At 53.2% G+C, this 211301-nt stretch overlaps 54 protein-coding genes across 54 annotated transcripts; 27 read left to right on the top strand and 27 right to left on the bottom strand.

Annotated features, from left to right (window-relative positions):
- Positions 1-5686: 5686 nt before the first annotated feature.
- TRIREDRAFT_109416 (uncharacterized protein) lies at positions 5687-10027 on the top strand (the record flags this gene model as incomplete). Its single annotated transcript, XM_006967081.1, has 1 exon — positions 5687-10027. The coding sequence occupies one exon, from the start codon at positions 5687-5689 to the stop codon at positions 10025-10027; it is 4341 nt and encodes a 1446-aa protein (XP_006967143.1).
- A 1725-nt stretch (positions 10028-11752) lies between these two features.
- TRIREDRAFT_109415 (uncharacterized protein) lies at positions 11753-13813 on the bottom strand (the record flags this gene model as incomplete). The annotated part of the gene is made up of 6 exons (XM_006966986.1): positions 11753-12615; positions 12678-12712; positions 12779-13022; positions 13155-13353; positions 13416-13659; positions 13722-13813. 6 exons carry the CDS (start codon positions 13811-13813, stop codon positions 11753-11755), a joined length of 1677 nt encoding a protein of 558 aa, XP_006967048.1.
- Positions 13814-15052: 1239 nt separating this feature from the next.
- On the top strand, positions 15053-17584 carry TRIREDRAFT_65102 (uncharacterized protein; the record flags this gene model as incomplete). The annotated part of the gene is made up of 5 exons (XM_006967080.1): positions 15053-15196; positions 15242-16901; positions 16980-17174; positions 17217-17405; positions 17454-17584. Coding segments are annotated over 5 exons (2319 nt in total), but the record flags the coding sequence as incomplete, so codon positions are not given.
- A 2253-nt stretch (positions 17585-19837) lies between these two features.
- Positions 19838-21661, top strand: TRIREDRAFT_50077 (amino acid transporter). Its single transcript, XM_006967079.1, has 3 exons — positions 19838-21222; positions 21284-21395; positions 21456-21661. The coding sequence occupies exons 1-3, from the start codon at positions 19866-19868 to the stop codon at positions 21589-21591; spliced, it is 1605 nt and encodes a 534-aa protein (XP_006967141.1). The 5' UTR covers positions 19838-19865; the 3' UTR covers positions 21592-21661.
- A 138-nt stretch (positions 21662-21799) lies between these two features.
- TRIREDRAFT_109412 (uncharacterized protein) lies at positions 21800-23323 on the bottom strand (the record flags this gene model as incomplete). Its single annotated transcript, XM_006966985.1, has 2 exons — positions 21800-22339; positions 22412-23323. The coding sequence occupies 2 exons, from the start codon at positions 23321-23323 to the stop codon at positions 21800-21802; spliced, it is 1452 nt and encodes a 483-aa protein (XP_006967047.1).
- Positions 23324-26359: 3036 nt separating this feature from the next.
- Positions 26360-28018, top strand: TRIREDRAFT_65114 (uncharacterized protein; the record flags this gene model as incomplete). The annotated part of the gene is made up of 1 exon (XM_006967078.1): positions 26360-28018. One exon carries the CDS (start codon positions 26360-26362, stop codon positions 28016-28018), a length of 1659 nt encoding a protein of 552 aa, XP_006967140.1.
- A 189-nt stretch (positions 28019-28207) lies between these two features.
- On the bottom strand, positions 28208-29660 carry TRIREDRAFT_109410 (uncharacterized protein; the record flags this gene model as incomplete). The annotated part of the gene is made up of 4 exons (XM_006966984.1): positions 28208-28786; positions 28889-29143; positions 29251-29518; positions 29581-29660. 4 exons carry the CDS (start codon positions 29658-29660, stop codon positions 28208-28210), a joined length of 1182 nt encoding a protein of 393 aa, XP_006967046.1.
- Positions 29661-30674: 1014 nt separating this feature from the next.
- On the bottom strand, positions 30675-33035 carry TRIREDRAFT_79843 (uncharacterized protein; the record flags this gene model as incomplete). Its single annotated transcript, XM_006966983.1, has 5 exons — positions 30675-31118; positions 31264-31792; positions 31845-32096; positions 32150-32749; positions 32842-33035. The coding sequence occupies 5 exons, from the start codon at positions 33033-33035 to the stop codon at positions 30786-30788; spliced, it is 1908 nt and encodes a 635-aa protein (XP_006967045.1). The 3' UTR covers positions 30675-30785.
- A 5190-nt stretch (positions 33036-38225) lies between these two features.
- On the bottom strand, positions 38226-41328 carry TRIREDRAFT_50071 (uncharacterized protein). Its single transcript, XM_006966982.1, has 2 exons — positions 40781-41328; positions 38226-40720 (listed from the first exon to the last, which is right to left on the bottom strand). The coding sequence occupies exons 1-2, from the start codon at positions 40943-40945 to the stop codon at positions 38594-38596; spliced, it is 2292 nt and encodes a 763-aa protein (XP_006967044.1). The 5' UTR covers positions 40946-41328; the 3' UTR covers positions 38226-38593.
- A 7786-nt stretch (positions 41329-49114) lies between these two features.
- On the top strand, positions 49115-50238 carry TRIREDRAFT_64972 (uncharacterized protein; the record flags this gene model as incomplete). The annotated part of the gene is made up of 3 exons (XM_006967077.1): positions 49115-49354; positions 49423-49584; positions 49636-50238. Coding segments are annotated over 3 exons (1005 nt in total), but the record flags the coding sequence as incomplete, so codon positions are not given.
- Positions 50239-51304: 1066 nt separating this feature from the next.
- Positions 51305-53268, bottom strand: TRIREDRAFT_50068 (histidine kinase; the record flags this gene model as incomplete). The annotated part of the gene is made up of 4 exons (XM_006966981.1): positions 51305-51587; positions 51770-52731; positions 52883-53031; positions 53154-53268. 4 exons carry the CDS (start codon positions 53266-53268, stop codon positions 51524-51526), a joined length of 1290 nt encoding a protein of 429 aa, XP_006967043.1. The 3' UTR covers positions 51305-51523.
- Positions 53269-58167: 4899 nt separating this feature from the next.
- On the top strand, positions 58168-59419 carry TRIREDRAFT_122833 (uncharacterized protein; the record flags this gene model as incomplete). The annotated part of the gene is made up of 3 exons (XM_006967076.1): positions 58168-58944; positions 59008-59087; positions 59194-59419. The coding sequence occupies 3 exons, from the start codon at positions 58168-58170 to the stop codon at positions 59417-59419; spliced, it is 1083 nt and encodes a 360-aa protein (XP_006967138.1).
- A 1768-nt stretch (positions 59420-61187) lies between these two features.
- TRIREDRAFT_109404 (uncharacterized protein) lies at positions 61188-63766 on the bottom strand (the record flags this gene model as incomplete). The annotated part of the gene is made up of 4 exons (XM_006966980.1): positions 61188-62167; positions 62260-62362; positions 62483-63207; positions 63274-63766. 4 exons carry the CDS (start codon positions 63764-63766, stop codon positions 61188-61190), a joined length of 2301 nt encoding a protein of 766 aa, XP_006967042.1.
- Positions 63767-69102: 5336 nt separating this feature from the next.
- TRIREDRAFT_79835 (glutamate decarboxylase/PLP-dependent protein) lies at positions 69103-71107 on the bottom strand (the record flags this gene model as incomplete). Its single annotated transcript, XM_006966979.1, has 3 exons — positions 70860-71107; positions 70157-70762; positions 69103-70096 (listed from the first exon to the last, which is right to left on the bottom strand). The coding sequence occupies exons 1-3, from the start codon at positions 70958-70960 to the stop codon at positions 69103-69105; spliced, it is 1701 nt and encodes a 566-aa protein (XP_006967041.1). The 5' UTR covers positions 70961-71107.
- Positions 71108-72777: 1670 nt separating this feature from the next.
- TRIREDRAFT_79832 (glycosyltransferase family 34) lies at positions 72778-74279 on the bottom strand (the record flags this gene model as incomplete). The annotated part of the gene is made up of 3 exons (XM_006966978.1): positions 73564-74279; positions 73054-73481; positions 72778-72987 (listed from the first exon to the last, which is right to left on the bottom strand). Exons 1-3 carry the CDS (start codon positions 73856-73858, stop codon positions 72778-72780), a joined length of 933 nt encoding a protein of 310 aa, XP_006967040.1. The 5' UTR covers positions 73859-74279.
- Positions 74280-75124: 845 nt separating this feature from the next.
- TRIREDRAFT_79828 (uncharacterized protein) lies at positions 75125-76090 on the bottom strand (the record flags this gene model as incomplete). The annotated part of the gene is made up of 1 exon (XM_006966977.1): positions 75125-76090. The coding sequence occupies one exon, from the start codon at positions 76088-76090 to the stop codon at positions 75125-75127; it is 966 nt and encodes a 321-aa protein (XP_006967039.1).
- A 642-nt stretch (positions 76091-76732) lies between these two features.
- Positions 76733-77937, top strand: TRIREDRAFT_79825 (20S proteasome, subunit Y7). The gene is made up of 6 exons (XM_006967075.1): positions 76733-76787; positions 76853-76872; positions 76970-77020; positions 77082-77416; positions 77471-77678; positions 77739-77937. Exons 1-6 carry the CDS (start codon positions 76744-76746, stop codon positions 77855-77857), a joined length of 777 nt encoding a protein of 258 aa, XP_006967137.1. The 5' UTR covers positions 76733-76743; the 3' UTR covers positions 77858-77937.
- A 72-nt stretch (positions 77938-78009) lies between these two features.
- On the bottom strand, positions 78010-79313 carry TRIREDRAFT_65164 (uncharacterized protein; the record flags this gene model as incomplete). Its single annotated transcript, XM_006966976.1, has 3 exons — positions 78010-78517; positions 78678-79008; positions 79148-79313. The coding sequence occupies 3 exons, from the start codon at positions 79311-79313 to the stop codon at positions 78010-78012; spliced, it is 1005 nt and encodes a 334-aa protein (XP_006967038.1).
- Positions 79314-82118: 2805 nt separating this feature from the next.
- Positions 82119-86693, top strand: TRIREDRAFT_79823 (uncharacterized protein; the record flags this gene model as incomplete). Its single annotated transcript, XM_006967074.1, has 6 exons — positions 82119-82181; positions 82286-82314; positions 82409-82457; positions 82525-82774; positions 82856-85333; positions 85429-86693. The coding sequence occupies 6 exons, from the start codon at positions 82122-82124 to the stop codon at positions 86691-86693; spliced, it is 4131 nt and encodes a 1376-aa protein (XP_006967136.1).
- Positions 86694-86965: 272 nt separating this feature from the next.
- On the bottom strand, positions 86966-87959 carry TRIREDRAFT_122828 (uncharacterized protein; the record flags this gene model as incomplete). Its single annotated transcript, XM_006966975.1, has 3 exons — positions 87796-87959; positions 87607-87712; positions 86966-87505 (listed from the first exon to the last, which is right to left on the bottom strand). Exons 1-3 carry the CDS (start codon positions 87933-87935, stop codon positions 86966-86968), a joined length of 786 nt encoding a protein of 261 aa, XP_006967037.1. The 5' UTR covers positions 87936-87959.
- Positions 87960-88443: 484 nt separating this feature from the next.
- On the top strand, positions 88444-89227 carry TRIREDRAFT_109397 (uncharacterized protein; the record flags this gene model as incomplete). The annotated part of the gene is made up of 2 exons (XM_006967073.1): positions 88444-88804; positions 88911-89227. 2 exons carry the CDS (start codon positions 88444-88446, stop codon positions 89225-89227), a joined length of 678 nt encoding a protein of 225 aa, XP_006967135.1.
- A 369-nt stretch (positions 89228-89596) lies between these two features.
- TRIREDRAFT_65225 (uncharacterized protein) lies at positions 89597-91322 on the bottom strand (the record flags this gene model as incomplete). Its single annotated transcript, XM_006966974.1, has 2 exons — positions 89597-90571; positions 90636-91322. The coding sequence occupies 2 exons, from the start codon at positions 91320-91322 to the stop codon at positions 89597-89599; spliced, it is 1662 nt and encodes a 553-aa protein (XP_006967036.1).
- A 340-nt stretch (positions 91323-91662) lies between these two features.
- TRIREDRAFT_79817 (uncharacterized protein) lies at positions 91663-94289 on the top strand (the record flags this gene model as incomplete). Its single annotated transcript, XM_006967072.1, has 2 exons — positions 91663-91882; positions 91957-94289. Exons 1-2 carry the CDS (start codon positions 91780-91782, stop codon positions 94287-94289), a joined length of 2436 nt encoding a protein of 811 aa, XP_006967134.1. The 5' UTR covers positions 91663-91779.
- Positions 94290-94490: 201 nt separating this feature from the next.
- TRIREDRAFT_109394 (uncharacterized protein) lies at positions 94491-96313 on the bottom strand (the record flags this gene model as incomplete). Its single annotated transcript, XM_006966973.1, has 2 exons — positions 94491-95309; positions 95477-96313. 2 exons carry the CDS (start codon positions 96311-96313, stop codon positions 94491-94493), a joined length of 1656 nt encoding a protein of 551 aa, XP_006967035.1.
- Positions 96314-97045: 732 nt separating this feature from the next.
- On the top strand, positions 97046-98368 carry TRIREDRAFT_79816 (uncharacterized protein). Its single transcript, XM_006967071.1, has 2 exons — positions 97046-97688; positions 97751-98368. The coding sequence occupies exons 1-2, from the start codon at positions 97091-97093 to the stop codon at positions 98299-98301; spliced, it is 1149 nt and encodes a 382-aa protein (XP_006967133.1). The 5' UTR covers positions 97046-97090; the 3' UTR covers positions 98302-98368.
- A 1507-nt stretch (positions 98369-99875) lies between these two features.
- Positions 99876-101105, top strand: TRIREDRAFT_109392 (uncharacterized protein; the record flags this gene model as incomplete). The annotated part of the gene is made up of 1 exon (XM_006967070.1): positions 99876-101105. One exon carries the CDS (start codon positions 99876-99878, stop codon positions 101103-101105), a length of 1230 nt encoding a protein of 409 aa, XP_006967132.1.
- Positions 101106-103874: 2769 nt separating this feature from the next.
- TRIREDRAFT_122825 (uncharacterized protein) lies at positions 103875-105534 on the top strand (the record flags this gene model as incomplete). Its single annotated transcript, XM_006967069.1, has 6 exons — positions 103875-104038; positions 104103-104168; positions 104233-104730; positions 104781-104870; positions 104923-104956; positions 105025-105534. The coding sequence occupies 6 exons, from the start codon at positions 103875-103877 to the stop codon at positions 105361-105363; spliced, it is 1191 nt and encodes a 396-aa protein (XP_006967131.1). The 3' UTR covers positions 105364-105534.
- A 2731-nt stretch (positions 105535-108265) lies between these two features.
- TRIREDRAFT_122824 (uncharacterized protein) lies at positions 108266-109942 on the bottom strand (the record flags this gene model as incomplete). The annotated part of the gene is made up of 5 exons (XM_006966972.1): positions 108266-108918; positions 108985-109365; positions 109432-109522; positions 109592-109696; positions 109757-109942. The coding sequence occupies 5 exons, from the start codon at positions 109940-109942 to the stop codon at positions 108518-108520; spliced, it is 1164 nt and encodes a 387-aa protein (XP_006967034.1). The 3' UTR covers positions 108266-108517.
- A 1122-nt stretch (positions 109943-111064) lies between these two features.
- TRIREDRAFT_79813 (uncharacterized protein) lies at positions 111065-112607 on the top strand (the record flags this gene model as incomplete). Its single annotated transcript, XM_006967068.1, has 2 exons — positions 111065-111376; positions 111560-112607. The coding sequence occupies exons 1-2, from the start codon at positions 111078-111080 to the stop codon at positions 112605-112607; spliced, it is 1347 nt and encodes a 448-aa protein (XP_006967130.1). The 5' UTR covers positions 111065-111077.
- A 3689-nt stretch (positions 112608-116296) lies between these two features.
- On the bottom strand, positions 116297-117559 carry TRIREDRAFT_64882 (uncharacterized protein; the record flags this gene model as incomplete). The annotated part of the gene is made up of 1 exon (XM_006966971.1): positions 116297-117559. The coding sequence occupies one exon, from the start codon at positions 117557-117559 to the stop codon at positions 116297-116299; it is 1263 nt and encodes a 420-aa protein (XP_006967033.1).
- A 1882-nt stretch (positions 117560-119441) lies between these two features.
- Positions 119442-120281, top strand: TRIREDRAFT_109388 (uncharacterized protein; the record flags this gene model as incomplete). Its single annotated transcript, XM_006967067.1, has 3 exons — positions 119442-119462; positions 120006-120153; positions 120217-120281. 3 exons carry the CDS (start codon positions 119442-119444, stop codon positions 120279-120281), a joined length of 234 nt encoding a protein of 77 aa, XP_006967129.1.
- Positions 120282-121320: 1039 nt separating this feature from the next.
- TRIREDRAFT_109387 (uncharacterized protein) lies at positions 121321-122185 on the top strand (the record flags this gene model as incomplete). The annotated part of the gene is made up of 2 exons (XM_006967066.1): positions 121321-121756; positions 121851-122185. 2 exons carry the CDS (start codon positions 121321-121323, stop codon positions 122183-122185), a joined length of 771 nt encoding a protein of 256 aa, XP_006967128.1.
- Positions 122186-123586: 1401 nt separating this feature from the next.
- TRIREDRAFT_122823 (uncharacterized protein) lies at positions 123587-124714 on the top strand (the record flags this gene model as incomplete). The annotated part of the gene is made up of 1 exon (XM_006967065.1): positions 123587-124714. One exon carries the CDS (start codon positions 123587-123589, stop codon positions 124712-124714), a length of 1128 nt encoding a protein of 375 aa, XP_006967127.1.
- Positions 124715-125298: 584 nt separating this feature from the next.
- Positions 125299-126137, bottom strand: TRIREDRAFT_109385 (uncharacterized protein; the record flags this gene model as incomplete). Its single annotated transcript, XM_006966970.1, has 3 exons — positions 125299-125669; positions 125796-125982; positions 126051-126137. 3 exons carry the CDS (start codon positions 126135-126137, stop codon positions 125299-125301), a joined length of 645 nt encoding a protein of 214 aa, XP_006967032.1.
- Positions 126138-126509: 372 nt separating this feature from the next.
- Positions 126510-127517, top strand: TRIREDRAFT_4791 (uncharacterized protein; the record flags this gene model as incomplete). The annotated part of the gene is made up of 1 exon (XM_006966867.1): positions 126510-127517. The coding sequence occupies one exon, from the start codon at positions 126510-126512 to the stop codon at positions 127515-127517; it is 1008 nt and encodes a 335-aa protein (XP_006966929.1).
- A 7373-nt stretch (positions 127518-134890) lies between these two features.
- On the top strand, positions 134891-136027 carry TRIREDRAFT_50039 (mitochondrial Mn superoxide dismutase). The gene is made up of 3 exons (XM_006967064.1): positions 134891-135106; positions 135196-135461; positions 135599-136027. The coding sequence occupies exons 1-3, from the start codon at positions 134974-134976 to the stop codon at positions 135896-135898; spliced, it is 699 nt and encodes a 232-aa protein (XP_006967126.1). The 5' UTR covers positions 134891-134973; the 3' UTR covers positions 135899-136027.
- Positions 136028-136428: 401 nt separating this feature from the next.
- On the bottom strand, positions 136429-137716 carry TRIREDRAFT_109381 (uncharacterized protein; the record flags this gene model as incomplete). Its single annotated transcript, XM_006966969.1, has 2 exons — positions 136429-137243; positions 137305-137716. 2 exons carry the CDS (start codon positions 137714-137716, stop codon positions 136429-136431), a joined length of 1227 nt encoding a protein of 408 aa, XP_006967031.1.
- Positions 137717-139101: 1385 nt separating this feature from the next.
- TRIREDRAFT_37783 (uncharacterized protein) lies at positions 139102-140607 on the top strand (the record flags this gene model as incomplete). Its single annotated transcript, XM_006966875.1, has 1 exon — positions 139102-140607. A coding segment is annotated over one exon (1506 nt), but the record flags the coding sequence as incomplete, so codon positions are not given.
- A 181-nt stretch (positions 140608-140788) lies between these two features.
- Positions 140789-141802, bottom strand: TRIREDRAFT_109379 (uncharacterized protein; the record flags this gene model as incomplete). Its single annotated transcript, XM_006966968.1, has 1 exon — positions 140789-141802. The coding sequence occupies one exon, from the start codon at positions 141800-141802 to the stop codon at positions 140789-140791; it is 1014 nt and encodes a 337-aa protein (XP_006967030.1).
- A 1319-nt stretch (positions 141803-143121) lies between these two features.
- On the top strand, positions 143122-145012 carry TRIREDRAFT_109378 (amidase; the record flags this gene model as incomplete). The annotated part of the gene is made up of 7 exons (XM_006967063.1): positions 143122-143376; positions 143431-143577; positions 143811-144182; positions 144243-144369; positions 144428-144550; positions 144611-144799; positions 144855-145012. The coding sequence occupies 7 exons, from the start codon at positions 143122-143124 to the stop codon at positions 145010-145012; spliced, it is 1371 nt and encodes a 456-aa protein (XP_006967125.1).
- Positions 145013-145622: 610 nt separating this feature from the next.
- On the top strand, positions 145623-146918 carry TRIREDRAFT_65137 (glycoside hydrolase family 64; the record flags this gene model as incomplete). Its single annotated transcript, XM_006967062.1, has 1 exon — positions 145623-146918. The coding sequence occupies one exon, from the start codon at positions 145623-145625 to the stop codon at positions 146916-146918; it is 1296 nt and encodes a 431-aa protein (XP_006967124.1).
- Positions 146919-147329: 411 nt separating this feature from the next.
- On the bottom strand, positions 147330-148595 carry TRIREDRAFT_109376 (pyridoxal-dependent decarboxylase; the record flags this gene model as incomplete). The annotated part of the gene is made up of 1 exon (XM_006966967.1): positions 147330-148595. One exon carries the CDS (start codon positions 148593-148595, stop codon positions 147330-147332), a length of 1266 nt encoding a protein of 421 aa, XP_006967029.1.
- Positions 148596-149714: 1119 nt separating this feature from the next.
- Positions 149715-151332, bottom strand: TRIREDRAFT_122820 (Aspartate/tyrosine/aromatic aminotransferase; the record flags this gene model as incomplete). Its single annotated transcript, XM_006966966.1, has 6 exons — positions 149715-150103; positions 150165-150266; positions 150329-150544; positions 150610-150779; positions 150861-151193; positions 151256-151332. The coding sequence occupies 6 exons, from the start codon at positions 151330-151332 to the stop codon at positions 149715-149717; spliced, it is 1287 nt and encodes a 428-aa protein (XP_006967028.1).
- A 2115-nt stretch (positions 151333-153447) lies between these two features.
- On the bottom strand, positions 153448-155350 carry TRIREDRAFT_64900 (uncharacterized protein; the record flags this gene model as incomplete). The annotated part of the gene is made up of 5 exons (XM_006966965.1): positions 153448-153737; positions 153819-154254; positions 154313-154644; positions 154701-154892; positions 154960-155350. 5 exons carry the CDS (start codon positions 155348-155350, stop codon positions 153448-153450), a joined length of 1641 nt encoding a protein of 546 aa, XP_006967027.1.
- A 752-nt stretch (positions 155351-156102) lies between these two features.
- On the bottom strand, positions 156103-163050 carry TRIREDRAFT_109373 (uncharacterized protein; the record flags this gene model as incomplete). Its single annotated transcript, XM_006966964.1, has 3 exons — positions 156103-156515; positions 156576-161942; positions 162093-163050. The coding sequence occupies 3 exons, from the start codon at positions 163048-163050 to the stop codon at positions 156103-156105; spliced, it is 6738 nt and encodes a 2245-aa protein (XP_006967026.1).
- Positions 163051-163962: 912 nt separating this feature from the next.
- TRIREDRAFT_109372 (uncharacterized protein) lies at positions 163963-168161 on the bottom strand (the record flags this gene model as incomplete). The annotated part of the gene is made up of 2 exons (XM_006966963.1): positions 163963-167610; positions 167673-168161. 2 exons carry the CDS (start codon positions 168159-168161, stop codon positions 163963-163965), a joined length of 4137 nt encoding a protein of 1378 aa, XP_006967025.1.
- Positions 168162-168775: 614 nt separating this feature from the next.
- TRIREDRAFT_109371 (uncharacterized protein) lies at positions 168776-174661 on the top strand (the record flags this gene model as incomplete). The annotated part of the gene is made up of 1 exon (XM_006967061.1): positions 168776-174661. One exon carries the CDS (start codon positions 168776-168778, stop codon positions 174659-174661), a length of 5886 nt encoding a protein of 1961 aa, XP_006967123.1.
- Positions 174662-174903: 242 nt separating this feature from the next.
- On the bottom strand, positions 174904-175388 carry TRIREDRAFT_109370 (uncharacterized protein; the record flags this gene model as incomplete). Its single annotated transcript, XM_006966962.1, has 2 exons — positions 174904-175258; positions 175321-175388. The coding sequence occupies 2 exons, from the start codon at positions 175386-175388 to the stop codon at positions 174904-174906; spliced, it is 423 nt and encodes a 140-aa protein (XP_006967024.1).
- A 2943-nt stretch (positions 175389-178331) lies between these two features.
- On the top strand, positions 178332-179930 carry TRIREDRAFT_65141 (uncharacterized protein; the record flags this gene model as incomplete). The annotated part of the gene is made up of 4 exons (XM_006967060.1): positions 178332-179111; positions 179172-179489; positions 179536-179702; positions 179762-179930. Coding segments are annotated over 4 exons (1434 nt in total), but the record flags the coding sequence as incomplete, so codon positions are not given.
- Positions 179931-181873: 1943 nt separating this feature from the next.
- On the top strand, positions 181874-184409 carry TRIREDRAFT_65179 (uncharacterized protein; the record flags this gene model as incomplete). The annotated part of the gene is made up of 15 exons (XM_006967059.1): positions 181874-182206; positions 182285-182296; positions 182354-182534; positions 182599-182638; positions 182717-182739; positions 182794-182877; positions 182961-182994; positions 183066-183141; positions 183257-183276; positions 183342-183507; positions 183595-183712; positions 183796-183935; positions 183986-184026; positions 184077-184134; positions 184194-184409. The coding sequence occupies 15 exons, from the start codon at positions 181874-181876 to the stop codon at positions 184407-184409; spliced, it is 1542 nt and encodes a 513-aa protein (XP_006967121.1).
- A 4380-nt stretch (positions 184410-188789) lies between these two features.
- Positions 188790-189684, top strand: TRIREDRAFT_109367 (uncharacterized protein; the record flags this gene model as incomplete). The annotated part of the gene is made up of 3 exons (XM_006967058.1): positions 188790-189056; positions 189208-189488; positions 189543-189684. 3 exons carry the CDS (start codon positions 188790-188792, stop codon positions 189682-189684), a joined length of 690 nt encoding a protein of 229 aa, XP_006967120.1.
- A 4066-nt stretch (positions 189685-193750) lies between these two features.
- On the top strand, positions 193751-194502 carry TRIREDRAFT_122819 (uncharacterized protein; the record flags this gene model as incomplete). The annotated part of the gene is made up of 2 exons (XM_006967057.1): positions 193751-193792; positions 193854-194502. The coding sequence occupies 2 exons, from the start codon at positions 193751-193753 to the stop codon at positions 194349-194351; spliced, it is 540 nt and encodes a 179-aa protein (XP_006967119.1). The 3' UTR covers positions 194352-194502.
- A 3796-nt stretch (positions 194503-198298) lies between these two features.
- On the bottom strand, positions 198299-199219 carry TRIREDRAFT_109365 (uncharacterized protein; the record flags this gene model as incomplete). Its single annotated transcript, XM_006966961.1, has 2 exons — positions 198299-198648; positions 198820-199219. 2 exons carry the CDS (start codon positions 199217-199219, stop codon positions 198299-198301), a joined length of 750 nt encoding a protein of 249 aa, XP_006967023.1.
- A 4220-nt stretch (positions 199220-203439) lies between these two features.
- TRIREDRAFT_109364 (uncharacterized protein) lies at positions 203440-204806 on the bottom strand (the record flags this gene model as incomplete). Its single annotated transcript, XM_006966960.1, has 3 exons — positions 203440-204249; positions 204311-204712; positions 204768-204806. 3 exons carry the CDS (start codon positions 204804-204806, stop codon positions 203440-203442), a joined length of 1251 nt encoding a protein of 416 aa, XP_006967022.1.
- Between the last annotated feature and the right edge of the window lie 6495 nt (positions 204807-211301).

Genomic DNA, 211301 nt, shown 5'->3' with positions numbered 1-211301 from the left:
TTTTACGCTATAGTTATAAAGATTTTAAAAAANAAAAAAAGCCTTTTAGTAAAGGATAAAAGGCTTACTTACTTTTTAATATACTAAATCTTAAAAGTAATACTTATATAGCACTAGTTTATTATAATATTAATATAACTTTATAATAAATATAAGGATATAATAAGCATACTATAATAAAGTTTTAAAAAGGTTTAAGGCTATATTATTTTTTAATATAATTACTTTTTCCTTTACTTTCTTATTATTTAATATATTATTAAAAGAGTTTTTTAAAAGGGTTAGTATAAGCTAAGGTATTTTTTAAAGGCATTTTTTTAAGTAATAAATAAGAGAATTCTTAAGTAAAATAATAGCTGCTAAATAATAAATTTATAAAAGCATTATAATAAAAGAATATAAAAATAGTAAGGAAGTATTATAATTAAAGACTAACTAGGTAAAAAATAAGTATATATATATTTAAGGATAGGCTATATAATAATAAGTCCTTATAGTATATAAGGACTATTAAATAAGCCTAGACTTTAACTAAATATAAAAAAATAAAAATAAATATTAAAAAAATAAATAAAAGGTAGAATAATTATATTAAGATAATACAGTAAAAAAAGGGTAATTTATTAAGATTATAGTATGCAGTCCTTATAAAAAGGCATAGTTTTTAAAAGAAGTTTAATATAAAGTTAAATTAAATATATATAAGGTTATAATAACCTTAATATAAAGTGCTTATAACTTTATAATATTATTATAGCTATAAAAAAAGTAAACTATTTTTTTATTTTAAAAAGGTTTAAAAATAAATATAATTACTTATAAATACCTACTTTTAAAAGTAATTATATAATTAACTTTTAAACCACTTAGTAGTAATTAATAATTATATACTAACTTTTTATAATTTTAGTTATTCTCTCTCTTTTTTTACTTCCTTATATTATATACCGGCTTTAATAAAATTCTTTATTAAAATTAGCTTAGTAAATATTTTACTAAGCTTTATAAATATTATTTATAAAGTCCTTTTACCTCTTTTTATTTTAGTAAATCTCTTTAAAGGATAAGGCTAGCCCCTGTCTTATATTATTATAATACTATAAGGCTATTTATATTATATTATTAATAGCTTAGCTAGTAAGTTATTATAAATTTATATCCTTAATCTTATTATCTTATATAGGTATTTTCTTAAAGGTAAAGCCTATTATTAACCTAGCTTTATTTTTTTTTATATTTTTAATTAGCTATATACTAGTAAGACTTTTAATTTAATTCTTTTTAATATAAAGGTAAATATTTTTTATAATATACTATATATAAAGTTACTGCTAAGTATAAGGGAAGATATTATTAATAGCTTTTTTTAAAGCTATATTAAAATTAGTAAAAATAATATAAGGATTAGGAATCTTAGCTATCTTTATAGCTGCCTTTAAATAACTAAGGGTTTAAAAAAAGGTCTTTATATCCTCTTTTATTACTAATTTAAAGCTAGCGCTAAAGTTTATATATAATACTATTATACTTATAATTTAAAATAGCAGTATATTAAAGTAATTTACCTTATAAGTGTTATTAAAGGATAGTAATTTTAAGTTATATTTTTAATTAGTAATATTATTTTTATAAGTTTAGAAAATCTTATTTAATCTCCTTTTATTATTATAATTTATAATATAATAAAATATATAATTATTTTATTATAGCATTTATAAAAAGGCTTATATTAATATAAACAGGCTATACTTACTTTTTTATAGCTTATACTAAATAACTTAAATATCTTTTTTTATAATTTTAATTAAGGGATAATTATAGTAAATTTTATAAGTAATACTTTTTATTATAAATCCTACTGCCTTAAAAGCTGTTTTTATAATATTTTAAAGTTAATTAAGACTAAATTTATATTATAATTCTAGCTATAAGATTAAAAAAGTAAAGTTATTTTAAATTAAATTATAATTATATTAGACTTTTTATAAGTTAATAATAAAAGCAGGGATCTTAATATAAAAGTTAATAATAATAGTAAATAGGCAGTTATTTTTATATATTAATATTTAATATTACCTTTTTTATTAGCTTTATTACCCCTATTTATAATAGCTTTTATTATATTAATAGTATAGCTTACTATATATAATAATAAAGCTGCGCTTAAAGGTCTTAGCCTTAATAATAATAAACCTTTAATTACTTTAAGCATATTTAACTGCTTTAAATATAGCTTTAAATATAGAAAATTACTAACTAATAATAGTATTTATAATAATAATTAAATTTATAATAAAAATTATAATAAAATAATATATAAAAAATATAATAATAATAATCTTAATAGTATTATATTAAAGTTAAAAAAAAGCTATATATTATAATATATTAAAGCTAGCCTTATATAGCTATATATAACTATAAGTTATAATGCCTTTTTTTTTTATATACTTATAAGATAATTAAAGCTACTTTTATAAAATAGCTAAGTTATAATTACAGGTACTAGTACTGCTAGATTATATAGGAAAGTGACCTAGGATAGATGCGGTTTAGTTATCTATGCGTGTTTAGGATTTATCTATATGTGTTCAGGCGCTCCCTTTAAGGTGGTGATGGGATGGAGCAGGAATCTAGTATAGAGAGTTATTAGTATCGTGAGTGTTCAAATCCAATAAGGGGAGAAAGCGAAGAGAGAGAGAGACAGCAAGAGAGACGAAAAAGGCAAAGACGTCAGCTGGCTTAAAGGAAGCACAAGAGAGCACAAGCACAACAAGGTAAGATGAGAGTCTCGGCTCCTGGGAAATTGGTGCCATGTAGGCCCGTCGTCGCACAAAGCAAGATGCGTGCCTTTTGATTTTGAGAGGTGGCACATGAGGAACCCGGTTCATGCATCCGGTGAAGCTGCGCGTCCAAGACACACGAAAGAGCCTCGGTCTAATAGGGCCAAAGCGGCAGCCACAGAAGCAGGTACGGGATAGGATGCTACGGTAGAGTGAGGGCTTAGAGGACACGCAGCAGCAGTGGTGGGTTTCAGAGTTATTGTGCTGCTGCCGCGTGATGAGTGTTACGGCTTGTAATATGGCGGTTTGATTGGGTATAGGTGGACTATCGTCGTAGTAGCAGCACGCATGAAGGTATGTTGACTCTGCCGAGAATGCGTTGTTGGATGAGTGTGTGTGTGAGTACAACTACATACGTGTGCCATGGTGCTTGATGGCGGGACAAGGAGCTACGGGTCCTTGCATGGGACGTGCCGAGAAGAAAATAAAAAAAAGGCCTGGGTGCAAAGCGGCAAACAGACCGAGAGAAGGCCTGGAGATCGGCACGCCCAGGTGCCGTGAATAGCTTCGAGGCCCGTCCATATGCCATCAGTATGACATGGTGCCAAGCAACCAGGGCTTCTCAGCTGAGCATGGAGGACAAAGGACTACTAGTATTGCTACTAGTGGCTGACTCGATTGAGATCTGGGATGAATCTCGAGACATGAGTGGAAGACGTCTAGCAGAGGAGGCAAAAGCAAGCAGGATTGGGATGAAGCTATTGCAGGTACATGTATTAACTTGCTGCAGTGGTGACACGAGGGAAATAAGAGGGAGCAGCAGCTTCGAGACGAGGCCAATGAATGCTCGGCCAGGCAGACGGCTCTGGCAAAGTTAAAACCGCTCACTAGTAATAAGACGGGAAGCAAATACTAGGATTCAGATGCAGCTGCTTTTGTCCAACGCAGCTCCGCCCAGCTTGCTTGTACTTGGTAGGTACAGTACGTAGGTAGCCAGCATCGAGATCGTCTTGAGGCAGGCAAACGGCTTGCTGGGCCGCTGAGGCGGTCGCCGGGCCCGTCAGCTGTGCTGTGGGTTTGATGTGGTGCGACTGGCACTTTTGATCAGATGCTAGTCGAGGCTGCTGGATATGCTCTCAGTACGAAGGAGGTACTACGTACATACATGAAGTGATACAGAGAGGAAGAGGAAGAGAGGAGGATGATGAGATGAGATAAGGCTGAGCGAGGAAGAGGAGGAGGTGAGGAGCAGACAGATGCTGGGCTGCTTTCGGACCAAGGCATCCCAACTCGGGTCGCTTGCTTGTCTGTATCTCTACCTGTAGTCTTTGTTTCTATGACGATAATATGTGCCTCCCCTGCTTATCACAGCTGGCATCTCTCGAATCGAAGCGTCTTTTTTCTTTGTTTGTGTGGCTCGGCTGCGATATCCATCCATTGACTTGGCATCTGGGCTGCCACCCGCCCTTGTAACTGCGGCTTCTCGCATCCGGGCTTGATAGCACAGGGTTGCATGCATTTTAGGTACGCATAAATTCAGAGACGCAAGTGACAGCTCCCAGTGCCGCCAGGCCCTGTGCGCATCAAGACGGTCAGAAAGTCACCTACTGACTAGGTAACAAGCAAGCAAGTCAGCTCGGCTTCAGGATTCAGCATCAAATCGTTTGGTCATGAGCAGCATCATCCGGCATCAATCAGCTCCAGCCGTGGTCAGCAGAAGCAATCAACCTGAAATCCTGCCATCGCTAGCGCACGCCGTTATCCGCCACTAAAAGAGACCAAAGAACGTCCAGTTTGGCGCCATCAAAAAAGGAAAAAAAGAAAAAATAGGTAGGAAAAGAAAGGAAGAGGAAGAAGAGACTCGAGTCGAGAACTTGCAACTTTCAGCTTCGTACCTACACATCAGGTACACGAGGTACCGCTATCTCATGCACATGCACATGCAATGCACAGGCACAGGCACAGGCAAGGCAAGGCCCAACTTGATTGAACCTTAGCATCATCCATCCATATCTGGTTCTGGCTTTTTGGAACGGGCCACGCCGCTTCGGCCACTATTTGCATCTTGTCGCCGAATCCAGGACCCGAAGCCTTCTTTACTTTTTCTCCTTCTCCTCGGGGTTCCTTCTGTTTACCTTTTTTCTTTCTTTCTTTCTTTCTTCCTTCCTTTCTTTTTGAATTCCCGGTTCAGCCACTCGCCCACAAGAGCAGCTGATTCATCGTGGGCTCTGGCTGGTTGACGGGTTCTGCAGCTGTCCAGACGATCGTCTTCGCTCCATCGCTGACCTCCCACCCATCGTCCGCCTTTTCTGCTTCTGCACTCGCATGGGCGCTCCTCCACTTACAGAGCCTCGCATCCCCGGTAATCGGCTCAATAGGAGGCTTCTCCAGAGCACCCCTGCACGAGATACCGGCAAAAGTCTAGACTCGAGCGAACCGGAAAGAATAGACGAAGAAGAGGGCAGAAGGGGCAAGAGAGGCGTCAATTGACGATCACTGCCAGTAGCCTCACCAGCTACTCAACTAATTCAATCAGCTAACAATACCTTGCCTACCTTACCTATTGGATACCTAAGTCCCTTCAGCAATCGGGCAACATACACCGTGTCACAGCACCATCGCGAGCCTAGAACCAGACCCTTGGCGGGCTGCTCATGTCTCGGCCATCACGCGCGCAACCCCATCGAGAGATAGAGGCTTCGTCCGATACGCACCACCTCGCCCACCTGACCATCCCGGATAGAGGCGCAACGGGGGGGGAGGCAGTCTGGTCTGGTCCTTTCAGGTTTGGCTGGGAGTACTAGTAGCGGACAGAGTACACGCGAGGCGGCATAATCGCAGGAGGGCATTCCAATCTTGGACGAGATACTAATACGAGGTCGCATTCCCCTCGGCTGCTCGCCATGCCAGTCGCGGAAGCAGACGCCGAAGCTGCTGCTTCGCCGGTAGTGGGAGCCTCGCCCAGCGCCAGGAATGACGATTCAACAACAGAGGCCGCTGACAGACCCGTTGCCTCGACACCCTCGACTCCCACCACGGCCACGAGCCCCGTGTCGCCGACGTTTCTATCTGTCGCCGGCCGGGTCAGCACGCCCCTGAGCTTGTTTGTCGACTCTGCGCCCAGCAGCGGCAACAAGAAGAAGAACAACAGCAACAGGCTGCTGCCGCTGTCGCCGTCGTCGCCCACCAGCCCGGGAAGCGAGACCGCTGCGGAACTGCGCCAGCGCTATCTGGCCATGTCGCCCACGGCTTCGGGCGGCGGTGCGCTTGGCACGAGAGACGGAGCGTCGATGCTCGCAGAGGACGGCACTGCAGAGGCGGAGAGGATGCGGCAGCGGGCATTGCAGGAAGAGCAGGAGAAGCAGCAGCAGCAGGATAAGGCACAGAATCTGGATGAGACAGGATGGAGGGAAAAGAGCACAGGGACAACCACTGGCGCAGACTCACGCACAGGACCGCCGCTGCCGTGGTCGCCCAGCAGCAGCACCAGCATCAGTAACAGCACCAGCGCCGGCAACCTGGATTCCAACATTAATATCGCGGCGTCTTCCTCTGGCGACATTGACAAGCATGGCTCCGGCCGCTCCAGAGGCGTCATTTCCGCTCCCCTGCCGCAGAGCCCCAACGCACGCGCCAGGCGAGGCCAACACGAGCGCCCCTCGACCGCCGCCCGGGATTCGGACATCGCGACGAGTATTACGGGTCGTCCTGACCTGAGGGCTAGTAATAATAATAGCAGCCGCAGCGGTGCCGGTAATCATATTACAGGTGCTGCTACTAGTCCTGGCAGTGCCACCGCTCGTATCCCTGCACCCGAGGATGCGCCATTGCACACGGGCAGCGTGCAGCCGGGCACCAGGCTGGCCCATCCCAAGCCCATCCTGCACATTGCAACCGACGTCTCGTCGCCGTCGCGGCTCAGTCACCACGCCGACCTGCTCACGCGCTCCGCGTCCGCCGTCAGCAACGTCGCCCACCTCGAAGCCACGGCCGAGCGCCTGTCCATGACCAGCAGCATCGACGATGCCATCCGCGAGCTGCACTGCGAACTGAAGCGAAGCGACAGCAGACGATCCTCCATCCTCGCCGCCAGGGCCGCCTCCGCCGCCGACGACTCTAACAACCCCAACCCCAACTCGACGCGCCTGCGCCGCCATCCCTCAAACTCCAACTCGACCTCGTCCGCCGCCGCCGCCGCCAGGCAAAGGGGCTACTCGCCCGCCTACGTCATGTCGCCCACCTCCTCCCTCAGCGGCCGCATGCGCTCCGGCTCCAACGCCTCCGCCGGCCGCCCGGAGCACGACGCCATCAACTCCATCCTGTCCCGCCACGGGCCCGGCAAGAGCTCCGTCAGGAGCGTGCGCTCCGCCAAGCCGTCGCTCGCCGAGATCTCCGAGTCCGAACCAATCTCCCTGACCCAGCACGTCCTCGACCAGGTTGACGCCGTGCCCCCGGCCGAGCAGCACGCCGCCGCCAGCTCCCGCAGCATCATCGAGCAGGACGCCGTCGGCCTGCCGCACACGGACGAGTTCCACGACATGCTCGAGGGCGGCTTCCGGAGCCACCGGGCCTCGAACCTGGTCCTCGTCAACCCGGACCTGCCGTCGGGCTCCGAATACGACGAGACCGAGCACGACCGCGATGCCTACGACGACCGGCCCATGACGGCCAACTCTACAAATACATTCCAGGTGGCCCAGGACGCCTTTGTCGACTTTGACGGCGCCCACTGCGAGACGGATACCGAGGATGATCGTTTCGCTTCTACCGCCGACATGGGGGAGCCCTCGCACAAGCGAGAGGGCCATCCCGACATGCACCAGCATCAGCAGCCTCATCTTCTTCCCCAGCTGCCCCAATCTTATTCCCAAGACCAGGCCCACGCCCACGCCCACGCCCAATCCTCAACCCTACCTCCTATCCTTGATGACGATCATCTACCTACTCCCCAACCCCCCGCGACCGAGTTCGTCAGGCCGCAGTCTTACTTCGACGAGCACACCGGCCAGCACATGCTGTACTACCCAGCCCGTGTCCCTGCCATGCTCAACCTGCCGCCCAAGCTGTCCAACAAGCCCAAGGCCGCCGACCGCAACCAACGACGCTCCCAGCTCCTGGACGCCATGATGCAGCCCAAGAGAAAGTCTGTCGTCCCCGACCTCGACAAAATCACCCTGCCCGACCCTCTGTCCGGCCACCGCAACTCGTTTGCCGCCTTGTCGGTGGCAGACGGGCTGGGGGTTGGCGACGATGCCACCACTCCCACTGGTTGGTTTGAGGAGGCCTCAGCGCAGGTAGGAGGCGGCCATCCGCCCTCCCTGGAGGATCTTCGCCATCCTCAGCGGCTGTCCAAGATGGACAAGGACAAGCACAAGTCGACTGGCGGCGGCCTCAACCTGCCACCGCATCTCCGAGCCAGCGTCTTCTTTGAGCAGCCCTCCGAGCTCCCCGAGATTGAGGTCAAGGATGGGTCCGCCATGGCGACGCTCGACAGCATTCTCGACGCCTCGGCGACTGCCCCCGTGAGTGCCTTTACCGACCACCTATACGCCGGCAAGCTGGGCTCAGAAGTGTACGGCAAGGCAAAGACGAAGAAGACCAAGAAGAAGGATACCAAGCGCAAGTCACAGCAGCTTGATGTTCCGTCTGCCGAGTCAGGGTCTAAAGAAAAGTCCACCATCAAGCTGCTCACCAAGAGGAGCCAGAGCAGCTTGTTTGGCAAAGCCAGCAGCAACGCAGACCCCGCCGCGGCGCAGGGCGATGGTCACGGTGATGCGCACGATGAGGAATCGGAGGAGGAGGAATCAGAGGAAGAGGAAGAGCAGCTCGAGAACGGCGTCGTTGATGGCGTACCCACCACGCTCCTCGGCGAATTACACCTCCGCAAGCAGCAGCAGAAGCAGCGAGTCCTCAACAATGGCAACGTCGCGACCCAAGGCCTGCGCGCCACCCTCCTCGAAATGGATGCCGTCGCCGAGATGCAGCGCAAGCAGCGCCTCAAGAGCCGCGTCAACCTCGCCTGGGAAGACCAGGCCGCGGCCGCAGAGCACAACCTATCCGACGACGAAGACGTGCCGCTGGCCGTCATCGCCGCCCTGCACCAAGGAGCCAAGAACATGGCCGACGTCGAACGCCCCCTGGGACTGATGGAAGTCCGCCAGCTGGAGGAAAACGAACCGCTGAGCCAGCGCGCCGCCCGTCTCAAGGGACGGACCTCAATCGCCATGACCGCGAAGCGCCAGAGCAACCTGAGCCTGCCGCCCACGCGCATCGCCGAAGTGCAGCCCCCGGCTCCCTCGCCGCGCATCGTCGAGCCGGACGTGCGCGCGGACGAAGATGCACGCACCACCATTGCAACACCGGAACCGCTCGCGCCCGAGATTGAGGAGGAGACGCTGGGCGCCAGGAAGCGCCGCCTGGCGGAGTCGCAGCTGCCCAAGGCCCGTCCCGTCAGCAGCACCTTTTCCATGGAGCTCCTCAGCCAGTTTGGCGGCCCCGACGAGCCCGAGAACAAGAGCAGCGGCAAGAAGTCGCCCAACAACCTGGGTGTCGAGGACGAGACGCTGGGCCAGCGCCGTCGCCGCCTGCAGGCCGAGCGGGAGGCTCGCGAGCGAGAGATGAGCTACGGCAACCTGACGGGCGAGAGGCCGGTCAGCTATGGCAACACGACGAACTTGCAGGCAGGAAAGGGGCTGGCCCGTCGGGTGAGCATGGCCGACATGCTCTCGGTGCACCAGAACATTCAGGATCCTCGCGTCGAGGAGCAGAGACGCCGGCAGCAGGAGCAGATGCGAATCGCCGAGCAGGACGCCCGGATGGCGGCCGTGCGAGCGCAGATGCCCACCACGCTCATCCAGCCGGGCAACGCCCGCACCGGCGGCTTCAAGGGCGGCCTGTACAATGACGGAACGGGCGGCCTCGGTCTCGAAGGCGCGCGGTCGAGCGTGGCCCTCAACACCCTGCAGACGCGAAGCTTCACCAACACTGGTCCCGCCAGGAACCGAGCGACGATGATGGTGCCGCCCACGACAGGATACGGCATGTCGCAAGGGGTAGGACTGCAGCCGTCGTATAGCACGATGACGGGGTTCCATGGCGGCATGGGCGGGATGAATACGATGAGCATGTATGGCGCGGGCAACTTGTATGGTGCGAATGGGCTGATTAATCAGGGGATCCCAATGTCGAACCCGAACGGGAGCATGGATCGCGTGGAGAGATGGCGGCAGGGCGTTTTCCCTTGAGCGTGTGCGTGGACGATGTGCCTGAAACTGAAGATGGACACTGCGAAACACGGCGCATGTGGAAGCGGCATCTAGAAAGCTTTTTTTTTTTTTTCCAAGTCTCTTTGTTTTTGAGCGAGGCACTGCGCGGAGAGGGGGGGGGGGAGGAAGCGAATAGGGGGGGAACTTGGGAATAAGTCACCATTTAGCTAGCTACCTTATATGACTGGTGGCGGAGAAAGTTGCGGGGGATCTATCATATACGCCTTGCTTTGATCTTTTGTGTAGTTTTTGGACTCTATATCTTGTTAATGGAGGGGGAAGGGAGGGGGAAAGAGATGGGGGGGGGAGGGCTCGTGTACTACGGCCTAGCATTGCATGGCGCATGGGAACATTTGATATTGATATTTGTTCGAGAGGGTTTGACAGAGATCAGTTGAGGGGGTTGTTTGGTGAAGGAGACTTGTTGAGCTTTAGAGGAAGTAGGGTGTTGGTTATTATATACTTACCTACCTACCTTTTATATACATGCGTAAGGGGTATTTATTGATGCTCTTGTCTTTTTGCTTTGTTGGTGTTGACTTGGTTGAATTGTTGCAGGGGGGAATAAGATGGGAGCTGTATTGTGGGTTTGCAAAGAAGGTGTTTTGGTTTTTTTCTGATATTGCAAGTTTGCGGTATATATATATCTATCTGTCTATACGGAGGAAGCTACCAAAAGTAATGTCCTCGCGTTGCTAACATCAGGCCCAGAATAGTTAGCGACGCGAGGATATTACTTTTGAAAGCCCTCCGTATATCTATATATATTCTTTTATGGCTTTTGTTTGTTAGGGTAGTACTGTTATCCAATTTAATCCTCCTAGGTGGTGAGACGAAGAAAATTGCCAACATCAAGGCGTGTGAAGTGCGTTTTCGAGCGGTCGACTGGACGGGTTCAGGAGGTTTTTATGGCTTCGTCATACGAGGTAACACTGCGATTGCTGCTAAGGGAGGATATCAGGACGGCATGCGGTGGAAAGAAAACGCTAGAATAATCTCGTTGGATTTCTGTACCTCATCCTACCTTATATAAAGATATCGACGGGGATCTATAAACCATACTTTAGTAAGACTAGAGATCCATAGCAATAGTAGCAGAATTTGAAGACTCTTCTCTTCCATAGATATTAGTAGTAATAGTAGGTAGGAGTAATAGGCACTATATATCCGTATATACCTAGGTGGAGTGTGTGTGGTAAGCTAGTCTGGTGTTTTTCTTCCACAGCCTGGACGGCTTCTTTATTGCATAACACCTTGATACGGCCCAGAACGCACTTCTGTATGGAGATATCTGTTGGAATTGTGAAGGACTTAGATCAAACAGATACAAGCGTCGGGGGCAGGGGCCCTTCTTATACATTGACTGAGATTCGCAGAGATGGACTGGACTGGGGGCAGCCTGTAGTTGAACAGATTTTGTCTACATAGTATGCAGCGTGCCTTCAATTTGGTCGTTGATGGTAATATTTGGGTACCGATGTAAGGCATCGACATAGGCGTGAAGAAATGGTCTCGTCGATTTCACTGGGAGTCTTGTTCCTCTGGGGAGGGCGGTGCCTATTGAGATACTACGTCTTCATTTGCAACTATATCTTATGCTGAAATCCTGACAGTCAATCCTCACAACCAAGCACTGGACTCAATCCTTAAACTCAATCTTCACAATCAATCCTCACACTCAAGCCTTAGATTCAATCCTCACGCTCAATCAGCAAAGCTCATCTCCTCCATCAGCTCAATGCAGCTCCACGGGCTGTCTCTTCTCCACATCCTCTTATACAACCTCTGACTCCGATCTGGAATCATGATCAGAACATTCAACATCCCCTTATCTTCTTCTTCCAGTCTCGCGGTCAAGACTTCGAACATGTCGGCAATATAATCGACCTGTATGTCCCACAGATACTCCCGCGTCTCATACAAGTCGAGCCCTTCGAGGACGCAGCACACCTTTGTACTGGGAGGTACTTGGCACACGAGCTCGACAAACAGCTCGCAGAGCGCAGAGAGAGTCTGCTGTGTGCAGGCCTCGAATAAGTCCAATGATATGAAGCCGAGATTGAGGAAAGGTTGAGCCGTGCTCATCATCAGCTGAAACACGAGGCTCCTCATCATGTACGCAGGGCCACCGGCATCAGACATGCCGCCGTCAAGTCGAGCGAAGAAGAAAAGAGGAATGACATTCCTCTGCGCCGATAGCGTGCATATCAACGATGAGCTGAAGACTGAAGCCGCAGTCACAGTCGGGCCGCAGTCCTGCAGATGACACTCGACAAATAGCAGTGAGGACGACTCTGCCTTGAACCAGTGGTCAAATTCTTTGTGTTGCGTCAAGCCTCTCACTTGTCTGAGAGATGGTACGTCAAAGTCGGATGTCTGTTGAAGAACGTCTTCCAAGACTTTCACGTGTGCGTATACGTGGACACCAAGGGCTCCGATCAGCTCTATTTGCGCGATCTCGGGTGTGACGTCGTGTGTGTCTGGGTTCGTGTCTTCTACGTAGTGCCATCCCGGCTGGGGACTTCTTGATAACTCGCGAAGACGTTGGTTTTCTTTAAGCGCGCCACCTGTCAGCTCTCTTCTAGCCAAATCGTCTCGAGTTTCAATTCGGACGACACTATCGACTCACCTCTTTCTAGCTGCTGCTGCTTATCTTCTACCTCTCTCTAAGAATCATGCATTTGCTGGAGCAATAAAGTCTGCGCCTGAGCTGCCTCATCTTTGGCACACAGAGTCTCGATTATCTTGTCAAAGAACGCCTGCAAGGCTCGCTGCAGGAATTGAGGCAGCTCCGCCATCTGGTCGGTCAGCTGCCCAATCGACTGGTTCGTAGCCGCGATGCAGGATAGTATGCCGGGAAGGAGATTCGTGTTGGACTTGATGTCGCTCATTGATGCGATATTTGACCTCTCCATGTGTTCGTTGAGCTCACACATGTCTGCTTTCCACCTGTCGAGGATTGTATCCGCCGTGTCTGTTTCAGAGAGCTGAAGTTGCAGACTATGTTTGATCTTCAAGTACCCTGTACAACTAGATTACTCGGGATCCTTGATAACGGGAAGCAGGTTTCACAGAGCTTGTCAACGGTCTTCGTGCTTGGACTCACACTTTTCCTTGCCCAAGAGCCTCCTTATGAGAACAGGCATATCCCGCACAACGGTGCAGAAGAAATCTCGCTGTCGCCGAAGTTGCTCTTGTTCAGTTCCTAGTTTGTCAGAGGCCATAGTGATCGTCGCCATTCTTAGTGATATATCCCGGAAAACGTCAAGAATCCTCTTTGTGATTTCCAGATTACGCTTGGCCACCTGCAGATATGAGCATCTCCACGCGTATTCAGACATGACAATGGATTGTTCATGATACGTACCTTGAGCAGCAAGGCCATTCCGCCTCTGAGAACTCCCAGTCCCCAGTCTTCAGGAATCAGTTCCACAATCTTAGACGTCAAGTCAAGGCCAAACCGTGCAGCATCTCGTCTGGCTACATGCCCATCGCCTTCATACTTGGCCCGCGCATGGAGCATAACGTCAAATAGAGTTGCCCACTTGCACTCGCGATAAATTTCCCCGGTGGACGCCCCATCATGAGCGTTGAGAAGCTTCTCTAGATCTCTGCACACATAAACCATCTCCCGTTAACTTTTGATATAATTTGGGATTTGAGGGGAACTGACTCAAGTGCAAGGCGTTCCTCGGCCTTGAATTGCCAGTCGACGAACTGTGTGGGCTCACCGAGTCCTGGATGAATCGTTTTGCCTCGCTTCATGAGGAATTCTTGGACGTTTTGTATGCTGTCTGGGTGCTTTCCTATTTCATGTCGGGCTTTTCATGAGAGTTTCTTGGGAATTGATGCTCCCGGTAGATCTTGGACGGCTCCTTTGCTTTGCTTCATCCCGATTTACCAGGAACCAAAGACGAGTGACGGATGATCTAAGACACCATGCAGAGTAGGCATATAGAGACCCGTTTGAAGAGAGCAGTCATGCCCTACCTTGGCCACTCCAGAGTATCATCAGGCTTTGGGATTGAGCCCGATGGGCGTCGATGCGACCCCACTGAGGCTGAGATGCAGGATGTTGGACGCGGTTTGCCCACACGCTCGTCATCTACTGGACGGCGTGACCATTTTCAGCTGGCAGCTGAACTCCCAAGGACTTCGTGCTTCAATTCTATTTAACGGAAGCCCAATGGAGCAGCCAATCGTGAGCCCGGCGTGACGCTTGAGTACATGCGCCGTGTCTCATGTATATAGAAATGTGCCCAACCTACCAGCTTCCCCTGTCAAGACGGACTCGTCCAGAACCAAATTATTTATGTTCGTTGAGACATATGCGGGAGTTTGAACCACCCGTTGATACAAACAACTTTACTTAGGCACAAGCAAGCCTTTGCACCAGTTCTATCAGTAGGGCGTTCAACGACTGAGCTCAGTATACAACTTTCGACCAAATCTTATACACATACCTGCTTCTTTAGTCAATCTGAATCTCACATGGATACATTCATTCCAACGCAGGCCGGTTGCCTGAGGCCATCAGCCACGAAGAATGCATCCATAAGCGAACGCAAAGAGGAAATTGATCTTGATACCGCCAATGACACTCGTGGAGCAGAAGCCAAAGATCAAGTACAAGAATCTCAAGATGAGCCCGCCACAGAGCCAGAAAAGGAACCCATGGAAGAGTCCTCTAGTGAAAGCGTGACGGATCAATTCCATTATAGTTCCCATGGAAGGCCACAAAGGAAATGGGTGCAACAACGTTATGGAAGATCCTCACCTACACCTGCCGAAGCCTATGCCGACGAAGCCTATTCCGACGAAGAATCTTCCGACGAAGAATCTTCCGAAGAGCTTCACGAAAACCCTTACGAACCCTACGAAGAACCTTACGAAGTACCCTGCAAAGCCACAGACGACAGGAGATCATCAGCCAGTCTAACGCCTGAATCACAAAAACGAGATGTAGTCATCGGCGTCCGCTTTTATGATACCAGGGGCTTCTACAACAGAGTGGTCAACGACGCAGGCGACTTCACAATTGAAGCCCTCGTCGGCTCCCCCGACGCCACCGAGGATAACAGGCTGGAGATGGCTCGCCGAAATCGCATCATCTCCCGACGCCACGAACACCGCAATTTGAATGATGGAGTGCTGAGATCAGACGAGCTTGATCACAGGACCTCCGATCCCCAGAAACTGTTGCCAGTGAGTAAATTGGGGACTCCAGGACGCATATCGATGGTGAGGATACGGTCTGCGGCGGTCGTGAGGGCGATCATTGAATTTGGGGGCAATCCGACGATGTCGCTGGATTATTCCTTGGATGGGAAACTGTTTCTTTTCCCACGGCCGTTCACATCCTTCTTTTATTGTCAGAATGATATGAAGAAGAGGCTCGCTGAGCTTCGGAGGCGACTTGAAATGGAACCTGAACCTGAAGGACCTGAGACTGCGGCACCGCAGCCTGGCGAGGAGTCCGATGAGCGAGCTCTCAACAAGCGCGCCGTGGAAGAACTGCGGCTCTACATCGAGTTTGTCGATTCCTACATCATGCCTCTATGGAAGCAATTTGATGAAGTGAACGATAAAACCCCACGATCCATTTCTTATGGCGACATCCCTCTCCTTTTCAGAGCGGGAGAACTTGCATACATTCGGCCGCCAGTCGAGATCCGCAACAACCCCAACTCGGGCATCCAAACTGTTTTCAAAATGGTCCGCAGCCTACGCAACAACTGCCGGCGCAAGGGAAACATGTTTTGGTCGGTCTACTGCTTAGACTACCAGGATGGAGGTTACACGGCCGTGTGGAGGACGATCCAGTTCCCTCATTTCGACGGCCTAGGGATTATTACCACCCTGCCGTGCTACCCCTTGAAGCTACATCCCGATTGCAAGCGCTTGTTGGAGCATCAGATTAAAGGGGGAGAGAACTTTAGGAAGTGCGTCGAGGTTGGCATTCGCGACATTTACTACTCTGGATGGACCCTTGTGACGGGCATGTTGCCGAAGTCATATAATGCTAGCAACATCCCGGAGCCAGAACATGTTGAAAGTGAAGTCATTATCGACTTTAAAGAAGGGCTACGACAGCTCCCTTCTGCGCTCTATGAGCCTGGGGACGGACGGCTTGATGAGCCATCGTTTGAGACTCGGAGACATGACTCCTTTTTGCCAGAGTACAGAATCTGGCGGGAACCAATATGCGAGGAATACCAAAGTATACGTGAAAGCCTCTTCTCCAGGGAAGATGAGATACATCGTCAGATCTGGCAAGACATAGAGAAGCAAGACAAGTTTCTCACACGCAACCGAGACATTGCAGGCATATACTTCACAGACAAACACCTCGCCATCCTTCCCAAGCGCCTCCCCGGCTACGTCCTCCGGGAGCGCAAGTTTGCCATCCTAAACGCGAGGAATGTCGAAATCGACCTCGAGACCGGAAAAGCCGGTCTTGACATCGTTCAAATGCCCCTAGGGCACAAACGCATCATCAAGTCCGCCGTGGCAGCGCACTTCCAAAAGCGCCAGCGGGAACGAAGCCACCGCACCACAGTCCGCGGCGTCGACCTCGTCCGTGGCAAAGGCAATGGACTCATAATCCTCCTCCATGGCCCGCCAGGGACGGGCAAGACGCTCACTGCGGAGGCAGTTGCTCTCGAGCAGAAGAAGCCCCTGTTTCCCATCACGTGTGGAGATTTGGGATTTACGCCAGACAAGGTGGAGCAGTCGCTCAAGGATATCTTTCGATATGCGCATCTGTGGGATTGTATCTTGTTGCTGGATGAGGCGGATGTGTTTTTGACGAGGAGAAATGTTACGGACATCCAGCGGAACGCGCTCGTCTCGGGTATGGCCTCGTGTTGCCCCCCTCCCACCCGACTTTGTGTATGCTGACTGGTGGCTGATGGGATGTTATGATCTATAGTTTTTCTCAGAGTGTTGGAGTACTACAGCGGCATCCTCTTCCTCACGACGAACCGTGTTGGCGCAATCGACGAAGCATTCCGCTCTCGAATTCACATCAGTCTGAACTACAAGTATCTCAACTGCGACGAGACAATCGCCATTCTTGACACTCACCTCAAGCGTCTCCCACGCCACAATCCCAAGTCCGCCAGCAGTGGTAATGGCAATGATGCTAGTGGCGATACTTTGTCAGAAGGAAGAGTGGAGGAAACCGGAATGATCGTAAGGCACAACGAGATCCGCTCCTACATTCGCCAAGAATACCTCAAGTACTCTGAAAAGTACAAGCGAGAACGAGGGCCCTGGAACGGACGACAGATACGGAATGCGGTACATATCGCCGCTTGTCTTGCCATATACGAGAACCAACTCGACAATAGCCGCGGTGATGATGACGGTGATGGAGAGGGAGGAGCGGGAGATTATGGTTCAGATCCCGTGGTACTAACAGCAGAACACTTCCGAACAGTAGCCAAAACAACCGACGAATTCGACGATTACATGAAAAGAGTGCGCCGCGCGGATGCCGATACAATGGCGAGAATGGCCGGTGAGCGGGATGACTTTCATAACGATGAGACGTATGAGATGGCGCGCTTCGAGGGTTTCAACTTGTCTGGGCCCGCGGTCTATCATCATCAGCAACACCTTGATCGGAAGTATCCTTCCGCCGGTGGCGTTGGTGCCGGTACTCAGCAGCAAGGCGCGCGGTCTCGACGAGGGGATACTAGACAATCAGCGCAGAGGACATATCTTGAGGGCGCTGGTCGTGATGGTCCGCAGCAACAGAGGCCGCCATGGGGTCCGACGGAGGAGTATGTTGGGTATGAACCAACGGAACGAGCTCGTATGCAAACCCCTCGCTTTCAAGGCGATAACAGGGCTCCGAGGGGCTTGAAGAACAGCAAAGGAGCAGCAACAACCAGCGTTGGTACCCAATGTTCCAGAGAATCCATGCCTATCACTGACGATGAACAGCACGGCGATGAAGACACGGATGAAGTCGAGCTAGGGCCAGGGTATGGAGACGGAGAGGACTATGAAGACGAGCAGTGCCAGGAAGAGGATGATTTGTACAGGACGAGAGCGCTTCATCGTAGGGCGGTCAATCAGAACCGGGGATATGCTTGGGGTCGTGGCGAGGGTTCGGGATGAATTCTCGTTTAGATGGATATCTGGCTTTGCTTCTCCTTCCCGATTTCTTACTGTACCTTATATTACGTGCAGCCTAAATTGTTGAATGGGCACTTATGATTGACGACTTATCAGACATTACAAGTGGTTAACCGGCACTTTGAAATCTGCTGAATTGTGTTGAAGTTGGAGAGGCCATATATGAAGGAGACAGTCAATGCGTTGGGTAGTGTAGCTACCTGGATATTGATTTCATCGAAACTGAGATTATATCAAGGCATACTCTCTTGATATAGGACTCATGCCGAGCTTTGATAGCTAGAGTGTGAACTCAACAAATAAAGTCACTAAGAAACAACAGCTTTGCTAATGAGTCTTCCTATTTAAACCGTAGTGGTCCATGCCACCAGCGAGACCTAGGGGGTTGAGAATATCCCACACGCGAGCACCAGAATACAGTGTTGCACACTGGAAATCATTAGCGTCAGGGTAATATCGTGAGGTAGAGGGCATACAGGATCAACACCAGGGTATCTGCTAGTGCTTCCTCTACTGCTGCCTATTGTGTGAAGATAACAAGCCTGCCATCAGCTTATACTGTAAGCGGGTGTGCAGTGATGGCCTCAATGGTGTGTGCGCAAGAATTTTACCCTATGCACAGACCACTACGGTTCAAATACGACATTAGAGATATGCTACGGTTCAAATAGTAGGAGGACTCTTGCTAATATCAAGCGATGCATTTTCATCAAATGTCAATTCGAGGTCGAACGGCTTCTGTTGCCGGATTAGGTAGCTCCTCTGGCGGCTGAAGAATGCTCGAGTCAGTGGACGCGGGGGGACCTTGACAGGCTAGACTTGTTAACAACTGACAGCTGTCAAGGAGTACAAATTGCAATGTATTACCTGAAGCCTGAGGCAGACACAGCAATCAGAGTTTATGGGGGGGGCTTCGTTCAGCTCAGTCTCGTCTTGACTTGAACAAAACAACACGAGACACCAGCCTTTCGCCTGCTGAACCTCCCATGTCGCGTTGAGATTTCGAAGCCAGACGCACAATGACAGAAGGACAGAGTGACTGTGGATCGGTCAGACTCGCTCGGTGGCACTCTGTAAGACACCAGACCAGACAAGATTGGGTGAGCCAGGGGCCCGATTGCGATATCAGTGCTAATGGGCAAAAGGGCTACACTAAGCCGCGTCTGGAGGGCGGCTGCGATTAACTTTTTTTGCTTGTTATATGAGGCTGGCCGTTGGCCGAGGCTGCAGGGAAATGCGATGACGGGCTGCTCTTCTGCTGCCTCTTCTTCTGCTTCTCCTTCTGCTACTTCTTTAGCTGAGTGAGACGGAAGACTGAGGGAAACGACAAGCTGCGTCAAGCCGATAGGAAGAGCGACAGAAGAAGAACAAACTGACAGCCGGAGAGGAGCCTCGTTGCCGCTCTGCATCACCACATTAGAGCAGCGGGGAAGAGGACGCCACCAGAAGAAGGAGGGAGGAGAGGAGACTCAAGACATTCACAGAGGCCAGAGATTGACGGAGACGAAGATCCAGCGAACATCAGGGCATGTCGAGCGGGAAACGACCGCCAATACCGCCAACCACCATGTCGCCGCTCATTGATCGCTCTGCCGGCGGCAACGCTGCAGCTCCGGGATACAACACCTCCAGCTCCGACTACGGCCATGGCAAAGATGCCTCCGTCACCAAGATGGCCGCCGATGTCCATGTCGACATTGAGCGGGCGCCCTCGCACCTGCTGGCCGACGGCGACCCCATCAAGGGCCTCGGCGACCTGGACGGCGATCTCGTCACCGCCACCGAGGAGCGCAACCTCAAGCGCGGGCTCAAGGAGCGGCACCTGTCCATGCTGGGCATCGCCGGCGCCATCGGCACGGGGCTCTTCCTCGGCCTCGGCGGCGCCGTGCAGACCGGAGGGCCCCTGGGGGCGCTGCTGGGCTACGGCACCGTCGGGCTGGTCGTCAGCGCGGTGCAGTTTGCGCTGGGAGAGGTGTCAGCGCTGCTGCCGGTGACGGGATCCTTTGTGCGGCACGCCGAGGTGCTGGTCGACCCGGCGCTGGGCTTCGCCGTCGGCTGGAACCTCGTCTACGGCAACCTGCTGTCCATCCCGAGCGAGATCACGGCCATCTGCGTGCTGTTCGCCTACTGGCTGCCGGACCTCAACCCGAGCGTGTGGATCATCGTCTTCATCCTGCTGACGGCCGCCGTGGGCTATTCGGGCGTGCGCTACTTCGGCGAGATCGAGGCCTTCTTCGCGACGCTCAAGATCCTCATGGTCGTCTTCCTCATCATCTTCGGCCTCGTCATCGACCTGGGCGGCATCCCGGGCGTCGCGCCGACCTACTTTCGCTTCTGGAAGCACCCGGGCCCCTTTGTCGAGTACATTGGCACCGGCAACTGGGGCCGCTTCCTGGGCTACTGGAGCGTCATGACCGGCGCCGTCTTTTCCTTTGCGGGCGTCGAGTCGCTGGCCATGGCCGGGGCCGAGACGGCGAACCCGCGCAGGGCGATTCCCCGGGCGTGCCGCAACGTCTTCATCCGCATCCTGCTCTTCTACATGCTGGCGATTCTCATCGTCGGCATGATTGTCAGCTCCGACGACGAGCGGCTCAACGACGAGTCGGGCACCGCCGCGCAGAGCCCCTTTGTCATTGCCGTGTCCGCAGCGGGCTACCCGGCCGTGCCCTCCGTCATCAACGCCATCGTCATCACGTCCGCCTGGTCGTCGTCGAACCAGGCGCTGCTGTCGGGAACCCGCGTGCTCTACGGCCTGGCCCTCAAGAAGCAGGCGCCCCAGGTCTTCCTGCGCACGACGTCGTGGGGCGTGCCGTACGTGGCCGTCAGCCTCTTCATCGTCTTCTCGTTCCTGGCCTTCATGAGCCTGAGCAGCGGCGCGCTGACGGCCTTTTTCTGGCTCATGGACCTGGTGGGCGCCGGCGTCTTGGTGAGCTGGATCTGCATCGTGCTCAACCACGTGCGGCTGCGGATGGCGCTCAGGGTGCAGGGCATTCCGTACCAGCGGCTGCCCTGGCACAACAGCTGGACCTGTGGGTTGCAATCTCTCAGTCTTTCTTACGAGAAGACGTGTGTGCTGATAATCTTTGATAGTGTATAGTTCGGCTGCGGCACTCGTCATGTGCAGCATCATTCTCCTCACCAACGGCTTCTACGTGTTTACTACGGGCAACTGGAGTCCCAGCGGCTTTGTGTCGTCCTATCTGTGAGTATGCCTGTTTTCCAGAAACTGTTTTGATTCCATTCAGCTGACTTGAAGGGACAGGGACATTCCGCTGGTGCTGGCGGCATATCTGATATGGAAGTATGTCAAAAAGACCAAGATTGTCGCGCTCAAGGAGATTCCGCTCGAGGAGGCGCTGATGCAGGCCGAGCTCAAGGATGCGCTTGACCAGTCGTAATTGTTGATTTTGCACGCCATGTTCCTTTGATGAGTGTTTAGAATAAGGGGTGATTCAACACGTGCTTGATGCTTGACGGAATATTCATTACACGGCATAGATTAGACAGAATAGATCTATCGTCTACATCTCCATCTGTATCCATCACACATCCAACGTCATGATTCATTACTCGTGCGTATATATATATCCTCACCAACCAAAAGATTCACGCCGTATCGCTCCCATCATCATCATCATCATCATCCTGCATAACCTCATCCTCCCCTATCGCCGCAAGCGTATTCTCCAACACCATCCTACACCTCTCCCTATACTCGAGCGCAAGCCGCTGATTCGGCGACAGCAGCTCCGCGTCCTCGCCCACGACCTCCATGTCCGTCTCATTCAGCCTCTCGAGCTCCTGCAAGACTTTATGCTGAATAATGGCAATGGTCTGCTCCAAGAAGTCGCGGCACTCGTCATTGACCTGTCCGGCGAAGAACTTTTCCTGGCGCTGCCGCACGGCTTCTTCTTCCGACGGAAAGGTGTTTTTGTCCAGCGGGATGAGCTTGATGAGCGGCACGGAAGAGTGCTGCAGGAGAGTGAGGAAAATGTCCCAGACCATGTCGTGCTGGACGTGCGTAAAGGCGCCGAGGAGGCCCTGGGGGAAGACGGCGAGGGTCTGCTTGGAGGCTGCGAGGAGGGAGGACGGGTGGGAGATTGGGCGGAGGGAGATGAGGTATTCGTCTGGCGAGGTGCTGCCCGGCTGAGACGGCGAGGGCGATGATGGCGAAGATGAAGCCGACGATGAGGATGGCGCTGCCGTGCGCTTGCGGACGTGGATGTAGTCGTTGTGCAGGGAGTCGGTGATGGGGAGCATGAAGCCGTAGCCCAGGAGCAGCTCTGCGTTGGTCTTGGGGCTGTAGTTGTTGAAGATTTGCTCGCCTGGCTTGTGCTCCCTGCCGACCTTGAGCTGGACGGCGGCGGCGGCCGAGCCACCTGTACTAGATGCGTCTGCTTGGCCTCCTGAGGTGACGTCCCAGCGCACATGAACCGTCATGTCGTGGTTCCCGATATCAAAGACGGGCAGCAGCACGGAAAAGTCATTGGCGGAGACGCCCGGCGGAAGAAGAGCCTCCTGCTGCTCCCGCGAGAGCACGAGCGACGGCCGGAACGAGCGGCTGGAGAAGATGCAGTACGCCCACTGGTACAGCTCGCGGGTGAGCAGGCTGCTAAAGTCGTCCTCGGCGTCGCCGTTGGACGCGAGCAGCAGCTTCTGCGCGTCGCGGAACTCGCGCCCGAGGTCCTCGCGGATCTTGTCCAGGCCGATCTCGACGTTTGTGCCCTCGAGCAGCTCGGCCTCCTCCTCGGGCCACAGCGGGGGCAGGGCCCAGTCGTCGACGTCCTCGGGTTGCGGGAGGGCTTGGATGTACGGGTGCCAGAAGGACTCGGCGCCGCGGAGGTACTCTTTGATGAGGAGGAGGCGGCCGACGACGTGAGGCGGGGACTTGGCGAGGAAGGACCGGGGGAAGGATGGCGTGGGGTGGAGGGCGTTGAGGTAGGAGAGGGAGAGGCTTGTCGGGAGGTTGACGATGGGGGCGTAGGGGGGGATGGGGGAGGGGGAGGAGGGGGAGACGCGGAATGACAGGCCGGTGGTTGGGTCGTCGTAGATTTGGACTGAGGGATGGAGGCTGGCGCCGTTGGAGGAGGCCCAGGAGAGGAGGAGGGAGATGCGGTCGTCTGAGTCCATGGTGATGGTGGTGATGGTGTTGATGGTGTTGATGGTGTTGACGGTGATGGGTTTGATGATGATGTTGATGATGTTGTTGTTGTTGTCTATCTCATGGAGGCTGAGTCAGACGAGGTGAATCGAGGTGAGGCCGGTGAGAAAAAATGAGATCCGATGAGACAAGATGAGGTCGAGTTGAGGTCGAGTTGAGGTCGAGTTGCCAAGGCTGAAGCCAAAGTCGACGAGGCTATCACGAGCAGCCAGATGTGATTTCAGATGCCTTCAAGCACCCGCTCCCTCACTCGAAGCCAACAGCAAGAATCAAGAAGAAAGACAAAGGCTGGACACAATCACCAACAGGCCGCAAAGACACGATGAGATGCTCCGCCAATGACAGGGCAGATGTCGTGCAAAATCAGTTGCATATGCGTCTGGGTTTTGTCTTTTTTTCCTTTTCCACCGTGTCGCGCATTGGAAAATTTCCCCCGCACTAACAGGTCTGGGAGCTGAGTGTTTTGGGCCCGTTAGTGCGGTACACTTGCTCAGCCGTGATTGACAATGCATATTGAAGTATCTGCCTAGCAGGTGCGGGATTGAGTGCCCGATTTGTGAGGCTTCATGTTTGTCTCGCTTTTTACGCAGTTGAGCAACCTCTTGAGCTCAACCTGGACTGTAACATGGCATATCGTGAGTCCGACGCCAATCAGACTGATGGTCGATAGTATCGTAGAGAACCATTGCAAGATCCAGCCAAGAGAAGAAGAGGAATAGGAGGCGAAAAAGGGACAAGAAGCGAGCAATGTGAATCACGTCTTTTAACCACTAGATATCTACCTTCAATACCACTGGCATCTCGGACCGCCAGATTCCATTTGCAATCTCCATCACATGTCACATGTCACAGCCTTACTCAGTGTATTACAGTACAAGCCCCATTCTCCATAAAGAATCATCAAGAAACCCAGTCACTGTGTCAATCCGTATCCATGGTCAGCGTATGTACTCGCACAGCAGCAGCACATGTGGATATGAGGCCCCAACCAACATCAACCACCCCCAAACAGGCAAATGGTGTCTGTTTGACACGGCAAAGGCGACCCCAGCAAAACACCTCCACTGGGACCAAGTTTCCATTTTCCTTCACAGGGCTTTTTTTGATTGAATTCTACTTGATTCGCTGCTCTTCGCTCCTCTTATCTGCGAATACGACTTTGTTTGACAGACACGACACATCCTTCATACAGCTATATCGCAAAGTCTTGTCTGTGCTCCGCTCTCGGAATAAAGTCCATTAAGTCCATTAATCATCAATGTTGAGGTAATCATCACCGGAGTACAGAGTGGTATTAGAGACCGCATTCGTAAGAAGCACGGAGCAAAAGGGGGGTGATCTACGCTAAACGACGCCTTTGCCCTGGATCCGATGCCGTACGGATATCCATGAGAGTACTCCTGTAGACCTCACCAAGACGAGCAAAAAACCAGTCAGACATCATTACTAGTTAGCCTACAAGCAGCCTCCCCACAGCGAGCCAAATAATCAATAATCTATTAAATCCTTAGAAGAAGAAAAGAAAAAGCCTGTAGGAGGAACAGAGACGAATTGAGAGAAAACAAAGAGAGAGGGAGGGAGAATACATGAGTAACGAGGAGGACTATCCTCCATCTCCCGCATATACGTACAACCCCCATAGACTAACTTACTATGACTTCGGCCTTTCGGCACTTTGAAGCTAGTATCACCATCAAGGCTGTCAACCAAAAAGAAGGGAATACGCATCTTCTAACGCCGTCCGACAGGAAGCCGAGTCGGGCTTCAGGCCGAAGCGGGTGGAGCCAAAGCGCCGAAGCTTGGCTCTCGACAAAATCCGAAAAAGAAAAACGGCGATAAGGGGAAAAAAAAAAATGAATGAAATGTGACAAGACATGATGGCACAAGGCAAAAAATGTCGTCAAGCACGTGGTGGAACAACATGGTATTCAGAGCATTTCTGGATAGAACAACGACTTGGGCGTAAAGAGCAAATGTCTCGATGCCTTTACCATTCGCTTTAAGCATAGTATCTGGATGATAGAGCCTCATGAGGCCATTGGCGAAAATTCTCCCCATATTCAATTCACGCTTCATACACTGCAAGACAACTCCCAAGCTCGCAGAGATTCCCCCCTTTTTCACACTCCATTCTCAGCCTTCAAAAGCTTCTCCAAGACGTACCGCTCACGGCAACTATCTGCTGCACACACCCACCTACTTCCCCATCAGTCCTAGCCCTCTGATCCTCGCAAAAAGATTCTCATCCAAGCCCCTGCGGACTCCTCCAGCCCGGCATCTCTCACCCTTGCATTGTAATTGGTCGAAAGAGCTCCAGAACGCTTCCTGGCTTCTGGTGGAGCTCGGTATCGTGAAAGCCGGGACTCGTGGTTTAAGCATATCTAGATCCGTAGGGACTCGCTCCGTATTATTCATGCCGCCCTACACACCACCGTACTACCTGCTACTGATACTACTAGTACTACTGCTCAGTTCTCATGAATTTTTGTAGACCAGCCGTTATGGACCCTTATGGAGTCATATCTGCCTAGCCGAACGTCAATCGGGAAAGCTAGTAGATGCTTGTCGTAGGGCCGCCGCCCATGGTTGGCATCTCGTCTCGGGGCTGACAAATTCCACGACCTTTGAGATCCGAAGATTGTCTCTCTGACTAGATTTATCATGCGTAATTCCTATGGAGTGGGTTGTTCAAAAGGAGGTCTGTATCCTCTAGTTTAAGTTTGCTTATAATCCTGTACTTGTTCCTGGTGATCGACTTACACCTGCTTACAAGGAGCATCGCCCGGACTACTAGACGGCTTCGACTTATATCTGCTTGTATATCGCCATCATCTATATATACAAGTAGACTCATAGACAGCATTGAAAGAGCTTTAATTCCAGACATCCAATTTCGAGTCAATCCAACAACCAAACGCCGAATCAATATCAATATCAACATCATCGAGACCGCCAGCCCCTATCCAACAATGACCATCTCAACACCAGACTCCCCCTACCCACCAATGGACCCCGAGAAAGAAGCCCTCCCCTCCTCCTCCTCCTCCGACGAAGAAAGCCCCCAGTCCTCAACACCGCCCGACCAACTCGAAGACCCAGCAGCCTCCCGCAACGTCCGCGGCCTCCGCTGGCTGCTCGTCTGCACCGCCCTCTACATCGGCACCTTCATCTACGGCCTCGACACGACCATTGCCGCCGACGTGCAGGGCGCCGTGGTGGAGGCGTTTGGCCACGTCGAGCAGCTGGCCTGGATCGGCGCGGGCTTCCCGCTCGGCTCCGTCTCCGTCATCCTGCTCTACGGCGTGCTCTACGCCAGCTTCAACATGAAATGGGTCTTTGCCGCCTCCATGGTGCTCTTCGAGGTCGGCTCCGCCCTGTGCGGTGCAGCGCCCACCATGACGGCCCTCATCGTCGGCCGCGTCATCGCCGGCTCCGGCGGCAGCGGCGTCTTCATGGGCTGCCTCAACTACTTCGCCGCCCTGACGACCCCCCGCGAGCGCGGCATCTACATCACCGGCACGGGCTTCTGCTGGGGCATCGGCGCCGTCCTGGGCCCCGTCGTCGGCGGCTCCTTTGTCCAGTCGAGCGCGACCTGGCGCTGGGCCTTTTACATCAACCTCATTGTCGGCGGCGCCTTTGCCCCCGTCTACCTCTTCGGCCTGCCCTCGGTCCACCCGGTGACGGGCGGCGTCTCCGTCCTCGAGCGCGTGAAAAAGATTGACTTCCTCGGCCTGCTGCTCGGCGTCGGCACCTGGGTCTCCTTCTGCATGGCCTTTACCATGGCCGGCGGCCAGTGGTCGTGGCACGACGGCCGCACCATCGGCACCATCGTCGCCTTTGTCGTCATCGTCGCCTGCTTCGCCCTCCAGCAGACGTTCTGCCTCTTCACATCCCCCGAGAACCGCTCGTTCCCCGTGCACCTGCTGCGCTCCCGCTCGCAGATCCTGCTCTACGTCGCCACCTCGTCCAACATCACGGCCCTCTTCGTCGTCGTCTACTTCATCCCCATCTACTTCCAGTTCGTCCACGGCGACTCCGCCATCGAGGCCGCCGTCCGCCTGCTGCCCTTTGTCGTCCTCACCGTCAGCTTCAACCTCGCCGCCGGCCACCTGCTGTCCCGCGTGCGCTACTACATGCCCATCTTCGCCGTCGCCGGCTTCTTCATCACCCTCGGCAGCGCCCTGCTCACCGCCTATCTCGACCCGGACACCCCCACCGCCTACATCTACGGCTTCACCGTCCTCACTGCCGTCGGCACGGGGCTCACCCTGCAGATTGGATACGCAGTCGCCACGCTCAAGGTCCCCGCTGCGCAGATGGGCGACGCCCTGGCCTTGCAAAACGTCTCCCAAATTGGCGGCACCGTCATCGCCCTCGTAATCGCCGGCCAGGTCTTTCAGTCCGAGGCCACAAAGAACTTGACTGCTGCGCTGGCACAGACGGACTTTACCGCTGCTGATATCCAGAGCGCCATTGCTGGTGCGCAGAGCCGCATCTTTGAGGAGATTACGGGGGATTTGAGAGCCTCGGCCGTCCTGGCCATCACAAAGGCCATGCAAAAGGCGTTTATCCTTGTTTGTGTCGGGGGTGGTGTGCACACTGTTTCGGCACTGCTGATGAAGCGTGAGAAGCTGTTTGGCGAGGTTGTCATTGTCGCTGCATAAGGGGAGCAGTACCTAGAGAGAAGGAAGATCTTGTGCTTTAGTTCGGATAGATGTGTCGTGAATAGACTGGAAAATAGCATTGCATACTCTTTATAAAAGTTCCCCCCTGAACACACAAAAAATAACAGACACCCTCGATTGCACGCGCAAAAGAAAAAAAGTCTCCAAAACTTCTTCGGAGAATCTCTCCTACGTAAAACATGGCGGCACTCGGTGGCGACTGATAATCATCCCATACAGCGTAAACGGATCAACCGCCGCCTCCCTCAGATCCTGCTGCGTCCACGCATCCGGAATCATCCGATTCACCAACGCCATCGGCCCCAGCGGCCTCTTCTCCAACGACTTACCAAGAACCCTCAGCATATCCCTGCGATGCTCCTCGGAGCGCGCCTCAAGCGCAACGACAAACAGGGGCCACGGCCGCTCGCAGTACTCGAGCCGGTTGAGCGTCTCGTAGGCCTGGTCGACGACTTGTAGCACGCTCTTTGCGTTGTCGGGCTCGCCCTTTGCCATGCGGAGGAGGTAGATGATGGCGGCGAGGCGGTAGAGTTCGGCGACGGTGGTTTCCTGGTTTGAGTCGGGGGTGTTGAGGGGGGATATTGAGGATTGGCGCTGCTGGAGGGATTTAAGACGGATTTCTAGGGACCGGATTTGCTTGAGGTGCGATTCGGATTGGAGATTGGGGTCGTCGGGCTCGTAGACGGCGTCAATGGTTTGGCAGAGGAGGTCGAGAAGCTCTAGAGAGCAGCCCAGGATGGGGACAATCTGGGGGCCTATATGTTAGTAGAGCAACTCATATCCTACCGCATTGAGACAGAAAGAAGGAAAGGAAAGGAGAGATGGAAGAGCTAAGGGGACAAAACGCACAACTTGTCTCTCAGGCGAAAACACCGCCTTGGAAAGCACCTTTCTCTGCGACGCCAACAAGATCTGATCCGTATTCTTCTCCCGCCAGTGCCGAATACTAAACTTGTACATGACATCGTGGTAAAAGATCCAGTCAATAATGAGCGCCTCGTCCCCGAAGAACGTGTCGTCAGTCTTGGTCACGAGATTGACAATGCGTTTTGTGCCGCAGAAGAAGATGGACCAGCTGAGTTCCGACGTGTCAAAGTTGAGCGTCTTTTCACACACACTCACACACACCAAAGAGTCAGTTTCGCAAAATCAACTATGAGGATTATACAAGATGAGTGGTAAAAATCTGAGGTTTGTTATGTTAGACACACCTCGTATATGTTGAGCAGCATGCTCGCCGCCATCAACTGCATGCACTCCGACGGCGCCACCGTCTCAATCGCCGTCTGCAGCGCCCGAATCGCCCTCGTCTGATGCATCACGGCCGTCTGATCCATGGCCAGGTGCTGGTACGACAGCGCGCTGATGGCGTATCGCGATGCCAGCGACGGCAGGGTCTCGTCCTGGAAGGACATTCTGACCAGCAGCCCGTAGAGATCGTCGCCGCTCTGGCTCGACGACACCAGCCGGGCCACCGGACTCCATGCTGGCAGCCCAATTTACCATGTGTCAGCACCCCAATTGCTTCTATAGGTACTCACCTCCCGTTCATCTGGGGGGAGAGAAAGCAGAAGCAAGCAGCCTTACCATGTGAAGCGAGAAACGGATCCAGCCGCGCCATGTTGAACTGCGGCTGTCGCGTCAACCACACCTCGCCAAACGTCGTGGCATCATATCGACTCAGCGCTGCTCAAGTCGTCAGCCTCAAGCATATCCTAACCCCTCCAATTCACACCAAACACACACACACAACATCTCGTACCCTGCTCCTGCGACGATGCCCTCACATCATCGCTCGTCGCATTGATGAAACCGCCCTCGCTGGTCCGGATGGGAATGATATAGTGCTCCTGGCGCGACGACGCAGACCGTCTCTGGTCGTCCTTGCGCGGCCACGACAGCTTCAGCCCGTAGCCCAGGCACCGGCGGCCCTTTTTCACGCAGTTCCCGCAATGCGGCAACGTCTTGTCGCAGGCAGTCTTTTGCTCTGCGAAAATCCCGAGCCAGAAGTGGTCAGTCAAAGTTTGATTGTGACGCACAGTCTATACAATGGCCAAGCCGAAAAGTTGGGAGAGGCGACGACGGGTCTGCTTACGGCGACAGTTCCAACAGCGTTTCTGTGTCTGGCCCTGGTCTTGGCTCATGGCAGATGGCAAGAAATGACCGGGTTGGTGAGAGTGTTTCGGCCGGTGATGGTTTTTTGTGAAAGCGGTATCAATGGCGATGAGATTTGAGTGAGACAGAGTTGTAAAGACGACAGTCGAAGTTGGAACGCTACGTGAAGGCGATGCCTGGCTTTAGACGGATGGGAAGTGCAGCACAGCTGATGATAGTGAGAGATGCTGGATGAGCCCGGGATATGTCAGCATATCCAAATCCCAATGGACTCGGCCTCGAAACTGGGATAAGCTGAGCAGGCGTTAATAAGCAGCGTTGTCGTCGACGGTCTGGCAGACGCTGGACGCCCATTTGACGCCTCGAAGCTCGTACTTCCTGGCTGCGGCTTTGGGGCTTTTGGCCGTTGATCCGGCCTGTCCCCCTTTAGCTGCCGGTTCAGAGCGTGAGCCGCGCCAACGAACAACCGGGAATAATCCCGAGTCAAGACCAGTAGTCACATACAGAAAAGGCAGAACATAAAGTGGCTGCTTCTTAGGTAGTTTCTACAACCGCTATGGAGTCAGATGAATCTCGGTGTATGCAATGCTCCAATATACATACGTATGAATAGTACACGTCCAAGTCGCCCTCAGTGAAACTCGGCCTCCACCCGTCCGTACCGCACCCCGTCCACCTTGAGCTCAAAGCCCAGCCCTGCGCTGTCCACAATCATCTCGAGCGTAAAGTCGAGGTTGTCGAATTCCACCCCTCGCGTCGTCGTCAGCCTGGTAAACAGGCTCCTCGGCACGGCGTTGAGGTCCGTCGTCAGCGTGCACACGTTAATCAGGTCCCTCGTGTATGCCGCGGGGGGCTCGTCGGCGTCGCAGGCAATCAGGTCGTCGGTCACGATGAGCGACTGACCGGGCCGGAAGTTGCGTGTGTAGTGGAAGGCGATGGGCGATAGGGGAGAAAGCGACTCGCCCTGTGAATGTCAGTATCAATCTGGTGATGAATAGAGGCAACCGAAGAACACAATGAACCGCGGTGCAGTGAGGGGAAGAATCAAAAGACAGAGGCATCAAAGAGACCATCAAAGGTACCATCAAAAAACAAAGCAAAGCACCCACCTTGGCAATGTGCCATTGCATCCGATCAGACACCATCCATCGCTCCCACAGCGGCGACCAGTACCGCTCGCTCACCGAGTGCTTCTCCTCGTCGTACACCGTCGCAAACGACGTGCCGTAGTGCATCCTCGACTTGCGCGAGATGACCATGTTGCCCTCCAGGCCCCGGAGCACCGCGCCGCGCACCACCGCCGTCCACGCGTACACTGGCTGCATCACCTCGATCGACCCGACGTCCTGCGACGCGGTCGCGGTGGCGTGCGTCGGCCGCTCGCTGTACGGGGGCGGCGCCGCGCTCGAAAAGTGCGCCTTGAGCCTCCGGTACAGGTAGTCGCTCTGCCCGAAGCCGCCCACCAGCACGATACCCGACACGATGCCGCCCTTGGCTCGGAGGCCCTGCACCTGGCCCTGCACCAGATCGCACACTTCCTTGACCACCGGCTCAAAAATTTCCTTGATCTGCTCCGCACTCATCACCATGAAGCCAGAATCGAGGCCAGCCTCTTCGTCATCCGGGAGACCGGGGAAGCTGCAGTTGTCAGTGTGAGAGATTCACCTGCGTTGAGAAAGCAAGCACTTACGGGACGTTGATTTCCTGGTGCTCATCCTCGTTAAAGTTGCGCTTAACAAACTCTTCAAAGTACCGCAGGCCCATCTGCCACGTCTTGCCCTTCTTCGACTTCATCTCGTCGAACCGTGCCTGGCCCAGCCTGGTGCGGACATGCTCCTCGAACCTGTAGTTGAGAAAGGCGCTTCCGCAGAGCCCGCCGGTTCCTACGGCAGACTCTTCGACCCGCAGCGGTTTGAGGGATATGATTTTATAGGCAATCAGACTGTAGATGACTCGTTAGCTATGCCTGATACACATCGTTGGACATCAACTCACTCGACAGTTCCACCACCCGCGTCGCACACGATGAAATTATCACCAATGTTCAGGTGGTTCGGCTGGATCGCCTTGAGCGTATACACGGCCGCTGCCTCGGGCTCACTGATCATCTGAATCTCGGAGCGGCTGCCCATGCCCGCCCGCTCAGCTGCCTGCAGCGTCGTGTTCTTGGCCGCATCGCTCCAAACGGCGGGACAGGTCAGGACGAACTCGACCTTTGTCGACGCCATGAATGACTCTCCGTAGCGCCGCGTCAGGGTGTCCATGGTGTGCCGGTAGATCTGGGTAAGGTAGTCGCTGACGGCATCCATGACGTTCTTGTTGAACTTTTTCAGCTGTGCCGCCGTGTCGAGCGGACTGACGTAAAAGGGCAGCTTCTGGGAGCGGTCGAGGAACAGCTTGATGCATCGCAGTCTTGACTCGTCTGGCTTGAACTGGAACCCCCATTTCACCGTCGGCTCAGTCCCGGGTGCGGCGTCGGGCGGGAAGCTGTATGCAATCTCTGTCGGGACCTTGTCCGAGGTGATGCCGTTGCCGCCCGGCCACGTCTTGATGATTTCAACATCGTCTGGTGTTGATGTGTATACAGCAGCGACGCTGTGTGGTGTGGTGTCAGCATGAGCTCTGGTGCTTGACAAGAGCCAGCTTGTTCATCCAGACAGATCATCTCAAAGGTCATCATCACTCACCCTGAGAATGTTGTGCCAAAATCCACGCCCACAATCAACCGATCGCTCATCGGCGGCTGCTCCCTGACCGGCTCTCTGACCGGTCCATTGATGGCCTCTGTCGAGCTCGGCGGCGTGTAGCTCGTGAAGTAACTCCTGCTTTCCTGATTGCGACGGCTGGTGCTCGTACGCACCGGCAGACTGAGGTTCTGCATCTCTCGAATTCCGACTGAGAGTGCCGCCTATCACGTACAATCTCAGTGTACGGCCAGGGTGTATCGTTGTAGTCGTATGCGCCCTGTTCAGATATGGTAGTTTGGTGAAAGTTTAGCTCCTGATGAGCACACCACCGCTCATCTGAGATGCCCGACCTGCTGAGCCCCTCTTCGCCCGACTCTCCTCCCACCGCTGCAAAAGATGGTAGACGCGAGCGATGATTATCTCAAATGACGGATGAAGCCTTGGTTCAGTGCGGTCGCTGGCTGGCTGAAAGGCTGGGTGATGAAGATGCCGAAGAAGATGGCTTCAGATGCCGATGAACTTGTCACTGCTCCAACACAGGCGTAGGGATCGTGATCGTCGCAGCGCTCGCCGTCCAAGGATAGTCGATGCCCCGATATATAGCAAGAGATCCAGAAATGACGCCGTCAAGCCCGCGCTCCTCAGCAGATATAGTAGATGTCCATGCCCATGTATGAAAAACTCCAGTCCCCGTTGAAGCCAAGGCAAGCAGATATTCCCGCCGGAAAAGAAGCCCCCCGGTCCCCCCAAGGCAGAGACCAATAAGGCTTGACCAAGTAAGTAGAAAGAAAGAAGCAAAATCCGGCCCCTTTGTCTGTATAATTCTGTTGCCTGATGGTCCCTTTTTCCCGTCGCTTATCGTGATCCAAGTATCATGTCAAGGCTGCCTTCAGCTGAAGTTGCCGGTTTCACACGCAAGTCCGGTATCGAATCGAATCGCCCCTTGTTCCTTCTTTCTTTCCCTCTTGCCTCTCCGTTCCTCCGCCTGGACGAATTTAGCGCCACCACGTGACCTCAAATCTGCTTACTTCAGCACCCGTTCCCCGTCTTGTCCGTCTTCCCCAGAGCCTCAATTGCCCCTGTTTTTTTTCCTCCTTATCATCTGGTGCAACACTGAGGTACACTGTGTCTGTACCGATACGCAGCATTTGCGGAGTGCATGCCGTCCCTGCAGGTACCTGTACCTTACTGACAGAAATCATCACCATCTTCATCAACAGAGGCATTAACAGAAACCCTCCTCCAACCCCTTGCACTTCCGATCAAGAAATCGAGAGGCAACGTGGCACAGCAGCATCAGACAAGGGCTGCAAGGCTGCCAGATTTCGACGTGGACCCTTCGGAAGTTGCATGCACTGCCCAAACTCCGTCAAATCTCAGCCCCCCCCCCTTCATCGTGTAAGTACTACTAAATATATACTCGTAAGCCAGGCAACAATAAACACACACACGGACTCTGCAGCGTCCAGACGCAAAATTGCTGCCTTCTCTGACCGAGGAACCGAAAGAAGCTGGAATTGATTCCATTTCGCATACATAGAATTAGACTGCTTTAACAGGTGGAATTATACGTCACACGGTAAAAGATGCGTCCAACTCCGGCACTGACACCGTGACCCCAGCCGCACCCCCTTGTCCTCAATACGCCTAAATACGCATCACCGCCCCCCTCCCTTCTCACACCGTAACGAAAGCTTTGTGGCATATACAAGTAGGGGCCTCAGTGCACGTTGTAAAAGCACCTGAACATAGCTAACCTGCCACTGGGTAGGTACTGATTCAACCATTGACCAGCAAGTACCTCCCTCTACAAAGCACTGCACCCAACCACGTGTGAAGGCCGCGTTTGACTTGTGATCGCATTGCTGCTCCTTGTGGCATCCAACTGTTCAACTCGACTGATATTGCGGCATATGGGGATAACATACCATAAACAGCCGTGCGGGTTTGGTCAGAATGATGGGTTATAGATCCCACTGGACGAACAGCATCAGCAATCGAGTCCTTACACTCCAACCGTCCAAACAAAACAGCCGACCAAATGCTACGGACAACTCTCTAGGAATAAGTCCCTAATTAGATAAGATGAAATTGAGCCATCGTCACATATGTATGCTGCGTGGACGCCGTATGGGTCAGCGTAGCGATACCGTCCTCACTGTGAGAATGCTAGAGAGCAACCAGAATCGTGCCAAAGCCCCGAGTCACTGTTGGTGTATCCTCATGAGTTGCCTATGAAATATGCCCTCTGATGACTTGACAGGTGCGGCTCGAAAATAACCTATTGACTCAACGTTGCACAGGGCGACTTCATCCTTTGACTGCTCGTACCAGCCGTCTATTATAGAGATCTCACCCGCCTTCATCATCGTCTCAATGGTTTGAAAAAGTCAATACTTCTCCGTTTACTATCCCATCTTCTCGACCATTGTCCATCTCGTAACCTCGCAATTATTAACAGCGCCTTCCTTCAGCTGCTGGGAAGCACCCGCCTGCCTCAGACCTATTCAGGTTCATCATCATTTGCAGTAAAGATAGACCCCCATGCCGATTTCGAGGATCCTCAACGACAAGGCTCCTGGGCTACGACTTTCTCCGAATCTCATGACGAGGATGTGCATCCTCATATCTTTGGAGCGAAGGTTTTACCCCCTCAGCCAATTGTCTGACCCCTCACTCAAGTTTCTGTTGAGAAGTGCCTTAAAAGCCATTCAGGTACTCCCATCATTGGCAGCAGCACTTCCCTCATCTTGAGGTGAGGACCCTCGGCGATGATGCTGGCATATTCGACAACGAAGATTCTCATCTGTCTGCAGAGAGACTTATAGCCCACTCAGCCTTTGGCTGACTCGTCAGAATCATCTCTGAAAAAGAGAAACATCCCTAGCCTCCGACCTTCCGGGCAATTTATCATCATTGGCAACGGGATATCCCGATTTCCTGAGGGGAACCCCCCCGGCCCTAAAGGAGGTGCATAAGACTTTTGATTTGGCTTTGGAGAAGCAGTCTTTTGGTATTCATAGGAGAAGAAAAAAAGAGACTCAGCCTAGAGTTGTAGACGATATGCCTTGTATACCCCATTTTAGGCTTTTGGGAGGGGATTGCAACGTTGATGCTCTTCTTTGTGTATCTAGGCGAGCCCGGTGGCTTGAGATTGGTGAGTCAACTTCCCAATAAAGCAGCGCGACTTCATCATTGTTATCAGAATGCGGCAAAGCATATAGCCCATATGTAGAATATCTTCTAAGGGAGATTTCACATGTCCTTCTGCCAGTTCTTCTTTAAAACAAAAGGCCTGGTGGCCAAGCTGTACCACTACACTGATGAGCAGTCAGTGGATTGGACCAAAGGGCACGTAAGGTGACCAACGAAGCCGAGACACTAAATAAAGCGCAAGTGAGACCTCTACCTCCGTCTTCAATCCCACCATGGCCACCTACAACCACATAGAATGTAATGAGACCTTGATACCGCATGTACACATAGCACATCACGATGTCGTCAGTGATATATTCGTTCATCCTCATCGCATCCAGCTCCGAGAAAGCTCCATATACTGAAACCCACATAGTGAAGCCTGGGATTCAGATTAGTGACGCTCTTCTGTGGTGTTTCAAGGTTTAGAGACGATGCATATAAAAAAGGGTTGACGGCTGCCCGAGTTCCGGAGCATAACGTTCTAAGAGACCATCCTTTGCTTTGCTTCAGAAAGGTAACGTACGCAGTGGCAACCGTCATCATCAAGCTACATCCACTTACACATCTAGAAACCTTTGCGACCCTCTTACCATAGCCTCAAAAGCAACATCTGTCAAGTCGCCGACTAAGCGATGCTCACCAGGCACTCGACAACTGAAGCTCATATTCCAAGCACAGGGACCCAGACTACCTACCTATGTGAAGCTCCTCGTAGAGTAAACGGCTCAACGTCTTCATCTTCGTTTTTTCCCTGCCTGGAAAAGGCTCCAAGTCAACATGTATCAAGGTGAAACCAGAAGCCTTGTGCACTAGACACCTGAAAATAGACAAATCGCACACACTCCAAACCCCCTCAGTCCATATATAGGTACTCTCACTCCACTCACAATGTTCCCTCCAGTCAGTGGGCACAAGGCTAGTCCCTTGATAAAGTATGGTACACCTACGGAGAAGAAAAAAAATGGAAGAGATATGATGTCCACATATAAATAGCAGTCCATCACCCTCTCCCCATCGCATCGTACCCAACAGCCGTCTTACTTCAGGCACCACTCAACTTCTTCCAAGAAAGATTAAACTCCCAAGTGAAACCGACCATGAACCATCCATCCACCCAAATCGCACCCCAACCAAAACCCGGCGGGCCCCCCATTCCAAGACAAAGCCATCCAAAGAAATAGGAAGGAATCAAAGACTTGGACAGGAACCAAAGACTTGGAAACACGCAACAGCACCGCCCCTCATCATCATCATCATCGTTGACACCTCCAACCATTAACGAACAATCGTCCCACTTGCCAACCCAGCCATAAACTACAGTATCAGACATGCACGATATGCGTGAACGGAGCCTCAACTCTGAGTTAGCTGTTAAACTGGCATCAAAAACGGAGCATCTATATCAGGTAAAGCTACTAGTAAGGTATCGAGTAATACCTACCTACCTACCTACCTACCTACATAGGTACATACCTTACATAGAATAAGGTAGATTAGGTAAGGTAAAGTATGGTCAGTCGGTAAGATAAAGGTCAAGTACTGTACAGGAGGCATCACCACTGCACCAAACCTCCAACTCTGCATGCATGAAGTCAATACATTACCAATGAATATAGTAATGCGTTTTCCTATATATCTTGTCAACTCCCTGGTTTCCGCTCAGTGAGGTGTGACTTAAAACGCGCAAGAGAGCAGCTTTTACATCTTCAAAACGCCACACTCCCTCCCCAACTCTCGCATCTACTTTGATGTAATACTCCATTCAATTCTTATTCTGCCTTCTTGGTATAATGGAAGAAAAAAAAAGAGGAAAAACACGTAACAAAAGAAAGAAAAAGAAAAGAGGAAAATAGAAAGAAAGGAAAAGAAATGATACACAAGGTACTATGTGAGGTATATGTGAGGTAAATCTGGCTTCAAGCAAGGCGAGAGCCAAGCTCGCCTGTCTTGTTTTTTCAGTCTATATAAAGGAGGGGGTATTTCGAGTCTTGCCATGACAGAAAAGTCTTGCTCAAAAAATGTCCAGATATGCCAATATCAAAAGCGGAAACACAAATCAGATCCAAAACAAACAAAGAAAGGTATATATAAAAGTCAATCAAGATAAATTTCAAGGCGTGGCCTCGAAAACCCTCCCCAAGGTTTGATGTACGGTACCTGGTATGTAGTAGAGAGTAGTGTGTGTGCAATGTGTGCGACGTGTGTGTGTGTCTGTGCCAACCGAAATAACGCGCAGAACAAACCAAAGACAGCGAGATTTTTATACCCCAAGCCGAAATTTCGAGAAAAAACTTGATATGATGGTCGACCCGTCGACTCAAGGCTCAATGAGCGAGGAAACACGTGCCGCAATCCAACACCAAAACACCATGTATCATGCAAGAAAAGAAAAGAAAAAATAGTACACGCCATATTAATAAAAACTTTTTTCCTCCGCCTCACCGCTGAACGACATGTCCGAGAGAAGTGGTAAAAAGGAGAAAAGGTTGACAAAGAGGAGGGGGAGAGGAAGGGTCCGGCCGAGAAAGATTAAGGTCGTTCTTCTCCCTCTCCTTTAGATACGGTTTCCGGCGGCCCAGATGCTGGCAGAGGCCGAGGCGCTCCATTCACCACCCTCGTATGGCGGGGTGGGCCACTTGTACTGGTTGGCCGTCTTCTTGCTGAGATCTAGGGGTTTCGGTGCCAGGGCCTCGGCGCCATCGGCATAGAGCAGCTGGTTGCTGTTGGCCGACGGTGACGGGCTGGGATACGGCTGCGACGTGGACAAGCCCAGGTTGCTCGCCGATTGTCGCAGCGACTTGGCGTTTCCCTCCAAGCGCTTCATCGCCCGCTGGGTAGAGGTCAAGACCTCGTCGAGGAGTTCGTCTTCTTCGGCGGGGGCCTCGTACTGCTGGACGCCTTGCGCCGCCTGGGCACGTCGGGTACGGCTCGAGACAGGGCCGTTTCGGGCAGCCCCAATCAGGTTGTCGACGGACCTAGGCTGCTGGTAGGGCAGCGAGTGGTGGCGCTTGAGCTTCCCGGCGGCCTGGTGCGATGGCGGTACGGGAACGCGGGGCTCGGCGCCTGAAACGTCGCTGAGAGTCTTGTCCAGAGACTCAAAGCCCTCGGCCTTTGGGACGGGGTTCACTTGCTGGTCGACAAGCATGGAGGAGCGATTGCTGTTCCAGGGCCCGCATCCGACCTGGGCCTCCATGTCGTCATACGCAGGGGAAACGGGGGTCTGGTGGCGCCCGGAGAAGCGCCTCGCCCGCTTGCGAAGGTGAGAGAAGAAGCTTTCCTTGTGCGCGCTAGGGGGAGACGCAAGGCCCGACTGGCCATTCAGCGCACGCTCGGCCTGGGCGCGGTGCATTTCGGTGTAGTTGTTGTTGCTCGAGTTGACAGAGAGTTGTCGACCGAGCTTCTTGTTCTTGTCCTGGCTGTCGGCGTTGCTGTTGGCACGCGCCGTCACTGCGTCCGAAAGAGGCGAAATGGGCTTGATGGAGGGCAGAATCGGCATCGGCGCCACTCCCGACAAGCCACTCGCCCACGTGCTCCGCTTGGCTTTGGCGGCTTGCTTGGCGGAAGAGACATCGAGCGTGCTGGACGTCTGGACGGGAGACTGCTGAGAGGGGGCCACGACGACGGTTTCGGGGATGTCGCTGCGGCCGATGAGGGACTTGCGGAACCATGACGGCTTGGAGACGGAGTTGGAAGGGGCCAGGCCCTCCTTGGAGGTGCGGCTGAGATCGGACTGCTTGCGTCCCAGGATCTTGGAGGCCGATGACTTGGGCCGTGACGGGTCCGTGGCGTCGGCAAAATACTCGTGGTTCAGGGACTGCGTCGACGTGGGACGGTTCTTGGGATCCCACATCAGGCACCAGGTGACAAAGTGGCTCAGGGCAGGCGGCCACTGGGGCGTCTGCAGGATGGTGTCCATGGCGTGGGGGGCCATCTTGGGAAAGGAGAAGCCCAGCTTCGAGGCCAGCCGGGTGCCCTCGCGCCACTCGCCGCCTCCAACGCGGGCGCCGGCCTTGTTGTACCAGTTTCCGGGGCTGCCCATGATCTCGCACACCCTCCAGACCTGGTCAACCTCGTTTCCGCCGGGAAAGAGGGGCTTGAGCGTGGCAATCTCAACGGCCATGGCGCCGACGGCCCAGATGTCGACGGGCGCCGAGTACTCGCCGGCGCGCAGCAGGACCTCGGGGGCGCGGTACCATCTGGTGGAGACGTAGGTGGTGTAGGGCAGCTTGGAGTGCGTCTCGCGGGCGAGGCCAAAGTCGGCCAGCTTGACGGTGTATGTGGGAGGGGTCGAGGGCGGTGTGACGAGGGCTGAGTATCGGCGGAAGGAGTTGGAGGTGTCCTGGTGGGCGGAGGTGGACACGAGGATGTTCTCGGGCTTGATGTCGCGGTGGAAGAAGTTGTGGGAGTGGATGTGCTCGAGGCCCTGCATGATCTGGAAGAGGATGCTCTTGACGCTGGCGTTGTCGAGATACTTGTGGTCTCTGGCCTTCATCAGCTGGTACAGGTTGCCCTCCATGTACTCCATGGCGATGTGCAGCTTCTTGGTGAAGGGGTCGAGGAAGATGTCGAGAGCGGGGACGAGATGGGGGTGCGGCGGGAGGGTGCGCAGGAAGACGACTTCGCGCAGCTCGAGGCACGGCGAGAGGGACTCGAACGTCTTCTTCATGGACTTGATGGCCACCTGGGGGGGGAGCGTCAGCAACGGGAATCCAGATGCACACCCAAGCTTCAGGTGTCTTACAAGAGTGCCTCGGCGGGCGACGGCGGCGCCTGCGGTTCGGGTGCGAGCCAGGACAACGCTGCCAAAGCTGCCGTCGCCAATCTCCTTGACCACCTCAAAGCGGTCCTCGAGCGCCATGGTGCCGTGAGGCTGTTGCCGCAGCGTCATTTCGACCGTGGCTGTCATGCTGCCGGCCGGTAGAGTTCACGACTAAGACGGATCGTGGCGGCGCTATCAATCAGGGCGCAACGCAGCTCGACAGGCGGACAGAAACGACCAGTCGAATCGTCTGAGTGGGAGAGTAGAGAGCAAAGCAAAATCAGCCGGCAAAAAGACAACACCTATTGGCCCGCAAGAGATGAGCTCTATCGCAGAGCTACGGATCGTTTATCGTGGCATTCAGGTCGGGTAAAGGAGGCAGAAGAGAGAAAAATCGCGGGCAGCTTGGTCGAGGCTTGTTGAGGTTGATGTTTGTGGACGGAGCGGGTCGCTGACAGAGATGCTTGAGGGGGAGAGGATTTCGAAATCGTGAACTTCCAAAAAAGAAAAAGCAAAAGTAAAAAAGAAAGATGGGGGAGAAAAAGCCGAAAGGAGGTCAGTGTAAGGAGTGACTGAAGTGAGGATTGATTTCAAAGTGGATAGGCTTGGAGGTTATGAAAAGGGGAGCTCTGCAGTGTCAACGGGCCAGGCAGGCCAGGGGGGGTGCTCAAGTGGTGCTGGGCCTGTTACGAGTACTTTCAGGCGCTCGAGGTACCGGCGAGGTACCAGACTGCCAACAGTGGCTAGACCCCGGACCGCTAAATTAGCAGCAGTTGGGCCTGGCTGGATTGGGGAGCCCGCTTCGGCTTGGCAATACGAAGGGACAAGATTGAGGTTGTGCTCGGGTTGATGATGAGCAGCAGGTGAGCGAGAGGGGCCGCCAAGAGGTGAGATGAGAGAGAGAGAGAGAAGAGCGGGGAGAGAGAAAGAGAGAGAGAGATGAAGAGGTGAGATGAGGTCAACGAGAGAGATGAGGCACAGATGAGGCACAGATGAGTGAGGGAGCGATCGGAGAGTGGGAGAGGGCGAGCCAAAGGATTGGTGAGCAAGGAGCAGCGAGAGCAAAAGAGGGTCAAGGCATCGCCAGGGTGTGAATTTCTCTTCCAATGTTCCTTTTTCCGGCTTCCGTCTTGTTTTTTTCCTTCTTTTCTTTTGGCTCCCTGCCTCTTGGTTCGCGGGGGGGACAAGAGACGAAATGCAACGGCCAGCGCTCGACAGGCGCTACATTGGCCGGTGGCCGCCAATCTGCGGGTACAGAGCACCAGACAGGCAGACTCTGCAGAGCCAGCATCAGCACCGGCAACAGCACCAGCACCAGCACCAGCAGCGCATTTCCAGGTGAGGGCCGGGGGGGGGGGGGGTTGAAGCGCGTGTCGCAGACGAGCCAAAGAACGAGCAGCGGCAGAAACAGGCCAGGCCAGGCTGGGCGAGGGTGCCGACAGGGGGGGCTGGAAAGATGGGCAGTGGCCAGTTGCAGCTCCAGAGGGCGAAAACGAGGGTGCAGGAGGACGGAGGAGCGAGCAGCATCGAGAGTCTGGTACCGAGTTCGAGGTACTACGAGTACATCTGTCGCTGTATTCCCGGCCCGTGCATTTCGTCTGTTTTATCGTGAATTTTTTTCAGTTCGGTCTCCTCCCTCTTACTAAGCGTTTTGTGCGTCCTCACAGCCTGGCGCAAGCACACCGGAAGACACACAATGTCCACGGTGAGAAGAGAGGTAAGGTAATATTGACTGATCCATGGATGCTTCCCCCCCACTAGATGTCCTGGTATGAGTATCACAACCTGCAGATATTACATGTACCTACACAAAATCCGCACAGCCGGCGAGAGGCGCCACGCTGCCTGCAGCCAGACAAGCGAGCGGTCCAGGCCAGCTCTGGCTACCTAGGTATGTACGAGTGCTGTAAGTACTATCATGGGGTGACCGCAGGGTCGCCGCCGGTGGTCGGTCATGCCATGGGCGCGACAGGGCAGGGATTCAGGCCTGGGCTCCGCCGCCGCCGTTCGCATAAATGGGCAGCTCTGTGGCTGCTGTGGTTGAGCGCTGCCGTGATTCGAGGGCGCCCAGCGGTGGTACGAAGCTCATGCAGGCCAGCAAGATGCACAAACGCTGACAGACCTGAAAGGTGGTAGGAAAAATGGCATCGTGACCCTTGGAGCTGGCTGCCAACCTCGCACTTTTGGGCGTCGACGGCGGGCGGCGCAAGTACCGGTACCGGTACAGGTACCTACGCGATCCCGCACAGCTCAGTGACCTTGACGTGCAGCTGCTCAACGGCGGTTGACCGCACTTTCTGTCGACGACGCTGCAGTAGCTTCATTGTTAGTCCTCTGTAGCTCTCTTTGCTACTCCACGCTGATACATATGTACAGGTCTGGTGCCTTTTCAAGCTCGTCAATCAAGCTCATCTGCGCATTGCTCGGTTCAATCATCTCCCAGCCTCCCGCCTCAGGATGCCAATGTGCAAGTTATGTGCAGCTACAGGTGCAGATACCTTGGTGCGATACTGAAGCCCGTGCCGCAGTGCTAACCAGCGCCACGCCGTCTCCCGCAGCCGCACGCCGGTAGCTGTACCAGCTCGACCGCGCACAATCAGCCTTAGAGTCCCGTATCTGTACTTGAGAACGTGGGCAGCACCTGACGGGAAGTAGCGCCACACTATTCCAAGAAAAAGAAAGCAAGAGCGAAAAGGGGACCTCCGGGCTCTGCAATTTATCAAGTGGGCCTGGAATCTATCGCAGAACTTCCTTTTGTCACGCTCAAATTGCCCAATTTGCGTGGCCGACAAGGATTCACGGGGAGCGCACAGAATCGAAAATTTCAAGAGGCCACTTGTGAGATGAATCTCTTTTCTCTTCTCTCATTGTTCTTCCAGTCATTCTATTCTGACAGGGATGGTCTGTTGAGCATCTCCGGGCCGGTGATCTAATACCTTGCTGCCGCGGCATGCTTGTTGACTACCTGCCTTATTATCGGGGTCATTGACGGCAAGCACATCACTGAGAGGACATTGTCCATAATGATATCTCGAGCCAGATAGGTATGGTATGTACGAGTAGATACTTCTACGTTGCCAGCCTGTGCTAATACCAGCAGGTACTCAGCGGCCTCAACTGTGTAGCAGCCAAAGTGCCAACACGTGCGAGTCACACGCACTGCTCGTACTCGCAGCGGCCGTGAACTGGACGAGTCGAAGCTACATCCGAACGGCCGCGCTGAGTACCTCCGTGATACGCCTTGACACGGTCAACATGTGCTTGCTCCTACACCCACACGAGAGGGTGCAGAAGAGGACCCGACTCGGCCAGGGCGCCCGTCCTGGTGCCAGCACAGCAAGAGTCGGACGCAGCCAGCGCTCCCGGGGCACACGCTGCCGCGCTCCTATTCGTCATAATTGTGCTCGCTGCCGGGGGTTGCTCTGGGATCCACGAGCCAGTGAAATGCCGGGACCCGCGGGCGCTCGCCATGTTCATCAAGTTGTTCATGGAGTCGTCGCTGGACATGTGCTGGTACTGGATACAGACAGCCGCGCAACAGATACTCTGCCGGCAGCTACCACTCGAACCGGATGCCAAGTCGTTATCATGGCGATACCGGTATTTTCCATCTTCAGGACACCGCAACCTCTTCACTTCAAGGCGTATCGACTTCATCTCTTCCCACCTGCTGCATAAGCGAAGGCACTCACACGCGACGCTGCTAAAACGCGAGAGGGGCCCCCGCCGTCACTAATCCTCAAAGAGCAGCAACTTCAAGCTCTCTAACCTCCTTCAGGCATAACCGATCGCATTAGAAGGTCCTGCCATGTTTCAATTTCGGCGCAAGTGCGAAAATACAGAGATACCTTACCTGCCATGACCCCGTACGAGGTATCTTGTCACCATCCCCGAGCTGTGCGGATTTCTTTCCAATATTCCGGCGTCAAGTCTCTCACCAAGGCAAGGCAAGTTCTGCTGTTTCGTTTTAGAGGCGATGCGGCTAGTAGTACTTCTGATGGCCGCTTGGGAGGGAGCGAGATTGGAGGTCATTTGGTCGGCCCCAACGAAGCTCCTTGTTGATTTCCAACGGCGCGGCTTCATCACGGCGTCGCCTTGCCTTGCTTTGCCATGCTGAGCTGTACTCTCTGTAGGTACATCTCGAGAGGCAATTCTGGTTGTCTGTTGAGCTCTGCGAAGCTTGAGCCAGCATAGCAGAGAGCCACTCGCGGCAAGATTGATCGAAACAACACTCAATCCAGCGGTGGTCCAAGCTTCGCCCAGCACCCAGAAACAAGGAAAATTCTCATCCATTATCTCTCAGCTACAGTGTTCCGCACTGATCCAACCAAAACAATCCACATACGGCAAGGATGCGCAGAAAGCAGTCAAGAGCAACAAGGTCTGACTGGGTGCAAGTGGGCGGTGTCTTCCAGCCCTCCGGGTCGTGACGGCTCGCTGCCGCGGCACGGAAGCATGCCTTTGACAGGCCATGCCATGTATTGATGATCGTGGGAGACCCTTTTTTTTTTCCAAGTCTCTTGCCTTTTCGCCTCCTCCTGTCGCTCGTCTGTGTCTGTGTGTCTCTAGGCATCCCCTTTTCGATTGCCTAGCAGCAACAAGCGTCGATTCCTAGGAGGACTCGATGAGAGTGAGAGGACAGGCACATTTACTTGGCATTGGGGGCCGAGAGGTATGTCTCTGCCCTCCCGTCAGCATCAACTGCAGCTTTGCGTGTGCCTTGCTTGTGTGTTTGCGAAGTACTGCTCGAGACTGTGTGCAGCCTCGCATGAAAGCCTGACCGGAGAGCCTGGAACCGGCCAGAACCATCTTGTCACACGTCTACAAGTGCACAATGCAAACAAAAGGGTGCCTGAGTGGCGGCTACCTTCAAACACCGAGACGCGTTTCACGTTACATCGACTACGAAGCCCGCGGGCGTCCAGTTTTGCCGCGCAGCCCCAAAACAAAAGCTATCGCGCCAGCCTACATGGTGACCTTATAAGGGGAGGGGGAGCCGTGTCTCACTCTGTGCCTTTCATGGGGCTGACGAGAGACATTAATGGGAAGCGTGTGCTTGGTAATTGGAAAATGACTTGGAGGTAGGTAAGGAATCAAGGTCCATTGCCGTGTCCGTGGGCACGATTCGGGGTTGCATTGTGTCGTCGTTTCGGCCAGGGCCGGACTGCCTGTTCGAGGAGAAGGTTCCGTTTGGTGAGCGGTATACATTGTATACGGTTCGTTTCCGGTGACGTCCCGTGTGATGTGAGGGAGAGGGAGAGAGAGCATCAGAGCTCGCCACCAGTGATGCACCTTGTTCGCAGCCCTCGCAGGCGGCACGTACGTAGTGATGGGATGGTGAAGTCGAGCACTCTGGGATCCAACCCCCCATTACCTGTGCCAGTAGTTCCGCATGGTCGGTATTGATGTTGCTGCTGCCGGGGTCTGGTCCTATTCTCCCACTCCCCTGCATCTGGGCTGCAGCGGCTGCGATTCCGATGTCTCTCTTTGCGCATCCACTAGTTCGTAGTGTTGGTTGACCGCGGGACGGGCAAACCCCCCCTGACAAGCCATGCCTTTACTTGTGTCGTATGTTAACACCCCTCGCGGCATAGGCAAATTCTGTTATAAGGAGGAAATAACAGAGAAGATGGTTGACATATGAGACAGAGAGAGAAAGAGAGAAGGATAGAGAAAGAGAGAGAGAAGAGCGGATCCATGCGGGAGGGTGGCCCGGGGAAGGGTGCCGCCCGCATGTCTGAGCTGCATGTCATCGGCCCGGGGGGAGAGAAAGCGTCCGGAACTTTGACAATGCGAATGCTGTCGTGACACAGAGCGCTTGGTGTGCTACATGGCTAATAAACGCTCTGAAGGAACAGCTCAAGTCCATGGGTGTGGCTCGTGGAGCTTGGAGCGAGTTATTACTTGTGTGGTATGTGCATTGTCATGTCGTATGACACACACACACACACCGTACCTGGAGAGCCTTCCGCTGTGGCGCTTGATGCCGCTGCTTCAGCTGTGAGGGAACAATGGAACTCCGTCAGCTTCGGTGCCTGAGATGGGTGGCGATGTATTATCGTGTGTTTCCTTTTTATTTTTATTTTTGTTCCTGTGTTGGTGGAGTGGAGATTTGGGTGTCTGAAGGCGGGAGAGAGAGGTGAGTAGGTAGATGAGTCCATAGGTAGCACCTATTCGGTTGGCAAGGCTGGAACTGGTTCATCCCCCCCTTTTTTTTCTTGACGTTCGCAATGGTAATATCGAAGGGCAGCCAATATTGGCGCTACTTTTAGGAGTTCATGTAAGGAAGGCATTGTATTTCAGCATGGAATGGTACCAGCTCTCTTGACAGCACGTCAAAGGGGGGGCCTGTGATCGAGTCAGTCAACGGCATTGCCCGTTTCACAGCCCAACGGGCGCTGCTCTGCGTTGATCTTCAAGGTCGCCCATTTGCCTCCCATAGCCAGTCGCCCAGATTTTTTCCTCGTCAGCATGAGAATCAAGTCGAAACACTGCCGGGAATGAAACACGCGATTGCAGTGTAGTAGGTATTACCGTCTCTTTTCTGGAAGTTGTGATGCCCCTTGTAGCTGAATACCCAGGTACATGGGCGCAGCCAAATCAACTTACTGCACATATGTGATCAGGTAGTCCAGCTTTGCCCCTGTCTAGTAATTGGCGTTGAGATGCCGCAAATCTGCTGAGTGTGGTCTGAGTGCTGGAAGTGTGCGAAACAAGAGTGGAATGTCTCGTTTCGCCTTGTCAGCTGTTAATAGGACGACAATTGGGATTGTTGATACTATTTGCAAGCGCTTCCACGAGCGTGACAGGTGGCCACTCATCTCGCCTGCGTTTAGATGATGATTCAACCCCCCCCCCCCCCCCCCCGGCCTGGGGAGCCCAGGGCATCTCTAATGATGGGATTCAATAGTAGTCGAGGTTGCGTTGGCACGGCGCACGTGTTTGTTCATCTCGGGATTCGGGTGATGGGTCGTTTAGGTGCAGCCTATTACTTGTTAAAATTAACGTGATCTCGAGTTGTAGATTTGGTGTGTTTTGTTCTCTGACTCTGTATACCGTATTCTTTGGTCTCTGTATCACGTGGAAGTGTTCATTGACCCTCGAAACTCGATGCAGGGTAGATGAACCACAACCGCAACTTTAGCTGTCGATAGACAATCTAATGCGAAACTGTCCGTCAATCTCATCATCTTTGCAGAAGTGAGCACACGACTTTCAGTAAAATTCAAGCCGAGTGAGATATATGGTGGGAAATGCAAAGTTAGTCCCAACTTTGCTTGTTGCAAGCATCCTAGGGATGCACAATCCCATGGCTTGGCTTCATATCAGCTAAAAGATGCAACCTCTGAACAAACATTAGGTATCGTGACATAGATGTTAAAATCGTCTTCAGTTAACTCAGGTTGGTATAGGCTATGGTGATTGTACAAGTAGCCAAGCATCGTCATACCCCCTCTTACCTTATCTGCAGCATGACCAAGATTACTTGCTCAGCATACAATTTGCCCAAAGTCATGTGCAACCCTCTTTGCATTCACTCGAGCGCACCTAGAACGACATCGCAACTCTCACGACTGCTCAAAGTGCATTCACTGGCGCTCTATTGACACTTCAGATGAAGCTGAAACACTGCTGAGCACGTCATGTGCGCATCTCCCATCTCTAGATACTGGCGCGAGGCCTCTTCCCTTCGGCCACCTGCAGCTGCAGAGGAGAACAATAGCAGCGCGGCTATTGAGCAGATACACTATTCAGCAGATACACTATTCAGCAGATATTGAGGCATCGATGCCATGTGTCGCTTGTCCATCTGGATGCCTGAATCTGACGCCTGAAGCGCCACGAGGCAACATAAACAGCAGCCTCGACCGGCTGTGCTCCTGCCGTGATTCAGGGCAGACCAGACAAGGCCCTGTTTCCTTCTCTTCTCTTCTCTTCTCTTCTTGCACTTCTTCTTCTCCTCCTTCGTCTGCCTCAGCCTCGCATATCTTCTTCTTCTCGTCGTTACAGCGAACATCGCACAACTCCTTGGTGTTGCTGGTCTCGATCGCGAGCAGCCGTCCTCCTCCAGCCATGGCCAGCAAGAAGGCAAACAGCAACTTCAATTTGTAAGAATCGTCGCCTTTACCATCGCTGTGTTTTGTTCTCGTGTTCGAGTCGCAAACAAGAGCTCTCTGCCTCATCCTCTTCCTATTCGTTCATCCATGTCAAAAGTGCAAGTGTTGACTGACTGCTTCAGGGCGACCAAGGCAACCATCCCGACAAGGTACGGCCAAGTACCTACTTCCGTGCTCACGAGGCCACAATTCTCACACTGCCCACAGGTTTCGATGCAAAGTAGGCGGAGAATGGAAGTCCATTGAAGAGTTCTCCAAGAACCAGCAGAGGTTCATCCAGACCAACCTCGCCGGCCGATATCGCATCGATGCAGCCAACTCGGGCATGACCTGCCGAGAGCACTCCTCTGGCCAACGTACGGAAATGACGTGCGAGCTGTGTGGACTGGTCAAGCCCTTGGACGAGTTCAGCGGCTCCAGCAAGAGGAATGGTAGTCCTGTATGCCCCTTCCCCAACGGACCCCCCGCCTCATGATTGTTGAACACACGTCAGTTGACCATGTAAAGCACTGCAAGAGATGCACTGCCTGGATGGAAACCCAGGAACCTGAAGTCGTTCCCGCGCCTCTCGAGACTGGCCACATTTCCATCGAAGAAGAGCGTGGAGAGATGTGGCCCGCCCAGTTTATCGACGACACCGACTTCTTTTCCGACGACGTGTACCCCCAGGTGAGCTGTTACTTGAATTCATAGCAGATCGTCATACTGACTGCACCTTAGGCTCCTGTCACGGGACTTTCGTCGCTTGGCTTGGACGAAAACGACGTGGCCTCTCTCCTTGATTCAAGGTCTCAATCTGGCGCCCCTTCGGAACACGCGGCCTCTGAGGCATCCTCAAGCCGACCTCTTCCGCCTCACTTGAGAGGCTCCCTTGCCAGCTCGAAGAAGTCCCCGACGCCCTCGATCGACCAACCGCATGCTGGTCCGAGCAGCAGGTCGTCGTTTGTGCAGCAACTGCCTCCTCACCTTCGCCCCTTTGTGCAGCAGGCCCTCCTGCCAGACACGTCTTCCGACTGCGCCATCGGCAGTGAATTTGGTGACACTCGCAGCATCTCGACGGCCACGACAGCGAGGGAGGCCAGAGCCAAAGTACGCCGCATTTCTTTCAACGCTTGGGATCCAAAGGGAGTGGCCCATCGAGCCACCAAGACAGCGACGGAAAGCTCGGCGGCAGCGACCTCGGAGGCGACGGAGAGTGAAGCTGGCGGTGCAAGTCTGAGCTCTCACACCCCCGAGATGGCGGCCAAGAGCAAGTGGCCAAAGACTAAAGACGTAGGTCATGTTCAACTGGTCCAAACACTTCGGCAGCTGATTCTTTTCTAGATTCGCATGTCCCAGACGGAGTTGCGCCAAGTCGGTACGAACCATCACGTTGCGGCCCGAGATCCCGGTCCTGTGAGACATCGCCCGGTGCAGCAAGTTCCGAGCGTGTGCTGCGAGCCGGATGACGAGGATGACGACCTTTATTGATTGCGAGTTTGGTGACTTGAAATGGGTTTGGCGGGTTGTGTAGCCTCCTCTGGTAGATGCCGTCTGGTTCTTTTAAGGGGTCTTCTTCTTCCTCCCCTGGTCTCTATGTCATTCACGTGCTCGTTATATCGAGCGGGAGGGACAGGGCACAGGCATATTTGCAGCATGGGACATGATTTTGAGATTTAGTCTAACGATGATGATGTGGATGATGTACATTTCGTTCAGTTTCCACCTGCTGGTGTCCAGTGCCGCCCATCCCGTGCTGCTGCAGACAATTGCTTCGTACTCGTAGTATACATTTGTGCATTGTGATGCTCTCCGTGTGTCTCCCCCCTTTTTTTTTTTTTGGCTTCTCCAGTGCTTCCATAGCCACTGAGGTGCTGGTGCTCCCCCCTTCCCTATCCATGACTGCTCAAACACGCACCACGCTCTGGCTTCCTTGGCGTCATAAAGGAGCCCTTTTGGCGAGGTATAAGAGAGAAAGATATCCAACATTTGATTTTCGCCATTGTCCTGTCGTGATCCAAGAAACCGCATGTTGCTGACTCTGTGTGGCCTCTCACTTCGAGAGGTGTCGTGACTTTGTGTTTGTGTGTATGTGTGTGTGTGTGTGTGTGTGTGTGGCGTTTGATTTGTTGAGTGCTTGTAGGTTCTACAATGCGTGTAGGTCAGGTAAGGGTAGGTAGGTTTGATATGCCACAGACGCATTAGGTCTCCCCCTTTTCCCCTTTACCCCCCCTTACCCCAACTTTCCCTGATGTTTCCTTGATGCTTTCACTAAATTTCTGCCCTTCTTCTTTTTTTTTTTTTTCCCACGCGCTTCATCTCTCTCTTATCTTCTCTCTTCTGTCATTTGTTTCCCATTTGCTCTTGTTTTTCATTTTGTTTTGCGCGTATAAAATCACAGCTGCTTGTCGTCCCCGTGGAGGAAGCTGCTGCTCGGGGGCGCATTGACCACCGCCTCCGCGTCCCCGACCTGTCGGCGCTCGGTGACCTCTCGCCGGGCGGGGTCCTTGAGCCTGCTGCGGATGGCGAGGAGCGACCGCGGCTTTGTCGTCGTCATTGACGACGTTTGCGACGACGAGAGATGGGAGGAGTAGGAAGGGGATTGTTTTGCGTGGGCGGTGCTTAATTGCTATTGGAGGGGTTCCGAGGAGGAGGATAGGCGGTTGAGGTGGAGGTAGACGTCTGTGCCGTATCTGCGAGGGATAAAGTCAGTATGTGTCGAATGAGGAGGAAGTTGTGATTTGAGGGGGGGAGGGGGGGTTGGATTGCATGGGACTTGTGAGAGAGGGTACTGTTGCTGTAAAGGGAGAAAGGGAGAAAGAGAGAGTGAGGGACAAGCAAGGTGAAGAAGAAGACAAGGGAGACTACTACTCACCCCTCCATGCTGATGAGCTTCAAGTCGCCGCCAAAGTACCGGGCGTACAGCCGTGAAATGGGCAAGCCGTACCCGAATCCGGCCATGGGCGCCTTGAAGTCGCTCTTGTCAAAGTCCGGATCGAGATTGGGCGTCCGGTCGACGGTGGTGTACATGTAGGTCCAGACCAAGGGGATGGCGCTCCGGGGGATGCCGCCGCCCTCGTCGGAGATCTTAATGGTAATGTCCTCCTTGCCCTCGGCGACAATGACCTTTGTGACGGGGAACTCCTGCTTGTCCATGCCGTGGGTCTCGACGACGGCGCGCAGCGAGTTCTTGAGCGTCTCGAAGAGCATGTGCGACAGGTGGCCGGGGACGTACATGAAGTTGATGCTGGGGTTGCAGACGAGCTGGATGCGGGGCGCCTCGAACAGGCCGTAGTGGTCCTCGCAGACGAAGCGGGCGTTTTCAATGGCCTCCTGGGCCAGCTCCTTGACGTTGGTCTTTGTGCAGATGATGCCGACGTAGGTGGGGTCGCGGTGGTGGCTCTGGTCCGTCAGGGCAATGTGCTGGCCGATGAGCATGCGGATGCCGATGCGCGACATGTAGAAGCGGTCGAGGAAGGACTGGATGTTGGAGTCGATCTGCATGCGCTGCCGGCGCCGCTTGTACTCGAGGATGCCCTGCGCCATGGTCGTGACGACGCTGTCGTGCCGCCGCTTGATCTTGTGCAGCGTCTGCGCGAACTTTTGGTTGTAGAGCTGCAGCTCGGGCGGCCAGTCGCCCGTGTCGTCGACGGTCGCAAAGTACCGCCGCGCGACCGATCGCGCCTTGCCGTGCCCATTGCCGTTGCCGTTGCCGTGCCCGTGGCCGTGCCCGTGGTTGTGAGCGTGCAGGCCGCCCCAGCCCGAGGCATCGCCCTCGTCAATGGACGGGTTCGGCGTCGCCTCGGACAGCTGCGCGTAGCTGCCGCGGCTGCCAAACTTGGCCGGCTTCATCAGGCGCTCCTTGACGTCCTTGGCCAGCCGTGGCCGGGGAAGCTGTGTGATTTCCTGTGGCGAGAGATTGATTTGATTAGACGAGGGGAGGGTTCCTTTCGGTGAGAGTTTTTGGGGTTCAGGGTCGCCGACGTACCTCAAAGGACTGAGCGTACCAATCCTTGACCTTTTTCACAGACGGCATCTCGTTGAGCCCGTCGGGCAGCGTCTCGAGCTCCTCGACGCGATGCGCCAGGCGGATGGGCAGCTCCTCGGCGAGGAATTGTGAAGCGCGGAAGAGAGTTCCTAGGCGGGAGGGCATCGTCGTGTCAGCATGGAATCTGTCTCTCTCTTGCTCTTCTCCCCCCCCAACACCAGCTGCTCTTGAATCCAATTTCATTTACCCCGTAGACCAGAGCTCAACGCACCTGTGGACGGCTTATCGCCAAACTGGACCATCTGGCGCAGGCTCACGCCAGTCGCAGGGAACTTGGCGTAGTGCCGGATGGTGTCCATCAGGGTCTCGGACGCCCGCCATGACATGATGGGCGCTCGTCCCTGGAGAAGCGGCGGGAACGGCTGGGTGTGTGTGTGTGTCGGAGGGCGCGCGATGCGAGCGTTGCGCAGTGCCGCGGCGGTCAATGGCAACGAGCGGCGGGAGGGAGGAGGACGACGCGCGAGAGGGCGAAAAAGCGACCGGATGTCCGCGGCGGCGAAGTTGGAGAAAGGATCGGTAGGTTGCAGGTCAGTCGGTAGGTAGAGGCAGAGAGAGAGAGCCGAGATGTATGTGCGAGATAGGCTGGAGGATAGGCCGGAGAATAGGTGGTGTATGAGGTGCTGGTGCTGTAGGTGGGATAAGCTGAGGGGCTCCTCGAGGTGGACGGGCCGAGAGGCTGAGCTGCCGGTGCTTAGAGCAGCCTCGTCATCGGCACATGTAAGATGCACTCAAGGAAGAGCCAGAGCCAGAGCCAGAGCCAGAGAGGGCGAGAGAATTGCAAGAGATGCGCAGACGAGGCGACATGTGCTCTTGGACAGGAGTTGCAAGCAGAGAAATGGACAATTGGCGGATTCTGGTGGTGGCTCGTCTGACTCAAGCTTGTGGCGAGCGATTGCGGCCCCGCGGAAGCTACCTGTACCAAGGCTAAAATAAGCTGGGGATGGCGGAGGAGAGTAGCCGAGGATGTGCGGGAGAGAGTTGAGACGAACTGGAGAAGAGCTAGAAGAAGGACTGAACCGGGACAAGACGAGGCACGTGGGTGGCTGTTCTCTATATGACAAGTATTGATGTTTTCTATTACATTTTATTCCTGCTGCTCTTTTCTTATAGAACTTCAATTGTCCATCCAAGCAGCGCTGTTTAATCAGCGGGCAGCCTTCAGGGGAGGGGGGGGAGAAAAAGCGAGGCTGGCGGCTGTCTAATAGAGGGTGACGTCGTGGTCATGCTGTGTGCGCCGAGTCGCGTGAACGGAGAGGCTGCAGCCAGACCCGGGCGTCTCTCGGGGTCCCCCCACTCTCCATTATACGATCCATCGAACTGTGCTTTCTAGGGGACTTGATCGCTGTAATGGGGGGGTTCGCATGGGGGCTGCTGTGCCCTTGGGAGGACCTACATAGAGAGCTTCCATTGCTGGCGGTCCAGGCGGTTAACATCAGACGACAGAGGGAGGGCAGGTTGAGAGAGCTACCTATGTACTGTATTGTAGGCAGTATGTGCTGTGATGGAGCTGAACCTGGACAACATGGACCATCGGGCATGGCTTGGAACGCTTCAATGCCACTTCTCGCATCATGGCTGGAGCCACAATCCACTTGCCATCAGCCAATGCAGCGGTGCTGAGTCTTGACTCCTTTTTGCTGCATTGCCCCTCTTCTTCACCAGCAGTTGATCGACGCTTTTTTCACACAATCACATGTTACATACTACACACGTTGTCGGACACTGGATGGAAAAAAGACGGTCGACCATCATCCATCCGGGTTGCCATGTTCCCTGCAGTGCCTTGATACACGCAGCACTCGCCGTAATCAATATAGAAAGACGACATGTCCAATGCGGTTCATCATCACCTGCAACCAACTAACAATTCATGCCATCACTCGGGCTGAGGGAGCAATCGCCTCACAGTGCGCCCCAACTGCCGCCAGCCCAGCCCCAAACAGGGCCACGGACGAACGGGAGAGCCCGCACCTGCAGCATGTTGGCTGTCAGGTACCAAGTGCGTCTACTACTATGCCTTTACGTACTACCTACCTACTGAGCTAGGGTTACGGAGTCCTTAGAGTTGAGAATGACTCTCAATGGACATTGCTGATCTGGGTTGTTGGGAATTCAACAGGCTTGGATCATGAAGAGAATGGCACGATGTGAGGGAGGAAATGAGAGGGGATAGGATACCAGGCATGGCTGGTCAGCCCACGTTTTATCGGGATCTGGTGTATGGCATCTGATGGCCCTGAGTCAGCTCCAACGACTACCTACCAGGGGATCATTGCCCGCTTCCTGGCAAGGCATGTAGTAAGAAAACCCAGCATTCGGGGGGTTCCTAGGATGGCTTGGATGGCTCTGAACAGCCTCGTGGTACGATCCGATTTCATGCTTATTTGAGCGCTGGGAAGACTATGAGTCGTTGACTGTCATCCCAGCTATTAGAAGGATAGGTGTGTTCCAGGGACTCCCTGGATGACATATGATTGTCCTCTGAGAGGTGGCATGGAAAAGGAAAAGAAGCCTAGGGATCGGTCCCATATTTGATCTCGGATCTCGGTCCCCGAGTGAGTTATTAGATGCAGTTCTGTTTGCGTCACCGACCTACGAGATCAATATGCCAGTCGTCGTCTTGGATCATTTCCAGCAAAGACACAGAACCATCCCGTGATGGCTTCTCTTCTTCCTTCAGCTTCCGTCGCATCTCATTGGACATCGGATCATCCCTCGTCCGATGCACCACATCAACTGAAAGTTGGCACAAGCAGACCCGGCATCAGCACCGGCATAAGCCACCGGCCATTCCCGCCTCTGCCGCACTCGAGCAAACAAGCGGTGTTGACCGGCAAGAGATCAAATCCCATCACATGTACGTACGTACAGTACGTAGGCAGCATGAAGCCAAGGCAAGGGGTCAGTCACCCCCGCCGTTTTCTGCGCAGAATGCAAGAATACGCTCGAGCTACTGCACCCGTCAGTCCGGGCGGTGTGTGTGTTATTACTAGGTAGTATGTTGTGTGTCCATCAGGGCCTGGTTCCGTCTGCAAAGGCTTCGCTTGCTGTGGGCTTAAAGGGGGACGAGAGAGGGGCGTCCCTTGATGCGGCCAACATGCTGTGGCACCGCATCACTTGAAGATGAAGCTGACGGGACCCCGTTTCTGCATTTCAGGGGAATCGACGGCTGTTTGTAAGAGGCATGGCGAGGAGGTGCTGATGTACTGCCCGGTAATAATAGACGTTCTGCTGGATGTGTGTGCATAACCGGTGTATTGATGTCGATGTCTCGACCCAACGCATCAGAATAATAATAAGACCTTACATACAGTACATACATACGAGGCACCTCTCCCTTCAGGTTGTGCTCCGATCATCCAATCGCGCTGCTTCGTGCCTACTAAAGCCACACCCACTGCGAGTCTTGAATTGCATCTTGCACTCGGGCGATGAATGGCTGCTGGCTGCTGTGAGGTGCATGGTGGCTTGGAGGAGCGTCTCGCCTGGTTCCAGTCAGGGGCGGCAACGCGGCCAGCCCAGCGACCCGATTCAAGTTCCCAATGCACGCTCGCCTCGCCTGCTTGATTGACTTGTGCCTTGTCGATGACGAATTGCAAGAGAAAGTGCACAGTCCGGGGCCACGATAACGACGAAGTCGTCTCTGGGCTGCAAGACGAGTTGAGAACACTTCTGGGGGGAGGGGGGGGACCTAGTAGAAGGGTACTGTAGGTATGTAATGAGAAGAAATACCTGGGGTGGCGGGCATATGGATGCCCAAGGCAGGATGCATCAGGAGCATATCGCATCCTTCTTCTTGTTATCCGCCGATTTTGTCTCCTGTTCCTCTTCTCTTCATCGCGTATCTCTACTTGGCCTCCTCACAGAAGACACCTCCATGCAGGTCGCTGTCGATGCATGCAAACGTCACATGGTCGCCTCGACCTCGTCCCAATGTTTCGTTACCTGTCCTACAAAGGCGCTTATGAGGCACAAGCAGGAGCAGAGTAGACACAGACGCAGACGCAGAGCAGATGCGGATGCAGACGCAGCCCGCCAATGACAGACTCACCCAGGCCTCTCACAACATCAGGCATCATGGCCACACACACGCTCGCTCCCTCTCATGCGCGATTAGGAGCAGCTGGCCTCTCATCGCCCGACGTGTGGCGGCAGGCCGAGTCTGTGTCCACGCCCATGCATGGCGTGCTGGTCTGTGGCGGTGCGAACCGATTTCTGTGCTTGCGAGGGCGATAAATCCGGTCGAGGAGGGAGGGTGTGGTGTTTGTGACCTTTTGGCCTGGGGGAGGTAATACTAAGGTAAGGTAAGGTAGGTGATGACTTGTCAAGGCCCCGTTTGCGATCTGAGGCCCAGCAAGGCTCGGAGCCACGGGGCCCCATTGATCCGCCTCCACACCGGCTGATGCTCGACCTGGGCTTAACCTGGGCTTAACCTGAAGCTCTCAATGGCGTCCAGTCTTTTGCTGGAGTCGATTGATGGCTAAGCGGTTAAGCTGCACTGCTACTCAGTACTGTACGGCACGGTACCTGTGCCGTTCAGTGCCTGTACGAATTGCCTGCGCCCGCCAATTGCCCGCCAAAAGCTCGCCCAGAAACCCTCTCCAGCTGCCACCACCTCGATCTGATTGAATCGTACCTTGTTAAGGGAGACACACTCACACACTCACACTCAGACAACCCGCAGAGGCGCCACGGCCACCGACTCCCGCCAGCTCTCGGGCATCGCCAATGGGCAGCTCTTCCCCTTCGCCATCATCGACGCCCGAAGCGACTCTCGATTTCCACGCCCGCCTTTTGCTGCGCCCGCCTGGCGTCCCGGTGACGCGTGCCGAGGGGAGCGCCGACAGTTGAGGAAGCCAAAAGAACGAGGAGAGAAAGAGAAGAGAGAAAAAAAAAAATAATACACCACGAACGAGAGAGGAGGGGGCTCGACATAGGAGCGACGAAGAGGCTGGGACACCGACACCGACACCGACACCGACATCGAGATTACGGAGAACAGCTGCTCGATCTCTGTGATTTCTTTTGCATCGCTTGATTCCTCCTTTTATTTTTTTTCTGCCGTCGTGATCAGGCGCTGTTGGGACGGCATAGTCGGTGTGGTTCAGCCTCGAGGAGCCCGTCAATCAAATCCATCAAATTCTACCAGTCAATCGATCCGCCAGCCAGCCAGCAAACACAGCACTCAGCACTCAGCACTCAGCGCTCCCAGCACCAGCATCGCAATGGGCCGCCGGGACGACGAGGACAAGCCCACGGGCCTCGAGGCGCTGCGCCGCCGCAGCTCCAGCAGCCGCACCAGCGCCAGCCTCAATCGCAGAGTCAGCAGCCAGACCAGCGCCAGCGCCAGCACCCGCACCACCAGCAGCACCACCAGGCACAACAGCATCGCCGGCTCCGAGACGCCGCCGCCGCTCATGCGGTCCAGCCCCAGCGTCGGCTCCTCCAGCTACGCCTTCTCCGGCAGCAGCGTCATGAGCCCCCTGCGCAGGGAGCTGGACCTCACCCGCGGCCATGACGGCGACATCTCCGCCGCCAAGCTGGACCTGGCCCACCGCCTCAGCATGCTGGCCAAGCGCCTGACGTACGGCGACAGCATGGAGGAGCTCGTTGCCCTCCACGGCCAGGTTGACCAGCTCGAGCAGGCCCTCGGCGGCGGCACCAGCCCCAGCATCTTTGGGAGCCCGCCGCTGTCGCGGAAGCCTCGCCCGCTGAGCCTCGGGACTCCCGTCCGCAAGAACAGGGGCAGCGATCTCGACGGCAGCGCCATCTTCAGTTCGCCCTCGTCCTCGTTCCGCAACCGCTTCGCCGACCAGCTGTCCCCCACGCCCTCGGCTTCCATGATGCATCGCCACGACGAGTCCGAGGATGAGGAGCCCCCGCCACCCAAGAAGGGCATGACTGCGGCGCAATCCAACAGGGTCATTGCCGAGCTGGTCAAGCTCAACGAGGAGCTGGAAACCACCGTCACCAATCTCAAAGCCCGCCAGGAGGAATCGGATGTAAGTTTTTCAACCTCTCTCATCGCTTCTGTCCTCGTTGCCTGCAAAGCTGACTCGCCGCAGCACATTCATAAGTTGTTGGTGGACCGAGCTGAGCGTGCTGCCCAACGCATCATCTGGCTTCAGAACCGCATCACTTATCTGTAGGTGATTTTCCTTTTCCATCCTCTTGTCCTCGATTCTCTTTTATATAGTGTCGAGAATTCTTCATCACTCCCCTGCATCATCAGTCTGCTTACACCTTGACAGGGAAGAGGAACTTACGGAAAACGATACCGAACTGACGCATCTCCGCGTCTGTCTCAAAGCAGTCGAGATGCAGTTGCCGCCACACCCAGACAGAGAACTGCAGCGATGCTTTGCCGTCTTCAAGGACGGCTACAGGGCCATCAAGAAGAAGCGTGCTGCGCGATCGAACATGGTTAGCCACCTGGGTTACGACACGTCCATAGCCGCCTCTTCGCCCGCGAGGTGACTTGAAGCCGACGACTGCATGAGCACCACGTCCAGGACCATGCAAGCCAAGCCTGACATGGCAGCACTTACGATGGCCATGCCAAATAGGATTAACGACGATACGCAAGGCGACGGTGTTTTGTTTGGATGCAACGGAATGATAGACTGGAACGACGACGGCGCTACTCAGCCCGCCACGATTGACGACACACGGATCTAATCCCCCTTCCCAGCCCTACCATGACTTTCTTTCTTTGGTTTATGCATCGTTTTCACCCCGACCGATGGATTGTTTTCCCTGTCTATTTTTTCTCTTTTCTTTTGTGCAGGGAAATTGACAAAAACCAACAAAAAAAAGCACAAACAAAACAACAACAACAACAAAAAGCATAATGCCCCTCTTTCGAATGGGCATCAACTATGCATTCATCCATATCCGAAGCACAGCGAGCGAGAGCATTCAGCAGAGCGAGCGAGTATCCAGATTGATTGAACTACGATTCATTCTTTGATCCATTTCTCTTTTATTGCGGCGTCTCTGCCGTAGCTTGGAGGTCGACGGGGTGTGGCTTACGGACGAACAAACTCATCATCGCACCGTGTCCTGCGTGGAATGGTGTCCTTCGTTTCTCAATTTCTTCTTCTACCACCTCTCAAGGCATACAGATGCTCTGCGACCTTTCTATGGCTCCAGAGTGAATCATGCACATATTCTCTTTAGTTACCTTTTATTATCTGGTTTCTCACCCCGTCCGGTCCAGGGAACGCTCACCACGGCCGTGAGAGGAGCCATGGTGAGCCTTTCTTGTTTTTTACCCCTGGACCTGATGGACAACAGAATGCACAAATTGGGCAGGCATAGTGATGGGCGCAAGGCTGTTTATTCCCAAGGACGTTTTTGCTTTTTCTCTGCCTTTTTTTTCCCTCAACCTTTTCATTTCCTACCTACCTTATTATTTTGCCTGTATCTATCGTGCGTGCTTTTTGCGTTTCTCTTTCACCTCTCAAGTATTGCAAAGGGCTTCGCATCAACAAAGTGTTTGTGTTTGCGAGCGGAATATGAAAGCTTTCCATTACTTTTCATCCTCTTTTTTTTGTGTGGTGTCTTTTCATTTGTTGGCGATTGGAGGGACGGGGCCTTGTTTGTTGCCCGATCTGCCCACAAAAAGATGGAAGGATTCTATTTGTGACTGAAATCTTGGCTGTTCTTTTTATCGTTTTGAATGGAGAGAGAAGGGGAGGAAATCAGAGAATAGTAAATGAGATTGAAATCACTATCGTTAAAAGAAAAAGTGCTGCTAAAGTAAGTGTCCTCATAAGAGAGAATGTGAACTGTCCCGTGAAAGAGGCTTCTTGGAAGAGGACAAAGTTGGAATGGGACCATATTCGGATCACGCCATCGCTGAAATGCTGCTATGCTTCAAGATTTATTTTTAAAGATTTTGTATTTTTTTTTTCTGTTCTTGCTTTGTCTTTTTGTGCTGGTTAGTATCTAGGTGAAGGACATTGCTATGTGAGCTATCTGCCAATCTTGTGTCCTTTGAAAAACCCGTGTGACTTTGTCGTCTTGTCTCATACACTCTGCGTTATCCCATAATTAAGCCCATCACTTCCGCATCCTTTGATATCCAAAGATTCATCATTGCTTGTTTTCCATTCTCCATCACAAGCACACACCAAAAGAGTTGAAATAAAAGGACAATTTGAGAAGAAGAAAAAAAACAGCAATCAGCCACTTCCCCTCTTCAACCCCCTTACCAGAAACACCTCTGTTAGCTCCATACTCCTTAAGAGTCTCTGTACCGCCTGCTCTTATGATGTCTCCGCCCTTCCCTCGGCGGCGAAGGCTCCCTCGGACGCGAGGACCTCTCCGAGGTGGTGCTCCTATGCCGAGACTCGCGCTCACGAGACCTCGAAGAGCGATGCTTCGAACTCGAGGATGAGCTACCCGAGGAAGAACCCGACGACGAAGACGACGACGATGCAGCAGACGAAACAACAATGCTGTCTGCGCCCTTGCTATCCAACGAAGGAGGCATTACCGCAGAAGAAGAAGAAGAAGTGTTTAAAAACGAAGACGAAGGCGAAGACGGCAACGAAGAAGAAGCAGCAGACGGGTAGATTAGGGACGAAGGCCGGATGCGTGACTGGTCGATGTAGCAGGGGTCTTTGTGCCGGCGGGTGTCTTCCTTGAGGGCCTTTGTGGCTGCCGGGGGAAGTTTTTGGAGGGAGGGCGGGATGAGGGAGGATGATGCGTATGTGTGGGCCGGGTGCAGATGGAGATGGGAGGAGGAGGAAGATGATGATGATGATGATGTTGTTGATGTTGGTGGAGGGGCCAGGGAAGAAGAGGAAGAGGTTGTCTCGGAGGGGACGACGACGACGGAGGTGATGCTCTTCCATTCTGCAAAGGAGGAGGCCAAGAGGTCGAATGCTCGGGCGTGGCCCCTTTCGGGAAAGAGTTCGCGCGGGAGCTCTGGGGGCAACCTCTGTCCTCTTCCTCCGAGGGATCGCGAAGGAGAAGAAGAGGTTCGGTCGTCTGCAAAGAGGGGCACGTCGGCGAGGACGAGGTCCAGGCGGCGGGCCTCGCGGTCGGGAAACGCGCGGATCATGAGCGTCATCCAGTCCTCGAAGCCGGTGGGCGTGAGGGCCGGGATGCACGGCTTGGAGGCGATGGAGTGCTGGACGAGGTGGTGCTCGCAGCGGAGGTCGGTGAAGAGGAAGGAGATGCCGCGGAGGGACTTGTGGTAGCGGGTGTCGAAGACGCCTGTTTTTTTTGTTGTGTCAGATGAGTTTACATGTTTTGAAGAAGATGATGGGGGGGATATTAAGGGGGGCGGGGGGGAGGAGAGGGCGTACGTTGGAAGGGAAAGAATTCATTGTCGAGGCGGTAGCGGGTGTAAAACTTGAAGAGTTTGTCGGGAGTGATGACGAGCGAGTCGATGGGGGCGTACTCGGCAATCTGCAGATGTCCATCTCGTTAGTTTTTCGTGTAGCACAAAAGAAAGACTGAGGAGGACACATCTCCCGAGGAGGAGGAGGGAAGTAGAACAAGTTGAGTGAAGAGTCGGGTGTTACATACAATGTGGTTTGCCAGGCCGCGCAGGAACCGCCCCAGTGCAGGCGTCGGCTCGTCTCTCTCGTTGAAAAGCGCTGGCCATGCGGGACCCTGTCTCTGGTGCAAAGAGGAGGAGGAGGAAGAAGGAGGAGGAGGAAGAGGGGGCTGATAGAGGTCGCGCTCGGGCTCACGGTAGGACTCGCGTTCGGGCTCACGGTAAAGCTCACGCTCGCGCTCGTACTCGCGGTCTCGGTCTCGGTCTCGGTCTCGTTCTCGTTCTCGTTCGGGTTCATGCGCGTGATCTTCTTCGGGCTCCTCAGGCTCCGGCGGCTCGGGGATGTAGTGGATGACGGGAGGCTGCTTGTCGGCAAACCGGACGGTCGGCCTGGGCGGAGGGGAGGACGAGGAGACGGAGCTCGGGGGCGAAGGCACCGAGTCCTTGTCCGAGGGCGAGGGAGACGAAGACGCGGACGAGGCAGCCGAGTACGACGACGAGGAGGAAGAGCTGTCTGAGGAGGCGTTGGAGAGCGAGGATGAGGTGCGGGTGAGCGGCTTGTGCTGGGCGTCTTCTTCGTCTTGGGCGGCGGCGGCGAAGCTGCGCTCGAAGATGGACGAGGCTTCGTCTTCGCTCTCGTCGTAGTCTTCGACGGTGGGCTGGTAGCGCTTCATGGAGTCCTTGGAGGATGTGTCTGAGAGGGGCGTGGGAGGGCCATTCTCCGAGACGCTGTGGTCCGAGGCTGTGTCGTTGACTATTTTTCTTCATGTCAGTACAGTTTATATATATATATGGATTTCCTCGTGTGATTTTGACTTACGCTCGCCCTTTACTTTGGCCACCAGTTCGTCCAGCCACCGCGAGTTCCACTCCTCCATGGCAAGCCCCCTGACAACGTCCTCGACGTTCCTGTTCTTGTCCTTCATGTCTCTTTCCTTTTCACGCTCCTTGTCCGGGTTCTTTTCTGAAGAAGCTGAAGCCGAAGCTGAAGTCAAAGCAGACAAGTCGCTCCTCGTCATGACGGAAAGCACCGACTTGATAATGTCCCTATACGGAAATGATGATGATGATGATGTTGTTGTTGATGTTGATGATGATGAAGGCCTTGTCGAGTCTCTGTCCTCATCTCTCCGGGACCGGCCCTCTCTTTTATCCTGCTCGCGGTAGTAGCTCAACTGGCTGTCCCGCCTCTGCTGCTCTCGGGAGGCGTGCAGGGACCTGAACCTCTCGTCACCGCCGCGCGGCGTTGGCGAGGCTGTGTTTCCGTGTGCCGACGGCAGAGGCCCGCGTAGGACGGTCGCCTCGGCAGACATGTTGTTGCTGTGTTGTTGTTGTCTTTTGTTCCGGGGGAGGACAAGACGCAAAAGGAATGTCCTTTCGGACTCTAGGAACACCGCGTTTGAAGAGGTGTAGCAGCCAGGTCCAAGTTTTGAAAAACTTGGTGAGGTGGGTGATGGTTGGTTGGACCGGTTTTACGGTGTTTGACGTTTGGTGTGGTGTGGTTGAGCAAAAGATGGAGTAATATGAGAGAGAGATGAGATTTGAGATTGTGAGATTTTGGTTGAAAGAAGAGGCGGTGGCGAGTTTGTAGGCTGGACGAAACGAAACAAACGTCGTCTCTTCTGAGAGGGCGAGGAGGAAGTTGTTCGAGGGCGAGTAGCGTGAGTGCGAGTGTAAGTGTGTCCCTTTTCTTTGTGAGAGCGATGATCAAGAGGAAGAATGGTGTAGTGAGCTTCGACGAGAGAGGAGCGTTGCGTCCGTCTTTTGAGGCTTCACAAGACGGTGAAACCCAGAATTGCACAAATATTTGTACACGAGCACAAACACGAGCACAAAAGGGGAGAGGGGAGGGGGGGGGCCTGGTTGAGATAGATACTCGTAGGGAAGAGGAAGAAGTTGGGGAAGCACACGGAGATATTTTAATATGGCTTGATGAAGTGTCAATCGGTCTTAGCGGAGGAAGAAGGGGAGGGGGGGCGTCTGTGGAACGAAAAGCCTATCTTGCGTGTGTGTGTGTGTGTATGTCCTGGTATATAAAAGAGTTGGACTGGGAGGGAGGGAAGGGGGGGAGGAGATCAAGTTAAGCTGGAGTGGCACAGGGAGAGGGAAGCACAACATGATGACATCGCGGGCCCTTGTTTTTTTCTTCTTTTTCTGTTCAAGGGTTAAAAGTTTTTTTTCTGTCAGTCTTTTTGTTTTCTTGTCCTTTCTTTGGGTTGTCATTCGTCTGTTCCGTCGGTTTGCACCCGGGGTCTTGGGCGCGAACAGAGACAAAGCAAGACGCACCAAAAAAAGAAACGGGCTGGCGTCTACCTATCCTATCCTCTCGCTTTTCTACTTCTTCTTCTTCACGGTACATGGCTCTGCTGCGCGTTGTCTGTAACATGCATGTACGAGTACATCTTCGTTTTGCCCCTGGCATAATGGGACCCAGTTGGACGAAGAGGACGGAGAAAAAAAGAAGCTGTTTTTTTTCTCTCATTCGGTTGTTTCTCTTCTTCGATTTGCCTTGGCTTTTTGGGTTTTGGCCACTTGGGCTTCATTCTGGCCTTCTTGACAAGGCGCACTATTACGTGGTCCTAGCACGAGACAGACGAGCAAGGGTCCTCTTTGGGAAGGAAAAAAAAAAGCATTGGGAGTTGCCGACAGAGCAGGGTTGCATTGGTCTCGAGGTGAAGTTTTTCCTGGCTTGTTTCGGGGCCCAAAGGGCGATACGCCTTCCTCGTCCTCCTTTGCTGGGGGGGAGGCTGTTGGCCTGAACTGTTGCTGCTGGCTGTCGTCGTCCTCTCTCTCTCTCTCTCCTTCATGTGCTGTGTGCTGTGATACTACTGTATCTCTGGCTTGTTTGGTTGAGACAGGGGGGGAGGTACGTTGGTCCCACAACGACAGGGGGGGCCCATGCAGGATTTGCATCATGGGCTGTTTTTTTCTTCTTCGCTTCGCTTCTTTTCTGATGCGTGGACGATCTGGGTTGGTTGGGCTTTTGTGGCGGGAATTGGGTCGACGTGCATGATAAGTGATGTAAAGTTGGCCGACAAGGGGGGGGTTCCCCTGCCAGTGTCAGAGAGGAAGGCTGAAAGCTGGCGTTGCTGTGATGGCTTCGGGGGGTTCTGGGGGATGTGATAGGAGCGGCTTTGGGTGGCTTTTCTTTCTCCTGTCGCTTTTGTGGCTGTATCGTGCAGGATGCAATATGTAGGGGAGATATCATGCTGAGATTTCATATACCTGTACCATGTATGTATGTTACAAGACGGAGGAGGAGCGATATGTGATGTGTACGAGTACGTGTGCGTTTATGTATTATACTATCAGACCACGGCCAGGTAATGGGTATACGTGTACTATTGCCAACTATACAGAAGCAGAGAAGGGTATAAGTCCCGGCTTCACAGCAGCAGCACAGCAACCAGCACAGCCGGGGACAAGGAGAGCCCCCTCCTCCTCCTCCTCCTCCTCGTCTTCTGCGTCTTCGCCATCGCCGTCAGCTAGCTTTCTTCCTCGGTTAAATCAATCTCAACAGCTCTCTCCGAACGCCCAAGTCGAGATAGTAGTAGCCAAACCGGCATCTGTCCACTCAAGCCCATCGCCACATCTGCAAGCCTCACTTTTCCCTTTCGTCTGTCGTCCTCCCCCCCCCCCCCCCTTGCTCTCCCCCATCCTCCTCCTCAGCTAGCCGGCTGTCTTTGCACACTAGAGACTTCCACCAGTACCGTTGTGCTAGCACCAACAAGGCTCTAGTCCACAACATCCCTGAAGCCCTGTTTTTGGTTTTTGGTCTAAGGGAATAGTAGCATCATGTTTCGACGACGACGGACGACGGACGACCCCATCCCCCGTTTCCCAATCGCTGGTGTAACGATGAAGTAAGCCCCGATTCATTCGTACGGTATGAGGCCTTTGATCAATGCAAGGGATGTGTCCAAAATACGAGAGTTTTTCTCACGATGCCATCGGATAATTCGTCCTTTGCCCTGCCTACTGTGCCGCTGACCACTGCCCTGTCCTGTCCTATCCTGTCTTATCCTGGCCCTGTCCTGGGCCTACTACTAGTAGATACTAGTTGCTACTGCACATGTACGGTACAGGTGAAGCAAGGTACCAAAAGAGCCAAACCAAGGGCGAGAAGGAAGACCATGTCGTCATACACGTGCCCAAGCAAAAGCTGTCCTTTCTTGCCTTGTTTTTCTTTTTATTTTTGGCCCCGTGGATGATGATGATGATGATGATGGTGGTGATGGGGGAGGAGTTGAGCGTCGTCGTATCGTATCGTCGTGGGAGCTTCAGCTGCTTCGATTCGTCCGTCTTTGCCTCAGTCTCTCTCTCATGCAATGGAATCCTTCTTCAGCACATGGAGGGATGTACGATGTGCGCATTGGATGTGCATGTGATGTGCAGTATCGACGGGATAATCATCGTCAGCAGCACAACTTCAACCTCTTACGATGTACCAACTCTTGATGCCCACCACCCATCCACCCGTCGAAAACCAGTATGATTTCGTAGTGGTCCCCCCCTTGAGCACGCCCATCTCGTGCACATCTTTGCCTTCTCTCCATCTAAATCCATTCATCAAGTCAAATTTGCCACTTTTTTAGTTTCTCAACTCGAAAGACCACAGCATCTGCAGTCTCAAGATACTCACTCACACACACACGCACACACACAACTGTGCACAAGTCATCCCCCTCCCCCTCAAAGAAAGCCCAAAGTTCGCCATCGCCAGATAACATCACTCCAACTACATCCTACTACTAACCTCTTCAACGAAGCTGCACCCTCGCCGATCGCCGTCTCCTCAGGCGTCCACGTAGCGACGTCTCTACTAAGCCAAATCGGCCATCGCGCGCCGCCTCATGTCTTGACTCCCTAACCCTTGTTCCCTGTCCTTTTCTCTCTCTTGCTCTCACTCTCTCATCTCTTGCCCAGTTCGCCCGGGCCGATGCACATGATTTCTTTGGAGCAGATTCGCTCTGATCGTAGCGTAGCTCGTGCTTGCTTCATGCATGTGTTGTACTTCTCACTACATACTTACATGCAACACTGTACTGGCCGCTGCCGTTACTTGCGGATAGAGGACCACCTCTTCTCCATCCGTCCCCATCGTACCTACATACATACATACAGTGATCAACCTATCTACCTAGACGTTTCCTTACAGTCCCTCCGTGAAGCATGTGGTTCCCCCCCCCCCATCCCCAGCCATCGTGAAGAACAAAGATGCAAATCACACAAAAACAGCATCATGCAGCACCCCTCCCCCCCTTCCCCATCCCTCAAAGTGCACTCTGTATGAAGAGCAAAAAGATGAAGGGGGGGGGGGGGGGGGGGGGGGGGGGGGGTTCAAAAGGCGGAGAAGAGGGGTCCAAGGACAAGGACGACTTCTTCCGTCCGTCTCTCGCATACGATATAGACCGTACAGTACCAGTAGCAGTAGACAGTTCATGCATCCAGTCTGCCCGTGCCCTGCAAGGCCAGCCAACAAACACGCCACTCTTCTTCACAAACGGCGTACGCAGGGGGAAAGAAAGAAAAGAGGCATACAATTACCTGTGGCAAGTTCAAGTGGTCTGCTTGCATACCTGGTAATAATAGAGGCGAGGACAAGTCAGTCAGTCACGCAGCATCTGCTGCAAACAGACACACACCACCACCAAGTCCATGACAAAAAAACGCATCGTCCAAAGAGAGACAAACATCCGATCATAAAAAAAAGACAACGAACCCGGAGAACAGCGATGAGAGACAGTGAGAGCGAGAGAGGGGCGGTGAAGCATGTGGAGCAAGAGCTGGAAAACGACAAAGCAGCAGCATGACCTTCCTGAAGAATAATAATAAAAAAAAAAGAATGAGGCTGTCTCGCGTTGATTGGACATTTGGCCACCTTTGTTTGCCTCCTCCTCCTCCGTTATGGCCCCCATACACTCCATCCCTCCGATGCTGTACATACATACACATGTATGTTCTGTGCTGTTTGTTTTTGGAGAAATGCATGTGCGTTACATACAGCTCAGCGTGAGAGGCAGGCAGCAGGCAAGGGCCATGGATTGCCAACAAGGGGACTGACCGTCAACCGGTGGATGGGACGCACGGATACCTGCAGAAGGGAGATGCAGTAGATGGGGGGAGTCAATCGATCGACTTGTTGTTCATCAAGCATGTGCCTGTGTCGTGGCGGTATGTATGTATGTAAGTGTTCGTGTTCGTGTCTGTGTCTGTGTCTGTGTCTAGCAGGAGGCACGGGCTGTGCGACCCGGCAGCGGCAGCGGCATCGCCAGGTTTGCACAATGATCCCCGTTTCTGTTTCTGTCCCCTTTTTCCTTCATGTGCTGCCGTGTTGTGGCTCAGCTATCCAAAAAAGTACATACATGTGAATGAGTAACAGTAGTCAAGGACGTTGACGAAACGGACGTGGAAGAGCGAAGCAAGAAGACAAGACAAGAGATGAGAACAGAAGAGAAGAGAACAGGGGATCAAGGGGACAGGAGAGGGTGATTCGAGCAGCCCCGAATCAGCAGAACCAGACAACAAAAACAGCCCATGACAAAACGCCATCCGCCATCCGCCATCAACCATCATCCATCAGACACGCAGCGCAAATCACGCAAGACGCATTTGTTCCTTCTGTAGCTTACACGACGCCAAAGTCACATCATACCTTGTACAGCAGATCGAGAAACCCGGTGGCCAGATCAACAACGACCCCCTTGTTCGGCAGCGATCCCGCCACGCCGTACAGCGCAGCCGAATCGCCCATGGCCTTGCCCTTGGCCCCCTTGCCCTCCACCAGCCGCGCCCTCTCCTTCTCGCGCTCCTCTTCCACCACCGTCTCCAGGTCGCCGACCAGCCGCTCCCACACCTTGACAATGGGCATCGTCACGGCGACGTGGATGGCCGGCGGGCTCTGCAGGGCGTTGAGGTGCCAGCCCTTGGCCGACATGCCGTCGGCGATGTCGTACACGTCCAGGTTCTTGGCCGAAAAGGCCACCACCGAGACGAGCGGCTTGCCGAGCAGCTCCAGCTCGCTGCTGAGCACGGGGCCGCTCTGGATCGCCTCGGCAATCTTCTTGGTCGTCCCCACAATCTTGACGCAGGCGTCCACGTAGCCCGTCTCGCCCAGCCGCATCATGCTGGCCCAGCAACCGGCTATCAGCGCTCCAGGCCGCGATCCCGCCATGCCAGGCGAGGCGTAGACGCCGCCGGCCCAGTCGGGCGAGACAAAGTACTGGTACGACCGCAGCTCCGCCGTGCGGTACAGGACCGTCGAGCTGCCCTTGGGCGCGAAGCCGTACTTGTGCGTGTCGCAGCTGATGCTCGTCACCCCCTTGAGCCGGAAGTCAAACGGCTGCGTCTCGAAGCCCGCCTTGTCCAGGCAGGCAATGACAAACGAGCCGAGGCAGCAGTCCACGTGCAGGGGCAGCTTCTTGCGCAGCGCCAGCTTGCTCAGGGCCGCGATGTCATCGATGATGCCGTGAGGGAAGTTGGGCGCCGAGCCCACCAGCAGCACCGTGTTGCGGTTGACCAGGCGGGCGACCCTGCGGACGTCTACTTGGTAGTTGGGGGCAGGGCAGTCTACGTAGTGGATCTTGATCTTGAAGTACTCGCCGGCCTTGCGGAAAGCCGTGTGTGCAGTTGACGGCAGAATCCTAGGATAGCGGACATTAGTATCCTGTAAAACGGCGCCTGCAGAAGCACTCGCAGCTTACATCTCGGGCTCTGTGATCCCACGCTCGTGGTAGGCCTTTTGGCGCGCAGACAGCACCGCCATCAGGATGCTCTCGGTACCGCCCGAGGTCGTTACGCCGGCAGCACCAACGGGGGCGTGGAACAGATTGAGCACCATGCTCACGATCTCGGCCTCCATCTTGCGCACGCCCGGGAAGACGTCCGGGTGGATCGGGTTTGCTACGGTAAACTTGCCAAACGCCTCCGTCTGCAGCTTCAGCAGGTAGTCCTCGCCGTGGTAGACCGCGCCGGAGACGTAGCCGTCCTCCCAGCGGGTGTGGTCCATGTTGGCCAGGGCGTCGAGCTCCGCGCGCACCGCCTCGTCCGTCAAGCCCTCCTTGGGCAGCGCCAGGTACTTTGTCTGGCCGGGGGGCACCAGCTTGTTGGCCATCTTGTCGAGCGATTCTTGGACCTTCTTCTGCACCTGGCCGCGCACGCCCGGCGCTCGCAGAAAGTAGCCATACAGGGTCCGTTCAATGTCGCGGTACAGCTCGAGGATTGCGCCGATGATGCCGCGGCCCTTGAGCTTCCACCACAGGCGCCGGGTCCAGCGGAGGACGAAGTAGAAGAAGATGATGTTCTTGATGCTATTTCACGAGACGGGCGTCGTCAGCAGGAAGCCATCTCACGCAATTGGACCGAATCAAAGCAGCAGAGACTGTATTAAAGGGGCTCAAAACTCACAGGTCGATATTGATAAGGCTGAGCGACAGCGCCTGTCTCCGGCGCTTGACGCTCTCCAGACTGCCGCGGAGGCTCTGGGGAATGCGCGAGCTGCCGGGCATCGTGGCGGCCGTTTGTCGAGTACTCACTCGATCAGTCGTTGCAACCGCAGAGTCACGTACTGGGACTGAGTATGGAGGACAAGCAAGGTATTATGCTGAAGCAGCAGGTCAATTCCTCGCAGCCAGCATTGCACAAAAGAGAGGCCCAGCGCTTCTGTGTAGATGAGAGTATCGAATGGCTGAGGAATGGAAGAGGCAGGTTTATCTTGTCTGCGAGCAGCAAGAGGTGATGCACCTTGCCACTAACACGAGCTACGTCAGACAAAAGTACCGCTGCCGCCACATTGCTGCCGCAGAGTACATTGTTCCCGCTGCCGTTGTTGATAGCGCGCGCATGTACTCGTACGTACTTTTGTAATTGAGCTCTGCCGCACATGATGCGTGCTCGGGAAAGAGCAACCTGCCACCTCGGCTGAGACAGACTAAACCTGTCAGTATGGGTCTCGCCCAGCTCGCAGCCTGAGCCAATGAGAAGCGCCAGAGCTGCGGAAAGGTGTCCAGTGGCCTCCCGATGGGGTCTAGCGTCCTATTTTCGGGCGTCTTCACGTGGATGGAGGGGAGCCAGGCTAAGCCTAGAGGGGGATGGCAGTGGAGGGCAGAGGGAAACCCGCGGACGCCGTGCCGGACAATGGAAGAACCGGAGACGAACTGAGTTTTGATGGTGATGACATGAGATGGATTTCTTGATCTTGCTCTGAGTGATATATACGAGCGACATTGATTTTGTGAGCAAATACCGCATGTCAAGGTTGATGTATAGGGCGTGAGACAGACGCCCTCTGTAATACTACTATACGAGGAGAATGACTGGTCGAGATATTAAGTCTGCTCTGTATTACTGTGCCTGTCAGACATGAAAGAGAAATTGCAGCTGATCAGTGTATGGAGTATTGCCGGGAGTTGCAGCTGTTCGTTGAAAGATACGGTAATAGACTGGATATGTTGTCTAGAGACTGAAGGAGGCAGTATGTCATTGACATTTCTTGATCCTAGGGTGCTTCCTGATCGCAATGGGCTACACGGAACTACACGGAATTGATCAGTGAGGCTCATTCCACGATACCTTGGCTGTCATCAGATCTTACCACCAATATTTGTTCATGCTTTCGGCAACCACTACATCACTGTATCTCAAGAACATCAACGACAATCACTGACAATGGACATGGCCCAACCTGGCAGATGTTAATAACATCATAGGATACTATATATCATCTGGAACTTGACCGCGCTGACGACTCGACACAAGAATAAGGCGAAAAGACATGATTCATCAGAATAATACAAACAGACAAGCGCAGCTATTCGCTTTCATCCTACTGCCTCCCCTTCCCTTCACTCTTCTTCTCACCATACTCAACAAGTTGCAATACAATCGAACCTCCAGTCATCAACGCTTTCGATGGATTCAACTCGCTGGCGCTCCTCCCGCGATTCGTGTCGCACGCTTCAATCTATCAGTCATGCCGAAATCTGCTGAATTCTCATTGGTTTTATACCATTTCATCCTCCAATAAGCCGCCAACGACACCAACACGTTTGTCCAACCCAGATAACGCCGTGGATATAGACTCCAGAGGATATATGCTCCGAACGAACGCCGGTATTACGCAAGTTGTTTCTGATTTCCTTGCCTCCGCCGCCGTCCGCCTGCCCGCCCGCCCCTCCATAAGTTCCCAGTCTTCTTTTTCATGGTTTTCCCTTGTTTCTGTTTTATCAATGTATTTTTTGACCCATAACTTGCCTCCCAATCTTTCGTTTTCCATGTTCGCCCCATATAGATGGATTTGAGCTCTCCTACTCTGTTGTTGTGTCGTTTACAATGAAGAGCTCCATTTCTGATAATAGCTTGCTGACACGGTCTCGCAGCTCTGTTCGCCTGACTTCGTGCACCCGGTGAACATGACGACAAAGTCGCCGTCTTGGTAGGCGTCGCCTTGGTCGGTGCGCGTGTAGGGGCCGAGCGTGCGTTGCGGTACGAGTGCCAGCTTCGAGAGGATGGTGGGATGCCATTGCACAATGTGCTCCTGGTTTTGAAAATTAGTCTCCCCGTCTTTCCCATCCTGCGTCCCCCCATGATCTGCGTGACTCACCAGAGCATGTCTCTCAGCCTTTTGGAAATTGTAGCTTCGGTACAGAGGGTCCATCCACGTCTCCAGCAGGAACTTGCTCCATTGGCTGTTCCTAACCACAACACTGCCGGCCACCAAGCCTGAGCTGTCCTGGCTAACAATGAGGTCGACCTCATCTGGTCTCAGGTGCGAAAACGTCTTGATGATGCTGTCCGGCGGCACAACGGGGTAATTCTTGATCATCAGGCTCTCCAGCTTTTGCCGATTCAGGAGCTGTTCCTCCAGCGACTTGCTCATATCCATGATATAGGCGTCCTGGTCGAGGTACCAGACGAAGCGGCACTCCGGGAACTTGGTCAGCGCATGCCGCATAGCCATGAGTTTCGACCAAGACTGCGGCGCTCCCTGGGTGTCGTAGTCGTAGGCCTTGACGATAAATGCCTCGTAACCTATGTTTATTCATGCATGTCAGCGACTGGGCGCAATGTAGACAAGGTGAGACCCTCAATGGAGAAGACTCGTGCTACCCACCATGCTTTGCGGCATACTGCTCGCGGTTCTCCTTGATCGTCTTCAGGTAGGCATTGGGATATTGCGTCGGGTCGATGACGGTCACCAGCACGACTGGCGGCCGGCCCGAAGGCACGCGCTCAGGATCGGGGCGCGGGACCCGTGGATTTGAAAAGAACCAGAGCGTCGCGAGCACCAGGAACAGCACAATGCCAATCGTCTTGATGCGACTCCTCCGCAGGCCGGGCAGCCGCGTGGATCGAGGGCGGAAGGGCGGCGGGTTCGAGCTCTTGCGGGAGGGATATGCGAAATGCATCTTGTCGGTCGAGGCGAGATGTGACGAGGTCAAGCGGCAGGATCGTGGGCGGCTCGGCTCCGTGAGTGCCGGTAATATCGACTGCGGTCAGTTCGACTCTGGCGTGTCTCTGTCGTCTTCCAATCCTCGCGGGTTCTTGCAATAGCGAATTGCGCCGCGGTTATCACGATCAATGAGGCGGATACTGCGGGATGCAGGCGGCTGGAACCAGTCTGTCGTCTTCTCCTGAGCCGCTCTCGATCGTGCGGCTGAGGCCAGCTGTGCGACAACTGCGATAAGCAGGGCGGGGATCCGAGAGTCCTAATTCGATGGCCGACGGTCCTCGCAGTTCATCAAACGAGTGGCAGAGGCGACGAGGAAATCAAGGGAAAATAAGTCTGACGGGCCGCTGCGAAAGGCGTTCGCGCGCGGTGAGGCGATTGGCGATCCCTTATGCTTATGACATTTGTGGCCATGTTGCTAGGGGTGCTTTTTTTGGGGGTACCTTCACCTGGGAACACGAGGCGCCCGGGCTGCACTCGGCGCCGGAGGTACGAATCGCCGGGCCAGCCAATTGATGCCATCAAGATTAGCACTGGGCTGTGATTTGCTTTGCGAGTGCAGACGGCGCTGGTTCGATTTTCTCGTATTACTGCTGCCTACATGCTGCAACACGGAGGTAAGGTTGCGGCTAGTACCAAGCTGGAGATGTTATTCGGTGCCGTTGAGAGTGGGTGAGCTGGGTGATGAAAGGGGGGGCCCTGACGAGGTTGTGGTTGGTTGGTGAAGCCAGTGAGCAACATGAAGCTCGATATGCAGATATACCTCAAAGTAGAACAATCACGGCCACCAGACAATCATACTTGTGCTTATTGAAATGTTGTATCACTTTAATTTGATAGTGAAGATTCATGTTTGTTTACAGAATGTGCCGGGCTGTCCCAGTGATGCTGCTCAGGACAAGTGTACATACTTGAGGCGTACGGAGCAGATACTTGTAGGAACGCGAACGTCTTGGACACCCGAGGGCATCCTCGACGCACGCAGACGCACCGGCAAATCTCACACCAGGCCAGCGAGCAGAGAGCCAAGACGGCCTCTGCTCAAGGCGCTGGCAGAGCGTCGCTATCTGCACGCAGACTAGTTGACTTGACACGGAAGAGCGAGTTCGAGGCAACTTAAGAGTGTGCAAGAGAAAAGAGCAAAAGCAGGACGCTTGGTCCAGTAACATAAGGATGATGAGGAACGTCTCCAGATCAGATGAGAGAAATGACAAGGCTAGATTCGTCATTCATCCTTCTTCGCTTCGGGTATTCCGTCGTCGTCGTCTTCGTCGGCATCACCGTCGTTGCCGTCCACGTCCAGGACCCTCTCACTCACATTCTTCAGCAGACGTTCACTCAACTTCCTGACGCCTTTCCAAATCCCCACGAGAGTGGTAAAGGCTCCCATGAGAACGAAAAGGAGACTGATGTTCTCCACTCTGGCCCTTCCAGTGCCCTGGCGTCTGCCGGTTCCCGTCATGCTACGCAGATTCCACCAGTGCCAAGGTGAAAGGGCCAGCATGGACTTGAAGATGCCAACAAGACCGAGGGAGAAGAAGCCCTTGACAAAGTGTTCGGTCCACGTTGTCGGTGGTTCCCAGTCTGGCTCCCGTAACGCTTCAATATCTGTGACCACGCTCGTAACGGCATCGGTGACGGTACCGACAGGATCGAACCAGAGATTGAGAAGCGGATCTGCCATGAAACCCAGGAAGAAGATGCTCGTCAAGAGAATCACCACCGTCAGGCCGGCTTGGGCCCATGTGCTGCTTAGCATCGAGGCCCAATGGAGGCGAACCAGCCGGTAGGAAAACTTGCACGTCGGGCATTGCCAGTAGTTCCTCTTGGCAGTAGGGTTCGATAGGCGCCAAGCATTGAGGCACCCCTCATGGACGTACTTTTGCGATCCCTTGCACTTGCACGGGGACAGCAATTTTCCAAGCTCAGGGTCGTCGGACACGTAGGTTGGCTTGGTCGACTGGGACGAGTTGGGAGGAAATCTTGGTTCCACTGAGTCCAGGCAGATCCGACATGTTCGTGGCTTATATCGTCTGTGCCCATGCCTGGCATCTGGGGGCGGTTGAGATTGTGCACGCGGGTGCTCTCTGGTGTTGTCAGATGCCGAACGTTCATCGGGATATGCCGCCGACGTCCTTTCGTGCACCGTCGCCTGGTACGGGGTTCGCACCCTCTCTCCAAACCATTCCATCACGGCTGATGTCTCGGCAGAGAATAGAAGAGCAGAAGTAGTGCCCGGTCTGGGTTTCAACTTCTGACGCGCCAACAGGGACACAGCCTGGGGTATCGCTCCTGCAATATACTGACGAGAAAAGCAGATATAGAAGTCAATGGATGGTAAGTGGTGTGCTTCACATGGTAGAAGTGCTCAGCAAGCTGTCGGTCAAGCGCCAGCTCGAGAAGGACAAACTGAAGAGGAAAGGGGGGAAAAGGCACGCTCGAGTCTTCACAGAGACGGAATGTAAAGAGGCCACTTCACCACTTTCTGCCTCACATTCCGGCTAGCCGATTCCTCCGACTGCGTGACCGCGAGAGGTGATGGATGATGCTTGTGCTAGGGGATAGTAATGATATTGTCGGAGCCAGAAAAAGCTGCACCAAAGTTCAGTGGGTGGGAAAAGAGGGAGCTCCCCACCGGAGGCCGGCAGAACAGTAAGTCCGCCACCAGCTAGGCTGGCCCGAGCTTGACGCGCAGCTTCAGTGTGCCTGGCCTTGACGCCGGAGGTGGGATTGCATTATGGCATACCTCTAGCAGGGCAGAGCAGCTTCAACTCCAGCAAACGCATTGCAGCACCGCATCTCCTCGCCCGACCAGCCCGCACATCAGTCGACACCCCTCCAGCCATGGCGGACAGATACTCCTTCTCCCTCACAACCTTCTCGCCCAGGTACGTCGTGGACGTCATCTCCAGCTGCGAAAGACCCCTCTACTGACTGCTTGTGATGTTGATAGCGGCAAGCTGGTGCAAATCGGTATGCACTTCCCTGGGCAGCCTGCGCGGGCCTTGACCACCCACCGAGTGGAATGCTCGCTCTAGGACGATGCTGACATGTAGCTTTTCTCTCGCAGAGTATGCTCTGAATGCCGTCAACCAGGGCATCACAGCGCTGGGTATCAAAGGTAGGCTGAGCTACCCCTCGAAGGTGACATGACAGACCAGCTAACGAGGGCAACCACGCAGCTACCAACGGCATCGTCCTCGCTACCGAAAAGAAGTCCTCGTCTCCCCTCGCCGACCAGAGCAGCCTGTCCAAGATCAGCCACATCACGCCCAACATCGGCACCGTCTACTCCGGCATGGGCCCCGACTACAGAGTGCTTGTCGACAGAGCGCGCAAGGTCTCCCACACCGGCTACAAGCGCATCTACAACGAATACCCCCCCACCAGAATACTCGTGCAGGATGTCGCCAGAGTCATGCAGGAGGCCACTCAGTCGGCTGGTGTCCGGCCATACGGCGTCAGCATGTTGATTGCCGGCTGGGACGAGGGCATCGACCCTGAGGAGGAGACCGAGGTCAAGGAGGGTGAGGAGGTGAAGAAGACAAAAAAGACGGGCGGCATCCACAAGGGAGGACCTATGCTGTACCAGGTCGACCCGACGGGCAGCTATTTCCCGTGGAAGGCCACGGCCATTGGCAAGAGCGCAACCAAGGCGAAGACCTTTTTGGAGAAGCGATACTCGGAGGAGCTCGAGCTGGAAGACGCCATCCACATTGCGCTGCTGACGCTCAAGGACAACATTGAAGGCGAGATGAACGGTGACTCGATCGAGATCGGTACGTCCCTGCCTAGTGCTGCAAATGTGCGGCTGGATCACATACTGACCTTTCTGATAGGCATCGTTGGCCCTCCAGCTGACCACTTGCTGGGTGTCGAGGGAGTTGAGGGTGCCACGGGCCCCCGGTTTAGAAAGCTGACTCCTCAGGAGATTGAGGATTACCTGTCAAGTCTATGATAGACATGCCGCACGCGGAATGATGATGAGCAGGCTTTGATGTACCATAAAGCTTAATAAACAAAAGAATTTGGCATGCAGCGTCGTCTTATGTCGGCTATTCTTCCTTTTCATGAATCTTGGTATTTTTCTTGGCTGAGAACCTGCTGAGGCTATAGCTTAGCTGTAAGGATAAAGGACGACCGTGGGCCAGCCGCGACTCCCACAATCTTGGAACCCTCGGGAGCTTCGAATCGAAGCTTGAGCCATCCATCTGTGCCGGACACCCCCTTACCAACCTCGCCCAATCCCAGCTGGCCATTAGCATTCTCGCCAACGACATACACAAGCCCATCAGCCGTCAGCGCAATGGCATGGCCCTCCCCCAGGGCAACATCTACGACATCCTTTCCGCCATCAATCTCCGTGTAGTTTGGGATACCAGAGAGTTCTGTGAAGCCATGTCCTAGGCGATGATGACGAGATATTTCCGCTGTCTTTGATGATGATGATGATGATGAGGATGATGACGACGAGAGCGTCCGCGAGCCCCAGACGTAGACGCTGCCGCTGGTCGTCAGCGCCGCGACGGCGGAGCCGCCTGCCGTGACGTGTTTGATGGGGTCCTCCGAGGAGGCGATTTCGTGGAGATCGGGTACCGGGCCCGGAAGGTCGGGTGGGCTGGTTAACTCCGTGGCCCGGGTTAGTCGTCCGGCTCTTACGATTCCCGGGATAGTAGGAGGAACGTCCTAATGCACATCCGGTATTCGTTTGATGGGGGAGGATGAATAGGAGTGTGTGTGTGTGTGTGTGTGTGAGAGAGAGAGAGAGAGAGACTTACGGGTTGGGCGGATCGGTGTCTCTTCCAAGACAAGCTTCAAAGCGAGGGTCGCCAAAGGTCGAGACGGTGCCGTCGGAGTGGAGGATGACGAAGCCGGTGTCGAAGGCGGCGAGTTGGGTTGCTTTGGGTCGGCAGGTGAAGGTTGAGTCTGGGTTGGCGCCGGATGACCAGGAGGATGGGGAGGCGTGCTTGGCTAGCTTGTTGTTGATGTCGCCATCTTCATCTTCATGGATGATGGTGAGGAGTTGGCCGGTTGCGGTTTCGGCGGACGCGTAGAGGTGCTCGAGGTTGTGCTGCGAGGGGCCATGGCCGGCGAGGATGAGGTGGTCGTCTTTTCGGACTGGAGGGGGGGGAAATCTTTTGTCAGTTTGTGGTTTGATTGTTGAGGTTTAGGCGGTAATGGTCTTTTATAGGGCGTAAAAGGGAGGTGTGATGGGGTATGAGATAGGTTGTGATTTGATATAAGGTACCGATGGTGTAAGTGAGGCGCGATACTGGCCGTTCAATGGATGTGGCGGAGAGAACTTTTGTAAAGCCGAAGAGGTCATCTGGTTCCTCTGGGATGGCCTCTTGGGGGCTGCCTTTGGTGAAAGTGAGCTGGTTCCAGGCGTTGAAGCCTGTTGCGAAAAGCTCCATGGTGCATGGGATGCGTTGTTGAGACTTGTTTGAGATGGATCAAAAAATGACAAGACGACATCAGAGGCTGCCTCTAGGGCGCTAGCTGCTTCAACAGGTAAGGTACCTACCTATACCTCTTGCTTGCAACATGATTCACGACGTAGATACTCCCAATTGTTCAACACAACAATTGTCGAATGCCAAGTGGCACTTTATTCTATTTTTGAAGACAGACATTGAAAATGTAGGTAATTATACCTAGGCAGATTCAATGTCATCACCACGGTGCATCGCTGTGCAGTCACCTGCGGCTCCTGTGACGCATCTCCAGATTGACGACGGTTGGACTGTGGTTGAACAGAACCGGCTTCTGAAATGCGACTTGCCGCATACATAGTATAGCGAATTATTGCTACTTGCGCGATCTAATTTCAGTATTCTAGGTCATGCTACGCAATAACTTGGTGATGAACCTTTTGAGGGTCAAAGGTTCTACAGAGAGGCTACCTAGGTACGTGTAAGTACGGTCTGCCCTGTCCAGCATCGAGCTGACCTCTCTATTGCTTGAAAGTTCCGGGAGGCCTATGATTGGCAAATGGAAAGATACATGATCCAAGGCATGAACGGACCAGTAATTTTGAGTTTGGGAGTGTAGGCCACATGGCTCTGCCCAACAAGTACCTAAGGTTCAGTATGACTCTTATGACTCCTAAGGCTTGCTTGGTAATGACAGTAGCAGGACAAAGCACTGGGAGGACAAAAGTTCCTTCTGGCATTGAGGCGGCAATCGCAATGGTGGGTCGTCAAGTCCCGGAGATAGAGTATGTACCTACTGCCGGGGATTGAGGCCTGTCCTGTCGGGGGTTTGAAGGTGATGATGACGGTCTGCCTACATACCTTAGATCCTAGGTACTTATGATATTGATAGTACCTTATTCTTGGTTTTCGAAACTTGTCAGTCATGTGTTGTAACAGTGCATTAATTAGTCACTGCTACCAATGGTGATTCCTGTCTATCTGACTTCGGGTAAAGATGGTCGCCAGTCACACGAAGCTCTGAAGATGGTCGCACTTATTCGGCCATTCGTGACGATAGCCGTGAGATTTCCTCCAGAGACCAGCATGAAGAAAAGGCACGGGACGGAATATACTCAGTAACTCCCATTTTATTGACCTTTCCGCGGATTTCTTGATCCCTGGCTCATATGACCTGGAAAGCTTTCAATGTAGAGGTAGCATTTGCTCACATGTTGTGCCGGGTAAACGCATTCATGTGGGAGGCCGACACACTACAAGGCAAGGTAGACTGGTGAGTTGACGGGCCAGGCAGCGGCCACTCGTGGGGCCCAACAGTACTATAAGATAGCAATAACCAGAACAGATAACACCGGGTCTGGTTGAATCGAGGTAAATTGTCAAGATACACATTCTTGCTTGACATACCTGTGAGAGTTCCAGAAACCAAGGAGAGGCCGTGAACGAGGCTGCCGACGCTAACGGTGACAGTTTGAATCTTAACGCAGCGGCTCACTATCAAGCCACGAAACAAGCTTCAACAACCCAAACAAGGTGAGAAGAGGCCGGGGCTCTGCATGAGTGGCTGCATGAACCAACACAAAAACAACATCCTCCGTTTGCTAATAGTAGCTATGTAGCCTGTCGTGCACGAGTGTCCTTGCCTGCCATAGATTGAATTCGCAGTCCTGCTTTGACGTTGTATTCATTCACTCCCCCCACGTCACCCAATTGCGTCTCCTCCTCCTACACCTCTGCGGCCTCTCTCTCACCCCCAGCAAGCAAGCAATTGGCATCTCAGCAGCCCAACGAAAGGACACACGCCTTGTTCCACCTGCGGGGAAGCGATGCCTGTGACACTCGAGCCGTGACGCCTCAGCTGTTGACGCCTCTCTGCCTCCTCCTCCTCTCTCTGATGCTGGCCAAGCTCGCCGTGGATCCAGGAAACCTCAAGGTTCGCTAGACAGGCCCTACAGACGACTACATGTACCTTGCCTTACCTTACAACTACATATAACTACGACTAAGACTACGGCTTGCCTCTCTCTTAGCTCCCCAGTGGCAGCCACGCAAATCACCGGCTTCCCGCCGAGCAGGGGCATGAATCCAGCAGCTCCAGCTCCAGATCCAGGTGATCCAGGTGCAAATCCGCGTCCCAGCCCGCCAGCGTCGAGTCGCCAACCCCGCAACCAACTCCGCCGCCGTCGCCGTGAGGCATCGCGAGCCGGGATTCACGCGCAGCTAGTCGCTCGATACGCACTCGTTGCGTCTGCCCGACACGTCAGAATACGCTCCCTGAGGCTGCGGGTGCTTCGCAGGGGCCGCTGCCTGAGTCACACCCCGGGATCCGCCGCCGCGGGAGCGCCAAACTGCCGCCGTCGCCTTTCCATGTTGCAGCTAGTAGCGGCGGCTGGCCCTGGGCTGCCATCAGGGTCAGGGTCAGGGCCTGGGTCTGGTCCTGGTCCTGTCCGCGCTGCTTCGGCTGCTGCTCCGGGCCTGGCGAGCGCTGGGGATGACGTGCCGCGGGTGCGCCCACGCTCGTCGTCGTCGTCGGACGCGGATTCATGGTCGTCTTGCTCCTCTGGAGACGTGGCTCCATCGCTCAACTATGTGACTGGCCACGCCGTCGAGAAAGGGGCGGGCGCGGCCACGGGGTCGGATGGTGCTCCCGATGGCCATGTCGCCGACGAGGCTGCCGTGCCTGGAGCTGATATCAAGCAGCCTACGCCCGGTCAAGATGGAGCCATCCCGACAACAACCTCAGGCTCCCAGGCAGCACTGCTGGGCGAGGAGGGAGAGCAAGTCAAAGTCATGAGGGCCTATCAGATCGAGATGCTCGACAAGAGCCTCAAGCAAAATGTCATTGTTGCTGTATGTTGAAGTTTCTCTCCAATCCCCCGTCTCCCCCTTTGCTGTCGTTGTCTTCGACGTTGAAAGACATGTCCATTGACCAAGGGGCGTTGTTATAAATCTAGATGGACACGGGAAGTGGCAAGACTCAAGTGTAAGTTGTGCATCTTCATCATCGGCAGCCCACGTAACCTGTGCCAGCCCTTAGCACCCTTCTTCGCAAAAGACTGACTTGGCGCTTGCATCAGAGCTGTGCTTCGTATCAAGAAGGAGCTGGAAATCTGCGATGCATCAAAGGTGAGTCTGCCGTCTGGATACAGTTGCACAACGACCTGGACAGCTGCACTGACGCAGCACGCATCAGATCATCTGGTTCATCGCGCCAACAGTTTCGCTGTGTCATCAGCAACACGATGTGCTCAAGTTGCAGATACCTGCCGTGCCCATGATGACACTGGCCGGGAACTCCAATATCGATGCTTGGGGGCCGGATATCTGGGCCATTCTTCTCGACACGGTTCGAATTGTCATATCCACACCCCAGGTTCTGCTCGATGCCCTTGACCATGCTTACCTGAACTTGGGTCTTCTGGCGCTGCTTGTATTTGATGAAGGTATGGGACGACCTGCCTTCACTCTGTAAAGGCAAAGGGGCCGCCAGAAGTTGCAAATCGCTGACGTGTCTTGTGCAAAAGTCCACAACTGCATTGGCAGAAGTCCAGGCGGCAAAATCATGCTCCACCACTACCATCCGCGCAAGCTGGCTGGTGAAAGCGTGCCTGCTGTTCTGGGTCTGACGGCAACTCCGAGCATTCAGTCTGAGCTTGCCGATATTGATGCCTTGGAATGGCTGATGGATGCAAGATGCGTCTCGCCCACTCTCCATCGCGACGAACTGCTCAAATGCGTCAAGAGGCCCAATATCAAGCACATCATCTATAAAGCCGGCAAAGAAGACATCACGACGCCCACCATGCGCGACTTGGATCGGGTCTACCGGGCGCTGGACATTCTCGAAGACCCCTACATACTCATGCTGCGCAACAACCCTACGGACCGAAACAACCGCCTGCTGCTAACAGCCATTGAAAAGTACGATACCTACACACAGAACCAGATGAAGTCGTTCTGCGCCCGATCAAGAGAGATATGCAAGCAACTCGGTCCCTGGGCTGCTGACCTCTTCATCTGGAAGGCCATCTCAGCTCACTTGGACAAGGTGGACAGGCAGACGGATGGAGTTGACGAGTATGGCAACAAGTGGTCGTCGGGGTCGACAAGCTTCCTGGAAAAGAAGCACCTGGCCGACATCTATCGTCGAGTCAAGGTCCAACGTCCTTCCGATGTGCCACAGGTCTTTGAAGACATTTCCGACAAGGTCGGTAAGCTAATCTTTGAGCTTCTGTCGGTAGAGGAGCCCACGGTGGGCATCATCTTCGTCGAGGAACGAGTCATGGTTGCTATGCTGGCCGAGGTTCTCTCTGTCAACCACACAATCACGTCCCGGTACCGGATCGGGACCATGGTTGGCACCTCAAATTACGCTGGGCGGCGGAAGGCCGTTTATGACTTCGACCAGAAAACGGACTACAAGGACCTGCAGAGCTTCCGCTCCGGCAAGATTAACCTGCTGATTGCGACGTCAGTGCTGGAGGAGGGCATCGACGTGCCTGCCTGCAACCTAGTCATATGCTTTGACACTCCGACGACCCCAAAGTCCTTTATCCAGCGGCGCGGACGGGCTCGCTCCAAGGACTCGAATCTCCTTCTTTTCTTTGACGATGCCAACCCTGCGATCTTGAAGTGGCAGGCGAAAGAGGAGGAGATGAACAGGATCTTCGAAGACGAAGAGAGGGCGATTCGCGAACTCGGCAAACTGGAAGATTCGGAGAGTCCGAGCACCATCTCCTTCACCGTCCCGTCTACCGGCGCAAGGCTAGATTTTGACAATGCGAAGCAGCACCTCGAGCACTTCTGCAGAGTCTTGTGCCCGTCGGACTTTGTGGACAGCCGCCCGGACTACATCATCCGCAGGGAGCAGGACTCTCCTTTGTTGACTGCCATTGTACTGCTCCCTCCGTTTCTGCCGGTGAATCTGAGGCAGCACACCAGTGCTTCTCCTTGGCGCTCCGAGAAGAACGCCACCAAGGATGCTGCGTATCAGGCGTATATAGCCCTGTATGACGCGAAGCTCGTCAACGAGAACCTGCTGCCCTTCAAGTCCAGCGACATGCTCGGAATCGATAAGCGAGTATCCGAGGTGCCGGTCGAGCCGTTGATGAAGCCATGGCATCGTGTCGCTCCTGCGTGGCGGGAAGCTGGCGACAAGTGGCTTTACTCCTTGAGCTGCGTGGAGGAGGACGGCCGAGTAAGTGCAGAGTACGAGGTTCTGCTGCCAGTCTGGCTGAACCAGCCTCAGCCCCTGAAAATGTTCCTCGACCGCAATCACCAGGTGGAGTTGCAGCTGAAGGCCGGGATACCCGTGCCGCACGAGCAAGTTGCGTCCCTGCCAGATCATACATCGACTTTGCTGGCGCTGCATTTCGGTCATCGATGGCCTCTCGAGCAGAAAGAGCACGTCATTCGGGTCTGGGCCAAGGATCAACCCCTATCGCTGAACCAAATTGGCGAGCTCACATACGATCCACAGAATGAGAGCGTCAGCCGGGGAGAGTTTCTCATCCGGGACAACACCAGAGCCCCCTACCTGTACAAGGATACCATTGCGTTCAAGCCCGAACCGAGCCAGGTCCAGAATACCTTTTACGAGTACGACAAGGCGCCCGAAGACGTGCCGTATCTCGTGCTCACCAAATGGACGCGGCGGACCGACTTTCTGCATCGCCTCCAAGGGAATCCCGCCAAGAATGAGGTTAGTAGCAAGCCATACGCACGCGTATATCCGCTGTCGTGGGCGACAGTCGATACCATCCCCGCCAGGCACGCCCAGTTTGGCATGCTGATCCCGACCATGATCCACGAGCTCGGCGTCATGCTCATGGCCAAGGAGCTGGCCTACTCCGTTCTCGACGAGGTTGGCATTTCGGATCTGCAGCTGGTCAAGGAGGCCATCAGCGCGCGGAGTGCCTCGGAGCCGGTGAATTACGAGAGGCTGGAGTTTTTGGGCGACTCGATTCTCAAGTTTTGTGCCTGTATGCGCGCCGCTGCTGAAAGTAAGTTGCTCAAGCGTTTTACTCATATATGACTCCTGTGTGCACCTGTCCTCTGACATGGAACTGTTTTGCTGACCACATTTGATACTGCCTAGAACCCGACTATCCCGAGGGCTATCTCTCGTATTGGAGAGACCGACTCGTCTCCAACTCGAGGCTGTACAAAGCCGCTCTCGAGTTTGGGCTGCCGAGGTTCATCTTGACGAAACCTTTTACCGGTCAAAAGTGGCGCCCACTCTACCTGGACGAGGTCCTCCAGCAAGGGGACGTCGCTACGCCGGAGAAGAGAAAATTATCGACCAAGACGCTCGCAGACGTGGTCGAGGCGCTGATCGGGGCCTCATACGTCGATGGAGGCCTTTCAAAGGCAGTGACTTGCATCTCAAAATTCGTCCCCGAAGGCTCGTGGACCAGTGTTGATGCAGATAGAGAGTCTCTCTTTGCGAGAGTGCCAGACGGCGAGCCTCTCCCGCCGCCATTGGAGCCGCTGGAGAAGTTGATCGGCTACACGTTCCAGAAAAAGGCGCTCTTGATGGAGGCTCTGACGCATGCCTCGTATGCTGCAGACTTCGGAACGCGATCTCTCGAGAGGCTCGAATTCATAGGAGACGCTGTCCTGGACAACATTATCGTTACGAAGCTCTTTAGGCTGAAGCCAGCGCTGCCCCATTTCAGGATGCATACGCTGAAGACGGGCCTGGTGAATGGGGACTTTCTTGCTTTCATGACAATGGAGCACGGAGTGCAACTGGCGGCGGACCCTGTGGTGACAGAAGAAGCTACGGTGGAGGTCCCGGAAACGATTTCCTACCTGTGGTCGTTTTTGAGGCAGGCCTCTTTTCCCATTGCCATCGAGCTGAAGGAGACGAACAAGCGGCACGCTGCCCTGAGAGAGCAGATTCACGAAGCAATGGACAATGACGATCATTACCCCTGGGCGCTGCTGGCCGCCCTGAGCCCGAAGAAGTTCTACTCTGACCTCTTCGAGGCGGTTCTCGGCGCTGTGTGGATCGACTCCGGGTCGCTGGCGGCGTGCGAGGGCATGGTTGCGCAGTTTGGGATCTTAAAGTACATGGATCGGCTGCTGCGTGACGAAGTCCACGTGCAGCATCCTAAGGAGGAGCTGGGCATGTGGGCAAACACAGAGACTGTGACGTACGAGCTCGAGATGAAGGGGAGCGAGGAGAGCGCGGGGGAGAGGGAGTATTTCTGCAAGGTGTTTGTTGGAAAGAGGGAGGTTGTGGAGGTTCGTGGGGGGGTCAATAAGGAGGAGGTGAAGACGAAGGGTGCGACGGAGGCGTTGCGGATTTTGAGGGAGGAGAAAAGGCGCGGTGCTGAGGATGTGGTGATGGTGGGATAAAGGTGGGATTGGGGAGGGCGAGTGAGGCTGAAGATGATGAGGGTCTTGGGAAGACTGATGTTGGATGAGCATTTTGCGTTTGACCTTCCAAAACGATCATGAGAGATGAAGGGATGGACTAGACTGCCTGCATTTGATTTTGGCAACTTTTCGTTTTTCGATGATGATGATGATATATGACCTAGATTCAAGATGATGATGACTTATATAGAATCTTACATCTAGGTACCTATCCAACATGACTATTCAACACATGCCTTTTCTTGATGAATCTAGGCATACTTTCTCAGCTCCTCCAGCAACAAGTCGACGATCCACGTCAGCGTAGCCTCCATATCACCATCCAGGGGCTCCCCCTCCGGCACCCGGATCCCTTCCCTCTCAAGCACGTCCCTCTTGAACTTGCCCTCCACATCCCCGTCCTCAAACAGCCACGCGTGCGACTCTACATAATTCGGCCAGACAATCTTGTCCACGTACCCAGGGGGATCAGCCCAGAAGCCCTCGAGGGTGACGTAGCCGTCTCGTGCCTCGCGGCGGGCTTTCGCCTTTGCGTAGGACGCGCGGAGGAAGATTTTGAGGTCGAGGTGGGGTTGGATGGGGGACATGGCGGGGGTGTAGAGGAGGAAGCCGTCGAGGATGCAGATTCTGAGTGGTGGTGGTGTTTGATTGGGTTCGTTGGAGAGGAGGAGGAAGAGGGGGTGAGTGGGAGGCAGGGAGGAGAGGACTTTGGATTTGAGGGTTGTTGTGAGGGAGGGGGGGATGGGGCAGGGGCCGACGGAGTTTTGGTCTTCTTTTGAGTCGAGGGTTGGCTGGATTGGATGTTTTTAGTCTGAAGTTTTTGGAGAGAGAATATGGAGTTGGGATTGAGAGGGGGGAAAGAGGGGGGATGTAAGTAGGGGAGGTTACGGACGGGAAAGGAGGCGTTTTCGCGGATGTAGGAGAGGGCGTCTGCCATGGCGGGTATGTCGATGGATTCGGGACAGTCCCAGTCCACGAGGCCGTTCTTTATAGGGAGCCTAAACATGATTCACATGAGAGGATTATAACTCATTAGAGAGAAGTGTTTGAGGAAGAGAGGGACGAGAGGAAGGAAACTCACTTGGCCTCGGGGCGGTAAAAGTCATCCTCGTGCAGGATAAAGGTGTTGGGGAAGATGTCGCGGAGGAGGCGGGCGAGGGTGGTTTTTCCGCTGGAGGAGCAGCCGGAGAGGGCGATGACGAGGGCCTTTTTGGGGGGCATTTTGGTGTTTTGTTAGGGGAAGGTTTGTGGTGGTGGTGTTGGTGAGATGAGAAGGGGGTTAAGTTGAGAGCTTGAGGGTTAAGTTGATATTTCGAGGGCTGAGTTGAGAGCTGAGTTGATGATCAATCAGATGATACATATCGACGAGACCGGCCAGATACGGGGGGGTTTAGCGGTTGGAGTGGGGGGTTGGAGGGGTACATTACCTGTACTATGGAAGATACAGGGCATGACAGCGTTTGAGTCCCTGGGAACTACAGGGCATTGCTTTTTTGGTGACGGCTGCATGTGCTTTTTTCTACGTGGTGCCTTTTTCCATTTCCAACATACACCTTCAAGCACCATCATCAGCATCAGCACCAGCACCACCGCCTTCGCAGTCCACCACTCAACCTGCCTGCTCTCCGACACTCGTCACCCTCTGCCTACATCACCGACGTCATCACCACAAACAACAAACAAAACAAAAAACAGCACAAACACATCAGCCGCCAACTTTAGCAAAACCATGTCCTCGGACGAACAGGCCTACCAGACGGGCATGGTCCTGACGACGGCCCTCGCCAGCTTCGTCACGGGCTACATGTTTGGCATCTTCACCACGCGTGGCTACCTCATCTCGCCCGCCCTGGCCGAGGAGCGCCGGCGGTACCACAACGACCCGGTCGAGAGCGACGAGAGCGACGTCGACGTCGACGGCACGCCGCTGGACCACGCGCCCAACTGGGCCAACGGGCTGGACGCGGACCGCCGGCAGGGATTGCGCTTCCGGGAGTCGGGGGTTGCGGAGAGGAAGAGCCTCATGGGGGAGAGCAGCGAGGAGTGTAAGCTGGTGTTGGTTGTGCGGACGGATCTGGGCATGACAAAAGGTATTTTTTTTTCCTTTTCTTTTTCTTCTTTCTTCTGATGGATATCGGAATTGTCAAGAGGGAAAAAGAGGACTGACATTTGAGGGGGGGGGATGGAAAAACATAGGCAAAATCGCTGCTCAATGCTCGCACGCCACGCTCGCCTGCTACAAGGCCCTCGCCAGCGCCGACCCGTCGTCGCCCGAACGCCGCGTGCTCTCCCGGTGGGAGCGCTCCGGGCAGGCCAAGATTGCCGTGCAGGTCAAGAGCCAGGCTGAGCTGCTCGAGCTGCGGGGCAAGGCGCGCGCCATGGGGCTCACGGCCGAGGTGATTCAGGATGCTGGGCGGACGCAGATTGAGGCGGGCAGCATGACGGTGCTGGGCGTGGGACCGGCGCCCAAGAGCTTGGTGGATAAGGTTACGGGGGGGTTGAAGCTGTTGTGAGGAGGGGAAGGGGGAACGTATATGGTTCGTGGGAGGAGGGGGAGAGCATATATGGTCTCTTGTGTGTGAGACGGGATGTGGTATAGAGTATGTGGTCTAAAGGGACGGGCGTCTGGGGATCGATGAACGCATTGGAACACGGGCGATATAAAAAAAACAAACGGCATACTGGGATCAAACATAGAAACGGCAAGCATAATGTTTTCACACACACGAGGAATTACATCTTCCTTCACGTTAGACGGATGCAGATTCGCCAATGACTCCACGAGCACTTGTCATGCTCAGGGCCCTGTATTATTAACATGCGTCTTGATAGATATCTTATATACCAGCCGCTACCCGTACTCCAAACAGCAGAACCAAAAATCACTCCTTCTTGGCAAACCGCGACAGGGCCGGCCCCAGATCCTCCTCGACCTCCTTTCGCTTCTTGTCGTTCTTCTTCTGCTGCTCCTTCCACAGCTCGTCGACGCGCAGCCTCTTCTCGTCGATGATGTTGCGCTTGCGCTGCTTGCGCAGATACTTTTTGAGCGCGCCATTCTTGCCCCTGGCGCGGTTGCGAATCTCCTCGGCGACGTCGACGGGCTTGGCGTCGAGGTCGCGCTCGGCGCGGCGCTGGGCGTCGGAGCGCAGGTCGACGTTGCCGACGAAGTTGGGGTCGAGGGCAATCATCTCGGGCGCCAGCTTGTTGAGCAGGCCCTTGACCTCGGTCTCCTGGCGCTGCTTGGCCGTCTCGAAGGGGTTGGCCTCGAAGGCGTCGAAGTTGGCCTCGCCGGCGCCGGGGACGATGATGGACGAGAAGCCCTTGTCGTGGCCGATGCCCAGGACGTCCTCAAAGGGGCACCAGCGCACGCGCTCGACCGTCTTGCCCTCGCGGCCCCATTTCATGTACGGGTGCGACTGGCGCTGCTGCTGCTCGGCCAGGTTCTTGTCGAACAGGCCCTTCCAGATGGTCGTCGACGTGCCCCAGCCGACGGCCGTGAGGCCCGTGTCCGAGATGGCGAGCGACGACGCGGGCGTGTACGTCGAGTATGTGTTGACCTCCTTGAACATGCGAATGTCCCAGACGGCCATGCGCGCGTCCTGGCCTGCCGAGACCATGTACCGGCCCTCGCGGTCGACGGCGACGCCTCGCACGGGGCCGCGGTGCGCCAGCAGCTTGACGAGCGGCTCGGCCGAGTTGGGCGACCAGAGCGTGACGGTGCCGTTCTGGTGGCCGGCGTGGATGATGGCGTTGTAGGGGTTGTGCGTTAATGAGGTCGGGGGGCCGAGGCGGGAGGGGAGCTCGGCGACGATTTGGCCGGTTGATGTGTCTTGGTATTTGAGAACGCCTCCTGTGTTCTATTTTGCCAAGTGTTAAGAGAGTGAATGAAGTTTTGGGAAGGGGAAATGAGGAGATGCATACCATTGTGGCTAGGAGAAAGTGATAGGGCAGAAACTCCATGTGTGTGACTTCTGAGTGCTTCCTCAAGCAATGGATTTCGACGCCGTTCCGGTCGTAGATGTAGACGTACTTCTTCTGCGCCACGGCAAAGAATTGGTTGTTGTGCAGCCACTTGACGTCTCGAACCGTCTCGCCCAGCTGAATCTCACAGCCCAGCTTTCCTTCCCGCCAGTCCATCGTCGCGACATGGCCCTTCCGCCCACCGAGCAGCAGCTCTCGTCCGTTGCGTGAGTAGTCGCACAGGTAGGGCCCCAGCTGGTCCAGCTTGAGCTCGAAGCGCTTCTTGGCCGTCTCGACGGCGACATTGGCCACAATCTCGTCCTGCTGGACCTTGTACGTCCGCTCCAGCTCGCCCTCGGCCTCGAGGAAGCCGGACGTGTTCTCCAGCAGGATCTCGGCATCCTTGGCCCGGAGCGTCGCGCTCTGGTACTTTGCCTCGAGCTGCTTGAGGTTCCGCCGCAGCTTCTTGTCCTTGATCTGCTTGGTGTTGATCTGCTTGCCTCGGCCGTATGCCTGCTGGGCGTCTCGTATCCTCCGCGCCTTTTCTCGCTCGGCGCGGGTGGCCATGTCTGTCCGGGGCTTGTGCGTGACGATTGCGTCGCTCTTGCGCGCTGTGGGCGCTCTGGCCACTGCCGGTTCGCCTTCCATTGCGGCCATGTGGGAGTGAGTGGCCTCTTGATAATTGTTCCGAGGACGAGACGGCGAGATTCGACAACGAGGATGCTGGGCTATTCGCAGAACATGGGCTGGATGGAGGCAACTGGTAGACTCGTATCACAAGTCGCAAGCAAAAGAAACAAAATTTCCAACGCCTAAGCACTTTGTCGCCGCCTATCGCAGTGGTCCCATTGGCCGGACCCTGATCTGCCCGTGTCCATCACGCTTATCGATAGCGCGCCACAACAGAAAAAATCTTGATAACCAAAAACCCCACCAGCCGGCGATTCTGCATTGTCTTGCGCCCGCCTGGTCCAGACGAATACCTACCTCACCTTGCCTTACCTGATACAAAGGGCATCGCGAGAGTTCTGCTGTTCAAGTCAGTCTCACGACAGTCAAAGTGGCATCGCTACCGTTTCGGTTCAAGGCTGGCGGTGACGGAAAAATGCCTGCCGCCGTGCACTCGCACCGGCCCACGACGAAAGTCACCCACAAGCCGTTCAAGTCCAAGGCTGCGTCCAAGCATGAGCTGAGAGACCGCGCAAAAGGTTGGTTGCGCAGTAGTGCTTGTATATATTGCCCATACCATGGCAGCATCCTGACAGTACCTGGTTTTATCTAGGCCGAGTCCCCAACGAAAAGGGATCGCGCAAGACTCCCCACCAGCAAGTCATGTCCAAGTTCGACCGACGGAACCAGGCCAAGCAGAATCGCCTCACCAAGCACCGCGAACACCTCAAGGAGACGTCCATCTTCTCCGGAAAGGATGCCGCCCCCAGAATTGTCGCCGTCATCCCCCTGTGCTCCGACGGCGACGCAAAGGCGGCCATTCAGTCGCTCAACGGCAGCCTCGACATCGAAGCCGACCTGAGCGGCAACAACTTCCAGGTCCCGGTCGATCGCTTCAAGCAGAAGCTGCAATATGTCGCCCTCGAGCGAGACCTCGTCGCATGCTTGGATGCTGCCAGCACCGCCGACTTTGTCGTCATCGTCCTTTCGGCGTCTGTTGAGGTCGACCAGCTGGGAGAGCTCATTCTTCGAAGCGTCGAGAGCCAGGGCCTGTCCACGCTCTTCACGATGGTGCAGGGCCTTGACAAGATTGAGCCTGCCAAGCAGCGGCCTGGCATCATGGGCTCGCTCAAGTCCTTCATTACGCATTTCCACCCCGAGCAGGAGAAGCTCTACAGCACCGACAACCGACAGGACTGCGCCAACTTGATGCGGTCTCTGTGCAGCACAACCCCCAAGGGCATCAGGTGGAGAGACGAGAGAAGCTGGATGTTGGCGGAAGATGTCAAGTTTGCGTCCAACGACTCAGAGTCCACAATCATCACCGGAGTGGTGCGCGGCAAGGGGCTGAAGGCGGATCGGCTGGTGCAGGTTGGTGACTGGGGCACATTCCAAATCGAAAAGATTGTCGCCGCCCCTCTACCGAAACACATCAAGAAGAAGGGCGAAGAGATTACAATGGAGGCCGAGGAAGAAAAGGTCCTGGAGGAGCCTTCTTCCGACCGGGACGACTTGAACGACCTTGCTCCGGAAGACGTCATGATGGACGCAGAGGATGATGCCGCCATGTCCGTTGCGCCCTCAGAAAAGAAGGGCGTGCTGCTGGACGAGCACCACTACTTCTCAGACGAGGAAGACGAAGCCACAGCTGGGACCAAGAAAGTGCCCAAGGGAACCTCAAAGTACCAGTCGGCTTGGTATCTGGACGATGTGTCCGACTCGGGCTCTGACATGGAAGACATGGAGATGGATGATGAGAATGACGAAGAGGAGGAAGTGGGACCCGAAGACGGCGTGGAGGGATTCGCTCAACCCGAGCCCACGGAGGCTGGTCCTTCAGAATACCCTCAATCCGAGATGATGCCGGACGAGGAGGAAGACGCCGCGCAGCTGGAACAGTACCGAGCACGGAAGCGCGACGAGGTGGAGGAAGACAAGGAGTTCCCCGACGAAATCGAGCTTCACCCCCACGTGCTGGCCAGAGAAAGGCTAGCCCGGTATCGCGGTCTGAAGAGCCTCCGAACCAGCCCCTGGTTGGAGGACGAGGATCGGGCTCACGAGCCGGAGGAATGGCGCCGGCTCCTGCAGGTTCCCGACTACAACGCTTCGCGATCAAGGGCGACCCGCGAGGCGCTGGTCGGAGGCGTGCAGCCCGGCACCCGCGTCCACGTCTACGTCAAGGGCATCCCTGCGGCTACGGCGCAGTCCTATAACCTCAAGGCCCCCGTCAAGCTCGTCTCCCTGCTGCGGCACGAGAACAAGAAGACGGCGGTCAACTACCTGATCAACCTCAGCTCCGACGAGACGACGTCCATCAAGTCCAAGGAGGAGCTGATTGCCCAGTGCGGCCCCCGGAGGATGGTGATCAAGCCGCTCTTCTCGCAGTCGGGCTCGACGCCAAACGACGTGCACAAGTACTGCCGCTACCTCCACCCGGGCCAGTCGGCCATTGCCACGTTCATGGGCCCCATCACATGGGGTGCCGTCCCGGTCCTCTTCTTCAAGCGAACGGCCCCCGCGAGCGCGGGCGCCGAGGATCAAGACACGTCGGCCGGCGGGCTGTCGCTGGTCGCCACCGGCACGGCGCTGCCGCCGTCGACGTCTCGTGTCGTTGCCAAGCGGGTCATCCTGGCGGGCCACCCGTACCACATCCACAAGAAGATTGTCACGATCCGGTACATGTTCTTCAACCGCGAGGACGTGGAGTGGTTCAAGGCGATGCCGCTGTGGACGAAGCGCGGGCGCAGCGGCTTCATCAAGGAGCCTCTGGGCACGCACGGCTACTTCAAGGCGACGTTTGACGGGCGCATCAACCCTCAGGACTCTGTTGGTATTAGCTTGTATAAGAGAGTCTGGCCGCGACACGCCGTGCCTGTCAGGGGTTCGCTGTTGGACGCTGGCGCTGTTGAGGCGCAGGGAGCGGATGAAGATACCATGATGGATTGATGAAGGGGGAAAAAGGACTTTTGGAGGAAAAATAAAAAGCATACATGGCATTTTTTAGAGGTTATGAATATTACGACCGATTCGTTTCTCATGATGATCATTCTTTGCTTTGTGCAAAGCCCCGAGAGCGTCCCTTGAGGATCATCGCTATAAAGATGTAGCTGCTGATGAGCACTTCGCAGCCAGACACACACACACATCTCATGCAATCCTAAGCCCATTGCCGCCCACGCCAGCCGGCGCAACATCATATCTGAGCAGCGTCGCCGCCAGCGTAACCAGCGTCCCAAACGAATCCATGCCCTCACACCACCTCATGACATCCTTCGTCACCGACCCGGCCCCTGACCCTGGCCCTGTTCCCGATCCTGCAACCCCATTCAACCCGGCTACTCCGTCAAGAAGTTCCTCTGGTGACAAGTGCTGCGTCATCTTGTAGTCCCTCAGGGTGAGGATCTTGGCGACGGAGCGGCCGCGCAAAAAGGCAGAGTATCGCTTGCTCCAGTCGTAGGTGGAGGGGACTTCCCAGAGGTCGCGGATGCAGGGGAGGGGCGTGGCGGCGAAGGATTGGCAGCAGCGGGCTGAGATTGGTCTTGGGCGGAGGTTGATTTCGAGGAACATTTCGATGATGTAGAGGAGGCAGAGGGTTCTTTTTGCGTGTGAGTGATGCGAATCTGGCGGTTGAGGAGTAGGGTACAGGGTGGGGAGGATTGGTGGTGCAGTGTACCTTCGTGCGCTTTCATAGAGAACCCATGTTGAGCGGCAGAGGGGATTTTCGATGGTGTCGATGAGGGTGTTGTATTCGAGTCTAGTGTGCAGCTTTGGGCCGAGTTCCTGTGTTTGGGCGTTGGTGGTGGTGAGCAACATGAGGAGAGAGGGGGTTGTGCGTACGCCTATGGTGATGAGGAGGAGCTTGACGTTGTTCTTGACCAGCGTTTCTGTGTCTTGCGCTTGTAGGAGCATGTATATCGTCAATGCTTGAATAGACTCGAGCATTGTTTCCGAGTCAAATGATTCGTGCTGCAACATTATAAAGTCAGCATCACCCACATCTCCTTTTCATCTGAGCCATGATATGAGACACATATCGAGAAAATCACCTCCTTGTGCATCCTCCCAATTTCATGATAAATTGTCTCCCACACAAACTCGCTGCTCACAGGCGTCCTATCCATCCACATACCCACCAACGACGCACAAACACTCAGCGTCTTCCTCAAGCACCCATGCCTGCCCTCCCTCGCACAATCATACGTCAGGCCATCGTCGAGACTGCACCGGCTATGGATAAACGGCGGCAGCGCGTGGCCGCTGACCATCATGGCGGGATACGAGCACACCTGGCCGAGGATGGTGCGCGTGGCGAGCACGCTGCTGGCCGTGAGGGCGCGGCGCCTGGTCAGGACGCGGGAGGCCTTGTCGTGGAGGAGGAAGTCGGACTGCGTGCCGGAGCCGGTGACGGGGTTCCGGAGACGCGTGTCTTCGTCGTCAGGGTAGTCGGAGGAGGGGGGAGGATCCATGGTGATGGAGTTGAGGAAGGTGAAGACGTTGTGGCATGGTTCGATGAGGCCCATTGCGGAGGCGGCGTCGAGGGTGGTGGTGTCATGGCTGGGGTTGAGGTTGACGTGGAGAGGCGGCGGCCAGTCTGCGTGAGGGCTGGGCAAGGGGGCAGCAGCCATTTGTCCGGTGGAGGAAGAGGATGAACCTGTCATAGCTGATGAAGACGACGAGACCATGTCCAGAGGATCGAGCACGGCGTAGTCCGGAGCAGCAGGAGCGGCATGTCCTCCGTGGCTGGCGGCGGCGAGGACCCGCACATGTCCGGCGTGCGGCAGCGTGTCATTGTGAGTCGTGTGAGCATTCCTAGGCAGCACGGAGTAAGGGGCCATGCGCGGAACTGCGGCGCCGGTGTATTCGCACGGGAGGCTCTTTGCCATGCAGCGGGAGCAGCGCGGGAGGGAGAGGGTGCAGCGGGTTTTTGCCCTGCGGCACTGGACGCAGGACTTTTTCCTAGATAGGGGCATGTTTCCTTTGATTTGGTTTTTCTTTACTGATTAGACCTCGTATGGTGATGATGCTGGAGGAGAAAGGGAGATGTCTGATGGCATTGCATTTACATGGCAAAGGGGGAGATGTGAAATCATTGAAGCTACAGCATTAACACGGGACGAAGCGCTGAAGCAGGTGCCGGAATTAGACACCCCGGAAGACTTATTAATCCAGGAGGCGGACGGTTTCGCATCATGCCGACTCAAGGGGCCGCGCTTCGGAGTTTGGGTGGAGCTGCGCCGGAGTTCGAGTGGAGCGGCACAAGGGAGGGGATTCGAAGGAAGCGGGATGAAGAGCCGGAGGCTGAGGGTTGAGTGTAAAGGCTTGGCTGGATCTACGAGAGGCGCAAGGGTTAAGCTTCTGATGAGAGACACAGGCGACTTAGACAGGGAGGAGTGCCGGTTGAGCTGAGGCTGAGAGTTTGATTATTCATCGTCGAGGAGACAAATATATATGGCGGGATGTGTGGCTTTGGAGGGGACTGACGGAATTCCGTATGGTGTCATTGGAGATGAGAGGGAGAAGGAGGTGGAAGCAGAGATGGCATGATGAATCGCCGATTGTATGGGAGAGAGAGACGGACTGTTGCATTGCCTATGGTTCTATGAGACGGGGATGTTCAAGTATAAATAGAGCGGCATGCCCACGGTCGTGAAGCACTGGATATAGCACATCATCATCGTCATCATCGTCTACATCTACATCACCTGTAAGTCGACTGCAACGCCATCTGCACCTGCAAAGCACCACAAATGGCCCCCATCAAAGTCGGCATCATCGGCCTCGGCGCCACAGGCCCTGCCCTCGGCCCCGGCGCCTGGGCCGTCGCCGCCCACCTGGCCTCCTTCGTCCCCTCCCCCAACTACGACATCGTCGCCGTCTGCAACTCCTCCGCCGAGTCCGCCCAGCGCTCCATCGACTACCACAAGCTCCCGGCCACGACCAAGGCCTACGGCAAGCCCGAAGACATTGCCGCCGACCCCAACGTCGACCTGGTCGTCGTCTCCGTCATCGTCACCAGCCACCACAAGGTCGCCAAGCCGGTCCTCCTGGCCAAGAAGCAGCTCTTTGTCGAGTGGCCGCTCGCAGCCAGCTTGAAACAAGCCGAGGAGCTGGCGCAGCTGGCGAGGGAGGCCAACGTCAGGACGATTGTGGGCACGCAGTTCCGGGCCGATCCCGCGGTGCAAAAGGTCAAGGAGCTTGTGGACGGGGGCGCGATTGGCAGGGTGACGAGCACGCAGGTGCAGTATTCGCCTTCCTTGGGGCCGCCGGACATGTGGATGGATTCTGCGCGGTATTATCTCGACTTTAAGAGCGGCGGGAACGAGTTTCACATTTCATTTGGCCACTGTAAGCTTGTTGCCACCTTGTGAGAAGACGTGGACGAAGAGAACTGACAAAGGGACAACCAGTGATGGATAGCTTCCTCTATGTGCTGGGCGACTTTGACCAGGTCAAGGCGTCGCTCTCCAAGCAGTATCCCGTCATGAAGCTCTTTGACCTGAGCAACGGCCAAGTCACCAACCCTGGTGTTCCCAGAACCGCCCCAGACCACATCTTCGTCCAAGGCGTGCTCGAGAGCGGCGCCATTGCCAGCATCAACTACCACCGGCCCGGCACGCTCCTCGGCAAGAACTTTCGCTGGCTCATCTCCGGCACCGAGGGAGAGATTGAGTTTACGCTCGACGGCCACTTGCAGATTGGGCACAGCGAGAGGGAGATTCGCATCAAGACTGTGCACGAGCCGAGCGAGGTGCGCGTCGTCGAGTGGAAGCGGGAGACGCCGAAGCATGTCGAGAGCGTGCCGTTTCCGGGACAGAACACGGCGTTTGTGTGGGAGGCATTTGCGTCAGGGGGAGAGGGAGTTGCGGACTTTGAGGATGGCTTGAGGCTGCATCGGTTGTTGGATCGGATTGCGAGGGAGGCGGGTTCGCCGTATGCAGAGTATGTTGAGGAGATGTGATGGGATTATACCATGACCATATGGATAAGCTATCTTCGTGTAGATTATCCATGGCTTATGCTTCAAGTCGTGGATGGATGATATGCCAGTACATAGTAACAAGGCATTCAGACATCAATGATGTCTTTTAGTCATATTCGCTCACTGTCGAGACGATCAATCCCCACGCCAGATGTATGTGATGTGGCAGAATGCTTCCAGGGCGTTCGTAGTACTATGCTTGGTGTTATTCATCATCGACAAACATAAGTATGATCCCGTTAGCCTTTGGGGCAGCACAGTCAACAAGTCTTGCCGTCGGTTATAACATCAATGTTCGTCTGGAGGTGGATCGATGAGTTGGCGAAGCCCGTGAGATACCTGTACGCGAGGGCAAAGGTGTTTGATAGCTGCGTGCTGAGGGGAACAGCATTGCCCCAGTAAGTTAAGATCCGTCTGCTATGAAAAAAAGAGGAAGATTTTGAGTCAACGTAAGTATTTCTTGATTTCGTCTAGGTCTGCTGGCAATGCGTGGGGCGATTTGGAATCAGGATCTCATGCATGCGGAGGTCATTGTGCTGCGCAGATGTAGGTACTTAGGTATCGAGTAACTGCACGAGGCTCGATAATTCATTCCTACGCCGTTTCTAGCAGGCCTTGAACTACATGTTTTGATTGCCTGATGGATTGCAAGACAGGAGAAAATTTCAGTGTAGTACCGAACTCACTTGGCGTGGTGCTCTCCTCAGCGGCTTATCACATCAAGCTACATAGATAGGTTGGTATTTACTCTTCCTGGCCACCAACAGACTTACACGAGCTTGACGAGCCACTGAGTGAGGGGCTTCCTTCGCCAAGGTACTCCACGGTATATTCTTTCGCCAGGTTTGAAAACGGTGCTATTGGGGAGAATATCAACTGCCGAAGCCTTGACTAGTGACGGGAAATCGCTGAATCGCGGAGATCACCCCGGCCGGCATCCAACTCCGCTCGACAGACAAACTCGACGCGAGGATCTTCCACCTATCATAGGTCTTCCTCGCATCACAGAGAACAATCGAGAGTGCAATGCTATGTATACAATGGTAGTATACATGTATTGAAATGCCCCCCCCCCCCCCATCAGCAGGATGGTGAAGGATAATATCCGTCGGTTTCTCCTCCACGATGCGGAGCATTAGACGATCAACACGACCTCGGATTTCGACAAGTCGGTCTTCACTTACAATAGAATAGAATATTACTCTCATTCCGCTGCCACTCTTCCCATCGCTAAAAGTGATGGACCATTTTCCCGTCGGCATCCCCCCGCATCCCCAGATCTTCATCTCCATGCAATGTTCATTGTGAAGCTATATCTTGCTTCATGCCAGCACATGGGATATAAAGTCTGGCATCAGCCATTGTCCCTCTCTCTGATATGAGACCATGATCATCCGCCCATGCCTAGGGCTTCACAGAAAGGAGGAATAAGCAACTCAATCTAGATCCTCTCCTTGACCATCTATATCACAAGCTGTCCAGCTTCGACCCCCTGCTTGGTCGGCCGTCTCGCTCACTTCGCCCTCCCCCCTAGGGAGACTTTCCTCGTCAAAATGGTCCGACTCCAGCTCCTCCTATCAGCCCTATCTGTGGCCCTGTCCCACCAGGCATGCGTCAGCGACGACGACTGCAGCCTCAACGGCGTCTGTAGCAGAACCGGCGCCTGCAAATGTGACCCTGCCTGGACCGGCGACGACTGCGGCGCCCTCGACGTCCGCCCCGCCAAGCGCAACGGCGGCTACAACATGACGGCCGAGGGAACGTCGTCGTGGTGCTCCAAGATAGTCCAGGATCCGTGGGACCGCGGCCTGCACCACCTCTTCGCCTCCGAGTTCACGCACGGCTGCGGGCTCGACTACTGGGCGCCCTACAGCCGCATCATCAGGGCCGAGTCTCGCACGGGGCCCGCCGGCCCTTACCGCTTCGCCGCCGAGGTCATGGGCGCCTTTGCGCACAACCCGACGGTCGTGTACAGCCCTGCGGACAAGGAGTGGCTGCTGTACTACATCGGCTGCCCGACGCAGGTCTCGGATACGTGCCAGTCGCAGAGCTTCACGTGCGGGCCGGGCAACGACTTGAACGGCGAGAGCGGCGTCTCGGTGCTCAGCAGCCGGGACCTTCGCCATTGGGACTTTAAGGGGCAGGTCATGCAGGGAGACAACTCGACGGACTGGGACGCCGACGTGACCAATCCTACTGCTTTCCCCCTGTATACCTCGAGCTCTTGCGGTCGCGAGGCATCAGCTGCTGCTGCTGAACATGGGCATTGTCCCGGCCACACGGATGCCATGCTTCTGGTCTATCGCGGCTGTCCGTTCAACTGCGGCGGCAGCGAGCTGATCAATGTCGCTGTCTCGGAGACGGGCTACAAGGGGCCATATACCAAGATTGAGCCGGACCCCATCTTTTCCGATCCCAACGAGGATCCGTTTGTTTGGCGCGACAAGCGAGGCAACTTTCACATGCTGCTGCACTCGCTTGAGCCTGACGGAGGATTCGGCTGGGGGCCCCAGGTTGGTCGGCATGCCTGGGCGAGGAACTACACTGGGCCGTGGACGTTTGGCAATAAGACGCTGGCATTCGGCACCGAGGTTCAGTACGATGATGGGACGACGATTGATTTCTTTCGGAGGGAGAGGCCGGAGCTGTTTTTCTCCGAGGATGGGGAGATGACGCCGCTGTTGTTGACGACGGGGGTTCAGGAGCGGAATAGTCCTATGAGTTATAGTATTGCTGTTCCTCTGGGAGACGCGGGCGTTAGGGCTCAGAATCAGCAGTACTGATATGATGCTTGGCTGGAAATAGTACAATAGGAACCAGTGCCGGGTATGTGTGATGCTGGTAATGTAATGGACAAGGCTTTCTCTAAGTGAGCAAGCCCGCTTCTCAAAATGAACATGAGAATACGCGGTCTATTACATCATATCGCTATTCTCGTACGCTGAGGTAAAACTAACTTGAGTTCCATTGCTCATCTGCGACTATTGAGGTCAACCTGCCCAAGGCGACCTTGCGACTGGCTCACGACTTGAGGCCCTTGAACAGCAACTCGAGGCCTCAAGTCCTCGATAAGCGATTGGATGCCCACAAAGCTTAGCAGCAGAGTCAGCAGATATGTGATTGCCAAATTGAGCAATCACAATCAAATAGGCTTGTGGTCTTTGTACGACGAAACACACAAGACCCTGACTAGCCAGTCACCCACGCATACGAGATGCAACTGTAGCTGAAGAGGCCTGCGAGAATATCTAGACAAGGCCCCAATTGGCTCTGAATGAATGTCAAGACGGCACACAGTGAGACTCGACTATGCACGTCATCCCTGCAGCCTTCCCATCGGGACGGGTTGGATGGGTGGCGCGGCAGCTGAGGTTGCAGCTATTGGTGTTGACGATGCAAGGCACCGAGTCTCACCACAGGCACACAAAGACGGGAACGCGCAGCCGGAGTTATTGATTCTTCAACAAGGAAAGCCATTTTCAGCTGCGAAATGCGAATTGCGCAATAGAGAGATTCCTTGGTCACGACAAGAGTCGAAGCTTGGAGAAGGGCAGTGTGATGGAATCTCACCTCGCGCGTTAGCCGACGCATGCGCATGACGATGCTCCAGGCAGTGTGTGATTCTGGGGGTGTTTTGTCATTATGATTCATTTGCAAGGTGCACCTTGTCTTGCCCTGCCCTGGTCGCTGTGATTGCCTTGACGGGCCTGTTGAGGCTGGGCGAACCAGCGCCTCCGTCTATGTGCAGTACCTACGAGTAGGTATACCAGGCAAGGAGCCTTGTCAAGATGAAAACTGATAGTTCCAAGTCTCTTGACGGACTGATTAGGAAGTCACACAAAGCCCTGAGCTCGTGACACGAAAACTGGAAACAGTCTTGGCCGCACAATGTCGCTCAATGGACTACCGGACAAGGCATATCTCCCGACCAGCCTCCATGCCATGGCCCCGGTTCACCGAAGATCATGGTGCCCGAAGACTTCCACTTTTAACCGGGGCTATCTTCAAGTGCCCTTGTCTTTGTGTTCTTCAGACCGATGGAATGCCGGCTGGCTGTACAATTACGTGTTACTGGTCTCCAGGTTCAAGAACCATTTCCATATCTATGAGCCATTAAGACGCTTGTTGATGTCTGTGATGGCTACTGAATCAGTCACCATGAGTCAAACAATTGCCATCACAATTCTTTTTCTCTTTTTCTTCTCTTTTTGCCCTCTGTAGCCGCGGGCTGTATTTCCTCATGAGGAGAAGGTGCTGAAGAAATCGATAACTCTCATTATCCATCTTACTAGTATCACACAGCCTACACGAGTCAAACCCTGGAGTGACGAAAAAAAATCAATACGAGTTTTTTTTTTTTTTCCTTCTCCAATCTCTTTGCTCGGCGACTACAACGCACTCTCTCCCCACAGCACAGCCCATGCCCATGTCGGCACTATCTGTTTATCAAAAGCTGAAAGGGAAACAGGTGAGATCATAATCAGCAACGTGGCAGGCTGAGCCGAGCTCTAGGGGAGAGCCTGCACGTCAGGGCTGGCGAGTCGTCTCGCCTTGCAGAGCCTGATTGGCGAGAACTGGCCATGCAGCTATTTTGCCCATTGTCCGTTACGGCTTAACGGCCGCGAATAGCGTCATGGGCCGCTCCGTTTGTAAGGCAAATCCCGTTTGCCTCGGCCCTGCTCCCTTCCCCCTTCGACCACCCCCCTCCCTCCTCTTCATGGCTCCTCGGAAGCACCGAGGCCAACGTGCGTCTGCGAACGGACGCGGACATGGTTCGGGGCTTATGAAGGGACGCTCGGCGGACGCGCTGTTCCCAGCTTCGTACAGCACAGCACATGAACCAAAGCAGACCACAATGGCGGTGATGCTGCTTCGTCGAGGGTCCCCCCATCGAGGCCGACTCGCCATGCAGCTAAACGCTTTGGTCGAGGCTCGTCCGATAGTCCTGCTGCGGGCGGTGGATCTCGGTGCGACCCAGAGAGCTGCGAACCCACGCTTCTTTCGGTGATGCCCAGTTTCTTCAGCGGCAACGTGCTGTTGGCCGTGTCCGTCCAATGGGGCGGCCGATCCAGAAACGGCATCATCTGATGTCCCGCCAGGGTCAATCGCTCCCGACCGACTGGTTTATCACTCCATCACCGCTAGGGATGTGCGTAGATGGATCGGTTCCCGCTGCGGGCACCGCCCCAGGCTTTGCACGGAGAGGGAGATAATAGTACTAGTAGTAGTGTACTAGAGAGAGAGGGAGAGGGAGAGAAAGAGAGGAAGAGAGAGAGGAAGAGAGAGGAAGAGAGAGGGAGCCGTGGAACGTCCGCATGGGCCGCCCAGAGGGAGCCTTGAGCCTGGTCGGCCATGCCCATCCTGGACCATTCCCCTGTTGGATCGGTGCCGACAGCTTTTACGATGGAGACTGACAGACGCAATGGCTGCCTCCAGTGTTGCAGTGTGTCTGCGGGATATAAGAGAGCGGATGGGACTCGCACGTTTCGGGGTTCGATTCAAGACCCAATTGCAAGTTTGCTGCATCTCGTCTCATTATATCTATCCACATCATGGCCCCCGGACGATATGCCCTTCGAGCCAACGAGCTTGCTTCCATGTTGAGCGGAAGCACGCTGACGATCCCCAATCTGAAGGTGCCGCTGGCCAAGTTTGCGAGGGGACAGAGCAAGTATACGGCTGAAATCCGACGATGGGTGGATAGGCTGGTTGAGGAGTAAGTGGAAGCGCCTTCGTCTCCTTGGGAAAAAAAGAGGTCATGTATTAACATGTGCACACAGGAACATTCATGACAGGAGAAAATGCATTGGTGTCAAGCGCTGTGACTTTGGATATCTCGCCGCATGGTAAGACTCCTCCAACAATTCTCGGATTGATACCATTGCCCTTGTACTAACGTCCTTATGACAGTTGTTTTCCAGACGCCGACTGGGAGCAACTCAAGGCTGCGGCAGCATTCCTGGTCTGGATCTTCACATGGGACGACATCATCGACCACGGAGAGGATACCAGCGGCATCATCTCCAACGGAGACCGCGCGCGGGTCTTTTGCCAACAGTCGCTCGAGTATATTAGCCAGAAGCTCGAACTGGGCGGTTCCTGTGAAGAGATTGCCAGTCAGATTGCGCCCAGCATGTCCATGTTTGACGAGACTGCTGGACCCTTGATGTCGGTGAACTGGAGTCAGAGTTGGTCTTGTCTCATCAACGAACAAACATTGCCGAACAACATTCTGACAACGATTCTCACAGGACAAACGCAGAGACTGTACAGCGAGATTGAGCATTATGTAAAATGCTGCCTCATTGAGCATCTGCAGCAAGAGGACGACTCCATCCCCTCGCAGGAAGAGTACACCACCATGCGCTTCGGAACGTCCGGAATCACTCCAGGGATTGCCATTTGCGAGTAAGGAAGATCGTGCCATAGCTATACGATAACTGCTGACTTGTCAACAGGTTCACCAGGGATATCTCACTGCCGGATGAGATTGTCGAGTCCGCTCCGATGAAAGTCATCTGGAGGGAGATTACCCGGCTTTGCATGATGTAAGGGTTAGATGGGATTTCTTGCACAGAGGTAGAAGCTGACTTTACACAGGATCAACGACATTTACTCGTGTCAGAAAGAACTGGTTAGTAAATGCAGCGAAATCTCAATCACAAGCATTCAAAGGAGGAACTGACAAAGATGTTCTCCCAGCGAAGCGGTGTCATTCAGAACATCATCCCCGTCATTGCCTACGCCAGCGGAACCGACGACATCACCACCGTCACCCAGGAATTCATGGACATTTTCCAAACCTCAGTCAACACCTTTGAAGAGGCCTACCAGCTCCTCAAGGCGCTCGCATCGCCCGACCCCAAGCTCTCAGAGGATATCCAAAAGTACATCCAGAACTGCCAGACCATCACGACGGGGTTGCTGGAATGGATGCTTCGCTCGGAGCGGTACAGCGTGGGCAAGCATCTGCAGGCGGATGGCTCGGCGCTCGTGCCTCTTATTTATGATAGTGGGAAGGCGACTGCTGGTAAGGCGTAAGTGATGGGATTCATTGGGCTTGTGGAGTGTGGTGTTCACTCGGCATATGATCATGGTATGGCGTTTGGGGGGGGCAACGATATGAGTATTGGCGTTTGTTTACGGGCACAAGGGACAATTCCCGATCGTTTTGTTTATCCACCAAGTTTTAACACCGTGGCCCTCTTTCACTTTCTGGACCTGAACCATTTTGCGTGTAATCTCGAACCATCACCTGAAGTGTTCAAAATTGTAGACTACATCTTGACCATTCCATCTCTATGACCGATAATCCCTTGACTTGTTCAAAGGCTAAGAAAACCATCTCATCTCTTGAATCATATCCATTGCATATTCTCAGCTAATTACAACCACACGTAGTTACACATGGCTATCGCGACACCCTCCAGGGATAACCCCGAGACGCCAGCTGACGCCCTGCCAACATTCTTGACAAGCCTCAAGCGGATCGGGCTGGGTAATCCCGCGAACCATCCATCCGTCAGCCAGCCAGCCGGCGCTTGTGTGTGTGTGTGACACGGGCATCTCGCGATGTCATTGGCCGTGTATACCGGACGGCAGATGCCTAAAAGTGGTCGCTCAGCCCTATGGATTCGTCTAGTTTCAGCTGAAGTTCGGTCAGCTGGAGTTCGGTCAGCCCTTGGCTTGCCCGAGGCTCCATGTGGTAGTACCCATTTATACGCCCTCCACTCCCTCCTTACAGTTTAGCATAGTGGTGGTGGTATCTGAGCTGATGGCTTGTTCTAGGCTGGTTCCTTATCGAGTTTGCATGTTCTTTCGAGAAAAACTGACCAGTGTCAGTGTATCCTGGATTCCTTCCCAGTGCGAAGCGAGCCTCTGGAAAGACCCCATTTCCAAGCCTATGAAGCTTCTCGCTGTTCATCGTCTATGCGACGAGTATATCGGAACATACCTACTTTACAGAGAAACAACAGACGGACAGTAACAGGACTGAGAGATATACCTTATCGAGCGACTCCTACTTGCGAACACTTCGATGGAGCACGACACCGTCTGTTGGCAAATTGTCCCTTTTCGAGCTATCAGCCTCACGAACATCTCAATCATGGCCAAGGCAGAACACGTCAAGTTACATTGTAATTTCGTCAATGCAATATTCTGGGTCTGTCGTTGTAGAATGACCTGGCTGGTCATGCGTTAACCCTAGAGGACAATGATAGACAGAGGCTGCCGATTGAGAAACTAGAGGACGTAGCTTATGGATACAGTTGAAGCGACGATTCTACAGAAATTGTCCTCATGCTGCTTCTCATTGTTCCCATTTGGGCTATAGACGTGGGTCATTCACTCCTAACTTCCCGGCTCATACGAGGCATTCGAGGTTCGGTTCGGTGAATGCACAACTTATTCTCATAGGGAGGTATTTCGCCTGTTACACATCGACTTGTCTTCTACAGGAATAGGGAGCCTGGGTAGTTACTCTTGCCACATTGCGAGACAAAAGACCTCCGTCATGTTGCACTGGTAGTCTCCAGTCGTGAAGACGCCGGAGCAGAGCCTGTGGCTATCGAATTTCATATTGCCTTGTGCGAGCGAGACAGGTTTGCATCAACAACTGACTGCCTTCTCGATCGTTTGCGGATTTGTTCCCTTATCACTAATGACCATGCGCAAAGGCAATCTCCTCAAGGGGCAGAGCGGTCGGCCTAGGCTACCCAGCTTTATATGTAGCTAGATAATACCTAAGGTATATGAGCATTCCAGGCAGTTGGCTTGACAAAAGGGAAGTGGTGGCCTTAACCGAGCTGGGGACCAGAGAGACAAATACCGGGTTGCGGGAAACAGTAATAAAGACCGACTCCACGAAAACAACATAGGAGGATATTAGACAAGGAGCGGCCCGATAGCAATGCTAATGAACCATCGTGGTTCACGGTAGTAGTAGTTCTACCTCCTTACAAGCACTCTGCATGTGAGTCCGAGGATGAGAAGGCAGGCCTTCCCCATCCCCTCAAGGATCTCAAACCACTCCACATGGTTGCTCGACAGGCGTGTTCATAGCCCTGTCGAGTCTCGATCAGGCATCTCATGAACCCCATGCCTCCACGAGTCAAGAAGCCCTGTGCTGACTCTGTTTTACCCACTTTACTGCATCAATCTGACTCAAATTAACCCAAGATGCTGACCAGTCAGCACTGAGACGGCGATAACGACGGCGGCATATTTTCTACTATTACCTGCAGGCCATGTTATCAGCCTCTGACTGTATACGAGGTGGTATTAACACTGAAAGCAACCAAAATGCCGGAACCAAATGCGACTTTGACGCTGATAATTATTGATCAATATAAGAGTTGCATGCAGTCGACTTTCTAAAAATGTTTTTACATCGAAGTCGGCTACGTTATAGCAACCTCCAGCGCTTCAAGAGCAACGACCACTGCTCTTGGTATCTTGTCGCAAGAATCGGCCCTTTCGTCGACCTCGGCCACATCTCCGAGGAGAAAGAAGTTGCTGTACCTAAAGCAAGTTTGCAATTTACACTCCCTAGTGAATCAGGCTATTATAAACTCCAGCAAGGGTTAAGCTGGAACCGCCGCCGCTTGAGCAGCGCATGGTCTGATGGTCACGCATAAGAGGCACGGAATAGCCTCATTATATCATGAGCATACATACTTGTACATACGGTGAACCCCTTGTTTGTTTGCGATCCCTTGCTCTGGCGGGTGCTTGGCGCAAAGACAGATTACAGATTCTTCGCCTCGGGACATCCTGGATGTTATTGAGACTCGGCTATGGAGCCGTTGGAGTATGTATGGGGTTTAAAACCGATCAATTGGTCAAGCTAGGCAATCCCTCTGCTCCAGGTCGTATGTGTCCATGGTAGATGTATTAAAGCTCTATGAGAATCCTGATCCAGAAGCCGCCATGTCCCGTATCCGTTGACGCATCAACTGAGGTCACTTTCAATCCAGGCGTAGAGAAGGGAACCTTTGCCATCCAACAATACCTAGGTAAATTTTCCGTAGCTGAATCCTGCCGCTATCCCGTACCGAAGCCGACCACATTCCATGAAATAAAGCTCTCATACTAGCAGCGTTGTGAAAGTCATATTACAAAGAAAAGATAAAAAGCTGTAATACCGCATGACCCCATGGAGAATGTCACGGGGGTGGCACTCAAGGGTGTTTTCTTAATCGAAGTGGCTCCAGGCCTGCGGGTTCCCTCGCGACTCGGGATTGCGAGCCTCGGTGGTCACGGTGAAGACTTCCGTCTTGACGATGCGAGCGTCTTCGCTGTCCCGCGAGGAAGTGTCTCGGTCGTCGTGGTCAATGACTGTGGCGTCCAGCACGCTGTCTCCTTGGAACCTGTTCTTGCTGGCTTGGGTGCGTCGGCTGTTGGCCCAGTGCTTGCTGTTTTGGTCGTCGAGCTGGTATGATGGCGAGAACTGGTTGGGGTCTTTGGACGCCGGGTCGTTGCTGCTGCCAAGCATGCCGAGGCGAGAGAAGAGAGGGCGAAGAGCTGGCAGAGAGCCTGCGACCAGGCCCATGTTGTACTCGATGGCCATCCAGTACAGAGACGATGCGCCCTCGACTACAGCGGAACATGATCAGCTGGGGTGCTCTCGCAGCTGGGTGTGAAAGGGAGGGGGCAACTTACATGTAGTATCTGTGCTTCCTGTCTTGTAAAAGTTCAAGCTCTTGAATCGAATCGCGGGGGCGATGCAGGCGACAACGCCACTTCCAAAGACGGCCAGCAGAGCAAGACTCTTGCGGCTGTTGAGCTGCACGCTCATCAGGGCCGGGAACGGCAGCACGAACATGATGATGTCGCAGGCAAAGATGAGGACTGCCTGATACATGAAGATGCCGTACGAGGTCATTGCCGGGAAGCAGTATTTGGCGCGATCGGGCGACATGAGGAAGTTGATGTCGTATGTGTACTTGGGCGGGTTGCATTGGAAGGCCGCGACAAAGGTTCCGGAGATGGTGAAGAGCGTGAAGAAGACGAGCAGTATCATGGTGGTCCATTGGACGTATGCTGGATGAAAGGTTTGTCGTCAATACAGAGCAGGCTGAGAGGTGGTGTTGCTCGGGTAATACTTACGGACTGGGAAGACTCGTCGGAGGAAGAGAAGGATACTCGATTTGACGGCAAAGGAGATGGATAGATAGAGACATATACAGACGTAGTACAACTATAGTTTAGAAAGTCAATTGGCTAGTTCAATCTTGCGTTGTGCCAACAGACACATGGGGCAACTTACCATGAACCAGTGCTTCAGCTCATCAGCCGTGACATGTTGAATATGCTTTCCAGCGCCATAGTACACCACCGCCAAGCCAATACCGTTGAACGTCGTGACAAAGATCTATATTGCAATGACTCGTCAGGACTTTGTCGATGGCAAAAGAGACATGGGAAGCCTTACCAATCCAATCAAGCAAGCCCAATCGTCAATACCAAAGGAGTTGAGCATAAACTTGCGAATGTAGAGCTTGGTGCTGCAAACCACAATGGCAAAGACGCCCGTGCCAATGATGGTGCCATACGAGACAGCAATCTCGTACTTCTCATCCGGCAGCAGCGTCATGTCTACAGGTCCCGGGGCCGCCATATTGAAAACTTGATGAGAGTTTGGACGGCACTTACAGAATCCCTCTCAGCAACGCACAGGACTTCGGGACGGCATTGTTGACTATATAGGACGACCACAAGAGCGGCATTGCCGCCACCCAAAGTCCCTCTGCCGAAACAGGCTCTTCATCCTCGTACAGACGCGGAAAAAAAAAAGCAAGCAGAGACAAGGTACCCCGTAGCACTCCGGGAGGAGTCTGCAAAGCTCACTGGAGAGAAGCTTCCATGTTCCTTGTCCGGGACCACGGGTTCGCCATCCTGGAAGGCCTATCAATTCCTCATAGAGCTCCGTGAGACGAACAAGCCGCCTCCTCGTACTTTCAGTTAGCGCAGCTGAAGAAATGCTTGACCAGCCCATATGCTCTCTCATTGGTAGCGAGCAAAGAGAGCAAGGAGCAAAATTGTCGCCTTGCCGAATGGAGAAGCTGTCTACCACGCGTTGACATGCTTCAGAGGAGGAGAATCCCCTATGGCTCTTGTCTCTCTGGTGTACTACTGTACTGTATCTTCATGGCCCCCTCCCCATATTCGGCATGCTTTCAATTTTCCTTCTAGCAGGGGACCCTTGCGCGGAATGCCTTGCTAGTAGACGGGTCCAGGCACACCTCTTGACATATCCGGATTTCCGCGCAATGTGACAGGTAACAAAACTTGGCCGGCTCCAGCCAACACACGAGGCTTTCGCTAACCATGCAGGCTCGGGGCACGAGATAATACCATTTTGATCTGAGATGGGCGTTCTTGGACAGGTTCGGGGGAATGGGCCAGGAGACGAGCAGGCAGCTTTTTAAGATGAGAGATGTCTGGAGGGGCTTAACTCGCAGCCCAGCTGATGGACACTACGGCAAAGATCCTGGCTCTACTAACATGAATAGCCTGCTTTGCATCTTATCAATGCGATGTCTCGGTACAGAATACAGGCTATTGTAATTACTGACTGGGCCAAAGTGTTCGCATATCGGGACTTCCATAAAGACCGCCTGTTGGTGTTGCGAGACTTAAATGTCGCACCTGTTCCCCCCGTTGGAATCTCCTCACATTCCTTGTAACCAAACATCAACGAACAGCATCTGAACTCTTTCGACCCCTCCCCTTCACACATCCCCTGAGATACCATGGCAGAAAAGTCATCGCCTTTCAAGGTCATCATTGCCGGCGGCAGTCTGGTCGGCTTGACAGCAGCGGTGGCGCTGGAAAAGGCCGGGATCGACTATGTGCTCTTGGAGAAGCGAGAGATTGCTCCTCACCTGGGCGCGTCGGTGTCCATCCACCCGCACACGCAGCGGGTGATGGAGCAGCTTGGAGTCTGGCCCGAGATCAAGGCGGCCGTCGTGCCGCTGGAGACGAGGCAGCACTATGATGAGAACGGCTTCTTGTTCGAGGACTCTTCCATCTTGAAGGAGATTTCCAAGATGTAAGTGCGTGTGATGAAGTGTGACGATGCGCCACAATCCTCTCTAGTCTCCGTCCCGCGCCCCTCCCCCGTTCCGAGCCCCCTTTCCATTACCTACTCTTCATTCAGCATATATTACAGCATCCCTGTTGTCAGTATAAGCGAAGGCGGGCAGACAAAGCTAATCATAAGCCGTACCTGCAGGACCCTCAACCGATGGACCACCTTCATGGAGCGGAGGTTCATGCTCAGCTGCATCTACAACCAGGTCGCAGACAAGTCCAGAACCCGGGCCCAAACCGGTGTGGCTTCCTACACGGAGACGGAAGATGGCGTCGAGGTGATCACAGACAAGGGCGAGGCCATCCGAGGCGACATGCTCATTGGCGCCGACGGCATCCACAGCACCATCCGCACGCTGATGGCTGATCACATCGCCTCAACTGACCCTGAAGCAGCCAAGGAGATGCGCAGTGGCTTCGTCAGCAACTATCACTGCATCTTTGCAACCTCCAAGAACGCCAAAGCCACGGCTGATGGCAAGCCGTTCTTGCCTGACGGAGCGGTGCACAATGTCTACTACTCAGGCTTCTCCGGTGTCATCGCCGCCGGTGTTCCAGGCCTTGTCTTTTGGTTCCTCTTTGTCAAGAGTGACCGCACAACATACACGCCTAATACGCCACGTTTCACAGAGGAGGATATGGAAACCACAATCGCCAAGTACGGGGACCATGCTGTTGGTCCGGGGTACACGTTCAAGGATCTCTGGGAGAGCAGAGTCCGGGCGAACATGCTGCCCCTCGAGGAAGGCGTCCTGAAGCCAAAGTGGAACTCTGGCAGAGTGGTGCTCATGGGCGATGCGGTCCACAAGGCCACCATCAACCCTGGCCTTGGCGGTAACCTGGCCGTCGAGGGCGTTGTCCACTTGATGAACGAGCTGGTGCCCTTGGTGCGGCGCTGTGAGGCCGATGGGCGGAGGCCAACCAAGAGCGAGGTCACGGCTGTTCTGGATACCTATGAGGCGAAGCAGCGGCCGCACGCAAACACCATTGTCACCATGTCTGGATATGTTACCAAGTATGAGGCCATGGAGACGTGGTGGCTGAGGCTCTTGCGGAGAGTGTCTCCCTGGGTCAGCGACAAGACTAAGGCTGGCGGCTTCGTTGGCTACATCAACGAAGGGCCGTGGCTCAACTACTTGCCGAACCCGGACAACGAACGGCTGACTGAGAAAATCACCGAGAAGCAGTAATGGCGTGGGGAAGCACTCATCGGGTAATACTTTGCTTGTCTGATTGGAGGTTCATGTTGCATGTTTATTGCTTTAAAGGGGGGGCGTTAATCTGGTCTTTAGCTTTGGTTCATACTATCACCTGCAGTTCTAATCGACTCACCTATTAATTCTTGCTCTGCCTCAGAACTTCCGCAACCGTCGGCTGTATTACACACTCTGCAACGTTCTCCGACTCACCAAGCTAACGGTATGCCACGCTTAGAGCCGTTGTCGAAATCCCTGCCTCGGCATGGCAGTGAAACACAGTCTTACCTCGTTCAGCCGAACCGTCGAGCCCCAGCCGCGGAACCGTCTTATGTGTGCCGCGGACCGTGCAAGCGGCCAGCACTCGTCTGGGCTTAGTTGGTGAGAAGAGAGAAGAGGAACCCATCTGTGGAAACAGTGTGGAAGTCGAGAAGCATCCGGAAGGGATCTACAGGAGCGGTCCCGGCCGGCACTCGTTGGCGTGTTGGTAGCAACAACAAGGCCCATAATCAACCATGTCGGCAGACGATATCCGGATGGGCCATAGCTCTTCATAGTAGTTGCACTACTATGAGCAGCAGCAGGGTCTCGACGCCCACCAACTCGGTTGCAACAAGTCCCGAGACGTTGAGCAGTCGGCATATAGTAGTAGTGGCTGTACATACCTACTCGCGGGTTTAGTATTAGGTGGGATTGACTCCATTCACAACGCAGTTTGTTCCATACAGACTATACTAGCGCAACCCCCAATCTCCGTACGAGCCAGCCAATGGTCTGCGGACAAGAGGTCGGAATCTTGGTTCCTTAATCTTATGCTCTTAGCACTGATACGTCCCCGTCCCATCTCCCGCATCCCCGGCGCCATTAGCTCGCTCGCCTCATGGACACGGTAGCATCCGGAACCAGTTCTGCGGCTCCGATACGCACGCTTCCTCCACGCAGTTGTTCCGGACCTCCAGTCTCCGAGTCATGGAAGCTTCGTAGGCAGCATACTTAGAGGCAGTGTGATTCCGGACCTGCATGCTGCAGCGTGCAGTCACACTCGCCCATAATTTGATGCCGTCCCCTATCACAGCTTTGCAATGTGATTGCACGTACATGAAATTGCGACAAAGGGGCTGTCCAATCGCTGGCTTATACATAGCCCCCACCGAATGGTCGACCAGCATCCGATGAAGAAGGCCTCGAAAGAGAGGCCCGCCTCAGACATGTTGAAGACCAGCTGAATACGCAGCTGAACCCCGCATAATAAAGCGTTGCCACGGCCATACGATATGGTGCCGCATCGGCCGATGACAGCTATTCCTAACATCCACAGGATCACGCAAGGAGCATCGATTGGGTCCCACCAAAGGCGGCCAAAGCGTGCCGCAAGTCTCCTATTCGCGGCGGTTATCCTTCGGCCAAGTATTGTGTGCTGGGTCTTCCTTTGCCGATATACTAGGGTCTTCACATGGCACAGCGAGGCGTCCGGGATGCTTGGAAAGGCAAGAGTCGGCGTTACGGGGGGGGGCCCGGCTTGCCCTGAAGACCCCTGTGGGCTGCAGGGGAGAATCCGCCCGCTTCCCGGACCTCGATCAGGAATGACAATGGACGATAACTCTGGTGCCTCTCGATAAGGAGCCTCCATCCGTATTACTTGTTCCCAACCTTGAAGTCAAGAGAGGAATGACAGTGTCCTTTTCTCGAAAGCAATTCTCAACCTCTGGGTGGCTAGTCCTCTGATGCCTTTTGGCTCTGTTCAGTTGCGATGCTCATGGACAATTGAGAGCCCTACTCTGCATACTCAAAGGCCATATCTTGCTTGGAGGTCTTACCTTTGCGTCAACGCCTTACCTTCTCCGAGGTAACAAGCAGCATGTTGTGAGACAGCTAGGCTATCCAAATCGTTGGAAGGCCTCCTTAAACGTCAATCTCGTCTGCTTGTGGCACCCGCACTCCAGCCACTTCCCCTGGCAGGGACGCCCGTCAAAGGGCGTGTGCTGTCAAGTTACGATGTTCAAGATACGGAAACTCAAACGAGTTGCAAGGCTGTATGGGGGGCCTATTGGATGCCTTTCACGCGCATACTGGCACGCACAAGCAAATAGCCGATGCTGACGGCTACGCGGCTTCGCTCACCGCCGGCTGAGCTTGAACGGCAGAAGAAAGTGACTGAATGCAAGACGAGTTGGGGAGTCATTTGACTTTTCCCCTTCTCCATACATCAAAGGAAACAAAATCGCTTGGAAGCATCGGCTTTTGAGATCCCCTATCTTATTCCCTTCATTTGTTTAGCCTCACTTTACAAGAGATCTTGAACCTTCTATCTAGCAGTTCACAAAGGGCTAACAGAGCTTTGCTCACTTTCACAGCAAGTTTACTTCATCCCCGGAGTGGAAGCAGACATTCACTCTCTCGAAAGGTCATCTTACAGCTTACTCAATAGCGCACATGAAGCTCGAAGAAGATCGCTATCAGAACGAACCCAGGACGGAGGGCCGCCGGTCAACATGATGATCTGCCAGTTTGACGAATCTGCCCCTCGGTTACATGTAGCCATGGCACTGATTCCAAGTCATACTCCCCTGAAGTGATATCTCGTATCCTGACGATTTTATACATGAAGTCTCTTCTTCTGGTCGTTTTACATGCAGATCGAATGTGACTGCCCGCCTTGTCGATACCTCCTTGTAATTACTCAAATCGATATACCGTATGAGTACCCCATCCAGAGAATGATATGAATTCGAACAGACCCTGAGGTGGAGCTTTGCATTGGGAATTGTTTCCACCCAGAGAGCCATATAGGGAAAGGAATATGGATCAGCGGTTAATACGCAGCCGAATGCAACGTGGACCGACCCTCCTATTGTCATTCTGCATCATGCCCTTGCCCGCGCAAGCAATCAATAAGTCAAAGTGCACCCATTTCTCCATAAGATTCATTCTCTTGGGTTCAAGCTTTGCCAGCCAGATTGGGGAATCACCTCCTTACCCTTCACTCAAGCGATCAAGCAGCTTCTGGCGAGGATGAACTGGTAGACAGACTCATCTGTAAACAAAGGTTAGATGGTGTGACTAGGAACTTGGAGCTTTGCGACCCTGAGCTGCAGTTTTATATTCAACATGCTTGCTGTGACAGTCATAAAGCCCCTCGACTTTGTCAAGAATAGCCTAATATGTTGCCGCTAAGGATCGGCTCCAGATTTGCTCTGCTTCCTACCAAAGGTTTATGTTCGATTTGTTTCATTATTCGTCGGGTTGTTAGTGCGATCTGATAACCGAGCTGAGACTGTGTTGGCATTCCCTTTCGGACATTCCATGTATCCCTCTACCAGTCCGGGCCTTACATCTGCTCGTATAATTGAGAGACTGGATTTGAAGATGGCCGATAGCATAAGTTCATGGACCTGCAGGCCAACGGAGACGTAGAAAGATCACGGACAACCGTCGAGAGCTGATTGTATTCGAGGATTCGATTGAGCCCACAAGGCTGGTGATTACGACAGACAAGGTTATACTCCTGCCTTGACTTTTGTGCCTAAAGAATTCTAATAGCCTTCGCTCATGACAACGATGTCTCAGACTATCAACATGTCCATTGATCAGTTCGTCCTCTATATCGGAAGTTTGCTAGCGCAAAGGTCAATATTAAAAGTTAACGATACAATTGCCCATCATACAGTAAGGTGTTATCGATCCTAAATTTTCCAAGTCCCTTTCCGCTCTCTCAAAGGGAACCAGGCCACACACATAAAGGCCGTGCCCAATATGAGCCCACCAGCCGAATAGCCAATACCACCCAGCCAGCGAGTATGTGTAAAATCCCCAAAGATGGCCCCTGCGATAGGCGTCCCGACAAGAATTGCTACTCCGAAAAACACAAAGGCCATTCCCAAGCGAGTGCCGACTCGTGATATATCTGCGGTCTGGGTCATGATGACAACCGGCGTCCCAGTAACTGTTGCCCCGGAAGTGATTCCATAGAGAATGGCAAATACAACGATGCCGCCTAGGTTCTTGATGCCCATCCAGCCAAAGGCCAGGATTCCAGAGGCAAAGGTGGAAAAGATCATGACGTTGAGCACTCCGTACTTGTCGCTGAGGTACATGGGCAAAAGCCGACCAAATATGCTTCCAAAGTTGAGCAACGTGACCGTGTATGGTGCAAAATCCAAGCTCGACAGATGGTTGAGCTCGTCATAGACTTGCAGATAGAAGAATGCGGTGTAAAGGACGAGAAAGTTCAAAACGCTGCCGACGACGAAGCTCATAAACGACAGATCCCTCCAAGCCGAGTTATCAACTAGAGAGCGGATGCGACCCGAGGTCGACACACGGGGGCGCATGAACACAACCGGTATGACACAAAGCCCCAAGATGATGAATGCAATGACTCGAGTCGTCCACCCAAAGCCAATCTTGGGAAGCAAATGGCTGAAGATGATTGGAAAGATGATGCCGCCAACTGGAGAGCCCGTTCCGGCAACGCCCATGGCGAACGCTCGTCGCTTCAGGAAATATTGCGACTGGATGGCCGTGGAGGGTAGAAACGTCAAGCCCATCCCGATGCCGACGCAGACTCCCTGCGCAAGCAGAACCTGCCAGTACGTTGTACATAGAGACGTCATGAACATCCCGAAGCATATCAAAAGCAGTCCTCCGATCAGTGGCGACGTAACGTATCCGGCGTCAAACAGCGGTCCTGCAACGAATCCTCCAAGGAACAAGAGACATGCTTGCAGAGATCCGATCCAAGAAATGGTCGACGCCGACTCCGACGTGAGCATCACCGTCTGGTAGTACGTCTGGAATGCGCCGAAGGCATTGATGAGGCCCCAAGTCGCCGCCATCACCACCCATCCGCCAAGGATCTGGAGCCAAGCGTTGAGTCCGCCATCTGGCACCGCAGTCGGAGTAGCAGGAGGAGGCGATGATGAAGGCGCTTCGTCGGGAGATGTCATAGCCGAAGGAAACGTTCGCTTCGATTCAACAAGGACATTTTCCTCCGCGACTGAGTCCGACGCTGTCTCGTCCTCTTTGTCCATGCTGCCAAGATATTCCGGAGGTGGAAACTGCTTGCTCGAGCTGGAGATGGTGAAGTAGGTATAATTTCTGGAAAGATACCCTAAGTAGGAGATTCAAGTAGACAGTCTCCCACGCTACCTTGAATGCTCGTTGACTGTAGCCATCGATAAGTCTAATACTGCTTCGATTGAAAAGCCGTGAACTTGGGTAGTTTTCACCGTTCGCGGAGAGGAGCATAAAGAGGCACCGCTGCCGTACATGTGCTCCTCGGGTATATCAGATTTATAAGCCAGCCAACAGCAAAATACGCACATCCCATCCAAGCTTGATAAATATCGCAACAGATCCAGACCATAACGGGAAGGACTTTCAACGTCGTATCTTCGTGTTCACCCGGTGGGGAAAATCCAACCACCATCTGGAAGCACCAAATCCACCAACTACCATTCTAAGGACTATGCCAAGAAATGTAGAAAACCCCCATGCGGCATTGATCTATCATCTACACAGAATTCTCTTTATGTATATCCGCAACTACTAGAGAACCCTGTTCTGCCCTAATCAGAGAATAGGGTCAAGGCTGCTCAGAGAGAGCGGATGAGAGGGACAGCAAAAATAGTCAGTGGCCGTGACAACATATCGAGCATCTACAGTTTAAACAATTAGCGACGGCCTTTTTCGTTTATTCCCGGGAGATGGTGTGGAGAAATGTAGCGATTTCCTGATTGTAACTGCAGGATGATGTGCTGCCCTGGGATTCCGTTGTCACTGCAACACTACGCGTTCTTGGAGCATTTGAGCTCGATCCTTCAACACTGTTCGCTGAGCAATGTTGAGTCATCCAGTCGCAATGTTTACGATTCTCAAAATCGCCAAAGTAGGACACACAATACATGGTCATCGTCTCTTTTACTTTATCTCCTCAAGTGTAACGTGTAATCATTCCGCGAATGTGGGCACTTGATCACGGATATATATCACGGATGTAGGACTCAGACGGCGCATCCGGCCTCGGGACACAGCTTGAAAGGAATATTAGATAAATCAGCTACGCCATGCCTGACGACGCATTCTTCAAACAGTTGCATCACTATACTAGGTCCTTAGCGTCTCTCATCAACAATTTAGGGTTCCCCAAACAGCTTATAAGAAATGTTGAGCTTAATTAGAAGCATGGTAAGCCTACAGCTTACCACTGGACTAATAGTAATTTGCTACGGAAGCTGGACTTGATAGTACAAGTTTCCATGAGCATCTCCTTATAATGGCCAATTTGGGACGAGATGAATATATCAGAAGAGCTGTTCTGCATAGTCATCTTTCTATATGCATAGACACCAAACGTGATTCAGAACGCAAGATGATTTTGCTGAGACTTTAACGGAGTCGATCTGAAATGTTGCTTTTTTAAAGCTGTGGATATGCATGAAATAGCAATGATACTACAAGAAAGGAACAGCACGCGAAAATGGTACAGGATAATGAAGCATTGTGCCAACCATGAGCTATGGCCATTCGCAGATACTCCATTATTAACTACATACGTAGGATGATTAGATTCCCGGCTAGAGAGGAATGAGAGTATCTGTCGAAGAGCAAGCTGCCACCAGATACATATCTATCCACAAATTACCTTATATAGATGCTTGTACTGTCAAGCAGGGCCATAAGAAAAGTCACATTCAACGTCCGTCCCGGCCAGAATGAGCAAAAGCCTCGCGGCCCGCCCCCAGGAGCACATTCCACAGTCCAGTATTACCTATTGCACCCTCTTCACCCAAGTCCACTCACAAGGTCGTTCCGTCCATTGATTCACCAATGGTCATCGCAGGTTGGATAGTGAGTATACTGCCTAAGTGAGCACGATGAACTTGCGCCCGGCGATGTGCCTATTACCGCGTGGCATGAGTCAGTGTCCTGCTTTGATATATAAGTGTGTATAAGTACTACATCTGCAGCACAGATTATCTGCGAGATTGTTCACGTTCTCTAGACTATGGTTTAGAATGTTAGACCATTTCTGCCGTCTCGCGATTGTTCCATTCACTTTGGTTCGAATCAACCAAGCTGGCAACTGTACACCTATCATCCCACACATAGCAGGGGACAGTTGAACATGGCCACAACAATCTCTGATGTTTATATGACAAAAGCATCCCAACGGGAGTAATCGGAAGAGCTTTCTGGCAAATCTGGCAACTTCTATCGCACTGCTACCGTAGTTCACGACACAATCTTCAAGTGGCTCTGATCCAAGTTTCCGGCTGCGAAAGGCAGATGTCACCTCTTTGTCAGCTTTGCTTGCCCTCGAAAGCTCAAAGGCCTAGAAGACATCGCCTCCTTTGCCTCCACAATGTCTCTCTGTATCCTGAGTAATTACAGAGACAGGTCGACGAGGTCCGTTCGTGGCACTACGACAACGTCAATAATGGCGTGTACAAGTCCGGTGTTGCAACTTCGCAAGAAGCGTATGAGCGTGCGTTGACGGAGCTTGCCGAGCAGTCGGACAGCCAAAAGTCTATATCAGACAGTAGGTAGGTTGCTACTCAATCATTCCTTGTGAAACAAATTTACAGACTTACACTCATCACAGCTATGTCACGCTTATCTGCTTTGACGTACGCAATCCTGCCTCCTGTCTCCCCTTCAGGTGACTAGTAAACCTGTAGGTCATCAACATGCAGCACTTCAAGTGCAAATTTCTTGATATGCGCTTGGGTCACTCGTACCTTCATAGATAGTTGTGATATCTCTGTAGGACATATTCCTCAAACTCTGCCTCTGGACGTAAAAGGTCCGTGCAGTGACTGCAATAAAGGCATATGCAAAGCTTTATCTGCCGTGTCCGAGATCTCTAATTGTGACGTGGATTGCGTTTATTGGGACGCATGTATGTAGCTTATAGCAGGGGTTAACATAAGGCATATCTTTGATCCAATTGATGACTTCGGCTTCCGTGGAACCCGTACTGCCATGCTGGCCAGTTGTTGTCAATTCTGCCCATCTCACCCGAGTTCCATCCATTAATAGACCAATCAGATACAAGAGAGATCAAGCCAGCCCGGACGATAATTTGTCTACATCCCTTCCGTCGCCGAGTTCGTGCAACTCCGAACAACAGATGCGGCTTATTACTCATGTCATCATCGCCCTGGCTCTCTATCACGGATGTCCGAGCCGCCTAGGGAGAGAAGCAACTGAGAAACGGCTCGCGGGAGCGGCCTTTCTCCACCCCGTTCAATATGGTCCCTGACAGGCACAGCTGCACAATGTCATTATTGGCGGCTGACGTAGATACTCATCTTACCTGACATCAGGGTGCAACAGCTCAGTTCAATCAACCTACTCCCTTGTTGACTCCTCGGGTACTAGACATCCACTGACATCACCCTCCAGCGTGGATCCGGCAAGGTGCTGATGCCGTGGTTGCATGCCGATCCCGTTGTGGTAACGGCGTGTAAGACCCGGTGGAGGCTCATGCTCAGAGTAACGTCAAGTCTTAGACAGATAAATTGATGGTCGTCTGCTCGCTTCAATGGCTCCATATCCTAGAATCAAATGTCCATCAAAAAACCTCTTGGTTCCACCACTCGGAAAGCTTCAAACATCGGATATCGCTTTTGCTAGCCGTCCTGTAAGTTTCGCAAGCCTAGATCGATGGTCCCATGCATTCAGATCTCCATCAACGATCCTCAACATGCCCGCCCTCAGAAACCTCAAGGTCCTCCCCGTCAACTTCTCAAAAGACTGGAACCCCCTCTTCGCCGGCTTCTGGAAATCATGGAGCATCCCCCGCCAACCCCCCATGGTCGTCACATTCCCTCACATCGGCGAAGGCGGCCCCAAGGAAGCAGCCGCATTCGAGCTCAAAAAGGCCCAGTACCTGGCCGCCGCGCGGACGAGTCCCGGGCAGACATGGTTCAAGCTGGTCGACACGTCCAAGACGCCCGACGAGTCGATTGTGGGCGGGCTGTGCATGACGCATTGGAAGCACGAAGAGAAGCCCAGGAACATGCCTGATGCGCCGCATCACGGGTTCGAGCCCGGGTCGCAGCGGCGGATGATGTCGGAGCAACTGTATGGGCAGGTTGATGAGTGGCATCGTCGAGCAATGCAGAAGCGAGAGCACATGTGTAAGTTCTCTTTCTGGCAGCAACAACGATTCAATTTTCCATCTCTTTTGGTGAAGAATCTCATTCTAACGATGTATCTGCAAATGCCCTCAAGACGGCCAAGCCATGTGGATACTCCCTGAATACCGCGGCCTCCGCGCCGCCCCCCTCCTGTTGAGCAAATTCGAAGAACTTCTCAACAAGCACGACGTCGAAGGGTACGCGGAATGCGTCCTGCTGAGCAAAGGGCTCCTCGAGAGGATGGGCTTCTTGGTCCTTAACGTCATCAACTTTCCCATGAAGATTGAGAACCCGAGCGAGGAGACCAAGGCTCTGATGGACGACTTCCTGTCTGAGTCAATCTACTTGATGTGGAGGCCCAAGAAGAGCGAGATGAACAAGAAGGATATTGTGATGCCTTCTGTGGGTTGGAGAGAGGCAAAGCTGTGAGCGGGCTGGAGTGTGTGTTGTGGTTTTTGTAAAGCATCGATGAGGTAGGGCTGGGCTTTTGGTGTTTCTCGGGGGACAAGATGGCTCAAGGCTGTACTCTTGGAGCTGTAGTGATCCGCTTCTGTATGAGCTGACTTCAAAGCTACCCATTCAACTGTTTACTCATTGTATGCCATGATAGGCAGATACATGGGGGCAGACAATGACATGTGCCCTATGTGATCTTCTTTCTCCTCTCGCACGATGCGATTGCTCCATTGCTTCAAGTTAGCCTCCGTTGTTCGGAAGACAGAGTAATTGTGTATCAGCTACGTAGCTTCGGGTGTCATATGGACTGAGTGCCTTGTTCACTGACTCAAATGTTTGTGTCTCAACATATTCAAGCCCATTTCATAAACTTCAGGATGTAGAGATAGCAGGACAGCATCCATGGCCGCTATACCATACACAACTACAGCCTCAATCATCTTTCCCCTCTGCATCTGTATGGCTTCAAGCTGTCACCACGCCAACGCTGCGAGTGTCTCCCAGATGCAAATAAATGGCGTACACATCTATTCGCCTGACAATGCGCCACAGCAAAGTAACGGCCTCTCCCTAGCAACTCATACCAGATCCATCAACTTTCTCCAAGCCGGACTGGTTCTAACCCCGAAGAGTCCAACGGAACTAAAGTCACCGTATCTCAAACCTAATTCTTGCCTCAAAGGTTATATGGTCTTCAGCCTCGTAGGCAGGTCTCCATGCAGATGTCCCTTTTCGCTCCCTTCAGTAGCCCATGAACGATGTTCATCCTAAAGTACTTCGTAAAGCGGATCGTATCGTGTGGTCACGATGCTACTTATGAGGAATCCATCTTCATGTTGATGGCAACCCCAATACCACATCACCACCATGGGCAGGAAGCCATGCCAACTTCCTCCTCGTCCTCTAAGCCTGGATGAGACAGACAGCAGTGCGCCACGCCCAACATAAAACTCCCACTACCCTTTGGAGAACTGTTGGGCAAGATATATTTTCCCTCCAGAAGTCCACAGCTGACGCCTCATAAACTAGCTTTTCATAGTCTCTTGCTTCAAGGTTCAAGGCTGTCGACCTGGACACTTGAACTCGAGACAACAAAGGACAAGCCTGGACTCGGACTCATATATAAAGCAAGCTGTGCCCCAACTCAACTGACCGGCAACTTCTCTCGCAGGCATACTCGTATACATACTCGCAGAGATACTCGGACTCGCACACATTCTTACTCTTCCGTGCTTCAAAGGATTTCTTACATCCAAGTCTTTCATACCTGCTTTCGAGTAATCCTCATACTCTCAACTCACTTTCGGACACTTCAAGCTCAGACGAGCACATACCAACAAAGTCAATATTCAAGACTTACCACCATCAGTCGCCATGTCTCTCACTCTGCGACTCCAGCTTGGCAACGGTGAGCCCAGTGCTCAGCGAGACCTCACCTCGCGCCTCCTCGATCTGCCAGTGGAGCTGGTAATTGCCATCGCTGCCCAGGTTCCTCGGCCCGACCAGATCCTGGCCTCGCAGACCTGCCGCGCACTGCGAAACATTCTCTGCGACAGCGTGCTCTCAGGAGACGACCATCTCCCGGTGAACCTCTCCATGGAAGAACGAACTGAGTTCCTCCTCCACTTATCCCGCGGAAGCCCCTGCCAATGGGTCTGCGAGGAGTGCACGGAGCTGCACTGGGCCTACATGCACGACACGCCCGCCAAGCCCCTGTCTGAGGGCTACCTCCCCTGCTTCTTCCCCGGTTATGGTCAGCGACAAGACCTCAACCTCCACTCCATCTATGGCTTCAAGCTGAACCATAGACATGTTCAGCTGGCGTTGAAGCACACGCGTCTCGCCGCCACCGAGGCTCTGGACACGACATACCTCCAGAAACTCCTCCAGCCGTACCAAAAGCGGATTCGCTCGCGCTACACCCGCAAGCACCTCGTCGACGCCGACTTTTCGGCACATCCCAAAGTCGTCGACGGCAGATTCCTCGTCAAGACGACCTTTGACTTCCGCGAGGGCTACGACAAGGTCTGCAGGGAGTACCTTGGCACCGTCGCTCTCTGCGGTCATCAAATCATCCAAGCCAGCGATGTCCTCAACTGGCGAGGGCAGCTGTCCGACTCCCACAACGACCTCCACCCGCTGTACGCCCTCCTGATCACCGTCAGGGCAGCCTTCCAGTCGCCGGGCAGGGAGTTTTGTGGCCGGTGCGAGTTCTGCGGCACCGACTTCTCCGTCAAGGCCACGCCGGAGCGAGTCACGGTGCGCGCCTGGAAGGACTTTGGCCCAGAGGGAACGACATATGATCCCTACTGGCGCTCGCACTTGAGCAGGGTGTTCAGCACAAGAACCGCCTGCCGCATGGACGGAAGCATCAGGGAGCTCTATGGCGAGGATAAAGGCCAGGCTATACGGGCAACGGGTGCCGATTATGTGCCTGGTTCCTGGATTTGGGTGGACGGAATCCCCCCATTTGGCGTCAGTCGTCGGTTGGAGTTGGACTAAGCAGCTAATAAGGACGGAGGAGCATCTCGGGCTTGGGTAAGGGGTGGAGACCGGAGCGGGTTTAGCTAGTTCCGAAATCAGCGAATTCTATATCTTTAATCAGATTTTTTTTCACAGCGCCTTTCTTCGTTTCTACATCTTCCCATTCTTTTTCTCTTGTCTTCTCCAGAGTTGTCGACATTCTTGCGACCGCGCGCATCTGATCGCCGACTATCAGTACTGCTAGCAGCTTTACATACCCTCAATGAGACACTTTATGACTTGCGTCCCGACTGACCGATCTCGTGCCTCGTGCAACCCGTGATGTCTTGCCATGGCACATTCGAAGCTTTAGCGATCTTTCTCTCCATGGTCGCCAGAGTCAATATGATGCCTATAGAAATCCTTGCAAGAGGTCATCTCTGTCGTGTTACAAAGTCTCAGCGTTTGCGATGAAGAACTTTGCGTCAAAATTCAACGAGATACATCCTTTCCGAAAGTTCACTTGGGATTCTTCATTTTCTTCCCAACCTTTTTCCGGCCCTGCCAAAACCACAAGTGGGGAGGGATAGGGTTCGTCTATTATCAAGCTATCGAAGCGCCGTCTATGAAGTCTTCTTCTCCTCCGTAGTAGTACTCGTATCCTTGCTCTTCTCAGCCCCCGGAGCCGGGACTGGCGCTTCCGGCTGCTTCGCGCCCAAAAGCAGCTTGAAGACAAAGGTCAAGAGGTCCCTCAGCAGCGTGACAATGCCGGTGCACGCGAGCTGCCACGATGCAATGCTGACGCTACCCAGCGGCGCACGCGGGAACGAGATGATCCACTCGGCGTAGTAGGGAAACCAGCCATATGGCAGCCAGAACATGGGCTCTGTAGCGTACCAGAAAGGAATAATGTACTGCGGCGCGCGGGTAATGAGGAGGCGCAAGGCCGTCAGGGTGCTGTCGAATCGGGAGCGGGCCGTCTCGAGGCTCTTTTCTGTACACACACAAGCACGGGGACACGGGTCAGCGGCCACAATCGTAGATGCCAGGGCAGGGCAGATAGATGTAGGGGCAATGTGAATGTCTCGGGGGGGGGGTGAGGGCAAGGAGGTGTACGTACTGGTTGTCTCAAGCTGCTCGAGAAGCTTGTCGTGCTTGCGCCTCAGCTTAGCCCACTTTGCAAACTCGTCCTGGCTGCTTGTGGCGTTCATCTCCCTTCGCACGGCGAGGTATTCGGCTTGGAGCTTCCGCTGCTCGGCGGCGGCCTTGGAGGTCGGCACGGGGAGGAAGTTGATGAGGGTCCAAAGCTGCGCGGCAGCTGTTAGCAACGAAGAGACCCAAGAGAGCCTGCAGCTGGTAGATGATGCCGACGTACCATGTCGTTGATCTTTGCTGCGCCGACCGCGTTGATGAAGCTCACAGTGGCCTCGACGAGGAACACGATGAGCATGAGGGACGGCATTTTGGCGGCGAGGGGCACAGCTCTGCAGAAATGAAGACGATGGCGATGATGCTGTGCTCGAGCTTGTCGTGTTCTTCTTCTTCTTCCTCTCTCGTTCGTCTCTCAGTCACCACAGCGAAAAGGGGGAAGCTGGATCTGATGCAAAAGTCCACGATTGGACAGAATGACTGTCTTGTCCTGTCCTGTCAAGTCAGCTTTGTCTGGCCAGCTGGACAGACGACGTATGTCATAACCCCGGAACATTGCATGTGGGCTGTCGCCGGCGCGTGTTGCCAGCTCAGCCCGCTCCACCATGCACTTACCCTGCACTAACCTTGAAAGCGATCAAACACCGGCGAACATCAACGTCAACCCTGGAGGAACAGAAATGAAATGTCGAGAGCGCTGGACGATGATGTCAAGAGGGCGTTAAAGCACGGCGACCATGAGCAGGTGTTTCACAGAGTCGCGGATGCGCTGACGCAGCGACTACCGGAGCTGCTGGAGGTTGAATTCCTGGGACGAAGCCACATGGTGGATGAGCACACGGTTATCTTGCAGGATGGACCAGCGATAGCGGTGCCCAAGTTACGACTGGTGCAGGCTTTCCTGTATGCCCGCGGGCTACTGAAGAAGTACGTGGGAGGAGTGCTGGATGGGGGCAATGGAGATGGACTTGTCACAAGAGCAACGGCCGTTATTCTGCTCATGGACCCGGAGCATCTCACCGCTGCCAACACGAGAAAGAGGCTGCTCCGGGATGCCATCAAGTCCGGGACAGACATTGGGTCGAAACTACAAGATGAGCTGTACTTTATAGACAGCCTTCTGACAAGTCGTCTTCATCGCCATACAAAGTCACCCACCTTATGGAGTCACCGCCAATGGCTCATGCAGCAATTCCAACATCGCGACCTCGCCATTGATCCCACAAACACCATGAAAAGCGTCATCCTCATCGCCGCCGAGCGCCACCCACGAAACTACTACGCCTGGCTTCACGCGCGCTACCTCACCCAAGCCGTCGCCGAAACCACGCCCTTCCAAGAGCAGCAGCAACAGCAACTCGCAGGGATCCTCGAAGCCGCGCAGAAATGGGCTCTCGCGCACCACGACGACGTCTCCGGCTGGGCGTTCCTCATGTTCTTCCTGGACCGGCACCCGGAGTATGCTGGGACGGTGGTGGGCGAGGCGACGAGGCGGGCGGTGTCGTTTCACTGGCGGAATGAGGCCGTCTGGTACTTTCTGAGAAACATTGTTGCGAGGCCGTGGTGCGGCAGGGATGCGCGTGAAGGGGTTGAGGCTGCGAGGCTGGCGCTGCTGAAGGGCGTGGAGGCGAGGTCGGACGGGGAGAGGGTACTGAGGCAGGCTTCGAGCTGGATTGAGGAGTATTCTACCTAGTTGAGAGGGGAAAGATGAAGAGTACGTCCCTAGGAACAACAGAGGAGACAGAGACGAAAAGTGCAATTGTTCCGCAACTTAGAGCCAGCACACTCAACGCAGTCTTCCTTACCTCCTAGGCAGGCAGGCAGGTTGGTATGCACGATAGTCTCGGACCATCGCTCAGGGGAGGGCGAATGGCGCGGCTGAATGCAAGGCAAGGTCGGACCGTACAGGGCGGCACCGGCGTGAATGCAGGAGGTTAACATTCTCAGTCACTGTTGACCAGTCACTTCCCCCCCAGCTCTTGTTGACGACTCAAAACCCACTGAGGTTAGCGACCTACAGTCGTGTGCAGGACGATTTTGGATGCAGGTATGTCGGAAGATTGGGAGCAGCGTCGGCCGCATTCCCGAGCTCCCGGGGAGACTTGTGTGCATGAAAGCCGTCAAGTGCCGAGAATGAATGATGGATTGAGGAGAAAACTTGGCAAAATGTGAGAACTCCCTGTTCAATTCGGTTACGTAAAGAGAGGCCAGCTTGACGAGAGCAAGAGAGGTAGGTATACGATTTGGATGTGTATCAAGGAGGTGGTGGCAGTAGTCGCATAGTAGTAACCAAGTCACTGACGTACGAGGGGGAACTCATGCATGTCGTGAACGGTATTTGAAGCTGCATGAATTTGGCGAGAGGGAAGCGAGATGCACCGCAGGCTTTCAGATAGAGATTAAGTTGCTGCTGCTATTTTTGCCAAATTTACGGAGATGAGCAAGCATGGAGACGAGGTTGGCCATAAACGAGATTACACGCGTCTTGCAGAGCCAAGGTACGTATCAACAAGACAACCTCCAAAGAATCAACAAACCTGGTAATACAAGTATCGCTGGATCCTGGTGAAATAGATTCTAGGTTAGTACCGGTAATAAACATGTTAGTCGCGGCATCGAAATGATATGAATGAGCTCTTCTGCGAGTTCTGGAGCGTCCTAAACCCCGTAGCGTGCGGACGCGGCTTTGGTCTTGGTGATCGGCCCTTTGGACATGAGGCTCGCCCTCTTGGCTCCGAGATCTGCAGAGGCTTGCCCCTACAGAGAAGCTACGGAAGGACCGCAGGCCTGTTAGTGATGAAGCTGTAACGTGAAGCCGGAGACTTCAGAATTACTCGTCATAATATCGCTCCATGGGGAACGATTCAGGTTGCTTTTCAACCAACACGCGAATCATCAAGTCGACGTGTACTGCCACGATTGGTAAGCCTCGAGAAGGTGTCTGTCTGTCTGTCTTGGATGATCGGGCCATCGGGATCGCGAGATTTGATTCGCCTCCTTGCTTCTGTTGCCTCATTCATACATGAGCACCTCCAGCTGCCACATGCACGCGCTGGAACACGCATAGAAGTAAAACCGATGATGGGATTTCCCGCGCGCCGGGAATGAGCAGGGCAGTGAGTGAGTGGTCTTGGGGGCCAGAGCGCATGTGGCTTGGAACCGACCAGGATCGAGGGGCCTGGCGCTCGTCTATTAGCGGCTGCCGGCGTGGTCTCTAGCGGCCCGCTCGGCTATGCACCAATTTGATCGTCGTGATGGTGGTCGTGGTCGTGGTGGTTGATGGTGATGGGCGAGTCTTGAAGCTGGACGAGGCTGGCGGGAGGCGAGCGGCAGAGGCGGTTGGCTTTGGAAGGGGTCAGGATGGAAACGAAACGAGACATCTATGTACCCATGAATCAGATGATTCATGCTGCGTGCAATGTCTGATTTCGCCTCAATGCCTGTACTGTAGACCTACTCACCTGTGCGTGCCGCAATTGCGCAGCATGCCATCCTTCAGCTGCACGTTGGTGCAGCTCGATGACGGCGGAACAGCCGCCACGCCAATCGACGACGCTGGTGATGATGGTGGCTGCTTCCATTGAAGACAGGTCGTCATTTGTCGCAGCGCCGCAGAAGCAATTCGAAGACAACATCGCTGCGCTCGACGTCACTGCAAGAGGCAAGAACCCTCAACTGGCGGCTTGAAGCTGTCGCAACCGTTCTAGACGTTGACACCAAGCATCTGCTAGCCAGGATTGGGCTGCCAGCAAGCTGCGTCTTGCTTCTGTGCTTGATCCTTGCTCGTTGCCTGTCTCGGACGGCGAGTTTCTGCTTCTGCTCGCTTCTCTTCTCTTTTGGTGCTTGTTTTGTTTCGCAGTGGTCTTGTAGCGATGCAGACTTGGCCCCAAGCGGTTGGTTGGCATGCAGATGAGATTGAGCGAGGTCGAGGGTCGTGCTTTAGTGCCTGCTGCGAGTCTGCTGTGCAGCAGACCGAGAGCCACTCTGGCCCATGCTGGAGATTGACTGATGTGCGTGCAATTAATCTGGTGCGTTGATACGGGCAACAGTATGGGGTGCAGCGTGCATCAGAGGGCCTCTTGCAGCCCCTAGCAGTGCCGCTACACGACGACGGCCTGGGATCAACGGTTCCCTGATTCAGTTGCACCTGGACCAGGCTTGAATATCACTCACGTCTGCCGTACCGGTACTCGGTCTGCTGAGGAGGGCGCCGGTATGTGTTGGTGACCTCAGGCAAAGTCGGGTTACCTTGCATGGGACGTGAGGCATGACCCTCCCCATGGATGCAACGTCGGCAGACTTGGATGCATGATGCTGGAACAGAGGGTTGGAGATGTTGGAAGATGGCTGACATGCCGGTACGAGGAGACGCAGAACAGCAGCAACATCAGACTTGGAAGTGTCCAATAGCTGATGATGGCAATTGCGGCCGATTCGAGACAGGGCTTGGAGGAGCTGAGCAGGTGATGCCGTGTCAAGCTCATCATCAGATGGAAGAAGCAGAAACCACGACGAAAATCAAGGCAGAAGCAACCACGAAGCGTTGAAACAGAGAAGCCATCTGCAGCCAACGTGCATCTTTGGTCTGATGTACCGGTACCCGTGCCACCCCCCTGCTGGCGCCTCTTCCCCGCGCTATCGTGCCCCCAGCACCCTTCCAAGGCCCTTCCAAGGCCTGCTGAACGGGCTCGTCCGCTCAGGTAGCGCAAGTACTTGTACCCGGCCAAGCCCCCCGGGGGTTTCATTAATCTTGGACATCTCGCTTGCATCCCTCGCTCTCCGGGCCTCCTTTTGAACGCACTTCAGCCTCTCCACAACCTACCTTAAAGCACTGCAAATCTCAGGTACTGTACTGTACTGTACTGCTCTAGCCTCAATACTCAGGGCAGGCACGTTGCTAGCGTCCGTGGCCCTCTGCACCTGCTGCGTTGCGCCTCGCTCGATAAGGGCCTCGTGCAAATCTCCACTATCGCTGCTATCGCTCATATCTCGCTCGCATCGCCTCCCCTCTTCGCTTCTCTCCTCTCTTCTTCTTCCCTCCTCTGCCGCATCGCCAAAGTCCTTTTCTATTTCCTCCTCTCTCTTCCTCTCTTTCTTTACCCTCCTTCCCCCCCCTCCTTCCCTCTCCCCCTCCTTTCCTTTTTACCATATACTCGCCGTTTTTCTTTAATCTCTAATTGCGTTTCCTTTCCTCGTTGTCTTGCTTGCTTTGCATTGCATTAGCCGGCCTGCACTCGATCATCGTCCATCGTTAATATTAGCGCGTCTCGTTGTCTGTTTTGCTTGTTTCGGCATTTGCATAAGCTCTCGGCTTCCTAATCCGATTTTCCTCGTCATATCTGACCGCGATACGAACCCGAGGATCCGACTCGAATCATTCTCCGCATCTCGTCATTGTTGCTTGAAGTCCGGTTCCTGCTCCTCCTGTCGAATATCGATCTGCATCTGCTCGAATTGCCATCCTCAATCTCGTCAATCTCTCCGAAGTCGTCTTTGCTCCCCTCCAGTAGTCTGGCATTCTTTATATGCGTAATCTCTAATCACCTAATACCTTGACATCTGGGTCCATTTGGCTGTGGCATCTCTTCATTTTGTACTTGCTGTTTCTGCTCGTCTTGTTTCAACATGCGCCCAAATTCCGTCCTGCTAGCGCCCCTGGCTTTATATGCCTCGGGTGCCCTTGCTTTCTATCCGTATACGCCGCCGTGGCTGAAGGAGCTTGAAGAACACAATGCTGGAGAGGCAAAGAGGAGTGCGGACAATGGTCTTACGTTTGACATCAAGCGGAGAGCATCCCGACGAGTGAGTCTAGCCCTTGACTTACACCCCACGGCCTATACCTGACTTGTATGCTGACCATGGTTCCAGGCTCCGGCATCCCAAGAAGAAAAGGCTGCCTGGCAAGCGGCCCTTCTGTCACACAAGTACAGCGAATCAGTCACCCCGAGTCCCAGCCCTGACACCACTCTCTCAAAAAGGGACAATCAGTTCTCCATCCTAAAGGCCGTCGACCCCGATGCGCCCAACACCGCCGGCCTCGCCCAGGACGGCACCGACTACTCGTACTTTGTACAGGCATCGCTTGGATCTAAGAAGACCAAGCTGTACATGTTGCTTGATACGGGAGCCGGCTCGAGCTGGGTCATGGGCACCGACTGCGTGTCCGAGGCGTGCTCCCTGCACGACTCCTTCGGGCCCGAGGACTCGGACACTCTGAAGACTAGCACAAAAGACTTCTCCATTGCGTATGGATCTGGGGCCGTCAGCGGCTCTCTGGTCAACGATACCATCGAGGTGGCGGGCATGAGCCTGACATATCAGTTTGGGCTGGCTCACAACACCTCTTCGGACTTTGTGCACTTTGCCTTTGACGGCATCCTCGGCATGTCGATGAACAGCGGCGCCAACGAGAATTTCCTGTCGGCGCTGGAAGGCGCCGGCCTGCTCGACAAGAGCATCTTTTCCGTCGCCCTGGCGCGAGCATCTGACGGCCACAACGATGGCGAGGTCACGTTTGGCGCCACGAACCCTTCGCGGTACACTGGCGACATCACCTACACCCCCATCCCCAGCGGCACCGATTGGTCCATTCCCCTGGACGACATGTCGTATAACGGCAAGAAGGGAAACGTGGGTGGCATCAATGCCTACATCGACACCGGCACCTCGTACATGTTTGGCCCGTCCAAGAATGTCAAGGCCCTGCATGCCGTTATCGACGGCGCAAAGAGCTCAGACGGCATCACCTGGACGGTTCCCTGCGATACCACGACGCCCTTGGTCGTCACCTTTTCCGGCGTCGACTTTGCCATTTCTCCCAAGGACTGGATCTCCCCCAAGGACAGCAGCGGAAAGTGCACGAGCAATGTCTACGGCTACGAAGTCGTTTCTGGATCTTGGCTCTTTGGCGATACGTTTCTGAAGAATGTATATGCCGTCTTTGATAAAGAGCAGATGCGGATTGGTAAGTTGCTTGAATCCAGCAAGAACTCCCATTACGCCTCGGCGTTACTGACTCGATCTAGGATTCGCCAAACGTTCATCCAGCGATGTCGGCAGCCAGAGTTTCGTCACGGCGACAAGCACGGACACCGCCGTTGCCTCTGCTACTGCAGCCAGCACCGGCACCGCCACCTTTGGAGCACCGTCATCGGCACAGCCAACCATGGGCCTGGATGGCCAAGAGACTTCAGGCGCAGCGCAGCCCACCCAGACCACTGGCTCCTCGGGGGCTGTATCGCTTCGAAGTGGCAGCGCGGCTCTCGTTTTGTGTATATTGCCGTTCCTTGTAGTGATGGTATGAAAGACTACCATGCTGGATGCTCGCTCCTGCGATACTGGATGCTTCGCTCGTTACCTTTATATTCTTTCCAAATAGCGAAATAGTCCCTGGCGACGCCCACTGAAACCCTTTGCCATCACGGCGCAACTGTGCAGGGATTGCACCATACCAATTATATTTGAAGCCATTTCAAATGGTCACATACGAATGACCGCGTCACTCCCTCGGCTCTTTGTCTGAAAGACACCCTTCGTATGACTTTTGCTTGAAGCAGGATGTGAAATTTCTGTGCATATCGGGCTCGACAAAGCTTGAAGACGTTGTCAGCGTACGCTCCGACGACTGCTGCCCTGCCGACGTATTTACGACACCGCCCGAGGTCGCTTGATTGATACGAGGCTTCACATGACCTTGGCGCACACGGACGGGCGGCACCCAAAGCGAATCTGTTATGGCCTGTTGAAGCATATAGACGGCAGAAAATGCCATGTATATAGTGTATGTCAAAGATCAATTGCGACAAATGTGCGTTTATATGGCCATGTGATACATTGTAAGCTGGCACGCCAAAGGGGGGAATCTGCGTTATGGCCGCGGTTCATGCTCCAACTCTAGAGTCGGAGTGAATCGTCGACCCCGAGCAAGCGGGAGAGGTAATTAGACAAAGGCTCTTCCATGTATGCTGCCGCTGAAGCTGCGCTTTTGGCTATCTGTCCGTTTGTTCATGTCGTGTTGTTCTTCCGTCCCTTAGGTCATTTGCCTTTGATTTCCATTGGTGACATCATCCAATATTGGTTCTGCTGTTCTTCAACATGTTGGAACCATATGCATTTACTTGTGTAGATCTATGGTGCAATTAGTCGTGATTGAGCAAGGTATTCAGAGAAGATGCCGTCTGGTAAGAAGTATCGCAGTTGTAGGGTGGTGGTGATTGTAGCTGTCGGGAGCTCCTAAGTGACCAGACGATTTGCAAGCTGCATGACTCGTGAGAGCTCCGATGGCTGACCTCGGGAACTGCAGCTGCACTTCTCCAGACTTCCACAACATGCGGCCTTCTGACAGCACTGCCTTCGACCATCTTCTCCCCATATAACGAAGACACCATCATCGAAGAACATTCGCGATCCAGCTTCAGTGAAGGTACCCAAGTAACTCCCCGTCTCGTCAACGATACTGCGCAAAGTACCCCAAGCCGCACCAGTACCCTTCCCACCCCGCGCCATGCTTCCCCCGCTAGAAGTACCCCCAGCAGCAGCTGTACCTTCTAGCCTATCAAATCGGCGACAAGAGCAGCACGTCCACCCCCACCAAAGTGACGAAACGATGCGCTCAGCTCCGTCCTTCCGGGGGGCCACTGAACGAACGAACGAAGCCGAAGCTCGGCAATCCGAACGCGCGAAGCTCCATCCATTGCTTTTTTGGCCCCGACCCGATAAAGAGCTGCAGCTTTTTTGACATCATTCCCGCTTGCTCCCCCAGAGACACTCAACTCCGGAATAACCTCGTCTGCCTCGACGTTACGAGCATACTAGCAGCAGCCAATTGGTAAGCGCTCTTGAGCCTTTCGCAATTCCCTTTCCTTGACATTCCATCGCCTTATAATACGTCCATCCTCAAACTTCTTCCCTCAGCGCTGATTCCTCTCCCCGTTTGTTTCCCATTCTCATCACTTTCCCCCCTCGGGTTCGACGAGCTCCTTCACCCCGCCGCAGCCAATTTGCGCGCATCCAACAAACGAATATCCGCTGACCTTACCTGACCTTCTCATCTTGCGCATAGCTTCAGACCTCCAAACAAATCAACACCACCAGCGACACTACAAACGAACACACACACACACACACACACACACAGAAGACCGCCCAGCATGGCCTCGTCCCTCCTCCGCACGACTCCCGTCCTGCGCGCCGGCCTCCGCGCCCGTGCCGCCGCCAAGCCCCTCGCCGCAATGGCCTCGACGAGCTTTGTCCGCGGCAAAGCAACCCTCCCCGACCTGCCGTGTAAGCTGCAACAAACCAAATCTCGACTTGCTCAACCACTCCCCCCAATGAAACATGAACCGGCTGACATAAGAGGCCAATCATAACAGACGACTACGGCGCCCTCGAGCCCTACATCTCGGGCAAGATCATGGAGCTCCACCACTCAAAGCACCACCAGACGTACGTCAACGGCTTCAACGCCGCCGCCGAGGCCCTCGCCGAGGCCCAGGCAAAGGGCGATGCCAAGGCCGCCGCCGCTCAGGCCCCGCTGCTCAACTTCCACGGCGGCGGCCACGTCAACCACTCTCTCTTCTGGGAGAACCTCGCGCCCAACGGCAAGGGCGGTGGTGGTGAGCCCGAGGGCCAGCTCCTGGTATGTTTTTTTTTTTCCATCGTCACACTTGATCAAATACACCCTTTCAACTCTCTCTCTCTCCCTCTCCCATCGCCTCAAAAAGAAAAGAACGGTAACTGACGCTCTCTCCCTCTCGGTTTTGGTGTGAGCAACAGACCGCCATCAAGCAAGACTTTGGCTCCTTTGAAAACCTCAAGAAGCAGACCAACGCCGCCCTCGCCGGCATCCAGGGCTCCGGCTGGGCCTGGCTCGTCAAGGACAAGTCCTCGGGCAACCTCACCATCGTCACCCGCGCCAACCAGGACCCCGTCACCGGCAACTACGAGCCCCTCCTCGGCATCGACGCCTGGGAGCACGCCTACTACCTCCAGTACCAGAACCGCAAGGCCGAGTACTTCAGCGCCATCTGGGACGTCATCAACTGGGGCACCGTCGCCAAGCGCTTCGGCAAATAGAGACGTTTTGCGCGCAAAGAGAATTAACATGTTAAAATCTATCTCAAGTTTCTGGCACGATCCTTGCTGTTGCCTGTTTCTACATGTATCCATAAGTAGTACATAGGATAAATTAACCGAAGCGTGTTCAAGAAACCTACAGCTTGCGATCCTTGCTTCATTATAGCCAGTGAGTATCCGCAAGGCAACATACGATGAAGACGGACCCATTCCATTACCAGCCTCGCAAATGTTATTGCTGATGTATTCATGTAGCTGCTCGTTGCCATTATGGTTTGCAAGGCGACTAACGCCCTTCTGAGTAACAGATACAAGAAAGCTAGCGCTGATTGCATATTCCCAAGTCCTCCAGCACGTCACATGCCAATCCCCGACGAACGAGCGGCAAACCATCCTTCAAATTCACATGCGGCCGATAGATGACTGTCCATAGCATCCATGGCTTGGTCAGAAATATACAAGCATTCCCCAAAATGCAGGCGCAAAGAGAGCCAAGAAGTGATTCCATGCCTCCTCTCCACGCCCCCCCCTCACTGTCGCTGGCACCTAGCAATGCCCTGATATGCCACAAGCTCGTTGGGATAGGCATCCATGAAGATCTCGTCGGCAAAATCGTACCAATCCTGGTTCTCAGGGGAAGTGCGGGCCTCAAAAAACTTGGCGTACTCCCACCACTCCGGATACCAGCCGCCGTTATCCCAGCCGAGTATGCACACAATCTTGCTATTGTGGACTACAATGTTGCCCGGGCTCAGCTCTCCGTGCGTGAAGCGGATGCGGTAGTCTGATTGGAACTGACACGTCAGAGCGTGGGCAACCGGTGTCGGGACCGACGGGACGAATGATGTTGCCAGGAAAGCAACATATTCGCGGCAGGTTGGCCTGGCTCGGACTGCCCAATACGTGTTCTGCACATGCTGATCCAATATCAGACAATAGGGGCCAGAAAAGGCAGACCCCAGCAGGTTCGTCTTGCCAACGGTAGTGGCAGGAGTGCGGATCGAAGTCATGCCACCCCGCATGTTGTTGACGATGCGCCGCAGTTGGCGCGCGTAGCCATACTTGGCTTCAGGCGTGAGGTCGTACCATATTGCTTCCAGGAGCTCTCCTTGAATCACCCGCTCGAGACTCCCCTGTGCCTCGCTGGGAGGTGGCAGCTGCAGGACGGGGATGTCAAGGCGGTTTTGGATTGCGTTTCCCAGAAGTAGTCCGACATTGGTAATCGAGCGATACTGGGTCGAGATCAACTGGCTGCCATCACCACGCCCCGACTTGAGAGTCAGCAGGAGAGAGCGTGGCGTAAGAAGGCCTTCCAGGTAGATTGTGTGAGGATTTGGAGGCGGTTCTGGACGAATGATCAGCATCACTTGGGGCTACTGGCCATGGCCAGCGGACGTCAGACTCACGCGGTGGTAAAACTGGAGGAGTCGAACGCCATCGCCGCGATACTGGCGGCTCTGGCTCGTCCAGATGACTACGAGGTCGCTTGACCCCCGCAACCACCAGTGGCAGGCTCTGGGGTAGAAGAGGCCTGGGGGCATGCACAAGCGACTGAGCTCCCGCATCCCGGGCTGGAGAGCTCTGTGGCTTGCCGCCAGCGGGCTGCCGAATGGTAGCCGCGCCGAGGCCAACGGCGTTGCTGCCCGAGATTCGAGGCCCGATGGTGATGACGGGGGATGGGGACCTCTCCGGAGAGCGTGGCTGCAGCAACCGCATCGCACGCTCTGGGTTGAGGCCTTCCATTTTGTCAAGGGGGTGATCCTCGGTGCGGTCGAAGACCGGAGAGAGCCGACGGCTGTCAGTCTCCGCGTCCGCCATGTCTTTTGCTTGAGGGCTGGATGCGTCAGAGCTGCACTATAATCGACATACATGATGGCGATACGATTGGATGACGGCCTACCTGTGGCTGGCGATCTGAACGACTGTGGGCGGTGAAGCTGCTAGAATTCAGTGAGAATCGCGGGCGAGAGAGAGAGAGAGAGAATCGAAGAGACAGGCTGAGAACAAGGCAACTGGGCACAGCAGCAAAGATGCTTCGATGAGCCTCTTCTCGTGAGGAGCAAGCAAGCGTGGGGACTCAAGTTCCTCAGTCCCAAGTTTGAGATGCGGGCGTTGGAAACTCTGGTGCATAGATGAAGATGCTGAAGAAAGAGAAGAAGTTAGAGAAGGAAGAGATTTCGAGAGCTTAGGGATCTTCTGCTGCTTGTCGTCTTTGTTTACCTATGGCTGCACGTGCTTGGGCAACGGCATCGAGGAAGGGGCAGCTGTCGGGCAGCTGGCGGGCAGTTGCTGTTCGAGTCCCGGTATCAAGTCGGGAAGAAGCAGGATACATCCATCTGGGTGTATTCGAGGAGTAGACGGAAGTACCTTTGATGCATTGTACTCTCCGAAGGAGATGGAAGATTGTGAGAGAAAAGTGAAAGGGGTGGTCCTTTTTGCGGCTCACCAGCAGTTGTCTCTCTGGTGGACGGCATTGATGAGGCGGTAGCTTGCAGGTCAAGTGTTGATGTGCTAGAAATAGAAATTTAATAAAATGGACCTGGTGAAGCAAGATAAAGCTTTGTCTGTTTGGAAATGGAAGTTTGCCTAGGTATCTTACTTATGTAGCGAAGGCGATGGCTGTGTTGGTGAAGCAAACATATGGCTTTAATATCGGACTCGAGGAAGCAGTCAACCAGGTCCATATAAAGCAGTGAAGTAAGCGCTTCCAAGGTGTCTTTCAACTCATTGGAAGCAAGCGACTGGGTATTCTTGATTGGATTTGTGGAACAACACCATGCGTGACACTACATGTGCTCCCAAATATTCAAGGCGATGTAAAACAATCCCTTAGCTTATGAGTCCCAGTTTGAGCGACAAGTTCATCGCTGTCTGTCTGCTTGACATCTGCAACAGACCACAATAGAAACAGACCCTCGTCCTGATTCGTTGCTGATAACGTTCCTTGCCATGGATGCGAGCAAGGATCATCGCCGAGCCAATCGTGGGGAATGCTGCCATCGTCCGAGCCGCTTGCGCGGAATAAGCCTAATGACCGACAGGCAGACGCGTAATACGATCCATCTGGAATCAGGAAATCCTCTCCCAGCTTCGAGTTGCTCTAACACACAATGGCCGTGATCATGGCCAAGCTCGTTGCCCTGCTGGCTTCGGTTGCGGCCGTCCAAGCAGACCGAGATCCCATCCTCCCCTTCCATGAAAGCGCAAGAGCCAACGCCAACCACATCTTCAACGCCATTCACTCTGCCGGCCGCCAATGGGGATCCTCGCTGAACCACAACGGCTTCGGCTTCATCCCCGTCGTCGTGCCGGCCGGGACCTCGTTCTACCACGGAGGCTACGCCAAAGAGCCCCCCAAAGGCCCCGAGTGGCTGGCTTTCGAGGTTGAGCACGCAGAATACTTTGCGAGGCCAATGCCGAGGGGACCGGGGGGACCTGGTCGACGTCCTCCATGTCCATCGGAGGGGGAGCAGCCTCATCCGGTGGCAGATCAGGAAGAAATGTACAGCGGCAGTTGTGAGAGGGAGAAAGGGCAAGTCAGAGGCTATCTGCAGACATACCATACGACGCGGGACATACAGCTGCTCTACCTGGACGGAACATCGGCGGGCAAGGCCGATATTGGGACCCTAGACTCTCAAGATGAAGTGCTCTGTCAAAACAACAGTGTGCAAGGCATTTCCCAGGGCGAGATGCAGCGCGCAAAGGCGCTGTGCGACATGGTGACTCAATGGGGATGGGACGGAATCATGCGCATGGAGGTTGGCTTCGAAGTCATATACTGCAACTTCAGCGCCGGGCTGCACCTCGATTCTTCGCTTCGAACGCTCCTAGCAGAGGACAAGCTGAAAGACGACGCTGACTTGATGCCGCTGTGGTTGAGGGCGGCGGCAGAGCGATATGATGGCATCGGCGGCGACCGGGTCAAGATGGACTTTTCGTCCATGGTGTCTGGCTTCTTCTTCCCCATCAACATCTCCAGTACCGATCCCGAGCGGCCGGACCTCATCAGACTGGGGGCAGCGAAGCGGGAGCATCTCCAGGACATAAAGGCATACATACAAAGCGTCTTTATTGAGCCGAGAAAGTTTGTTGTCAACTGGCAGGCGGTTGTCGATATGATCATTACTCGGTTTGACAAGAGGCTGGCGGCGATGGCTTCAACCAGAGTATCAGCGGATCAATTCGTTGATGAGTTGGAAGGGGCCACGCTCACGTACTATGAGGCTCCTGGTGCCCCAGGTGACATCACACTGGCAACGAATGAAGATGACAAGAACAGAACTGCCGAAGCCATTGATCGTTGTGCTGCACACTACCTCACGCCGGCACTTTTGAGGCAGCAGGATTGGACTCTGTCAGATGCCCTGATTCATACCGCGCTCAAAGTCGTTACGCAGCGTATGTGTGATGACCTATTTCTCATGCGAGCAATACTCCTCCAGGCAACAGCAGATGCCACACCTGACGCATACTTGATCAAGAGAGGAGTCAAAAGCACTGCCATGGGGAACGCAGTCGACCAAAGCCAGGCTATTGCCCGCACCCTCGTTCGAGAACTTTCCTGGACCACATGGAAGAAGCCACATCTGTGCAGTGAAGAAGAGGTTCTTCTTGTCGCGATGTGGCCGGTTGGAGACAGCATCGATCACTTCAACCCGGGCTGCGTCTCGTTCGAAGAGGCATCAGCAGACCGGCGAAGCTATTGGAGACCCTATGAGCGAAGACCCCGACCCGAATGAACTAGAACCCATTCAATATCGCCGTGTTGCTGGAGGCACCCACAAGTTCCGGAATCATGAGATATGACAACTCTCTATGTTATACCCCTATCTTTATTGCTATGCTATGCTATCACTTCGTCTGCCAGCTTCCAGTCCGCAGCTAACCCTATTCGACCCTGATTCCAAGCAACTTCTCGCTAAGCTCCCAACACCTCTTCGCATCCTCCTCGTTGTACGTATGATCAGCATGTCCCCTCCATTCCGCACTATCCGACTTGGACATGTGCACTGCCACGCTGCAATCCTCAAGATACTTGCCCGTCACGCCCTCCGCCAGGACATCATCACTCACAGCCGCCCAAATCTGCGTCGCGGCGCCCTGCTCGCTGGACTTGAACAGCTTCTTGGGCCAAGCCGACACCATGCCGTCCAAATAGCCCCTATCCCAGCCGCTGTTGTCCAGGAACGCGGAGTCTAGGATAGCGCCGGGGTGAACGCTCCAGGCATGGAGGTTCTGCGCGCCGTAGCGGCGGTCAATCTCGGAGGCGGTGTAGATGCTCGCCGTCTTGGCTTGGCCGTAGGCAACGGGGGGGATGTACTCGCCCTTTTCAAAGTTGGGGTCGTCCCAGCGGATGGTGCCGTAGCGGTGGCCGACGCTGGAGACGTTGACGACGCGGCTGGGATTGGAGGGCGAGGCGCTGGCGAGGAGGGCGTCTTTCAAGAGGGCGAAGAGGAGTAATGGGCCGAGGTGGTTGACGGCGAGCTGCTGCTCGAAGCCGTCCACCGTGACCTTGCGCTCGGCAAGGACTCCGCCGGCGTTGTTCAGCAGGACGTTGAGTCTGCCGCCGGACTGCTTCAGGAACTCGGCGGCAAAGGCCCTGATGCTGGCCGTGGACGCGAGATCGAGCTCGAGGAAGTGCACGTTGGGCAGGTCGGCGATGGTGGAGAGCGCGGCCTTGGCCTTGGGGATGCTGCGGCCGGCGAGGTAGAGCTCGGCGCCTGTGGGGGCGAGGGCGCGGGCGCTGGCGGCGCCGGTGCCGGAGGAGACGCCCGTGATGATGATGACTTGGCCCTTGAGATTTGTCTTGCCGGCGTCCCTGATGATTTGTGCGGCGGTGGGACGGGCGTCGCCTTCGCCGGCGAGGTTATCCCAGGCGTGGACGGCGGCGTAGCGAGACATTGCTGTTGGATAGTGTCTTTTTTAAATATAATAGAAGCTGTGCGGTAACAAGATGGTTTGTTCAGTTAATGTATTGTTGTTGAGCTGTGTCTGATGAAGCCAGGAGAACATCTTCGAGCAGCTCATTGATCTCTTTTATAACCAGTATCCTCCATACCAATGCCTTCTCCTTGGTTCTAATCTCCGTCTTCTTGCCATTCTTCGGCCTCTTCATCTTCTTTAAGTCCGTCAATTATCATCTTCCAGCAGTAGAGACTCGTGGGGCAATGGCCAATCTGTGGCTGTCGAACTGTTTCCAAATGAAGGCATCACCATTGGAAACTCCACTGGACGACGATCGAGCCAATGGGGGAGCTGAAATTGCGAGCAGACCAATCACATGTAAGACTTGCTCCTCAAGTGGGAATGCCGGGAATATCTACAGTTTGATGCTTCTGCTGTGGAAAGACAATGCCAAGCTGTAGGTGAGGAATTACCTGGGGATTACTGGTTGATTGCCCCATTCTTGGCTAAATGTTGCTTTGTATTGCATAGGGAGAATAATCTCCTTGAGATGTAGCCTTTGCAATGAAGAAGATGCGATACTTCCCGTGTCTGGACAAGGGGGCATATGACGCAAATAGGTTATTGTCCTCGTGCTTGGAGTCGCCAAAGCATCATCTCATCTTTACAGGGAAAGTTTTATGTGGATGTTGCTTTACATGCTTAGCAAAGCTGCTTCTTTCAGTGACTCGCATCATCCCTTTAGCCAATGAACGGACTGTTGTTACTACCCGTGGCAGAGCAGGGCGGACATAAAACCCGACATTCATCTAGGATGCAACGCTACTACATAGCATTGACGTTGTCAAGTGTACGCGTTTATCCTCTGCTACCGACTGTTCACCTACTTTAACTTGTTAGAGAACACCATATGAGAAGAAAATCACCACAGCCTCCAGTTCCCTAAGGCCTCACGTCATCCTTTGACATCTCGTCGAATAAATGTTCTGCCTAGAAAGGAGGCTTTTGGGACTTTTGTATCTTCCGAACAGGCACACGTCTGGAAAGCGGCAGCCTACTCAGGCAGCCAAATATGACACGATCGGCTACCCTGAATGGCAATTTACAAGAAGCCTCAGCTGCGTCGAAGGAATTGGCCCCCTGGTCGCCGCGTATGGCGTATTGTGATGGGCATATCTACAGCTGCTCACAGACGGCGTATAAATGTAGAGGTGTCTCTTTACTCGACCTTCAAGATCTCAAGCTATCTGAGTGTATTTGTGATATCTTTTGCCAACAACGAACATCACACTTTCTGCATCCCAAAATTCAACAGCATGTCCTTCAAGCCGTTTAATGTCCTCACCACCAATGCCGTGGACCTGCAACGGCTCCTCACAAGCAAGCAAATCACCAGCATCCAGATCGTCCAGCAATACTTTGACCAAATAGACCGCCATGAACCGTTTCTCAACGCGCTCATCTCTCCCGCCCCTCGCAATAAAGTGTTACGAGTCGCCGCAGCCCTCGACGAGGAGCGCAGCAATGGAAGCGTTCGTAGCCCGTTTCACGGAATCCCCATCGTCCTCAAGGTGAGTATCAACCGAAACTCCATATGCACACCCAGAAACTTACAAGGTCAATAGGACTGCTTCATGACGGCTTCCAGCCTTGGCATGAGCACAACCGCAGGATCATGGGCGTTTGTCGGAGCCAAGGCGTCCAAGAATTCTGCGATTGCGCAGCTGTTGATTGACGCTGGCTTGATCATTATAGGGAAAGGCAATATGACGGTATGGAATGCCGGCGCGCAGTAGGCCTTTATTTGCTAACGGTGCCAACTGGTAGGAGTTTGCAGGCATGAAGATGGCAACGATGATGCCAGGATGGTCCAGCCACGGCGGACAAACACTCTCTCCATACGTGGGCAGCATTGAAGAGAACGAAGCCATCATAGGACATTCGGTCAGCAAACACGTCAACGTCATGCAATGCTTTGAGCGAATGCAATACTCACATTTGCCAGTCCCCAGGAGGATCCTCCACTGGTTCTGCCGTCGCCGTCGCCGCCGGCTTCAGTCCCCTCGCCATGGGATCAGAAACGATTGGCTCGATCGTCACACCGTCCACGCGAGCTGGCCTATACGCTCTCAAAATTACCACTGGTGTTCTGGATACGACGGGCGTGTATACAATGACAGACTTCTTCGACAGCGTGGGCCCCATGGCAAAGAGCTCTGCTGACGTGCGAACATTGACCGAGATTCTTCTGCAGCGCACATTCAAACGTGACAAGTGGGGGACTTGGGAAGGCCTTTCTGTTGGATTTCTCGATCCTAGAGAGTGGAAAATTGCCGAGACAATGTGTCCACAGCATGAGGGCACTGCCGAACAAATGGTGAGCAGGCTTTCAGCTCGGTCAAATCTCAGCACAGGTTGAGTTCTCACGAAGTTACAGGTCGAAGAATACGAAGCTGCTGTCAAACTGCTGCAAGAAAATGGCTGCTCATTGAAGTACCCCGTCAAGGTCGGGGACCTCGATGGAACAAGTGTAGATGGAGAACGGGCCACTATGCGCATCGCATGTAAGCGTCCCTGGCATCACTCACCCTCTTGCGTCTCGTCTCACCGTTGCCTACCTAGTCTGGGAGTTCAAAAACGTAGGCATACGTCGCTTCATCGATGCCTTTGACGAATGCCCCGTCCGCAGTGCCGAAGATATCGTCAAGTTTAACAAAGAGAATAGCGATAAAGCAATGCCCGCACGTGAGTTCGACAGCTGTGGAGGAGAAGAAGAAGACCACAAGATCTAACCTTGATACCAAGCATACACTGAGCAAGGAGACCTCGAAAAGACACTCACATACAACGACGAGCCAGAGAAGCTTGAGGCGCTGAGGAAAGATGTTCGAAGTGCCGCCCAAGCGATCATCCACACCGCGTTCAATTCTCAGGGCGTAAACCTCCTCGTCGCCCCTGGCGATAGCTCTCTGTGTATACATGCCGCTGCTGCAGGTAAGCAAGTCCTCTGAACACCAGGATGAGATCTTTGGTCTTACTAATTCGGCAGGGTATCCCATCGCCACCGCGCCCATCGGTCAGTTGAGATACAATGGACGCCCGTTTGGCCTGTGTGTGCTGGCCAGGGCAAACGAGGAAGAGCTGCTTCTGCGCTTCATGGCTGCGTATGAGGCGGTGGCTAAGCCTCGTCCTGTACCCGATCTGTGAAACTCCTTCGTCAACTGCCATCAATGTGTCGCCTCAGATCCTTATCATCGTTTGTTGGGTAGAGCTTAAATTTATGCTTATTTTATGACCGAACGAGCTTGGGCTACCTTATACCGCGAAGAGTCTGGTTCGGGCCATTCTTGGATCCATCTTGCTATCCGAACCTGCAAGCGTCCGAGCATTATTGGCTAATGTCGACATGGAACATCTCGGTTCGATCAAATGATGGTAAGAGCCACGCTACCTTTTGGAACTCCAAGCGAGATCTTCGATGAAGCCAGTAGTTGGTCAGGCTGCCAGAAGATGGCTTGTGAAGCGAACGTGCAAAATCGGCCCATTGGCGATCCAGATTGCTCACCATGGAGCCGTAAAGCTTAAAAACTGGCACACGAGGCTCGGATCAAGTCACGGCTCCTTCAACAATTTCTGGTGATTCTCAGATATAAAAAGGCATCCTGGGGCCCCTTTCTCCATATGCATCTTCAATATTCTGCACTCTTAAAGAACATCTGCACCCGCCAATATCACCAACTGTCTCTTCTGATTCGAAGCATCACCACTATACATGATGTATTTCGAACTCGTCCTCGCCCTCCTGACTGGCCTGGCCATGTCTCTCGCATACCAAGGTCCCACGCTCCCCGACAAAGGCTTCACGGTTGCTCGATCTGCTGGAACAAAGGTTACGGTCACAAAGGACAACACGCTCAATGGCTCGTACCACAGCAACTTCACCCGTCTCCAAGCCGAAAGAGTTGAGCCCCTCCCGCTGGAAATTGTCAACAACTTCGACGCTGGCCCAGTCAACGCCTACATCCAAGGTCTCGACTCCAAGGGTGCCGTCGTCTTCGTTGCCGCCAACGGGAGCCTCATCTACCCCAGCTCTCACGGTTCCCGACAACCCGTCAAGATCGACCACGACCTCGCCATCCCCCTCCCGCGCAAGGGCAAATCTCTCAGCCTCAAGATTCCCATCCCGCTCTCTTCTGGGAGGGTCTACTTCTGCCAAGGGAACCTCAGCTTCTTCATGCTGGACACGGGATACGGCGAGGGCCTCGTGCAGCCCTCCGTGACAAACATGGACGACCCCAGCGCCTCCCTCCACTGGGGCTTCGTCGAGCTCACGTACACGGCAGCCGGCACAGTCTACGCAAATATCAGCTACGTTGACTTTGTCGGCCTCATTCTCAGCATGGCCCTCTCCACCAAAGACAAGCCATCCAGGTCTCAGGTCACACGCGGCCTCCGCGCCGACGCAGTCCAGGCGTTGTGTGAGGGTCTTTGGAGACAGGGTAAAGTCGATGGTCAACCCTGGCTTGGCCTCTGCGTCGTCGACGAGAACAGGCGCCTCATCCGCATCCTCTCCCCGAACTACTACCGCCGCCTGTATGACGCCGCCTTCGAAGGCTACTGGAACGGCTACATAGATAAAGTCTGGCGTCACTACTCCTACAAGCCCCTCACCATCGACACGCAGACGCCCGCTGGTCCCGTTACATGTCGGGTCATCAACAACATCCTGCGCTGTCTCAATGACACCCGCGGCTACTCACGTCCCCTGGCGACCGACATCTGGGGTTGTGACAGCGGTCCCTTTGGCCGCGTCAACGGCGACAACGACGTTCACATTGCCGTGATACCGCGTCTTTGCGCGGCGTTTGTCAGGTCGACGCTGCTGCTGCCGGGAGGAGATGTGCAGCCTAGCTTGAACTCTTCGCATCATTATACAGTTAGCCCGACGCATCATTATAGTCGGCTTGTGCATGAGCTTCAGGTTGATGGCAGGGGATATGCGTTTTCGTATGACGATGTGAATCCTGCTGGGACGGAGGATGCTTCGGGGCTTGTTTCTTCGGGGAATCCGGATACTTTGACCGTGTACGTTGGGTCTCCGCCAACAGATTGAAGGGAGTTGATAGTAGAACGGAGGGGCATATTGAATCTTTCGAGCGTGAACAGCAGCGAAGAATAGTCATGGACAAGCATTTCAGTACTTGCAGAACTAAATAATCAGTCATATTATCTTCAGTTATCGGACCTAATATCTAAGAAACGATAGCCACCAGCCGTTCGATGTTTTTGAGTGACTGACCAAGAACCACACGATAAATCTTTTCAACAAGTTGATTGTCTACTTGGTATAGCCTCTACTGATCTATTCGGGTTAAGCAGTGTACAAAGACAGCTTTTGTGTATTTGGTCCACCTTCAACCCCAAAACTTGCACTTCATCAAGCCAACCCAAGCAACGTGGAACCAATCCAGGCAGTGAGCAACATGCAGAAATCTTGACGTACGTCAATCCCATCAAGCCCCGGTCACATTTTGAACATCTTCTTGTGAAGCAAAGAGGCCGAGACTTCCTTCGCAATGGCGTCTAGACTTTGCATAACCCCGAATAGCTCATTCCTGGTCAGTTGGGGAGAGATGATGCACATTCGCAGGTTCAAGACCTTGCCGAGCCTCGTCGTCATCGGCGCAGCAATGTCTCGCTCCACTGCTAGCCGCGATATTTCTGTATTTACCTTGTCGCAGTAGTCGTCGGGATCAAAGTTCCCGTCAGAAGGCTGTGAGATGGGAGGAACGTAACGAAAATTGATAATTCCCAATTGTGCTGGTGAGATAATCTCCCAGTTGTCAAAGCCTCGCAAGACCCCTTCCGCAAACTCTGCGAGGTCGATTCCGTGATCAATCATTTCCCCTACCTTGTCGAGGCCCAATCTCTGGAGAGTGAACCAGAGCTTCATGCCTCGAGCGGGTTGAGTCATCTCAATCCCTCGGTTCCAAAAGTTGACTCTATCTGAGGAAGCCTCTGCTGCGTCCTTGATGTACGAAGCATCCGTGGCAAAGCTTTCGATGAGATGGCGTTTGTCTCTGACCAGAAGCAGCCCGCAGTCGTAAGTCTGAAAGAGCCATTTGTGTGCGTCCCAGGTCAGGCTGTCGGCGCGACCGGTCCCATCCGCACAATGTCTATGTGATTTCGAAAGAAGCACCGAAGCTCCATATGCTCCGTCAACATGGAACCACAGGTTTTCGGACTCGGCTATATCGGCCAGAGCGTTCAGATCGTCAATGCCTCCGGTGTTGGTAATGCCGCAAGTTGCCACGACCATAAAGGGTACCAAGCCGCTCTTTTTATCCCTTTCAATCTCTTGCAGTAGGCTTGTAGGCTTAATCCTGTAACTCAAATCGTGATCGACGCGACGAATTTGCTTTCGGTGAAAGCCCACTATAGACAGGCCTTTGGCGATGGACGAATGGGTTTGCTCAGACACGTAGATGACTGCCTTGTGTCTCTGCTCGAAATGCAACTTGGCATCACGCGCGGTGACAATTGCCGTCAAGTTGGCAATTGAGCCGCCAGATACAAAGATGCCGCCGGCTGATGATGGGAGCCCGGCTTGCTCTGCGAACCATTGGATGAGGGCATCTTGCACCGTGCAGGCTCCCGAGCCCAGGATCCAGCTTCCTGCTCCAACATTATACATGGCCATCACCATGTTTCCGAGATACGAGTTTTCGTCAACGGGAGAGGGGATAAAGCCAAAGAATTTCGGGTGATCCATGGGTATTCGGTGGGACATGATCCTGATCATGTCGCCTAAGACTTGGCCCAATGGTGTTGCGTGTGTGCCTGGTCTTGCAGCATTGAGCATGTACACGACTTCCTCTTCATTCGCCAGGTCGATGACTCTCGGGGATGTCAAGGCTTTTTGCGTAAAGAGAAAGTAGTTGCAGAGCTCCTCCATTAGTCGTGTATGTGTCGCTTGTAACGATACGCTCTCTCCATTCTGGAAGAGGTTGGGATCCGCCATTGTTGTGATGTCTGAGAGCTCGTGCAACTACAACACAGAAGAGAGAACTGTTACTGGTTTGAAGGAATTGGTAACGTCCATCGTGGTCTAATCTATCAAATGATGCAGACACGAGCGGCGTCCGAATACCCCGACGACATGTGTCTGAACAGTCACAGTTGCCTATGTCAACTGCCGGGCGTCTGAGCATCTGAGAATGGAAGCCAGGTACGGCCATGCACGGCGTCAGCATCTCGAACCTGACAGCGGGTAGATCCTCGTTAGTGTCCGCCTCATGCTCCCTGGATGTGCCCAACCCGGTTTCTGTAAGCAGAAGAGTAATTACGCTGTAGGGGTAGTGTGAAGTGCTGGGACTTGGATCAGCTCGTCAACAGAGAGGTAGTCTTCGGAGAAAAATGGCAGCAGGGGGGCGTTGAAGACAAATAATCAGTATTGTTACGAACATTAGAAGAAACAGAACCGTTTGGATGTCGACTTGGGTCTAATCAGCTCAGTCGAGAGCAAGGCTGTGAGCTCCATAGCCTTTAGTTTACGCAATACTTCTGTCGGAGTTACCGTTTGTTCGGGCGACTTCTGCGAGCCGAAGAAGCTTTCGCCTTTTCATGATCTGGAGAATTTCCTCATAAGAAACACTTAAAGAAAACTTCTCCGCGAAAGGCAGACTTTCGAGGCCCTTGTCCAAAGCGGGATGCCCATGGATCCATGCATGCCTGCTATGTATTGCAATGAGGCTGTTGAATTGCAGGAGATGACAAGCCTTCAAAGTTGATGGAAGTTATTATGACAAGGGTCAAATATCACAGTTAAACTTCTAGAGAAATTCAAGCCGTATACTCAATAGATCTAAGAAACCCAAGGACCGGGACGCCGACCAACGCAAATCATCTTCTACATGTACTCTTTCAACCCTCGTAACCTCTCCTTGGCAGCTTCAAGCACAGAATCCGGCTTACACACAGCAAATCGCATCCACTGCTCGCCAATATGCTGATTCGGTGGTGAGTAGAATTCGCTTGGCGGAATCGCTGCTACGCCAAGTTCTTGAATCAGGAACCACGCCAGCTTGAAGTCCCTCGGACGCTCAAGAACGTGGGGTGGGAAGGGATAGTTCTCCGGCAGCTTTACTTTGCTCATGTTGACGACGACAAAGTAGCCGCCTTCTGGCTCTGAGTAGGGCATGTCGAGTTCGTTCCAGATGTCGTTGAAAAAGTCCATCTTGAACTTCATGTCCCTGATGCATTCGTCCCAGAAACCGTTATCTTCAGCCTGTTCGAATCCTTAAGTGACGTCAGCACATGCTACGCAAAGTGCAGGATAAGTTTTGCAATGTAGTCGTACCAATAGCAAACGCTTCTTGCAATGGTGATGGAGAGCAATAGCAGATGCGTGCATGTGCCTTTACAATGTATGTGATCAGCTCTGGAGGTCCCAATACCCAGCCTGTTCTCTCAGTCAGCCTTTGAAATAGAGAGTATCGGACGCATGTGTAAGGTCTTACTTACCAACTCTCCAACCTGTGGCATAAAAGTTCTTTCCCGCCGAGCTGAGGGTCAAAGTGAGTCGCTCAACTTCAGGCGACATGGTCGCAATGCGAGTGAACGGAACATAGAATAGTCGATCATAGACCTCATCGGAGATGATAAGGATGTTGTTCTGTACACACACTTCCGCGATTTGTTTCAGCTCATTTGCATTGAAGATCTTTCCCAAGGGGTTGTCTATCGGAAGGAAACGTCAGTAACGTTAGGTCGCCCCTGAAAATATACCAAGGAAAGTAACTAACGAGGAGTGTTCAGCACAAGCATTCGTGTCCGAGGAGTTACGGCTCTCTTCAGAGCTTCAATGTCGAGCGACCAGTCGCCCGCCGAGTGCGTTTTCGTCATTCCTGACTTTGGTGGCTGTAGCGCCACCGAGACGACTTTGGCTCCGGCCATCTCGATATTGCTGATGTATCTTTTACCCAGCTGATGCATTAGAAAACCACACATATCTTGACACGGCTACTTTAAGAAGCCATCAGAATGGTGCGCTTACTGGTCGAAAAATGGCTCCAATAGCAAAACCTCGTCATCCTGCTGCAAGAATGCCATGCAACAGCTGAGAAACCCTTCGTTCGCGCCGGTGGTGATGGCAATTTCCGTCTCTGGATCAATTTTCCGGCCCCAGAAAGGAGAGTACGCATTTGAAACGGCTTGTCGCAGACGGAGACGACCCTTTGGAGGTGCATACTGGTTGCAATCGAGGCGCTCCACAGCGCTTTTCGCGGCGTCTATCAGGAATTGGGGAGGATTGTAGCCGAAGAAGCCTTGTCCCATGTTTACTACAGGCTGCTTTTCGGTAGATGCTGCCGCGGCATTGATTATTGACCTGAGGGTTCATGAGTCACTTGTACGTAGATGCTTGATGACCTTCTCATGAAGGGGACTTACCACACATCTTGTGTTGAGCCGGCTACACGAGGAGCCGGCTTGATTGGCGACTTGATTCCATTCTTCAGAGAGGCCATCTTTTGCTGCAATGAATTGTTTTGGAAGATGGTCAAATCTGTCAAAGCCCCAAACGAGCCACTTTGTTGAAGGGTCAGCCATGGCCAGCTTTATATGTGTCTTGCGTCCCTCTAGAGAGAGAGCCACCATCAACGCCCAGTGTTAGACTTGCGTCTAAAATCTCACGAGTGTGGATTTCTTTCGCCATCAATAGGTATCTCAGGGCCGCGCGCACTTGTGCCAGCCCAGCTTACTGATCGTGTCGACTCTCTTGTGCCGGGAGCATGACTCAACTTTACTGGCTTCAGCTCGCCTATTACGGGGAGATCTCGACTACGGCTGGCATTAATTGAGGTTGAGTCAAGATTTAACTTGCCCTTTCATCTATCAGTGCACTACCCTTCTCAAAGTTGCCGGTCTCTCAGTCGGTCGTCAACTTATAGTCTTCAATCTATCAAGGTCTCAACTCTAGCAGAATAGTCCACTAGCTTACAAACCCTATGATGATGAAATGGATGAAGGCCGACAATGACTTGTTTATCCCCGGCATCATGACTTCTGACTAGGGCTTCAGCGAGAGATGCCGTGCTATCGCAATCCAGCCCCCTTTGCTTTGCAATCAATGTCGCATAATCGGCACGGCTACTATCACCGACTTCACGTGGGATTGATACTTAATCTGGGGATGCTCTCATCGCAAGCTATGGGACAAGGTATATGCAGAGCTCCGACCGTCGGCGTTGAGGTAGCTGTCAGATCCGGGCCTCCGGATCGGGCTTTGCGTCTGACAAAGCTCTCCAGTCTAGACCCTTTGCCTCCTTGTCTGTGGCTGAGGCAAATCGTACTGAACTGCCGAGTAGCCACTCCGTGTCCTAGAGAAACAGGATGAACTTGGCATGTCCCGTCAGGCAAAGACGTGGGCATAGACATGAAGCGCGAATTGGCAGCGTGCCTACGAAGCTGATGAATATGGTGTATCCATTGTGTATTCGCGTCAATTGTGTTTCATTAGCTGCTTACAGAGATCATGAACCTGTTACCAATCCGCTTTTGCAGCTCGTTCTGCCCTGTATTAGACCGATATCGTGTTCGGTTGAAACTCCATAATGTGATATCTCTGATGGGCCGGGAAGCAACAGGATGTGTAGAAATCAGAGCATCCGCTACCTCTCATTTATATTTGTACCTCAAAAGGGTCAGCCACCATCTGAATAAAGACAGATTAATAGACAAGCCGAAAGGTGTGCCACCATTCATCCACTTACAAGTGCCTCATGAAGCACAATATCTTCGGAAGCGCCCGTACCCTACAGCATGTGGCTGTAATTCATGCACGGCACAGCAGATCCTTCATCACAGCAACTCCATGTCGGTTAGAAGGGTTTACTCGAATATCGACATACTTGCTTTTATTTCTATGTTGCCATCGTCAGTAGCGTGATATATACACAGCATCAAGTTCAATGGTAGGCTATCTTGATAGGAGTTTGGCTAGTATCAGAAGGCTTAGGCAGCCCTTTGGCGCTTAGAAGATCAATATCTGAATCTATGTAGATTTAGCCATTCATCCCGTAGGATCTTCGGAACCTGAAGCGCCGTACAGTTCTCAGCATATGCCTACCGATTAAAGGATTTCGAGAAAAATAGGTGGTTCTCAAAGAGTTATCTGATTAGTATTCGCAACTTGCTACACTTGGTAACTCTTCTATTGCATACGGCGCATTGCTTATTGACCACTAGAATGGACTCAAGGACATAGCGGTTATGTGAATGCTACTGAATCCTTCGGCGATATTGAGGATCATGACTTGATGAACTCAGCACTACCAGACGCCACACATACGCTATTTTCTTTGACAATGCCACGACAGCCGCTCCTTGATCCAGAAATTGCCAATCCAGCAATTTGACCAATCATTTCTCAGAATGCTTCCGTCCAGGCTCTAAAACCTTTGTGATGACATTACTCCATATATGCTCATCCATGGTCATACAGCTTCTCACCAAGGCAAAACTCATTGAAGACAATTGTCTGAAACACTCAATATCGAGTGTAGACAATCGAATCTCGGCTCCATAGCTTCTCAGCTGTATTTGAAAGTTGTCAAATGGCTTTTAGGGTAATAATACAGCCATCAAGCCCTCTGAGTGAAGACGCATTCTAGTTTACCAGCCTTCAGAATCTGCCCATTCACTGCATCCCGGTCAATCGCCACTCCATCTTCACCGGGAGCAAACTCAAACTCATAATACCAAGTTGTATAAGCTAGAACAAGGCGTATGACAATCAACGCGATCCTTCTTCCGACGCAAGTATGAGGGCCGAGAAGGAAGGGGTGATACGCGCGTTTGTCAATGATCAGCTCCGGCCGTGTAGTCCATCGTTCAGGGATAAATTTGTTTGGTTCCCTGAAGAACTTGGCACCTAGAGGTCGTTAGAAATACCATCATACGCTGAGATTGTAGAAACCGCAAAAGAGTTGCAATAGAAGGTAGGTATACTCACTTCGGTGCATAGCATGTATCGGCACATAGACATCAACCTTACCCGGAATGAACACTCCGTCGACCTCAAGTCCTTCAGGCGGAGTGGAACGAGGTCCGTTTGAGCAAGTAGGGTTGTACATTCGCATCGTCTCGTTAATGATTGCGTTGAGGTACGGCGCTTCTGCCTCGCCCAGGTCGTGGTTTGCAAATTCTCCGGACATCGTGCGGCCGTACAGAGGCTCCAGTTCTGCATACAGTTTCTTTTGCACTTGAGGATCGCGTGCCAAAACGTAAAAAGCGAATGCCAACGCTGCACCGATAGTATCTGTCCCGGCGACCATGAGAGCTTGCGCTTCCGCGTATATCATCATATGGTCACGCATGGCCTTGGGTTCCTTTGAGCGGTAATCCTGGATGAGATACTTCAGAATGTCTTCCTTTTCTTCATCCATTATCTATGAGAACCTTAGTGAATCACGTCGCGTATGAACCATTATGGCCTGCAACACATACCTTTTCTCGCTTGTCCACCATCTTACATGCGAGCTTCTGAAACGCCACATGGTCGCTGCTACCACCGATGGCATTCAGCAGAGCAATGGGCCAGTACATGGCGCCGAGCTTGCCGATGCTGCCCAGTGTCACCTCCAGGTAATGCAGCATGGGATCCTCTTTGCCCTTTTGGATGGAGCCAAAGTTGTCTGAAAAGCCCATGCGACCCATGTTCTCGAAGGGGATAAGGAGGGAGTACAGCGAGGTGTTGACTGGCTGGCCTTGAAGAGACGCCATCTTGCCGAGCCATTCGTAGACGACCTCACGAGCATAGGTCTCGTACGCCTCGAGGGCTATCAAGATGTTAGATTGAGCAGTGAAGCGATAGTGAAAAGATGGAGCAGCCGACCCTTTGTGTTGAATGCTTTGTCCCAAACTTGACGTCTCGATCGATGCTCATCGCGATCTACCACAGTCTCCAAGTTTTTGTAACCTTGATAATGTACAACCTCATAGACCGTGTCTTGTTTTGAGCATCGTGAGCTTGCTCTATGGACTTTCTGTTGCGCATCTGTCGATAACACGATGAGCTCATTGGGGGCTAGCGGCATACGAAGAGATCAAGTCAGCTCTCATGAACCTCTAATGGCATCGAGAAGGCGGCTTACCAACTCGAACGATGTCTCCATACGTTTCGAAGAACTCTGCATATCTTTCGTGGAGTTTGCCGTCCCGGGCCATCCACGGAGAATAAAACTTTGTGACTTTTGCAAAGAACGGTCCTGGAAAGTGACGAAGAGGATGGAAGAAGATGCGATATATGATGATGCTGGTGAAGAGCGCCGTGAAGTAGCAGAGCGATATAACAGTGGCCGTAAGGAAACCTTGCAAAGCGCCTAGATAGTGAATGCTTCGCGTGTAAAGAAAACATTCCGCAACTAAGAAGAAGACGAGGATCCACGGCGGAGCATGGATAGCCTTATTCCCACGGATGAAATAGAGGAGATGGGAGAGAATCCCCGCCGATGCAGATGCGAGACATAGTAGTTCATACCGCATATTGTTGACTCTTCCTTTAGGCTTTCATCCAAAGGACATATTCAGATTGAAACTAGAGAGGAGACAAACTATTGCGATTGAGAAACCGGCGGGTAGTGCGGTCTTACATAGTAGGTATGAGACAGCAAACTTGAATTGATGCGGGCATAAGGGAAGCTTCATCTTACCCCGATGCTCAAGTAAGTTCAGCGAGGTAAGCTGAATAGTTCGGAGCTACAACCTCTTGTCACACCAACTCAACCCGTATTGCTTTCGCCAACTGAGACACAATCCTGTCTTATAGTGTCAAGTCTACTTAGTGGAGAAGCTTAACTATCCGCGAGGAGCTGTAGCTGCAGCTGCATTAACTAGGGCTTATTCAGAGTCATGTGAACTTCATGTTAACGGCTGTCTATTTGATAATGGGGACGCCTCTTTTTTTCCTTTGAAAGTTATGGTAGAAGATGGAAAGGGGGGGACGGGATGTCCTACTAGTGCCCTCAAAGGATTCACGCTGTAGAAGTATGCTAATCATCTGCTTTCGTCACGATGTCGACCGAACCAAGTAGACTTCATTCGGGATACCACGAGCCGAGGCGCATTTAAAAGCTATTGATGACGGCTGGGGATGTGTACTGAGCCTGATGAACGTCTCTGGGATGCTTGATTGATAGGGGTTCCATTCAGCCTTAGGTGTATGCACCTTCGGGCGATAAACCTGTACGGCATTCAGTAGAACAAGTTTTGAATCATTCTTCAACAGCTGATGATGACTATGTTGCTACTCGCTGAGTAGCTGAGAATATTTTGCCCAGCTGCACCTCTTTTGCGAGGCCACCGCCGGAACACTCCCTCTTGAATCGATCCCACGCGGCAAAAGCATCCCTCTTCTTCCTTCTCTTAGCTTTCTTCTCCTTCAGCTCCTCCTCGTCTCCATCATTCTCAACTTTTGTGGCTGCATCACCGGCCAGTCGGAAGCTTTCATCATCTTCGAAAGGCGTCGCTCGCTTGATGGGCGGGACATGATAAGCCGGGTCCTTTCCAACGTCGACCGCGTTGAACTCGGTCACCGAGACAGCGGGGATGTCCTCGGAGCGGTCTGACTTTGGACGTAGCGACACAGTGTAGCCAACCACATGTGGAATCATCGGTGCCTTGAGAGAAGCCAGATTTGGTGTCTCGATATCTGAAGCTTGTCAGCTAAGGACCTCACACAAGGAACAAAACATGGTGATTGGCAACTTACTCTCTCCCCAGAGTGCCGGCGGTAGGCTCTGAATGAGGGGATTCGCGTCCAAATCGATGGTATCGCTGCTGTTGCTCCGTCGTAAAGTGACCCTTAGAAGCGACTGCTTGAACGGCTGCTCCAGCAGCATTGGTCTGGCAAGTATTCTTGGCGTAACGTCTTCACCCTTGCTGTTCTTGACGGTGCTCATTCTAGGTTCTGCATAGCCGCTTATTTCAGAACTGAGGACAGGTATTCTGGATTGCACTTGGACGAGAACACCGGCTGCAGAGATCTCGATAGGCCCCGTGTTTGCACCTTCACCTGCCTTCACCTTGCCAGCAATTACGCTCACAATATGGTTCGGCACATTCTTTGCGCTGCCAGACTCCTCGGCTGGAAGATTCTTCGCTATTCGCACAAATTGTTCCAGGTTCAAGGGCCTCGGCTTGGAGAGACTTGGGCCAAAGGCGACCTCGATCTTGTACGTCCACAAACTCAACTTTGCTATGCCAGCTAATGGCGGTCCCCATAATGACAGGCTGGCAGTCAGAGACAAGGGCCCAAGATTCTGAGTATAAAGCCAAAGGTCGATTGATCCGCGTGCCGAGAACACCACGGTGACGTCGAGTTGGAAGTAAAACGGGTGAAACTTCATGAGGAAATCTGCGTATGCTGTGAAGGTAATGTTTACCCAAAGCTTATCGCCCAGAAATCTTTTGTCAAAAATCATGTCGAGTCTGCCGCCCCCCATGACTGCATGAGGCGTGATGGCGAAATACGACTCTCCCTTGATGGACAAATGTTTGTCAAAGTTCCACGCGATGCCGACGCGGTACTTGACGTCCGGGTAGTGCGATGGCTTTTCAAAGTCTCGATGGTAGCCGCCGACGGAGAAGACGAAATCGCCATCGTAGGGAGAGTTGGGCAGGAAGTAGGCCAATGCGAAGGAGCCTGTCAGCTTACACTCTTTGTCCATGACGAAGGATATGGGCGTTAGTTCGCCGGTCGCGATAACGGTTCCATGAAAGGGGTCGATGACACATGACATAGCGATGTCAACAACGGCAAACGCGCCTTTAAAGGGATCATCCGAGGACGAGATCCCTTTAGGGGGCTTTGGGAAGACGGCTGTAGCGGTAGCTAGGACAGCAAATTTGGGATGTTCGTCGAGTGTCAAGGCGAAGATTGCCTGCCCCTCAAATGTCTGGAATGCTTTGATGCCTATGCCAGCTACAAACCACATCGCTTCCCTGGCAGGCGAAATGACGTTTCTGGCTCCTCCGTCCAAGATGAGATTCATCTGCTCCATCGCTGAGCCTCCTTGAGAGCCGCTCCTGTTGAGGGCAATGAACGGAAAGTTGGCAACTCCAGACGCATCTGCAGGTATCTGGAGCCGCGAATTATATCCAAAGCCGCCGGTCAAGCCGTTGATTTCGGCAGCACCAAATTCAGCAATTGGTCCTTGAACCATGCCAAAGAGAGAAAAGGATTTGGTGGTGAATTTCGGGTATAACTCCTCGTATCTGCCGCCGGCTAGAGCTGACCATGTGCTGAGGCTGACGGCAATGGCGCCTTGGAAGCCTTTGGAGATGCCCGGATCGTCAAACTCACTCACCATACCCGCAATTCTGGTGGGCGGTCTGTCATATGCGACAGCCATGCCATGGATGCCGACCTTTGTGATGATTGAGGCCAGTTTATCTGGGTTGGTGAGAACGCTGAGGTCAAGGGTGATGGTGAACCCCAGCAAGGCGAACGAGAGTGGCCCAAGTTGAACGGTGGCATCCAGGAACAGACTGATTGTGCTGTATCTCTTCCCTGACACAGAAAGCCCGATATTGCGAACCGTGAGAGGACCAAAGGTCTTGGCCATGGGAGCAACTGTTTTGTCCTTGCTCGAGGGAGCCGCGGCTGCTTCTCCGACAGCGGTAAGAGCCATGTTCTTCTTGGGTTCTTTTACCTTGCCGCCAACAACATGGTCCAAAATCAGGTTCGGACGGGATCCTTCGAGCAGCGCAACTTGGAAGTGAAAGCCCTTAAGAAGGAGACCTTTGTCACCAGCATCTGCTCCGGCGTCACCGGCAGGCGTCTTCACCAGCAACGGGTCATTTGTAAACACCTGCTCGTTGAGTACTGCAATCTCAGCGGGCGTTATGTCGCGATTCGTCCACACGACTCCGACCTGATCGAACGGCGGCTTACCGTTGCCAACTACCGGTACCTGGATACTGTTCAAGTTGGACAAGGAGAAGCGGAGGAGCCTTCCTGGCAAAGGCTTCGATTCGTCTTTGTTCTTGTTTCCACCAAATGAGCGAATCTGCGCCAGAGTGACAGCAAACTTGCCACTCTGTGTAGTTACAGTGATTGTAAGCGCGAATACGGCGTGGTTTTCGCCCTTTTCTGCTCCAGGAACGCGGCTGCAGGCAAGATTGGCTTCCAAGGCCGACAAGGGGATTTCCATGCTGTGTACAATTTCCGGAAGGTCATCGACATCGTCCACCAGACCCTCGAGAAGTGTGGCAATCTTGAACGTCCTATCTTTGGGAGTAGGGCCTTCTTTGTCCATAGCAGCCATGGCACCAGCTCTGAAGAACCATCTGCTGTCTTCTTGCTCTTCGCCTTTCTGAGACTTGCCGATGTGTGTGTATTCGAGCTTCAACTCAAGACCATTGTTTGGGCTGCCAAGAACTATGATGCCGTCAAGCTCGAACTTGCCCGGATACTCTTTGTGATATTCATAGCTGATGAATACGTAGTCAAGGTGTATTCCGCCCATGAGATCTCTGATGGCGTCATTGGAACCATCAGCTGCAAACAAATCGTAAAGGTGTGCCATCTTGAGATTCTTGACCTTTCCAGCTATAGTCCACGACGAATCCGAGCGCTCCTTGTTGTACTCAACCCTGGTCTCAATGGCAATGACATCGTCCACAGCCCCATGAGACTCATCTGGTTTGTAATTCTTGGGCAGTCGAACCTCGGTCACGGCATCGAACGCAAGGTCAAAGTCGGTTCCGCCGGAAGCAAAAGTCATATTTAGAGCAGCATGAAGCTGACTGAAGCGAAATACCGGAGGAAGACTGCCCCTTTCAGGGATCTCAGGCAGACATTCGACAGCCCCTTCGAGAAAAATCGTCTTTCGCCCACCGCCAAAACTCATATCGAGGCGAGCCTCGCTAACAGTGGAGGGAATGCCACTTGGGAGCACGAGGTCAGGCTTACCGATAAGATCTTTTATTGACAGCGAACCAATGCAGCCCTTGGTCATTGGGTTGATGTCCGACAAATTGCCCAAGTCGCTGTAAGGCTGGATTGCGAGCGGAGTTCCACCTACGTCGAAAGTAGAGGAATGATGCCAAAGTTTGCACGAAAGAGAGTATACCCCTTGAGACCAGCTCAAAGAGGTCAGAAATGGCACCTTGTCGTTCTGAAGAAACGTGGTTTCGATGTTGATGGTAAAGTAAGAGGGCTTAGGCATGCGACCTGGCGATGAAGTCCCAGCATCAGATTCGCCTTCGAAACCGATGACGACGCTGCGAATGTTGACATGTTTGAAGATCGTGTCAAAGGCGTCTTTCACTGAGCTCACGATATCGTCTGTCGCTGTGTCAAAGGACGACACGTCATTGTGGTCATCAGATCCCTGAGTAATAAGACTCTGACACCACTGAAGCAATGCTGACAATATATCGAATGTCTTATCATGCATAACAAGCTTGACCTCAAAGCCGCGGTCCGTAAAAGTGATGCCCGCAGCGACGGAAACTCCACTGAGCGGAGTTTGGGAGGCCGAGACTTGTTTGCTCGTGTTGATTGTCAACTTTGCCTGGAAGCCGAGAACTGATCGCGTCCTCTTGTGCTCAGCCAACAGAGCTTCAGACACACTTGTGCCGGTGATGAGGACATCTGAGACGGTGCATGCGAACCCACTCTCTTCCAATAGTTTCTCAACGGCAGAAGTACTCGCAGAAGCGCTCACTTCGGAACTCTCACCATGATCCAGCTCCATGGCCATCCGGAAGATGACTCGTAGATCGTGACATGGCATGAACCATATGCCGGAGCGACAGTCGGGCCCACCGTATTCCTCTGTTCCAGAGGCTGAACGCGCAGGTGCGGGACGAAGCTTGACCATAGAAAGAATGCCCTTCACGAGAGGAGGGAGAGGAAAGTTGATGAGCTCCGAAAACTGCGCTAGAGTCATGTTGCCGCTCGTCTGGGCATTGTCCAAGGCGAAAAGAAAACCCTGTAGACGTCTATCATATCCGTGGATCGTCTGTGGCAGGGAGGTGGCTACTTGGCCAAACTGGATGCTTCGCATCTGTTGATCCGTCGTGAAGGCGAGATGTATTGGCTCGGAAGAAGGCGTGCCTGTACCCTGAAACCTTGGGGAGATGAGGATGTCCATCATATCCAGGACTATCTTCTCAGCCTCATCAGTTGATCCGCTGACTTTCAATGTGACAGCATTGGGAAAACACTGGTTCAGCCAGAGTGCTACATCCGAGGAGTTGCCCAGTAGCTCATGCCGGTCAAAGCGGCCTGTCTTGGGGAAATTGCTGCCAGGTTGGTCCTGGGCTTTCTTGATGTCGTTAAAGAGAAGTCCATGAGTCCACTCTTCAATCACATCATCAGTAACTGCCGTAGCAGACACAAGGCCGAGAAACTTGTTCTTGATGAAAACTTTCTGGTTGCCTCCGAATTTGTGAGCATCAGCTGCCAGTGGCAGGGAGGAAGCGCCAGATCTAGCTGCGGTTTTGACAACGCCATCCCAGATTGCCTTGGCTTTTCGCTCGACGGTTTTGCACTCAACACCATAGCTTGTAGCCTTGATCGCCACAAAGCGGATGTCTGCATCTCCAGAACCGGGTTCGCATTTATGCTCCGCCCACTGCTGTTGTATCCTTTGCTGCGCAGCATTCACAGCCTCAGCGTATTCTCCCTCGGGGTCGAGAATGACGCTTTTCTTCGGCGGTTTCCAGCCCTTGTATTGGTTGAGAATCGTATCTCCGTCTGCAATAGTTGCCAGCCCACTGAGATCTCCCGCATTCTTGAGCCAGAAGAGGTTCTTCATATGCCGCATGCTTTCACCCACGGCATTTTGGAGCATCTTGTTGAGTTCCTCCCGGAGCGCCGCCTGATCACCTTGACCGTTCTTTGTGAACTTGAGAACATCTAGCATGGAGTTCCACACGACGGCTGTACCGCCGGTATAGCTCAAGATGGTGTTGACATTCAAATGAACTCTGCTCAACTCGTCGGCGCCCATGTCCATCCAGTAAGGCTTCCTTGTGCCGTAAATTCGAAACGGGCTGAGCTTTGTGGCCTTGTCGGCCTTCTTCATCATGTCGGCAATACCGAGAAGGTAAAAGAGCACAGAATAGCCTGGAAGATAGAACGCCTTCGTTAGTGCGCGCATCTAGAATGTCGTGTTGGGTGGCTACATATAGTAACCTTGAGTAACCCCAAACGCAATGCCCTTGAGCTCAGCTCAACAAGAAGGCGTGCAAGTCAACAAAGGAAAGATAGGCTTACTGGGATGTCCATGCCTTGAGCCAGCTGATACAACGAAGGCCTTGTTCTGGAACTTGACTATGTTCTCCGGGAGCGCAAAGTGAGAGCCATGATGGCCCATCTTGACCACATCAAGCCGAACCTCCTTCTTTAGCAGGTTGCGACCCCTTTCCATCCACTCCAGGAGGCACCTCTCGCACGCTTCTTCAGCATCACCGCCGGTATAGAGAGACACACGATACTCGCCTATGGCGCTCGGCCAGATGACCGTGGCCATCAGTGACGCCCCGTTAATCACACGCGCTCCTTTGTTAGCAGCTATCCAGCTCTTGACAGGCGCAGTCCAAGGGCTCTCGTTAATGAAGTAGTCGTCAACCCCGACAACAAGGAATATGGGCCTCTCGAGCTTCTTGAGGGTACTCAATTTGTACACATCTGTGAGGGACGCAATACTCGTCCACTTCTTTGATGGCTTACCGTACACGGGCTTATTGGTGAAGAGGTCATATCCGAGACAGTTTGTGCTTGTGACGGCAGGGCATATCTCATGCCAGATGGAACCGACAAGGAAATAAAGAGTCTCGTTATCGACCCTCCATCTTGTATTCTGAATCTTGCCCATGGCTGTCCAGGGACAATAGAAGACGGCATTTTCGCCAATCAGTGTCGACTCCTCGTTGTGGTCCACGAAATCATCATATAAGACGCTGGTCAAGGCACGATAATGGTCACCATCCCAGTGCGTGATGACGATGGTATCGAGCTTGAAGTCTGCATTGCTTGGGTCCAGCTTCTTATAGGCGTCCCTCAACGCTTTGAAAGATTGGAAGGTGGCTTGTTTTGCGTCGTCGTCACCGCCATCGATTATTATTGCCCTTTCAATTTTCTTCTTGTTCATCAAGAAGTGAATGCAGCCGTCGCCGGCGCCGACGTTGATGTAGTTGGAATGGACCTCATAGTCGAGGTATGGATGAGCCATGATTGTCGTGGAAATGGTAGCCTTTCAGCTACACAGCGGGTGTTTGTTGATCAGTCAGGGAAGATGAGGTTTGAAATGGAAGCCATGTGTTGAACGCTTCATGTCACGAAGCAGATCCGCTGCTGGTCTCGTAAAGTAACAATCGAACAGTTTGAGCAAGGCGTAGGTATGTGATAATTGGAAAGAAGAACTACACCATGGTTCTACCTCATAGGAGTCTCGCTCTTGTCCCAAAGCACTCCACGGCTGCCGCCTCTGCCGTAGACTGGCTTCACTGGCTAGCTCGCGCTCTCGTGGCCACCTGAATCCTGCAGCAAGATGTTCCAGATCATCCTCGCCTCTCAAAGCACGCCAAACAATGCAGGGGTCGAGGAGACTATTGTTGATAGCGGCAGTAGGACGAGGAGAGCGGAGCGCACTGTGCGGGCTGAGCCGCGTCTTGACATTGAGTGGCTGATCTCTGCCGAGCTTTTGATTGCTCACTGATGAAGAAACGGGCGATGAAGAGATTGATAAGTCAAGTGGTCTTGGTAGTAGATGATAATTGGAGCGAGATGAGAGGCATGTGTCTATGAGGTAATGGGCTTCCAGCTCACCGGAAAATCTTCTTCTCTGAGCGCATATATATGGCCGTTCAACATACTGGGAGAGCTGAAAGACCACAACTTAATATTGAGGGCTCTCCTGGAAGTACGACAGTAATATGGTGTAAATGTTGCCAAAGGGATCAAGCATTGAGCGAGAACTCTCGAATCTCTATCTACCTATCTCATTGTGTTGGCCCTTGATAGAGTCTCAAGAATCCTGTAAATGGCCTTGGTCTCTAGATAATCATCTCATGAATGAACATTGACACAAAAGGCCGGTGATCTATCCAGTGTCCATCACTATGGACTGCCTTATTTAGAGTCTTTAGGCTGATATCTTTGACTTTACCATGATATAGCCCTCCACGATCTCACTCAACGCTGCATCTTCGACCTTCAAAGTCTTGTCCAGAGGCTTGATCAGCGCGGGATCCCACTCCGTATTGCCAACAAGTGAATGGTCATCGGCGTCGCTGTCGTCATCGGCGTTGGGGTCAAAACCATCCAGTCTCGGCTGCATCCAACGCCACGAGTTATCAGCATCGCCAGCAGCCGGCAGCTGTATAGAAAGCTCCTTCGGAATCTTCACATCACCGCCGGGCTGAGCTTCAATGCGATATTCCATCACGGGCTTCTCCGGCACCAGCATTGGCCCAACAGCAAAGAACGCTTGCATGTTGCTCATCGCCTGGTCAACTGGCCATCGAGGCAGACTCAGTTCGACCATGGGAAACAACGAGCCCGAGTACAAGTGAATCGGCAGTTTGGCATCGATAATGGCGCTGACGCAGTGCTGTGAAAGCTGCGCATTGTGTGCCTCGGCGAACCCTTGGCCGTCGATGCCGCCCACGTCTCCTGCTACGAAGTAGGGCTTCACCCACAATGGCTGAGGCCGAGCCTCTGAGGCAGTGTAACCTTGGCTGGGGGTGCTTGCTTGCTGGCTGGCCCATCGACTATATGCGGTTGAGATATTGCTTGTAGTGATTGGACCGCTGGAGGGAAACGTTCCGACAAGCCCGTCGAAGGCAGCCATGTGGTTGCCCATGGCAATGGGAAACTCGTAGTCTAGAATGCTTGCTGGCTCTCCTGAGGTAGAAGGCCTTGAAAGGAGCGACGCATCAGATAGTGCCGGGGCGGCCAGCTCGATTGAGATGCCCACGTCGGCAATACAAAACGGGCGTCCAAACGCAGCCGGCAGCATGTCGTCAAGACTTGCACTTGAAGAGCGCCAGTTTCCATCCGCAGCCCCTCCAATCATGTCAAACATGGAATACGCAAATCCGTGATCCTTCAGAGACTCCAGCAGTTCTGTGAGCTGGCCTGTGGCCGTGGGTGCATGGCCGCCAGACCTGGGACCCATGGAGAAGACGACGCGGCGCTTGGCGGTATCATCACTGTCGATGATGACAACTTCTTGCATGAAGTGGCCCTCGCCATCATATACCTGGATGGAATGGTTCTGGAAGTTGGTCACCAGCCATGCCCAGATGGGATTGTCCCATTCCGTAGCTGAAGAACGAATCGCGCCCCCTGGCATCATGTAGCGGACGTTGAGGCGAGCGTTCTCGTTGATGCGAGGGGGAAGCTGGAAGAACTGGCACAAGTTGGGGTCATTGTCTGCCTTAACAACAGTGTTTGGCCAGTAGTGTCCCCTTGGACCGTCTTCCAGCTGATAGCTGCCACATGTCAGGCTGGGAGACAGGCAAGGGTACAGCGCTGAGGACTCTCCTTCGCCATTGTCTCCGTATACCGTGGGACGAAGGCCCGAGACAATCTGCCCAAACTTGTCCACCACAACCAGCCGCGTGAAGCGAGCTTGGCCATGCATGACGGGCTTGAAAGCGGTATCGTTGTTGAGCCAGTAATCAGGCGGGGATACGGCCGTTGCGGATGCGCCGTAAGGGGCCACCTCTGGTGCCAGACTCTCGATCCTACAAAGAACATCGGGGCCGAGGCCGAGCATACTCTTGATGATATCGTCGTTGGAGCATGACGCAGCACTTGGGCGATGATTTGCTCCGTGTCGAAGCGTCAGGAGATGGTCCGCTAATCCAGCCAAGGGAGCTGAAAAGTACTCCAAAGAAGACAGTTTATTCAAGACCTCATCCTTTCGAGCCAAAATCTCCTTGTCCGTTGTTTGAGCAAAAAGCTGCTCCAATCGTGCACGCAGCATCAGTGCTGCTTGTGGGAGAAATGGCGCGCGTCCCCGGATCCTGCGACAGTCCTTTGCCGCCCCCGAGTCCAAAGCGAGCCTCTTGTCGTCTGGGATGATCCATCGCCAACGTCCGCTCTCGTCGTCGGACGCCACAAAGTCCCAGTTGGAGAAGGGAATGTGGTAGTACTCAATCTCCCACTCTATAAAGAGCGGGAACCACCCCTGTGTGTTGTTCATATTCTCGATGCCGACATATGGGCTCTTGCGCCAATTGCCTTCTCGTCGCTTTGTGTCGTCGGCCTCGCTGAACTCTCGCAGGATCGCCTGGAGAGGCTCTCGGACGTCCGCCATGAATTTGTCAATCCACTCGTGCCAGTCACACGGAGGCTCGCCAACGGCGATTTCGGATGCAAGGCGAACGGGCAGCGGCTTTGAGAAGTTGGCTGGCCATCCAGACTTGGCACCAGCAAGGAGGACAACCGGATCTTGGTGTCTGCCAAATCCAGGCGATGGAACCGTGATAAGTTTCGTTTTCTTACTCTCCCCCCCGAGCATGCATTCCAAGGAAGCCTTTTCCTTTGCAATCTCTAACTGCAGTTCCGTTTTCTTGTCTGACAAGAGGAGGAGTCTACTGCTTATTGCCATTGATTCGTTTTGAATCCTCTCGCGGCGAATTGTGAGGACATTCGCAGGGAGGTTGCGGATCCCCATTGCGTTCCACCAGCAGCCGTACAGCTTTTGAAGAAGCTGCTCCTCTTCACGCACGCAGGCATCAAGCTGGGCCTGGATATTGTTCAGCTTGGCCAAGGTTATGCGGTGTTCTTCCGTGACGGCGGTCGTCTTTTGGTCCCATTGGTCCTTTTCTGGGAAATGCCAAACAGTGCCCTCTTTCTGGGCAACCCAAGAGTGGTTTGCCACTTGATCGGCTGCTTTGCGTTGAGTATCGACGTCGTCTTCTCGCGCGACCAGCATGACAATCTGGCTCAAGAGGTTCTGCGCGTGACTCGAGGTATTACCCTTGAGGGCAACATGCAGATACGCCGCCAATGCATCCAGCGTGTCCAGTCCAACAGCCACCGGCTGATGAGAGTACACGTCTTCCTGGAGCTTTACAGACGGAGCGTCAAGATGCCGTACGCTATTCCGGTCGAAAAGGACGTTACGGAGCACGCCATACGTGAAAGTCCGGCCGTCCTTGTTGGCTTCGGCGTTGAGAAACTGCAAGGCCCCATCTTTCCCTGGGTCATCATCCTTGCGATCGTCCAGCACAAGCTCCAGAGCAGCCATGATGTCTTTGTTCTTCAGAGGAGGCTTGCCCGCCGGCAAAGAGTGATCAAGCACCAGAGGGTCGTCCCGAGGGTCTGCATGATAGCCCACGACGGCATAATCAAAGGTGGCAGAACCGCCATCGTTGACCCAGTCTTTCAAGTCGTCGAAAAGAGAGAAAACCCCCATATTGTGCGGCTGATAATCGACATTAAATTCGTGGCCCATGTCAAACGCGTTGAAAGGAACTCGATGCTTTCTGTTATTCTTCGCGGTCAGGCTCTTGAGATTCAACTCAACCTGACGGCCCATACGCATAGGCTTGGGAGGCTCTTTCTCCTCCGTAGTGGCTAGTTGCAGATCATCTGGATCGATCCCTGCAGACGTTGTGACTTCAATGTCTGGAGCGTCAGGGTCAAGGAGCTCGTCGTCGTCGATGGCGCGCAGACAATTGCTCTCGACCATGAACCACTTCTCTTTGCCGATTGCTTCGCCATTGCCTCCGCCACGAAGCTTTCTGAAGACCATCCAGCGGTCAGGAACAGCACGGAACTATCTCACCGAGTTAGCCAGCAAGCCCTCATATTGCGGACATTTATTCAGAGTCTACTCACCTGAGTACTCTCACTCGGTATTGGGTTACCGTCGTTATCCGTTACTCTATATCCGCTCCGCAGCTTCCTCTCTTCGAAATCCTGCCGGTCCTGGGGTGTTTTGATGGCACTCTCAGTCGCCGTAATGGCTGATCGATACACATTTGGCAAGCACCAACTGAGATAGACTCCGGAGCGGCTCTTTCGCGGCCCTCCGGCTGCCAGATCTCGAAACCGTTGGTTGTACTCAGCCTGCAGCCGCCACCAGCTCGTGTCCACCCAGTCCATCAGATCGAGGTGATCCCATTCTCCTCCTCCCTCAATTGCGGACAGATTGGAATATCTCTCTGGCTGTTGGAGCCTCTGAAGCTTGTGAAGATCAGGTTGGACAATCGGTGCCATCTGGTAGGCCGTGTCTCCAAAGTCGTCGGCGGCGATGAAGGCCTGGACGGCCATGGGCACAACAACCGTTGCTACGGCCTTGGCAGGAGGAGGGTCTTGAGATGCCATCGTGTTTTGCAGTTGCGTATCTCACTTCTGCCCTACAAGAATGACATGAAGCAATGTTTGTGAAGCATTTGCTCAGGAAAACCACAAGCTTGATTTACATACATCTGCCTTTGATGGGTTCGAGATACCTTGTCCATCACGTACAGTCCTTGATACTGTGTGTAGTGGAGCTGCCGGGGTCTATATCAGAGCTGAACCACCCAAACTGGAAATCAGCCTCCGGACCCCAATCCAATACTTGTCAATACTCTACTGCACGATGCAGTTTCCATGGCCTAGAACGTCTACTCTGCCTCTTTCATTGGCCGATTGACGTGAAATTGGCGCTTCCTTGGTGAAGTTTCCGCAGTCCACTTGACCATTTTTTTGGCCTCCAAACTGATCATCGCCAGGCTTTTATGTCATGGATGTGATGAGATGTTCTGTCGCGAGAGAAAAGCTGAGTGATCTACATGCTTGCTTCACTTCTTGGGAAACATCAACATGTGACTACTGTTCGCTCAACCTCACCTGTTGTATGGTTTGTTGTAAAACGCCCGCATTGTTCTCTCCATATTGACCGTCACCAAGTCCATCACAAACCTCCCTTTTCTGTATGAAGTCAGAGGATCAAGATGCTGTCCGCCTCTGCAAACACCTTGCACCCAGCCTTCTTCAATCGCACGCCAGACCGCGTCCTCACATCAACATCCTCCATCCCCGAAGACAGACAACTCTCGCGCGAGCAGCTGCGCGTATGGTCATATCAGGAGCCTCCACTCGCTGTCGGCCAGTACACCTTGAGCGTGTCGCAGAAAATCGAAGTCTTCGACAACAATCTCAACCAAAACGTCTCCAAAGACCTCGACTCTCCTGACACGCAGCTGCGGGTGTCGAGTCCCAGATTCCAGCTGCCTGATCCTCAAGTGGACATTCACAGCGTATATCCGGCTCCGGGACACAGTGACCATGCACAGACTCTGGCTCACGTTGTCTTTCGTCGTTGTACGACGCCGTGGGAGAGGCTCCTTCTCAACGACAAGGGAGACAAGGATAACTGTGGCATGAACAATAACCGAATGCCGTGGCTGGGAGTCCTGAGCTTTACGGAGGATGAGCTTGTGCTTGATGAGGCGAAATGCCAGGCTGCTGGCTTTATCGACGAAGCTTCACGGCCATCCAGTCAAGGAACCATCACAACAACTGCCGGACATCTGGAAACCCTCACAGGAGTGGTTTCACCACTCAGCGGCAATGCTGGTTTATCTAATGACGACAAGGGCTACACAGCCAGAGACAAAGCCAATGTTTTGCTCATGGCCAGACCTCTGTTCCAACAGCTTTTTGCGAGCTACAACAAGTCCGGAGAGTCCCCCTTCAAGCCCGACTTGACCCGCTTCTCTCGCATGGCGCATGTGCGAGAAACGCATGCTGGCTTCATGGCCAGCACAGTCAATCTCATGAGCGACAGTGGCGCCGGCCCAAATCCGCAGCCTCAGTACTCTGTCGTCGTCAGTCCCAGGACTGGCCCGCCCGGAGAAGATAAGCCACGCCGAGTGATTTCTCATCTCATCTCTCTAGAGGGCATATCCAGGATGACGAGCGACTTGCAGCCTCAAGCAGAGTATGCAGCGTTGATATCGTTGCACAGCTGGGACTGGATGTGTGTCCCAAATGACCATGTCGATTTCAGGAGTACCATGGCAGGCTTGGGTAACAATGTGCACCCATTGCGCATTGATATACCGAAAGATTATAAGAAGCAGCTGGATGAGGCCGAAGAGAAGTTTAAGTCGACCATAGGAGATGACAAGCCCACGACTGCAGAAGATAAGTCTCAACATACGGGCATCTCCCCTGAACCAGAACACGGTCCCAGTACAATAATCGGACAAGAAAAAACCGAGAAGAATCCAATGGCCGACTGGTTGTGGCAGAAAACGCATGCCGGCTACACTATGAAGCCTCATACACTCGCCACCGGCGAAATAACCAGGTGCCTGTTACGCGGCCCGTTCATCCCCGTTCCACCGGCACGAGACTCGATCAACTGCTTCTCAGCCACAGGAGATGACCTGGTCTTAATCGATAATGAGACGGGTCTCGAGGATGTATCGTATAAAGTCGCATGGCACCTAGGCCGCGCCCTTGCCACCGGCGACCGCTCGCTCATGGCAGCGCTGCTCCGTTTCCGCGGTCACGTCCATGCCGAGGCCGTCAAGCGCCTCAAAGCCCGGAAAGCCGTCGCTGAAACCCTGAAGGCTGGTAGCAACGGCAGCGACCCTGCAAACGGCGTCTTCACAATGGCGGCAGCCTTCGCATCCCTCGACGACTCACTTAGTCAACTTGAGAAGGCAAGCGATATGAGTGTACTGGGCCAACTCGGCGGCCAGTCACGCTGGCTCCGCACGGACGACGAAAAGAAAGACAGTCTTGTATCGCGGCTATCGCTTGCGAGTGCGCCGCTGAAGCTAGACGGAGACGACTATGCGGAAGAGCTCAGAGCGGTCGTAAACGCCTTCTTTAGCTATCCGCCAGAAGAGTCAGACGCAAAGTCAGACATCCCCCCTATTGCCCAGAGAGACATCGACCCCGACGCTGTCCTGATTCGGGCTTGGGCGGTGGACAAGCTGTACCTCGCCGGCGTGCCGTTGCATAACCTCCTCCCCGACCCGGACATGCTTCCGCGTGAGTCGATACGCACATTCTGCGTAGACCCCAAGTGGCTCGACGCCGCCATCGACGGCGGGCTCAGCACGGCCAACCATTTTGCCAACGGCGACGACGTAGTTCGACAGGCCATCAAGAGATGCCTCAACCGCTACATGGGCGAAGTGAGAACTCACGGCCCCGGCAAGGGAACGACGCTGCAGCTGCCGAAATGGGGCTTCTTGCTCCGCAGCGTAGCCGTCACTGCGTTTCCCGATCTCAAGGTGGAGGCTCAGTTTGGCAAGTCTGTTCCCGATGGCATTCGTGAGGTGCTCTATATGCAAGTCCTTGCGGATGACATCTTGCTCTGTTTGTTCGACCGCATGCCGGGCGACAACGACTTCAAGGAGATTCGCATTTCGCAGCCATCCCATCAGCAGACCTTTGCTGCAGGATCCAAGCTCACAGACAAGTTTCTGAACGGCTGGTTCCGTCCAATTCCGCGAGTATCGCTGTCTTCTGTGCCAGAAGACGAGCAGAAAAAAGTACAGCAAATGCTTGTTCCCATTGAGAGGAATTGTGAGTCAGGCCAGGATAGCGAACCTGTGTATGACTGGGACGTAAGGATGATTCGACCGGATACCCTGTCGAAGAAATACGTCGCGGCTGTGGCTGGACCAGAGCGAGACGAGACCAAAGTGTGGAAGTGGACAGGGGCACCAGATGATGTGCCATCAGCAGTTCTGGCACTGCAACTGGGTGCTGCAAACTTGCAGCTGACTCTCCCTCTAGGCAAAGGTGATCAGCTTTCGGGAGATGACGGAAATGATGACAATCGATGGACAACGCCTGGAGTCCAACTGGATGCTGAACCACGGGTAAAGGCCTTGACTACCAGTATTCGCAAGCCAGCCTCAGCATCGGTGGTCCGGACGGCGGTCAAACAACGCCAGAAGACAGCAGTCGGCAACCTAGAATGGGTTCCGCTGCCAACGAATGCTTCTTCTTCCATGACAACAAAAACATTGGCTGTAGCCTCGGAGCAAGCGCTGCCCCAGCACAAGATCACAGCACAGGGCTTGCAGCACCAAGACACCAATATGGTCATATTACCGCACGTTCCTTACGACGAAAAGACCACGTGGTGCCCATGGCCAAGTAAGGCGGCCTGTTTCTCCCTGTTTGATGCGGACCTGCATAACGAGACAAGCCCGGACTGGAAGGCGGGTAGCAGCACGGTCGTCGCCCTTCGCGGGCCAACGGACGTGGTATTTGCATTACGGCAATCTCCAAGAGACTCTGATGCTGGAGGCAAGTATCCAGAGCGCCTGGAGGTTCGCATTCCCGTGGTGCTTTCTCAAGAACGAACCACAAGTGGCGGCAGTGAGGAGTTCAAGCCCCTCCTCATCATACCCGGCACAGCAGAAGCACCCGTGCTCCCCAAGGTGGAGGGACTCAATGGTAGTGGCTTGTGGTCATACAAGACAAGCCTGGTAGTCGGATCTCTATTCTACCCCCCGAGAGATGGCGCGAACAAGGGAGATGCGCTGCAGGCATACCCCGACAAATGTCTTTTGCTCGTCATCACGGCCCAGCCGCGTTTCGGGAAAGGTCGGATGAAGGACGCCCTCTTTGACGGGTCGTTTATGCTGCACCAGGCGAGAGTCGTTCAGCCCGCTTATGCCACCCCTTACGTGACGCAGTTTGACATATCGTGGGAGAAGAACGTGGTCTACCCTCGACAAGTCATCGTTGAGCGAGGCATCATGCTCAAGATAGGTGATCCATCATACCTTGAGATCTTCAATAGGGAAAAAGTGTGCTTGAACCTTACCGTGCACACATCGACCGTCTTGGGACCAACCGACAAGGTCTTTTGGGAAGCAGAGATGCGCACCACCACTGAGCAGCTGTCTATGACCTTTGCTCTGTCGCCTGGCGATCTATGTCAGTTAACAACGGCCAATCAGAAGCATGACTATAATTTCCAGGAGTGGACGAGCAAAGGCCCAGTAACCGTGCGGCTGTATGCAGAGTCAGCCTCCGGGAGGCGGTTGGGGCCAAAGACGCCTCCCATGTCCTTTCCTCGAACATCTCTCCCAGACTATCCTGGCCCGATCATGTTCACCTTTTCATACGCAGGTATTTACGCCACGTGGAAGACGCCTCCCAATCTGCCCGAGTTCAGCGGCACTGACAAGCCGTGCAAGGTCCGTTTCAGCATTGGACAGGGCTCTCCCGTTGAGGTAGATATCGAAGCCAACAAGGCATTTCTGGAAAGAGACGTTCATCTTTTAGCATCCGACTTTGCACCGGAGAAGACAGTCCACATTGTTCATCAGCTGAGGATCGAATCCAAGCGAGTCAAGGGTTGTGTGGAGGAACGTGTGAATGACTTTGCATTGTTGCATCTCAGCACCAAGGTCCAATCTAACGTCCTCGCTCCTTTTAATCTCTCCGAAGCGCTGCCTGTTCACCCACGCAGCCAGTTTGTAACGTGGGCAAAGACCAGCGAGATCTGGTATGTCGCAGACGACCATTCGATCGTTGGTGCCCGTTGTCGACGCAAACCACAGGAGAACGCAACTCTCCCTTATCCTTATATCGTGCAGCTTAATACGGATCAAGGAGAGGCCAAGTCAGTGGGCACATTAGCCATGTTCCCCCAAGATACTTCGCTCTCAAAGCATACAATTGCCTGGGTCCAGTCGGACGGTAGACTCAATGGGCTCGAGCGAACCGTGTCGGACGTTAAGGACAAACCAAATCATAGCTGGAGTCCGGTATCTTCCTTGTACGGGATGGGATATTATAATGGCGGACCGCTCACCAGCTGGCCGGAGCTTTGGACTGACGTAGTCCACAGCTTGGGGGCAATGGCCTTTACCCGCACATATGACAATATGTTGCACATGCTCTGGGCAGGACCAAAGGGTGACCTGCGCATGACATTCAGTGAATTCGGCAGTCCATGGGGAGGCACGCCCGCGTGGCCCTTCACAGCGATCCCCATTGCCGGCCACACCCCCAACGTTGTCATGGGCGAGGGCGAAGTCGCCGTGGACGTGTACAAGGCCATCTTCGCCTCGGGACATCACGGAGCCTGCCCACAGTATTTCTTTTGGGTGACCAGGGGCGGAGGCATCAAATGGATGAAGTTCTTCCACACCACTTCGCCCAAGAGCCTCTCCGGCTTTTCCATCTCCAGGCCTCCCGACGACTTTGTAGAGCCAGAGATTCTGGAAGCGACGGATGACGCGCGCATTGCCGATGGCGGCGGCAGCAACTCCGGCTGTGGCCCGGTCACCCTGGCGACGAGGTTTGCTGGGCAGCGGCGGTTCTTCATCTTCTGGGTCGACGGTCAGGAAGGCCGCATCTGGGGCAAGTCCGCTGAAGTCGACGATCTCTTGGGGCTGAGGCACTGGACGTATCACAAGTTCTGCGTCACTCCAAATGGCCCTGCTTGGCCTACGCCTCCGGCCCATCCGACAGCCTCGCGGCTTACCGTCATTGCCAAGGACCAGGACAGCTTCGGCCCGGAAGGCCTTGTTAGCGCTGAGCAGAGAGACGGTGGCCATGGCGTCTATCTCCTCTGGTTCGATCAGGAGGGTCGTTTGCGGGCTGCGCGGACCACGGATGATCACAGTTACAAGGAGTGGGTTGAGTGCATGCTTCCGGACGATGTAGTGAGGGACGTACGGACTTATCCACCGTCAAAGGAGAGTGGGAGCGCGAGGAAGATGGAGGTGGTTGTGCTACGATCGACAGATGGGGATGCTCCGAACGCGAACGTGTATGACTTGTTATGGGTGGACAAGGATGGCCATCTGAAGGACATTGGTGTTGAGATACAAAGTGCATGGAGCCAATGAGGAACTGGTAGAGCCATCAGCTGAAGGCTGTACGTAGAAGATATGAGAACTACCAAAGTTGCTGGTCCATCAGAGCTTAGAGGGGCATTTGAGCGCATATAGACAGGGTTTTAATCCAAGACCTCGTACTTTCTCCTCAGGCCTGAGTTTTCCGGGCAACTGAACTTGCAAAGCTGACAACTGAAGCATGATTATGACTTTAGAATATATCTACCATTGTCTATCTAATGAGAGCCCTGGCTTTACGCATCAAGGCAGTAGTAAATGCTAAAGCAAGCATACGCATCCGTTGATCGCCAAAGCTGCCTGTTGTTGTCGCGGAAGCAAGCAAACTGCCGCTGCTGGTTGTTGCCGGATCCCGCATACTGGCCAAAGCTGAAGCTTCCGCCGTTGATGTGAGACGTGAAGGTGTTGCCAGTTGCGAAGCTGGCGGTGTGGGCCTGGCCCTCCCAGGTGACGACTTGTTGTGAGCTTGAAGCAAAGGCGATGTCCTGCGAACGCGGTGCAACGTTTGACTGGGAATCATCGGGGTAGTAGGCGATGACAGAGGTGATGGCCGAGTTGACGTTGGGGCCACAGTTGGCAAGGTGCACACCCCTGGACAGTATTAGCATTGGGGAACAATATGGGAAGAGGATGTGTGGTATGGGAGGACATACTCGCCAGCGAGAGCGCCGGGAACAAGGAGGGCGACGGCCGCCAGGAGGAAAGCGGTGGGCTGGAACATGGTGAAGGTTTGGTGTGTATGTGAGGAGTCTAAATGGCTTCTAATGGAACTTGCCCGCCTTCAACTAGAGGAGATGCTTCAAGAGGCGCCCCAGAAGCCTTATATAGTCAGCTCGTCAGCAGAATATATTTATAGTAGCCACTTATACAATTGGGCTTCAGTTCGTGACAACAAGCATGTGGGATATGCATCGTCTAGCACATCTCCACCAGTGGGCTGTGCGGGCGTCCCCGGTCCTCTTTGCTGCAGGATAAGCTCTATTATAATCTTGAATCGCTGCATCAAGCAAGGCAGAGTCAGCTCATAGCTCAGGTCGCCCTACGAGGCGGAAAAATATAGTCAGTGGTAAACAAATCCACCAATTGCAAATGAGTACAGGTTCATTCACGAGACTATGAGCTTATATCAAGCTTTCCACGTGTGAGTGCTGGAATGACGTTGCGAATCGCGCGGCCCGACAAGAATAAGAGAAGCAATAATAAGCAGCGTTTCCCCTTCTGGCTCAGAAGACACGGTCCGTACCGCTGGCGGCGTGTGGAGAGAGCGTCATGACACGATGTCGTCTCTCCAAAGACATGAAGCAACGGGCTGTTGTCTCCTTCAGGTCAGCATCAAACTGGTCTCTCCGTAATAGGTCTGCAAACCATTCTTGTCCTTTGCGTTCAGACGGAGTGCGCGACACTAGCTCTCATGACCGCGCAATGGAGAATGCAGAATCGAGATCATGTACGAAAGTTCAAGCATAGCATGAGGTTCTAGTTTATAAGCGTGAGCAAACAGAGTGATGACACACAAATCCACCAATTGGGTACGAGCACATCACGACTCTCCATCCATCTTCTGCAGGCGGTCAGCCAGCTGGCATGGGGGCAATGGGAACTTGCTGACAGACTTTCCACAAAGACTGCTAAGAGCAATACGAAAGAATAGTTTGCCCCCAGAGTAAGAATGGGACGTCAGACCCGCGAAGGACGCCAAAGACGAGTTAGGCTTCAATGGGTCTAATTCTGTCGAGAACTGCACCAGTTTAAAGAACATGAATAGCTCTCAAAGTGAATTATAATAGTGGCAGAAGATGACGGGGTTTTCCTTTCCAGCACGAGTATGTATCACATCTGATTGAGTCCAACTTGCGGATGGTTTTAGGAGGCTGACCGGCCCTCACTATCTGATTGGTGATTGCTTCCGAAATACTGGGACAAAAGGGGGTGAATTCGCAGGGGCTTTCGCAGGGATTTCCATGACATGGATGCTGTCCAATAAGACACTCGACATTTTTCAACCGTCATCTGGACTGAGCCGAGGCGAAACAATCAGAATCCGAATCCTCGGAAATTTTACTTTTCTGAGCCTGCGAGCCTTGAAGCCGAGCAAACCTTTGTTATCGTTACCAATGTTGAACCAGACCCAGCATCCGATTGGACCGCAATTCTCCGTAATGTTCAGAAGTACGAGTGCATACGCTCACTTTTCTAAGCCGCCTAGAGACTTGGTCATTTATGTGTAGACTCATTGCGTACGAAGCTAGCAGGAGCAGTTAATATGGGCTTCAATTGTGAGGACTTCAACTTAACAGGAACCAACTCCGCTAGTCTTGAGTGTAGCTTGATAACTTATCACCGATGCTAACGGCCGAATCTAGTGATGCACTTTTTTCTGACAACTGCATCCTCCTCGTCCAACTACGAAGTGTGTAATACTAGACTAGTGAGTATGTAGAACAATAGTTAGGTATGCAATGGAAAGACACCACAAAGATACAGCGGCCCACGCTTCTTCTACTATAGAGACCTCGGAACCATTTGTCGAAGTCGATTGTCTCTCTGATGCAACCGACCCCTCTGCTATGCTACAGTGTCGGAGGTTTCGGCGTCCGCCTCCTCCTCGTACGGAAAGCCGCGCAAAAAAGGGGCGGGTAATCGTAGCATTTGGTACACTTGAACGGCTACCCCCTAGTTCCCGTGCGGCGAGAAGTGGGCCGACTCATTACACAGCTACAAAGGTACCGACTACCGTAGCCATTCCGCGTATTAGAAGAGCCTCTCATGAGCTTGTGTGAGATTCATGTTGGACTCCAAGCGTTGGAGAGTTGTCATTTCTCATCGCCGTATTACCACGCCTGCGCTGACAAAGTTGGCTGTCTGAGAGACTAACATACAGACTAAGATACGCAGACCATATCTCGCCGACGTCTCGATGATCACCCTGAGTGGTCTTCGAAAACCTACAATCATCTTCATGTCTCGGATAGCAAGTTAATTCGAGCTTCCCGAGGTAAGTTGATCTATAAACCTCGATTGACAGGGCTGGCACTGTCAGGGTACGTCAACCCTGGAACTTGGTTTCTAAGCGGAACGAGTCGGCACCTGGGTTCGATCGAGTAATAATTGCCAGCTATATCCGTAATTCATGCATGCATGCAAGCGGAACACCCTCCGTCAGCCGATCTGGCGTCGTCTGAGACATGCCAGAAGCCTGCACGACTCGTTTCAACCCCGCCTACCGAGGCGCCCCCTCCGGTTAAAGACGATACGACCTCGTCTCAATCATGATATGTATGTAGTTACAAAGCACCGAGGGTCGTATGCAGATCCGTAATGTCCAACAGCCTTTGACTAGCGGGTCCGCGGAGATCGGAAACTGCGCATGATGGGCAGTCATATGCCGTTGCAGTTTACGGCATGTGCCGCTTAGAAAGGTTATAAGAAGAAGCGCCCGCCCTGATGCTGAGGGGGGTCTATCTCTGTTCCAAGCCCTGGAACCGAGTCGAGAAACTCGCAGACGTTTACGATGCTTTCACTCGAGGCTCTTCTTTTCTCGCTACGGCCTGAAGCCGCTGTGGCGCTATGGCTCGTCGTGGTTGTGAGTATCTCTCGTTCATCTCTCCTGTCGCCTCAACGACGAGAAGCTCCAATGTCACTAATGCAGTGCTAATAGGGAACGGTGTATCTCGTCTCTATACCCATCTATAATATTTGGTTCCATCCTCTTCGAAAGTATCCCGGTCCAAGATTATGGGCTGCAACACAGATTCCCTTTGTCCGCATGATCTTCTCTGGCAAATCCCATCAGAAAATGCTCGAGCTGCACAAAACTTATGGCGACGTCGTCCGAATTGCACCCGACCAACTGGCCTTCAGTGATGGCGCAGCCTGGCAAGACATCATGGGTCACCGAAAGCGTGGCCAGGGAGAAAACGGCAAAGACCCCGTCTTCTGGAAGTCCAACCAGCACAGCGTGATTTCCGCTGATCGCGAGAATCACACCCGGATGAGGCGAACTCTAGCCCATGGATTCTCGGCTCACTCCATGATGGAGCAGCAACCTCTGATCCAAGGCTACGTCGATCTTCTCATTCAGAAACTACGCGAAAATTGCGCCGATGGCAGCAAGCCTGTGGAAATGACTTCGTGGTATAACTACACAACTTTCGACGTCATCGGCGACCTCGCTTTTGGAGAGCCCTTTGGCTGCTTGGAGAACTCTGACTACCATCCCTGGGTCTCTTTGATCTTCGACAGAATCCGCGTAGGCGCAGAGTCTATTGCTTTGCGTCGCCTTCCCTTTGGAGAAAAACTTATTCAGATTTGCCTTACAAAGAGGGAGCGCAAAAGGTTCCAGGAACACTTTGAGCTTACGCAACAAAAGGTCAACAAGAGGCTGGCGCTGCCTAGCTCGCGACCGGATTTTATGGAAGTCATGACCAAACGGGAGGGTGACCAGGTATGTCTCTCCTACAAGTCTCGAAGTGGCTATGGCTACTAATACTCGCAATTATAGAAGTTCTCGCTCCCTGAGCTCTGGGACAATGCAAGCCTTTTGATCATTGCTGGATCGGAAACGACCGCGACGACTCTGTCAGGCGTTACCTACTTCTTGCTGACCCATCCGGAAGTTTTGGAGAAAGTGAAGAATGAAGTACGATCGAGCTTCACGAGTGAAGACCAGATTGACCTCATCAGTGTGCAAAAACTAAACTATATGCTGGCCGTTCTGCAAGAGACACTTCGAATGTATCCTCCTGTCCCGAGCGCGATCCCGCGGAGGGCGCAGCCAGGTGGCGATGTCATTTGCGGACAATACGTTCCCGAAAACGTGAGTGTACCCAGCTCCATTCAATGGCCCTTGTTTCTGACGCGGAAAACAGACTATCCTCGGCATCTGGCAATGGCCCATGTATCATCTGTCCAAGAACTTTACATTGCCCGACTCGTTCATCCCGGAACGTTGGCTCGGCGATGCCCGATTCTCCAGTGACCCTAAGGATGTCCTCCAGGCCTTCTCCTTTGGCCCTCGCAACTGCATCGGAAAGAAGTCAGTCATTCCCTCATGTTTAGCACCATCTCGATGATTATTCTAACTTTCTGAAATAGCCTCGCGTATGCTGAGATGCGCTTGATTCTCGCAAAGATCATGTGGCATTTCGACCTCACGCTGCATCCGGATAGTGCGGATTGGATGGAGAGGCAACAGGCTTTTACGCTCTGGCAGAAGCCGGATCTTAACGTCTTCATCAAGCCGAGGGCCACGCAAAGTGAATAAGACCATTGGCTTGGTATACGGCCATATGATAAGAATTTTGCCAGAGAATTTGTAACCTGGTGGATCTTTTGCTCCAGCTATAGTATTTTTGTAAATCATGAATCTACAGAATTGTTTTCACATGGACATTGTTTACAAAAGCTGTACCATGGATCCCCTTGAGAAATATCACAAGGATTAAAGAGGAATCTAGGCAAAGCATCTTCCACGCCAGTTCCTATGCCGCGCGGCATCACGGCGCCTCTCCCGCTCCCGCTCCCGTTCTCCTGAATCCACTGATCCACCTCGAAGAACCCCAGTCCGTCAAAGTCCGCGGCGAAAAGACAAAGGCGATCGCTGGACCAAGGTTTCATCCAATCGGTAGAGAAAGTTGAATAGAAGCCCCTCCGATCATAGAGTGCCGTGAGCTAATGCAAATGCAAGCCAGGATGTCGTGCTTCCAGATTCGGTAAACGTTGTTTCGTCGGATGCTTCACATCCGCCACGAGTATCCACCTGGGTCTCGATCAGAGGCCTCGTTTGCGGCGTCGTTGCAGATGTTGCGGCGTAAAGTCGGCATGGTGTGGGATGTAATACGTATGGTATGTTTCGTAGTCTTTACTGCGGGAGTGGTTTTATGGAACACTCTTGTCCCTCGTACCGAGGCGAGATGCATGACCTCTTTCCGAGACTTCCTGTCTTGCTAGGTATCAACACAACGGACGCAGGCTCTTTACAACGTGCAACCATCGACCAACGCTTATCCCCGCGGGCTAAGAGGTACGTGCCACATACGCTATTAGCCGGTGTACACAGATCCCCATACCTATACCTGAGAAATCCTTCATGGAGACATATGATTCGCTGAACTCAACCAGCCTTGTTTCGGCCTGAGATTGAGCATACGGTATTGCTCCTCAAGTGAACAGTGTTGTCTTGCCGATGTCAAAGCACCGGCATATTGGCCTCTGGAGACACATGTAATAGAAGCGTACTACTTCGTTGGGTCAGTCACATAACGCAGATGGCTCGAATTTGGCCACGTTGGTGTCTATCCAACACCTACACAACATACCTGGTATGATTAAGAGAACCTTTTTGGTAGTCCCGTTGAGCAGAAAACGGAATTAAACCTTGGGGCAGTGCGAGTGACTGACTCGGTCCCTCGAACACGCCATCCATTGGCTCGAGGGGTTTTCCAAGTCTCAGCCCTTCCCTTCAAGATGCACGAGTTCGCTGCTGAAGCAATCATCCGCACTTCCTATAATGCTCTTGAGTACCAAATCAATTCATAGCGTTAATGGCTGCTGTCAATGATGAACATAGGGTAGCCTTTGGAACGAGACGATGAGTCGTCATAAAGGTCCAAAGGCACGCAAAATTCACCGAGAAACATCACTGATAGGCCATCACTGGTCTATTCTCTTTCACTATTACCCACGAGCTCTTTAAGGAAAGGACATTCTGCCAATGCCGAAATGCATTCCAGAAACAGAACTACGCAACTACCTTACGGTAAAGGAGCTGCTTAAGAGGCCGATGAAGGAAGATGGCGGGGTACATCAGGAGAGATTAGATAAGATAGATAAGATCTTGAATCGTAGTGGGGGTGGCTGGTGAGGTGGGAGTGGCTGGTGCGAGGATGAAGAATTTCCCCCAAAGTTGCAGTCGCATTGAAGAGGAAGAAACAAGTAAAACACGCTGCAAGATATCTGATTGTATTGTCCTTCGTCAAGAAAGAATTGCAATTGACTTGATTTTCTAATTGTTCCATTGAGTCAATTGAGACAAAGGGTGCGTGAAAGGTGTATGTTATGTAAGCACAGACGGGCAGCTGAACGACACTAAACCGCCCAACTCACCAGCCAGCAGCTGTGCCTCTAGTGACTGGCAAAATTTTAAAATTCTCGCACCTCAACGACGCCCTGATAGCAGAGAAACGCACGCACAGAGAGACGTCCAAGATGGCCGAGCAAATCACCGACCCCGAGGCCCAGATCCTCGAGCTGCAGAAGCAGATTGAGCAGCTCAAGCTGCAGGGCCCCCTGAAGAGCCCCTACGATGTCTACCAGACGTCCCTGACCAGCCGCTACTGCAGCGCCGAGATGACGCAGCTCTTCAGCCAGCGGTCCAGGCACTCCATCTGGCGCCGCCTCTGGCTGGGCCTTGCCGAGGCCGAGCACGAGCTGGGCATTGAGGTTGTCACGCCCGAGGCTCTGGCCCAGATGCGGGCTCACCTCACCGTCACCGACGACGACTTTGAGGCGGCGCGTGTCGAGGAGAAGATCCGACGTCATGTGAGTGGAAGCTGCCGTTGCTATCCCCCGTCTCTCAATCCTGCCTGAGCTCTCATATGCTAACATTGCCTCTCATAGGATGTCATGGCTGTAAGCCTTTCCGAGACCATGTCATGCATGCTGTACTCCAGTTAACGCTCCGCACAGCACGTCCACGCCTTTGGCCTCGTTGCCCCGGCTGCTGCTGGTGTCATTCACTACGGAGCCACTTCGTGCTACGTCACTGACAACGCCGAACTCATCATGATGCGTGATGCTCTCGACATCTTGATCAAGAAGCTGTCCAAGGTCATCGCCAACCTCAGGGCCTTTTCTCTCCAGTGGAAGGGTAACGAAGCAACGTCACTTACGTCGAGCGAGTTGGGAGTTGTTGCTAACTGCCAAGCTTGCAGCTGAGCCGACCTTGGCCTACACTCATCTGCAGAGCGCTCAGTAAGCCTTCCGAACCTGCTCATCCAAATTGCAATCAAACCCTCTGTCTCTGTCTCTCGTTGCTAACAATACTCGTAGGCCCATCACCGTTGGACGTCGCTGTAAGTCTACAACGCCGAATGTCTGGTTGATCTTAACACTTCTAACGAGAACAGCGTCCCAATGGCTCCAGGACCTGACCTTTGACTTGGAGAACCTTGAGAATGTTCGCAAGAACCTCAAGTTCCGAGGTGCTCAGGGTACGTCTAGAGTCACTTGCCCCGCCCTGATGCGCAACATGCCTTCAAGGTCCTCATCTTGATCAATCACTGACGGAATATAGGCACTACCGGCACCCAGGCTTCGTTCTTGGAGATGTGAGCCCATGCCAATTGCCCCGCCTGCCAGACGAGGGGTGGGAATCGCGCCGCTAACACCAAGCTCACAGTTTCCAAGGCGATCATGCCAAGTGTGACCAGCTCAACGTCTTGCTCTGCAAGAAGTTTGGCTTCCCCGCATGCTACGTACGTTCAATCATCAAGTTCATTCCCCCGTCCCTGCAGAGTCTCATGTCTACTTTTATTTTTTCTGCTGTCACTGTGCTTTTCTCATAGCAACAGCGTGCTAACCGTCTTCTAGGACATCTCTACCCAGACCTAGTGAGTTTTTACTCAGGGCAACTGGAAGCTTATCTTGGTGATTAGCATGCTAATTTGTTGAATAGCACTCGCAAGGTTGACCTCGTCGTCGCTCAGGCCGTGGCCGGCATTGGAGCTACTGCCCACAAGATCGGCAACGACATCAGGTTGCTCAGCAACTTCAAGGAGGTCGAGGAACCCATTGAGGCTCGTCAAATTGGTTCCTCGGCCATGGCCTTCAAGCGTAACCCGGTATGTTCCCTGCTGCTTGAACCTTCGACGTCTAGAAATCTACCATCTCTCTTATGCCATCAATGTCGCTTACCTCCCCTTGCGTAGATGAGAAGCGAGCGCATCTGCTCCTTGTCCCGTGCTCTCATGGCCAAGCCGGCTTCCTTCGCCAACACGCTCTCTACTCAGTGGATGGAGCGGACGCTTGACGACTCTGCAATTCGACGTAAGTGGTTTCATACCTTGAAAAACGAGATTGGGGTGTCCTTCTAGTCGTGATGTGGAGGGGTAAAGCTGATCAAATTACAGGAATGGATATCCCCGAGATGTTCCTTCTCGCCGAGGCCGTCCTCATTGGACTGGACAACGTCACGGATGGTCTCGTTGTCTACCCGGCACGTATCCGAAGCAGATTCCTCGATGAGCTGCCATTCATGGTGACTGAGGCTGTAAGTGTCTACGTTTCCGACAGCGGCAACTTTTCGCTAATTTTTCCAAGATCATCATGAAGCTTGTCGCCAAGGGCGCTTCAAGACAAGAGTACGTCGTGACATACTCGGTCTCAAAAAAATTGTTGCTAACCGGACTAGGGCACACGAGGAGATCCGAGTCCTCTCGCGTGAAGCCGCAAGCGTGGTCAAGCTGGAGGTAAGTTGTCTTGTTCTCCCACATAGATTCGCTCATAGCTCATCACATGTGAAATTCAGGGTAAGCCGAACGACCTCATCGAGCGTATTCGCAACACCGAGTTCTTCAGGCCCATCTGGGACGAGCTTGACTCCATGATGAAGCCTGAGCTGTACGTCGGCCGTAGTATCGAGATTGTTGAGAGGTACTGCGGTGCCGGTGGTCCCGTCGAGAAGGCGCTTGCTCCCTACGCGCAATACCTCGCTCACTCGACCACTGCGCAGCTCAACGTTTGAGATGCCTAGTTGCAAATGGTCTTTGTTGTAGGTAAACGATGAAAAAGGTGGCTGCGGATTTTGTTGGGAATAGCAAGAAGAAAGTCACAAATGGTAAAATATGACATCTCCTACCCATGGCGCTTTGGATAGGATAGACTTCGGTGATCGGCTAAATCACAGTTTCAGGGCCAAGAGCCTGGGAACAGAAGTCTTGTATCAGTTTGGTGCTGTCGATATGGTCAGAATTGTTCCTTCATCTAAGAATTTGCGTTTGACGCTGGCGCTTTGATGCCCAGGTGTAGTCGTGCATTACATACATCTTTGCAGGATTCGTGTCTTTTGGCTCACATGCATCTGAACAATTTCTGGTCGAACAAGCTAGATCGCTGCCTAAAATGCTCAACCTGCTTTTGTTGCCATCCTTTCACGCAAGTCCAGGTTAGCACGGCTCATCCCGGCCGGCTGGAGTGATCACTCTGCGTTGGAAGACTGGTGCAGATGCTACATAAATGCCCCTAATTATCACATGGAATCGGCTCTCATTCGTGGAGCATCTACGACGAGACCAATTCCGACCCAAGCAGCAGCCACACGGGTTCAAGTATGAAAGAATATGCATATAAAGACTTTGGTCAGGATATGCACTCTTAGATGAAACACTTGGACGCCTCTATCATATCGGCGTAGTATGTGTGTTTACCAAACACACGCACCCCACGGTGTGAAACATCTGTCCGTCCCATTCACTACCTTTCTTTCTTCCTCTATTCCAACAATTTAATTCTTTTCTCTGACTCTTCAAAGATTCACCTGCGACAGGAAAGCGAAGAATATCTCTGAGGCAGACAAATCTCTTGCTCTTGGCATTCGAGCAGGTGCTTCATCTAGCAACCCAGCGATGGGACAGACCACTGCTCACCGAAAGCAACAAATGCGAAAGTCTAAGGTATGAGACTTCTGCCGGTGAAGGCCAATGGGCTTGGGGCATAGCACGAGCTGGATCACCACTACCAAGCGAAGCACAGCGGTGTCGTCGAAGTAGTTGAGATCGTCTACAATAGACCATTCCGAGCGAACCGTTAGTTGCACATGCCTGGCGAGGCCGCGTTGCCTCAGGTTCGCAAACTGGCCACTGGAGATGAAGCAATGTTATAGAGATGTCTCTGAAGGACATGCGGCCTTGAGCAATGCCGCTGAACAAAATGATCATTGTCGCGCGATCAGCTAAGCAATGCTCGATGGTACCGACATTTTGACCATCTCCTATGCCCCCACTGTTCTCCCCATCTAGGTACTGAGTAGCATTTGCTACAGTAGCCGCAAGACAACCGTAGCACAGCAACGACACTGGAGAATCTGTGACAGCCAGCGACATACACATGACTACCACCATTCTCGGCTGTAAGGAGTCCAGGGATGAAGGCATGAGCGGTGTGTGGCATGGCCAACACAATGGTCATACGCAACAACACGGCAACCGATAACTACACGGCGGCCAGCAGCAGCGTTACGTCTCGATCAATATTAAACAGCTAGAAGCAATGAATTCACTGTGTCCTATCATATAGCCACCATCAATACTGAACAACTCTCAAGCACAGGAGCGAAGTATTCACTCACGTCCCCAATGATATGGGACCGACAGTCATCGCGAGTTTGTCATCATGTACCCTGGTTGCTAAGGACATGTCTAAAAGTTAATCAAGCTGCTTCAACGAGAGGCAACATAGCTCAGTGTAAAATTTGGTCGAACATCTGCGGAGGATATCACTTCTTGCCCATGCAGCTGCAGCATCGGCTCTTCCCGGGACAAAATTTGGAGGCTTTCACGTTGATGAAACGGGGTCTTGCATTCAGATGAAAGCGGTCACAGTCAACCCTTCATAAAACCGACAACTTCTCGTGCATTGTGAACATGGCTGAACAACTGCCTCTCTCACGAAAGAACGCCATTTCTCCAGTGGAAAGAACCATCGACCCGACACTCTTGTAGTTGTTGTTGTTGTTTGAATACGGGCCATTTTCTGTCTATCTGCCTGCCTCGTCCCCGTGGTAACAACACCATGGCAGCGGACGCCACCTTGGCCGGGGTCACGACCATGCTCACTCACAGAGCCGTGTCAACGTGAAGGTCGGGAGACGCGGTATCAGTTACTTCGTTGGGATCTGCAATACAAGCTTTGGTGGCTTTCTGTTTTCAAGACAGAATAATTGTTGAGGTACGGCGGCTAGCCTAAGGTCTTTGATGCTCCGGTCTATCAACATGTCTTTCGCGATGAAAGGGCAGGGGATGGATAGTCTGTGATTTTGTCAAGTCTCTCAAGCATTCTACATAGGCATCATCCTTCGTGACAGCGGTGCTATACTGAGATTCTGCTGAGGTAATCTTCCGCAAAACAATTGGTGGTTGCGGTTGTTCGAGGCAGTGTCTGGTGTATTCAACAATACGAGGTCAAACTCTCAACAACATGAAAGCAGCGATCACGGCAAATGCCCAGAACCTAGTTTCCACAAAGACGGTCGTCCAACAAGAAGGCGCCAAAATGTTTTCCCGTAGGCATCGCGCGGTTTCTCAATGCCACAAAGTTCTCAAAGAAGTCAAAAGGCAAGCAGGATCAACTTTGCCGGAGACTTTCGGAGAGTAGAGTTGTTGAATCTAAGCTTTTTTGGAGTATAGCACAGAGACAAACGCAACTCAATAAAGATGATTTCCCAACATTTGCAATCTAGGTAGCTGTATATAAAGACGTTCCCTTCCCATTACATTATTCCATTCTTTCCCACCATCTTCAAGAATTCGACTTTCAATTTCAGTTTCGCTGTTTCATGTTCTCCTGGCAACAATGCTACCGTGGGTGGCAAGGCCATCCAAGTGCCCTTTGAGAAATGCCGGCGATGCAGGGGCTCCAAGGAGTACAACTCAGAGCAAAACGCCATTGACCATCTCCGCCGCGGCCATTTCATTCCAAAGTGGCATCCAGGATTCGAGGACAAGAACCGGGTACACCCAAGGCAACTCCCGGCCGAACAAATGCGCCGCTGGGTTCAGAGGGTCGTGGTGAATAACCCAACCCAGCCAACTGCACCTCCACCGCCAGCACCGCCAGCACCAACAACGCTGGCAACGACGCCGGAACTTTCAACTGGCTCGTCTGGGCAGGGTTTGAGCACCAGAAGCCCAACTGAGGAAGGCGAGGTGCCCATGAGCCCGCCTGACTCGGGGGTTGGCGTGTTTTCGGTGGAGGACTTCCTTTCCGTGGAAGATGATGGGGAGGGCAATTATATCCTGAAGGATAAATAAATTGACCCGGGGTGACAGCCAAGGGGTAGCCGGTGTTGGGATATTGGGGTGGCGAATCAAGTCGCGGCCAACTTGAGTGCGAGTGTTGCCATACTTCGACATGGGAGTTTTCAGGGAAACAGTTCAGAGGGTCGTGGTCAATATCCCAACCCAGCCGACTGCGCCTCCACCACACCACCACCACCACCATCAACGACGCCAGAAACGACGCCAGAAACGACCCCAGCATCTTCAACTGGCTCGTCTGGGCAGCGTCCGAGCACCAGAAGCCCAACTGATGAAGGCGAGGTGTCCACGAGCACCGCCTGACTCGGGGGTTGACGTGTTTTCGGTGGAGGACTGCTAAAAAATTGATGGGGAGGGCAATTATATCTTGAAGGATAAATGAATTGACCCGGCCCTCGACAATCCCGATCGAGGACCAGCGACCGTCCTTGGGGGTACTTGGGTCGTCTCCTGTGCTGCTCTAGCCGCGGTCGGCTTGCTGAAGAGACGAGCGGAAGTCCGATGAGGAAGAACCATCGATTATTCGTCACCGGCATTGTGCTTTCGCGCCTGTCATGCATCGCATATTCTAACATACCTCTTTCACGCAAACACCGTCCCGCAATTCCCTGCCGAAGACGCAAAGCAGCGAGCCTCCCGCCTCGAGATCCGTCGCGGCGGCAACTGCCCCAACTTGCTCGAGGTCCTGCAGCAGCTCCTTGGGCCGCGAGATGCCGTCCGTACGTACCTCGTGTCACCCCTTCCTAGCGAACCATCGCCGGCTACGCAGAGCATCAAGGACTCCTTTTCCCTTGTTGGTGAGTCGTCATCTTCATCGTCATCGTCGCCAGTCAACCTCGATCTCTGCTTCTACCGAGAGGCGCACACGCAGGCCGCGGGGGGTGGTTGTCAGGACACAGCTCTACTGTTTGTGTGACTCGCCCGAGCAGGCCGGGCCTCGCTCCTCGCTTGATAACGACGGCAGCGGCGGACGGTGACGATGACGATGATAGACGGGAGGGAATAGCACGCCAAGAGGATTCGATGCAGTTGCCCATGCGTCAAGCAAGTCTTCCAAGGCAGGGAGACAGCGTAGGTTTATTTCCCAGGCAATGGGTGAGAGCTCGATACTGAGGCTCTCCCACGCCCAGCACCAACATACTGTTACGCAAAGGCCGAGGAGGTCACCAAGAACCGGGGGACAAAGGATTGAATGCGACCGTTGTGACGGGTTCCCCAACGGTCTCGAAGGCAAACATGACCTGCCAAAAGACAAAGAGCGCAGCCTGAAACTTGACTTCTTCGACTATACCTGTCTCCAGGAGGACATCCACGCTGGTGGCCATGCGATGCTTCCAGCAATGAGGGCTGCGGTGACTGTAGGGGTTCCAAAACGTGTGGTTTCAAGCAGAGTGCGGCGAAGCATCTACAGCGCCCCATTTCCGTCCCAAGACAGACACGGCGTGGCCCCTGTGCCCTGTTTACCGATCCGTTTTCTCCGACCGTTACGAACATTCCACCCTTATCAAGACGATGATCAGTTACGATCAGCTACCAGGACTTGGCAACATCTCGGCCGCCATCACGGCACCAACTAGCTTGGCGAACCAGCCTCAGGACGCCGTGAGATCGTGCGAAAAGGACCAGAACTTGGCATACCCGCCCGCCAGAGCCGCAAGAAGCACAACCAGATCGACGATCAAAGTCTCTTCTGGCCGGTATACTGGCTACTGGGGTGAAGAATTGACCTTGGCTGGCTTGGAATATCACTTCGTATTAGACCTCGTCAGGAAATCTCATGCTGCAGTCGCGTAAGTCCCCACGCGCTTCTTCATCGAAGCAACTTAGACTGATCATTGTGCCAGAAGCGACACCGCTCACGCTGGCATCATCGACAAGCAAGTCGGCCAAGACCGCTCTTCATCAATCTCTATGTCGCTTCATACCCATTTGTCGCGCGCCTCCCCTCGATACATTGACTCGACAAGAACGCGGTTTGGCCTCTAGATGGACCACAAGGGTACGAGTTTTGGCGACACCATGACGCAAATTCTGTATACACCTCTCAATTGCTGCTTAATTGGCCCTTCTGGCGGTTGGTTTTTCTTCTCAACTTGTCTTGGCTGGTATCTTGGCTGGTTTGCCGGGAGGCATTGTAGGACAGCTGATCTTGGCTAAATGGGAAGTCACTTATAATTGGAAGCCTTGTGCAAATGTTATTATACTAGATGCTATGTCATACAATGATAGTGGGTTCCCATGATATTCATAGGAGCGTTGAATTTCACTTTGCATTGCTTTCACGGAACAACAGTTGATGGAAGGCCCAATTGAATTGCCAGTTCATCATTGAGTGTGGCACCCGAGAAAAACCTGTGCTCCTTGCTGGACATCTCTACAACGTGGCTCTCCTGGATGATAATGTTACTTCTGTGCACCATTTGATGATGGTTGCAGTGTCTAGAGGTAGTTTCCGATCCGTACAACGCTGCGTATCAGGGGCAGAGGATATAGTGGCTCTGCAGAGAGGGGCTTCCCTTTATCCTTGACGAACACTCTTCTTCCCCTGTTACTTCATGCTTCTCTCATCAGCATCTCTTCCATTCTGTTGCCCCCCCCCCTGTTAGCCGTGGCCTTTGCCTTCTCACCAGTGCCAGAGCACTACTTCTCTCGCCTCCCCTCGCGGATGCCTCGCAGTCCTCGAAGAGCAGCCCCATACTCATCCCCAACTCAACCACACTCCCAGACATCTCCGTCTGGGTGCCCAAAAGCTCTGACTGATTAAGTACCTAATGAATCTAATCTAGGTATGGAAAGAGAATCCTACGGATTATGGTACCAAAAGTCTTGGATACCTAGGCTTTATTTAGCGACAAGGCGATGACTTATACACCTGCACAACATTAGGTACGCGTCTCCACGCGTAAGGTCTCTGGGGAGCAAAACCGGCAAGCAGAACCAGCTCCCACCGAAGAATTCATTGTTTAGACATGTTTAATTCAAACATCCTCACCCAAAGAGGAGTTTGACGGATACAAAAAGTCAATCCTAGGGTGGTGTTCAAACGCCTCCGTATCGTTTCTAAGCCCTCATTGATTCCTATTCGAACCCGCCTTTCCTGCTACCTTCCCCCCTTTCCTTTCTGTTTGCCCAGTTCCAGTTTCCAGTTATTACTTCTATCTCCCAACTATACTTGCACGTCAAGTACATGAACCAGATATATTAGCTCAAGAATGCTCACTTTTGACGTACCTAATACTTGATGTCACAACACTTCACCTCTTAAAAATAAATGTATACAGCCTATGGACACTAGGTATCATCAACATATTATTCTCCACTTTCGCCATGACCGAGATTGTCTAGGTAACTTTTCACGTTAATCTTGCTTACTGCTGAGCCATCTTAATGATACCTAACTTCAGGGTGTCATGCTGGCCGTTGACCGCATCATCGCCTCGACCAATGCCGTAGAGAATAACGGTAAAATGAACAGCTTCCTGGATGTGGATGTGGAGGAATGCCTCAGCTTCTTCAGAAATAAGACTGCAAACCATGCCAATAGCGGTCATTTGGCCATAGACAACACCATGGCCGATAACCCAGACAGCAATGAACAACTACCTACGTAGTCATGAATGTTCAGAGGGGTTTGTGCTCGTCACCTATTTCTCCCCCACTATGTCCGCAAGCCAACAATCGCCATTTCGCCGACAGTGCCTGGCAACACCTTGGCCGCTTTGACGGCACCGTCGGGCTCGGCGAACCAGCTAGAAGCTACCGTGAGCACGCCTAAGAAGAGGGCTGGGATTTGTCCACCTTCCTTTGCCGTGGAATAACGGCAAGGGGTTTGGCGTACCCGCCTGTGCTATGGGAAGAAGGCGACGGTACGGTCTACCCGCTTGTGCCGAAAGGCACAGTAGGCCTGGCCCTCTTGATGGTCTCACAGCTCATATTCTGGCTACGTGTACTGGGGATTGGAAATGATATAGAGATCTGGTGCCGCGATCAGGTGGATCTCTACACTACTCTCTGTCAAGGCGAGTTCACAGCCCACACTCAGACGCTTGCATCTGACCAGAATCGATACTATTCACGCTGGCGTCGCCCACAAGCTAATTAGTCCAGAGACCGCTCTTCACGCAACTCTTATGTCGCCGCCAACACACATGTATGGATCGCGCGCCCTCTCCCGAAGCTTTGCCTTGACATGAACGCGTCTCGGCTACCAGATGCATTAGAGAGCGTGACGACCCTGTCAACATCGTTATGCCACTGTGACTTGGCCCTGCTGGCGGTTCATCTCTTGAGGGGGTTCATGACGTCCTCGTCTGTGCTAGCTATTTCCAACGCTAGTTTCCCACCTTCTCTGCTCTTCCCCCAGCAACGAAGGAGTCATTTGTTTCCTTCCACCCTGAGTTCTGATAAGCATCCCAGATGACAGTAAATTCCCGCCCTTTTCGCTAGGCAGCATGCAGGGCGGCATAATTTCGTATTGATGCCGGATGCCGTCGAGTAGGCGGGAAGTCGTTTGGTTTGTCGTGATTTTCTGGCGGTGTCTAGTTTTCTCAGTTTCAGGGGTCTATGCGTTGTTGCATGAGCCGTTCTGATACTCTCTTCATCTGCACAATATCTCGACGATGATACGTCATTGCTTGTGTTGCGGGGTGCCGAGTAACGACACAGAGCCGGCGACGATGACTTCCAACGGTCAGGCATTTCTTCCAGCTTCCCAGACTGTTCAAAGGGGACGGCGTCAGAGTTGGGCACGACGGATGAGAGGTCGGCAGATACATGTTGAGGGAGTATCTGGGCTGGTGTAAGTATCAACGTTGATAGACGGTTTCAGTTCAGGGGCGCGTCCGCGCCCTTGGTAGAGCAGAGGCGTCTTGTTGTTCACAGCTGGCTACCAGTTACGAGGCTTGGCAATTGGGAAGGACAACATGTGCCGGTGGGTAGCAAGCAATATAGCGGACGAATAGAGAAAGCATACAAATAATCAATGGAGTCTTGTCTTCATGCCACCAGAGCAATGTGAGAAATATGATTCTAATAGACAAACAGACGATGTGAAGAAACATGAGTCGTGACAAATGGACAGACGCACGCTGCGCAGTAAAGGTGCTCCGATGCTAGGCAGCCTGTACTTGAATATAGTCAGAAAATATTGGCATTTCGCGTTCAATTACCAAGTGGAATATTCTTTTCTGGTGGAAGAAGCAGAAACCTGAGATGGACATGGGTAGAGGGTCACTCTAATGTTGGACCAGCACTCAGGCGTGCGAGCCATATACAATAGCATCCTACCTGTCAAGTTCTGACTGTTCCCTGCCTCCAAGTCGAACGAAAGCCTCACCATTACAGCTCAAATGCACATTCATCAATCCGCAATGGTCTGCATTGTGCTTTCCTCGACATCTGTGGAGATCTTTCTGTCCTTTCATGTCAACAAGAGGGCACTGTAATCCTGACCATTCTCGTCTGAGAGGTTTCTTCCTGCTGAGTTCCCCAGAGTTTCTTCAGTTATCACCTAAAATATCTGTAGTCCCAGGCATCTTGACTTCTTTGACACTTGCTTGATTGCGAGATGGCACCGACAAGCTTGCATCGATGCACCACATCTCTGGTTCTGATCAGGAGGCAAATATTTCTTGGATTCCATCCCGGTACTGAACGTATGTACTCTCATGTAACACTTTGCTACGATAATAAACTTTCCTATTGCCTATGAAGAGATCCAATCATTTGACATCGTCAAGTTCCGACTGTCTCTGGTTTGGCTTCATATCTGAGCCCGTGCGCAGCTCTGAAATTATACTGTATACAGAAAGCTCGGTACATCTGATAAGCCGTGCTCCCCCGGCAGACTGGCATAGTGGCGCTGTGGCGCAGAGAAGACGTGCCGTACCCGGAGTCCGGTTCGCTGAGCTGACACTGTGCTGCTGCTCAGCCACTTAACGCGTCGGGCGCTTGGTAGCGTGACGCCATCACGACAACTTCAACTGCAAACCACACAGAGCCACAGCAACAAGCCCTCCAGAACCGCTGCCAACTGCCGCGATGCAGAGGCACCATGTCCTACTACGACGTTGACGCGATTCTGACTGATGGGGAGGTATGAAATCTGCTTCATCTCTCTTTCTCGGTTCGAATACACACTGATCCAGCGCTCCTAGAAAGTTCCCTGCCGGTTCGAGCTCGACGTGCCGTATCTCGGCCATCTCGACAATTCCAGCGGCCTCAAAGCAGGCACCCGCCTGAACCTGCCCCTATGGCTCGCTGAAATGTTCGCTCTCGCCTCTGCAGGACAAGATGCATCGCCGCCAATCACACTGAGCCTCCCGCCGTGCCTGTCCGAACAAGTCCTTGCTGCGCTCAAGGCCGATCCCCGAGCCGTACCCTTACGCGACCAGAGTGCATATTTCTACGGCGTGGCCGTCCGAATGCTAGATCTCTTTGATGAGAAGGAACTGAGTGCCATTCTGCGGAACACGTTCGTCGTCAGAGCAGCTGATGTGGGACTGCACGCGAGAAAGGCGGAGGAGACTGGACTGGGAGGGCAGGGCGAGGAGTTTCTGCGGGGGTTGGATGAGTGGGAAAGAAGGCTGTTCCGGAGAGGACATGAGGGTGTCAAGGGAGCGAAAGAGTGGACGGACAATGTGAAGAAGTCATGAACTGGGAACTAAATAATGACTATGATACCCCGGGTAGATTGTGAGTACGTGGATCACTGTTGAGAAGATACAACTTTGTTGATATATGGAATTTCCATATTCTTTTTTGTCTATACTAGTCCTCAAAAACCAATGGAATTATACCTAGCTCACCACATTTGGTCTTGGGTTGTCGCTGACAGAGCCGGTCCCTGCTATGGCAACAGCAGGATCTCATGGTGCCATCGCAACCTGCTATAGACGGATCGCCAGCAATAAGCGTCACATACCAATGGAATCCATGGCATCTGACGCTCTCTCAAAGGGATGAGTAGCCCTTCTACTACCCCGTTGCCTACGAGGCTTTGTATCGTTTTCCGGTATCACAAGGTAAGAATTGCAATCTGCCCTGCCAATTCACCAATCACAGCAACAACTTCCCATCGGAACAATTCGGCAACAGGTAGGCAAGAACACAGGATGACCAATGTGGGCACTACCCTACATTGCGGTGCTCAGGGACAACAGCAAGAGCTGTGACGAACGTTTAAGTAACTCGAAGCAGGACGGAAGGAGAAGTGATTGTTGCAAAACAACGTCTGAGACTACAGAGAGAGCAGTGTTCTTTTGTCCTCTATGTAGCGCAACTCCATCATCATGAGACATCGCTGTGATTGCGAGTCAGCATAGCATTATCCTCGAAGCACATCAATAATCATGGAGAATTCAGAAATTTCCCCTCTCACCCTCCAAATCCGACATCGGAAATTTCTACGTACTCAGAGCGAAGGTCGGCTCTGCAACCCCCCAATGGCGTTAAGAACCTTATGAGGAGGAGTATCAGATCCGAATGAAGGTTTCAAATGTCTCCGTGAGAAACCTTATGAGCTTCTTCAGCTTCTAAGCGAGGATACAATATGTCTCCGAGGAGAACTTGATACCTAGGTATCCACCTCTGATCTTCAGCTTCCGGCGTTCCGAGCCAGAATGCCCGTACACCAAGCCTCTGAGCAGAGTGTCACCAAAGAGCCACTTACACGTATCTTTGAGGAGGTCCATCAAGCCGTGTAAGTCGAATGAGGGGTGAACTTCACATCTAGATCCGTGAAAAGCGGTGACCCATGACGTTGACGCTCTCTCACTCTTACATCAAGAAGCATAAAATCAACCTTGGATACATTTACCCGGGTAGAGTCCCATGCCTTCTGTAGGTAGTCTCCTGATGTAGATCCCCGATCCCCCCTGACTCCGTCATTCCGGCGGCAGCTAAAGCTTAATCAGGGGGGCAGTTCTCGGACACTAACAACTTCCTTATCTGGACTACTCCCTGATGTTTTGACTTTAAGGCTCTGTCCCGGATTTTTGCCTTATCTGGACGAGGCGTTTCAACTTTTAGTATTGTAAGTGAATGCCGGGAGGGGGGGCAGAGGGTAGGACAGAGGGGGGGGACAGAGAGGGGGGACAGAGGGGGGGGACAGAGGGAAGAAAAGAGGGAAGAGTAGAAGATACGGTGAGGAGGGCAAGTGGGAGGACGCGTCTACCTAGGTAAGGAGACTCTATGCATCTTCCTCCTTGTCTCTGCAAGAAGAGGCAAAGTGCGTGCATGGTATGGCTATTGATTGTATACCGACGTGATGAGACGAACTACCAACGCATGATACACTCCCAACTCATAGTACAATGTTTGATAATCGGAAGGCAAGCCTCAGTGCCCTCTTCAACTGTGGGCAAATCCCCAGGGCCTCAGCGGTTTCCCCAGCCCATGTACTGTAGTTTCCACCGTGATCAGTCAGTTTAGACAATGAACCCACCAGCCTCAACACCGATCGGTAGTAATTCAGTGTCTCATTTCATGTTCTCAGCTGAAGATAGTTCCATCGGTGTACTTGTACCACTATGGAGAAGTAAAGTAAACGCGTAGCGTGTAGAACTTCGGATCAAAGTATCATGGGGGATGTGTAGAGAATCTGTGTGGAAACAGGAAATGGATAAAGAGTAAGGGACGAAGAAGGAGCGAGGTGTAAGAGAACCAAAGAAGAGCCCAAGTATTACAAGTCTACCACCAGAAAAAGCTCTGAAAAGCCGTCCATCGAGAAAGTGTGTGTTCATGTTTGTGATTAGGTATGTTGCTGTCCACGACTGATCTCAGGGATAGGTGCTGCTCATGTGTTACGGGCGACAGGTAAGTCATCGACAGCCGTGCACACAATAGCTCAATTGCTCATACCCACGTCGTTGGTAGACACGCCACTAGACAGGCGACGCCGAAGAAACATGACTACGGAACCAGCTGTCAGAAAGTTGCAGGGGAAACAAATGCAGATGAATGGTACACACCGAGCAAGTCCAAGTGCTGGGAGAGCTGATTTTAGGAAAGCTGGCACGAGCCTTGGAGTCGGTCACAAAGCCCGCAGCAATCTTGGGGTTTCTGGCAGGAGTGGCAGTAACAGGGCGTTTTTCCAACCCTCGATAATCGGACTTGTCTGGTTTGAAAGCAGCATCAAAGGAGGGGAAGTTGTATGGAAGACTTGAAGAAGAGTATTTGTGAGAAGAGTGGAACTGCACTGATCGCCTGCATTAATGATGTTGGACAGATGTATTGCAACTGGCTTTGCCATCTCAATGCGTTGACTTCATGCTTTGTTTGAAGCCGTCATGCGTGTTGCCGAATAGCAATAGTATTCTTAGTCGGGCTAAGCAAGCGGCAGTTCAGTGGTATGATTTGTCGTTGTCCTTCATAGATTTCGCCGACTTCGCCAGGCTTTCTGATCCACCAACTCTGAGCTAAGCTCATGTTGAGACGAAGGCTTTCGAGATAGCGAGACGAGAGCGGGTAGAGAGCGGCTTCAGCTAACGTGGCTCGACAATGCCTACGTAAGGCGTCTTTAATATCGTTCAGATGCATAGGTCTGAATGTGGGTTGTGCGTTTGATGTCCTATGCAACGCAGAGTTAGCTGAGATGCATACGACATCGGATCTGGCAGGCCAAGCCTCCAGTTCTTGCAACACAACACACGCACTCGAGCTGGCAGCCACTGGGTCCACGCCCCCCTGTAACCAAAATGACGGTTAATCAAGCACCAGTAAGGCTGGATTGATTGCCTCGCGGGGATGAAGGTGTCATCCCAAGTGTGAGGCGGTCTCACGGTAGCTTCGCAGTTGAGGAACTGAGTTACGGTATGCTGGCGTTATGATAAGCCCCGGTCAGGACACTGTTGCCCTTCGTTTTGCTATCGACAGCCGTTGTGAACGCTCCAGCGATGCCGTGAGATCAGGTATCAAGCTGCCCAGGGGTTGTGGCTCAAGCTCACGCGGTCATCGAAACTCTTCAGCGTCACCCGCAGACCATGTGGCTTCTTCTTCTCTGCAAAGTGGTTTCTTCGCAGATGCTCCACCGCGTTCTGGACAGAATAATACTGCCAGTTTTCCTTGCAGCGTGAGCATTCGCTCAGAGGCCGAAGGAGCTTTTGGCCACTGGCAGTGACCGTCTGCCCGGCGTTCTGGCAGATGTACCCGGTGACCCGCCCATTGTGCTTCAAGGCCTTGTGCCGGTTAAGCTCATGAGGCCCTCGAAACCCATCAGGGTATTCTTCGCACATGTCACAAAGGACTCTTGGGCCCAGGGGACGTGGTCGTGGTGCCTTCTTCGGCAACATGGGCAGTCCAGCCTCGGGTGATGACTGGGTTGTACCACTCTCATTTCTGGTATTATGGAGGCCAGCCACAGAGTTGACAGGCATGATGGTGTTCATAGCCATGTCGTTGGTTATAGCCGAATCTTGGCCAACCGCAGTGTCGTTGATTCTGGCCCAGGCATTGCCATCGGTGGCCATATTCGCAGGGCCGGCCATCGTGTCGTTGTCGACCAGTTCGGCGAATCCTTTCAAGGCGTTGTTGATAGCCAGAGTGGTCTGCCTGGCAAAGTTTTTCGGGAGGAAGGGAATTGCGATTTTCTTGCCCCTGGCCATCACTGTGATCTGTACTTCGCCTTCTGATGGCGATGGTTTGAACCACTCTCATTGCCGGTATTATGGAGGCCAGCCACAGAGTTGACAGGCATGATGGTGTTCATAGCCATGTCGTTGGTCTCGGCCCAGGCATTGCCATCAGTGGCCATATTCTCAGGGCCGGCGACCGTGTCGTTGTCCACCAGTCTGGCAACTCCTCTCATGGCGTTGTTGATTGCCAGAGTGGCCTGCCTGGCGAAGTTGCTCGAGGTGAACGAGATTCCGTTCATCGATGGCCAAATTGTCGGATTACACCCCAGGCCAGAGTTGCTGGGCATGATGTTGGTTGGGGCCCCCGCTTGACCGCAGGCTATCCTACCAGATGACGAACCAGCTCGTGTCTCTTCGTTGGGGCACTCATCGCGAGAACATTGAAACAAGTCCAAGGCCACGGGGAGAGTGTCAGGAGTTCATGGGCGAGATTTCTGTAGGACAAGAACGTCAGCAGGATGTTGCTCATCGAGAGGGGATCATGAGATACCGTGTTCCCTCGACTTTCCAGTCTCCTCTTCGAGGAAGCCGGGGAAGTCGTCCACATTGGCATCCAGGAGGTTGCTCATGTTACCGTTGTCCTCGACGGCATGGCTGGAGGCGATTGTCTGCTCGAAAGCCAGCATGACGTCGTAAAGGTCTTCCGTGGCGATATCGGTGTTTGAGGCCATTTGGAAGTTGAAGTCCATCTGATTGTCATAGGCCATTTGGGTGTCAAAGGCCGTGTGGTTGATGAACGCCATATGGTTGTTCAAGGCCATTTCGTTGTTGAAAGCCATGTGATCCATGGTGTTGTCTGCGGCCGTGGTTCCGCTATTCGCCAGAACTCCAGTCTCCTTTTCCAAGAAGCGGAAAAAGTCGTCCATGTCGGCATTCAGGAGGTTGGCCATGTTGCCATCGGTGGAGGCGATGGTCTGGTTGGCAGCCAGCATGAAGGCGTCAAGGTCTTGGTGCCCCGAGATATTCGTCGCATCCAGTGCAAAAGTCCGCTGTGAACACGAAACAGTGAAATGGAATTTGAATGTGGTAAAGGAAAGTGGAAGAGAATAAGAAAGAGGGGGGGGGAGAGTCTTTTATAAGTGCTACACATAAGATATGCTGGGAATACACGAGTCTGTTGGTGTGCTTCTTGGGAGAGAAAAACTGGATTCAACAACTCTGATCTACAGAAGTGTCCGTTAGGGTTGATCCTGCTTGCCATTCATAGTTACTCTCGGGGACTTTGTGGCCTAGTGAACCCGCACGATTTAATGTCCGCTGGCGTATAGTTTGGCGCAGTGTTGCTAGACAACGCCTCTCTGAAACGCTTGTGTCTCAGTAATAGGCCGCTTTTGTTTTTCGGGGGTCAAAGTACGTCAAAACGAATTGTGAGGTCGTCTGCCGCATGATGTCGTTGTTGGGGCATCCGGTTGAATTGGGTTTATGGGAATCTGGAGGTCTCGGCAAAGGGACGCGAGAGGAAGAGCGTGCCGGCGCTGAAGAAGATGCGTATACGATTGTATCCAGGGGGACAGGATACCGCAAGAGCTGCGGAAGGAGACTTTCAAGACTGGAGGATGAGAGGCTGTAAGTTATAGATAGAAGGAAGCACTGCCCAATTCCAGCCTTCATACTCCATGCCCCTGATACGCATCTTGATCACATCTAGACAACGAAATGATAGACAGCTGCCCTGTAGGAGAGTGCCTTACAAAGCATCATCAAATGCGATTACTACGTAGAGGTTTTGATCCAGGGAAGCCAAAAGGCCAACTCCGAGCAGACCATCCACAACGGTGCGGCTTCAGTCCAAAGAAAGAAGGAGAGCGGCACATCCTGTGCTGATGTTGTCAATGGATGCCAATTCATTGTTGAGGGCCAGGGCACCCACAATGGCATGCAATGGTTAAAGCCGTTTTGTCGACCACTGCAAGCTCGTTTGTGTGGCCCGGGCCATCAGACAAGGTTCCTTCAAGACATCTTCAGCCACCCGCCTCTCATGGGCCTATTGGAGTGTGGCATACCGTTTGCCAAAGAGATCTGTGAGGTGAACTGTTAGCAGGGCTAAAGGGTACGTGGTGAGCGTGGCGGTATTTACTGGGCGTGGGGTCAATGTTCTCGGACATCTCGAACATTGATCGGGCAAAGCGGTTTAGAAGAAAAAAATGTAAAGCTGTAATGTCTGCCGAAAGCTGAAAGTTGTTCAGGTAAACTATCGTAAATTATGGAAGAGTAGTAATAGATGGTCGGCTTTCGGTGGCCATCCTGGTGGCGGCTTTTCACAAAACTGTTGGTGGATCTCATGTCGACGTTTACGGTATTGCTGGGCCCTCTCCTCAACGCCCTTTGCGCATCAAAGTCGCAGTTTGTACGTTCAGCTGTCGGGGAGGCCTAAGCTGCTGGCGAGGCCAGAACGGTGGTGTTGTCCATGGTCATCAGATTGTGGCCAGCAGTCAACTGGTCAAGTCGATGGAAGACATCCAGGTCAAACGCCGTGGCATGTCTGAAGTCCAGTTCAGCTACCTACTTTACCCCATGCCGTCCATCAACGAAGCCAAAGTAATGCTGGGTTTACCGTACCGTCCCCAGGTATGACTAGGTCTAGCTCAGGAAGATCCATATCTTGACCCGGTATCATTGGGTCTAGCCCTCCTTTCATTGGGTTTGGTGAGGCCGTATTGACCTCCGGCGTGCTTGAAGTCGCGTCTGTATTGGGAGACTGTACAGGTGGTGTCACAGTAGGCAGTTGTTTGGATTTTGCCACAGTAGGGATGTTACCGATGTTCACCGGAGGCGGATTGTTGACGGGCACCGTAGGTTGGGCATTGACAACTGCTGCAGCCGGATCACCGGTGATCGCGGGTGGTGCGATGTGACTTCGGTATCTTTTTTCAGCACGGAAGAGGGTCCAGCCTCTGATGATGACTGGTTCGTGATTTTCGTCGGCCTTGTTGTCAACTACATGTATGTTGTTTGTGTTGATGGTCCAATCAGCTGAAAGTCTCATGCAATCCGTGAGCGAATTGTCGAGGCCGCCAGCGTCGTTGACAGCCATATTTAGGGTGACTCTCATGCCATTGATGACCATCCAATCGCCGATGGGCATGTTGCTGTTGTTTGCCATGCTTAGGCTCATATCTTCGTCATCGTGGGTCGCTTGGGCATTGGGCAAGAGTCCTTGATAAACTATTAGCAGGTTTTGCCGGTAAGCAGTATCGAAGCAAGCACGTACCTGGTTGGAGTCGGCCAAAGTGGGAGAAAAGAAAGTCAGTGCTCCTGATATTGGAGAGAGTTGGAACTGAGAGGCTCAGGTGTTGACTAATATGAAGTCAAGATTGATGGTGGGAGTTGGTAGAAGCTTGTTTGAGACTTGGTGAACGTCCAAAAGTTATACGAAATTGCAGGTCGGGATCGCAACGACTGTCATTTGGGGTCATGCCTTGGCCAAAGACCATTGACGAGATGCAGTTGTCCATGGCCCAGACGTACTGCGAGATTAACTATTAGCCGGATTGAGGAGTAGGTAACAGTAAGATGGCACATACCTCTATATATCCCGATGTGTCCTGCAACCCGAAAGAATTATCAATCAAAGCAATCTCTGTGTGATCCATCCTGTGCATACAAACATTTTAGCGAACCACAGAGCCTGGATGAGCTACCAATCGATCAAGTTGAATCAGGGCTGAGTTCCTGTCGGCACCGTGGAGGAAGCAGGAGGAACAGGAGGGCTCCAGCTGGCACTGACAGATAGGAGAGAATCTTGGACAGAAAATGGGGATGGAGGCTTCTTAGGAAAAACTCAGGACGCAAAGATGGCACGGAGGCCTTTGAAGCAAAGACGCAATAGAGTTCTCCATTGGTGCCTATTTGGGCCCTCTTCGGAGAAAAAGCTCGGATTCAACAACCTTAGAGCACAATGTTTCCGATGGACATAGTCCTACTCGCCAGTCTTCCTTCCCGAGACCTGATACGTGAAGCGGGGCGAGCATCGCGGACACACCACTAGGCACCTTAATGCTGTAGGTAGGTAGTGGCCGTAGGCGGCTACATGTACTGTGATGTTGTTAGGGAGCGGGCATGCATTGCTGAATTCATCCACGATAGACAGCACAGCCGTAACTAGTTTCCTTTTAGGAAGGGAAAATCATGAGAGCTAAGAGCCGTTGGCAAAGGGACTATCACACATTCCAGATTATTGAATCATGGCAGACTTGTGCTTGGGTCTTTTGACAAACAGAGCATGTACGACCATGACACAAATGAGCTGCGGGATGAAGTATTATCAGGGCGAAAGATTAGACAACGGCCAAGCAGTAGATATCTGTGCGATGCAATTGTTTGGAGAAGGAATGAAGGCGCTATTGGAAAGAAAGAGGGAGGCTGTCCTGAGAATGCCGGGTTCAGGAGCGATGTATGAAAGGCAATTTGTAGAGACCAGTCAGTGTGTACCTAGTGTTGGCATGGATGCTTTGTGAACTCAGAATTGAGTGGAAATTCGAAACAAGGCCTGCATGTGAAACAGGGACAAGACAATGGAGATGGGATATGGCAGTGTGATAGGGGCTGCTCGAGGAACAAATAGAGCTGGCCAAAAGTATGCGGAAGTTTTGCTGTTGAAGTTCCCGAAACGACACAAACAACATATAGAGGGCACGGAGTGGTCTCTTGTTACTATGCATTGCCTTTCTCGTTGAAGGCGGCTGCTCGTATGTAGTTGCCTGCTGAGACATACAGTTGATCATCAAGCCCATCAAGCATCAAACACGTCAACCGCCTCGCAGGAAACTCAACATGGTGTGCACAATTTCAGCAAGATCATCACATTATGTAGGTTATTTTGAAAGCAATTAGATACATGTACAAGTTGTTGCAGGTCTGTTCTGCGATATGAGGGAAACTGTTTACAGCCACTAGAAACGACACTTCATTCCACATCATACACCTGGAGCATCACTGAGGTTCGAATGATTTCACGAGTTGAATCGGAATTAATGCACAAATCGTGATGAGACATGTTTATTTATCAATTTAAGCATCTAGTGTCCAATTTTTCCATCACAAGTCCAATCCCAGAATTCCAAGTCGGCCAAGGTCACCTGCTCTGTCCCAGAGGCCAACATGCCAGCTATCAGAGCGTCAAGAAGGACGGATCGATTGTGCCTTCTCCGGGTACACCTTCCCATGGCATAGGCGGGCTGACCATGCCGTCGCCATCACCGAACAACGTAGGCGTGGAATCTATTTCCTCGCCGTCCTCGAGCAACGCAGGGCCGTGATCTGAGTCCTGGTCGTCTGGCAGGAGAGTCACCGGCACCTGTGGTGGGTTTACCGGGGCAGCTGACGATGTCGTGGCAGCTGAGTTGGTTGCCGGTATAGGAGGTTGCGTGACTGCCGCTGGAATTGTGCCAGTTGCAGGCGGTGGTGCGGCTGCCGCCGAGTTGTTGCCATGGACTGGCGCAGGGGTGGTAATCGTCGTCCTCTGGACGAATGGCCGCAGTTTCTCGACCGTCAGCTCCTGGACATTGACCAGGACAGGGGGGCCACCGCGCTCCTTCTTGGCGCTGAAATGCCGCCGCCGTAAATGGTCGATGGCATTCTGCTCGGAGTTGTACTGCTTTTGGCCCCTGCAGTACCTGCAGCCATGGAACGGCTGGTGGAGGGTGAGCCCGCCGGCAATGGCCGTCCCATCCAGTGGCCCGACACAGTGGTATCGATCCACTTGCTGGTTGTGTTTCGCCCTTCTGTGGCGTTCCAGCTCGTGTCGGCCGCGGAAGCCCTCGTGATCCTCGCTGCATTGGCCGCAACGGAGTTTCGGACCTCGAGGCCTTTGGGTAGCCCTCTTGGTCTTTCTTGCTGCCCTTCGGGCCTCCCGGGCGACCATTTCGGCCATGGTCCTCTGGTATTGAATCAGCCTGGGGCTGGGCACAGATGAAGATGACTGTAGGATAATAGAGTTAGCAAGATGCTCCTTGTATATACAAGATGGTATATTGCCATACCCGAGTCTCTGAGCTGTCAGGCTCAGTTATGTGGCCATTCGGAGGTGTGGTGTCCAGTGGAGAGTTGTCCACTTGGGAGTTTCTGGTGGCCATAATGTTGTAGGCCATGTTGTCGTAGGCCATGTTGTTGTTGGCCATGTTGCTGTTGGCCATGTTGTTGTACGCCATGTTGTTGTAGGCCATGTTGTTATTCACGGCCCTGTGGTTAAGGGCAATGTTGTTGTCCATGGCCGTGTTATGGTCAACGGCCATGTTGAAGGCCTGGTCCATCTGACCTTCGGAAAAGTTCCAGAAAGTCGTAGCATCATTGACGTCCATCTCTGGGAACATGGACGTGTCGTAGAGATCCTCCGGGGTTGTAGGCAACTCCGGGTTATAAGTGGCCATGGCCTCGGAGACCATCTGTATCGAGTGTTAGCAGGGTCAGGCAGTAAGCGAAGGTCAAGTGAAAAAATACCTGGAACATGGCGGACAGAGACAAGTTGGAGATAGACATCGTTAGAGTTGAGTGATGATGTGTAAATTTCGACAATATGGGAAGAAGTATATGTGTTGTCGAGTTTGTGTAAGGTGAAGTATTGTAATATTTGAAAAGGTGTTTGATATGGTGGATAGCTCAGCCTATAAAATTTAGAAGATTGAGTTGGGCTGCAAGTATTTATGGAAGATGAGACTGATGACTGGAAATTGGAATCCGAACCGGGAGATAGCAGGGAAGGAGGGTTTTTATAGGGATCACAGACGACCTAAAGACAACACGGAGGCGTTCTCGACAACGTACTCCAACTACCGTGGCACTGCAATTTGTCTAGATCCTCAGAGAAGGTTGGAATTTGACCGAGTGAACTTGATAAAAACAAAGTATAATCACAAGGTCTAACCAAGAGCAGAGGAGTTGCGAGAAGAACATTATCAGTGGAAGAGGAAAGGTGAGGAACTTGTAAGTCGAAGCCACGATATGAGCCTCGAGAGGCGTTCGTGATCACTCGACTGGCGTAAGCCAGGCAACGCCCATTTGGCCGAGCAGGTCCGGCATGGAAACTCTCTTACACAGGAGGACGCAAGGAGGGAGCTAGAGAAAGACACACAGGAGGGAGGGGGGCAAAGGAAGACAAGCACATGCTGTAGGTACCAGGAACGCCTGGGTGGGAAGGGGGGCTGATGGGCGGTGGACGTTGCGTTTGCGTGACTGGGCAAGGCCATCGAAGGGGATCAGACGGCCGGCAGTCTGTGGTGTAAGCCGCAAGACAGCTGGCATATATATGCTTGGCCCAGACAGCATCATAGACACTAGGTAATGAGAGAGCACACAGCCTGGGACAAGACAGCAAGCACACAGGCCCCCCCTGCTCATGCATTAGCTGAGAGGAACCGCCCTCCAGGGTCTCTGAATGTCGAGGTACAAGCCTGCTTGGCTGTAAGGCAATCGAAACAAGGACGCCTTGCCGGCTGCAGGTTGTCGTTGGCGGTATCGGGATCGGTGGCCATCAGTGAGTGAGTGGGGGGTGTGGCAGCAACAAGAGAGAACAAGCCAAGAAGATCCTGAATGATCAAGTGAGGTTTAGCTTTCGACATGGGTCTGCAGTCTCTGGTTGCCTTGCACATTGCCGAGATTTGCCGTGTAAGTGTGTAAGTGTGTAAGTGCGTGTAAGTGCGTGTAAGTTCGTGTAAGTTCTCGTTTCTCTATGCCGTTCTTGTCAAGTGCATACATTGGTTAGCATGATAAGGCTTGGCCTGAGCCTCCACCAAGTAGGTTTGTCCGAGAGCCTCCATGTGTTTATCTTGCTGTGGACGCAAATGGCGTCTGCACTTGAAAGCCACTGATCAAGGTCCTCTGCTGTCTCTGAGCCTATCAGATGCTCTACATTAAAGTTGAAAGAGCAAACTCGAGGCGGGAGAGGGGGAATTTTGGACTACGTCCATGGATTTCTGTTTGTGCGTTGACATGGCTTCCACGATCGCTCGTGGCTCACTTAGACCGCTGCCTACATGTGAAGAGTGCGCACTGCGGAACCTCCCGAAAGAGTCATGTGTGGCGCAGCGAGAGTCAGAGAGCAAAAGGCCGCCCTCGTCTCCCGTGCATTCGGTGCAGAGCAGAGTACCGCCTGCTCCAAAACACACTGAGAAAAAAAACGCTGTGCTCATCCGCGGAAGATACGCGGTGCAGATTAAGACGCTGTTCGAGCAAGGTATTGCTGCTGCTTAGTTGGCCAAGAACAACGACGCTTGGATCGGTGCTAAGAGCGAGGTGCAACAGGGTTCAGGGGGGGAACAGCTGTCGAGCCCAGAAAGTGGGCGGCACGGGACGTGAGCATCCTGGGGATCCTCGGAAGGGGGACAGAGGGACAATCGACATGTCACTTCGTAGCAACCAATGGAACTTTCTTCATCATTGATTTTTTTTTTTTTTTTCAAGAATGTGTGGCAATTGTGGGAAAAGTCAATATCTCGCTCTCGGTTTACAAGAGCCCGCCTGACACAGCAATCTGTCTGAATCTCGGCCTCCGCTCCGTGAAGCCACAGCTGCACCGACTCGGGGCTATGCAGCCAGAGTTCACGATTGGCCTTCTTGCGCCTACTCTAGGCGCGACCTCCAAAGAGAGTTTGTGTAAGTGAGTCTTCACGATGCGTTGCTCCGATGACTCCGACATCGTCTGCGCGTCTAAGCTAGCACATGTTTCTCATCGTCACATCGTCTCGATACACAAAAGTCAGAAAAAAGCAAGAGGCATCGGCGCTAGCCAGTCTACTGTGCGTGGCTTGAGAAGAAATTGCAAATTGCAGGTCGAGGCGCCAAACGGAGCAATTGGGACGGACGGAGGAGGCCTGCTTGTCCTACCCGCCCTCTGTATATGCGGTGTAGAGATGCACAGCGTCTTACGCATGTCACAGGTGAGGAATCAAATTCTCCTACAGAGAGTTGCGTGGAAGCACAAGAGGAATAAGCCTGTCTCACGTCACGAGGGAAAAAGAGCCGCCTCAGGAGAAGAGCTCCGGCTGTCTCTCTTTGGCGCGCACCGACGAGCCGAATTGGGTCTTCGGTGAGATGCTGGAGGAACCAGGGGAGCAGCATTTGTTCGGCCTGCAGTGAGAAGGATTGGGTACCTCACAGGCAGCGAGATTCTTTGCGGGCAGTGCAGATCTGGGTTACAGAAGGCTGGTCCAAGGGGCGGGGGGGCCTGCACATGCATTCTGAGGTGATCCCCAGTGCCCTTTCTTTTTCCAATCTACATGTAGCACATGCTCTGTTTTCCGCTCGGGCGATGCAGTCGTCTGTCAGTAAATCCTCCTGACCAAATTGACGATCATCACGGAAATCAAGAATAGCAGCACAACACAGCGCTGCCTGCCGCGGGCGACGGTTGTGGACTTCCCAAGGGGGATCCTCTGCAACTGCGAGCAGAGCTGAAGTTGATCAGTAGTTCAAAGTGGATACAAACACTGACACGCGGATCCCACGTTAAGGTTCAGTATCAACACCTGAATTGTCCAGGATTGGCAATGGGGCTTGAGCTTTTGGCACCGGCTCCAGACGGTGGCTCCCGCTACGGAGGCTAGGAAGTGCCAAAGAGGGCTGTCCTGATAAGCCCTTCACCGTGCGAGGCGACCCTGAAGAATTGCTGCTTCAGGCAGGGCTATGGGGCGAGGCGGCGCCACACTGCAAGCACTTCTGGTGAGTCCGTATAAAGTCTAAACGCCGGTTGTTCTCTCAGTGCCAGCGTGTAAGTCACGGAGAAGAGCGAAGAGCGAAGAAAAAGATTCTCAAGTCATCTTGGGTACAGACCGCAACTCGCCCGGCTCCCAACTACACCACTTCATTGTTCCCTGCTACATGTAAGCACGCCTCCATTGGTACGTGTGCCTACCTCACCTGAAGCTGCCTCAGCCGTTGGCCAGTTCTTGCGGCCAGCATCTGGCGGTGAAACTCTCTCACCTCACATCCGACACTTGGCTGGACGAACGGATGTCTCTGTCTGGATCTCGTGACTGGGCTCTGATGGCCTTGTGTGTGTGTGTGTGTGTGTGTGTGACCGGGGAACACGGATGGTGCGTTGTGTCGCTCGGGTTCCTGGATTGAAAGGCCAGCTGATGCACCTGGGACATTAAGCCTCAACCTGCAACTTTGCAACCTGCAGCGTCGCCAGCTTGAACCGACATGGGGATGCTGTGCAAAGACCGGGGGGGGGATCGCTCATCTGCCCGTAGACGCAAGTACATGCTCATGTACTCGGTACGGCTCGAGGGATTCACATCCATGTACTCTGCTTCTGTAAACTTAAATGCAGTACATCGCGTCTATTTGAGTAAGGTGCCTTACCTGGGAAACGCCTATCTCACAAGAACTCAGCCCGTACGAGTACAGTGTACAGTCTAAATAGGCGCCTCTCAATTTGTTGAGCAGAAGAAGAAGAGGGGGGGCTGGAGGGGATGCCAGAGGGAGGGTGGTGGGATTCGCTGGCACGACCTGACAGGCCGCAGCAGACGCAAGAAGCGAAAAAGAGGCGAGATGAAGGCATGTGTGTGCAAGGATCAGAGGCTCGGTCCAGTCGCTAATCGCGGCCTCGCTTTTCTGTGCGATTTGTGCCAAGGCGATGATGATGACGATGCTGGGGTTCCAGGGGACGATCGATGTGGCTGTTCTGGGCAACTTTTGCTGCAAGGAAGCGGCGGTTCGGGTCAACGGGTGTAACTGCAATGCTCTCCCTGCTTGTTCTTTTCTTCTATTGCTTGTTTGAGAATGTTGCAGCCTGAGCTCGGTGGTGCAGCAGTGTATCTGCCAAGACTTTTTTGCCCTGGATGATGAGATGACACGCTGAGTTGATTCAACCTTGAACCCTCGCCCAGCTGAATCCCCCTCTCCCTCTTCGATTGTGGGGAGTGTCTCATCCTGCTGCGTAGGCAGAACAATAAACATCGATCGGGCTCGGACCCTGACTCTGTCTCCCTGTCCCGTCCCGTCTCCCTGCTCTAAGACCCTGACGCCATTCCAGCTCGCAGGATCTTTCCGACAGACTCGATAGTACATTCGCGCTACCCTGTCACGAGTGGTCATTCAGCGGCTAACACGTCCAGTCCATTACAGAAGCAGCCAACCCTTTGAATGAGCTCCAAGCCAGTCAGAATCGACTGAATGCCCCCCAAGCCTGCATGATCCTGATGGTTCGCAAAGCGGCAAAACAGCCCTGTGAGATGAGACAGAAAGCAGCCGCTACTCCGAATGGAGGCATTGTATAGAGTGCTATGCCACATCGCGTACGTATCTGGAGATGCTGGCAGATATTTCCCGAATCCCCGTAAAACCACGCACCTGTCGGCGAGAGAAACAGGATAGTCCTGTCATCATCAGATGACCCCAAAATAGAGCCCTCAATGTCAAACAATGCCTGTTCTACTGCGGCCTTGTTGTGCAGCATTGGCCCTGAATTGAAGATACACAAAAGTCTAGGTTAGGATCCAAGGACGATGTCTCGTACAACCCCAGTGTCCCGATTCCCCAGTTACAGTACGACAGTAAGCCTTCTAAAATAATCTCCTCAGAGCTTCCATTTCACAAGAAGGATCAGGAAGGGAAGAAGAAAAACGTGCTTGATCGCCAGGGATGCCACCTTGGCCACTTACTCGCGCAATGTTCGGATGCTTCCTACAATTGCCCAACTTGGTCACCGGCAAAGGTAGGGGGGCGGGTTTCTTTTCTGCCTCGCCAGGATCATGGCAATCCTGTCAATTGCCGATCCTGTATCGTTTTACACGCAGCCTATTCGCGAAAAATGACGAGAAAGTCAATGGCAGTACAGTATCACCGTGTACAGGTACGAAAGAGCACAGATACTGGACTCATCGTGCAACATCAATAATTTACGTACACGTATTTTCCCCAGGAACTAGGTACGATAAGGCAAAGACTGTGTGGATGGCTAGATCCTTTTCCTTTTTGCCTCTTGCGATGACATATCACCAGCATCTGGTGATCTATCATCGTCACAAGCCAATTGACTGATACTGCAAGTGTAATTGTTACATGCACGTGTAATCTGTGACCCTGCCGCTTCTCTTCCGTACTCTATCTAGTAGTACCACGACTGCACGAATCAGTCCCTCCCTCCCTCCCTCCCTCCCTCCCTCCCGTCCTTTCACTAGCTGGCGTTAGCCGTGTCTCATCCGCCAACAAGGTACGCGATCGCCAATCCGCGGGGCTGACAGCAACCTTGGCCTGGAGAAACGGTCCAGTGGCACTCGAGGAAGCCCCCTAGAAGCTGTCTAGAAGCCCGTCAGACGCCAGCCCTCCCTGGTCCTTGGATCCCATTGATGGCTCGAGCGCAATCGGAGGGCCCCCAAAATCCTGCGATCATTGATATCATCAATAGTATAGAAATGATTACAAACAGTGGATGGCGCGAGGCATTGTTGTGCCGTCTGCTCCGTATTTGGTGCAGGAACAGGCGCCCGAGCTGTAGGTTGCTGGACACGGGGGCTGCTCGTCGTCATCCCATATTGCTATCGTCACGTTGGACGTCACCACCGCGATTCATCCAGGAATCGAGGTGAGCCAACCCTCCCCTTGCCCCAAGTTCAGCCCCGGCGGGAAACCTCTCCGATCGCGATCTCGCCGTCGCTAGAGGTGAAGGACGCGGGATGAATCAGGTTCTGGGGTTGCTGTGGTCAGGCCTCTAGCTTCGGCGCAATGTGTATTTGATGCCATGGACGTGCAGGTGATTCACTTCATCGGCCATGTGAATGTTGACATTGCCTCTCAGTCCATAGGTCGGCGAATTGCACGTCTTCCACGGGCTCAGTCAAGTTCGCCTGCGCTCAACCGGGCTGTGCCTCAGACTGCCGTCAAGTTACATGATGCTACTGCTCTTGCTACTCTCACAAGTCCAAATGCTCCATCACGACGGATGTCTTGCATTGGCCGGGCAAGTTCTCAAGAGCAAACACGTGGAAGTATGGCAAGCCACTCTCAGGACCCTTTGTCTGCATGTCTTCAAGA

This window comes from Trichoderma reesei, assembly GCF_000167675.1.
Source record: "Trichoderma reesei QM6a unplaced genomic scaffold TRIREscaffold_15, whole genome shotgun sequence".
In the NCBI taxonomy this organism is placed as follows: Eukaryota; Fungi; Ascomycota; class Sordariomycetes; order Hypocreales; family Hypocreaceae; genus Trichoderma; species Trichoderma reesei.
The sequence above is the reverse complement of the archived record's forward strand: the minus strand, read 5'-3'. Positions and strand labels throughout refer to the sequence as shown.

Bases quoted from the DNA above. Each gene is read 5' to 3' on its own strand.
- TRIREDRAFT_50077 (XM_006967079.1), top strand. From the start codon at position 19,866: ATGGCCGCCGATGTCCATGTCGACATTGAGCGGGCGCCCTCGCACCTG. The intron at 21,223-21,283 runs GTGGGTTGCAAT...AATCTTTGATAG, and splicing joins CTGGCACAACAGCTGGACCT to TGTATAGTTCGGCTGCGGCA. The intron at 21,396-21,455 runs GTGAGTATGCCT...TTGAAGGGACAG, and splicing joins GGCTTTGTGTCGTCCTATCT to GGACATTCCGCTGGTGCTGG.
- TRIREDRAFT_50071 (XM_006966982.1), bottom strand. From the start codon at position 40,945: ATGACAGCCACGGTCGAAATGACGCTGCGGCAACAGCCTCACGGCACC. The intron at 40,721-40,780 runs GTAAGACACCTG...CTCCCCCCCCAG, and splicing joins TCGCCCGCCGAGGCACTCTT to GTGGCCATCAAGTCCATGAA.
- TRIREDRAFT_79825 (XM_006967075.1), top strand. From the start codon at position 76,744: ATGGCGGACAGATACTCCTTCTCCCTCACAACCTTCTCGCCCAG. The intron at 76,873-76,969 runs GTATGCACTTCC...TTTCTCTCGCAG, and splicing joins CGGCAAGCTGGTGCAAATCG to AGTATGCTCTGAATGCCGTC. The intron at 77,021-77,081 runs GTAGGCTGAGCT...GCAACCACGCAG, and splicing joins CACAGCGCTGGGTATCAAAG to CTACCAACGGCATCGTCCTC.
- TRIREDRAFT_79816 (XM_006967071.1), top strand. From the start codon at position 97,091: ATGGCCCCCATCAAAGTCGGCATCATCGGCCTCGGCGCCACAGGCCCT. The intron at 97,689-97,750 runs GTAAGCTTGTTG...AGGGACAACCAG, and splicing joins TCACATTTCATTTGGCCACT to TGATGGATAGCTTCCTCTAT.
- TRIREDRAFT_50039 (XM_006967064.1), top strand. From the start codon at position 134,974: ATGGCCTCGTCCCTCCTCCGCACGACTCCCGTCCTGCGCGCCGGCCTC. The intron at 135,107-135,195 runs GTAAGCTGCAAC...CAATCATAACAG, and splicing joins AACCCTCCCCGACCTGCCGT to ACGACTACGGCGCCCTCGAG. The intron at 135,462-135,598 runs GTATGTTTTTTT...TGTGAGCAACAG, and splicing joins AGCCCGAGGGCCAGCTCCTG to ACCGCCATCAAGCAAGACTT.